We start from the raw sequence: 231,865 nt of genomic DNA, 5'->3' as shown, positions 1-231,865 counted from the left end.
TTTATGTCCTTCTTTCCAAGCACTCACTTAATTTTCGGTATTTATTTTAAAATAAACATTGAACTTAATGCATGTTGTGCATCTAGTGGTTTATGAGAATGTGTGCTTTGCACAGGTAAACACAGCAACCAGGAGAAACCACCCTACCATCTTCTTATCTGGTCCCGGTTATGAGACTCTTTCCCTCTCTCTTATCACTCTATGCCTGGGCTTAGTGAGCTGAACGAAATCTAGCCTGCAGAACATATATGTTGGTGTGTGTCCACACCTCAAGTTTTATTTGCCTTGGCAAGCTGGCTCCATAGGCAAAGGGGCTGTGCGTCCACTACAGCAGATGCAAGATAAGGGACACAGACATGCTGAGCATAGGCAGAGGGCAAGGAAAGGCAGGATGATCCGTTTTGGCAGCAATGTGATCCTAGAAATGACACCGTCCAACTGCTGTTGGTGTCTGGTGTGTTCAGACCTCCATCACCCAGGCAGGCTACAGTCCCAGGCAAAAAGGAGGAGGGGGAAGCAGGGGAAGGGGGGGCTGTGCATCTCTACAGCTATGGCTGCATCACTCAGCAAACAAGCAAGTGCTCCCGGGCTGCGTGTAACAGGAAGGACCCCATAAGGTCCTGCAGTAACTGGCAAGGTTTAATAAACTCATTAAGGTATGTGTCAGGACCCTGAGGGCACTAACAGACCATGGTTGGACTAGATGATCTCCAGAGGTCCCTTCCAACCTCAGCGATTCTGTGATTCTGTGGTGGGTCTGACCAGCCTCATCAAGGGCCTCCATCCATGCCCCCTGCCCAGGGGCTCTATTTAAGCTCAGCCCTGGGGTTTCAGCCCCTGCCTGAGTTACATCGTAGGTGTGCTGGTCTCCAGCTCAGCCACAGCCATGCTCGGCCGTGGAGTCCTGTTGATCTGGGCTCCAACCTGCTGATTGACTCCCTGGTTTGACGTCAGATCTGCCTTGTCACTCTGGTCCTGCCTGGTGATCACTGGGCTGTGTCACTGTCACTGGACCTGAAGCTGACTTGCATCCCTGGCTTGACCTTGAAGCCATCTCGTCACCATGATCTTGCCTGATGGTCTGGACTCTTGGCTGAACCTGGTTGCCCCCTCCAGGTCTGTCCTGTTCGCCTTGAAAGGCCCCTGCCCTGCCAGGCACATTATTGTGCTCGGCTCCCAGAACCCTGCCCCTTCGGGAGCAGTCGGCCCTGGCGCAGCCCAGGCGCTGTACTTGTCCTGGCAAGTAAGGAGCAGCCACGCGGTTTCCCCTGCTAGCCCGTCTCTCCAGAGTAGTCAGCCACCTAAGCTGCTACCTCTGGGCTAACCAGAGCTCATCTGCTGGAGCAGAAGCAATGATACAGCTTATTGCAACTCTTGAAGCTCTAGTGACTGTGTGCCCAGCTCCAGTGATCACAGTCAGGATTCAGATCACAGTAACTTTTCTCCTTGGCATTGATTGTGTCTGTGAAGTTGCACATGTTTTTCAGTCTTTGATTTAGCAAAACACTTTAAAAGGTGCTTTGTTTAAAATATGTGCTACAACCTGACTGTAATCAATAAAGCACTTAAGCAAATGCTTGCACAAGCTGATGCTTGAATGCTTTGCTGAATAGATGTTTAACATGCCCAGGCTCCCCTTTCTGCAAAGTGGAGGAAAAACATTAGCAAATTGGAGCTAACAGCACCAGCAAAACTATGTGGTTGTCCTCATTCCAAGGTCCGCAGATACAGTGCCTTTCCTTAGTAAACTAGATCGTCAGGCTCTTGTGATTTCTTTAGAAATGACTTTAAGAAAGTTCTTGAAACTCTTGGGCACCACAAGACTGCGCAGAATTTCAGACTAATGTTTTGTGATTGTACAACTGCTAAATCATTTCACCCTGCCACACAACCCCTCCTGATAGACTGGCAAAAGAAAGTCCTTCCCATCTCCTTTTTCCTCTCTTTAAGCAAAGAAAGGTTCTGACCACTTTCTCTAAAGAGCAAAAACTGCACCTACTAGGAGGAAATGGGACACAAGTCAGTTCATTCCCTTTTTCACAAATGTAATGCTGAGCATTCACCAAAGTATTAATAAACACATCGGGAGTGATTTCTTACAGATTAAAAACCTGATGTCAACACAGTAACTGGATCTTTCAAAACCCGGTCTTCCATCCAGAAACTGCACAGAGGCTGAAAGCAGGAAGGCAAAAGCAACATGGCTTAAAAAAGAGGCAAAAGACTACTTCAAATTTGGAAGTTACTTTTAAAAAGCAATAGCAGATCTGCAGTGGAACACGTTATTATATACCCTAGGATGGATCAACAAGGCACTGTGTACACTGGAGTGCTTAAACTGAGGCTTGCAAGGCCGTGTAGTGGGCCGCAGAACTGTGTTAAAGAATGCCTTCGAGGAAAGTTTGTTAGCACGAGTACAGAGTGATCTGTAAGAAATTCCCATTGACAATCATCTGCTTTCCTCCTGTGTACTTAAACCATCCACAAACAAGATCCAAATCATGGCCCACATTTTGTGATTAGCTTTTCATGGCAGCATCAACACTGGATTACCTGTGTACCTACAGAGAATCTGAATGGAGATAGGGATTGATCTCTTGTTGTTTAGGTACATTTGTCTCATCTATTAGTAATCTGTTAGTCTTCCCATCTGCCTATTGCTTAGGTACAGTCAGCTCATGTGTTTGGCTGGGGTTCCCTGGATGTGAGTTTCCTCAAGTTCCTGGAGGAAAACATTCACAACAGCCCTGTGACCTGGCAATACTACGTGGAGAGGCAAAAGAGGCAAAAAGACTCCTGGGTTTCCACCAAAAGTCCAGAGATGAGATGCTTTCTCCTAAAGCAATGTTCAGATGTCCACGTTCTAAAAAGGCCACTTCCTCTCCCTGAACGCCTCTGAAAATATTGTGTCTCAGGAGTGTTAACATTTCAAGGAAGGGACTGAATAATTCAAAAAAAGCAAGCTGCACCATAAGCACATCGCTTTATCTCTAGTAAACGCAACAATTATCAACAAAAGCAAACAAACCTCAGTGTGAACGTAACCTACTCAAATGAACACCTGCTTCACTGGACAAAGATGAGCAAAGTCAGAGATGGGACCCTGCTGGGTCTGTGATTAAGGACCATATGATCAAAGATGCTTGCAAAATTTTGTGCGCCTAAACGGATAAATAAATACACAAGCAGGCCACTTCTGCAGGTGGTTACCTTCTCTGAACAACCAGTCTCATGCTGGTGACGAGGCCCCAAGTGAGAGGAAACGAGAATGTAGGTCTTCAACTGTCCCCTAAATCTCAAGTTGCTCCAAGTGCTGACAGTCAACAAGGGCTGAGCGAATAGTGCAGTCTATTGTTTTAAGTGTGTAAGTTGGGTTGGAGTAGTCTGAGCAGCCACAGAACTGCAAAATCACCCTCCACAGTCACTTGGGCCAGCAATTTAATCACTGTAAGCTACATGACCTAGCATAAGAGGTCAATCAATAGCCAGTAAGACCTCTTATGGTTTATTTAAGCTTAGGAAAAACAGGTGATGTGGAGCCAGCAAACCTTCTGGGCAAGGAATCGTCACTCAATCCATCAGGGACAGGAGGAGCCAGCAGGAGCCAGCCAGGGACTGATCATTTTTTCTTTTTGGCCGAATCGAGTCAATTGCTCTGCCAAGTTGAATTATGAGAGGCGACTCTGACGAGCACAGGGGGAAGGAATACTTAAGAAACAGGTTGGTTATGCCCTCCATGTGGCGGACTAAAGCTTAGTGGGGTGGATGCAATGCCGGGTGCTACGGCAGGTAGTGTGAGCAGAGCCCAGGTGCTTCCACGTGGTGAGCAGAATCCCTCTCCTCAAAATCAGTCGGAGTATCTGTACAGCAAAACATTCATCAAGAGGAGAAGGACACTTGGTTTCTGTGCCTCAGTTTCCCACCTGTAAAGTTTAGTCAGTTATTATTGCCTTCATCTGTCCTCTCAATTTAGTGTGTGAGCTCTCTGTGGGCAGTGGGGATCCGAATCTTGATTCTCATTCCAGGGGTTGTCTCTTCAAAGCCCTCGCTCACAGGCCTTGGGGAGTCTCTCTGTGCTTTCTGAATCATGCAACAGGGACACATCCCCTTCTAGAGGATGTTCCACCAACCATCTCTGAGAGTTTCTATTTCCTGTGAAAACCCATCAAACTTTTCCGTAAAGACTATGATTCCAATATCCCCCCCCACACACACTTCTTTCTTCTGCTTTCTTCAAATATATCTAGACAATTCATTCAGGTTCTTTCAAAAGGAGAAAAAGAAATCTTTCCTGAAATATACCCACTTCAGAACACCTTGAAGGCTCCGCAGGCTGACACAAACTGAAGTCCTTACGGCTGTCTTTACTGCAGCACAGCCTGCCATGCCCACTGCCCTTTCCTGAGAAGCCCAAAGGCCACCTCGGGCCGGCTTTGCATTAGCACTCTAGTCCACTTTCTTGCATCAGAGGAGGCTTCTTGTCATTCAATAGATCATGCAGCAGACTTTGAACCCATCTGTTCTCCTTCTTTTTGGCTTACTGTAAAAGCAAGAAGTTGCTTAAGCAGATCACCAAGGATACATAAGACTTACTACTTCTGTCTTTTGTTTGGTTCGCTATGGTTACTGTAGGTTCAGAGAATGCTGTCTCACTGAGATCCTTTTTTGATTATTTTAAAGAGGTTTTCTTTATTTATTCCTCTTTTCTCTTCCCTTTCTTTGAGGAGCTTTTGTAACAACAAAATCTCCGGACCTTTTAAGATGGATCATTCCAGCTTTGTGTCCTTTATATTATGAATAGTGCATGTGATTCCTAAACTGTAAACTTATTTGCTGAAGTTTCTTCATAAAACAAAGAAGAAAGAAGAAGAAAGCAAGCAAATATGTATGCACACTGTATGCAGTTAGGCAAGTGAGAGCTGTGCCACGCAGCAGGTTAGCACAACTGCTGAGTGACACTAGGAGATGCTCCGGAAAAAAACAGTAAGCCAGCTTAGCTGGGTGTTGACAGAAACAGCAGCAATTGCAATGACAAACTACTGTCCTTTTTGTGTCAGATATTATAATGGTGGGAAGGGAAGCATCACAAATGAACTGCTGGAGATGGCTGTCCAGAATTCCCGAGCTGCAGAAAACAGTTTTATAGAAATCGCCAGGGTGAGAGAGGGAGAAATGTTGTTCCACACAGGAATGGAGAGACATAGCTTTCCCTAGTGCAAGGAGTCCATGAATCACCCAGGCAGTGTGTTACAGAAAAATGTCCCCTGCCTCAGACCCCTTGATCGTGTTCCTTCTCCAATGGCGCCTGTCACTGATCCATTTTCATCCCCACATCTACACTGCTAAAGCGTCTGTGATGGTTCCAAAGATTTTACTGCAACCAGTTTCATTCTTTCCAGTGGAAAGAGGCATTTCCAGTGAATCTGGGGCTCATCTCTGCCATGTCCCTCACTAGGTCACTTACACTGGCACAACATCGGTGAAGGGGTTAAACCATTTGGTTGCTGTGCATTTGTGAGCAAACATAGGAAAACCAACTGTATCCATTTCTAAATTCAGCAGTCCAGGTTTTAATCACTTTTCATTGCCCAGCCTGGAGCATCCAACAGGTGAGATGGGGTCCTTCATTTACCTCTCCACTATTGGGCGACATACAACCACACCAGACCAGTCACATACTGCACCCAGTCCAGAGCAATGCACACAGAGGCCCACTGGGCCAAATTCTGCTGGCACAGCAAACGTGTTCAGCCGCTGACTGATTTAGGCTTTATGTTGGGGCTGGAGCTTTTTAGGGCCCCACAGAGTGCAGAGATAGTTCTCAAAACTACGAGCGAAGCTGCAGACCTGCCAAATGACTCCCAAGAATACACTGCTCCCTTCATTCAAACTTAATGCCACGTCGCAACTTGGGGGCAGGGAGGGTTTCCCATGCAGCAGACATTCCTCCTCATTGTCCACAGCCTCTGTGTCAGTGTGATGGAGCAGTTAAGACCATTCAATCAAAAAATAGTTAAGTCAAAGGTCTCCCTCTGGAGCCGTATCACTGCTGGATATCCCCGTCCCTGCTGCAGACATGTATCTAGAGAGAATTTAGCTATTGACATTTACTCCAAGTCAAAGAAAATGTTTCCGAATTAGTTATTGTTTTATTCTGCAGGGAAGCAAGACAGGGATTTTTTTTCTCTCAGTGCTCCAGACTGTTCCCCAGTAACATTTCAGCTCACAAACACAAACTATTGTGGTAGAGAGATTAATTTATTCCAGGTAGTTGTACTAGGCTCATGCAGAACGAATTAACCTTGAGAGCCTGAACTTCATTCAAAGAAAGAACAAGTTAAACTGCAGTTTTGAAGGGTTAACAGTCCTATGACACCTTTTTGGCACTTCCAAAAATTTTCTGTTATTGAAAACAGGCAGAACAACATTTTTCAGGTTCAGCCTGAACCATGACAATGAATATACTTACTTGGCTTGGACCAAGACACATAGCAAGGAGAACTCCATGCCTCACAACTCCAACCCTTCTGGCATCCTCAAGCTTTTTTTCCAGACACTATTTCAGAAGTGCACAACCGTAAGCTTAACGGGACTTCTACTCGCCATGTTTGCAGCGACAGCCACCAGCTCTGATTTTAGCAATGTGACCAACATCAGAGAAACTCAGCAGTATTTGGCGCCACATACAAGAGAGTCACTAGCTTAGTACTGCACCAGGCTGTCACAGTGAGTTCAAGACTTCTTTGCAGTGTGTGTGCCTGTGTGTGTAGGGACAGACTCATTTTTTCGCTGTCTGTCAGGACTTTGGACAAAATCAGTTTCACCTGTCCCTCCACTGAATTCATCAGTTCAGGCTCTAAAGACATATCTAACAGTCTGTCTTGAATCTCGAGAGCGGCAAAATTCAATGCCAAGGCTGTGGCAGAGAGCCTCTCCTGTGCTGTGCTCTCCCTAAATAGTAGTCCCCAAGTTTCTGCCTTCAAAACCACTTTCTCCCCCGCCAGCTAGGCAGAGGTAGGCACAGCTCAGTGAGCAACGCCATTCACCCCTCACCAGGGCAGAGGAGATTCCCGAGAGAGAAAATGCCTGGAGGAATCACTCCTGGTCCTTGTGACTTTACTCCTTTCCTGTCCTTCTACCCTGTTGCCTGAGGCAGTTGCTATTTCACCTGTGCCTGCCTAAACCTGGCCCTGATAAAAGCTGCCATGAGCAGCAATTACTCCGGTTTGTTTAAGAGAAGGGATTTCAGGTAAGTGGGTTGTATTTACCCAAACTGGAATCTGTCCAGGATGCTGACTGAAAATGGTACAGTCTCTAATACAAAGGGCAGCAGAACCTCACCCTTTGTGGGTATTCCTAAAAGCCAAACGGACACACGTGCAGCAGCAGCAAAGTGTTGCCAGTTCACCTCCAGACAGAAACCTGCTCCCCACTGATGGTTCAACAGCACCCCTTCCCTATGGCAGCTGGTCTGCATCTGCAGTACCCCAAGATAGCAGGGAGCATCAGAGTCCCCGTGCCACCTACGGCACCTGGCTGCACACCTGCCTGTCCTCACCTCGGAGGGAAACCTGGGAACAAGGCAGTACCCAGACTGCTTTTCCATAGCTCTCCGAACCTGGATGATCTGGAGACCAGGACTGCAGGGAAAATACTGGAGTGCCCCTGCCCCAGGGCAGACAGAGCCTCCATGAAGAGCCGAGACCTTTTCCACTATAATTTACTGAGGGCACCAGCCCAGTGAGCACCAGCAGTCAGTGATCCAGAGGCAGAAGTGCCACTGGGAACCATGCAGGATGGATGCAAGTTACTGACAAGGGGCCAGGATTCAAGGTCATTCCTAGGACAAGCCTGCAGGCTCCAACACTTCCACACCTTTCCGTTTTCTATGTGATTGTTTCCTGTCCTGGGAGCAAGGTTAATCTCAGCAGTCAGACCCTCAGCAAAAAGTGGCAAGAAGTGAATGGAAAACAGACCGCTGGCTTCAGCTACAAGAGATAAGAAAACATGCTTGGATGAGTTTGTGTCTGACTCCTCTTGGTGATTCTAAATTCCTAAGCCAGCAGAGGAAAGAAGGCTTAGCTCTTCAGATAATTTTCCACCTTCTTAAGCACAGAACTGTTAGGCTCCCACAGAGATTTTTACATTTAAAAGTGGAAGGGGCAGGGAGAATCAAGTCTTCTTTCAAGCTAATGCACAAAGAAAGATGGAACTATGCTACAGCTTTGACTTCAGGCATTCAAAAAGCCTCCAGATTCTTTTTTGTAACAAGAGGGAAAACTAACAATAAATGTTCTCCACCCCTCTCCATATATACAAGACAAGGAACTAATCTGTGTTTGCTCTACGGTAACACCTAGAGCCATATCAGATCCCTCTTTTAGCAGGTACGGTACAAACACATTACCGTAGACAGGTCCTGCCTCAAGGCTTACAGTATAAATGGATGGGTTAGACAATGGAGAGAACAGAAACAGAGATGTGGAAAAGCTGAGTCAACAGCAAACAGAGAGACAGCAGCAAAGTCTGCTCCCAGCTACATGGTGACATTTGGACCAAACCTGGAGGCAAGGCTTCTCTCCTGGCTCTCCTACCACTTGTCTGCCTGCTGCTCCATGTCAGGGAGTCTGGAGAGCCGATATCTCAAACCTCTGTAAGGCTTCTTCTTACCTCTCCCTCCTTTTGCTCACGCTTCATCCCAGGCTGTGTCGGCTGGCAGTAGCTTTCTGTCTCTTTTCTGTCTCGCTCTCCAAAAGCTTCCTCCCTAATTCCCCACAGAACCTGCCGCCCACTCCTTGCTGTCATCCCCAGGCACCCTTATCTGAGCCGTCCCTCTGTGCCCTGCCACCAGAGACTCCTTCCCTGAGCCTGCAAGTTCTCTGGGCAAGGGAACAGCCCTGCTTGTCTGCAGAGGCAAGTAATGAGAACTCAGCTAGGCCAAGCGACAGTGAGCAAAGTTAGTCTTGGGACCTGATACATTCAGATAAGATAAAAGGACCGTTAGCAAAATTGTCCAAACCATTTCAAGCTGTGCCTGTGACTAGTGAAAAGCATTAGATGCGAGTACTTGGCAGGCCTAGGGAGCAACTTCCCAGTGGTGAGAGGGCAGGAGGTGATTTCATACAGCTCCACGTGATGAGTGTGAGAAGTTGCTGCCCCTTGGGTTTGTGAGGAGAACAGTACACATGTGGAAGCCTAACGTCTGCCTTCAGCCCCATGAATGCCGAGACAGGGAACAGAACAACACTGGAAACTGCAATTCTGCCTAAATCTGGAGCGAGTGCAGTGACCAGCGTACCCTGCTGCCTGGGCTACAGTACAGCGTGGATTAGGGAGAGACCATGGAGCAGTCTAGCTCAGAACTAATCCACAGCAGTGCACGCCAGGCATAGCTCCCTGGAAATCAAAGGAGATGTAAAAGAAGTGCCAGAATCACTGACTTAATTGAGAGCTCGTGCCCAAGAGTATCATTATGGCTGTAAACTCAGGGTTTTTCACTATTACTCACTGTATCTCGTGCTGCCCAGACACCCTGTAAAAGACAATCTTTCTGGCAGGGAGCATTCAGTCTCTATTGGAAAGAGGAGGATTTTTGTGCCTACTTCAAAGGTGAGAAGTGCCCAGCGAGCACTCAGTGGCTTGCCTGAGGACAGAACATCTCTGTGACATATCTCCTAAAGCTCAGTCTGGGCTCTCAGTTCTACAGTCAGCTTTTCTCTCCATTGCCACTGCTGCGCACAAACAAAGAGGAAGCAGCGTTGCTATTCAGTGACCTAAGCACAAAGACAGCACATCCCAGCAACCGGGCAAAGCACAGAAAAAAGTACTGCTGTACGTCTGTGTGCCAGACTGAGCAAGCAGGGAAAAGCAACACCGGTGCAGGTGCAGAGCAATGCTCGTTCCACCCCCGTGTCGAACGTCAGGAATCGCTTTCTCCTGCTCCTTCTCTGCACCCAGTGTGAAGCCAGCTTTTATCCCAGGAGGGCCTGCCTGCAGCACACAGCCTGCCGGTGCACACAGCAACCGGAGAGCGCCTTACTTCTTTGTTCGCCGTGCGGTTTTTGCAAACAATCCATTCCGCGCATTCCACAGAGGGTATATTACCGGCTGATGCAAAGAATGGGGCCCAGAGCAGGCTAACTTGATCCTGTTTGGTCTGCAGCGATTATCAGGGAGATATTAGCTGAAAGGGCCACAAGAACTCGCTGCCTGTTACTCTGTTGTATTTGACACAAGACGCCCCTCTCCAGAGTATACAAAGCCAGTGATTGCACATATTTCGGAGTTAACATTTGCCATGCAATATGAAAGTTAAAAATATCTGTTTGTCAAAGAGTCTGCTCTGCCCCAAGTACACCCAGGGTTTCCGCAGTCGGGACTCCTTTACTCATCCTGCTTTGTTATCATGTCTCCAGCTTTGCAGGACTTTCTCACGTTTCTCACAACCTAACAAGGTTTCAATAATTAAAACCCCAGTTCATATGGCATTAAGACATTGAGCCCATTGCAGTGTAGGTGGGGGTGCGATCAAGGACGGGCCCATCCAACATCTGAGAGGGCGCTGCCTCAGAGAGACCAGGTGGTTACTGAGTCCGCTGCGGCAGCGCGGCCTCGAAAGGCGCACCAGGTGAGGATCCCATGCGGGGGTACCTGCGTCTGCTCACGTGGGCTCACTCCCCACCCACTCCTCTCCCTGTGGTGTTCCCAGCATGCAGGGTGCCAGTCGGCACCTAGCCACCAGGTAATCCACCCTCATCATCACGTTGGGAGCCAAAGTGCTGGGACCAGCTTTACCCTCGGAGATGGACTAAGCCTAGCACTTAATGTTTCTCACCCAGAGCAGTGCCCCAGGAACGGCCAGAGCTGGGTCTTTGGTAACAGCTGTGATTATTAAAACTGAGGCAAGGTAATGTTAAGAGCCTGCCTGAACCCTACAAATACTGGTATTTTGAGTTAATGACATCAAATGCTCCCTAATCCTTTCCATGGCTTCAGTTCGAACATGGTGATGGGCACCTTTCCAAAACATGTGGCGGTTACAAAGGTATATTCAAGTACTTGTCTTTGAGCATCACGGTGTCTTCCCTTGGTGCCCTCTGAATAGGCTTGCCCATTCCTCACTTGACTTCCTCTCTCTCTCCCTGCCAGTCCCTTCAGCCACAGTCAACCCAGCAAGTGTCCCAGTGGCTCTCCTGCACAGGAGATTACATGTGTCCCAACTTCTCCAGTCACAGCCCGCAGATTCCCTGTACTGTCTTCAAACAGCCCTTCTCAGTGATTGCAGTACATCTCCCAAACTGCGGGATGCCATGGGCCAACATCAGCTCACAAACCTACATGAGCAGTATGTGCAAGGACTGGCCCACCTCAAGAAATGTCACCTTCTGCACTGAATGCAAACAGATGGGGATAGGGTTTTTTTTTGCTGACTGCAGGTTCTTTCGCTTCGCATACTCTTTTCTCACAGCATGACCTTACATACTCCCCTTCTCCTGTCCTTGCCATCTAGGAAAACAAACCAGTCAGAGATGCATGTGCAAAATTATTTCTGTTATCTACTTCAAGGACAATTTTTCAAGCTCGTGAAAAGCCAACCACAGCATCACAACTGTCATAGCAGGGAATCTGGTTGTTTAACCTCCCTCCTGTGTGTTCTAAAGACAAGGAGCAAAAGACGACATTTGGAACTTGCCTTTCAGTCCTTGTTATCTAGCACTGCCTTGTGCTTTTTGCAGGACATCTCTTCCCAGATTCCTGTATTACTTTTCCATACTTGCTGTAATGACCTGTATCACTGTAATCCCTAGGGGCTGTAACTTGACAGGGTGACCAACAGCCACAGGACTTTTGGGGACTTGTGTCCCTTATGGATAACTTGAAAAGATGCACTCGTGGTCGGCTCGGAGAAGAAAGAAGAAAACACCCAGCAGGCCCTTAAAGTGCAATTGCTGAATTTTTTTCATGACGCAACTAGACTGTGGCCTTCCTGCCTTGGCATGTGGATTCAAAAGAGGAACCGGCAAACTCTTTGTTTATCTGTAGTCTCTACCTGTCTGGCTCTTAGCACAGTGCCTGGGCCTAGACAGCAGAAGCCTTGTTGTGTAAAAAAACAGTAATAGTAACAGTATTACGTGTGAGAAGGGCATGGTATTAGCTAGAGTAAAAAATGTAAGAACTACACCACCTTCCTCCTTTGGCATCTGGCAGCCACTTGCTCTCGGGGGCTCCAAGGAAAACTGTCCTGAGATGAGGTAATTCCATAAAGTGGGTAAACCTAAAACGAAGGGATTTTCTGGCTGCTGGAACACATAGTACTAGTCTTTCCTGGAGACAGCTCCTTGGATCCCAGCACGACCAGTTACTGCTTTTGATGTTTCCCACTTCTTTCCTTATTTCCCTTCTGCCAATATTAACACCCCCATTATACCTGTTGTTATGAACAGCCATAATAACAACAACAACGGTAATAATGCTTCTCAAGCAACTTTCCTTCTCTTAGCTAATTTGACCTTTCAGCACCATGGGAAGACAGCAGGAAGTACTGTTCCTAAATTAGAGAGAAATAAAAACAGAAGCAGTGTTTATGTAACTTTTTCAGGGTCATGGAAGGAGTCACACATTAGCACTGGAGTTGCCATCTCCAGCTCTCTACTCTGACTGCCAGGTCATGCCGTACTGAGGACAAATAAGACTCTCCCCCCTTAATACTACTGCCATGTCCCCAGCTTTGAGACAGTTTCCCTCACAGCAAAGTGGAACTGCTTTCGGACATCTTTTCTTACATATTTCTGGCCCTACTTGTCTCCTTAGTTTTTATTCTTATTTTTTCCGATTGTCCTCTCTCCCATTGTGCTTTTTTCTTCTTGCTCTTTTGCCCCACATTCCCTTCTTCATCACTTTCTCAACTTATTAATACAAACTAATAGGCCCTGAATGATCTACATCTGAGAGAAAAAAAAAGATGTAGCAGAGCCATGCTTTATGAATTGACTGGTGCTCTAGCAAGGCATTTGAGAGCTGCTGGAGGGATTTAGGTGTTCAGTTCTCACTCTTTTTAAATCACATATCAAATCAGATATCAAAATTTTTAGGGATGCTTTGCAGACTAAAGCTTAGAGTGGCTGACAGCAATTAAAACACAGCTCAGCATCAAGCGACATGTGTCCCTTGGGGCAAGATAGCACCGTTGGCACCCCTCAGCAGCAAGAAGGAAATGCTAACGGACTCTCTGAGAGTCGCTAGGCGAGCTCATCACAGCACGACGGCTTGATGCTTTTTGACTCACTGCCAGGTCACACACACTCCACAATAACCCAGCGAGAACTCCCCTCGGACCAGATAATGGCAACAGCGCGCGCCTTCAAATGACGGTGCCAGTACAAAAGAGGAATTTTACGGTCCAAGCCATTGTCATCACATCACACTTGGCAAACCCTTTCTTTATTCCCTCTGCCTTCTATAATTATTAAAAAGTCTTCTCAAGTGAATTTAGTGCCCATGAAAGATGCCAGGCTCACAGCCCTGGAGATTCATTTTCCTTGCCTACAGATCAGCTTGTCACCCTGCCTCCCTGCCCCCTTCTCCCCATTGCCTCTCCAGCAGGTTTCAGCTCTTTCCCGAAGGAAAAGCTTCTTGGAGACAAAAGGAAGTCCATTTCTCTGAGGTCCTAAGCACTGCTGCTGAGACAGCCAGCCCCAGAGATGCAAGTGTAGCAGTTATTTTTTAAAAATGGGCATGTGTGAAGCAGAATTTACTGCTTCTGGTCCCCCATACATGAAGCACAGGAGTATATCAGACACACGCACAGCCGTCTGCAGGATGGGCATCCATGTGAAAAGGCAGGCAGCACTTCACCGCACTATCGATGAGAGTCCTCTTGGCTCAGATCGACCCATGAAAACAATTCTCAGGCAGCATTTTCTGTGGCACTGCTGTAACCCCCAAATAATAAAGAATCACAAATACTTGGAAATGGTCTAAAGCAAATGAGGGAATGGAGCAACTAGTTTCAATTCCATACAGGAAGAATGAATACCTTAAAGATCAAACTGTCCACGTATTTCTGACAGCCATCCACCTACATCTGTGCTGACCCACTGCACACGCAAATGATACCTTGACTTTCTGTCAGGACAGGCAGGCTGAGTGTTTGCGAAGTTATTCACTATAAACCCATGTAAAAGTGTGCAGTCTTAGCTGTTCATGAGCATTTTCCTAAACTCTTTGAAAACAAGGTCCTAACAGGCTATCCAAACGGCAGAGAGAAAAGAAGCTCAGAACGGAAAAGCCTGTCCTCGCTTAGGCGTTGCGGGTGTCTTGCAGGGCTTTGTGGTCTTACTGGGAGCAGCAGGGAGATGGAGAAATAAACTCTGCAGGGGAGACCCAGAGCTTTCGTCGCTCAGGCCAAAATCCTCACTCCACAGCCACTATCCTTGTCCCTTGCTGCCACCCTGCGGCAGTTCAAATTCAGTTGCTCTTCTCCATGCTACTATCTTGTTTGCAGCTGGAATAGGGAGTGTGACTTCAGGTGCTCAAGTGGGACTTGACCCATGAGGGATGCTTTTGTAATGATGTGCTAAATAGCCCAGCAGCTCAGGGAGTGTTAATGACAACAGGAAGGAAACCCTGTCAGTGCAAACCCAGGCCCAGGTCTGAATTTCACCCTTCCAGCCTACGGGCTAGTTCTGTTTTCACTAACTTGAATTGTGCACCAGCTGCAAATTCATTTGAAAGGCCATTTAATTATTACAGCATGTCATGAAAATAGAGTGGTTCCTACACCCAAGCCAGGCTGAAGATCTTAGAGATTCAATGGCAGCTGCATGAATAAAGTTTAAGGTGTGGAAAAGCAGCAATAGACTGTTAAATAGTATCATCTGGGTTATTTCTTAATTTAGATGTTGAAAAAGTAGTCAGACTCACAAGTGAATGTCGCAGTCTTCAGTCTAATTGCATAACAGGGGTGAAGGGGTATCCGCTTCTTCAGACCATCAGCCCAGCTGGTATCTTTTGATCCTACCTACTCCTCCTGCCAAGATCCCTGTGCTCTCCCTGCTCTGCAGCTCTCTGACACTATTGCTGATACTTACCTCTGGACCAGGAGTTAAAGCATGGGCCCTATAAATCTGCCCTGAAAGCACACTAGGCTGCTGAGGATTGGATAACAACCATGTTAAAAAGCACCAAATTCATTCTGTTTCAGATCCACGTCAATTCTCCAAACAGTGCCCAAGATGCCAAGTGCACCACTGAGTCCCCTGTTCGTCGCCAGTCTAAGTGTCTCCACCCTGAGCGTAGAGGGCTTCTTGCCAGTTCAAGAAAAAGTTGGAGAAGAGTTTTCAAACTAAGTCGATAAAAGCAGGCTTAGCTGCTGATTAGCAAAGCAATCTAGGAACCTTCTTGTTAATTTTACACTGCAGATGCAGACACTAATGATGAAGAGGCTGCTAGGGGATGCAGAGGAAGCACATCAGTTCTCTGCTACCTTAAAAATATCCCTTCAGATGTGGGTGGCAGGGAAAGGGACTCTCTAAAGCTGCTCTCACAGTGGAGAGACAAAAGATGCTAGTGCCCGCCCTGTGTTTCTCTTACAGGTATCCTCATGGACGATGCATGGTAAAATCTCCTAGTCCTTGTGAAATACAATGTCTGTTGTCCTAAGGGGGGGCCTTTGTCTGGATCCAGCCTTCAACCTCTCAAGAGGGCAGCATTTTTCACTCCAGCTCTAAACAGTTCTCTCAACAGATACAAGCTTCCCGAACCACCGCAGCTCACGAGGATGCACTGGGGGACTTTGAACTCAGCTAGTTCAGGGATCGCTAGCAGCAGAGTTGAGCATGGAGCTCAGATTCCAGAATACACCCCAGAAAATCAAGTTAGCAACTCCAACAGTAAGGCTCTGCTCTATTTTGTCCTGTCCCAGTTGTACTAGCAGCACTGGAGTTGGTTCAGGCATGTGCACAGCACCCACCGCTCTGCCTGTTTGAATTCCATGAAGGAACCAAATCTTCTCTTATCAAGCCCTTCTTTCAGGGGAGGTGATTTATAGCCCAGTTTCCAAGCTTATAAATTTATTATGTCAAACAATTTTTGGCAAAGGTACTTTTACAGTAGACACATAAACAAATTTAGCTGCAGCTCAGGTAGAGGCAGGTCCAAATTTTCACTGCCAGTGATGCTGTCAGATGCCATGGAGAGGGAAAAAGTAAACATACCTGTAAAAACACCAGGCCCATTGCTCTCTTTCTGCCTCCTTCCTGCCTGCTGGAGAGCCCTTGCTGTTAACCTCCTTTTTGAAACTGTTTTCTGTGGGAGGACAAACCGCAATATGCAGTCCAGATGGCTGCTAACTTTATGGAAGCCTATATTTGCACCTTGCCCTAAGCCTGAAATGCAGGGCTCAGACTGACCATCCTTCGACATCTCAACGCCTTTCACGAATAATGATTTCAATCCTTGTTTTGCCATATATTCCAGGCAAAAGTCCATGGCGATCCTCTCCAATATACACTGAAAATGCACATCCCCTTCCTGCCTTCTCCTGGTTTCTCACAGTTCTGCCTTGTGATATTTTTGCTGCTTTTCTGTTTCCAAAAATGTCCCTGAAAATAAACTGACAGGCCAAACAAATATGAGATTCCCATTAACAAGGGCAATGTGAAATGACCTGTTTGGCCATCAGCAGCGGAAGGTCCTCGAGCTTAGGAAAGAATTTGACTACAAAAGCATGTCTTTCATGAGTACTGCTAGGCTTAGTCAAGTTTTATACGTAAATTAGGATAGCACACAAAAAGTGCCCTCACTCCTGCACTGTGAGAAGGGCCCTTTGACTTGCTGGTCTCTTCTGTTCTTGCATGTAGTGCTGGGTGCCGAAGGTGCCAGGATTACAGACATTAGGTGATGTATGAATGCCTATAAGCTTAGCTGGACTGGATACAGGGAACACTTTATATCTGAATACTGTGCCACCTTTTCCATTTCCTGAGCTTCAGTCTTAAGCACTGAGGAACCATATTCCTGCCTCACGCACAATGAGAGCTGGCAAGATTATCCGTAATGCCCTTACTGCTTGGCAGAGGGTTAGCAGGTCTGACGGTGAGGATGAGGCCTTCGCAGAGACGGTTCCTCTCTGAAATTCACTCTATCGATTTCACGTGTGTGATCATGCAGCCATGCAAAGACTGCTTGTGTGCTCAGAACACTACCTGAACGGGGCGCAGGGGCTCGCTGCCTGGTTTTTACGCAGTGCACTGGAAACTCTACTCTTGCATCTTGGGGATGGGGAGGAGAACGAAGGGGAGGGGACGAGAAATAGCCAGAAGAAGGCAAGCGCGCCTGCTAAAGCCAGTCGTTACACATTGGCTAAATCGCATTTCTTTAATTGCCATAGCTCCAGGGGCTAAGGCAGCAGGCACATGTTTTTATAAGCTGAAACATACTTTAATGAAAATCCCAGGACGTTCTTGTAAGAGCAGAGGCATTAGTGGTAGCTGGGACGCTGGCCAAATTCCAGTGAAGGTAACTACATTCTGCTTCCCTATGGTCTCCCTGCAGTTTCAATGAATATGGTCAATTGTTTCAGTTCCAAGTCACTCTGCAGCGTCCTGGAGATCAGTTCCTCGGCTGCCATACCCACAGCCGCCTGTACACTTCTCTGGGATATCAATCTCACTTAAGGAATCTTTAAGGAATTTTAAAATAGATCCTGTGAATGATGAAAATGTCCTTTCTGCCAAACAAATTTGCAACAACAGCTCTGAGTCAAACAAGCTGCAGAAAACTTTAAGATTGCGCAAAAGTTCTAGGAGGAAAAAAACAAAAAACACACTCAAAACCTCAGGGCAGAAATAGTACGGCCGATCCTACTTTGGCAGTTTGGAATTAGTATAACTAACATCCTTCTGGGGACGAGACCAAGGACAGCTAAAGGCAGTACATGTCTTTTCCATTTAATGGGATTTGGACGAAGCCCGTAGAGAGCTATTTTTCCACAGATCAACTCCTTCCACTGTAAGAAAGCAACATCTATACTGTAGTGCCCTGAAAGGGCTTGAGATATGGGTTTTACTCTGCTATGACTAAAAGATGGGCCAGTACCACCCCTTCCTCCAGGCTCCCAAATCCAAAGCAAACTCACATTTTGAGCCTGAAATCTGCAGTCCACTCTCTGTAACAGACTGATCCACAGCCTCAGAAAACAACTCCTGTCTGTGCTAAGCCTGGTTTAATCCAAGCAGCAGTGAACAGCAATTCACAAGACTAACTCCAGGTCAGCTGCACTGTGTCTCATGGTGAGGATCATTTTTAAAGGCATCCTCCTTCCCAGAGACCTAGTGAGTTAAAAGCAAGTCGCGTCTAGATTGTATCGAAGCAGACTGCTGAACGTGTGAACAGCTTGGACGAGCTTTAAAGAGCTCAGATCGTATACAAAGGGCCCGGCAGGAGAAGAGCAAAACTAAAATAAACCTTAGGGCTGCAAGTCTGACTGTCCCAGCGGAAACTTTTGTGAACACTAATACTGAACTGCTGCTGTTTCCACTCACCCTTGCCAACATAATAATTAAAAATGTACAATGCTGGCTCTTTGAAAAGCTGCGCAGCGCAACAGGTACAGTAGATGTCCCAACAGCTGTTCCTCAAGCTGAATTAGCACCAGATCTAGCTGACTCTTTTGTGGTGTTATCTTTTGCTGGTAGGTCAGACTCCCAGATTTGAACAGAGGCTTAGTAGTTTGATGCTTACTGGGGCAAGGATTAATGCCTTAAGCACATGGCAAGCCAAAATATGGCATTTCCCACTAATGTTTGAAAAAAGCACAGTGGTGGGGTGGCCTCTCCACTGTTCCTGTTGGCACAATAGTGGATCCTAGAGATTCCTACTGAAAGTACAGCTGCAGTGGTGTGCGTGCACAGATGCCTCCCTGCCCTAAAGAGCTTGCGAGGTTCTACAAAGGGATGAAGTGTTATTATTTCCATTTCACAGGTGAAAACACAGGGAGATTAAGGGATTTGCTGACTGCATAAAACAGCCTGCAAGCGACCTCAAAACTGAACCAACAGATTCCTCAGTCCTAGCCTGATGTTTAACTTTCAGGTTGTCCTTCCACTCATCTTTCCTTTGCTGTAGGAAGTCAGTCATGAATCCCAGTCTTGGTAAATCAGAAGCTAGAGGTAATATAGCTGCTTTCCTCTCTTCTTTACTAGAGTTCCTCCCCAAATCAGTGAGACACAAGGATGAATCTTAATAGGACTTGTTGTACCAACCTCAGTAAGCCAGGCTTGCTCAGCTAGCAGCTCTGGGGACAAGGAATGAAGTCTCTTATAGAGCTCTTGCTCTCCACTGCCAAGAGCTCGCAGATGCTGTAATGAGTTAGCTGGTGCAGCTGCACAGCAACGCTTACCTGGATGCCAAGCATGTGAGGAGGTATCCCACAGTGCTCAGCTTGGCACTGAGATCTGTCTAGGTACTGAGGTAGTCCACATGTTTGAGTGCTTTTGCTGCATCCAAAGGGACCAAACCTGTTCCTGAAAGCTCCCTCCAATTTATCATTTGGGGAAAGGCTTCCTTTTTCTCATCCTTTTACAGGGACCTTTTCAAGTAACTACATTTCAGCACTGAACATACTGTCATCAGCCTTTTCCAGACAGCAGCTCAGCTGGCACAAACCAGCAAGACATCCCTCACTTCAGAGGGCTTCTGTTAGCCACATAGCTCTTGCGGAACAAGTCTTCTAAACTTGCCACTTGAATTGCCACCATTTGTTCACACGAACTGCCTTCGCTTTAGACATCCACCTATTGGAAAGCGGACCTCAATTCTTGAAGGAAAGTATGCACGTAAACACCATGGCCCAGACAAGGCTTTTAGAAGAGCCCAGGTGATTCTGCCCAGTGTACGAACTCAGTCTGCCTGTCAGAGGAAGAGGCGTTTTTCACTCAGCCATCTGCCTGAAATATGTAATGTCACTCAGTGTACTTATTGATTAACTAAGCGGGGGTAGGAGGAACAGCAGCAGTACTTAGCTAATTACACTGGCCTAGACCTGCTACCGCTGGATCACCTCAGTTGATTCTTTCAGTCCCTAAACAGCTTTGTGGGCTGTATGCCTGGACAGAATAAGGTCTTTTGTCATACTTTAATGAACAAAAATGTTTTAAAACCTCTCCTTGTCCCTCCACTTCAAGTAGCAGCAAGGGTAACCTTGCTATAAGGACAACTGTACCCAGGCTGATTAGCATCTGTCAACTGCTTCCTTGGATGTAGTTTCAAATGGGCTCCTCTCCCCACATGCACATGCTCCTAGTAGGCTATGGGAGATTTCAGGGTTCCCAGCATCAGCTGTCAAGTCTGTCAGTCAATCAAGGATACATATTGCTGTCCCCATCTCCAGGGCCCACAGGGGATTTAAGTCTTGAAGGCTTCTTCTAGAACTCAGGTAGGCTCTGACAGCTCAAAACTTGTAAAAAGTAATGACAGCGATTTCTATTGGCTCTCAAAGAAATAAATGACTTTTAGGAATCTGCAAACAAAGAGTAAAGTCTAGCTATAAAACCTTCACCAACTTTGTCTAGCCCAGACCTCCAAAGCCACGCATACCATTTGCAAAAAAATGAATTACCTGGAGGCTAATGCCTTGGAATCAGTATCATATGAGTCTACTTCAAACGTACCAAAACGCATTCTGAACAGTGGAAACAAGAACTAGAAACAATACTCCAGTAGGTGCCTTACCAGTGTGACAGAAGAGAATGTAGAAATATATAAAAATTATAATTTTACATTAGACGTTGAGAAAAGTTTGAAATTTTTCATCTGATCACTTGTCTCAAAAGAATCCCAGGAGACAACCATGAACTAATTTCATTGATCTCTAGTAAGGTATTTATTCAAAGCCATAGAAAAAATGAATGAAAGAGCTTGCAGCAAAATCCAAGGGTCAAATATCTAAGCCTTAACTGACTATTGTAAGCATTAGGATTAGCCTTCCTTCAAATGTGGGTACATTTCTTTTGTCCTGTGCATTTGCAAAACCAGAGCACCACTAACAAAAGCTTTGCACGTATCCTGCCTAAACCATGAAGTATCAGAGTTGGCAGTGTCCCACTGAAGTTGCTCCACAAAATGTCTCCCAGTCAGTTAATCTAATAAACTTCTGTATATAAAAACATTTCTCAGCACTGTCCGGAAAGTCATTAAACCTGGCATATCAGCCTAAAGTCCACGTAGTAAAATGCACACGTCAGGATCAAGTTATGAGCTGACTGTGTTCTGCTCTATGTGCCCATTCTTCAGAGTTGATTATTTTTCAGCTGGTTGAATTTCATAGGTAAACGGAAGTGATTAATAACTGAAAAGGCTCTTATCTCCCATTCCTGTCCTCACATTCCCTAAACAATTTTGCCCTGCCACTTGTCAATATAGTTTTAACTGTTCATACTGAATGCTTCATCACTTACCAAGCTTCATGCTCAAAACTCTAGTTTCAGTAACAAGGGCAAAATGGATTTCATTTCCAAAGTAACTGACTTGGGGAAGAAGAAAACACCTTGGGACTAACAAGCAGTTATTAACTTACTGTGATCCAAAAATAAAGGTTTATTGCTATTTTGTAGCTCGAATATACACTGAATGGTCTCCATGTCAGATTTGCTCCTTTTGAGTTGGAATAAGTTGTTCCGCGTGCCAGCTTGGCAAAACTAACAGCGTGTCTGAAACACTAATTGTCTTGTTTCCATTTCATACATCATCACCATAATAACATTTCTGGAATTGGAAGGCAAATGCCAGTTTGACTGATAAGGCAGACTGAAATACAGCCAGGTCACCTGCAGGCTTATCAGAACTTCAGTATGGCTTTTCCTTGGACCAGGAAGAAATTACGAGTCTGTGGCAAAGCTGCAAACCTAATGCTTTGATTTAAAACCTAGTTTTTAAAACAGTGGCTTTTGCCCAGATACTAACAATACATTTAGGTGCCAAGCTCCTTTTGAGATACTACAGTATCTCATTCCCACAAATGTTTCTTTAATTCAGGAAGTACAGAGAGGAAGGCAGTATAAAGACCCTGCTCCCCAAAAGTATGCAGGTGAAATCAGTATGGAAATAGGCACGAAAATATTATATATAGATAATTCCTTATGAATCGTAAGGTACTATGGGAACAGAACACATTTCTAGAAACACAATTTGACTACTGGATTGATGAGGAAGAAAGAAATGCATCCATATCACCCAGTACAACAGGAAAATGCATTAAACTCAGTTGATGCAACATTTTACTTATCAATACAAGTACACAAACCAGATGCAAAAATCCAGCAGTTCTCGCATTGCCTTGCTCCACTACCTCAGCAGAACGATGCCAATTTATAAAGGTTCAGAAAATGGCCCACAGGATTCACTGTATTCAGCTAGTTCACTGCGTTCACGGAACTAAACCATGTATCATGGAGTCCAGCTCCCCAGCTCATGCAAACTGGACTTTGCAGTCACTGGAGCTATTCTGATATCCTTAGGCTGGAAATGTATCCATATGTGACCACCCAGCCCCTTTTCTCAGCATTCCATTGCTTTCAGCATCACAGACAACAGGAAATTGCAAGTGCTTTCAGCAGATTAGACTTTTCCATGCTCACAGAGATCAAAGGCTAAGACAGAGCAGCAAACATCACAGGAGCATTTTACATCCTTGGTAGTTTGCAATCAGCAAAGAAATCCAGTACTGAGCAGATTGATACAAAGCTAAGAAAAAGAACCAAAAGAAAACTTGCCAATTCCAGTGATCTTAGTTACCCAGCAAACCTCCTCCTTGTCTCATCAGAAAAAGCGAGCTCCCACCGGTTTCGCTCTCCCACCATTATCCTCTGAGCACCATGAGATCACGGCTTACAAACACCTTTTGTGGAGTCTGGATTCTGTTTCTCCAAGATGATATTTACTCAGTAGCTTCCACAAATGCTCGAGGACAAAGAGGAGGTGCTGAGGAACATAGTGTCACTGTCATTTCACCCTCACCCCCAACTAGCCTCTCTCCACACATCTCTCTCCACCGGCTACCCTTCCTGCATTTAAAGGCCTCAGGAGAAGGCTGACGCATTTGGCAATTACATCTTTTTGTCTGAAGTGTCAGGCTAAGATATATGGTAGATACGACAAATGGCAACACTGATACTCTACACTGCAAGTTCACCTTCTCGCAAGGAGGAGAAAGAGTCATAGAGGAATGCCATCTGCTAATAAAGTACACCGTGGGCAATTATTGTAACGGGGTTTCAAACATTCAGTTAAGCATCCCTCAAGATTACATATGCACAAACCCTGAGAGGAATAACTCAAGACACAAAAGCATATGCAAATGTGAGATTTACATGTTCAGATTGTCCGTTGTTATGAATAAATTAGATGCAAACAGAAGTGAGAGACTGAAGTACCTATAAATTAGCTAGGCATTCAGAATCAATACAGCAGAAAAGACGGTAGAGTTGAAATATATAACCTATTGCTTCCTTCCCTCAACATTGAGAATAAAGAGTGCATGGAACAGCAAAAGCTGAAAAGTACAAACTCAGATTTTAGCTTAATTAGCCTGTTTCATTATATACACCCGAGAATCTAAGCCCATTATAAGTCCTGCATCTTGCAAAACATTCTTGTCTAATAGTGGTGATGACAGCAGCTTGTTGTACGGTACAGACACCCCATCCATTGAGCAGTCTTTAAACTTTTAGTTTTGGAACCAGTCTTTCAACCATGCAAATAGCCATGGTGTTGCTTAATCAAACCCTTTTGTGATCCTTTCCAGTCACACAAGCAAAGATGGAAGTGGCTGATCTTTAAGCAAATGTCAGCCAACAGATATTTCTTCCTTCCCACTTGGGATAAGATGAGAAGTAGCCCTTGCCAAACTTGCCTTTTCGAAGGAAAGGCTCCTCTCTGAACAAAACCTGTGGGACTCTTGCTTTGTGTAGCAAAAGAGCTCACTAAACTGAATGACTGAATGATGCATTTTTCTACTTTCCTTGCATTTTTTTCATACTGCCTCCTCTTCGAAATGTCAGCTCACAGTGCTGAATGCGCTGCCGAGGCAGTACATGAAATTCTGTCAAAAGATGATGCCACTTCTACTCAGTTTTCCCTCTGCTGAATTTCTATCCCCATAAGCTGGCTTCCTAAGAATAAAAATAACAGAGCCCCCCACTCTGGTCTTGCTGGCATCTTTCCTCAAAGAGCAGGGCAAGGCAGGAAAATCACACCGCAACTTTGCAAGTGAATTTTCCAAAGGACCTAGCCCGAAAGATGACTTGAATGTGATTTTCTCCCAAAACCCTGCTGAACATGATGCCTGAGCTTTATATCTAATACCACCTATCAGAATTCCTGAGTCTTTCCTTTGTGAGAGAGCAATATGCCTGCTGTAATTAGTTCTGTACCTTAGGGACACATCATTCACTGCAAAGAAAAAAAGAATGGAAGAAAAAAACACCAGCCAATATCTCAGCTGAGAACCTGGGGTTGTTCCAGTTCCAGGATCAATGTGTTTGCCTCCGGACATCATTCCTACATACATCATACTTGATGAATTTGGTGAATCAGGTAGCTTTCATGGGGTTGAGGGAGGAGGCAAAATTGGCCCAGGATCTAGGAATAAGGTCACATTGTTATTCAGCATCACACATGTTTTTCTTTTGAACTGAAGGGAAAATGCCATCATATTTTATTTCTGGGAGCAGTAATGAACTCTACTTTATGCATACAATTCCTCCCTCTTTTTTTATTTTCCCCAGATAGGATGATGCAGCAAGCCTGTCCTTTCACTGCCTCTGAACCAGCCCAGCCAAGCTGACAGTGGTACTCAGTTGTCTTCCCTGTTTCCAGCCCATAATCCGTTCACTCTCCTTCCCATCAGCCCACTCCGGGCTCTGAGTCAGTATCTCCATCTGGGGAAAGAGAAATCTGAGTGTGCTGAAATAAGCTCAAACCAGCTCATCTTTTAACTCAAAAGAGGGAGTAAGGTCATTTAAACCCCTCCCCAGAGTGAGACAGACCTTTTCCTGAGACTGGCCTCTGCATCCTATGAAAGATCCCTTCTTCATAACTCAGCCCCAGCTCCCACTTCTCTTTCTCTCACCACCAGCTAATTCAAAGTCCAGTTGAGGCAAAGGTATCAGACAGAAAAGGGGTTACTTCCCTTGCTGCTCGGAGAGAAGCCGCTCAGATGAAAAAATGCTGCCTTTTGCTGCCATAGCACAGGCTTGGGACGTTGGCCAATTCCCAAGGCCTGTCCTCAGACGACTTTGCCGTGTCTCAGTTTCTCCAAGCAGATAATAATGGTCTTCCATTTCACACGCAAATAGCTTGAACCAAATTCTGCTTCAGTTGCGTCAGTGCAGAGCAGAAGAAATACTAATGTCATTTCATTGACTCTTTCCAGGTTTACCACAGGACAATTTCAAGAGCAGATTTCCACCCTCAGTGTTCATCATGCCCTTCTCAGATGCACTCAGCAATCCTAGTTTTAAAGCCCTTGTTGCACAAGGGGGAACAATAATCAGCGAAAGACTTGAATGTTTGAAAAGAGAATTAAGGGCAGAGGACGGGAAGGTAAGGTCATCTATAATGTCTTTCTTAAGCAAAACCTGGCAATCTGCATGTAGTGGAGGTGATCAGGTTAGAGTAAGGACTTAACATACCCAGGGTTATGCAAATATTTGACTCAGCACAAGAGAAAAGCTACCTTTCGAGAGATCTGCAAAGATCCAGCCCGTGGGAGTGTGAAGAGCCCCACTGTGGCTGGAGGGAGCTGCGGAGGTGGTGGCAAGAGGCTCACAGCCAGACAGGGCACTGCTACCTCACATGGGGAGGAAGGGCTACCGCTACAGTTGCCTTTCACGCTCTATCAAAATATTATTGCTGTTCTTCAGCCTTGTTTGGACTGCTACCGTGCTAGTACGTTAAAGCTACATGGGACTGGACAACTACACCATGCTCATAAGAAACAGTTTAAAAAGCCTTCTGTGTCCATTTAAGTCTCAACATGCATCATCTGCAACTATTACCAATATTACCTTGCTACCTGCTACAGCTGAAAACCACTGCTGTCATCATGCATCACCATGTGTCAGTGGACTGAGTTCAAGCATGAGCATTTTCCTACAGAGAGCTTCTGTCCTGAACTGGTAATACACGTGTTGCTGATCTGAATTCTCAGACTGAAAACTGCAGGCTTTCCCATAGCAGGTTGCTCTGGTGTTGTAATATCGGAGGGTACAGCATTGCTTTGGATCAGAAAAATGACTGTATATACGCCCAAGCTTATTGAAAAACCCAAGCTGCAAATTTATACTCCTTAGTGCAGCAGGCACTGTACATTACCATTGTGAAAGACAAAGTTTTTCAGGGAAGAGTATGAAAGTTTGTTTTACCCTCAACAGCTTGCTAGAGTTTCTTCCAGGCTGAAACACAAGTGAGACAAAGGACGAGGAGAGCAAAGACCAGAGATGGAATCAGATTTTGAGCACAAGCTCCTTGGTCCTCCAGCAGAGCACAAAGGCACAGTGGAGAAAGGATCAGGCCTGCAATCTGGTTTCACTTTTATTTGTTCCTAATCTCCCTTCAGTTCCCACGCAGTTTTTGAAGTATCGATCACCATGTAGAAAAAGCTTAAAGTGAACAATAGATTCATGGTTAATGAGTTTCAGTAACTCTGTCGACCTCACTTGAGCCTTTGGGGTGAGAAAGTTAAGTGCTACTATACAAGCTCAAGTGACTTCTCACCATTTCCTTAATATTTCATCTCTTTGTATTTTGCAGTTTGTCTTCTTCTCAGCTAATGTTTATTTTTCCAGAGAGTGGTTATTGTGGTAAACTGATATCAGACTAGCAGTGTGGGAAATGAAATTTTAGTGCATTCATCTCCTGTACTTAATACTTTGTTCAGGAAGGCAACACACACAAAAAAGGGTTCGTCTAAGAGCTTTTTTTCTCTTTGAGAAGTACGACACCTTGTTCCTAGTGCAATGGTGACCTTCCCAGAGAGAGGGGGATACTTAATTCCAGCAGCATTTTTGTTTAAACTAAGGAATAGATAGTACTGGAAGACAGCGTTAAACAGCAGGAAGAGGTGACCAGTGATGTACATGAGGGTGAGCCTCCTGACCTCAATAAAACGATGCTGATTTACGCCTGCTGAGACCTGACACTGCCTGTTCACCTTGCCTGAGCAGGGAAAAGCTTAGGTCTTGGGTATATGAATTTTAGCCAAATAAATTAAAAGTTACCCTGTGAAGAGGAAGTCTGAGCACTTTTGTTTCTTGTTTTCTTCTCTGTTTTCACACCATCCTGATCCCTAGTCTCTCTTCATTCTCAAGCCCCATTTCTCTCCCTTGTCCCTCCTTCACAGCACTGAGGCTCTCTCACCAGCCGTTTTCTACAGCAGGAATATTCTAGCTTACAGCGGATGTTTCTAATGGAGAAGTCGTCACATTCCACTCCCACTTCGGTGTGAATCCCCCTTGGGCACATCAGCATTTTCCGCTATTTTTTAGTATTTGGATACCAAGGCCTCTAGGAACATCGTTCTTTTCTGTTTGCTCATCTTATCCATACCCTCAAGCACGTTTTACTTTGCCCACATTAGTAGCGTTAGACAAAATAACGGGATTTCTGAGGTGAGGACAGACGAGGCTCCCATTTGTGCATTTGTAGAATTCCACCAGCCAAAACTGTGAAAGAAAAATCTGGTTTTGCCTCTACAGTTGTGGGGAGCAGATATTTCTCTATGGTCACTGCAACTCTCTAAGAATGTTTTCTATTTTAATCTTGCCAACTAATCTTTCTTCTTCTAAATTTTAATCTTGCTTTAGGAATAAATGTGTGCTATTGTGTTAGAAAAGCCAATCAGCTGCTCAAGCTCTAGCAGGGAAGCAATGTGAGTTCCCCTTTGTATGAGCTCTTCTCAAACATGATTGTTTCCCCAGTGTCAAATTCCATGGATTTTAGCAGCTGAATGGGTATAAAATTTGACATGGGCAGAAACGTGTGGTTATAAAAACTTATTATCGCTGAATAGCTGGTGCATTCTTGGTGCACTCGTGCAAATTACACTTTGGGATAGCCGGCTGGCATCACCTCTGGACCTCATTAGCGCACACACGTGCAGATCCCAGAGATGTCTGGCTTGTGCTCCCATCCCCCTCTGGAATACCCTGCTACCTGCTCCCAGGTTTCATGTAGGGAGGAGAAGCGTGAGGCCGCAGGGGAGCAAGCCAGCGTCCTGTACACAGCAGCTGTCCTCGGTTAACCTTGATGACTCCTCGGCCAAGGCAGGCCCTGGGGAGGGAGGCAGGCAGCACTTGGGGGCCAGGAACTGCAGCCATCTCAATACTCATCTGAGAATGAGGTTGAGCAGAAACACCTTCAGGCTGACACGGCTGTGGGCTGCTCAAGGGTTATGTTGAGCATCCAGCACCCATGTAGTTTCCATTTCCGTGGCATGCTCAGCCAGGGTCATGATAAGGAGCCACATTTAGCTGCCAAACATGAAGTGACAAGCACAGCCAGGGACAGAGCTAGGTAACCTAGGTGGGGGCCATGCAAAACTGAGCCCTGAACAGCAAAGGAATATAAATTTCTGGCGAGTGTCAGTTTGGGTTCTCAGCTGTCTCACCTTCGGTCTCAGCCATGGGAGAACTACAGGTCCGTTCGGCTAGGGATGTCTGTGCTACTCTAACACACGCAAACGGCGCCACTGCAAACGGAGGCTATATGGGTGAATCTAGTGCAAAGTCAGCAGCTTACCTTGGCACAGAAATACTAGACTGGTATAAATACACCGGCTTTAAGAAAAGCTGCTTCACTCTCACAAGCCACTCTACTGACAAGGCCTAAAACTACTCAAATCCCTTTCCCTGGATCAGTGCTACCCCTAGATTTAGAGAGAAATCTTAGGAGTTCTTTGGAATAGTTGAAATAACAAGGTTTTGGCAGCGGGGCGTGGGCGGAGGTTAAGCACTAACGTTCAGCACAGTGTCTCCCTCTTGGCCTTACCCAGCTTCTTCACAGCCACCTGCTTAGAGCTGAGTGTTAGCACAGGCAGCAGGAGCTTCTGTTTGCCTGTGGAGGTCCCCAAGGCGGTGGTCATCAAACCAGGATAACCTCACAGTACTTCTCTCCCTGCTTCTCTTCACTGGCATACTCGTGGGGCCACAACCTCCTCTCTGCGTGGAAACCCACCCAGGGTGGGAGCTGCCAGGTATTAGTAAGTAAGAGCAGTAAGTTAGTAAGTAAGTAAAATTAGTAAGTGAGCCAGCAGGGAATCAGAATGAGTGTGTCACATTTCTGATAGTGCTTGGTCCTACAAGTAAGGACCAGGGAAATCTCCCTGGATTCAAAGTGTTTCTGTGAATCCAGTTCTTGTCTAGTGTGCTTTAAAGACTGTAAAGCTAGTAAGCCCTTCTAATGCTTATGTGACTTACAAGATTAAGTCCCACTGGTGGCATGTTAGTAGTGGGAACATTTTCCAAATACACATTGATTTTGATATAATATTCTTAAAAAAAAAAAAAAAGCCCAAAGTTCAGTATTTTTAAAACAGAAAGTTTCAAATTTTCAGTTTAAATTCAGACTTAATTATTTCCTTTGATTCTATTATAGATGATGAAATTATTTTGGGGGATCCTCAAGAGTGAAACTGTTATTGAAACAAAACATCTGGATCAACTGCAAATATTTTTTTAAAGTCCAGTGGCCTGAAAAAAACAATTTTCACTCAGCTCCAGTTACTAATAATAATAAGGAAAGAGAAATATCTTCCTCCCCAGTCTCCCCTGTAGATTTTTGAGAGTGCGGTTTATTGGAAATGCAGTAGAGGGATAGGGTAGGTTTTGTATCAGGCCAGTGTTTTACAGACAGCCAAGGAAAGCCTAGGAAGACTATGGTACAGAAATAATTTCATGGATGTGTATCGGATAAGGAAGGGCTGCAAAAAATGCCTTTCATACATAAGGAAATGGATTAAGAGGGTGGTTGTTTCGCAGTCTTGTCTTTATGTGATCTTTCCCTCGCATGCCCTGGCAGTGCCACACTGTTTATAGGTGGAATAAAAAGATAGATGGTATATGACAATGTATGTTTACCTTCCTTATTCAGGATATAGAAAGAAAGAGAGAGAATAGGACACACACATTTTGTTCCAGTATGTGCCCTGAGGATGCATTCCTGGGAGTCAGAAAGGTAAAAAGCGACCACCTTTAGGTATTGTGACACTAAGCTACGAAGAGCTTAGGCTTTTGCTAGTGTTTATTTCCCAATGTGGCAAAAAATCTCTGTCAATTCCAAATAAGAGAGGGAACAGGAGGAATTATTTTCAGAAGTAATCCTCTTTTTTCCACACCTATGGTTCATCTAAAACTTCTCACAATAGACTCCAAGGCAGTAAGAAGCACAGGAACTCCCAGAGAGTGACTAGATTCACCACATTGGATCCGAAAAAGAGGTTATACAATAACAGCAGCCTTATTCAACTTGCTAAGCAGCCAAAAAAGCCCAGCGCACGAAGACAGCACATCAAACCTGTATTTAGGTGACAATGCCTTTTGGGGATGTGTAATGGACGGTTTTGTATGTCCCACTCTCCATCACACTCCTCTCCATCAGTGATCATCACTGTCTCCAAAAATGCATTTACTCATTTTTGCTGGTGCTCAGTGCTGTTTTCAGACGTCCTCCTGGGTGCACGTGAAGGAAAAAACTACAAGCCACAAATACTTGATACAAGAAAGAAATACTTATCTCCTGCCTTAGTCTCTAAACAGAGATGCCAGATCCCCTCAGCAAAGTATTCAGTTGCGCACACGCCTAAGGCTTAGAGAAGGTGACACTGACTGTTTCTCATTGAAAAGGTCATTACAAGTCCCTGCCTTGCAGGGTGTACATCAAGTAGAGCAGATAATGGCTACCAGTGTAGAATGCCCTTCTACTCTTAAGCAGCATGCAGCATACACATTCAAAATGCAAATTAATAAATATTTATCACATGAATATCATTATTTACCAATAACATCTGTTCACAACGCCAATACTCATGTGAGACGCCTTTTCTTTCAAACAACATGCCACTTGGCAGAGCCCAAACTGCCCTTTCAGAATCAACGATAATTGATATATATTATAAACTGGGTCCTCCTTAACAAGAGCGGTACCTCATAAATATAACTTCACCCGTGCAAGAAGAACAAAGGATTCATTCACCTGTATCCCTGACCGGATGACTAACCCCAGTTTGATTCACATTATTCCATAGGCTACAGTGATCAAGGGGCCCATGAAACATTTTTTGTTATCCATTGTGACACACTGTCAGTAGTCAAGGATGAAATGAATCAGTATTTCTTGCAAACAGAAATATGAAGCTCTCAGGAGGAGGGAAAAAAAAAAAAAAGAAAAAAAAGCAAGCTCTTTGTATGAAACCAGGAAGCAGTCCTCTGCAGTCCTGAATGACTCTGTGTTTTGGGATCCTCCTGCTGACACCTCTCACACTGGAACACCACCAGCAACGCCACACGGCAAAACCAAGCCTGCATTTGTCAGCCAGTATTGCTTTTCCTGACTGCCACTCCCTTTTCTATTATTAATTTTACATAGCCATTAGCCACAGGCCCTGTGTCTTCTCCCCAGCGAGTACGTGAGCGCTCATTACGGCCTCACTGCAATGCTGCGCATGGAGGTAGGGCTGGCTGTGAGAATCTGGGCAGGCGCTGAAGTGCTGCTCCAGCTCTTGATGCATTTTTGAACATGCCTGAAAACTCTGCTGGTCTGAGACACACTTCCTCCAGTTCCTCTCTCAGCAATTACTGTTTTCAGCTCGGTCTGTACAGCACAGGGTGATTCCAATCCATCATTATTACTCCTATGCACAATACAAATAACAAAAAAAGACTAACAGCCCAAACTGGTGGATATTGTTACATGCCCTTTATAAAAGATGTGTTCTGAAGCTTCACAAGTGCACTAGAAATATGAACGGAACTGGAATAATATCCAGGGATATTACCACATCCAGTTCTTCATGACAATGCTACACCGCTACCTAAGCATTCCTATGGGCTTAGTATATCCCTCCACCTCTAAGAGGGTCTCGAAGGTGGATCCCAGCAAGTTTCAGCTCTTTTCACTAAAGGACAAAATGTCAAAACAAACCATAAAGTTAACGAGGAAAGTCTGCACAGATTTTATGAGCTCTGAATTGTTTCACATTCAAGAACAGTTTTATTTTTAAAGTCAGATTTTGACAAGAGCTGAACAGCATTATTTAGCAAGTAATAACTTTGTTACAATGTGATTTTGAGTGGCAAGAACAAGGTTGCTTGCACATACAGGTTAAATCCAGTAAATCATATTGATCCCTGAACAGCAGGGAAGAAGGGATATTTTAAAAGGGTTGAAACATTTAACTTTGGCATTTTTAAAACAGAATATTTCAGTTTTGTTTTGCAATGTTATTTTCCTTTCAAAGTTCGCCTGTGTTTGTTGCAAAGGGTCAAACAAAACTTTTCTGATCAACACAAACCCCAGCATTTTTCCATTGTTTCTGTCTTGACATAATTTTGGCTCAGGGTCCACAAGTCTCTTTGTATACGATGCCAAACCAAAAAGATTTCATAGTTCCACATTCTTTAAGTTTTACATGCATTAAAAAAAAGAAAACCCTCACACCATTATCAATATATTGTAACTAAAAACGGCAAATCAAATGAACAACCAAACTCTGGACACCACCTGCTCCAAACACACGTCTCCCCCTTCTCCCCCCATCCAGCAACACACATAGAATTCTGTTGGCCTGTAATTCCTTTATCGTTTTGTATATCTGTATCTTTCTCTGGTCTTCTCCTGACTTTCCACCAGGCTCTTTGGGTTTCCAGCACTTTTTCTCTGGCTGCTGTTGGTTTTGGCAAGAGCAGTAATAGCACTAAGAACCTACAGATCCTCTGTTCTTCTTCAAAATCCATTTAGCTAACTTAAACCAGTAGAGAAACCACCTCCTCGTCAGCTGGAATTTCCACTAGTGCCTGAGGGTTGGAGGAAACCAAACAGCACACTACAACCCAGCAGGAAATATTTCTGACCATGATTAATGCTTCTTTAATAGCTCAAGAGAATCTTTGTGGATCTTTGGAAGAGCTCCATTACTTCTCTACAGGCTATATTTTGCTGTGAGAACCTTATTACATAACAGAAGCATTAATGAATTCAGGGTAAGATAAGAAAAAAGATGTATTATCCTAAAGATTTGGGGGACAGGGAAAAAAAAGTTAAGAAAGGCACATGGTTTTCCTTTCATTCCTTTTGATTATGTTGTGATAATGCCCTCTACAGACCTGTCCATCACTCGCGGGCTCAGGTCAGAGAAGCTCTCTGACCCGACCAGCTGGGTGACACAAGCCAAACAATGATGAATTCAGCTTCAGTTGATCTTGCCAGGAGGATCTCAGAGACGCCTGTTGAGCAGCTATGAGACAACCACATTTTCCTTTTGTTTACCTTTTTTTTTTTGGGGGGGGGGGGTGGGGGAATATATGTGGTGTTTGGAAAGTGCAATCTCTCATGTTCAGAGAGGTGTCTTCCTTACTTGGGCTTCCTTACCTGGCTCGCAGACCACCAACTTATAGAACACGTATTCATTCATGTCTTTTGACCTTGAATTACATTGTATTTGGAAATAGTCTAAACACATACTCCAGCACAACAAACCTGCCTTGCAAATAGCCACTGCCAGTTCCTGAAGTTTTTACTTCAGCTTATCTGCTGTGTAATCAGGTGCTCCTCCATAATTACTTAGGCAGTCATTACCAGTGTTGTCTGAAAACAACAGATGAAGCCACCACGGTACAAAGGTAAGATGTCACATGCAAACCTGATCCCGATACGCATCGACTTCTATCATTTGGAAGCATCTATTTCTAGGTATTGCTATTAAAGATCGCCAATGATATCCCACAGTTGCAGGGAGTCTCACAACACTGGCACTCAGATTCACACGTACACACCCGTATGTATATAAATTTCATTTCATTTCATTGCAGGCACTGCCATCTGCAACCAAAGTATCTCACAGCAGTCACCAACCACCCTTAGCAGCTCTAGAGCACCATAAAAATAACAGGATGGCCCTGGAGTTGGTATGCAACTTATCCTAGAAGGAATTTGGCTCCGGGGATCACACCTCTGTTCTAGTAAAATATGCCACTGACTGGCCTTCTATTATCTCTCCTCACGGAAAGCCAGCATGTCCCATACAGCAGCACTATCGCACCCTCCCCACCTCATCTCTGATGGGTCAGTGATTCAGTATCGACTCAGAGGGCGTAGGGCCATGGACTGAGCCCCTTCGTGCCATTTCTCGTAGCATTTCAAAGTCTCCCATCCAAGGACTGACACAGTCCAACCTGTTGAGCTAATGAGAGCTGACAAGATCACAGCCCGAGAATAATAAAACGTATGGAACAATAGATGTTCACCCTGGGTTCTCCTCAACTCTGAGCAGCAGAGGAACCTTTTGTTTAAGCAGCTGACGAGATACACAAGGTGTTGTAAAGATGCAGTCACTCAAGCAGACTTTTGTTTCTGCTTGCTCCTTTCTGCTAACTCTCCAACCTCTATTTGAAGTGCTAGTGACTCACTTTGTATCACTCTATTAAACCCTGATATAAGCCACAAAAAGAATATGAAATTGGTGGGCAGGGAAACCTCTAAATGTATTTAGCTATTAACATTTGATTCAAGGAACTCAAAGTAAGGAACCAGTCTTCTGAAACACTCTCTGTGTATTGGATCAGCAGGACAAGAATGAGAAAACGATTTTCAGTAAATCTTCAGCATGACAAAGCCACTTTGCACTTTTCAAAGCCCATGGGTAGACATATATCATGGATATATTCTACAACAAACTACAGTAATCTATAAAGACTGCAGCCAAAATCAGGGTCCCTTTGCTGTCAGGGCTGCACGAAGATGCAGTCAGAGACAGTCGACATCCTGCTCTGAGCTGGGAGGCTGGCCCTTGTTCCAAATGACACCAGTGCAGAATTTGGCTCACGACATTTACACATGAACAGAAGAAAGAGATTTTAGCCTCATTATTAGATAGAAACCAAGCCAATGGAGGCAGAGACTGACCTGGCCAATGTCACACAACAAGTCTCAGCTTTCAGGTGTCAACCACACACCCCATCTTTCCTTCTTTGCGCCTGCGTATGAAATTGAAAACAGCTTAAGAGAAATGCTGCATGCAAGCATGAGTTGCACTGAGAGAAAAGGCCCACATGCAGTCTTCAGGAAAACACAGATTAAGGTACCGTGTAATCATGTTTCTGTAAACAGCCAGTCCTCCCCTCTCAGAAAATCATTGTGTTACACGCAAAAGTTTCTCAAACTGAGGCCTACCTCTTCTTTCACATGCTACCAATAGTCACAAAACAGAAAAATACTCAGCTTTGAATCTTTACTGAAAGAACAGAGTGACAATCTAAGTCCTCAGACTCACTGGGAGGTACGATTCCCCAGTAATTATCCCTGTTGAAATCCAAATTAAGACAGAGAAATACCTTCTTCACTAATACAGTCTGCAAAGATAAAAAGATGATGGCCAGCCAGAATATCTTAACCACTGGGGTGGGAGGACTGTCATGCTGCACATGAACAAGGAAAGCACAGAAAAAACATCCCCATGAAGTTATGAAAAGGCCAACGGTTTTGTCCCTGTTGTAAGAGGGAGGGTTATTTTGCATGCTTCTCTGGTGCTGCACGCTGGAATGACAAACTCTTCTACTCCCTGCTGCAGGAGGCAGCTAACAGCACAGAAAATGAAGGTCACGAAAGGATGTCAGACTGCGGTGGATGCCCTAGCTTTACTGAAAGCACTGTAGAAAAAAAATGTTATGAATATGCTACCATGTAGAGTAAAAGCGATTTTTAGATCTACTCCTTAGTGAAAGGCAAGGCCAGCACAAGTAGCAATAAAAAGGCCAGGAACATTATCACGCTCATCTGCCCACCTGAGGCCACGAGAAGGAATCGTGCCCCTTTCTGATCCGCACTCTGCCCGGCACTTGGGGTCAGCCACTCAAAATTGAGCCCAGGTACTGCAGCAGTTGAGCCCTATAGGTAGTAGCTTCCCAGCGATTTAGGGTTTCAACGCAGGTCAGAGCTGCCAAGGACCCAGAGCATAAAGGAAGGCCTTCTCATGCTGGGCCCTATCGTAAGGAATCGACATGGTTAAACGCGTTTACAAAAAGCTTGACTGTCTAGGCCACTTCCCCCTGCTGTCTGCCATCTTCCCTCCCTCCAGTGGCAGGAACAGCCCCTGCCTGGCCTAGTCCCAATCCCTCCTCCCTGGGAAGCATAATTCAGTTTTACCTGCATGGATGAGAAACCTTGAGTCGGCCCTGCTGCTTCTTCCTTCCCTCCTGCTGTTGCAGTTTAATTTTGATATAATTTCAATTTCTATTCAAAAAGGTGTATTAAATTCATTTGCATTTGGATGAGAAAGTTTTATCCCAGGGATCTCCTTTTTCTCAACTATTGACTTCAGTAGGAGCCCGGTTCTCAGGGAGAACTAAGCAAAGGGCTTCTAAAAATCAAGAGAAATGAAGCTATCATAAAGGTTGGCCCTAAAAATGGAGTTGCCCAAAACTAGTGGTAGCTTCAGAAAACTTTTATTTCCTCAGAGGAAAGAAAGAGGAAGCCAGGTGTAGTACTAATATCTTCTCAGTTACTGTCCTGTTATCTGCACAACAAATGCAAATGTATCAGAGTGTGTTCATATAGAAATGCCATTTACCTTTAACAACAGCATGAATTTACATTATCCTGTAGCCCTCCTTCAGTAAAAGCTGCTGTTTGGTGGGCCAAATTCTGTTGCTAAATTAGAGACCGACTTGAGAGGAAGTGTAAGGATTCCTTTTTCCAAAATAGAAGGAACTGTCAATAATTTGTAAATAGGAAGTTTTCCGGCAAGTAGGATTGGGTAGGTCTACTGCTCCGAGCAGCCCCAGCCGAACAGCAAAGAGGGGTGCCTGGGCCCGTTGACCAAAGCCAATTGCCACTGACTTAAAGCAGGAGCAGGAGGAGGGCCTTGGTCTGAAAAAAGAAAGGCTGCTTTGCACTTCTGGGCAGGGGTAGGCAGGACCCCCCCACCCCTCCCGCATGCGTGGCTGACTTTCCAGGCTAATAAAAAGGGTAAGTTGCCCCTGATGAAGCTGTGATGGAAACTTAATCCTCCCCAACAATAGCCCAATGCTAGAAACATCCATAGCTCCTGGCATGAGAAAAAGCAAGGACCCTTCTCAGGGCATTTGTTTCTACATCAGTCTTTTGTTGCATCTTCCCCCTCACCCACCTCCTTCCCAGCCTGGGTTATTCCAGCGTTAGTTTGCATGGGCCGTTTCTACAGCTAGAACAACAACGGAGGGCTACTTGGAAAGCCTGTGGAAACCTCTTAGTTTGAAATCAGCAATGTGCAGTATCCCAGAAGAACAAAAATGTTTTTAACTTGCCTCCCCAAAAGTGTTGTATTCATTGACTTGCAAGCAGGGGGAACAGTGGTAGTAATTTAACCTAGGGAAGCGCGCCAACAACTTATTTAATTGCAGGCTTTGTGCCAACAAGACCACAATACAACTCTTAATACAAGTCTGCAGTACAAGACTAATTCTTCTAACCTTTTGCTGTTGCCTTATAGTCAGGTCAGTGGCTGCATCCCTTCTGCACTGACACTATTCAACAAACACTGGCAACTGCTTTTTTTTTTTTTTCAAACATGAAATGAAGCAGGACAAGAGAAGGGGAGGATCATTCATAAAACGAAGATTCCCCCTGCAACCCCACCTCTTTCTCTCCAAATGTTTCACATTTTTTTCTGCGGTTCAAGTCTCTCTCTTGAAACTAGAAATGTGTCTTGCCATGTATTTGTTCCTGGAAAACTGCCAGGTCTTTAATCTGAATTCCATCAGCTCATTTCCTAGTTTCTGTGAGACTGCATTTGAGAAACGTGGATCTCTCTCAGTCCACTGGCAAGATTGGTCATCAATCAACATACAAAAATGCAATGTCTGACATTAAGGACCAATTCACTTTTCTAAATCAAGCATTCATTTAAATAATGCATATTTTTCAAGAAAACTAAAAAGTAAGTAAAAAATGGACCCAGCGCTACTGCAAATTTCCACGGATAGGAATATTCAGATAATAATTATAAGCATCTCTAAACCCAACGTTCAAAAACTTACAAATTCTGAGCAACAGAATTATTATACAAGGTAGTAAAGTCGCTGGTGCATTTGCAGACTCACTCACCCTTGCTTCACTATTCACTCATTGCCGTATTTGATTTTTATATTTGCATCTTATGAGCGTATCACATCTATATATTCTGAACCCCCTGAAGCAGATCTTTTTATTACACTCATAAACAGTAGCTAGCACAATGGGGTCCCAGTCTTCAACTGTGACCTGCTGGCATTGCCGTTATAGAAAAAATAAGGACTGATTACAAGCTGAACAGAAGAACAAGAAAAATACTTTCAAGTAGCTGTCATTAATGGTCTTTAGCACAAAGTCAGCACTTCCCTATAGGTGTTAGAAGTTTTTCTGCAGCACACAGCGGACTGGATGCTCTTTCAACTCTTCTGAATAAACATTTCTCGTGCAGCTGCTTGCAACAAGGATTGTTGTCGGGGTTCCCAGAGATCCTTGTGGCCTCCCTCCACCCCATGAAACTGTTCCCGTTTTGCACATTTTGAAATGGATACATTTCCCATTTCTTTGGCAAACTCAAGTTTTTAGCTCTATTTTTACATGAATCAACATTTTCCATTTATCTATGCCCTTAAAAGTCATGAAAACTTTTAAGTAATGACAAATGTAAACATTTGGCATAACATCAAAAAGTTGCCTTCATTGAAAAGCAGAAAAACCTCTGATAGTGCTAATAAAAACAGACCTCACTGATAATATAAGCCAACTGCCTAAAGACTTCAGCATTTTAAGTTGTACATCTGCATGCCAACATGCCAACTTGTGTTCAGAAAATGATCCAGTGTTGATAGGGGTTATTGAAAAATGGCATCTCTTCTATCTCTGTTGGCTGGCATCAGAAACATTTTAACTGCTGATACGGACAGCACAAAACTGCTCCCAGCATCGCTGCAGAATGTGTGACTGAAACCCAGGAGAACATGGAGCTATGACAGTTGTCAGCCAAACTTGTCATTCATTCATGCATTGGAAAATCCCCATTCTTGAGTGAGAAAAGGGAATGGCTTTCAGGCTGGCAGATTATCTGGAGGGGTCTGTGGGAACAGCAAAACACTGCACCTGCCTGAAAAATGGCACCAACTCAGCACAAGACGTTTCCAGAGGGGAAAGTTAATATATGGGAGGAATGCACATAAATCCTGTTATTTCTTAATGGGATTTGGAAGCTTATTTCTCACCCTGTGCTTTGAAATGTATCCCACAGCCTATTCTATTAATGAAATTAAGCACAGTGATTTTCTTATCAGCAGGAATCATTCTTCACTGAGGTTTTAATTTTTTTTTTTGGTGTGTTTTTTACAAGTGTGAAAAACTAATATTATGCTTGAATACTGGTTAGGATGTTAACAAGCTGTGTCCTGGATAAGCTGGGCTTGTCTGTTCCTGTTGTACTTTTCCTACTTTCAACTGTCCAAGAAACCTGGAATCATATGCTTTTCAAAGTTCATAGCAAAGTAACTGAATTGTGGAAACACATATAGGCAGTGTCTGGCTGCAAATGGGAAGACCAGAAGTTTATTTCCAGGTCTGCCATGTGAATGAACATACACAAGCCCTTTCTTGTCATGTAAACTTAAAATATTTACAAAGATATTTTTTCACTGGGGCTGCTAAGCATGATAAATAGTCACAGACAATATCTCCACAGGGGGAAGATGCTTCCCAGCATTTAACAGATTTCCACCTCTGTCTCATTAAAGAGGGCAGTTTTGGCAAGTCCACCTGAAGTATGGAGCCATGTCTCCCTCAAGAATGAGGATCTAGTAAGCGAGCCAAAGCTGAGGGTTCTTAGTAGACCTAGAAAGGAGACAGGAACTCTATGGGTGAGATGGAAACACAGAGAGGGGAGCCTACCTGAGATGCAGTTACAAGGAAAAGGAGAAACATATCTAGTGCACTTAAAATCTACATAGTGATGACTGATATCCTGTTCCAGGCAAGCAGTGGTGACACAAAGCACCAGGAAGCAGAGATGGGCTTAAACCATATCTTTCAGACCAGCTATCCCTGTGGATCTGGACTGAAACTTAGCAGCTTGGGTTGATCTCTGGTATGAGCGTGACGGGTCAGTTGGACTCAGACGGCTGTCAGCACTTCTCAGCAAGGAGGCACGACTGTTTTCAAAGATAATTGCCTTCTACATGCATGTTCAGGAAAGGGGCATCATTCAGTTGTCTGCAGACCTTGGGGTTCATCTGTGTTGATCTTCGTTAATAAGGAAAACCAAGATATTCCCCGTAGATGGGCTCATCATGATGAATGACAGATCAGCTGGCACTACCCCATAAGGCAGCCTATCTGCAGTCAGCAAAGCTCCTGCAGCCTTTGCTGGTACAGCAGTCATGTCCCAGCAAGCCTCTGGTCACGTCAGTCAGTCGGTTTGTCTGCAATTGCTAATTCAGTGCTGTGGAAGTGAACAGAAGTCTTTTTGTGCTAGGGAGCAACTGGCAGCCTAATGGAGGTGGCTGACAATAGAAGCCCTTTCATCACGCAATTCCCTAGCTTTAAGAAAAGGTAGACGATCCTGTCCCCAGTGCTGGCATCAGCAGTCTTTCGTGAGGCCCTAATCTGAGCCCCGAGAAACAGGGAAGGGTGTTGAGGAACTGCCCCTCTACTTTCTGAAACAATTACAGCATCAGTTCCCTTGTCCTCCTCTGCAAGTCAAGGCCCACATCAGCCAAATTTCCTCGTCATCTGGGATCAGGCATCTGCTTTGTGCCTTGCCACAGTCTAGCAGCAGGAGTTTGGCACGCCAGAGCGATGATTTTGCAGAATGAGTCCCTTTGCTCATCCACAGACATAACACACCTTTCCCCCGTGCCAAATCTGAATAAAGTACCGGGGGGGGAAGGTTCCGGAAAGAGGTCATTTCTGCTGTCCGAGCTGATTTGGTCCTCGATCTTTCTACTGCAGTCCAAAGAGGATGCCAATCAGTGCAAGCTTATACTTCATTTTGCTCGTAAAAGCAGCTTTTCACCGGCCTTTTGACTGAGACAAAGCATAAGCAATACATTATGGTTTAATCCTAGGCACATCATTGCCCACTTACTGTTTTCCCCAGTGAGCACAGGGGGGTGAAGGAATAAGAAACACTCCAGCCCTCAGCACCCTGTGAACCGATAGTTAAACAGCAAGAGACCAGCACTCAGGTGATTGTTCTATGCCATTCTTGTTCTGGAAGACCACATTTTTAAGGACTTGCCATATTACACATAGCATCTGTATCTATAGCCCTAAATGCAGAACGAGTGCAGGTAGTGCTCTGCAAGAAGGCACAAGCATAACAAGCCAGTTTGGGCTTTGAAATGGATCAGTTCATTGGCCGACTTGTAGTGTATTGGAAGACAAACAGCAAAAAAGGATATTTTTAAAACCCTAACAACATGGAGGCACTAAGTTTTTCTGGGGCACTGAGGAGTAAAATAAAGTCAAGTTCATCTCTAGCCAAACAAGAACAAGTGTGGAAACTTTCAGAGGAAAAACTGCAGAACAAGTCATGGTGCCCCTGGCTCTGATTCATGTCCTCATGCCCAGGTTGGTATGTTTACCGTGAATCTGCCAACTTCAGACAAGTCTGTCTTTTGAATTGACTGTCTTTTTTGTGTTTGCAGGCTTATAAAAACATTAAACAGTTTCCAAATTGCCTTTTGTCACAAACGGGAGAAAAATTGATGCAAAGAAACTTTGTCTGTTGGTGTGTGAGAATATTTCATGTTGTTTATGGGGAACCTGGACACTTGAGTGGGGAGAGTGATGGGCTCCTGGGACTGACCTAATGGAAGAATGCTGACTCTGTGAGTGTTTTGATCAAAATGCTACAGAGTTTGGAGCCAGATCAAAGGCAAAGACCAGGGTAAGTCTGTCTGTGGGCCAACTAAGGTCCAGAATGGCCTTTTGGGTTTTGTTTTGTCAAGACTGATGGAACGATTCTCATTATGTGTCACTAAATGCTCTATGAGCTCACTCAAGTGAGGAGAGCAAGGCATCATAATCAAAAGGATTAGGGAAGTTGCACAGGCATGGGAGCCTTGGGGAGGAGGGCCTGATCCAGTTTGTATAAGCACCTATTGCCAAAGGGCTATTAACTTTGCCAGAAGTTGGATCAGGCTCCTAACAGGGTCTAAAGCCCTTACAAGAATTCAGGATTATTTCTCAGGCTCTGTCCCAAGCTATTCCTATTATTATTAAACTTTTATTGCTTCCTACATCCCTGCTGGGAGGTAAACCTCAGAGTTTGTGTCATGTTTCTGGCATGGGGTCCCTGTAAATGACCTATCCTTTTGAGTGAAGGGAACCCATGAACTACAGCACAGCACGTGAAAAGTGTTCCCACATAGCTGCTATCTGAGAAGGAACATTTTAGATGCTTTAATTCCTAGGCAAGAGAAACAACTCTTTTGTTAATAACATCAACATGGAGCTCAAAACAAAAGGGCATTGCAGAGGGCTACAGCCAAAGCTATTCCAAAGGTTGGTGTGCAGCAATGAGAGACAGACTGCAGAAACACATTGCCAGGGTCTAGAATGGCTAATACTGCATAATGTTAATTACCTTAAATGAAAAAATCTTGCAGCAAAGCAAGAGAGAATGAACACTGCTGTTCCCAGTTTGACTGCCTTTGCTGCCTAGAACAGACCGATGCTTTCATTTTTGCAATAATGTTCTTACAGCTAAGGATGAATCAAAAAAAGTACTAGGTAGATGGGAATCTGGACTTGCTTACGGGTATTATCTTGGTTTTGAGGCAAATCGAAGAAAATCAGGTCCCAATTCAACCTTCAATATCAGCTGCAATCACTTTTGTACTTCTGACAAACTTTCTGGTCCCAAGTAAAGAAATCACTTACTTAAATTTTTCACTATAAGCAAATTTCACCAAGTGGGGGCCAAATTGCATGGTGCTAAATTACTAAACAGCTATAGTAAAGAAAAAAATGGAAGTTGTAAGAACTACAAAGATCTCAAAACAGAGCACTGAGGTTGAGCTCATTACATGAGATTTGACCTCTACTCTTCTTTAAGTATTACTTGTGAGCTATTTTGAGTAACACATTTATATGATATGAAGTTATCTTTTAAACACTAATAGACAAGAGAGAAGAGTTTTGTGACGTATAAAAGAAGAGAGAAAGCAATAAAAAGTTGGGGATCATCTTACCAAGGAGTATTTGATAATGGCAAGTAGCACATTTTTGGGAGATTTCGACTAGATTCTTTGAGGTCTATGAATGTGCATAGCTCACTCAGCTGGAAAATTCAGCATAAAGTGCTCATTCGAGGGAGACTCTTTCCTCCTGCCACCAAACTCTTGATCCTCTTCACCTCAGGAGGACATTTATGTCTTTGAAAACATGGGGAGAAACTATGCACAGTTCTAAGCAAAGAAGATGACTGACAGACATTCTCTAAGCTTACATAAATACGAAATATTAACTTCCCCAAGAAGAACGCAAGACCAGACTTCCCTTTTGAACTCTTACCTACACTCCTCATCAACAATATGTTTCATTTCACAGAATCGATACAAAAAGGAAAATACATTTTGTTAGTTCCCAGCCCACGCTCCACCTTTTTGGACGTTGTTCCATTGCTAACCAGTGACATCCTGGTGCTGACTTAGGTAATGATTTTTGGAAGTAAGTTCCCTTGAGGTCCCCATGCAAAGCAATTTACAACAGACAACTTCTTGCTCATTCTTCTATCTCTAATCTTCTGGTATGACAAAAATTAACCTTAGGAAAAGCCCACAAAGCTGTCTTCTGAGGATCCCTCACAAACCTGCGCAAAGGCAGTAGATCAGGAAAACCACACACAATCCTACAGCACACTGTGGGCCAACAGGCAGCTCCAGAAGACAATGGTAACTTCCTTAAGCACCCAAAGTAGCTAAGTGCTGTCCTAGGACAATCAAAACCCTGAACTTCCTTTTGATGACACACTTAATATTTCCAAATTTCTTTTCATTGAAAATGTGTATTTTTTTTTAGATGTCCTACATAGCCTAAAGGCTTTCAAATCTCATGATCTTATGACACAGCCTTAATGTGATGAGTTGCATAAAGCCAGTCCAGAAATAAGATAGAGAAAAGTTGACTAGAGGGAATGACAAAGTACCTTCCTATCTAGAGACGGAAAACATGGGTAGACTTAATGAATTTGGCTACCATCTGCTTCCTCCCTCCAGCAAAACACATTACAAAGAGATCTGCGCTCAGGATTTTGAATTAGCTGTCAAGAAACTGCCCTCCATACAGGTTTGTCTTTCCACAGGGAAAAGAGAAGAGCATTAGCACAAAAAGCTCATCTGTTTTAACTACCTAAATTCATGACAGCTGCATAACCACCATTTCTGACACATTGATTTAGACTTGGTTCCATGATGGGTTGAGCATAATGGCCTGATTCAGCAACGCATTTACTAGCATGTTAAACTGAGTGTGCACTTCCATGCTCTTAACCACACACACATTGGGAAATCAGGCTGTCTTGCTGCACTACAGTGCATCTATATAAGAGAACTTTTACTGAGATGCTGAAGGTAACTTGTTCCCATTGCGAAAGGGACACTAAAACTTCTAATGGCTGAGCATATAGATCAGTTTTTACAATTTACTCTCCCAACTGTTGTCTTCAACAGCTATTTACTTATCACAAGAGCTGCTGGTAAACATGTAGACGGACTTAGTGCCAGAGTATTTATTGAAAGTTAACTCTTGCAGTTGGAAGTCTTTAAGGGCAATACACAGCAGCAATTGGGCAGGGAACCACAACCATAGTTTCTTCTGCTTCTAGAAATTTTGCGATATGATCCTGTAATCCATATATACTCAAGCTCCCATTGCTTTCAGGTCATTCCTGGGTATATTCTATCCTGGTGGAAAAAGCTGGCTTTCCAAAGAATTGCACAGTGCCGCAAGAGCCAGTATTCATGCCTCTGGGCTTTTTGTAAATTCATTCACCTTGGTTTTAAACTTCTAGCACAGTCTTTGGTCTGAAACTGAGACAAACCAATATTCATGGGTCCCAAATGAGCAACAGTTCCTGATGACTACGAACAACTATTGCATTCACACAGATTTGACAACTGTCAAGTACTCCATAACAATATATCGATGTTACATGTAGGACAAATTATTTAAAGTCCTGTTGCAAGCTTTCGTAGGTACTTAAATATTGACTAAAATCTACATTTTCATTTACACAAAGGCCATTTAATACCATTTTGTCAATGCAAAAGCACATTTAAGTGGATATATTTGCCAAAACAGAATAGGAAGCTGAAGCAGAAATAAAACTTCTACGTTAATTTGGAATAATCAAAAATTAAAATTTGACATCTACATTTTCTAATATTTATAGATAACATTATATAGAACTGCTATCAGATTATTCCTAGTGCCTTACCTTCATGAGTGGTCTAAGTACTCTTGTGTGAGTACAGAAGTGAAAATTTTACCTGTAATTGGTCCAATTTATTATTTCCACACAGTTCCTCATTACTTCACAATATAATCGGAAGAAAAATCCTGAATTAGCTAAATGACTAATGTGTAATTCATTCTAAACAGTACATAGTCAATTCAAACAAAAGAATTCAAATACAAGAGCAAACTACATTATTTCTCAGCTGAAATTAGAAACCCTAAGACGGCTACAGGGGCTGCATGGATTTCAGAGCGCACAACTTTCACATGCATGCTGTTCTCCAGCTCTGCTTCACTGATGCATGAACAAAACAACAAAATGCTAACACTGATAGTACAAACCAGGCTGTAGCTGCAAGTTAAGAAAAAATATGCATATTTGCAGTGTTGTTTCAGGCAAGGCAGGCACAAGTCATACAGCTCCAAGTGGCACCATGCACACTCCAGGCGTGTTTGACATTAAGGTGCCTGGTTGTTGTGGAAACCAAATCCCATAGATTAATTAATGTTCAGCAGCCAGAGCCATCTCTCTTCCTCTCTGACACCCTGCCCCCAATTAAAAAAGAAAAAAAAAGAAAAAAGGGAGAGGGTGTTCTTCTATTATAGAATGTCAGAATAAAATGAAAATCTTGGTTTCCTCACAAACACAGAAATTTATCATGGGAAGTGAACAACTTGACTGAAATATTTGTCTCTCACGTTTATAAAATGCAACACAACACCATCTCAGTGATGCTGGTTTTGCTTTATGTGGCTATGCTAAGCTGTCTCTAACAAGGTTCTGCAAGAAAGATGATCATGTGAACTTTCTAAAAATTCTTTATGATAAAAGAACTTTAATGAAAGTCCCAATTTTTGCTTACATCATGTAAACACGCTAACTAAAAATTATTTATTTCAGGTGAACTATTCAAGTGACTGACAGTCTTCACGTGAATGCGTTTGCACAGAGTTGCAGGATTTGAACAAAACTGATTTAGCATTCTCTTTTAGTTCTCTTTTAGCTGACAGTTTCTGATCCTCTGAATTCCCCACACAGGTCCAAGGTTACATGAGGGAATAAGATGAGACATATGTACATATGCACCTAAAGGCACACTATATAAATTGACACTATAAACAAACAAGCAAAATGGACTGGACTGATAGATACCATCGAATAGCAATAAGGCTAATAGACACTACACGCAAAATTTCAAAATGACCTAAATCCTATTTTGGAAAGGGTTTTAGGGCTATAGCTCAAAGGTACTTAGTTATTCATAGATTCAATCTGATGCTTTTAAAAATCCATGTCGTAAGTATCTGTATCTTCAGGTACCTGGATACTTTTAAGTCTAGTTCTTATGAGAATGAAGAGCTCTTTATCTTGTTTATTTCTCAAAATATATGTCATTCATGCTATTTAGTTGTCTGTTGACAAAACTCAATCACAAACAATAAAACTAAAATCTAGGAGTACTACATTTTATAGATATTAAATAAGAAGAGAGTATGCGGGTGAGAAAATTGCTAACAACATAGTATAACATACATGCGTGCCAAATATGGCTAAGTATTTATTATTCTTCTGTTTCCCCCCACACACTTCTAATTAGCCGACCATCACATCATGTGACTTAAAGCACTTTCCCTCTTTTCACTTCAGAAGGGTTTGTGATGGATTACTGATCATGCTCAGATATGCTATGATTTTATAACATCAGATGACTGCATCACCTCATGAAAAGGAGAGTTCCCTACTTCCATTCATAAAGGGACTGCAGTGAAATAAATAGAGCCAATTCCTGAAAGCAAAGATATTTCTTCTGGGACAAGAACTGTACTTTGGTCGTTACACAATGCCCAGAGTTCTCCCGCATTGCTCAGCAAAAGGGGATCCTGAGCAAACCCACTGACTTCAATAGGTGCTCAGCAGTTTTCAGAACCAAGCCAAACAGTGCCAAATCTAACATTTCAGTGATGTTTTACAACTCTTGCCCTTTAAATTGGGCACCATTCCCAGCTTGTTTACATCTCATTTAAAGTAAGAAAAATACCTTGGAGATGATTAATGGCTCCCCGTGCTCCAGTCCACCTTTCAGTGTGAATCCCCATGGAGCGCCTCCTTGAAGCAATGCCTCCAGATAAATATATCTTCCTTTATGGGTAATGCTGGATTCTGAAGATGATATGCTGGTGTTAATATTGTCTAACATCCTCATTTGTCCTATCACATACTCATTCAGATACAAAACCCACTCAGGCAATCACAGAATAAGGAAGTTGCAGATTAAACTCCCCCAAAACCCACTACGAGTCATTCCTAAACAGGTGAAACAAGAGCAGTCTGAGACAAAATTCTTCTTCAGAGCTGGAGTCCAAGGTGATGTGTTGAAAACACTTTACAACCAGGTCTGAACATGCTGTTTCTTCTTCAGAACTTCAGGTTTTAGTGGTGTTTCAGCGCTGTGCTTTCCCCATGCCCAGATATTCTAGGCATGATAGCTCTGTTAAGATTTATCTTCCTGCCCTCGGTATATCAAACTTGTGTTTTTAAATATGTGGTAAAAAAGAAGGGAAAAAAAAAAAGGTTTATAGATTTAAAAGCCATTGGCCAGCAAATTGCCAAAATCCAAACGAATGCTTCATTTGTGATTGATTATCAGTCTTTTCTTCCTTTCTGTGTGCAATTTACCATTACAATGGCCTTTTTGCCTCAGTCCACTGCACTAAAAGAATGGAAGCGTCTTCTCCCTCTCGCGCTCGCTCACTCTGTCCGCTTACTTCACAATTTTCTGACTTGTCAAAAAAAAAGGGGGGGGGGAAGGAAAAGAAAAAGTACATTCCTAAAACTATTTAGAGGGGTTTAAAATGTGAAATAACCCCACACCTCTTGAATTAAAAAAATACAAAAAAGTCTATTAGGAAAACTGGAGAAGCAGGTGAAATTAATCCTTTGGGAAAAACGTTAAGACGATAGCTGAGCTCTTCATTTTCTGTGCTCTCCCCGATGATCTGCCAAAGCTGCAGCAGCTACTGCTGCTATGAGGGAGGGTGAGGAAGTGAGAGGGAGGGAGAGATGGATTAAAGCAAATAAGGCAGTGCTGCCTGATTGTGCACATCAAGCATGCAACTATAAAATGCAGTGTGCAAAAACTGGTGATCACCCTTTTATAATGTCCCCGGAAACCACCATCTTTCTATTGTACTTGCCAAGGATTGTAACAATCCAAACTGCCACTTGCTGAAAATACAATGGACCTGTTCCAAACCAGCACAGTGGAGCATTGCTAATAATTTTCCTCTCATAAAGCGCTTTTCCTCCACATGGAGCCTACCAGCTTCACTGGACATAATTTCTTTCACCCAAACATTACATAGTCATAAAAAGTCAATCATTTCCCACTATATGAAATAAGAAACAATAGTAAGAGCTTAGGATATTTTTATGAATGTAGGCAGTGACCACTGACTTGGTAGAACCTATCAGTGTGGCTGCTTCTGTACTTGCATATGCACATGTAAACACAAATACCTGACTCACTGCTTTAGCAGGTATTGATTTTACTCCTAGCATACAATCAATTAAGGCGTTGACAAAAATTTCTGTCTTGTATCTGCCCCTGAACAGGAGGATGGAGAGGGTAGCCCACACACCACTCCCTTTCCTGCTTGTGTAGCTGAGTAAACAGCAGTGCCTGAGCTTGTAAGGTACACGCACTTTTGATCTCATAGTGCCTGGGATGTGCAATATTTCTCCTTCATGCATTAAGAGCAGTGAAGATCTTGTGTTAACAGACCCATAATCAACTCTAGAGTGCTCAGATCCTGGTTGTGGGGGTCCAGCTGCAGGGTTGTGGGTCTAAAAACAGATGCATCTTCAGATTTTTCAGGCCCTTCATGCTGCCCCACTCCTATCCCCTTTAAGATACTAGTTTCCATGTGGCCCTGTATTTGCCCCGTGTCCCAGCTCTCATTCCCAATAGCCAAGAGGAGTAACTGGGAAGAGAGGCCCTTCCCTTTATTTTCAGTGGTAGCTGATCCTCAGTCCTCACTTACTTTCAACTTGGTCCTCTCTGCTTCCCTCCCAGGGACTGATTTTTCGTTAGCTTCACATCCTGGTCTGTCGCACAGATTGCTTTTATCCAAAATGCACTCTTTAGCCTGCCTCAAATCAGATTTCTGTAGTTTCAAACACTCCTAATGTTTCACCGTAGCAACCCTTATTCCAAGTCACCACAAAGAACAATTCATTTCTGTCCCTCTGCAGGCCTTGTGGAGACGGGCTAAGGCTCTGGGAGCTGTCTCGTGGGGGCTCCACTTCCTGCTATCCATAGCCACCAGGACTATTTGAAGACTGCATGAGAACAGGCCAGACTATTTATATGCCAAGGTACTTTGGATTAAATCAATTTCCAGGGCAGGGAAATGCTCACTACGCCCAGCATCTGTAGAAACCACAAATTCAATGAGAGCTATATTTCTCATGGTGCCTACAGCGGCTGATGATTAACAGTTATCAATGCCATTTCTGAGGTACCCTTCTTCCTCTGCTTCAGTGCTTAAATTCATTTTGGGTACAGCACCATTTTTGATAATATTTCCAGATGCTAGGTTGCAGGTATCTGGGCAGCTGTTCTCATGGAACATTTTAAAGTTAAGTTCTACAGTATCCTGATCTGTAGTTTCCCTGCAACATTTTCCACTAGTACAGACAATTTGATAAATTCAAAGCTTGGGCCTCCTTTTTTCAAGGAGGCATAAGAAAATCTCCTTCACCTGACTCATGCCACATGTGCAAATAACTTACACCTGGACTGTTTCCAATTTTTTGGCCAATTCATAAGCTTTGTCTCCTGAATTATTGCCTCAAGACAAACAGTAACTTGAAGGCTGAGAATTAAAGAGGATTATCTTTTAGGAACCCCTCCTACATCCGCATTTGCTACTCTGTGTATAATTAGATGCATGGGTATATCCAGCGTACTACCTCCTTCTGCAGCAGGTTATGAACTTCATCTATTAAACTGCAAATAAGTTCACACATTTTTCTTAAGACATGTTGCAGAGTATAGCTTCTCTCTGCACCATTTCCCATTCTGCATCCAGCATACCAGGTTCTGCTCAGATACAGGGACACTCTCACTTAACAGAGTCCCCAGCGCATTATAACAACTTGGTCAAATTTGTAGCCATTTCAAGAACAGTTTTCTCTCCCTACTACCTCCAGATTTGCTAGTTCTTTTAGTCTTCAATAAAGCTAATCCAGCTGTAGAGAGGTTAACGTACAGGTGCTTGGATATATCAAAGAGCCATGATCAGCTAAGGAAAAAGATTTGGCGATCAACCACTCAAAAAGGTCTGCCAGATACTGTGCTGTTTTCTCAGCCGTCTCTCATTCACAGACAGGAGTTCAAAATCTGTCAGGTGCTGCCAGTTGCCCTCTGTGTGAAATGCACACACTTCTTTCCAGGAAAACCACCTGGGCTACCTCATTGGTGATGCTCAAAGAAACCAAAAGGTTTTTGGAACATTACAGGTAGCAGCAACTCCAGTCCACACACACAGCATTCAACTTTATTCCCAACTCCTCCAATGCAAACACCACCACAATGTAAGATAACTTAGTAATAACATACAGCAAATATTGATGAAAAAGGTGGAGTTAACATAATACACATCATCACTGCTGTGAATTAGCTTAGAGCTAATTCTTCCAAGAAATGTATTTCAGTGCTGAATACAATTAAAGCAATATTCTCCATTCACCTACATAAGAATATTTAAAAGTCTTAAATACGAACCTTCTTTATTATCTTGTCTCTGGCAATATCCTCCAATAGCAGAATTATCTTAGTATTGTTTACTACTAAAAAGAAACTCTTCTAAGATGGTGAACAATTTAAACACCCTTTCAGAACAGATATTCTCTGTTAGGCTGTAACAGAAGAGACCTGGGTTCAGGAAAATACTGCTCACAGAAAGTAATATACTTGAATTAAAACTCTGAAGGGTTTCAGTGTAAGAGAATAAATGTAGGCTAGAGTCATATCAGAGTCCTTTGCTTCAATTGTCTGGCATTATATTGCTAATGCAGGAGAAATTGCCACTAGTTTCACTTTTCAGAGTTCAAGGTCAAACCCTACATCTCTCATCAATAGATGCATTGCCTCCTTGCTGCTGGCTTCTCTGATTTTCTCTAAATTCCTTCAAATATTCCAAGTTTCTTTTCAAAATGAAGATATTCATCAGAGCAATATTGCCCCCATCTGTTGGTCTCCAGCTAACACAGGTTTTTAACATAGTTATCACTTAGTAAATTGTCTTTATTGATTTCAGTTCAAACATTTCACAGTTTAGCTGATAAGTGTTTAGTTGATAAGTGTTTACTACGCTTTTCCTTTTCAAAAAGGAAGCTAAGTCTTTACAAAGTATTTAGAGCAGCATTATTGATCCTAATTGGGTCCCTGAGCTGGGGAGGTCATCAGGTCAAATCAAAAGTAAACTTAGCAAATAAAGTAAATTCAGCTGCTCAGTTTTGTACATACTTGTTATTACTTTTTTGGCTGGGGAATTAAATGTTATGATCAGTTCACATCTACCTCCCCTTTAGCTATATCCTCTAAGTTCAGAGGAAGGAGCAAGCAAATTCACGCCTATCTCTAAAGAGAACTTTTATAAAGTAAAGCACCCCTCATCTGTACTGACAAGACTCCTGAGAAGGAGTAACATGCCAAAATGGCTCAGATTTGTACATCAGAAGACCAGAAGTTGAACTGATTACCCAATGTGCTGAGTTTGGCAGAAAATCGTCACTGCAAGCACGTCAGAGAGTTCAGGAGCCAGCACTCAACTGCCTCACTCTCCACACATTCCTGTTTTGCTCCAGCATAACTCTGTTGACCTCACAGGAGTGAGTCTGTAAAAGTGAGAAAGGGCCCACAGGCACTTTCCAAGCATAAAGCATCTTTGCTTATTACAGTGTTTTTATTTCCAGCCTTTTCATGCAAAGAGGTGAACGAACACCATTCTAGGCTTTGGAGATGGTCAGAGAACACTTGGTATATGGCCACACAAGTCAGCAGAGATAGGATGTCCGTAAAAGTTTTGCGTTGAATGGAGAGGGAAAGCCTGGGGCTCACCCTTCCCAGAGGCCTTTCTAGAGCCTTCCGTGGAGGTGGGGGCCAAGGGCATCAGTGCACCCACACCGCCAGGCCAGCACCTGGGACCCTGGCATTATGGAGCTGCCATTCGTATTTCTAGTTGCACTCACCCGAAGGACAGCTTGCTTATGAGTGAGTTAAAGGCTCAAACAGCTCTGCTCTACAGAATTAATATTAAATTATTAAATTATATTAAATGTATATTTAAATATTCAAGGTGGAAAAAAGGTGGTAGAAATGGGGATCTTCGTACCTTTCACAGAAATGAGCAGAGAGACTATTAATCTGCAACCACCAGTGTGTGTCTCAGTTTCCTCCTCTTCCCCTAAGTCCTAAAGCCATTCACCTGTATCTGTAGAAGGATGGAAAAAAAAAAAAAAGTGTTTGTCCAAAGCCACAACCCTGGTTAATCAGCCCATGACCTCTAACAAGTGAAACATTCCTTCCTGGGGTAACAATTCTTCAGAAGGTTTATTATATCCATAAATTTAGAAACAGGTAAACAGAAAAGAGTGGTTTTCTACACTTACCTCCAGTCATGTTGAGCTGACTCTGTAAAATACTCATCCACTCAACTCCATGAAATGTTATGCTGGCATCTGAAAGAAGAAATGACAGGAAAGTCAAAATTAAGCCTTTATATGACTCAAAGGGATTGCATCAAGTACCAATGTTCAAAATATGTTTCCAGAGAAGACACTCCTAAGGCTACACAGGGAAGCCGTGTTCAGATGCCAGGTTAGATTTCAGTCCATCTCCCTTCCAGACCACAGAATAAGCCTACTCGTCTGGACAGGTCCAGAATAAAACATGAAAAATCAGAAAAGGAAGGGGAAAGAAAGAGACTCAAAAGTGAAAGGAAAGAACACAGCTGAGAAAGAGGGAAGCTGCAATATCATGAATCTGTCTTCTTTTCATCTTGAAAAAGTCACTTACCTTTAAAGTCTGAAAAGAAAGAATTCTCTTTGGTGAGCAAAGAACCCTCTCCATACAATATTGCCTTTGGCACTGAACACCTCTCTGTCCCTCAGTTGCTCAGAACAAACTGAAAAGCAACAAGACAAGGTGAGGAATAAATCTGCCCCTCTAAAGATAGAACAAGTGCAGTCACAACTGAAGGAGCTGAGTTCTGGGTATCTGAATCTAGAACTGCAGAATTTCTCTTTGCATCTGAATTTTCACCTCTCCAATGTAATGCAAAGAGCATAATTTGCTAAAACAACTGTTTCAGTCAGGAACTAGAAATCAAAAGATTCATAATACAACCCCAAAAGCTTACAGCACAGACAGTATTAAAATTGTAGTAACATTGAGTACATTTCAGTAATAGGAATTCCTGAGTTTCTACATATTGCCTTAAGCCCTTCCAGAGAAACGGGCTCATTTTATGCTCTGAACGCAAGAATTGATCAAGACTGACAGAAGCAGGCACATCGGAGAGGAAGTCTTCATTCTAATGCTAAATTAATAAAAGTCTGAACAGATTTATCCATTATTATCATGCAAAAGCCAAAGGGGTTTTTCTTGCTCAGGTTCAGTTATATGCTTCTTAAAAGAAGGGAAGCACAAAAGACTTGGGAGAATCCATCACCTCATGGAATTGAACAGTAGTATAGTATTTAACTATACCTTAACAAGCTATGTATATGATTTGACAGCTTCTAGACATATCAATTTGTTGACAGCAGAGGTTTCTGTGTTGAGCTACTTCTTGCAGCTGTTTCTTGCAACTTGGAATACAGATAAAGTCACCTGAGGCACCATGACAGACACTGTTACCTCAGCCACACTCTTCAGGGCAAACACCGAGTTTGGTTACCACAGTACAAGTAACCCCACGTTGGCTGAACTGCGGGCTTTCATTGTACACGCACTTCTCGCCTACCAAAAACATGAGGTAAAAATGTTAGCTTAAAACCCAGGGAAAGAACCAGGTGCTCTTATTATATTAGTATTATAATATAAACTCTTGTATTCTATAACATTATTTTATTAATTTTCGGGGGGGGTGCAAAAAACAGAACAAAACAAACCCACAATTATTTAACCATTAAAAGTAGTTATTAATGCCTTTATCCAAAACTGAAACAGCTGGTGGGTATGGCCCAGATATTTTAGAATCAGAGCCTCGGCTGTTAACTCCATTGCCTTCCCGTAAAGCTATATCCCCCTGCACATGGTGGAAGAAATGGATTCTCTTAAAGACAGACATTTATATTTGCACCTGGCTGGCAAGCACGTGGAAATTCTTAGATTTTCTTGTCAGAGTTATTCCCAAAATAGGAGAAAAGTTATTGGGGAATAACATACCTAAAAGGGTTTTTCTCTCTCAAGGATATGACTGGTGTTTGGGGGAGGAAGCAGCAGGAAAAAAAGAGACTGAGGTGCTCAGGAAAGGCCAAACCCCTGGCTAGGCAAAAAAAAGGCACCTGTTGCCAGGAGAGGAAATGCTCTGTAGGAAGCACCTTGTGCTATCAAGTTACCTGCCAAAGCTGGAGCATTTTGAATGAAACTCTGCAGAGAAATCAAATGCTGGACGTGGTTTTTATTGGCTCTCACTCATGCACATGATCTGCTTTAGAGGAGGGGTCTGTTCCCAAGGCTACAGAGTCAGGCACAGGGGTGAGGGGCAGGTGGCTCCCAACGGCTCCTGCAGTTCAGGAGTTGGGGTTTGGGAGCCGGATGCACACCCCGCAGCCAGGAAAAAGGCAGAAAAAAAAAGCAGGAGTGAATATGAGATGATCGGATACCCCCTTTCCCAGCCCCGCTGCAGGGAGCAAAACCTCAGGACACACCATCCCTGGGAGGGGGATCCTCACCTCAGGAGGAGACACGCATCACCGTGGTATATTGGCTTAACAAGCCCTTCAAGAGCTGCCAAAACATAAGAAAAACAAACCTCTCCAGTGTCTGCCAGAGGTAGGTGCAGTCCACATCTTGGATGAGTTTTTATCCTTTGTTAACACCTCAGACTGAGCATTAAAACCTAGCTTGGCCCAGGGGCAGGACACTGTGTAGCGTAATGCCACCTGCCTTCTCTGTCACCGATTTACCCATCAACTTTCCTTCAACCCTTTTTGTTTTTGACAGAATAAGGAACCATCTTTTCTGTGCAGCCTCTTTTTCCAGGTGGTGCAGCAGAAAATACTTCTTTCCTCAAGCTATTTTTCTGCCCCACGTGCGTGTTTTACTGCTGGCACACTGATCGCAATTTTGATGCGCAGCACAGCAAAGAGGGCAAAGACCAGGGCTATTTCCAACTGGTTAATTCTCACCCTTTTCTCCTCAATCTGAAGCAATCCCTGTAAAACCACTTTTCTTCCTTTGCCTTGTAGCCTCGGTCTTTTAGTAGTAACTGTACAGCTTTCTTCTCTCTTAAAAGTGACATCACCTCCTTTGGAGGAAAGGTTATGTGTTTTGCTGCTTAGCTGTGATATTTAAATATACATACATATATGTGTATGTATTTCCTGACTTTTCTCTGACCGAAGTTTTCAGAGCTGTGTGGTGCTTTTCTTTTGGATCCTGTATTCCTTGAAAGCTATAAGGTGGTCTCTCTGGTATATGCTGCTGGCAGTTATTTTTGAATAATTTGGTAGAGGTGCAGACTGTTGAGAGCTGCATGTTCACATCTGAAATCAAGATCCAAAAACGGCACAGCCCCCACTGGCCACGCTGTATTCCCATTCCCACCCCCGCCACTCGCTTCCCACCCGTTTTTCCTGTCACGCCGTGCAGCCCCCACACGCAGGCAACGGCCTGTGAGAGGGCTCCCGGCGAGAGCCTCCCCCCGCCCGGAGCCGGTGGCCGGGAGATTTTTACCTCCAGGCTCGAGCGAGGAGCTCGTCAAATCACCGACGTTTACAACTTAGCAGCCGAGACGGCGGCCTGAGGCCCCGCGGCGGGAGGCGGCGGTCGAGGGCGTTGGGGCACCCGCGAGCGTCCATTTCGGCACGGCGCTCGGCGCCCCGCGGCGGCTCCCGCGCAGCCCCAAGCGGCCAGGGCGGCGCCATCCCGCTCCCCCGCCCGCCCGCAGAGAAGAGCCCCGGTCCCGCCCGCGGAGCTGCCCCCTCGCCGCCGCTCTGAGGTGAAACGGGCGGCGACCGCTTCCCCTGCGGGGGGTGAGGCGGTTTCCTCACGGTGAGCCGCCGCTGCGGGGAGCCGCTAGCCAGCGACCGCCTCGGTGAGGCGGGAAGCAGCGCGCTGCCGTCCCGAAAGCCCGTGGGGCGCCGGCGGGAGGCTTTCCCGCAGGTGCGTTGGGCTGTGCCCCCGGGCTCCGCGAGGTGCTCCGCGCCAACGGGGCGGGCGGGCGGCGGCCATTTCAGGGTGCCCGGGCTGGCCCCGCGCCCCCCGCACCGCCATTTCCCCGCACCGCCCTCCGCAGCAGGCAGAGGCACCGGCGTGGCACGCTCTGTCCGGGCCTCGGGAGATCAGGCTTTCGGTTCGTGGCGTGGTTGAAGTCTCCGGGCCTCTTAGTGTCCCCAGGGGCTTTTATCGCAGTCCAGCTCCAAAAGTCAATGCGTACGACTTTAGACTCGCCCTTCTTAGGCTCACCTGAGACCTCACTTTCTCCTTCCCTCGGGCATCCCTCCCAAAGCACCTGTGTGGGCAGGAAGTCCATGTGGCTTTAATGGAGCAAGTTGGATAGGCAAGATTTGTAGGTAACATCAAGGCAAACTTCTATAGAAATCCAGTATTCAATGTTTCTTTTAGAAGAATTATGTGTCTGAGAACATAGGAAAGTGTCAGTATATGCTGCTGTTGAAAAAACTTACAGGAGATGCTAACAAGTATTTATAAAAGCGTACAGCTGTATTTGTTCATCAAAATCCAGAAAAAATAACGCATAAAACTTTTTATAAAGGAGAGTAACTACAACAATATCCTTGAGTTCCTCTTGCAGTATTAAAATTAGGGGATCCAAATACACTTTTTATGACATAAAGTTGAATGCTACAAAATAATGACAGTTACTGTTCTTCACAGATGCTGTTACAATGAGCGAGAATATCCAGGAATTAAGGTAGGATACTTTTGAGAAATACTGTATCTGCTATCTGTCGTTACAGTAAACATCATGCACACTGAAAATGGAAGCAAACAGACTGCGAAGGTGTAGTCTGTTAGTAATAATTTAACAGGAAAGATGTAAACATCACAAAGTTTATGGACACAGGTGCCCAAGACACTCTACAGTGAGGGATGAATTACACTGATTATTGTAATTTGTGTGCCAGGATTATAGTTAGTTCTATTTCTATACACAGTGGAATGAGTTCTCACGGATGGCAACAGGATTTTTGTACAAAGATCAGGGTATAGTGTAACCTTATGCTAATGATTTTTCGGGGCCCCATTCTATTTACTATTATGCTCAGTTATCATTCAACATTGGGAAAGAGATATTTGTGAGATTTAGTGGGTTTTTTGTCTTTTTTTTTTCCACTAAAATGATGCTTGGATTTAATAATTTCTGTATATAGTTGTGTACCTAATATTTGAAAGTTTCTTCCAAAATGGATCTTTGATGAGTTTCAGAATTAATAACCAAATAAGAAGAATGGGGATGTTAAAGATTTTCCTTTCTAAGCCTTAATTTACTGATTCACTATGATGGATCAAATCAAAGTTTCATCTAGCCACTGTCCTTATTCCAACAGTGTCCAGTGGCAGATGCTTACAAAAACGGTCAGGTAAAAATGATACTTTCCTCAATATACCTCGGTATCTAAGTACTCAGAAACTTAAAATTTAAATGCTTCCTGAATCAGAATGTCCATCCCAACTAGCAAGCCTTGGGGATTTCTCTAACCATTCTTTGAAACTGTTTATGCTTTTGGGATATACTGCACAATAACTGGGCTGTATTGATAGAAACCCTACCCTTCCCTGCAGTTGATGCTCCTTCTTCTCAGTTTTCAGGGAAACAGATTCCTCAGGGTGCTTTTCCCTATGCTCTGCAGCTCTTTGCATCTGAGTCCTCAAGCTTTTCTCTTTCCCTTGCGTTAGTGGTGTGGAATGAAAATCCAGATTTCTCAGGATGGGTTAATAAGAATGCAGAGATGCAGCCTAACAAGCATGGCGCACACACACAGTGACTTGTTGCCTGTGAAAAACCTGTGCATTTTATAATTGGGTCATTTGTCACAATCCTGCTAAGCACACACAGTAGTAATTACATTAAGTGACACAGAGCTGCTCTCCTTGCTGATCTCATATTCCTCTGGCTTCTGTAGACTTCACACTTGAATTTTTTTTCTGTACTTTTATATTCCTCTTTGTCTTTCAGCCATTTTTTCTTCATGGTTCCTTGTAGTTTCCTTCTCTTTGCAGCTTGTAGGTGACCTGCCAAAGCTTGTCTAAGGCTATTACTCTCACTTAGGTGGGATTTCTTTCTTTTTAATTCAGAAGAATTCTTTTTGCTTGTTTTTTGATTATTTGTCCCTTACTTTACACCTCCTGGGACAAAGTCTACTTTCTAGGCTTGTAAGTGTTTCCATATTGATTGCTTAGACTTTAATTTATTATTTTCTTTCATCCTCACTTGAGGAAGTTTTCCCCAGTTTCAGCGGGAAATAAGCCAATGTAGAGAATAGAGAATGTCCAGCCAAAAGACTTACGATCACTGATAAATTAACAGTATTTACACCTGTCTTTCTTTTCTGCAATTCTCATTCAAAGTGCTCAAAATGAAGTACAACCTCCAACCTTGTGTAATCCAACATTAAATGTCTTGAGAAACAGTAGCATTGTATCAAGACATCGCACAGCCTGAAGGGATCGCTGAGCAGCTAACACCACACCATCATTTGTTGTTCCTTTTACTTTTACAGTCCTATGAGGTATCCCTCCAACTTCTTTTAAAGCTAGTACTATTTTGTGTGCAAGGACAACATAGTATAACCCGGGATTTATATCAGCGCACATTCTGCTTGATGGTTTTGCTAATGCCTATGTATTCCTGCTCGAGTCAGCCAGCAGTGCTTCTAGTGCCTGTGACCACCCCTTCCTTTCTTTTACACAGTTTGCAGATAAGCTTTGCAACATCTCTTCTGAGCCACTCCTGTGCGTGTGTTCTTATCCCTGGTAAAAAACGTACAGTTTATAACAGTGGGTCTGTCTTCAGATTTATGTATTCCTCTGACATTTGGGAGTCTTGCATTTCAGTCTAAACTGGGAGCATCATTTAAGCACATCATGTGGCAAGCCCTAAAATGGGAAGGTGAATCACAGTACTTGCATAGCAGTGACTACTTTGTGATGACTATCTTCATCATTTTATGAGGTTATGAGATAAGGGCTGGTGCAAGCCTGTTTTTGTGGTGCCTAAATCCTGCTCTTTTAGGCAGTGGAATGAGCAAAGGGTCTAACTTTGCTTCCTTCTTCTCCCAACTCCCTTATTGCAGATTCTTGGGGGAAATAGTCCCTCCCAACAGCAACTGCCTTGTTTAAAGTCCCAAGAGAAGGGGGGGTTCCTTCATTCCCCTAGCCAGCAAAGTGCTAACAAGAAACTAACCATTAATCAAGAGGACTTCAGTTACAATAAAAAATGGACTGTTGTATCTGTTTTACAAAATAATTAAAAAAGAAATTCTCTCCTTTTCTATTCCCCGATTTGCTTCTCAGCTTCATTTTGCAGAATGCTGGAACTGTGTGTAGGGAATGACCTGGTGCCTGATCAATTCCAAGAAAATAAAAATCTTTTTTAATCTGCACTGATTTCCTTTTTTATGCACTGAAGGTTTACATAACCAAACAGTTTCTCTAATGATACAAGTTTTCTGAAGTGTTTCTTACTTATGCCTGAAAATGAGCATTTCTCAGAGATCTGTGATTTTGATTGCAAAAGTGATAGGGATCCAAACAGTTTCTGATGCCTGCAGAGAGAAATAATACAGTTACAGTTTTGTGTGAGTAAGGTGACATTTTACTGGCTAGCTGGTATAAAAATATGGAAGTAAAAGGAAATGTATTTTCATAAGATATAACCATTTATTTGTTTGATTTGTTTGATGAAGTGCTATTGTTTGGACTTTTCTATGTTATGCGTGCTAGTGGCAGAACAGGATAGTTCAGTTGACTACAGTGGAGCTGCAGCAGTTGATCTGTCACTGTGTTGCCAAATGTAAGTGTAAATCAGGAAAATATAACAGTATCACCAAATAAATTCTTTGGCTTCATTTCTCTTTTCAGTTACTTATTTCAGGTACTACTTGTGACACAATGCAGTTGTATACGCTTTTGTATTTAGACAGACTGTTTCAGCAAATGCTTTTATGTACCATTTTGCAGGGAGGCACCAGAAAGACAAACAAAAGATGATCGGAAACTCTAGGAAGAAGCCACCACATTCTCAGTGGAATCACTCACACATTCTCTTAGTCATGAGGAGACTTTACCAAGAGGCAACGTGCCTGACATTGGCAAGTACTAAACAGATTTCAGAGAGAGATTTAGGACTAAATCACTATTAACATCACACGCTATTATGTCATTTTTAAGGTTGCTCAAAAGTTAGTATTTCATATTTCAAGTTGAATCATCTGTAGCTAATTGCTTTCTGGTGTTATGAAAACAACATTTTGAATTTTGAACAATGGAAAAATATGTTTTTCCAATGATTTAACAAAGCAGAGGCAGTGATGGTGACTGCAGAGGGATCTGTGTACGAAAGCGTGCATTCTTGACTCAACATTACTGTACACTGGATCCCAAGAAAAAAATCAGACAGGCTGTCAGACCAACAATATTATCAGGCAGCCAGGTGTCATGGGAATGCAGGAATGCCTTAGCCATGCCACTTTGATCAGAGAGAGGGGTAAGAAATCTGCTGCATCACCAGCTGCTTGTCCTACCTTGGGCTGAGACTACCAGGCCTGCCTCACCAAGGTCCTGCATCTTGTACAGCTCTTGTTGACACAAGCCCGAGGCAGAAGCCGAGCGGGTTTGAAGCGTGCTCGTCTGATCACTGTGGCCTTCCCCACCCAGTGTGCACTGGTGTATCGGAAGGCAGAGTGTGCACACCAGGAATTGGCTGGGCTGCTTGTCCTTAGAAAGGATGATTCCTAGGCTTGCCTACCTACAGATGGACACTGAGAGACAGCAGTGCCCAGTGGCACTAATACCCAGTTTCGGAAGAGATGACTGTTTATTCTTGTGTAATGGCTCTGTTTTCAACATTTAAAATTTTCTACCTTTCAGGTGCTGTTAGCCCATTTCTCAGCAACCAGAATGTTTTAGCTTCTTCCATTCTCAGCAAAGTGATGGAAGCCTCAGCCTCTTCTAATACTGGTAGCAGTCCCCCCAAAACTGTCTTCTATTCCAAATATGAAATGGACATTGATTCTGTGAAAAAAACCACAGGTTATCCTGGCAAGGAACACATTGAGAATACCCTGGAAGAATACTCACAGAAAGTCAGAGATCTGCAGAAGAGGCTGAATGAAGTAAGTTGCAAATTTGGGGCAGCTGCCTAAGTACAGCTGAGCTTTTGTCACCTTTGTAATTGCTAGGTCTAGGAACAGTTTCACTAGCACTGTTTTGAGCAGCCTTTTGGCTGCTCTAAATTGTACTTGGCCGTTGTGATTCCCAAGTGCCATTTGGCAGACAGAAATAGTTAATAGATAATAATGTTGGCACAACCCCTGTAAATGATGTCCCAAACTTACTCAATTCACCCCAGCACGGCTTGACTAGCTAGTTAACCAAGAAATATTTTTAAAAGCCCTCTTACTCTTAATTCCTGTGGTGTTCTTAGCCACATTTTTTTAAGTTACATATTCAGTAATTTAGTTGGTTTGACTTTTTTTCTTTCCAGACGACTGAGCTACATGAGCAACAAAACATCAGTTTAAAACAGACCATTTCTGATTTGCAGACCAAACTACTGGAAGTGCAGCTGGAAAGAGATACAATTGAGGATATCAGGTACAAATGTCAAGCCAGCTGTATGCTATATGGAGTTTATTTGGGCTGTGGGAGGCAGACCAGATCTCCTAAGTGTGGGACTTGCCCTCAGAAATGAAGAAAATGAGACTATGGCACCTTGGTTTAGAAAACAGCTTATTAAATTGTCAAAATACTATTATATTAAAGTTTATTAAGTTAATATTAAAATATTAACAATAATGTTATACCTGTTACTCAGGATAAAAATCCTGTTGTGAATCCTATCTTTTAAAGTATTTCTTCAATTTCCAAATTCAGGCAAAGGGAGTCCCAGAGCCAAGAGAGCATAAAAATACAGCTTAAAAGTACCATTCAAGAACTGGAAACAGCCAATCACCTGCAGGAGGAGATGCTGAGGGAGGCTGACAGCCAAACTGAGCATCTGAAAAAGATGGTCCAAGGCCATGAGGAAGTACTCATGGAACTGCGTGGCATACTAATGGACTACGAAGACAGCACAGGCAAGAAACTGTATGAGCATGAGAACATTACCAGCCTCCACATCCACAACCTGAGCACAGCCTTTACCGAAGTCCTACGAGATTTAGACTCAGAGGTGTTGTGCCTCAAAGAAAAGGTTGTCCTGGTATGTGGAGCAAGTGCTGCTTTTCCTTCCACTGCACTAGGTTTTGTTATATAGAAATATATTTTTTAAACTTTCCGTGAGCTCACATCTACACTGGCATAAGCAAATGATTCATAGCTATCCACAAAATGGGGGTTAGCTGAAGTTTCTTCCTTCTAAAAACGGTTAGCATGCAGTTGACCTATAAAGGCTGCCTGAGTGTGCTCTGTGAGTATCCCCCACACCCCTGATTTTGAGGAGTCTGCTGGAAGTTAGTTTAGCACAATTTTGTCTTTATATAAAGATAAAAGACAAATTTGTTTTTATATAAAGTTTTCAAAAGCACGTGGAATTTAATTGTTCCATGGTTTTCTTTTTTTATCTTTTACATTGGGTGGACAGTGGCAACTGAGTAGCTGTTGCACCTCCGTGACAGAAACCTAAAATGATGGGCAAGTGTCCCTGCAAGGGCCAGGAGGCTAATGACAGCACTCCTCAAGTCCCCTGTGCATTATGAGGCCCAAATCAGGAGTATTCAGGTGTTGCTTTTAAAGAGTCAAGAAAGAAGCTTCAGAGAGCATTAGGTGAGCACAAGTTCTTCCTTTGAATCCTAAAAAAGAAGTGTCGGTGGGAGCAGTACAACTGGTAGAACGACTGACTCAGACCTAAGTGAAGTTCCTGGGTGTATGGGCAGTCCTCCCTAGGCTGAATGAAAGCCTGCTGGTTTAGGGAAGCATGAAACAGGAAGAGGCAGTGGTCGAGACACCAGTGCCCAGGAGCAGAGGCTTGATTAGTAGCTATGGTGTGTCTCACAGGTGGAATAAAAGGCCCCCCCCCAAAAAAAATAGCAGACAATGAGAAACGTATAAGAAAGAAAGACAGAGCCACTTGGAGCACACTAGTAGTCTTAGAAATTATGAGCAGGAGAAGTTATTTACACTCTGTTCCCACTTCCTTCACAAAAATGGGACATTTGTAACGGTTACCAAAAACATCCTGAACTGGTATCACCAGTTTCTTCTCTAAACAGAAATAACATAAGAAAGCCTTGGATATCAGCTGTCTTTTCAGGCAACTAACAATAATGTTGATAAATAACGATCTGTTCTTCATGAAGCCTCTCATGTGTGCTCTAAACTCCTTCTTACCTTTGCTGAAGTTTAGCAAGCTTAGCATGTTTTAAAAAGAACCCTACAGAGATCAGTTGTTGAATTTGCCTTCAGTTCATGTTGTGACATTTTGTTTATCCAAAGCCAAACATACCAGACCATCCGACTGGTACAGGAAAGGTTTTGCTAACACTTAGGCAAAATTGGCCATTGTCAGCTCAAGTTAATTGGCTTGATTGAAAGCCCTCCTGAATACAAAGAATATTTTAATTGTCAGTGTGATGCTTTTTGAGGAACATGAGTTTTTTCATTTCTGTTTGTACCACATGAAATCCACTAAGTTCCTGCTCACAAAGAGATCTCCTAACAAGTTACAGTACTACAGATAATCAGTATTAGTAATTATAAATCATCGGATGGTGCTAAATGCTAATCCTTACACAAAAACTACTACGTGCTTGGATTTCACTAGGGTTTTAATTCAAGCTGATTAAGAACCCTCTTTTTTCCTTAATTAAGTCAGTCTTAGAGGGCACAGTGAGTCACACTTCTTTTACACATCCCTTTGGAGAGCTAGGTGCAAGAGGAGTCTGGTGCTGTAGGTGCAAACAGCTAGTACTGCAGACCACCCTATCCTGAGGAAGGGAGGCAGTGAGAGCCTGCATTATGTCTTCACCCTATCTCCACATGACAAACAGATGACTGAGCTAAGGTATACCATCTGGTCCCATCCTGGTTTTCCCTAGAAAACTCTTCCTTTTTTGTCCAGAAATATTGTCCGGAGGATAACTTAGTCTTGGATTTCTCAACATGTAATAAATATTGTTTGTCCGAAAGGTCCAGTGTTTTAATCAAGGGCTGCTTTTCATCCAAAAATCCCAGATATCCTCAGTGTGTACATGCTGTAGCTGTATAGCATATGTGCAGGAGATCACATGTTTCCCAAAAAGCATTGTGCAAGTCCTGGATAAGGTCGAATCCACGCCAGGCATAAAGAGGAAAAAATACGCTTTCACAGTTAAGAAGGCAGATGCTGGGTTGCTAGACTTCTGCACTGTCCCTAGCTGGATCTGGGTTTGTGGCTGGAATTTAACGTGTATTGTGCCCATTTTCACTGTTCAAGGCAGAAGCAAAAGGTAGGTTATTATTTTGCAAGCTCCTGTTTAGACTGTGTTTTCTTCAGGGGTTAGCGTTGTTGTCTGTTTACAATAGGTGGAAGAAGAACTAGAATCACTGAAAAAAGACTCACAGACCAAAACAGAACTTCTGCTTCAGCAACATCAAAATAGGTACCTGTTCTCCATTTATTTATTCATAAAGCTTAGAGACAGTTTTTCACATTTTCCACAGATGATTCTTTTTTGATGATGATAACACTAGAGTGCAGTGGTGAGGCTGTGCAATCACTGTTTTGGAGGCCTTAATAATTGTTCTGATTCTAGCTGTTTATTTGCTCATGACTTCCTGGTACTTTTTCCTTCCAGGCTGACAATTTCCAGTCATAGTTACTTCCTGAAAAAAAAATATTTCAGAAGAATGTGGATGGAAAGAGTCCCAATGTGTTGTACTGGATTTTTTTTCTGAGTTTTAATATGCACATAGCACGTGTTTGTTTTTCACTGACGTAAGAGTATTAAGTTAATCTTGTCTGGTGGCAGAGTCGTTCAAGGCATTACAGTATTCTTCAGTCATAGCTCCTAGCTTGACTGGACATTTTCATCAGAGTCAGAGGCCCCATGCCTCTCACTCAAAAAGAATATTTGGCCATCTGCACTGGGGAGGCCAAGCTCACTAGATGTGATCTCATGACTTCCTGACATGCTTCTTGGTCACGAGTATTGGTGTACCTTGCTTCTGTTAGTATGGCAAGGCACTTATGCTCAGGTAGATCATTGGAATTTGTTTGGAGGGTATCACCATTATTAAATAAAAAGAATGAACCAGTTGGGTGGTTCCATCAGCGTTTTTTCTTGCTGATTTAATTCAGAACTTTGTCCTTCCTTCTTCAAGAAGTCCTAATTTCCCCAACTATCCACCTGAGTTATGAAGAAAGGGGTGAATAACTTGATACCTTGTATTTCATTCACAATAAAACATCAAAATCATTACTTTTCTGACTACTGAAATATATCATTATCTGTTCAGTGGAGAAGTTATTACTTGACGTGACTAAAATTATAACCAGTATTTTCTTTTTAAAACAGGGTTGAGCAGCTAGTAAGTGAACATGAACAGGAGGTGGCAGCACTAACTGAAAAAGCTAACAGTGCCCGCAGCCATGCAAATAGTATCCAAAGCCAGATGGAGATCGTTCAGTATGTTTCTTGATAGAAAATGTTAAGAAAGTATAGAAAATGTTAAGAGTAATCTTAATTCAAGAGAAAGTTTACACTGCTAGTATACTCTGCCGTATTCTCTTGGTTTCTTAGTGTTTTTGTTATAGAGTTAAGCAATTCTTGCATGAGCTTTGGACTGGAAAAACAGAAACGGAAACAAAAAAAACCCAAACTATGCTAAATTAATGAGATGAAAAATAATTGTGCTTTAAGCAAACTCTGAGAATCAGGAGACTCGGGGACTAGTTCTCTTCTTGAACTGCTATAGTTAAGAAGCAGAGTAAGTCCAGTAAAGGCAATTGAAGTTCAGACTGTGTCTTGAGCCCTTGGCTCTGTTTTGTCACCAGCTTTTTGAATGATGAGTCTCTGGAATCTGAATTATGAACAGTTTCTGCAGAGCATGCGGCCACCCTTCATTCAGGAACCAGCACTTAAGGCACCATGTAAACGCAAAGCCTGAAGCGCTCCTTCTGAAACAATGCATTGCTGCGGCACAACACTGGATCGTTCAGTTTGCTGTAGTTTCTGAACCTGCAAAGTGAGGTTAAGAATATGGTTAAAATATGAAATTATTTAAAAGCAACTGTCTTGCTGTTTAAGCACTTCGGGGTGTGTGTGGGGGGGAATGTTTTATTTCTGTAGAGAATCTGAGTTTTAAATCAAAACACGCAGGGAAAAAGCAAGTATTTTGTCCGAAAATCAAATTGTTCTGATTCATTGATCTTAAAATGAGTAGGTTTCCTCATAATCCCTTTTTCCACCGTGGAATGGACACAAGAGGCGGATAATCTCTCTCTCAGGCAGGAATTCCTATCCAATACACTGACCATGAGGGAGTTTCAGTAGAGACTGGGTCTGACCCAGCATTTGGGGAGACTGGGCTCTTCAGGTAATTAATGTCCTTCCACTGGAGCATTTCCAAACCAAAATATTTTGAGCTGTGATTTTTCATAAAAAGTCAATCTTTTTCTGTGGAAAAAATTAAAGGAGGAATTCCAATTTTTGTTTTCGTCAAAATTTTCAGCATGGAAATAAGTTCTTAGCGGCTGTGATGAAAATTACATACATCCTTTTAGCTGACTTGCAAGGTTACTTTTGAATTCCTCAGGCGGAAGAACTGCAACAATGAGTTATAAACTAAGAACTGTGGCTGTGGGCAGTATTGGATGCCCGTATTGCACCATGGTCTTTGCTTTCTTGGTGTTTGGTGGATTCAGATACAAAATTTATTTCCAGCAATGTTATCAGCTGAATAACAAACAAGAATGGGTAAACAGTTGTGCTGTTTGCATACAAGTACAAATAGTAATGAATGGTAATTCTAAAGGGTGATTTTCATGTGGGGAAAAATGCATATTTTGGTACTGTTGACATTGCCAGTAACTGAGTGAGAATAAAACAGCACTATAATTTTCACCAGCCACTTGATTACTTGGAAGTCAGTGCTCAATTTGCCAGTTAAATTTGTACTGTTGCAGATTTAAGATGGGATTTGGATATCAGTATGCATTATCTCTGACTTGAGTAGTTGAGACTGAATAGCTGATAGCAAAATGCTACTCAATTCTACTTGTACAGTAGTCGAGGTGCATTTAAAAACAGCTTTCTTGGACCTTACTTGACAATAAATGAGTCATCATCAGGAATAAAAAGCAGTAAGACTTCATTTTATGTGGTTTTATGTGAGAGAACTCTGAGCAAATCTGTTCCATAAGAAGGTATAATTTTTATGTGATCCCACTGTGAATGATGATCACGTTTTTAAAAAGTGCGTTTCAGTGATCATATTGATTAGTCTAAAAACAGTCACAAATATTTCAAGCTTTCATGGTTCTTACAGATTTTTAATTTCTTCATTTAAAATCTTAGAGAACAAACAAGAAGCCGAAATTCAATGCATGCACATCAAGTTAGTCAACTGGAATCTACCGTTTCTCAGCTGCGTTCTGAATTACGTGAAGCTAAGAGGATGTATGAACACAAGGTGTGTATGGATTCTTGTGTTTAGCACTAGCTAAACTGGATATGTGCATATGTGAAGAGTTCTGGATAGATAAGGAAAGCGTTTTGACAAGGCATTGCTTCAGAAGAACTGGGTGGATGAAAAGATAAGTCACATTATCCCTAACTCCATAAATTTGTATTATTTTTAAGAACAAACAAGGTTTCTCTAGCATGGAATAGTTTTACAGAATGCATTGAAAGCATACCATAAATGACGCCTTTTGGGAATATATAAAAAAGGATTCTACATTACAAATGTCACATAGTGGACATTGTTCCACTCTACCACTAAAGAATATATCAACAAAAAACGGTCAGACAATAAAAATAGCTTCTTATCTGAGCTGTAGCACCAAGAAAAATTTGCTGGTAACTTTGTCTTGGTAAGTGCAAAGATGTGAGAGCATAGGCATTAGGGCAGCTCTTGACAAGCATTCAGATGCCCAGAGATGCTCCACTGTGAGTTAAGAGTCTAACATTCACTGAAATCCATAGAATTCTTATTAGAAGGATATGATAACAGGCAAAACAGATGGGCTGGTGAGCATCTGTGTATTCAAACATTTTTTTTTTTATCCTATTAGAAAACATTCTCAATAAATTATCTTTTTTTTAACCACACTCCTCCCTGGAGACCAACTCTTTTTCTGGGTAATGCAGCATGGAATTACTGCAGACAAATGGAGAGAGCTTCATACAATCCCACGACAGGATTTCTCCCTTTCTTGGAATCTTTCTTTTGAGAAAATGCAAAGGCTAAAGTCTGCCTTTTCCCGGTGAAAAGAGCAAGAGAACTGCAAGATTGATTTGAGGATACTTCCCTAAAACCAAAACATCCATCTTGTGGACTCACCCAGAAGCTTGAGGGTTTACTCAGGTAAAGACTACTACCAGTTCTGACTACCTGAGGACTTAGGGCCCCCCTGTTACCTCTGGCTTTGCTGAGGGTCTATAAGTGAACCGTAAGAGTACAATGACAGCAGAGGACTACTGTGCAGATGCCTACTAGATGTCCGCTAGGCTCTTCAACAACTATTAGAATAAGGGCATTTGCCCAGGACGATTTAGCCTTTTACAATAGCAGATAACTCCAGCTCACTAGTCACAGCATTTATGTCCCCTTTCTGTATAATTTACATTTCCTCATTCACTTATTTTGTCCCTTTCGATTCTAGTTTTATCAACAATTTGAATATCTTTAATTCTTTTCTCATTACTGGTAAAGTATAATTCACATTTCCCTTAGAAGATGATGCAAAAATAGTTGCTGTCCACTCCCTTTAAAATTAGTGGAGCTGACTCATGCAGAAATGCTTGATGAATCCAAATCCAGTTTAGTTTACAAGTCATGAGGATTTAGGCAGCCTTCTCCTATGTACTATTGGAAAGTTCATGCCACAGAATGCTATGTGGTTTGACAGAGCTGATAATCTCTGATCCAAAAAGGTCAGGGAATGGAATGGCAGGATTGTGGCAGGTCAGGTGTGGAGCTGTGGTGTGCACATACTTGGACTATAAAGCAGAGCAGGAAAGCCGTTGCCTTTTATCACTTTCATAGATTTTCACTTTTCCACCAATTCCATTGATTCACATATATCAAAATTCACACTAGTCAGTTCCAGAAGCGACTTTTCACAGCATCACAACCAAACTGTTGTGAATTTGTAAATTAATCTCTGCTATACTTCATCCTCAGGGAGAAGTACAATTTATGTTGTGCTTTTCATGTAGGTCTGTTTACTTAAGGTCTTTTGATTTAAATCATGCAGTGCACTGCATAAGAGCATATCATATATGTAACTGTAGTGTGTATTCCTTAGACATATGCCTTTTCAAAATGTTTAGCTCATAACAGATATAAAATTGGAAGTTACAGAATCAATTATAGGTTGTATTTCACAGTCTACTAACTCCAAGAAATGTTGGTTTCATGTGTCTACAAAAGAATATACTATTTGGTCCATCAATATAAATTTGCTTCCAAATAGGAAGTACAGTATACTGAATTACTAAGCTAGACTTTAGTGAGAGACAAGTTGATAGGTGAAGAACATTTGATCTAAGGCTGCTCTGTGGAATCATTCCCGGGGAGGAGTGGGTGAGAATCTAAATTAAGCTTTTACAGTTGTATTTCTCTCTCTTTTACAACAAGCATTTCTCCACAGCTTCTCTGGTAGGAAAATACCTTACCAACTATAATTTTCAAGGGAGTAGGTGAAAACTAAAGCCAGTGTGAGTTGTTGATAACAAATACTTTCAGCAGTCAGAAATTCTGGTACTTATTTGTGAATATAAATGTAAATATTTAACAGAAAGTGTTCTGTTTGGATAGGCCACTATTAATATTTTTCTCTTTATTAGAAAGGGTTGTAAACTGGCCTACCATCTCATACACGTCTCTTACAATGTCACTGCCAGAAGTTGCAGAGGAAGACAAGAGAAAGAGATTTATTACTTTTGTCGTATGCTAAAGAAACATTCTTAAGGAAGTAGAAAGAAAATGCCCAGGTTTTGCGTTGGCCAAAACAGAGATTGCAGATCTTAAAGTGATTATTAGAATACCACTGCAGGGGATTTAGTATATTTTCTCTTAAGGACTCCATATAAATTGCACTTTGCTTATACATAGACTATATTGGGTTTTCTAGCTGCTGATCCTGCAAACCAACTCAGGAGCTTGAATTTTTTTTCTAAAGCTTTTTTCACCATTGTGCTGACGACGCATAAAATTTAGTATTTACAGTGTAGGTAAGGAATTTTTGATGACGTTTGAGTCAGGGTAGAATCGAACTCATGCTCGTGAACCTGAGTTAGCTCTGCAATGAAACTGAGCTTAATCACTGGAATAAGACAACACAATTCTGAATATGCCTAGGGAGCAGCTCTGCTGAGTCAAAAGACATTTGGACTTCTTTTGAGTAGCAGTAAAAAGAAGCAGACCTACTTTTTAAAGTAGAATGCATTAAAATAATTACTTTGAGGTGCTGGATTGCTTTTTGTTTGTGCTTTTATTTTAGGTAGAAGATCTTGAAAAGCAGTTGCACCTAGCTCGTTCTGAGATGGCAGAAGCTCAGACAGAACGGGATCAATACAGCCAAGAATCTGGAAATCTGGATGACCAGCTTCATCAGCTGTTGGTAAGATCAAGTGATAATATTGAAAAAATCTTGCTTTTTAAAAGCCTCTCCTTTCTGCTGATGTTCTGGCTTGTACATTGCTTGTTTTAGAGGTGTGGCAGCCTCCTTATAATTAGGTTTGAGACTTTCCTTTCATTATAAATTTGAATTAGCTTTGAAGAAAATCCCCCAAAGCCTTTTCCATTAGAAATATCAAACAATGAGAATTAGATGAGAATTAGGATTAGTTTTGTCAGAGGTTCAGAATCCTTGAAAATATGCAAATCATATTAAAGACCTCAGCCACCTTCATTTTAACCCCATAGTTTATCCCTTTGTTAAGGAATCTTGGTCCTTTTACACATATTTTGTAAGACATATCCAAGATTTGCATTAACAGCTTTAAACATTCCTTTGTGATTGATTGAGAATATTCACAAATTGAATGTGCAGTACAGAAATTTTGCCATACACAGTTGGTTTCATCACCGCGTCTCCATGCATTATAATCACCCTTACTGTTCTTCTTTACATAAGATTATACTTTAATGACTGAATTTTGGGAGATTAGTTTGTGTGGTTTCATTAAGTCTGTCTGCTTAATTAGTGTCACGGTGCTTCTGAAAGAGACGCTGAAATGATTTCATTCGGTATGGTGTTCTTCTAATAAGGAATATGTTAAGTAAATCTTTTCCTATAGATTGCACATAGTTGTAGGGAAGATTGGAGTCAGAATAATCATTGTATAGTTGAAAGCTAGGAATTCTAATTTTAGGATCCCATTTGTTTCAGTGCCTTCACTTCGTATTTCCATTCTCTGAGCTTTTGACTTTATTCTCTGCTTCACTTTAACCGTATATGGATAGTCTCAACTTCAAAATAATAGCAAAAGTTATTCGTAGCAGAAATGTCTATTCATAATTATGTTTGCCCAGATTTTTAATTCATATTTTTGAAATCAGTAACTCCGAAATGTGTATGTCAGAGTTTTTAATCTTATTTACATTTCTAATTATAATTTATAATTTTAATTATGTACTATTAGTATTATCTTTGAGATAGAAAAGATTTAAGGTCTGGAGAACATGTAACAAATTATTGTATGAAATCAACAAGGAATGAACAATTCTCATTAGTGGTAAAGGATGGATATTTTTCTGAGAAGCCTTCCTTGGCATACACTGTAGTGCTTTATTGTTGTTCATTTAATGTTGACACAATATAATCTCTTTTTATTTCGCTGCTTATACTGATTTGAGGATGGATATAAATGACATCGAAGACTTCCGTGTGGCAATGTTATATGCTTCAATGTAATTATAGTAGCAATATATAAAGCAGATAAAGTTGAAAGCTATTGCTTTGTCGTAAGAAAGCATGCGTAGGAGGTGTCAAACTAGTTTAGTCAATACTCCTGTCTTCTGTTACATGTAAATCCATGCAGTAATTCCTATTTAGATATGCAACTGTGTAATTGAATATTGCTAGTGTTAAGAAAAGAACAAAAAAACAAAATATGATTCAAGGAGGGAGATGACTGTAATTTCTCATAGGCTGAGCTACATAAAAAAGAGATGGAACTAAGTCTAGAAAAAGAGCAGAACAAGAGATTTTGGGATCGGGATAGAGGCAACAGCATCACTATTGACCGTCTAAGGAGAGAACTGGATACCAAGAACATGGAATTGCAGCACATGGAAAACACTGTGAAGGCAATGAAGATCGAATGTCAGGAACAAACGGAGTGCCAGGTTCGTGAGCAACTGCAGCTTTGTGGTGTTCTGGATAGAAAATGTAACGATAGGGGGCTGTAGTTCAGACAGAGCTGCAACAACTTGGGTTATCATGATTGGGAGGCCTCTGCAGCTAAAGTGCCAAGGTTTTCCAACCAAATATATTAATGTAGGACAGTCATAGTTTACATCTTCTGTTTGTTAATCTATCCTGTCCAGTCTTGATCTATGGTCACTGCTGTTGCAGTAGAAGCATTATTTTTAAATTTGATTTTTGTCGGTGAGAAGATTCATGAGAAATTGAATATTCTGTTGATACTGTGTTTGCTTTGTTTGTAAACTTCCAAAATAACATTTTAAAAAACTCTGCAAAAAGTTTGATGCTGCCAGAAGAAACAAACTGTTCAAGGCAGTATTTTCAGTAGTGACCACTTCTGTAAGAATAATGAGTAAATGAAAGGCCTTCCTAATTGCCCTACTTTATGCAGTGCTTAATGAGAACAAAATGATATTTATGCCTTTAACCCGAATTCTAAGCTGAATGGAATCTTCTGTCAGAAAGAACTACTTCTGACAAAGTAGACTCCTAGACGTGGAGCCACAATCCGATCCCTGAGGTATCTTCAAGACCTCAGTCCCTCAGAAATGAGCTATAATTAAGTAACTCACTGGCAGTTTCACTAGCTACTTTGCATTATGAGAAAAGATCAAGTTATACTGATTCTCTTGTTATCTACCAAACCAGTGGCCTTGTGCTACTTTGCATGTACCTTCTATAGTTTCCCAAGCCATTGTTTTTCCCTTCAAATCCTCATACTGTGATGTTCATTCTTTTCTACTGCTTCTAGTCTGTACTGCTAGCAATTCCTGAGTCACAACACTTGTGTCATAAATGGTGAAACTCTATGTGCATTGCTGCCTCAGTAATAAAATCAGTGATAAAATAGCCAGTACACAAAAAATTTTTCCAACTTACAATGCAATCAGCTCAGTTTTAATAGAGATCTTTAGCCCCAACTCCTCTGAATTCTGCACAGCGCTGCCATTTTGTTTTTTTCACATCGCTCTATCATGTTTTGTTTTCTGTGATTCAAAAAATATATATTGCAAGCAGTACTTTATCAAGCAGGGAAAGAGGAAGGAAAAACAGAAGAATCATCTGGTCATGATAGACCTGACCATGCCAACTTAATTTTCCTGGGAGACTGTTAGATGTGTACGATGAAATATAGAAAACCAGAAGGGGGAAGGAAATTCTGAAGGTAGGAATAAACATTCTTCTTGGTTGATAGTTTCATTGCTTTTATTCAGGTGGCTGCAATTAAGGAAAAAAACGAAAGCATTGAAAGAGTCTCTTCCCTGACTGCCCAGCTGGAGTCAACCAAAGAGACGCTCCGTAAAGTTAAGGAAGATCTTACAGCCAAACAGATGAATTTGGAGGCTGCTGAGAGAACAGTATCAAATCTGACGGCCTGCCTGCAGGAGAAGGAGAGAGCTATTGACATTACCAATAAGGAAATCAAGAAGCTACGTTCACAAGTTGGCAGTAGGATGCAGGAGCTTCAGCACCTAAAGAATGAAGGAGACCGTTTACGCAATGTGCAGTCAGAGTGTGACACACTGAAACTGCAGGTGGTAGAAAAAGAAAGGATTATTGGGATCTTTCAAAAGCAAATTGATAACATGACCCAGATGGTGGGCCAGCACAGTCGAACTGCTGGAGCAATGGAAGTCGAGAAGTCTCAGCTTATAAAAGAAATCAGTGACTGGAAACTAGAAGTACAAGAACTTAAGGTCTGTAAATGTTATTGTATTTGTCTCTTTAAGACAGTTCGTTTGTTTTTTAAGTCTATATATTAACACTGTCTGGTTTTCAAGCAGGTCAGACAATGCACCTTGAATCCTAATAACGTTAAAAGAGTTAGTGGATAGGTAAGGATGATACTATCACATGACCATCAAAAAGGAATAATCTATTTGTGCAAAGCAGTTGCCAAAAGGTTTGTGAGAGCTGGAATGTAGCATACTGTCCTCAGTGATACAGTGGTCCACATGAGTAACAGAACAAGAAGTATCAAGTGTTACTAAGAAATAAAACTCCCTGGGCACGCAGAATTCCAAACTGAGTACACTATTTATAACTGGTTATTTCTCACACAAGAATCACATAATATGGTAGTCTTAGTCAGGTCAGCAGCTTCAGAAAATTTTTACTTCAGATAGGGAGTTTGGTTCTCTTCTATGAGAAGATAGTTGAGTATTAGGAGTGAATATGGAGGACTGAATATGGGCTGCAAAAGGATGGAAAGCATTCTCACATCGTACACCTGGCAAGGTAAAACATGTGCTCTAAAGCCATCAGTTCAGATTCTATTACACTCTTTTTGCCTGGATTAACAATGTTCAAGTAATTTGTCTCTTTTACTCTGTTTTTCTTTCTTGCCCCAAATTGTTTTCTGACAAATGAGATTTAAAGTAATGATAATGTCTGCACATCTTTATTGTTAATTTATGTATTTCTACATATTTCACATATTTATTGTGGGGGTTTTTTTGTATAAATAGATGGTAAAAGAGGAGAAAGAAGCCAAAATACTTGAAATGGAGGCCAGACTGAGTGAACTGGAACTGGAAAAGGTTAAACTGGTGAACACATGCACTGAGAGGCTCCATGCGGTTAAAGATATGAAACTGGAAAAAGACCAGCTAATGAATGAACTGAAAGCCAATCGCAGTGAGCTAGCTGGCCTTGCAGGTAGGGAGCCTCAGCTTAGCTCAGCTCAGATAGCTGCTAAATCAGGCTGATGTTAAAAATAGAAGAGCAGCTTGCTTGCTGAATCCAAATATGGCTGCTGGTACATCAGAAGGTTCCCTGCCAGCGTGTGGTGGTCAGATTGCTTTGGAGAGCTGAGTCGTGGTTTGGGATTCTGGCACAGAACGACGGAGATACAATCTTTATGGCAATCTCTCTGCACCCTGTGCAAAAATAGTAATTGCTTGAATGACTTTCTTTAAAGGCCAATGAAGCACATCTAGTAAATCAAAGATTATAAACTTTACTACTTTTCTAAAGTGTTGTTTAAGGACACTAGCAGATCCCATTAACCATCTATGATCAAATTACAGAGGAACTTGACTTCATTTCTCTTTTGTTGTGGTTGCACTATATCATTATATAAAAGCTTATGACTTAACTCCCACCATTACTTTCACAACTAATGTATGTGCAAGTAGATCAAGTTAATAGTAAACAAAAAAACTCAGGGTAAAATATCAGGGCCTGCACCTGAGCAAGCTCACCAAAATTCAAGGAGGTCCTCTGTTACAACAGCACTGCAGCCAGACAGATGATACTGTGATGATACACATGCTTTGTTGTCTAAGCAACCCCATACTCTGGTAAAGTACCCACTGGTGACATCTGTTGCTTCACAATCACGCTCAATACGCAGCCACACTTCTAAACTCATTAAGTTTTATAAGAATTAAACAAATAATGTAATTTTACATGGCAGGTCTGCCTTAGGTTTTTATGGTACTAGCCAAGTGAGTGAGGTGTGAGAAAGGCTTTATCAGAGCAAATGACCACAGAGGAATCGGGGCCAAGCTGTTGATAGAGTTGGAGCGCAATGGCCCATAGCTGTATGGATGATGTGAGAAGAACTGGAGAGATGTATAAGAAACAGAGCTGAGAAGCAGAGTGAGAGAGAGCTGGGTGCAAAATGGGATCAGTTCAGACCTATGTCAGGCACCTATAGGCGAGGCTGGAGAGAATGACGTGGACAAAATGCTGTCTCTCATCAGTAGCTTTACCTTTCACAATGTGCAGTTTGTTATAGCAGTGGAGAATCAGAAATGTGGATTTATATCACCTTGTTGAACTGTTGCTTTGGGGAGCAATTGAAGAACACTTTTTTTCTACTAAAACAGAAGCTTCTGGTGATGTGCAAAGCACTGAACTACAGCTTCTATATTTGTTAGCAATGGTTGTTACTTGCTTTAGGTCTTTGCTATTTGCATATCTAATATTCCCTTAAAGAAGTAGGTAACAGGTCAGTAATCTTTGTCTACAAGAATGATGACCTTTGTCCACTGTGATTTCAATCTTTACTTACACTCGTCAGAGGAATATGAAGATTTGAAGAGGAATTACCAAGATAAAACTGAAGAGATGGAAAATACTGCAAAGAAACTGAAAATGCAGTTGAAATCTGCCAAAGCTGAACTGGATCAGACCAGAGCTGCTCTAAAGACTATGGAAGGATCTGATGGCCACGGTAATTAAGGAAAGACCTTCCCATCCATTTGTCTTCTTAACAAGAGGATTTTTATAAGTATTGATAAAATTTATAAGTAAAAGTTATCTCAATAGGTGTTAATGATATTCCAGATACTCTGTGAAATAAAAAAAAAAAGAAGTTGCACATGCAGACATATTTTACCATTTACTACATACTGTAAAATATACACTGTGAGCTGACTTTTCTCACGAGATCTTTATTCAGACTTTGAGGGAGTGCTCTCTTCTTGTCTTGTATGTGTCATGGGCCTGGTACCACCACCATCGGCAAAACTTTTGTTGATCGTAATCGGTGGTTTGCTGATGTTAGTGACAGTGGTGTCCTGGTTCAGCATATCTGCCTTGGCGTATTGCTGGTAACTGACTTCCAGAGTGTCTCATCAGAGCTCAGAATGCATAATCCATGTTGCTTGTTGAGAATTAACAGTTGGGAACCTTGTTCTTTTACAGCGATGAAAGTTGCATTGGGAATGCAGAAGCAAATCACAGCCAAGAGAGGACAGATAGATGCATTACAGAGCAAGATTAAATTCTTGGAAGAGGCAATGACAAATGCAGCTAAGGTCACAAGAACTCCAAGTAAAAGTATTTAACTATATTTAGAGACATTGTTCTTTGGAGAGATGTAGGACCAAAAGCATAATTAGCCCAAGGAGTACCAAAGGGAGTATTACTTGATGTAATGGGCACCCTCCCTTTGCTTCCTGTTGGCATGTGATAGACCAAGGAATGTCTCCACGACATAAATTAGACTCCCCATTTTTTTCCTGTGAGCTCTGGGTGTTGAGGTCTGGCTAGCATATTCTGTGACAAAGAATCTTTTTATCTGCTCACTGTAACCTGTCCTTCTCTACTTCTCTACCTTCTCTGGCTTCTGTGACTTGCATGAGTTTGGACTGATGTTTGGTGGCCATGAACACCTTTATGTGTACAATGGACTGCTTAATATCTTTACAATAGTACCTAGACTCTGGTAAATTCTTTGGGCCTTAAACTGGAGGAGCTCATTAAAGTGTAATGTAGAACTTTGACCTGGTCACAGACTCCTGAACTTAAAATTCCAGCTCAAAAATGGGTCTAAAATCTGAGAAGTTACTTCGTCAGAGCTAGTCCAATTGCACCGTTCTTTATAAGACCTCATCTTCCCCTTGAAAAAACTTGTCTTTCTGCAAAATACAATAGCCAAGCTTCTGGAACAGTTCCTTCAAAACTTTCAAAAATCAAAAAGATCACAGGAAAAAAATAGGTATAATATAGGTAGCTATAAATTCTTGTCTCACACTTTGTCCTTCATCTCCTTAAACCCAGGAAAAGCATTATCTCAAAGAAGAAAATAGTAAATTAAGCCAAGAATTGAGCTGTATTGCAACAGAAAATACCAAGATGGCTGGGGAACTGGAGATCCTGAGGTCACAAGACAAACGTCTGAAAGAAAAAATATCCAAGATGGAGGCAGCCCTTGATAAGGTAGCTTTCAGTTCAGTAAGACAGCTGGGTGCTTTCCCATGGTCTCTTAGGAGGAGAAGATGTCTGACCTCTTATCCAGGTTGCATTTACTATGTTCTCTTCACATGTATTGCAAGCTACATACCTAAAGAGAAAACTGTGATTAAGACCGTTATCTGGATTTTATGGTAAAATGCTTCTCTTTTCATTAGGAGAATCCTTGATTTACTCCTTACTAGCTCAGGGAAGTAGAAATTTGGGGGAACTGAAAGCGGATCAACCCTCCAGGCACTAGCGCTGGCTCTTGTGTGGCTCCTTTTCCTGGGGGTCGCTGCCAGAAAGGGCACTCTGCAGTTATGAGCAGGGCTCTTCCGGAGCCGAGCGTGGGCACACACTGACTCAACACACATGTCAGTGCCCAGCCCAGCCTGAGTCAGCTGGCTGTGGGTCCCGCAGGGCCAAGGAAATTTTTAAGTACCTCATGTTGTTGCATTTGCCTTTTTTAATTGAACTTTCTGTTGCTGACATATCTGCCTCTTCAATCTAGGCGTTGGAGTTAGGTCCGAGTAGCACATAAATTACAGGTGAGCTGTTGGACTCTTCCCGCTGCAAGAGTCCTTTTCAGATGCTTAGAATTTTAACTTTTCAGGATATAAACGTCCATGGATGGTGTCTGTCATGAACTGGAAAGACAGTTTTCAGACAAAACAGTTCCACTCTTTCTGAAAATAATATTAGAGAAAAATAAATTGCTCATTCCTTTAAAAAAAAAAAAAAAAAAAAGCTCTGATATCTCCCAGGTGTGGCATTTCCTACTTCAAATGCTTGACATTGGAAACTTAACTTCCTTTTATTGTAAATCATTGTGAACAGTACTAGCCAACTGACAGAGAGGCTGAGACGCAATGGAGGCTAGCACGTATGATACACTGAATACCAATTCATAGAAGTTACTAAAGATTGCGCTGTGACTTCTGACCAGATGTTAGTACCTACCGTTGCAGATCATCCACTGTAAAAACATCATAAAGTATAATTGGTCATCTGGCTCATGAACAGTGATCCACAGCTAAATGTTCAAAAAGCTGCTGCTTGTAACCATACGTGCGCAGTGCCTCAGTGAGCTGGCACTTGCATCAGTGGTAGTTATAAAGAAGCACAGAAAGAAAGTCATGTTTTATTTTAGTCATGTTTTATTCAATGAAAAATACTTATATTATTAGATGTTGCCACATCTTTTCACAGTATACCATTTTAAAGACAAAATAGTATTTAACAATGAAGTGGAGGTCCAGACACGTCAACAAAGTTATCAAACATACTTTAAAACCTTGAGTAGGATTTTGCTTTATTAAAACACTTGAATTGTCTAATCCCCAAAGTGTTCAGTAGGTCTAGGACTGTCCCTGACAGGATTAACGCCCTTCTGTGATGTTGTAGTGTGCATATTATTGCTACTAGGATCATCTGACAAATCTGTTGCCCGTGTAACCCTATCAAGGAAGGCATCTGATCATCTTACGTTTCTATAAAGCACTTTCCATACTGCTAGCAAAAGATAAATAAAGAATCTGTATGTGTGCATTCTTTTTCCTGTGTCAGAAGGAAAACATGAGAGAATGTAATTCACAGAAAACTAGTAAAATTAATTTAGGCCTGTTGTATCCTCTCTTACAGGCATCCATGCAGTTTTCAGAATGTCAGTGCATAATCCAGTGCCAGGAACAAGAAGCTATGCGCTTCAGATTGCAGCATGCTTTGGATGTAAAAGTAAGTACTTTATTGATAAGTGCAGACCTGAAGTAGCTGTATTTACTTTGTGTCTTAATTTCAGTACTAATCCCATTTATTGCAAGGTGCTCTCAGAAGTCTGTATTCTGAAACCTTTACTTATGTGGAATAGCTCCTTACTGCACAAGTAATGTCCATAATTTCGATTACTCTGAAGTGCTGCATACTGGAAAGACATCAAAAAATTAAACAGTTCTAGAAATATTTGACCATATGCTCCAGCTACTAAGCTCTTTCAATGACACTTCAGCATTTTCTTGCAGCTTCAGGCAAATTAAAACTAGAAACGTTTATAACATTATTATGAAAAATGAATTGGAGAGGCAAGGTCTATAGGGCTGGGTGATGTTGCCTTTATTAGACCAACTGTAAGTATTAGAAAGTGCTAACAAGCTTTTGGGCCCACACATCCTGCTCCAGGCCTGAAATAGAAGCAGCAACCTTCAAGCTATTTGCAGGCTGGGAACAGTGGCTTTTGGTCTTACTTGATGATGTGAAGTAGTTAGGCAACATGAAAAAAATATCATAAATTTTTAAGAAGCAGACCGAGATGCTAGCAAGGGGAAAGCAAATATGGTCAGAAGGTGCCTGGGAGAGAAAGAGAAAGAGACGTGTAATTAGTGTCTGTGGAGCTGTATAGCATTAATGAGAGATAGAGTTTATCTGTGAGTCCAGAATTCTTACTGCCTAGTAGAATTGGGCTAATCTCTTATCTTTACTAATCAGTTTAATACAAAATATTTATTTCTCCCTGCTTTGTTGATAACCACAGACGATTAAAGCTACAATAAAACTATTACTACAAATTAATGATACACTGAGAACAGTAATTCTGTTCATTAATTTTAATGTTCAATAATTCTTTTAAGTCATAAAATTTACAGTGACACCAATTTTTAGTTTTGATTGGGAAATAAAATGTTATATTTGAAATACAAACATACATAAACGATGCAAAAGAGAGTTCATATGAACCATGGCAAAGGTGGAGAATCTCATTCTAATGAAAGAAATTCTCACCTCAGTGGGAAAAGAACACACAAGAAGCGTGGGACAGTTTAGTTTTGTAATGACCCTGAGACTTCCTCCGCTTGAGTGGTTCCGGAGCATACGATGAATGCCTGAAAACAATTGAAACCACCACTGTTGCATCCAGTGCAGTCCCTAAAGGACTTGAAAGGGTGATGTCTGAGGACATATAATAAATATTAGAGAGTGTGTTGAGAACTGAGCACTAGATATTATAAAAAGATGTAACCAAAAGAGAGGCCCTACTCCAGAGGCCTTGCTCTCCGTACCCCCTTTTTCTGCTTGGGCTGTGACTAATGTTCTTCCGCAGGAGCTGCAGGGCCCAGGCTACTCATCAGCTTCTGCTTCAGGCAAGCAGCGGCATGTGCTCCCGCTTCCCCACCAGCACTCCGCGAGTGTGCCACCTTCCCTGAACCGTGTTCCTCATGTGAGTACCTGCCTCGGGCTGGGAAACTGCACTGAAACAGGGATGTTCCAAAGATTAAAAATACATGGAATTTCTAAATGGGAAAGCAGGTGGTAGGAGGAATCCAAAAGAGGATTCTTACCAATAAAGATTAAATCCTTTCCTGTATTTCTCTTACATTATGGACTCACCAGTTTTCCTTTTCTCCCTTTGCGAAATGTATCTAAAAAACAACCAGGCAATAAAAAATTATGTAGATCATAATAGCAGTTTTTCTTACTTTCATATTTTGTTTTCTCTCACCAATAACATTATGAGCTTTCAAAATTGAAGGAACTGATTTATAAGCATTTTGTTTCTCTCTTCTTTTTTTGCTAGTAGTTTACTTGTTGTAAATCGCTTACTTTTGGCGGTGAAAATAGACATGTACATGGTATCTGATCAATTTCATTATGTTCATACAGGTGGTTCACCTGTAATGGCTTTTCTTATTTAAATATTTGAGTTCTTCTCCAAGTTCCCTTTCACGGATTAAGATCAATTTTGTCCTAATATTAGACATTTTACTTTCCTTCCTTCCTTTTGTTTTTGTGTATCTACATTTAGATTTAAATTAGATGCTAGTGCTGTTCTGATTTTTCATCACAGAAAGCATCATCTCAAATCTCTCTTGCAAAAAAACTACTTTTTTTTTCTGTATAGATTTTGTATAACCCTCCAAACTGCACCTGATGTAGCTCCCACAGAAGTTAGATGAATCCCCATGTACAATAGCAGAGAAAGCATGTCTAGACTGAGAGGCAGATGCACTCTAGGGAACACCCCACATTGTTTTCCTAAGCTGAGTATTTCGTGTTGTCCTTTCCTGCTGTGTATACAGCTTTCCTTCCCATGGAAGCCAGGGTGTGGAGGGGAGGATGGTGGGTACCCAGAGCTCGCCCTAGGGTGGAATTAGGATGTGACCAGGACAGGTGTCCACCTAGAAAGCATTCCCAAGTTCCACGGAATGGACAGTATAAGTGATATTATGCACATACTTTATTTATAAGTATAAAGATGCCATAGGGTTCTAAGACAGCTCCAGCACCAGCTGTCCCCTAAAGAGAACCTCCAGCTCCCCTTTACTTACATACGTGGTCCAGTTCCATTGCTGCTGCCCCCACAGAACCCAAATATAGTTAATGATCCTGGGGTGCCAGCAGATTTTACCCCAAAATCTGTGGGAGACTACAAGTTAGTGCAGATAGCATTCAGAAACTTTTTCTGTTTTACCCTTTCTGATGTGACATTGACATCAAGGAACAAAGGATAGTTAATTCTGTGAAATCCCTACAGCATCAGGCACTCCCAGTCTTTTTTTCTTTGAGTTATTCAATTTATATTTCTGGGGATAGAGAATAAAAAAGGATTTTTTTTTTTTTACATGGTAACATGGTTAAGACAATAACAAGATGTAGAAGATCTTGATTCAAGGTCTCCTTGAATCTACTTGGTTCCAGGTTCCACTGCATGCTTAGTTATTTGTACAACATGAAGCAGCCCCAACTTGAGACAAATCCAGTCTTTGCCAATAGCCTGGATCCTCACCAGGGATGTAGGATAGAATAATTTGGTTCAACTCAGTATTGCATCAACCCATTCTGAAGCTGAGGATCCCTTCTTGGTTTAAGCTCTGCTGAAACTAGTATGTGAGCATTGAAAGTTCCCATTTTGATGAATTGACCTTTTTTTCTATGCAGACATGTTAGCAAAAAGTTTCTAGCCTGTTCTGTCCACAGATGAGACTTAAGTCAACGGGAGTGGGGCTTTGAACATATGAAGTGCTGTGTACACTGAAAAATCCGATTCTTACCTACTGAAATTCTTTCTTAGAAAGAATGGCTTCTTTTGAACTAGGCCTTTGCCTCAAGTCCAGATCAGTAAAATCAGAGTAATATTGTTCTTCATCGCAGCGTAGGGCTGTGACAATGAAGTGGTTAGTATTTGCAGATAACTCAGATGTTACAGTAAGGAGTACCCTGAGAAATTAATATTTCTGTCTTCAGAGCTATGTTTGCATAGTGTGCAGTAAGTATTAGCTGCAATAACACATTAAAAAGAAGGAGAAAACACAATTGTCATTTAAGTGACGTTTGTCCATTTTTGGTACTGAAAAAGGCAATGGAGAAAACAGGGTATCATCTCATACTTAAAGTCATATTGTAATGTTTTTCACCTTGCAACTAGAGTAGCAAACTTTTTGCAATGTTTGCTTAAAATACAGATGTTACCAGTGTTCTCACTTAATCATAAGAAGTTTCTTTACAAAATTCTGTCAGATAACAGATTAAGAGTCTAATCATGTTCAGAGAGTATTTTGACAGTTTTCAAGTTACCGTGATCTCGCCTCCACCAATTTTCAACTAAAGTTACCAGAAAATTACCAGTTTCCAAATTTTAAGTCAAGGAAAGAGGGGGAGAATACATGCGTAACTTTGGATGAATATATGTAGGAACTAAAAAACAGAATACCATTATAAAAATGCTTTATAACAGAATGATTTTATTTCAGATGCCATCCAAACCAGGCATTTTGAAGGAGGAACCACTGCGAGATTTAAAGAGGATTCTTCAAGAATTAAGCTCAGACAGTGAGATCCCCTCTGTGGTTCTTAGCAAGAATGACAGTGACAGTGGGAGAACATCACCTTTAGCAACCATGAGGAACACAGTGTAAGAGTATTTCTGTTGTGTGCTGTGTACTTGTATTGCCTTCTGAAACTAAGGTCTGGCCATTCATGCACTTTAGGAACAGTATAGGCTGCTTTTTTGCAGGAAAACTGGGTTTAGGAATAAACTTGAGATATCTGAGGACACTGTCAGCTCCTGTTGCTTGCCAGGTTCATCAGATGCTTTAGGTGGCAGGGAAATAGAAAGTGACTATGCCATTTGTCTTTATTGTTTTGCTTTTAGGCATTTGTGCTTTTATTTTAATTTTCAACTCCTTTCTTCTTTTTCTGTGTTATGTAAATATCCCTTCTCTTATTTTGGAAGCAGGCAAGTTTCTTAACATACAAATGACAATGACAATGGTATATGAAGTTGAAAAATCAATACAACACAAATTCCGATGTTTCCGATCCAGGACATAAAGACACTTTGTTACAGAAAATATAATTCAAGGGCTTTCAGTAGGATCCTTTTATGTTAAACATGACTTTTCTTTCATAATATATGCTGATGGAACTGTATCAGATCAGTCCCAGGTTGCTCATATTCTGTTTTTTTTGCTTTTCACAAGCTATTCATAGTGAACCAATGATCTGCCTGTTATCAACATGCAAATTTTTGAGAGCTTAAGTATAGAAGCTTCTATTTTAGGCCTGGAAAAGGACTTGTGCTCAAAAGCTTGTCTGTTTGTCTTACTTTTCAAGTAATAAATGTACTACCTCTTCCTACAAACTTGGCTTTGCCTATCGTTCCTAGAGTCCTTTGGGGGTGTGAACAGTCAACAGTGCTGATTTGCCAGCATCTGCTATATGATTATTGCCTATGTTCTGTGCTTATAGTGGCAGTGGGAGAAAGTGTTGCTTCCTACATATGGTTGCAAGCTTGTGCGATTCAACATACGGTTCAGATTGGAAAAAAGTGGGTTTTAGGAGAATTTTTCCAGCGTTTTATCTCTCCTACAATACTGTTCTCTTTCAGAGCTGAAGCGAGAATGGGAGAATCCTACACCTAAACATCCCTCAAAATATAAAGTTATCTGTCAAAGTGTATGGCTTTCTAAGTCCTGTTGGTTTTGCTAATTCTGATAATGTCTTTTTATGTTTTTGGGTTTTTTTACACAGAGATGGTGCAAGTAGAGAATGTGCTGCTACCTTCAGTCTGCGTTCAGATCCTTGCAAAAGGTGAGAAATCACCTTTCTGAAAAGATCCCAAATGATACAGTTATTAGTCAAGAGGATACAGTAAAATGACTCAGATGGTATTTTGAGAAACAAAAGCAGACAGAGCTATTAAGCAAAATGGATTAAATAATTATGAAAAAAATAATATTTATGTTCCTAAAGACTAGAAATTCCTTGCAGATCAAAATTCTGAGATAGATTAGTCAAGTAGTGATGTATAAGATTCGTTGACCAGGCTTGTGTTCCTTAATCTCCAAAGTTTCTGTTTCCATGTGCCACTGACTAAAGAAGTGAGAAGGATTATTAAAAGGCATTCTGTACCATAGCATTTTCTTTAAAGAAAAATGTGACAATGGCATCCACAGGATGTCCTTGAAATCCCCAGAAATGAATACATTTCCTTTTAAGTAGAATTTTTAATAATTGAATAGAGGGCTTTTGTCAAAAGAAACACATGGTATGTGGAAAGCTAGAACAAAATGCTTCTAGCTAGCTGAGCCAGAGCTGAGATTTTGTTGATTGTCTCCTATGAAAACTGAGATTAAGATTGTTTGGGTTATTTTTTTTTTGTTCCCAGTGCCTTAGTTAAGAATTGTGGTGTATCCAAAGTTACAAGTACAATAGCAGAGCTGCTGGTGGGAGTGGAGCATTTCTACAAAAGCTCAACCTTAAATTCAACAGAATTTTGCTTCTCTGGAACATTTCCATGTGATAAAATAAGTCTGGTCTGGTTTTGGAAATCAATCAAGTTTAATGATCCATTTCCATTATCTCATCAAATATCACTGTACTGTAAGAATTTACAGTGCCCGAGAACGTGTATGGGATCAAACATGAAAAAGGCAAGAATTCATGTCATGGCAGTCATCTGATGGCATTAGGTGAAATATTTGATTCCAAATATTTGGATGCCATTCGGTAGAAGCTAAATAGAAGCATTGTTATGTGAGTAACCAGAAAGGAGATTGTTATGGCTTTAGTTATGAAAAGCAGACTTTTATTGTATTTTTAAAAAAATCTTTATGACTATACAATACTGATACTGAGTATAGTCCTTTATTTCCCAAAGATATCCATTGCTTCAGTGGTCTAAATTCACTTCAACTCTAATACATCTTTTTAGTGAGCTCAGATAACAATTCTACTATGCTTTGTATTCAGTATTAGGATATGAACAACAGTCAGCAGATGCATATCATTGCATTCTGCTTAAAAAACAAACTAATAGTCTAAAAATGTAAAATACAATGATCCTATTGGCAAGGCTTTTGTTGTGATTTTGACAGCCATATGTCTTTCCATGCAGGGAAACACCGGTTAGAGACTCTACTACTGAAAGCAGCATGGAACAGGATACTTTCAGCTGGTGAGAAGTGATTTCACTTAGCTGAATTACCTGCTTTTCAAAATACTGATTTGAGATTCAGTTTCTAAGGCATTTTTAAATTTCATCAGTCCTGAGTTTGTTCGTATTATTTTATTCATTATGCTAAAAGCTTCCTGGGAGTTACAAAACTAAGCTGTGAGCTTCTTTCATCCCTCTAAGTAAGAGCTCTGGAACTTATTTGCATTGTTTAACTTTAATATACATGTATGAGATCTGTGGATTACATATTAAAGCTTCGCACTCACTGTGGTGGCTTGCTAGCATTAGCAAAACTTAGCATGATACTTCCAAATGTGAGCTTTGCCATCATTTTGCTTGCAGGGATCCTTTACCTTTACATACTGCAGATCTTCAGTCCCAGGATGTTTCCCTGCCTTTCACATCCACTGGTAAGTTTTCACTGGCTGCATTTGAGGATGAGTGCACCATATAGATGTGGAACTGGAACATTACAGAATAGTAGAAAAACAAATGCAGTCCAAATACAGTATATTTTCTTAGGTCACTTATTGAAATACCTCTTAGCAGAAACTATTTACAAAGTCTCCATTGCAATTGGTGCAAAAACTGTATTTTGTTGCAAACCTGCTCCATGGAGACTGATATCAGCACTCCTGAAATGACTATCTCCTGTGATGGTTATTCATGAATAGTGATAGTCTTGTGTAATTTGTGTGGATAATATTTTCAAATTTTGGTGCCTGAAATTAGGCTCCTAAATTCTATATTCAGGTATCTAAATATTGACATGCTTTTGAGAGGAGTCAGGTAGTTGCAGACTGTTGATTTCATTCAAAATATTGGGTAGTCAGTACCTTTTAAAATGTGGTGATGTTCATTTAGTAACCTAAACAGGAATGTAAGGACATGGCTTTGAGCATGCAGTTTTGAAGATACTAGTCCTAGCAGTCTTCTCCTTTGTTGCCCACAGATTCTCCATTCTGTGAGTTTCCCCCTGAATATTGCCTGCAAATGCTGATATATTTAAGTGTTATCTCTTAGTATTTATGGCACTATGCTTCAGAGACCTGCTAGATCTCCACTGCTCATACTGAAGAGTAACCCTTTTGGGTCCTCTTTTTAAACTTTTGAACTGTAAAGAAAATATTCTGAGTAGGTATTTTCAGCTTTCTAGCCAACCTGCTACAGCATCCAGGGATTTTCCTAGCTTCCAAAATAGCTGCAAGTTTAGTTTTTATGTCAGAAGACTCAAGAAGTAGTTGGACAAGGGGAATTTGTTGGAAAAAGCCCTCAGAATTTTTCTCAAGATGTCCCAAAATGGGTGTTAGGAGTGAGGAAATGGACTAAGGGAGGGAAAAGAGAAGATTCTGCAGTAAGTCTTCCCATCATTAGCTGCGTGCAACCTTTTTTAATATTTATTATGTATACTGTATGCATGAAAATAAGTTGCATGATCTGTTGATTGCATATTTCTGTGCATGTCTTGCCTCTTTTCCTTATGACCCTCTCTCTACCAGAAATTCAAAGTATATGAATCAGTTATGTCAAGGGAGGGAAATGGCAGAGCTGTGGTACACAATGTTGTCTTCTCTGTTTCTTACACCTAAATAAGGGGATCCAAGTGAGCAGTAACTTACAGGGAGAATTGGGTGGTTAACAGCTATGACATTCCCGTCTGGCTTGGTGGAAATAAACGTGAAGTGAGCTGTCAGCAGAAAAAACAGGCGCTGCTTTCTCCTAGGCAAGTTTAGAAGCTGTTCTTCACATGACAATCAATTTAGCAGAGACAAACATGTTTTGCAAAAAGGCTGTAGCATCCTGCTCCCTCAGCTACTGATAAGGAACAGAAGGGATCAAAGGGTGCAGTGGAGGGGACCCAACTTTGTAAATGTTGCATAGGAAGCGCCGACACTGGTAATGGAGCGTGTGTTCAGGTGCGCACTTACTGGTCTTCGCTTGGTGATCTTCTAGGTGGTGCATCCATCTTCTTAGCAGCTCCTCGTTACACATCATCCCCCAAGAAGGTCTCTCGGGAGGAGAGGTGCAAAGAAAGGTCTCCAGTGCACTCACTGTTAACTGCTCCAGCCGATGACCTTGCCGCTGATCCTAGCGCTTCACCAGAGCACAGACCATCCACGCAGAAGGGTGGCTCTCCAAGGGGTGCAGCCACAGGCACCCGAATAGGTAAGTCTGGTCCCATTTCCAGTCCAAAGAGCTCGGCTGGGTCTCTCCCCAGCCATTACAGTAGCAACTTACAAACAGGAGGTTAAATTCAGCCCTTCTGTAATTCTGTAGAAACCAGTGGAGTCCCACCATCATTCAGTGATACAATTTTGTGCAATATATGATTGTGGCACTCTAGTCCATACTATATTTAGTTTTCATGCACCTTTATAATGAGTAGCTAATGTAATCCATTCATGTTGCTGAACATAAGTGTTGGTGATTCCCAAATGCGCATGGCTGACACGAGGCTCACCGTCAGCTTTGGTTCTCAGATGTGCAACTACAATAAGTGGATTTGTTGAAACATAATTTGTTGATGTTTCATTTTAAAACACTGTTTTGGAGTTTCTGGCCCACCTGTGTAGCTGAAATTGATCTGTGTTTGCTTACCTCAGACTGCCTCATTACAAGGCAAAAAGCTTTTACCTTTTGAAAGCTTAGCACCGTCACAGTTCTGTTTAAGAGAAGTAAGGTTTTTTTTTCTGTGATGAATGAAGTGTGAGTAAAATATAGCAGCTGATGAACATGTTATACAAAGAGAATAGAAGATAAATGCTATACACCACTAAATTTAGGAACGGGAAAATTGCTTTATTCAGTTAAATACTATGTGCAGTCGCTTAACATCAATAGTTGCAATAACAGGCAACAGAGTTGCCTAATATCAATATTTTTAATAGTTGTCATAGTAACATGCTTAGAAAAGTTCCGGGGTTTACAGAAAATATTGATGTAAGGCACTCTCTGTGTAGAACTTGAGATAAAAATAGGCTTTCCTGCACCTTTTCTGCACCTGCATTCTCACGGGTATGAAAACGATGAGTATTTTCATGATAGTTTTTACTTGGCAGTGAGCCAGGCTGTCAGGACTGCTTTATTACATTAAGTTGCAAAAAGCCCTCAAAATGATTAGGTACGATAGGGAAAATAGGTGAGAGACTAACTTTTCAAGCAATACTTACTTACGAGATAGCATTTAAAAAATATATTTTTCTGTCCCTCTATCTTTCTAAAAGCCTGAAAATTCCATTTCTTTCAGAGAGTGCATAAGCACTGCAGGTAGCAGTGTCATCAAGATGTACCCCACCTAGTCCTAAGCTAATTCTGGTACAAGCAACAGTCTAACCATGGCTCCAAAGAGCTCAAAAAAGGACTATTATTTCCTGCTGCTCAGGTGGGATTTTTTGGTAGTTTCAACCTAAATTCATCATGCATGTATTGTGCTGTTGTCGCAGCGATGCAGACTTCAATCACTTTATGTTTTTACATTTTACAAACATCAGGTTCTTTGCTTCATGCAGAGCAATAGCTAAGCTGGGCTGAGCAGCCATCCTGACTAGAACATTAACAGTATCGCTGAATAACCTTTGCTTCTGCGGGCTGTCTGGCTGTGCAAGATGAAGTGTGCATTTGTTAGCTGATTTGTATTTCTGATGGATGTTTAACAGCTAAGAAATGCCTGCTCATAAAAAGAGTTCAGATGTCTGTGGCATTTCCCCATCAAAGTGCTGATCTGACCCTGTGGGTTCATGCAAGTTTCTGTACCTGGAGAGCAACACCACCTTCCCCTGCAGCGGGCCTCAATTCTGGATGGTACCTGTTTTAGGCGAGGGATCAGTGGCAAACATAATGGTGGATATCTCTGCAACTGTAATTGGAGTTAAATCCCAAATTGTTTCTATACAGACCCCTGGAGATCTAGCAATCCCAACCGTGACTTTCAGTCATTGCCAACATTGCTCTGTTCAAAGGGAAAGATGATGAGTTGTAGCGCTCTTTCTTTTTTCTTTTTTTTTTTTTCCTCCCTCTGGCTCCCATTTCTTGCCCCTTTGCTTTTTTTGAGGATCAACGACTGTAGCAGAAATTAAACAGTGCACGTTCTGGTCAGAAGAGACTCCAGGCTGGGGCCAGCCACACAGTGAAACAGATAATTCTTCATAAAGCACTTCGTAAAGGTCCCTGTGCTCCTTCTCACTGGGCTAACATCAGCACAGCACCTTCTGATTAAGCTGAATCTCAAGCAGGGCAGCTACAGAGATGTTCACTGCTGCTGCAGCCTTATGTTTCAGATACGTTTGTGGCTGTCAGAAAAGCAGCGTGCATGTTGAATTCTGCACTGGTCTTGGTCTCAGAGGACCCGGAACTTCTGGTTTTATTCCTGGCTTTAGTTAGTCACATCTTTCTGCCGTCTAATTTTCCCATCTGTAAAATGCAAATTATACTACTGCTTTCCTTTGTACAACCCCTTCAGATCTACCGGCAAAGAGCAGTTTATAAGTTGTGGGCATAAATGTTGTTTTTTAATATAAATCACTGTTTCTCCATTCCCCAAAACAAATTTACAGGCAATCTAGAAATTTGGTTCCATTCTCATTTAAATAGAAATACCATTAAGTATAAAATAATGATAATAACCTTGTCATTTGCTTTGTTGCTGGAAGTTCTATCATTTGAAGTGTTGTTTTCTAGGGGCTTTATTTTAGATGGAATCTTTAAATAATTCAGTAATGTTTTTTGTTGCTTTATTATTTACATCTGTGATAACATTTGACTAATAATTTTCTCAGTAGCTTCTCCGCCCCTGGAGACTAGTGAGAGTACATCTAGGAAGCTACAGAACAAGATGGAAAGCCTGCAAAACCTGGTGGAAACATTACAGATGAAAAACCAAGGTGCCAGAATTTACCAAAAATATTCCTATTTTATTTAAAATACCCACATTCGCCATAAACTATTTGTGGTACCTGCTATAGCACTAGCTATGTTTTTGCAGTTTGATGTGTCTGACTTACTAGTACCCACTTGTACTTTATCCTGCTCCTAGGAGAGTAATTAGATTAACTGCACGACGTACTGTTGCTCAGCCCCTTAACTCTCATAAGCTTCAAGATCCTTTACATTTCAAACATGGCATGTGGTCAGAGGTGCCCTCGTGTGTTGTCATGTCCAATTAAATGAAACTTTTAAAGAGCTGATGACACTTTCGGGGAAACAAAGATATTCTGACAGCGGTAGAGTTCAAAACACACACAGTTTCTCAGCAGTGGCCATCAAGCATATCCCTTCCTCCTCAACGTTTTTTTTAATCTGAGATGACCACAGTAACCATGGAGGACTTTTCAAGTTCTGTTCTTACTCCCTTTGAAATCACTGGTAAAACCCTCATGCATTCCTGTGATGGCAGGATGCCAGGTGAGATGGAATTTCTTTTTTTTCTGTGCTTATTGCACATTCCAGTTGCTGCCCTTTAAGTCTCCCTCCATGAATTTGGAAAAATATTATTTCCCCACATCATAAAATTCATACAGGGATATATAAATAATCTGATTTAGGTAAAACTAATCAAATTATTTTATATAAAGTATAAGGTAACTGTTCTCACTCTTACTCTTCACCATCTGTTAACATCTTTAGGTAGCTTGTTTTCTGTATCACACATTCAAAATATATATTGAAATCTGTGATATATCAACAGTTAACTATATGAAAGGGATGAAATCAAAAAGCCATTTATGTGTACGCTAAGTAAATGCTATTCCATGAACATTGGACCAAAGGTATTAATTTCAAACCATGACATAAGAGACATTCTGAAATCAGTAGCATTTTGCCACTTACTCCAGCTTTGGATGTGGCCCTTTGGTCCAGAAAGCAGATTAGGTGGTGTCCATTTGTAATTAGGTTTATCTTTTCTATTAAAAGCCTGCATTTAAAGAAATGCAAACTGAAGGTGCTAAAGGTGCATTTGTAAGGGCTTGCTAAGTGCAGAGTATGACATGTGGGAGGATCTTACACAGCTTCAAGTGTCTGCACTTCAATCATTTTAACGTTAGGAGGTGTTCAGATAATCCCTTCTTGCTATTTTCAGCAATGTCATCAATGATCAGAACTCAGGAGAAGAAGATAGAGAAAGTGAAAGAAAAGGAGAAAAAAATAGCCAAATGAAGACATTCTATACATTAGTGATTGCTTTCACGTATGTACATTGTGTTTAAAATATATTATACTTTTAAAGATTAATAATAAACGTTCTCATAGTTTTGTAATCTGTGCCTTGAACTAGCACACTCTTTACAGTCCTTGTTTTTAAATGAGTGGGAAGTACAGAGGAGTAAACATATATCTAAATACAGACTCTCTCACTGGCACACATTTGGAATAGCTATGTGCTCTGAGGGACACTGGCCACAGGGAATTGCTGACTGCTCCAAGTTCCAGTAAAGCATATACACCCCATGTGTCCTGGATCTTGCACACAGTTTCAGGTACTCTTTTTTAGAAAGTTAGTTTTGAAATGTCTTGTTTCAGTATTTTTCTTGCACTTCTGAAGAAAAAAAATCCTTCTCCCCCCCCCATACTTCATGTTATTAGTTTAATAAATTATGATTCATCTGGATGCCCCAGAATGACTGAATATTTCCAATACAATCAGGAAATTTCCCCTTGGCACTCATTAACGTTGAGACAGATGAAGTGTTGAACCACATGCCTACAGCTGTAAGACTGCACAGATTTCATCCTATACCACGATTCCTTCAAGCAGAATGGACTCATCCAATGGTATTTTTTGCGTTACTTTCTCTGCTTGTTGTGATGTTTGGTTTTATTTGTAGTACAAGTGGAATCCACAGTCTGCCCTGGGATCAGCTTTGTAAGCACAACACTCATATTTTGACTTAAAGTCAAAAGGCTGAGGGTGTGTAGGTTCCTGGTTTGTTTGGGACTCTATGTCCTTTTGCTATCCATGGCCCTCTGGAGAACTGAAAAAGGGGAAAGCTAGGCAGAAAAAAAGGCATTTTGCATCTACACTGACTTTTCTTATAACACTCTAACTAAATACCTAAGTACAACTTACGTGCTAGGCTCCAGCACCCATTTTAAAAAGTTTGCTAAAATAGCTGGACATATTACTTCCAGTTGCTCTCCAAAATCTTCTTCAGTTGAGTCACCAAAACACACAGCCTTCCCTTAGTATGCGTGCCTAAGAATAATGTTCTCGAAGGCCACTCCTAGTCTAAGATTTAGTAATAAACAGGAAAGAATGTTTAGCACATCTGGCATACACAGGTTTATTTTTAAACCTCCTATGACTTCTGACATTTGAGGATTTTTGCAGTAGTGGGCAAATGACTTACTGCACTTGAAAAAATTAACAGAATATCCTATGCTAAAAACAATTCAAAGGCAAGAAGATAAACAGAATTACTCAAAAATCAGATTGATGTTTAAAGTCTCATTAGAATTTGACAGTATCTCGGGGAACAAGATAGTCATAGAAAGAAGACAAAAGGGAGGAGGAATTTTATACCCTCCCTAAACTGATGATTTTTCCAGAATTTACCATTTGATTTTTTTTTCTCTGGAGACTCTTCCTGAAGAGCAGATGCAGTGCTGCCCCTTCAGAGTCTCAAACAGCAAGGCTGTCTGAGAAATTGGTCACTGAAGCTGCTGGCCTGGTAGCAGGGGGGACTTTCTCTAGACACCGTGACAGTACTAATGAGATAAGAAGCAAGATGTCCTCCCCCAATAAATCCATGCCTCAGCACAAAAAAAGTAGGTCATACAGCTGTACCTAGGTCAGTAGGAGGTGGCTATGGGCCAGGTTCACTAGCATTATCATTTTGTCTTTCTCTGCTTTATGGAAAGCAGTGGTCTGTGGCAGGCCACGCTGGCGTTCAAAGGGTTACAGACAATCCAGTAACCTTCTCCAAACCAAATGATTTGTAAATATGGCTCTGCAAAAGCAGCTTCATTAGCACAAGGCATCCAGTCATGAACTTTGTTTTGTTGGCTTTAAAGCTATATGGAACCATATTCAGAATAGACCAAACCTCGGAATTTGTTTAGTTTTGGGTCTTGTTGTGGGAAAGAGGAGATGACTGAGTTGTTTTTAAGCTGTCCTCTGTCACTGGCAACAGTATCTTCACTTAATTCCAGCAGTTTTCTGTATGAGCAGATCATTTTTTCCACTGATTCTTTGAAACAGTGTTGCAAGCTTTAGTCATAATCTTAGTAAAGGCACATCCCTCTTCCTAGGAATCAGTTGCATTGACATGATCATTTTAGGTGGGTTTTGCATCACAATTCAGGCCTGTTTTATATATTATACAGATCTACCAAGGCTTTAGTAAGAGAGAGGTGAGGAGAGTGAGAGCCTGTATTCAGCCTGCAGCCCAGCAAGCTCGAAAAGGTCAATGAAAAGTGCCCTTCCAGCTGTGCTCAAGCAGCCAAATAAAAGTTTCAAAAGGCTGCAGCCCTGTGAGAATGGAAGGGAGCAGGTGGAGAGGTGCAAATAGCCAGGGAGAAAGGAGATCTGCCAAGCAGAAAAGCAACTTAACATCCTTGTGCTGGGACCTGGCAGAGGTCTGGGCTCCCTCTCTGCCACCACCAGAAAGGAAAACATTAGCTTGGGAAGGTGAAAAGGCCATAGATTAGCAAGGCCGAGACCAGATTATCTGTGTCCTGAACTTTGCAATATGAATAGCACTTTGTTTTCCCGTGTCATACAGTTGGTTGCTATCTGTGGTGCCTTCTTGTGGTCAAAATTTGCTTAACAGTCCTCCTGTCAGCCGTAAGTGGCATCGTGTATTTGTATCCTACAATACAAAGAGCAGACAAGCAGCTTCCTGCTTTTATCATGTATATATGTCAACTGTTGGATGCTTTGTCTTTTGTGGCTAGAAAGTGTTTGGCATCATCTGGCTCACTAGAAGCTCACAATTTAGAGGGAACAAATTCATATGGAAAAGTCTAGTCCCAAGACAAGCATGTGAGCCTAAGAAAAGATAGTTGCTAGTACTGAAGAGATTAGTCCGTATTCTTCACAAGCAGGCAGAACAAGCCACCTGCTCTGTTTCAGACAGAATCCCATCCCTTAGCCATCACAGCAGTCCAGACTTCTTTTTAAAAGCCTGGTCCCACCCTTACCAAGTAATTTATTAAGCTCATCAGACAGTCGCTTCTGACCTTTGCTCTCCTCTTAGCAGGATGATCCAACTAAAAGGGATCTATCTGCCAAGCCTTCATTCGGGCTGAGGTACTTCCTGGAGAGCAGGGAGTAGAGAATGAAGTACTTGTTACTCCAGAGTGCCAGCCACTTTTGGGGGGAACTTTTAGCACTAAAACTACAGGTCAACTCTATCAGTTCTATTCTATCCAGCTTCTTAGGAGTCAGTTCACAAGTCAAGTTATAAAGGACCATCAGTCTGAAAGTGTTTATTGCTTATTTATACATTACATAAGTTAAAACACTTAAGTTCCTATTACAGTGTAGGAAACCACACTTTCTAGTATGCTTTTAAAGCCCTAAGCGGTTTGGACAATGATTCATCCCATAGCCCCACTCTAAGCAACGCAAACTCAAGTCCAGGGTCCAGATTTATCCTGACAGGCAGCTGCTTGAAACGCTGCTCATGCCTTCACAGCCTACCTTGCACATCTTCAGAAGGTTCTGAGGTTGACTTTTCAGGTTGCTAAATTATCTCCTAAAGACAACAAGATCTGCTGCTCATTCAGTTTAACCAAGTTTGATAAAAGATTTACAGAGCTCTGCAATTGAGATGATCTCCTTCTGAAGAGGGGTAATGCTTCGGGGCTCCGTGATTTGTCTAAGCAGGTTTGCCATTAAATAAGCAGCTTCCAAGATCTAATTAATGATATCCCCACCACTGGTGGGCCATCTGATCTTCGTGGGCAGTCACTAGGGTTCTGTTACTGCATTCTTCCCAGCGTCTGACCTTCCCATTCTCCACCAAGATAAATTTCCACTCTACTTTGGTGTCTACTGGCAAGATAATGGATTCAGACCAGAAGCCATCCTTGTCATACTTGAGCGGAACGTAGCTGTGCCACTGGCCGAGACACTCGTGGTCACCCGTAACACCAATCAGTTGAGCATCCGAGTGTGTGATATAGTGCACACGGAAAGTCACATGGATATTTTGAAGCATTGGGGGCACTGCTGCAACCCTCTTAGCTTTCAAGTCCCCACCAGGGCAGTCTGCCAGTTCCCATTCCTTGTTGTCACGGTCTTCTGCACTGCCATTCTTAACGGCCTCCCCCCAGGCCAGGGGCTCAGAAACAACTTCCCACTCTTCATGGTCCAGGTCCCCACTCTCTGCTGGCTGCCCCAGCTGCTCCTCACTTTTGTCCTTAGGAACATGGCCAGAGGCTTCTGCCAAGTTCATCACACACCACCCATCGCTTGCCTGTCCCTTCCGGGGTCCCAGCTCCCCCGCCTGGCCTCCGTGTGTTTCAGCCGGACGCTCCCAGGAGTCAGCATGCTTCTTGGGGAGCAGTGGCTCTGTCTCTGGAGATTCACAGGAAACTCCATCACTTCCAACATGGTTCAGCTCCTTTCTTGCTACAGCTGCCAACTCTCCTGGCTTCTCCGGGCTGGACAGGGCAGTGGCCTTGGCTTCTAGCAGAACTGGCTCACCGCTTGCCAGCAGGTCCTCTAAGCACAACGGTCAGTTAAAACAGGCATAAAGAGCAGTTTAAGCACCCCAGCTAAGCTTAGCAGCAGCAGGCCCCGAGAAGCAGCGAGCAGCTCTCGAGCACCGCCCCACCGGCGCAGTGCGCCTGTGCCGCCTCCCAAGCGGGGGCAGCCCGAGCGCAGGGCAGCCCCCCCGCCAGCGGCCGCCCCGCGCAGCCCCCCGCCCTCCCCGCACCGCTACCTGTGGCCGCCGCCGCCGCCGCGCCCCGCCGCTGCGGGGGCCCCTCGCCGACGCCGCCCCGGCGGGGGGGGGCTGCTGCCGCCGCCGCCGCCTCGCCGCCCTCCTCGCCTCGCCCGCCGCTGCCGCCGTACCAGAGCCAGGCGACGAGGGCGGCCAGCAGCCCCACCACCAGCGCCGGCCACAGCCCCGCTCCCAGCCAGCCCCAGCCGCCGGCCGCGCCGGGGAGGGCGGTGGCGGTCGCGTCCGGGGGGGGCCGCGGCTCGGCGGCGGCGGCAGGCTGCCGCAGCACGGGCGGGCCGCGGTCGCGGGCCATGGCCGGGCGCAGGCAGCGGGGCCGCGGCCGCCCCTCCCCGGGGCCGCTTTAAGCCCTGCGCCGGCCGCGGGGCGGAGCCGCGGCCGCCACGAGCCGCCCCCGGGGCGGGCTGCGCCGCCGCCTCGCGCCCCGGGGAGCAGTTGGGACCGTTGGGGGGGCGGGAGTTGGGCCGCCCCGCGTGGCTGAGGTGAGGGGAGGCCTCGTCCGGAGAAAAACAGCCGCGGGCTCTCCTGGCCTGGCCGTCCCTGTTTTCCCCTGGGGTTTATTTTGAAAGGGAAGAGCCGCCGCCGCCGCCGCCGCCGCCGCCGCCTTGGGTTTTAGCGCGGGGAGCTCTCCGGCCGGGAAGGCGCTCAGCCCCCGCCGCTGCCGGCTCTGCGGAGGTCTCGGGGGTCGACAGCAAATCCCGAAATATTTCTGTGCTCTTTCTGTAACATCTGCTTTTCCCCTCGGTCACCTGCGGATTGTAAACAAGGATTAAAATAAGAGATAATAAGCTAGGTGAGAGACAGTTAAAGGGCTTGCTTTCTCCTCACCCCCCCCCCTTACCTTTTCTGTCATCCTTCCTTTTTTTTTCCTTCTCTCGTTTTGTCTTTATAGCTAGGCAGTCTGCCCAAGGTAACAACAGAGGCATCACTGAACGCAAGTGTTTCAAATCAAGGATAATACAAAAATGAGGAGAGATGACACACAAAACCTGATGACTGAAAGCTTGATTTATTTTTTTTTCATAGAAGAAGCTTTCATGATGGGTGAGCCTATAGCTATAGTAGGTGCAGGAGTCTGTGAAGTTTAAATTTAGCAGTGCTGGTGGCATTATGATTTATATGTTCTAGCAGGGTGACTGTATGTGCTAAGGGGGACTTGCTTGCTTGTACTTTTAATGCTTGTACTGATGAATATTGGGCCATGTTTCTCTGGTTTCCCTGAGAAGTGAGATAAAGTACTTCTTCCGCATCATATGCTAACACTTACAGTTGGATTTCTTAACATGGTCATGCTCTTCCGTCATTTGTATTATGCCCAGGAGGCTTTTTTTGGACTAGCAGGACTTCAGATTGCATTAGTGCAGAATCAAATTGACAATTACTTTAATATAGCTTCATTTTGCTACCCAATTCTGTTCCTCTTGAAGAGATGATGTCAGATTTTAATTCAGAATTAAAGGATTCTACAGATAAATCTTACACTAACTACCCATGAAATTCAGTAAAAGATGTTATGATTTAGTATTTCAAATTGATAATCCTGGAGTGGCAAATATTTAGAATGTTCAGCAAACTAACACAGGTTGGACTATTAACGCTGTTAACAGCAGAGAAAGAATTAGGGGAGGTAGTTCCATTCATTTTTGACCACTGATTTCTTAAACACATTGCCTTTATCTGAACAAAGGTGTTGTCTTTATTTAATTCTAAAGCCCACTGAGGAGATCTTACCGGCTATCTCATTAGAAGAAAGAATGGCTAAAGGGATGTCTGAATAAGTCTATTTCCAGTATGCAAAGTTCTTAGTCTTTCAGTCTCATTTAGAGCAATGCTATATCAGCTTAACAGGACATGAAATGTCATTTAAATTTATAGATGCACAAGTGTGCAGTCTTCGCAGTGAAGTTCCCTGGTTGATGTGGTACATGTCAATCTCTGTGAGTACACCAAAGCCATAATCTAAACATTTTTCCTTTCTGTGCATACAACATGGGTCTAATAGCTAAGACACCTTCTCTGAAGCCTTGCTCCAACAAAGTGCTGAACTTGTGCTTTAATATAAATATGTGCTTTTGTGCTTTGATGTGTGGGATGTGTTCAGACATGTGCTAAACATGCACTGCTTGGATATTCTGTTCAATAATACATGGGAAGAAAAGAACTGTGAAGCTAGGACCTGCCTGGGCACTTTCTCAGTGGATCTGTCTTTTTGTGTGCTTTCTTTTACCACTGTTGATGCTGCAAGGGGATATATCTGCAGTTTAGCCTTGTTACTTCAAACAGAAAGTTGAATTCAATGAGTTAACTACTCCTTGCATAGTAGATTATAATTCTGTAGTTTTCTTATATACCTTTCTCTAGTCTTCATAGCAGAAACAGTCCCTTGTTCTGTATTTATACAACACTTCACACAGCTGTGCTTTTCAGTTATGGCACCTATCCCTAACCATCTCCCTGAAACAGAGCAGACAGAAATCATTACCTTTCTTATCACTGTAAAAGAGCATCCTTCTGCCAGCTTTGAGGACAGCTGAACAGGCAGTGTTTGGATCTGCTAATCCCACCATTTCTTTCTTTCAATATATCTGATAAAACAGCTTAGAAAGGAAGAGAAGTGAAAGTGACACAGCTTAAAGTGACTGTTGCAGAAATCTTTAAGGAACAGTTCATTTTGAAGACACAGAAGTCTGAGAGATTAAAGGCAGAGTGCTTAAATAAAGGCAGGGTGTTTCTTTAATAAGCAAGAAAAGAGCAAAGTTATTTTCTGGTTCTATTTAACTCCCAAATTCATCGTCTGTTGCTTCAGCCTCCTCTTCACCCAGTATCTGCAGAAGAAACTAAAACAAAATGCACAAACAAAAAGCTCTGGTTACTAGTAATGCATTTGAATGGCTTGGAAAAGACAAGTGACAAGGACCTAGGTGCCACCAGAGGCAAGCTTCCCACACAGCTGTAGAGCCTTCCCAAGCAAAGAACAGTTTTACAACCCTTTCCCAATTTGCTCACTCTGCTGAGCTCCCCAGCCCGCTGCCAGTTGCTGCTAGCTGTGGGGTGGCTTCTGTTTTGTGCAGGGTCAAAGGGAGAAGAGAGCTCAGTGCTACCGAGCAGCAAGAATGGGTGGCTAAGGGAAAGGCAGACCTGCCCCTTTCAGAGGCAATGGGAATTTATGCTGGATTAAACTAGCTGAAAGTGGTTCAGTTATGGTTGTAATAATGGTACCCTGTCCAGGTAGCAAACAATCTGAGCCTTGGAACTCCTCCTAGGCTGTCTATAACTTACCTTGTATTTCCTTTTTTTAGAACAATTTCTCAGTGAATGCGAAGACTGAAGTTCCTGGGTCACTGATCACTTACCACGTGTTAGAAAGAAAGATGCTTGACAGAAGAGAAGTGAGAAGAGTCATGCCTCAAGAGCTACAGGATGCTGAGCACTGAGGTCGCTGCTCCGATGCAAATGCACAGATCGTTGTAACTGGTAACTTACCCCTGGTTTCCAGTAGCCTTTTCTCTCCAGGAATTCCTTAAATGCATGCATCCCATAGTACTTGGGATTCTCCTAAGACAATTTCCAAAGCAGATTCATAGAAAGGCTGCAGAATGCATCTTGCATTTTTTTTTTTAAGTTTTTGTTGGAACCAAACAAAGCAAAAGTGCGGTAAAGGGACAAGGAGGCAGTTTCTCAGAGTCTCAAGGATACTACCAATTCTGTTTCTAACTAATTCAAGATTTTAGTTTGTTCATGGGATCATTTCTGATGTGGCATTATTCTGGAGGTTAGTGTCTTCAGTGAACGCTGAAGCGTTGTTGCACCATTGTTTATTCAGTAAATGTGATAGCAGTTGCAGAACCTTATTTTGAAAAGCTACATGTGACTTTGTACACTTACCAGCCAGCTGGCTGGGGCAAGATCAGGAGCCTCAAACCTGCCACCTTCTCACATTTCAAAACCAAAACAGTAGGGTATATATTTACTTAGGACAATTCTATAAACAACAAGTATGCAGCCATGGCTGTTATTAAAAAGCCCTGGCCCATGTTCATTCTGTCTCTCAAATTAACTTTCTGAATTTTACTCTGTAAGCTGTGCCATCTAGTGTGGTGACAGGGAATCTCAGCTGTAATTTAACAGAGAGTATAAGAAATGCCCTGCTGAATCAGAGCAATGGTCCATCTACCCGACTGTTCTGGTTCTGACAGTGGCAGTAGGGGATGTGGTTTAGGGAGCACTTATGAGCCTGTCCAGTTTCCACTGTCTGATCCCCCAGTATTTACAATTGCTGTATTAAGGATGTTGGAGACCACTGCTCTTAAGCAACCCTTGTGTGAGTGCAGTGCTTCTTCTGGTTTTATTTTTGTAATAGAACAAAATGGAAACATGAACAAGCAGAGAAGAAATCACAGTTAAGCAGCCCTGTTATCCCCTTTGTCTGTACTACTGGGGCATCTGGAATTCCACAGACAATTCAGGAAAGAGATTTGCTGGGGAAGCTTTGCGGAGGTTTGCGGGGAGCTCTTCCTGGGCATAAAGGCAGCATGGGAGAAAGCCCCATGCGGCTTTTAAGAAGCTCTAATGAGAAGGGAGAGGCCAACAGCTCATAGGTGAGGTGGAGGCAGGTAGCAGCTTTTTGATGAGTAAGAGCTGTCTGTGTTTGCATATTGCCAGGCCTTATGCTGTGGCTTCTTGGTGTCACAAAGTGAAAAAAACAGTCATTGTCACCAGTAAGGTGAATAGTAGGAGCCCTTATGTCTCCTGTTAACAGTGCACATGGCGCTCAGGTATGTTCCCATAACATGCACTGTGTAGTCATTGACTCAGCTGAGCTCAGTGTCCATGATTTCATAGTGCTTATGGTACCTTCTTAATGGATGGTGTCGTGAAATTTTTAACACTGTCGCCCATTTCCTTTGGATCCATTAAAGGTTCACCCACTTTTTGTTTTTTCCATGTTTTAGGGTCAAGGTACCAGGCTCCATATCTGATCTTAACAAATCTGGGCTGGCATGGTTCCTAAAAAGTAATAGAATAATGAGTGGTAACTCTCTTATCATACTTCATACTGATAAAGTAGATGCCAAGTACTAATGCTACATAAGCATACTTCGGTACATACCCCTTGCAGTAGCAGTATAGTAAAGTGTAATCATGTTCAGCACCATTGATTCTTTCAACGTAAAGAATATTACACAAAAGACCCATGTCTTGTCTATTATTTGTCTTGAGTTTTCTAACCCACCCATACGCTAGTGAGTTGTTTCTTCTTTGCGTTCAAAGGGGTAGACTTGGGAAGATTCCTCTGTAATGAAAGAGGACGCACAGCAAAGTGGAGGAAGGCAAGCAGGGGATAGAGTTAGAAGGGAGAAGCACAGGTGGATGTGTGGAAACAAGTAAAGAAGTAAGGTGGTTTGTTCATCTCTTCTTGTTGTCCCTGATGTGCCCAAAGGCAGAGCTAAAAACAGACAGGAAAAGAAACAGCATCAGCTCTTAGACAGTAGTTCACAAGGCTGAGTCTAAACTGTCTTCCCTTAGAAGCCACCTGCCAGGGTAAAATCTCAAATTCAGGACTCAAGGCACACTGGGAACTAGCCTTTCTTCCACCATGGGGATTTTCTTCAGATTTTCTTTTCTTAAAGTAGCGGCTTGACACTTTTTTGCATTGGATGCTCACCCAACCAGGTAGCAAAATAGATGAGGAAAGTGTTCATGCACCTGGGATATGCCTCATCCTCCTGGGAGAAACAGTAACCCTGACCATCTTTCTGTACCATCCTTTTCCCCATGCTAATTGGTAGTACCGCAAGTATCTTGACCCTCTCCTGTGTGCTGTATTTCCCGGTAGCCGGCAGGTGGCAAATGAGTAGTGTTTCTGATAATAAAAGCTCATTTCTGCTTCCACTCAGTGAAGGGATGGTTTCTCTCAGTTACTATTAGACAGCTTTTGAAGAGCAGTGTTTATGTGATGGTGGAGGAAAACCAAGCACCATCAAAGCCTTTTCTTGTGTCCAAGGTATCAAAGGCAAAAGGGACATCAAGAATCTGGTGTTAGGGCTGATGTCTGTAGGCTGCTTGTGGTCCATGGATGTATTTATTAAAAAAAAAAAAAATCACCTGGATGGCACCTATGTTTCTGCCTATCAGCAGGTAGACTCAGGAACTGGTTCTCAACTACTGCCACTTACAAATGCAAATGTTAAGTCTAATAGTAAGATCAAAATTTGGAAAAACAGTAAAGCTTATCTCTATCTTGAGGACTTTCTTCTTCACAGCCACCAAAAAAGTATAGGATACAAGAGAATCTGTGGATTCTCTTCAAAAAGTTTGTGATCTTACAATCAAGAAGCACGGGTCTATTTTACCCGTCTACCCTAAGACAACATCAACCTCCTGATAATTGTTTAACCTGATCCTGCAAGAGGGACAATCAACAGCCTCCAGAACAATGTATTTCATTGTTTAACTGTCCTTTCTGTTAGAAAACTGTTGCTAGTTTTGTAACTGCATCTCTCTGCTCCCCCTGAGCTCAGTGTTTCTTACCCTATCCCAAGAAACATGAGGAGCAAAGTATTTCCACTCTCTTTGTATCAGCCTTCTACTTAATTGGAGCTTCTTACATGTATCCCCAATTATCTCTTATTTACATTAGATAACTCAGTTTGCTACATCTTTGCATGTTGGTCATAGGTATGTCGTCATTCCTTCAGCTTTCCCCATTTTCTTTTGAATTTGTTCACAATTTTCTTGAAGAATAGTGACCAAAACTGGACACAGACATCACCCCCTGAGGTCTTACCCAGACTGAGCAGAGCAGAGGATTATCGCACATTCCTCTCTGTTCTCACAGTAGGATGCTTCCTTTTTTTGCACGACCAGGACGCTGCTGACACTTACAGTCTACTAAAATCCTCATATCCTTTCCTGCTGATCTCCTGCCTAGACAGTTGTTCCTCATTCTGTATTTGTGCAGCTGAAAATTTATGCTTGGGAGAAGTGATTTGCATTTGGCCCTGTTGTTTTTGCACTCTGTTTTTTTGTCTAATATGTCAGGATCATATTGAATCCATCTGAATCCCTTCAACATCCTTGTAGCTTCTAGCTTGGTTTCATTCGCAAATTTAATAGATTCTTTGGAGCTACATGTGTTTTCCTTGAATTTTCAAGGGAACAGCTAGTGAATCTGAGTTTGTTTCTACCATTTTTCCACAGTATAATGCATTTCACCCTCGCTTAGCTGCCTTGAAATCAACTAACAGGTCTAATTACTATGAAAACTGTTCTATCCCTGGTGCATCCTAGGATCTTAGCCCTTTGTGTGTTATAATTGCCTTAGCTACTTGACTGTAAAGTAGCTTTTCAGTAAAGTGAGGCAGAGAAAGTATTAAAGGTTCTGTCTGTCTCGTCATCATTTGCTGATAGCTTCTTTTTCCACTGAGAAAATATTTCCCTTGCTGTTCTGCTCATTATAAACATAGGTAAAGAATGTCTCCTTGTTACCTAATATCTCTTGCTAGTTGCATCTCATTCAATGCGTTTACTTTTCTTAGTTTATCCTAAACACTTGTGCTGCTCTTTCCTACTTGCCCTTAGTAATCTGACTTGAAACTCCTTCTTGGCTTTGAGGTAGAGCTTATCACTTGCCCAGACTGGTCTCTTACTGCATTTTCTGTGCTTCCTCAGAACATCTGTATTGTGCCAGTAATATTCTTTAAAGAATGCCAGCTTTCCCTAAACTGATTTTCCCTCATGTTTGTCTCCCAGGAGACATTATCTGCCAGTGATCTCAGTTTATTAAAGTCACCCTCTCTCAAAGTCATGCTTTCCGTTTTGTTGTTCTCCATTCTTCTTTCTCTAACTGGCATGATTGCGTTTCATCAGCCATTTCATGATTGATGCCTGATGCTTTTCACCTCCTAGGTTAGAATCAAATCTCTTCTAAGAATTTGAAGGAGGAGGGAGGAAATATGAGACACTGCAAGACAGAGACAAGGAAACATCCTAGTAGTGAAAATCTCCTCTTGGAGGCCAGTAGAAAGGGATCACAGCTTGAAGATCCATACATTTGGCATAGAGATTTTGTTCAATTAAGTATCTCCATGCACCCAGTATTTTAATCAGCATATTCTTTAGAGACATAATGAGAAAGGCCACCAAAATGCCTTTGTTCCTCAGTGGCAATTCTACATGCAGCAGAATAGCAGAGTCAGTATACAGTCAAGGAATAGACTGAAACAATAATAAGACATTATTCTGTTCTGTTCTATTATTTTGCCAGTGATGGGCAGTAGCAGAGCCCCCAATACATAAAACAGTTTAATATACTTTGGCCAAATTCTGTTAAGTGCTAAGTGTCCTGAGCTCATCCCAGAGTCCACTGAAGCTGTGGTACCCAGCAGCTCTTAAAGGCTGAATCATAATTAAACTGTTCCAGCAAACAAATTCATGCTGATAGACCCTCAAGGTCATCTAAAATCCTAGAAACATTATGCCTTGATTTACATGTGGATTCATTATATTGCCTGGCTGTTAGAGAAGAGCAGCATAAAAGACATCCAAATATTTATTTTCAGGCAACTTTTAACACAGAAGACTATCCAAGTCCAAAGTCTGAAGAGCACTAAAAAAACAAATACAAGCTTGAACTTTGTGATAAGAAAGAACATATACGCATGTGTTTGTAGCTGACAGGTATAATCTTCCAAGCTGGAGACAGAAAACAGTTGATGTTGAGAGAATACCAGAAATGTGTCTTTAACTGCTGGGAAAGAAGAGCTCCTGGGAGGCTACTCAGCAGGGAGCTAGTGTAGAGCATGGTATCGTTTCACACTCTCTCTTACTGCAAGCTACCCATGTCAGCAAGCTCTACAGGCAGATTTTATTTTTCAGCTGGAGCATCCCATGTGTATTCTAACAGCCTAGATCTGATGTTTTATCTACTGTGAAATGAAGCTGTTCATTGGAATTGAAGGAGGCTTTAGAGCCATATCACCAATGTCTTCACCTGGCTCATAGCAATACCTTCTTCACACCAGTTTAAATATTCCCTTAGATTTATAAGGTGCCAGGCATAATTTCATCTGCTTTCCCGAGGAAGGATTTTGCTGAGGTATGTCTGAAGTTTTTCTAAATGAAGTAACCAAGGACATGCAGAGTGGAGCAGAAACAATTCACAGAGCTCTCTAAGTGAGCTTTCCTTCCTTTGACAAGCATTTTCTCACCCCCCAGCCTGCCTATAGACTCTTTTACATTTCTTCATGTATCACTGAGTGCAAGTTCTTCTTTCTCAGGAGTCTTAACCTTCAGGAGATCACTTATGCCAAAACTTTATATAATTTCTGAATATGACTGTTCCTGCCCCCTTTTTGAAGATAATGCTTTCCTAAAAGCTAGAAGCCATTTGGCTGTTTTATAAATTGCATGATTACATTCTAAATGAAGCTCCCCGTTCCCTGACTCTGCCTTTTTTTTTTTCTGTGTAGCCTGGCCTCCTTACCTCACGAGGACTCTTTATAACTCTCCTGGGAAATGAGCCTCCCAGACACTCTACAAGCTCTGGGGGTAGAGCGTTTATCTCCATAACTTGGACACTCTTGGTATCAGAGCTGGTATTTTCATTGATGTAATATATTTCTTCTCCCTGAAATAAGAAGCCAGGGATATAAATAAGACAGCAACAGGAAAGCTCCATGTGCCTTGAAATACACTTCTGCTGACAGAAAATCTTCATGCCCTATTCTGAAACTGTTCCTACAAGTTCCTCTTTCCTGGGTGTAACGTTTGAGGGAGGATGTCAGTGTGGTCACTTAATCATGTGCTGCTTTGGTCTAATAGCGGGAGAAAGCATAAAGCCCTTTCCAACCCGGTCATGTTAGACAATAAAGCAAGATGTGGGCCTTTAATCTGTGCTTAGCAAGCCAGCACATGATGCAGTGACTCCATTGTGAGACACTGGTCACATGCCAGAACTGAGGGTGTGATTTTTTGCTTCACTGAACTTTGCCCTGCTTTGCCCTGGCTGAGGTGTCAAGGGATACAGCTAACCTATACGAGGCACTGCAGACTGCAGTGAAGGTCCCCATTATAGGGACTGTTGGCAACATGAGTCAGACAGACAAGTTATCACTCAAGTGACATTCTGCAAGACGCAGGGGACTGGGAATAGCAAAGGTGTGCTGAGTTGTTTGTCTTCCTGAGGAAGGTGGAGGTGGACAGGCAGTGCGATAGGTTCTCAGACAGTATTCAGGCCCATAATGTTCTTTTCTCAGTGCCACTTGTGGTGGAAAAATGCTACGAATAATTGAACACCACATTGCCATGATGTGTACAGTGGTAGTCTTGAGGGAGGCTAGAGACCTGCCCATTTGAACAGCTGGCGGACTTTGTTTCTTGCGCTAGAATAAAATCCTGCTATGTGCAGGTGCTCATCATGGGCACCATGCCGTCATGGTGCCAAAGCTTTGTGCTCACCAGAAACACTGAGGGGAGGTGAATCTGAGTGACTGATATTCTGCAGTGGGTCTCTGGGTCTCCTCAGGTGGGACTGGGGGAGGGACTAGATCTGCTGAGAGGGGCAGTTCGTTCCAGATCTGTGTATGTGCATGGAGGAGATCATAAGGGAACCACAGGAAGGAGATGCTATAGGCTTCCCTACTGGGATTAGGCCCCTAAGAGTCCCCTTGATTCTTTAACATCCCCATCTGTTCTCCCAGAGCCCCTTTGAACGTGGCTTCCTTACAACCGAGCTTCTCCCCAGCCAAGTGGGGTTCATGTTAGCACAAATACACCTGGATGCTGATGTGTTCACCACCATAGGTGTATTCAGAGATGGGTTTTCTCAGTGCTCACCTCAGGAGCACAGCCCAGTCCGGGCCTGGGCCTGCTCCTGATCCCTCCACAGCCAAAGGCCAGGTTTCCAGAGGAGAGCAGGTGAACTGGGGAAGTCACATTACCATTGCATTCTCCGTCATGGGGCTAGGCCTGCCCTGTGTGACTTTCTTGTCTATAATCACCCTTCCAGGAGCTAGAAGACAAGCTGTCTGTCTCTAATAGCTTCTCCTTCTCCAGCATGGGTCACTTAAGACCCCTGTCATCTGGCACACTTCCAGGGAAGCAAGTGCCTTTCATGCCTCTAGCTAGCGTTGCCCTGCCCCAGGACAGGAGCCAAGGGTTGTCACACACAGAGCCTCATTGTATAAGCTGATAGACATGAGCTATTTGTATGAAGGCTTGACATATAAAGCATTTGTTTACTAATGGCTGCTACAGACCAACTGGGAGTAGGAGATGGGGCTAAGAATGACTTATTCTGGCCTTATTTCTAAGCCTGTCAAGCGTGCATTTAACTAAAATAGACACTGGGAATCAGGAAGAGACTCCCAATGGATTTTCATTATCATAAAGTAGAACTCATAGACCTCTTGGGTAAGCTGTGTATTCTTCTCCTCGTAGTCTCTGTGCTGAATCTCTCTGGGAGTTCATAGATGTCTGTAAAGGTTTGCTGGCAGTGGGCCAGGCCTTCATGCAGCATGAAGCAAACATGCCCAAGTATTTCTGATGTATACAGGAATTAGTGAATGACATGGGTTCATCTGCCTGGTGTGTCGAAGATGCACTGCAACGGGGAGGAGGGGCTGCACTGTAGCACACTAGGATCTTGAGAATCCTCACAAGAAAAATACGTCATCAGACCTCAAGCTTGAACAAATGAGACTAGCCTTTGGGCTGCTCTGCTTTAAACTCTCATGCTGCCTATATGGGCCATTTTGGTCTCCTTCCTCATCTGTGCCAGTGAGCTCTCTGCACTTAAAGACCGAGACCGCAGGATTTGTGCATGCTAAGACTCCAGTGAGCTCGGCTGTGCTGCCCTCATTCCACTGATATTGTCTGCTAAAAGATACATATATTTCAAAATTTCAATAGTTAGTTGAATGACTGAGCAAATAATAATGTAACCCAGGCTAGCAAAATAATCTAATTGCAGCCTTTAATACCTGTGTTTATTTCAGGCACAGGGAAGGGATCAGCCTGTGATATAAGACAGACCCAAAACAAAGCAGAAACTGACTGTAGGACTGCAGCCTCACTCAAATGTACAGGCACAGTAAGTCCCTTGCTCATCATGCAAGACCTCTACTTTTACTCCATAAGATAGTATGTAGAGATAGTATGCATCTATGTTTTAATGCAGCAGCATACATTTTTAGCTCCATAATCTGTTCTTGAATTTTTTGAGGTCGATAAGAAGTTAAGCACAGGCTAACAAAAGAAAACCCAAGAATCCTAGAGCATTGCAGTGGGATTTGCAAAAGCAGAGTCACCTGCTCCAACAGGAATAACTAGAAAGTTTATCTTTGGCTACAAAAGAAGACTAATGTGGAGCCCCAAGCATGGATGTAGGTACAACATGTTACAAATCTACTTTCGCAGAGTCTGCCGTATCATGGAGCATGCCAATGGATCATCCTTCCCTTTTGTAAGGCTGAAGTGGTATTCATGTGGAATACAACTGACAGGTCAGGAAAATGGGTGCCACTGGTTGCCAATTTTAAATTGTGCCCTTTGTGGTACAGTCTCCATAAAACTAAGTATCGACTGCTGAAACTGCACTTAGTCAGGATGAATCCAAAATGAAGCAAATAAACACAGCAAGTATCTCTCTCTGTCCCCTCCCTGCAGGCAGGCAGATGTTGAAGTAAACAGATGGACTTGGCAACATTACAGAATAAACTGACTTGTGATTTACTTTGCACTTTGTCATTCTCTAGGTACAAAGCTCCTATGAAATCAGAAGGGCCAGAGTCAGGGGCCTTTACATGCCAGGTTTTTCATCAGCTCCTGTGGGATTTAGGCCCTCAACTCCCCCAACGGTTGTAGACTTTAAACCCAAACTCTTTTAGGAGGTGTGAGTATAGTATTTCATAAAACGGTCATATAGGAAACAGTGTATGGTAACCATTAGAGAGAAAGTAGGGTAAGAAGATGAATAGTAATTTGGCTTGTACCCATAACTATTACTGGCAGCTTAGGTCAGCTCAGTTGTAGTCAGGCTAAGCAAAAGTCACAGGATTGGAATATATTGGACAGATAAGGTAGAGATGGGTTGGAGCTTTCCACAGGCAAAAGGTCAGAAGCAACAGTTTGAGTAGCTACAATTTTTACTGTATTTAGATCAAGTAGTATGATTGTATCATGTTAGCTTACACAAAGATATTTTATACTTGAGTAATATAATAAAAGATGAGTTTGGCATGCTGATTGCATTCTTGGGCCCAGTGTTTATGCAGAGGTTCCCAAATACAGATACCTAAACCCTTCTTAAAAGTTAGCTACTGAGCTTAGGGCAGTTAGGTCATCTTTCTGCCTTAATAAGTAATTTCCTTATTAATGTTTCTCCGAAATCATCTGTGCTCCTGATTTCATGCATTTACTTTTCTTCTGTTACATTATGTGTCCAATTGCCCGTTGTTTCTATGCATTTTCTACCTATCATCGCAGCATGTGAATTTGGCGTATCATATTAATATTGCATTGGTCTTTATTTATTCCCTGTACTGCATGACTTTTGAGTTGCTAAGTCAAATTCTTGTTATCTGTCTTTTCTCTTTGGGAAAAGGTCCTTGTATTCCCAGCTAATGTTTGAGGGTCAGCCCAGTTAAAATCCCAGCAGCCAAGACCTGAAGACCCTCGTCTGCTGCAGCTGCTCACAGCTGCGAGTGTGCAGGGCATGTTTTTCAGGGGTCAAACTATGTTCAGGCACACTAGTCTGAAGACAGCAGTGTAAGTTGATGACACCAGCCTTTGGTGAGAAGGTGCTGTTTTTTCTTACTTACCAGAGATGCATCCCAGACACAAAATTCTGTGGCTGCTGGCTTTGTGTGTATATTCACAAGAGGAATGTAACTCAGTCCGGGCATCTTTTCTCTTTTCACTACCTGTCCTTTGAGAAGTGATGTATATAGGTTGTTTCCTCTGGACTCCTTGCTGCAAAAGGAAGAGACATGATGCAATTCTTTATGGTCTGTACGTGCCTCTTGACAGCAGAGAGGAGACCACAAGGTTTCAGGTCAGTGCAATTTGGATAACTGTAGCTATGTCACTCTCCAGTTTATCCATGGGGAAAATGAAGAAAGTTTCTGGAACTGGTGAAGCTTCAGGTAGCTTTGTGACTGCCAGAGGTGCATGTATAAGCTTGCAGATCTCAGCCATAGCAAAGGGAGTCTCCTTTGAATGCCATGGCTGTGGGTTGGACCCATAATAGCCTCATTGGTATGTCTGATTGGAGGAATTAGGTAGGGTATCCAGAATATTCCATATCCACTGAGCTGCTTAAGACAAAGGACAGTAATCAGGAAATTAGTGCTGTTCCCTGAGTCCTTCTAGAGGTAAGCTGTGGCAAGATGTGGAATGCATCCGACCCACAGATATACCCACCTTTTCTCTTTCTTCATCTTGCGTTTTGGAAAAGAGAGACTGGGCTGAGCCCAGTCCTACATTCAGAAGCCAGTTCTGAATTCAGACTGCCGTGTCCCGTACTCACTGTGCTGATGACCCAGGCATTGCTTCTGTTTGGTGTTTGTCCTTGGGATAATGCCAGATTTTCTGAGGAGGGAGGATCTCCTCTTTATGATCACTCTTCACAGCCCTGAAGCTCTTGTGCATCTCAGCTTCCAAGATATTCATCACCTCTAGAAGGAGCTGAGGACCAAACAAGAAGAGGGTTCAAAAAGACTGCCTCAGCTATTCTTGCTTCCACTGAGTTTGGGGGGAAGCTCACAGCAGAATAAGGAACACAGTAATAGGATAGGCTGGAGGGAAGAATGCCCTCCACTTGGGAAAGGTGGTGTCTAAAGATGTGAGATGCAATTGTGGTGTGTATGAGACATCCTGAATTACAGATGTGATGCAGGACACCAGGCCTTTATTTTGTTTGAAGAAGGGGAGATTATTGGTATTCCTGGGACATTCAGGGATATCGTGAGATGTTTCCAAGGCTAAAGGGTAAAGCCCCTTCCCTCCAAGTGTCATATATTGATGGGGAAGTATGGAACTGGTTAAATAACTGTGCGAGTAATCTCACCATGTTAGCAAAGTGTTTGAGAAACCTGTCAGCTCCTCAGAGCTGTCCCTACAATAAGATTAGGGATATATTTTTAAATGGCAATTTAGACTTTGTTGACTTGCTATTTGTACGGAATAAGGAGTTTTGATTTTTATTTAAAGGCAAGAGGGAATTCAATCCTGGACTGTTTTTGCATTTCAAGTGCTGAAAGATGCTCATTTCAATGAAGAATACCAGCAACTAAATTGTCTTTACCTCTGGAAAGACTCTGTCTTTCAAATGAGAGTAAAATGGCTGAGGGTGCTGGCTCAGGTTGTGGTCCATCTCCTCACTGAAATCCTTCTGGACTTCCTGCTCTGGCATGAGCTTGCAGTTGGGTATAGCAGATGTCTTCCATGCCTTCTGATGGGCCGAGTGTGATCTCCTCTGTAGCACAATGGGGGAAAGCCCCTTGGTATTACGGATGATGATATTATCACAGGGAGGAGGGAAGCCATTTCTGAAATCATCCAGGCCACTTTTTAAGAATCGCCAGCGCTGGCTGTTGAGGGCGTCTGAGAACCTCTGTTTAGTGCTATGTACTGGAAAGCATCTTGATGACAATTTTCCCTTGTACCTGAATGGGAAAACCTCTAGTTAGTGCAGAAAATGTGCATTATAAGGAAGCGTGTTTTAAGACTTACCTCACTTGTACTCAGAAAGCAGGAATAAAAGGCTAACCACGTCTGGGCTGCGGCTTGACATTTTAGCTCCACTGTTTGCCCCACATGGAAGTGGGACACAGCCATTGAGTTCAGTGGTTGGTGTCAAAGCCTAGGACCAAATATGCAGCAACCCTTGGGCTCCATGGGCTCAGGCTGTCAAAGGGGAGCTGGAAGCTGACATTCATGAGCCAGGCAAAGAACTAGGTTACAAGCCAGGGGGGTGATTTGTTTGCTTTGCCTCCTTGACCACTAACACATTTCACAGGGAAAAACCCTGGTCCAAACCCACTAACCCTGATGGCTGCCAGCCTGGCTCAGGATGAGCTGAACTCTGCTGTCTGCCTAGGATCTTTAAGCTGGAGCTTCTGGACGGCAGCGTGAACATGCCAGAGAGACAGGCAGGCTAACGAAAGAGTGCATAGCCCCCTATTTCCTCACCAGACCTCCCTGGTTCCCTTGCTCCTGCTCACCATGGGGCTGTGCTCATCCTGACGGCTCTACACCACAAGGCCCTCACTGCCTGGCACAGAAGGGCAGAACTCGGTGGCTCTGGGTCGCTAGGAGACGGCGTCCAGGGTGCCTGCAGGGTCGGGAGAGGCTCTCGGCCAAGTAACTCATCCCCAGGCTTTGGCTGGCTTCTCTGCTCTCTCCTTGGGACTTGTGCCCCACACACTCCTCTTCCCTGCCCCATGCTCACCAGGTCTGCCAGGAGCCCCTGCCAGGTGACACTGCTGTTGCAGATAAGAAAGCTGAGCAGAATTATGGTAGCCTCTTCCTCGGTCATCACGGCCAGGCCCTCCTCTGCTCTACCACAGTGCACCGCATGGGCACGTGTTTCATCCATGCTCCCAATTTCTCCCTGGGTGCTGCAGCCTGTCACTTGGCATGCAGTCGGCCTGCCCAGCAGCCCAGAGCTGTTTGCAGTGCTCATCAGCAAAAGAACAAGAAAATTTGTTTGGTCCTGGAGCTGCTTCAGGACTGTATGGAAAGCTGTGAGCTCGAAGCAGTTGTGTCAGTCTCCCGGGGCTCTAGCTGTCTATCTTGTAATGTCTCTGCTCATCCCAAGACCTGAGGTGTCCTCAGGGAAGAAAGCAGGTGGAGAGTATGACTTAATGTGTAACAGTATAAGATCAGGCACCTGGAAAGCTTTCATCACAGTGTTCTTGACTGTTGCAGTCTGCACTGGATGAAGATGTAGTCTAGCAGCTATAACTTGATTTAACGTAATAAAACTTTGACAGTAGGAAACTTGCAGATTAGTTGGGCTTGGTACTGAAAGCCAGGTCCTCAGCAAACTGGTTATGCTGTTTGGGTTATCCAGACAATGCCAAATGCCAGGCTCCCATGCTCCCAGTCCAGGTCCTGCTGCTTCCTCTCCTAGCAAGATCTCTTATTTCACAGCTTAGTGCCAAGTTGTAGCCTATACTGCACGTACACAGCCACTAGGTGCATTCCCCCGCTCCTCAACATATTTCCTCCATAACCCACCCCTAGCATGGGTCCCTCGGCCACATTCAGTTTGTGCGAGTTCCCCTGTTCAGCAGTGAGGGCTCTACCATTGCTGTGGCAGTGGTTAAATTCAGGTGTGCAACGGAGTAAAGAGGACGTAGTGCGAGCAGGCAGTCCACACAGTGGCGAGAGGAGGATGGGGACAGATTAGGTGCAAGGTAAAGTTTGGAAGAGAGGAGAGTTGACTGAGGAGAGAAATCTGGGTGAAAAGATCAGAAAGGGAAAGGTGGCCTGAAGCAGTGCTCTGTTCTCCTACACAGGCGGCCCAGCTTGATGCCTGTGAGTCACGAGCCATTATATGCAGAAGCAGCTGATGAGTCAGGGAAGCAGCAAACCAGACCAGAAGTAGTTGAAGTGTAGGAGTAGTTCCACTGGCTAATTTTTGTATAACTCAGATTATGAGGAATATAGTTGTTTATGTGTAATTTTTAAATGTACTACATGATCTGTATCCCAAATACTGTGTGTGTGTGGCTTAGAATTTATGAGGACTGTGATTATTTAGCAAGAGAGAGTCAAAACATCTGAGTCAAGCAGGACCAAACTTCAGAAGAAAGAACATTTTTGGTACTGTTCTCATAAAAGCTAGTATTAATTTCCTCAGAAGCAAAAACAAGTGCTAAAGATAATTCTCTTGTCTCCTAAAAAGTGACTGTGCCAAATTTGGAAGCCAAACAGTGAAGCCCTTTATAAACAAAAATCCCAGCCTGGCCTTTATGATGCACTCGCTTCAGGTGCATCCATATGCAGTTAAACTAAGAGCAAAACTGCTGTTCCACAGACAGCAACTCTGTTCACAGCCCTTTCCAAGGTCGCTTGGCATTGCAGGGTATTTCTGCCCTATAGTGAACTGCTTTCCTGCCAGCAGCTAATTTGTAGTGTGTGGGAGTGATAAATTAAAGCTTGGATACAATGAAATTTGATGCCTACCAACTTCCAAGCCTTTCAGAAATTTCTCAACTTTCAGCTGAAATCAGTAGATTATATTATTATTTTATTAATTATGCATACAGTGCTGGAGACATATACAGTGTGTGTAAATTCATTGATGGCAAGTGTGTGTATTAGCTGTGCATGAAAGGCAAGATAGCTAAGTCTCTGAGAACATTTTCCTTGTCTAGTATTGATGCACTTGTTTCTCAAGAGCTTCTTCTCTAAGATTGGGAGTGTATTGCATGTAAGGCCTCTGCTATTCTCCTTGGCCCGTGCTGTGAAATGTCCAGCTAACAAAGAGTCTTTGTGGCGAGCTGTCAGAAAACTACAACTAATGATCTGGAAGTTACTCGTATTGTGTTTTATGTTCTGTTGATGAGCAGGGAGGAGTTTAAATGACAGCTAGGTGTTAAACTCCAGCCAGTATGCAAAGCAGTGGGATGCCCCACCTTCCTAAAAGCACCATTCCTGATAACTAGATGTCAGTCCCTTTGAAGTTTATTTCTGAATTTGTTCTGTTGGATATCTCAGAGGAAAATACAGGTAGGATTCAGAAACATGGTGATGGAGATGGATGTAAATAGAGTGCCAGGGACACAAAGAGGAAAGGAGACTGAAAACATCATCCAGCAGAAGGAAATGGGTGGACAAGTCTAACAGTTTTAGATAGGACAGAAACCTGTAGAGTACGTATTGAATTAAACACTTTTCTAGTTATGATTGCATACTCGCTGTGGAGATGAAGCTACACTTGGCTCTGGAAAGGCTGTTTTATTTTCTCTGTATGCCTTTGGGTCACAGTTGCTACAGGGAAGCAATACAGGGTTGGATCCGGTTAAACCTGGTGCGAACAGGTCTGTCAGCAGTGACACACTGTATTGTAGAACCTAAGTCTGAAAGACAGGCAAGCGTGATTCCTATCTTGGGTGGTGAAAGCCAGAGATCCATGAAGTGACATGAATGCACACACAGAGACAACTGAAAAATATCCTACTCCTCCTGCCTACCGTTTCCACACCTCCGCTGTGGCCAACATGAAACATCCGCTAAAGAAAGGTCTAATAGTTATTAAAGTACAGGATTTCTGGGGTCTGTTCTGATTTGATTGCTATTGTGCTGTGAGATTCCCTACTTCCTTCCTTAACAAGCCCTTTCCTTCCTTGTGTAGACCCTTGGGAGCCAAGTAACTGGTGTCAGACAAATTGAAGAAGCCAGGTTGGCAACCACAGTAAGTAATCCTTTTTTATATTTTCCCAGTGTGTGGGATGGGAGTATTTCACCCATGGTTTGGTTTTAAAACAAGGGTTCTTGAAACATTTTACAGCATGGAAATCATCTGGAGAGACCCTGAGCTATTCCCTTGGGAGCATGAAGCTTGCCCTTTTCATCACGAGACACTGCAAAATCTGGAGGAGCCCAGCAGTATAGGTGGGTGATGGGGGCAGAAGAAGAGACGGGCTTTCTGTGGCACGCTCTATGACTGAGTGCTGGGTCTGTGTTCCTACAGTTTGGCTTCTGCACACCCTGACAACTCGACACTCTCCCTACGCACCCCTTCCAACTTTACGTTTCCTAAGGGATCCTGCTGGTGATATGCATCCACTTTGATGTGCTCCACTCCTACAGATCCCTACGTCATGCATTGAGACCTGTTGTATCTGCAGTTGAGCTTGAGGAATGGCACTCAACATGGAAGAGGCAGTCTGCTGCAGGTACCCATTTGCCTTTTTTTTTTTGCTAAGTGACTGTCAGTGAGGCCCCAGTATGGGAGCTGGCGCTTGGTGTGCTTTACAGGGTAGGACTGGCCTACTATTTCACCGTATTTATGGTGTTATTGCCAGGGACCCCCCAGTGCTAGGGTCCTGGTTATACTGGGGTCTGTACAATAATAGAAAAAGAAACAACCAGCCACAAGGTTTCACAATGGAAATGAACAGACAAAGGTGTAGCGCATGAGCAGAGTAACTAGGATGAGCTGCTGTAAACACTGGCTTTTAAGTGCGTGGGGAGGTGTTCTGGGGAATGGCTAATTACATGGTAAGAAAGTGAAAGGAAGGGGGACAGGGAAGGAGATTGAAGGAGGTGAGAAAGGGAAGAGTAAGGACATGAAGATTTCCTGGGATAAGCACGTTTTCCGGAATTAGGGCCTTCTCTGCCTTTTGCCCTTGTAATATCAGTATGATTTTGGAATGGGAAGATATGCCTCTGCTTGTTTCATGGTGTGGTAATTATGACACAGGATTGTGCCTTGAGCCAGCATTGCACCCACTGCATTCCCATGCTGCACTTGAGAGGTGGAGTCGCTCTCCATGGGAATGTTTTAAATATAACATTGCTAGTGAGCAGTTTCTTGATTTCCAAAAATAAAATAACTTGCCAAAAAAGAAAATAATCCACAACAAGAATCTAGAAATCTGTATGGAGAAAACATGTAGTTCTGTGCATCACATGTGTAGATTTTTATGAAAACAAAAACCCCAACAACACTGAATTAAGCAAAACCAAAATTCTGCAGAATTCACTGGTCAATCTGTAAATATTCATGCCAGTGTCCAGGTAAAAGCATTTCATTTCAGAATCCTTATCTGTTGCAATGGCTAATCAAATTTACCCTTAAGAAAAAATCAGATGTCCCATTTAAGATATCACCTCAGATGTGATTACTGGTATTTCTTCAATGTTCCTGCCTTTTTTTGTTTTTCCAAAGTTTCAGATAAAACAGCATTTTCTTTAACATTGTTAATAAAAAATGCTTCATGGCTATGAAAATTAGTTATGATAAAAATGACTCTGCATAACTAAAGGATTGTTATCTATTCTCATTTTTCTAAATCTCTGTCTGATTTAGAGACAGAGGACCTGATTCACTTCTCACTTAGACTGCAGCGTGTGCATCAGGATATCCTTACTAAAATCAGAAGTCACAGAGCAGTTAAACTACCTCAGATGAGACAGGAGAGGCCTCCAATCCACTGCTTCAGTAGCTGGGGAAAGTACGTTTAATGTACTGCAGGAGAAGACATCTGCTTGTAAAAGTTGTTGCTTGCTAGCGCCTGGCCAGGACACTATTTTATGGTATAGGGAAGAGTTTATGGCATCGGAGGGAGAATTCCCACAGAAAGTTCTTCCAGGGAGAGAACTCGATTGCTGTAGTTAAATTAGCATTCAAAAAGGGATTCTAATTGCTTCCTCTGCTGCTTGCTTTTTGGAGAGATGATGATGAAACAGAGTAAAGACCACCGCTTTACAGTGGGAATCTAAATTAAAACAGGCTGACAGCACAATATTTTTTCACTGCACAGGAGGAACCACAATAATTCTGGTTTTCCAAACAGCTGTGCAATGTGACCACATAACCTCTAATAAGCAGAAGGTACATACTAGCGTAACACTAACTGCTGCAATTACAATACCAGGAAGTAATATTTGTAAAGGAGAATACTTCAGTCCATCTTAGCAGGAAACCCACCTGATGGTCTGCTTGCTGTCCTTTGGAGAAGGCATTACTTGGATCAGGATGACGGAGACACTAAAGCATCGGCAAGCTGCCAGTCTTGTGATTTGAAAGGGCGAGGGGAGAGGGAACTGACTCATGACTTTGGGAACACTGGTGCTGCTAGCAGCATGATTATAGCTATGGGACAGCAGTCCTGTATTGCTGAGCCTTACCTGCCTTTCGTGAAATACGGAGGCCACGATGGAAAGCAGTTAGCATGGGGCCCTTTTCTGGGAAAGGAGCTTTTGTGGATAGCTTTCCTTACTGCTAGGAATGCTCTGAGATGTGATTGGGGGTGCGAAGCCGGAGCAATAGTGTCCAGTTAGCTGTCTTTTGAAGGAGAAATGGGTACATCAATTTATTTTTTGTGAGCGGCTTAACTGTATTAGCGGAAGCTGAACTTTATTGAATTATGGTAGAATCTGAACACTATGAAGGATAATTCAGTCTAGCAGCAACTTGTGTTCCCTACAACAGTTCTTCCCTAATCTTCTTTCTGAGGAATAGCTGTTCTTCTGCTTGCTTGCCAGAAAAGCTTTTAAATGTGTCTACTGCATAGAGAAATGCGCACTAGCAGATCTGTCCACAGCAGGCAGCCAGATTTCCGCCGTGCCGGTGGGAGCTTTGGTTGCAAGCAAGAACAAAAAATTCTTCCCGGAGTTTTTTCTTTCCTGGTAAGTGAGGTTAAAAAAGAAAAGGGGGTAGACGTAGGTTTTATTGCGCCTGCTAAAGCAGCTCCCCGTCGCTTGCAGTCAGAGCGTCCGTGCTGTGCGGGCCGCTCCGAAGCGCGGCTCCTCCCGGCGCGGCGCGGCGGGGCGAGGCGAGGCGGGGCGAGGCGGCCGCCCGCCCCCTGCGCCCGGCCCCGAGCCTAGCAGCGGCGGCGACGGCGGCGGCTGGGGCGCTGCTCCGCGGCAGCCATGAAGTCGCTGTGCCTCGTCACCGTGGGGGTCCTGGCCCTGACGCTGCTCATCGCCAGCATCTCCTTGCTGGTGGCGCACGTCTTCCAGACGGTGGTGGACCTGCAGGTGAAGCAGGTGAGGGCCCGGCCCCGCGCCCCCCCCCCCCCCAATCCCTCCTTGCGGCTTTTACTCCTTCGCGAGGCCTCTCAAAATAACCCGAGGGGGAGGGCAGGGAGAAAGCCCACCCCCGGGAGGGGGCTGGCGGCTGGCTCTGCTGTGCCCCAGCTTTGTCCCAGCCTGGTGCGACAGTGGTCAGGCGAGGGCCAAAGCATCGCAAGGCAGCAAAGCCCCTCCACGCCTGCCCGCCGGGCTGGGGCTCAGTGTGGCCTGGGCCCGGGCCGGCTTTTCGTGTGAGTAAAAATCAATGCTTGTGAGGCAGCTTTACTGACTGTGAGGCAGCAGCTGTACTGAGGGGCCTGCTCCAGAGCAGCAGCACATGGGATGAGCAGGGGACACCTAAAGCGCTGCTCCTGCCTGCTCTTTCATCATCCTCATCGTATGCTCCTTGAGACTTCCATGTGGTGGCTTGGTCTGCCCCTTCTGGAGCACAGCCCTTCTGGGGTGCTGTAGGCCAAAACCTGGGGTGGTTCCCTAGCCTGGGTGGTGATAGCAAAGCAATTCACCCTCTTATTCAAGGCTGCTTGCAGGGCACTTCTGGACATCCATCCTGGCATTGTTATGATTGCAGGGATCTTGTTGTTTATGGTCTGCCTAAGCTTTTGTTCCTCTCTTCTGCTGGCCCTTTGTGTTTATGTGGTGGTCCAGTGAGAATGGTCAACTGCCTTAGCATTAGGAACCCCCATACTTAACACTAGAAACGCGGATCATTGGCTGTTTCCCTTAAAATAGCTGTGACCAAGGTAAATGAATAATTATTAACTTACCTACTCTGAAGAATATCCTATTATTTAAACAAGAGAAACCAAGAGTGCTAAGAAATAAAGTGATTTGACCAGTGCTACTGTCTAATTGGTGACAGAAGTCTGCTGATCTCCATAGTGTCCCAACCAATGTACTGATCTTTTCTTCAACATATTGTCAGGGAGCATTTCCTAACATAGAAGCTGTATTGTCTTAACTTAAACCAGTTTGGTTTAACAAGTGCAATTTTAGGTTGACAGTCAGCTTAAAACAAGTTGTGTCACTTTAAAGTGTGCCTGTAAAGTTAAGGGGATAGCCAGAAAAAAGCTGCCATAGGGTAAGCTGTCATGCAGCCTTCCAGTGTGTCAGCTGCTCTTCAGGAACTACTCATACAGGTACTCCTGTAGTGTTTGTTCTCAGATACATGGCTCTGCCGTGCTGCAGTGTAATCATGGGTAATACCTGGTTTATCGTGAAGTCATTTGTTCATCAGCCCATACCCTTCTCTAGGCAATCTCAAAGCTGGGTGCAAAGTGATGCGAGTGGTAATGTATGCCAAGTTGCATGTGTGTCAAACCAAACCAAACCAGTATAGCTTTGTGTAGACATGAACAGTTCCATCTCCCCACATCTCAAGTCTCTTTGGAAAGGAGCTCTGTCATCTTCTGCATCAGGACAGAAATTAGTTTCAAGCCTATTCCATGCTGTTACCCAAAGAGCAGCAGGGTGGAAAAAAAGGTTTGATGGGAGAGTGTAGGACTGTCAGGAATTAGGTTTGATCCTCCTTTTGAGTATTATCTCTTAGCTACATGCTCCTTACTCTTAATGTTTGATTACACAAGAGTAAGTTGATAGGTGGTCAGCAGAGCTTTCAGTAATGCAGCATAAAGTTTCTAGAGCACAGTCTTTTCCTCATTACCACTCTTAGCTTGTGCTAGCGTACATCTGCATTGTGCAGAATCAAGTGTTTTACTCCTTGTGGTTGCCTTTGGATCCCTCCTGGCCTTCTCCAGGAGCCTCACCCACAAACTGCAAAGCAGTGCACTCTCAGTCACTCTGCTGATTCTGCTGCTTTCCACATGTGCTCTTTCCCACGTGAGTTTTTTCTCATTTGTGTGTGATCTAGGAAGTTGCTGTCTCTTGTGTAACCCTATATGCAGCTTAGAAAATCTTGTGCAAATAGATAAATCTTACTTTGCCTTTGAAATGTGGCAAGACCTAAGCTTTTCCAGCTTCCTTACTGCTCTGCAGTCCAGGGCACTGAACATGAAATCTTACTTCTGTGCTCATGAATTTCACATTGGCTCCTCTTAGCCTCAGCGATCTCTCTGTCTTTAGGGGAGTTGCAGAAGGGCAACAAGATGAGGGGCAATGAGCACAAACTGAAACACAGGAAATTCTACTTGAACATAAGGAAAAGCTTTTTTACTGAGAGGGTGACTGAGCATTGGCACAGGTTGCCCAGAGAGGTTGTGAAGTCTCCATCCTTGGAGATATTCAAAGCCCCACTGGACATGGTCTTGGGCAGCCTGCCCTAGGTGGCCCTGCTTGAGCAGGGGGTTGGACCAGATGAGCTCCAGAGGTGCCTTTCAACCCCAACTATTCTGTGATTCTGCAAAGGTAGAGAGGTTGCCCTTATGACCGATAGCTCATGCTCCTCTGAGGACTTTCCTACAGTCCTGCAACAGCAGACAGAGATGACTTGCAATGGAGAGCTATCTTTGCAGTCTCAGTTATAGCTTAAATGGAAGATTGTGCTTTGGACCAGCTGAAGTGCCTGTGCGTCCTGTGCTAGGACCTGTGAATCATTGCGGATGGGTCAGCTTTCACTAGGAAATGTGTGTTGCATGCTTTCCAGCCAAAGACAAGAAAAAGGAAATCTGTTCCTGGATAGAGGAACAGGGGATATACGAAGAGCGGGGAATCCAGCAGGGTATCAGACTTCCCATTTCCTTGAAAATCAGCAGGCAGACATGTGTCGTGACAAGGGGAGTAGGAGCACCTTTCCCAGAAGGCGTTCAAACCTTGTCATCTTATTCTCTGTTTTCTTTGCTAGTCTTATTAGCTTTTTATGAATTAGAGTGTCATGTTGGATCAGATCAGATGTCCAACTTGTTCAATATATATTAGCTGTCAGGGAATAGCACCTGAAAATCCAGCGAATGGTGGAAAAAAAACATGTAACGAACAAGAAAAAAATAACTGCCCACAGGAGAAGGGCCATCCTCGCTGCAAAGCAGTGCTTGACTTATGCTGTTTGTTGGTTATGTAGTTATGGCTTTAACTGCCATGAGCATGCAGTTTCTGAATATAACAAGCTTTGATCTATGTACTTAATTCCAAACTTGGGTAATCAATCCCTGTGCCTTTCCCTCAAGTGTTTTGTTTATGCTGCATATCTATCTCTGATCATTTTAGAAAACGTTTAGTGTTCTAACCCCTTGAAATTTCACTGGAATCTTGTTCCGAGCCATCTCTAGATCTGGATTGGCAGGAGTGTTTAGGGCCCAGAAGGCCAAGGAAGATAGTTTTATCTCTTGACTTTTTTTATGTATAGATCGTTTTCAGGTGTGTGTTTTGTTTAATGTGAAACACTAGAGCTCTTAATACAGTTTAGTGCGAAGGCTTAGGCAAATGATCAGCTGAGATACTCCTTCTGAGCAGACTATTCCCAAGGTGCGGGGGAATATCGGGGTCACGGAATTCTACTCATGTTGATCTAAAAGTTTACCCTGTTGCTTGTTTCTTTAACAGTTGCAATTAAATTCTCTCATAGACAAACATATAAAACTATGCCCTGGTATTAGAACATTTTACAGCTCCAGAAAACAATGGAAATTTAATTTTCTAACTAAGACCAAAAAACATACAGTACCTTCCCCATCCCCATAATCACCACCAACAACTGTTACACTTCTGAGGAAAGATATGCTTTTTATTTCCTGTGTGTGAAGAGTGATCAAGGAAGGAAACCAAAGAGAATGAGATAAGGGCAAATTCAGGACTGGCATGATAAAGTCAGTGGGAAAGGTGCCTTGGTAGGCTAGAAATGAAAGTGGACTCCACCTGGAAAGGAGAACCCCCGTTGTGCTACTGCATGGGGATGCACAAGCGCATTGTCCGCAGAATTTAGGTTGTGATCTTGCAGTAGGTGCACCTTTGCTTCTCTGTGAGAGAGGATCTTGGAGTTTGAGGTCTGGCCTCTAGACCTGCCTGCAGGACTAGTGTCTAACTTAAGGTTTCTGAGTGCTTCAAGTTTTATCTCTTGTTCTTGCATGTAAATATCAGGAGGAAAAGTCTGATGCCCTGGCCTCACACAGTACAGTAACTGTAACTACAACTGAACTGTAGCTTTTATGTATTCTATGGTTAAGAGCAGTCCTATGATCTAATATCTCACAGCCTGCCCAACCTAGTAGTGAACACAACCTATGAAAAAAAAATAGTAGTCCCAGTCATGTAGCATCAGATCCTACTCCAGTTTGAATAAAAGACAGCAGAGCTAAACTGACTGCCTTCAGCTGAGGGGTGTGGACATAGGTTTCTCTCAAAAATACGTGCTCATATTTTTTCTCTCAAGTCCAGGCTATGTGATATGATGTCATAGACCCAAATATTCCTGGTAATATTTGGTGAAAAATAGAAGAAAAGAGCTTGCAATATTTTATTATTTGAGAGATTCATGGAGTCTGAATCCTGCTCAGAAGTTTGTGAATCTGGGCTTGCACTAGTGCTATCAGTGCGCAGATCTAAAAATAGATGCTGTCATTTCTGCGAGAGATCCAAATGGTGTTATGCAGATCCAGGTAATAAATCACCAGATTACTTTGTCTGTTTCAGTGCCTTTTTGCTCTCCAGCCCATCTCCCAGGAGATCACTTACGACTTCAGAATCTCAAGAGCATGTACTTATACCAGTCTGCCAGGGAAAAACTCCTTCATTTCCTTCCTATTAATGCTCTTTGCATGTAATCTGGTGCATATATTTATATATTTATAGCTTGTTGGAAATCCATGTTACGTTTAACAATACTACATCAAGTGGAGGAGCTTCTTTTTCTCCGCTGAGCTCAGAAGAGGGGGACAGGGGAAGTGGCATCCTTGCATATCATAAATGTGATCCCCTTGCTTAAAACTGGAATGAGTATGACCAGGGTGCACTTTTGTTTTTTTATTAAATGTGTGTAAATCAGTTGCACATTTAGACTGAGAAGTAATCCCTCATTTTAGTTGTCTTGTATGAGAGACATCTGAGCACTTGACAGGTGGCCTGAATATGCTTAGTCAGTAGTTTCTGGGGAACAGTACAAATTCCTAGATATGGATGGTTAAGCTCAAGACAGGTAATAATTAGTCTGGTTATCAACATTAAGCTTATACTCACTGTGTTTCATGCACGTGAGAAATGTGAGTTTTATGCAACTTAGGAAGGGAGCAGACCAGTAGTTTACTGCAATGTAACCTCTGAAATAATTGACTTGGTAGTGTGGTTATTTGCGTATGGAGAAAAGCTGTCACGGTTATCTCTTAACTGTCTCAGATACATTGCTTTCTCATTACCAGCCTTTTCTGTTAGAGTCATGGAAACTGTAGACCTGATTCAGTGAGATTTTCTGTTCCTGATCCTTCAAACCAACTTTAGAAGGGCTCTCTCTGAATACAGGGATAAGCCGCCTTGGCGAGAAAACAGGATCAAATGCATTGGGCTATGTAGGTAACGGGATATATGAGGTGCTGGTAGTCCCAAAGAAATGCACAGAACTCCTGAAGCATGCCTAAAATACATTATCTTTTGTGATGTGTGCAGAATACATGGTTTGAAATCCTCAGAGGAAAGCAGTCTGCAACTTCTAAATGCTGCCAGCTGGGTTGGCTTTCATTGGCATTCAGGAATACTGCTGCTGTTCAAACCTCCTGCCAATGCATTTTTCTTTGAAACAGTCTTCTCTTTATCTAATCACTGAAAATTAAAATAAAATACGGAGGGAAAACAGCTACTTAAGTGGAAGGCCCAGAATGAATCCTGAGGCAACAGTGACTGATGGCGTTAAGACCCCATAAATCGCATCCATGAAATGGCAGCTGTCCAGTCTGCCCTGCTTTTGGGCTTATACTTACAATATTTGACTTGTTTTCTCAGAAGAATAAAAAGAACAAGTGTTGATGAGACCCATTTAGTTGCAAATTATTTGCCCCCTTTTTCCACCTACTGGTGGTGTAGCATCAAAGATACAGTTTTTTTTGTACATATTCCTAAAAATTCCACTCTGCAAGCCAATTTTTTCCTTACTACCACAGTGGCAGTATCAGTGGTATAACCATGCAAAAAGTCTTGATTTTGGTGTTGCTTGTGGTGATGCTTTTATAGTTGTGGTGAATTTTATCTAAAATGAAATGGTAATGATATGAGGGATTGAGACCTATAGTATATGTTCCTAATTGGAGACATGCTTTGGTGCAGTTGTGACCTTCCTTATCCCATGAGTATGCTAGTGGGTAAAGGAACTGCTGATTCATTAGTTAAGAGCTTCTATTATAAAATAATCATTTATAGCTATCCTTCTGTAAGTCCCTGTTTTGATGAATACAAAATAAGAGTGATACTCCATGGATCTGGAGATGCGTGTGCTCTCATCGCTCTAGGAAAGTAATAAAAGGCAGAGGCTAAAGAATTTTTGCTGTATTCAGAGACCTCAAAGTTATGAATCCCCATTTGCCTAAATTAAAGACATTTCTTTCACCTGCAGGTTTTCCTCCCAGGCTGCTGAAAAACAAAGTCTAGTCACTTTGGAGACAGAATCTCTTTGCCATACTGGAATCTGACATTCTTGGCAAAGAAATTAAAAACACAAGGAAGTTCAGCTTCTTTTCTGGCCTTGCTCTTCCTAAGATGCCTCTCTTAGGACTTCTTGGCCTCACACTGTTGAGTTCCACTTCTTTTATCTGCAGTGTGGGCACATGTCTCATGGTGTCTCCCAGGCAGTTTTTGTTGATACACCTTAAATAGGTGTACTTAACTTAAACAGGTTTATTGTGTAATAGCTGCTAAGTCTTCATTCTCAGAAATGTCAGGCAAAAATGTTTGTGGGGAGAAGTGAAACAACAATCCCAACAAGCACATGCCCCTAGCCTGCAAGCATTCTCTGATTTTGTTGAGATTTAGTGAGTTGCTTCGAAGTAAAGCATGTCTATAAGTATTTGTAGAAATGGCATCTCCAAGCCTGTATGCTTGTTTTGAGGGCATAGCATTCCTCTTTCCTATAAATATTACATAGCATCTATCAAAACAGTTAACTTGCCTTTGTGTTGTTTCAGGGAACAGTATTAAGAAATGGTACGGAAACCTTTGAAGCCTGGGAAGATCCCCCTCCACCAGTCTACATGCAGTTCTACTTTTTTAATGTGACAAATCCTTTAGAAGTGCTTCAAGGAGCTACTCCTCTTGTGGAGGAAGTAGGGCCGTACACCTACAGGTAAGACCATTTCACTGTGTTTTTTATGAAAACAAACCTATTGGTTGTGAGGAGTCAAAGAAGTGGGAGGATATTTGGGATCCCATTCTGGCAGAGAACCCAGCTGTTGTTGTGTGCTTGAAAGCTTATCCAAGGGAGAATGGGTAGTCGTGCGCCACCTGGACACCACAACTAGACTGAGACAACCTGCAGTCTGTTCCAGATTCGGCCAATTAGTTCTGTCTGATTTGGGGCAAAGTATTTAATATGCTCATGTGCTCCGTTTCCTCTGCTGCTGAACACAGGAAGTTCTCTGCATGCTGGCCTGCTGCCTTAGGAGGGAAAAGACAGTGACTGATTGGATGATGTTTTGGAGTATGTGGTGAGGAGTGTGGCATAAACATGTCGTTCACGTTTTCACCTGAAAATTCGTTCCGAGCTGAAATGTAGCAAATCACATTAGTAAAAAGTGATGTCAGGTAGAACCAGTTACAGAGCGGGACTACCGTGATCTTCCTCATCCAACCCTCACTATAAAACCTACTTAGATTCAGACCTAGCTACTGTTTTTACAGAAAGCAGGACCCAGGAAGACCACGTGCAGCGATGGAGCTTGCCATACCTCCTGGACTCTTCTTTAACATGGTGTGGCTCCACACATTATGGTCTGAATTGGCTGCATTTGGAGAGATTTTAAAGTCACTGTAGAAGTGAGATTTCCTCTAGTACTTGATTCTGCTCCACTGTACACAGCAGTGGAAACCAGGCAGGAGGCGTTATGGCCTTTGACATCATGGAACCGTGGCAAAAAGATGCAGTTCTCATTGTTAGTCTCACTTCTGGTCGTTGACAGTCATTCAAACCGGGCAGCAGTTCAGTGTCAGAAGGAGCTGTCTTTACCTAAGCTGCAAGATAACTCAATATCAGGCTGTTAGTGTTTGAAAAAATACTGTAGAATAAAAAGGAGAACCTTCTGTGGTCACCTCAGGCTCTGTGGTATGTCTTCCTCCTCTCCTTCTCTCCTCCCATGGCTCAGCACCTCTACTTACATCTCTTTGCTTCACCCTCTGCCCTCAATCTTTTCCCCTCTCTCTTCTCTTTTTCATCACTGTGTCTGTTTAGCCTTGGCATCCTGTGCGTGGTGCTTTGGCAAAATACCTTTTATTAGATAAACCAGTAGAGCTGGAAAAAAACAGATAAGCTTTCAGGTTCACAAGCTTTTCTTCAAGTCTGTATAATATAATGTTAATAATTAGTCAGCAGTGCTTCCTTTCGGTCAGGCAGATAAATGGGACTAGCTCCAGATATAACAGGACTATATGAAACCACATAGGCCCATACTTTTCTGCACCCTGGTACTCATACCCCCTTGCTAGCTTCTTTCTTTTCCCTTTCCTGAGCTCTGAGTATCTTCACAAACGTCACGCGCAGCCAGGTTTGTGAAGCTGCACCACCAAGAAGGCATTGAGTGGGAGGAACTGGCTCGGTGGTGTGGCTGGCTGGGCTGGGCTGTGCCTGTGGGGAGGCACAGCCTGAGCTGCTGCATTGTGGTTCCCTGGGAGAGCCTTCCCCTGCAACGCGCAGCGCAGGCAGCCTGTGAGAGGGTCAAGGCGGGCGATGCAGGCTCTCCCTGCCTTGTTTACTGCAGTCTGAACGAGGGAGGCTGCGTTTTCCAGTGTTTCCTGTTTCAGTTGCTTCTGCCTTGTGTGGTTTGCCTGATTCTGACACGGCTCAGCAGGATTCAATTCTGCTATGCTCTGTCTGATAGAAGAAACAGTAAAGTTAAAAACTGGAGTGCACTTTTCGAGCAGATTCTTTAATCCTTCCCGACTGTCACTGCTGACTGTACCAGAGTGTCGGCAGTGGGTGGGGTAGAGAGGAGACACGCAGGGAGGAGGGGAGAAGGGAGAGACATTGCAGACATACTGCATGCTAGAGCCAGAGACGAAATGTCAAGTTTGTCTCAGAGGCCTGATGCAGCAAAGCTTTCAAGAACCAATTAGATTTAAGCATGTGGTAGAACTCCTAAAGCACCCTAAAATGAAATGCATGGTTCCGTGTTTTTATAAAATGGGGGGTTGGGGAGAAAGGCTGGAAGTGAACCGTCCCAGACGGGTCAGGAGGAAAGCTCTCATGAGTGACAGAGTGTATGCTAGACAGCAAAGCAGAATCGCTTCCTGCGTGCCTAAGCTGGAAGCAGTTCATAGCTTTGACCTGCATTGATTGGAAACCCGGTTAGCACAGAGGTAGGTTCTGTAACAAAGGTATAGTAGTGCTTATCTTTCTAAATCTTAGCAGTTGGATTTACAGCATATAAAATAATTCATTCTGAAATACAAGCTGCTTATCTGCCCAAGCCTGCTGAGTCCTGAAGAACACTCTAATATTGACTGGTGTTGCCCGCATATACATTTTTTTGTCTTTAACATTTGAGATCCTCCTACTTGTATACCTGATCAGGGAGTATTATTTTCCTCTCCAGCCCTTTCAGAATAGCAGAGGCTTCTCAGGTTAACTCTGGCCTATTTTTGGGCAGTCACTTCACATCTGTCCATTCCCATCCCCTCAGCCCTAGATTCTAGAGCAGATCACTATACAGGAGGCTCTTGCCAAATCAAACTGAAAGTGTTGACAGACCAAAATGTTCCCAGCTGGCAGGGATGCTGAAGAGTGGTAGGTCTGCTATTTGTGTAAGGGAAGTGGGAAATGGTTGGTTTCTAATAAGAGCAGTTTTATGTGCCTGTCCAGTTTGCTTTAAATTAGAAAGGTTGAGCCAGAGTAATACTTAATACTGCATGTCAGTAAGCTGCGTGAACGGATCTAGTGCAGCTGAGACAGAACCTAGGATCTAAAATGAATGAAACACAGCACAGCACTACGCCTTGCAGAATAATCCACCATTGCATCTTGGCACTTAAAATTTACTCAGGAAGCAAGGCAGTGTTAGAGGCAACAAACTCTTGAGTGAACATGGACTGGTGAAATACAGTCTATTTCACCTGAAATTTACACCAAAAGGATCGTGCCATGAGTAGACAACCTGTTACTTACGTTTTCTGGTTTAATGAAGACAAATGTTTAGCTCATTTAGGACCTGAGCCAGCCAGTTCTGCAAAATTCTGTTTCTTGTTTGTAAGATGGTAGTGGCAATGGATTGAGTTATGGTTATGACATATGTTTCAGAATAATTAAGATCTGACTTCCTCGCCAGGACAGCATGTGTCATTTGATGTTTTTACCAATTGGACTTGTTTGTCAGCAATCCTGGGTTCTTTTTGATGCTTGTCTCAGTGCTTAGACACTAATAGAAGCAACCTCCCAGGCTGTGAGCACTTCAGGACAAAAATTCAGTTGATTTCTGTTGTGTGCAGGATTCCTGTCTCAGAAGAAGAACCACCATGAGGTTTGTTCGGCAATTGTGTCATGTGTAAGCCCAGAAGTCTTAGTGCTAAGTACTTAGCAGTCATCAGAAAAATACTGGTAGTTTCTTAGGTCAGGTTAATGAGACTTAAATGAACCCTACATCTTGTTCTGCCTGGGAGTGAATTTTGCCTGCAGTGATGAGGCAAAAGTGTAATTTTCAGTCTGTGTTTCGAGGGCAGGCCCACATGTAGTGCCTCTAAATCTTTCTGTACTGTCAAATTGTCCTCTTTCCTCGTAAATTTTTTAAAGACAAGGCAAACGTATAAAGTGCAATGAGAGTGTGGGGTGCCATTTTTGAAAGCACCCTGTAAGGTCTAATTGAGCTCACATTGACACAAAGGGGAGTCTTACTGCTGACAGCAGCAGCAGCAAAGATGGACCAGTTCCTAATGAACTGCAAATCCCACCCTTTATGTGCTTACAACCATAGAATAGTTGTAAGCTGATTACAGTTTATATTATTTTTACATATTTAACTTGCTTAAAGAACAAACTCTTGTTTCTCAGAGAATACAGACCAAGAGTGCACGTTCAGTTTTTGGACAACGGTACAAAAGTATCCGCTCTGAATCCGAAGACCTATGTGTTTGAACCTCAGAAGTCAGTTGGAGACCCTGAAGTAGACCGGATTAGAACGGTTAATGTTCCTGCAGTGGTGAGTTCTCTTTGATTTCTGCCTGGAAATCATCCTAAAACACTTTATATCTAGCAGCCTGTTGCTTCTCACTGTCTCTCCCGTTGTGGTAGATAAAGGTGGTTCAAGAACCAGAGAGGCAGATTATATCCAATACAGATAATGCGTTCAGTTTTGGAAGTGTAAGTTTGGGATGGGTTGGTTTTTTCTATGATGTTTCTCCCTTGCCTTAGGCCTCCGTAGTGTCAGTGCCTCACTCTTGCCCTGAGAGCTGATACACACTTCAGAGATTAGCAGAAATCAGGCTCACTGGGTTTTCACCAGCAAGTGAAATTAGGGGATTAGTGATGTCAAATGCATCGGAAGAACTCAGAGAGTTGAATGAAAAAACTTATAAGTTTTTTTTTAAGTCAAAATTGCGAAAATGACCTCCAAATCTGCATCTGAAACTGCAAAATAACATCTAAAGCAGAAGGGTTTTAGATACAGCTGAATGAAAAGGTGTTCCCAGAATGATATTAAGATTACAAAAGGCATCCCCAAAGAGTGGCAGATTAAAATACTCGGCAAAGAAAGTTATGTTTTAGTGATCAGAGACAGACCACTATATCTGATCTCGCATAGGGACAGCATGAGAACAGACATATTTAAAGTAGTCACACCTTGCAAAGGAAATTAGACCATACCAAAATACCTGTTGGTTGTGTAACTAAGCCTTTACTTTCCATACTAATTTAATTGACTTCAGCTATAGGGTACATTCATTTCTATTTTGTCCCCAGCATTTCTCAAAACGGCTGTCTGATTGTATGAATGAATACATAAATGTATTGTATATAGCCTTAGATAGAACTTAGCTTACTATCGGTTGCAGATGATACTGTCACTATATTTACTTTTCCTCCCTGGCATTTAAGTGTTTTTAAGTGTTATCTCCTGTTCATATTTTTGACCATGATGCACTGTAACAGGCAGTACCAGAAGAACTACAGCTTGGTTCACCCAAGGAATATCCCATTTTTTGTTTTTGTGTTTTAAAAACATGTTGTAAAACCATTTGTCAGCTACAAAGGAAACAAATTTTGGCATTGTTTGCATTTTGGGGAAACAGCTATCTTTACAGCCTTTGGCTTTACAAATGTAAACTACAGCTTCCTAAGGGTGAAATTCAAAGAGTGTCTCCAGTTGTAATACACAGGTGAAATTAAGGCTGTTTAGAAAGTGGTTTTGCACATTTCACTTAGAATCCAGTCTTAAGAATACAGAAGTTGATGGCATGTAACCAAACTGATTGTGTGCCAGTGCTTGGCTGAATGGGAATCTGCAAGAGCACGTCCATGTGGGAGAAAGAGCTGAAGAACCTGTTAGCCAACACCTTATTTGCTGCGAGTAGAAATAATGACATTTCATGGCATGCTGAAATGCATCCATGTGTCTGTGATTCTGTGTTTGCATGCAGCTGTTATTACATATTCTTCTGTAAATCTGACCATTTATCCCTGATTCCAATCCCCTGGCAGACGGCGATGGAGTTGACCAGATCAACCCCTCTTCAGTTTGCCACAGAGGTGCTGCTGCTTCTATACCAAGAATCCCTGTTCACAGTCCGCACTGTTCATGAGTTACTGTGGGGCTACAAAGACAGGCTTCTGTCAACCATTCATCTTTTGCATCCTGAGATTGATCCAGAGTTTGGTTTCTTTAATAAGGTAACTGGTATACAAGATTTTCAGGGGCTTTAAGTAAGAAGTGGTGTCATTGCTACAGAGCTGGGACTGTCATCACTGGTCAGTTGAGAAGGATGTAGCCAGACTGAGGCCAGGAGGTGGGCTGCAGGAAAAGCAAGAGGATTTCCCCCCTTCAGCTTGGCTACATCTGGGTACTAGGTCGAAGCCCAGCTTTGAGTGTTTTATCTCCCTTCTCATTGTCGGGTAGGCAAAAGCTTTCCTAGGCTGGATGTAAACTATTTTGCTGTTGCCTATGCTTGCTTGAGTAACACACTATTTGTGGGGCCGGTTATGCAAGCTGCTAGAAAAATTTTCTGTCCAGTTTCCTTAGTGGCAATTAATTGAGTTTGCATGTTATTTCTGTGCTGTAGCCATTACTGGCTTCCACAGTATTTCTCGTTGCAAGTCAGTCTGGACTGTGAGGACTGAACTTTTCTTGGAGAACATCTGTGGTACCCAGGTTATTTTCAGTGGGTTTGTTTTTTCGTTAAGGGCTGTTTTTTCAGTGAAAAATTCCAAAGGGAAAAAGGCTAACCTATGTCATATTTCCTTCCCTCGGGAGGTATGAGAATCTAGTTCAGTCACTTCCACCTCATTTATATTCAAGGTGGAGTTTAACAAATTGTGCTTACCTCAGGGGGAGTCTGTCACTCCCAAGGCAGATTTTAAGAAGTGATGACAGCTTAGATACTTGCGACCCCGTTGCAGTTATCAGCCAGGTGTTGCAGAATGAGTGGAACGATAAAAACTCATGTATCTCTTTCTAGATGAATGGAACTGATGATGGAGAATATGTTTTCCTAAGTGGGGAAAGGAACTACCTTAACTTCTCAAGGATTGTGGAATGGAAAGGAGAAGAGTAAGTTTTTCAGTGTGATCAGGCCTCTGTCAAAATCTGTCCCTCTTCACATTTTTGATGGAAACAAGTATTCTTTACAAAAACGGTCCTTTTGTTCTGAAGATGGTGGTGTTTCTTAGCAGCTCTAGCTTCATACCAGGCCCCCACTGTGTTTGGTGTCATATATTCATGAAAAGGAGACAGCCCCTGCCCTTAGAGAGGGGACTGCTGTGAATATTCACCTCTGAACCTCTGACTGCCTTTGGCAGAGGTGCCCCTGTCTCTGCTTCCTTCTCTAGGACATCGCTCCCTGCCCAGCATGGGGACAACTCCCCTGAGTAGCAAGCGTGGGACAGTAAGTGTTCCCAGTACCTATTTACTTATCCAGAGCCAAGTTGGGAGAACTTGTGCTGAGGTATCCGATGGCCTTCAGTGGACAGTCTGTGTTACAAAGAAGCCAAAGGTGAATTACTTAAAGCCCTCTTTCCCCCATTGAATAAGTTGTGTGTCAGTAGTAACATGTGTGGGAGGAGCTGTTGTGGAGACATTCTTACTTCCCTATGGCTCCAGTTTAAAGAGAATATAAATGCAATTTATGCCCATTTTTATCCCCTTTTTTGCTAGCAGACCTGAGGCAATAGGACCTAGCACTGTACAGGTCTGATTCTCATTTGCTCAGACTGTTAGCTGGCATTGTCTGACTACTGCTTAAAGATCTTTTAACCCTTTCTCTCTTTGCTTCATTTACATCAGGTCATTGAACTGGTGGACAACGAAGACGTGTAACATGATCAACGGAACAGATGGGACATCTTTCCACCCACTGATTAGCAAAGATGAAAACATTTACATCTTTTCTTCTGATTTCTGCAGGTAAGAAGAGGAAATTTTCCCTCAAGCTTTACAGCAGAGTACTTATACCCATTCCTGTTGAGATTTCATGCTTTTCCTCCCATGATTTTATTTAATAGCATTAATGTGCTGCATTAATTCATGCCATAAAGGACAAGAGTTAAACCAAAAAAACCCCTACATGCATCAAATTAAGGATGAGCTATATCTAAATAAAGGTAAAGTGAAAATTTGAGAGAAGACTGGAAAGGCAGGCTGGACTGCCTTACAAGGCATGTAATGAGGGGAATGGAAGCATTTATACGAACCTTGCCTGAAGCTTCTTTCCCTCCAAAACCTTCCTCTGTGCCCTGCTTTTCTAGAGAACCCGGACTGCCCTGTTTGGATTAGTGACTTGAAACAGTGCTGTTTAAAATGCAACAAGATGTAGAAAAGCTTTGTGTTTCCTTCCTTGTGTTCCACCTGCTGGTCTCCTCCCTTCCAGGTTTCCTTGTCTGTGAAGAACAAAACTGATCTGAAATTCTCTATTTAAATCAACACAAATGTGTGTTATGCTAAATTCAGGACTTGCTGAATTTGTTCCTCCCTTCGGTTCTTTCTTGTCCAGCTCTGTTCTTTTCCTTGTCCCTCACAGTAGCATGTAGCAGCACTGCTTCGCAGAACATGCAATAACAAGATGGGTGCCAGAGTGAGGCCGAAATGCTGAAGGCAGGCATCAGTGTCCCTGGAGCAGCACACTTAGTGCAGGATTGTTCATTTCATGCAGCAGCAGAATGACAAGATGTGTATGTGCTGATCAAAAGCCTATTGAATTTAATACAAAAGATCATTTGAGGGAGCTTTAGGCCAAGTCTGTAGTTTACTGTAAACTTAAGTAGAAATGCAGGCACCAGCAAGGAGAATCTGCAGCAGGTGTTACTGTGTGCTCAAGACTAACAATCTGGATCTGGCTTTTCTTCCCTACAGATCTTTTTATCTGGTGTATGACAGCTCAGGAAGTGTTGCAGGCATCCCAACCTACCGCTTTGTGCCCTCTCCTAAGGTGTTTGCCAACACTACCATTAACCCAGACAACGCTGGATTCTGTGTGCCGCCAGGAAACTGCCCTGGCACTGGTGTCCTCAATGTCAGCATCTGCAAGCAAGGTATGTTGCCAAGTGGTGGAACCAGACTGGGAGGACCCCAGCAGCAACATATTTCTCTGTTTGAAATAAATGAAGACAATTTGATCAGCCCTGTCAAGATATGACTGGGCTCAATGAACTCAGTCACCAACAAGTGATTTGTTGGTTTGTTGGTTGTAAATTTACAGTAGTGAGGAAATGTGATCTGAAGGGTTCCTGTGAGATGCCATCTGTTCAGCAATGATTTAGATAAAGGAATTAGAAGAAATGGAAGTACCAGGATCCATACCAAACAACTTAGGCATTTATAGTCCACTCTTATCCAGGTAGCTCTCGCATCTGAGTAGCTGAATGGAAACAGTGCAAAAGACCACACACAAGCCTGAGACGTGAAGCCATGCTGACTACTGCATGAGGGTAAATTTGGCCTCTTCTGAAGGTGGGAGATCTGAGTGTCAGTTCTGTAGCTCCAGAATGGACTTTCCTTTCACTGTGGATGGCACAGTGGGAAGAGTTTTGGGGTCCTCAAAGAGCAACTTTAATTAAAGTAACCTCCTGGAGTCCTGCTTTGCCTTTGTTAAATGGTGACTTTCTATCTTTTCACATTCAGGTGCTCCCATATTTCTGTCAGCTCCACATTTTTACCAAGCAGATGAAAAATTTATTGAGGACATACAAGGCATACACCCAAGAAAGGAATATCATGAGACATTTGTGGACATCAATCCTGTAAGTATGGCCTTTTTTTTTTGAGTGATGCAGGCAAATCCAAAAACATGGGTGTAGGTCACCTCCTTGGATGGTATTAGCATAGTCCCGTGACTTCGGGGATGCTATGCTAGTTTATGTTGAATTGGTCTATTTGTATCTGCTTGTGTAGAGCAAACTTTGGTAGATAACAAGAACTAAAATACTTGTCCACTGTGCCTGTGCAATTAAATATGCCATCAGACTGGTAATGATGACATGAAGGGGTTAAAATATTTCCCAGGAGTGGATGAAGCTAATTTTCTTGTTCACCTTGCCACCTTCATCAATGCTCTTGGCTGTATTTTCCCCGAGTTGAAGAAGCTAGTATGTGGACTAAGAGAGCAAAACATTAAAGATTCAGTGGATACTGGACTCCGTTTAGATAGCATGGAGTCATTTAAGGAGAGGTACAGAAGCGTGATGACTATGTCCTTCATGGAAGGGCACAGAGTTCTTTGTAATCTCACTATGAGATGGCAGAAATAAATGGAGCTGGCGACTCCAGTTTGCTGTCTATGCCATATTGGAAAAAAACCTTGTCATGTTGTTCAGAGTTCAATTTGGCTGGGACTCTGACAAAGGAAAGTGGTGCGTTATTAATGAAAGCAACACAAGAATCTTAATATTGCGCTTAATCTGAGGGGCCATTCAGATCTTTGCTGGAGTTAATCCCAGAGTTAAGCTGAGGCAGCAAAATCCCTGGACAGGGAATAAAAACATTAAGGCCTGAGTCAAGTCCTGTAGGCCTCTGAGGACAAACTGGAGTCCTTATAAGGTGCTGTCTAGTCTGCCCTGTTCCTGTGTGGTGCTACCTTTTAAATTATGAAGGTAGCAGCTTGGAAAATGACAGGTTTTGCCACTGCTTGCTCTGGTTCGTTACCAGTTTGAGAACAGTGTATGTAAATGCTGTTCATCCGCCCTGTCCATCCCTGCAGCCTTAATAGTGCTCTGCTCGGCAGCCACCACGTGGCCCTTTCCCAGAGAACACAGAGCTGCTACAGGCAGTGCCTTGGGGAAGTCAGAGTTGATGAGTGGAGAGACTGAGGGAAAGAGCAAAATCATGACCTGCTCCGTTGACAGAAATGAAATACTCTGACTCATCGAGCTGTTATGTGTAGCTAAAGCAGGAGGAAATTGCATAGTTCCTCTCTCAGCTCTAGTGCGTGTGCTGTTTGGGATGTGGTTTGGTGCCAAGCACTTTCTGTTACCTAGCTCCTAGCTACCCATCTGTTTTTAAGTATTAGGATAAAATGATCTCTACCCCTCACCCTCCCCCCCACCAACTAAATTTTGGGGCTTGGATAAGGCAAATACTCCTGTTCATCCCCTCACAGCCTTTATTTTAGTGGTTGCAATACTGTGAGAAGTATTCTATGCTGTTCATCTCTGTGGGTGTTCACTCCCATTCCCTGTGGTCAGTAGTGACAGGCCATAGTTACTATCTGGTTTTTACTCTTTAAAAAGAAAGGTCTGTCTTATGGTTGAGATCATGAAAGCAGTCCTCGCCTTATCCCCAGGACTTTGTACGTGCTAGTTAACCTCTTGACAAGAGAGGTCAGGCACTTTAAACCCACCTGATTTTGCTCAAGTGGTCACAGAAATGCTTAAAATGCCCTGCCGAGGCTCTGCAACAGTATTCAGGGACCAGAACAAGTAGCTGTAGGTGGTTGCCTTTTCCAAAACTGCAGCTGGATCTGAAAGAAGGGGGATCCCTCCATAGCCTGTGAGCTCGCACAGCACGGACAGCATGATGGCACCCTTATCTCTCTTATAGCCTCTTGACATCACTTTAATTTAGTGGCAGACTGGAATCTAGGTACCTGAGTTACAAGAGTATCTGGGTGGAGGGATACAAATAATACCCCTAGGTGGGTCTTCTCTTCTTTTAAACGATGATCTGCCCCAGTTCCATCTCAGCTAGTATACATACTGTGTCACCATCCTATAAGCAGGTCCACATTGGCGTAAATATTAGGTTGACATACTTCTAAATTCTTTTTATTTTATGTTTATTCTTTTTAACTTGCATTTCCTTTATTCCCCAGCTGACAGGGCTGGTCCTGCAAGCAGCCAAGCGGATGCAGATCAATGTTCATGTCAGAAAATTACATGAATTTGTGTAAGTGTTATCTGCTGCTGGGTGGATATCTCAAATCTGATTTGATACTCAGAATAAATTTGTCTGCAGTGTTGAGATGAAATACCAGTGGGAAGAGCAAATGAGAACGAGAAATCCAGTCAGACCTCAATTACGAACGACAGTATCCTCTCCTTTCACAGATCAAGTGGGTATTGAAGTTCCTTCTGCATGCAAAGCCAGTATTCAAGAAAAGCAAAATGCTGTGGACTGGTTCTTCAAGCGTAAACCAATTTTCTGAGGCTGCTGGTTCTTTTTTAATGCAGATAGCAACCAACAGAAGGGCATGGTGACACCTGACTTGCATGGAATTTTGGAAATTTGGGGACTTAAATCATTCCCTAAGAAAGTACTACCATATTTAAAACCGTAACCTTAACACCATTCCCTTTTAATTTCTTGTGTTGATCAGTTAGGATCTCTGTCAGTGCTCTTCTTAGCAATAGGTAGCTTGAGCAGAACTTAAGTAAAAGAAGATAAATGCAGCCTGAATCTGTTTTCCTTTGGATTGGTTTTAACATGGTAAGACTCCCTTGCCTTGGAATGAACCTCTTCTTGCTATGCATTGGTAAAGGTCCAAGTCAGGCCAGCTATATCAAATATAGGAGTAAATGTGTTTCTCCTGCTTTAGCAGCTAGATCATTGTTCTGTGGCTTTCCTTGAGGGCACCTCAAGTAGCAGCAGCTCACTGGTTCTGTGTTTACTCAAAGACAGAGTGTGCCACAGGGGAGCGGAGCTTGAACTTGGAGTGTGGCTACTCACAGCATGAGGACATGCCATCCTATTCCTCACGGCTTTTAAAAGGCAAAAGTATTGCAATTATCATTATTTCTCATCAGTGTTCATGTGGAAACCGAAAGAGAAGGCATGACCCCAGAAAGAGCTGCCTGTGCCTTCCCCCCACACGTACAGAAAGTAGATAGAGTGTAATGTCTCGCAACGGCAGATGAGTCCTATCCAAAACTCAAGAGGGAGGGCTGTCTGGTCAGGTAGAGTGAAGTAACTTGTGACTACATTGGTATGTTAAGAGAAACTTTCACACTGCAACTTTGGCAGTCAGTACAACCCTGCAAACGGGTATGATCTCAAGTTATGCGTGAGTAAAAGGCTCCTTTTCTTCTCTGCTCCAAGTGGATTCTGCATAGTTTTCTGGGTATTCCAGTGTGACGGAGATGTCCCCAAACTGCGGTTCAGTTGTGCACAAATACCTTTTACTTAGTCTTCTGTCTTTCTGACATGTTGATTTCATTGTTACCAGTGCCACGTAGCAGCTTTTCTTCTTGCTCAGCTTCTGGGCTGATAGTTATTGGCACAACTATTATAACAAACAAACAAACAAACAAACAAACTTAAACATATTTTATCTGCCTGATCCTCTTGGGGTGGTTGATGACCGTTCTTCAAAATGCTACCATGTTATTTTCTAGTGCCCAGAAGCTGTTACATTAACACAACTTACCAGTAAGCTGTTATTTCATGTGTACCAAACTTTTTTTTTTTAGCTGCTGTCTGCATGTCGTATGGACAATAGTTTCAGTGTTATACACGAGTAACTTTCAACTTCAGCTTAGCTTAGCATTCCCACTGATTGAAACAAATTTGCCATTCAGTCTGTTCATAATAAGCCTCTCATGGATCCATCTTTTTCTCTCCACACCAAATCCTCAGATATGTTATTGCTCTCAAAACATAAATCATTTTCCATCTTGGAGGCTGAGATTGTTCTACTCCAGTGGAGAGGTGAAAATCAACAATAATAAAAAAGGACAACCCAGAGTTTCTTTAGAGGCAGTTTCCTCATTAATTTTCTCTTGTAATTGGTCTTCAGAAATCTCAAGTTGAAAAGCTGCACAATGATGACCTCTTACCTTTTCTTTTTTTACGCAGTGAAACAGGCAACATCCGAACGCTGGTTTTCCCAGTGATGTATATAAATGAGGTAAATATTTTTATTTATTTATTTGCAATAATTTTATTTTATGCTTACAAAAATACTGTCTTTGAGCTGACCAAAAAAAAAAATTTCCCATTTTTCATGCTGTTTTGTGCAGTGAGAGATAGGAAGCTGTTGTTGGCAGACAGTTCCTACTAACAGTCTGCCATTGCTTGCTGATCACTGTGTTAGGCTGAGTCCTGCAAAACACCCTCAGTCACATAGTCCTTCTAGTTTCAAAGGTATTGGCCATGGGAAAAAGGGCTGCTTAGAGGAGGAGGTGGCTCACGAGGTCAGACCTTTTGTTGAGGAGATTTTTGTGGCTATTTCCGTACTGCAGTTGGATTACTGAATTCATCGGATTGAAGGTGGACCGTATGGGACTAGTTTTGGTGATCCATGTCTTTCTGCCAGGCCTATATTGTTGTGATCCTAAACTGAGCATCCAGAATCACTGCTTTCTTTAGAAAATGCTGACCAGATTATTTCTCTGGCCACACAAGGAGATTGAAGAATTCTTATCAGGGAAGGTATATCAAAAAGTAATGAAGCAGAGGTGGAGAGTTGGGGGAGTGTTGTTTCCCTACCCTTCACAGTAATAAAATAGCTCATTATACAGAAGAATAGAAATAAACCTTTTTTTCTCTGTTAATCCCCCTCTACTCCAGAGTGTTCTGATCGATGAAATGTCTGCTAGCAAACTCAAGCATGTCCTGCTGGAAGCCAGTGTTGTAACTGCAATCCCCTTCGTAATCATGGCTCTAGGAATTGTTTTCGGGATTGTTTTTATTATGCTTGTGTGCAGGTCCCGTGGAGTAAGCGAAGAGGTAAGTAGCATTTGAATTTGACCTTGTTTACTCTATGTTTGCCTGTATTTGATTTTTCTTTTGGTTGATTTTACTTTTTCAGCTTCCACAAACTTTTTTTATGTGTTATTTTTGTTTAAAATGACCTTTCTAGGGAAGGGAAGTTTTAATAGACTCAATAAGTGCACCAAACAGAGGATTGCAGCTAATACAAGAAACATGGTAAGGCAGGTAGTATTTCCTGTGCCTAATTTCCTTGCCAATAGTAGTAAAAAAAATCAGCCTGTCTAGAGGATCCTAAAGGATAAGGTGCAAGAAGTCCACCATATTTGATGAACAGATTTAGTCACAGACAATTTGACAGCATTCTCAGTAGAAACAACTGTCTTGTGCAACTCCGTTCTTGTAGGCTCAGCCGGCTTTCCAAACGTACTAACAGTCCTTACTAGAGAGGCCTCTAAAAGCCTGTGAGCCTTAAGCCCATTCTGACTCTTAGTTCAGCCTTGGAGCTTGGTTTGTTTGAATGTCGTTTCCCTCAGTGTGTTCATCAGAGAACTGGGAATCATTCACAATATGTGGTCTGGCATTATTTAGTGACTGAATTTTAGTCCGATTTTAAGCAGCTTCCCTTTTCAGCTTTTCAGACAGATGGAGGCTACTAAGTTGATTATTTTTTCAAAATTGTAAGGCAAATTTATGACAAAAAAGCAAATGAATTGTACAGACAATAGCACGCAGATAGTTTTATCCAGACAATGCTAGTTTGTAGATCTATTTATAAAAAGTTATGTTACAATGTGACATGCTGGCATTAAGGTTGTTAGCCATGTTAAAGCTGATGCCAAACCTTTGCCCTACTAGGCAGGGCAGAGGAGTTGAGACAAGATAAACTTTGGATCCTTTGGTTAGAGAAATAGACTGGGTACTCTAGTAGGCTGTTTTCTCCCTGTAGTTGCCGTGTTGTAGCGTGGTCTTGCTTGTCTGATGTTTGCTAAGTACACCCTCACAACTGTCAGAAGCCCCCTCACGCCTACCTCCGAGTGTCCGACCAAGCTGTGCACATGCTTCTTCTTCATCTGTGAGACCCAGTGCTGGTTTGGTGTGCGATGGTAGTGGCAGCAGTGGTGGTAGTTTGCCGATGATGTGGTGCACTCTTGCAGCCTGGCTTCCTCGAGCAGTGGCTTGAGGAACTGGATCTTTGGATCTCTCAGCTTCACTCTTGCCTTTCGCTCTGGGTACCCAGGAAGCTTTCCCTGAGCAGATGCATTCAGGACCATAGTTCAGACTCCTTTACCTGAGAGCCTGGCCCTTTTTCCTTTGAGATTTTGAGCCTGCCTGCATCATTGCCAGGCTCAGCCACAGGGTCTCAACTATCCCATTGCCTGAGGCCCCTGTATGAGATATTCCTGGCCCTATATGTATATCCTGATACCAGGTTTCTTGGATGTTCCTGAACACTGCACAGTAATTAAAATGACTGAGGGACACCTAAATTTCATGCTTTTTCTAGATTGGTTTTGTCGTTTTCCCTGCAAATGCAGAGACCCCTCATGACTGAAAATTAATTCAGCCAGTTAGTTTTCTGTGTCATTAGCCTCCCACCAGGGTGCTTATGGCTTTCCATCAGTTGTAGGCTGCTACCAGGGGCCCAGCTCAGTCTCTCAAGCTCTTTTTGTCTTTGCATGTGAACAAGTATATCCACTTTGCTGCGTCCTTCCTGAAATCCCTCCAGCTCGCCCCTGACATTCAAGCAATGCAGTGCTCATGGCTGAGCACACCACGCCTTCAGATGTACTTCCACCTGTAGTGAGAAGACTCCCTTCTCCCTTTGCCCTCTTCCCCATCTCCCTCCCAGCACTGTGGGGATGCAGTCTGAGCCTTTCTTTTTTTGCATCCTTATTATCTCACTACTTAATGACTTGCCCATCACTTCCTCCCTCCTATCTCCCACCTTTCAAGAGGACAGTACTTCCTCTGAAGCACATGGCTCACTGTATTTCCTACCGTTGACCCAATGGTCCTGCTGTATGAACCTTCTCTGGCCCCAGCAGTGCACACAGCTCTTCAAGTATAATCCTGATAGTCTCTTTACATCCTGTCTTGTACCAGCACTGTCTTAATCCATGTCACCCCAGAGAAGGCCGCATCCTTCCCTCTAGCAGGAGTGAGCGCCATGTCCTGGCCCCTTTTCCTTCACTCGCTCCAGTCCCCTCCTCACTTGGTGTTGGAGCCCTGAGGAGCTTTCTGAGTGTGCGCACAGTGGCTGCCATTGTATCGGGACCTGGCAGGGAGTAAGCAAACTTGGGAGGGCTCTTTGTATCCTCTCAGGGCATGTCCCTGCAGAAGCTACCATCTGCTCTCCGCTGCTTTTTTGCAGTGTTGGTTCCCCTACTGAAAATGGCACTTGAAAGTAGGTGCCAAGATCTTTTACCTTTCCTGTTTGGAGTCTCAGAAATCCAGCTTCCCCTCCTTGGAAGCTGTCTAATGTGCCACAGTTAACTTTGCCGTGTTGCGATTTTTTGCTTTCAGAGCACTGAAGATGAAAGGGCTCCGCTCATCAGGACATCCTAGTAGATTTTCCTTAACGTGAGCTTGGAGAATAAACTATTAGAGCTGACCTAATACCAACTACCACTACCCAGCGTTGTCCGCTGTGGAGAAACGATCGTGTCAAGTATAACTTTGTGTGGTTTAGAGATGGAAGAGAATCTGCAACATCATCAAAGGAGGAGACTTTTCTTACCAGCTAAGTTATAACTTTAAAACTACATTTTAAAACTGCTTGAGATCCTGCTTTTTTCAACTCTGCACTCTATTTGTACCTGCACTGACAGCCATAGATGATCATAACCACTATATCAGTGAAAATAAAAAGCCCTGATTCATTATAAGAATGACGCGGGTAAAATTTGCAAATGGCCTTAGGAACATGGGCTGCAGAGTACCCTTTTAGCAGGGTACTGTAGGCTACAGTACAGCAGGCTCCTGTATCCCGCAGGAACACTTGAAAATTTGCTGTAGGCCTAGTATTGTCTTTTCTGTAGAGTGCTACAGGCTTCTTACTACCAGTGTGTACTGACTGTTAGTATCATCAGTCCTTTCGCAAGACTGATTTGTAAAACTAATCCAAAACATTCACTGAAACTTAGTTAAGCATACATAGATATCAGGTAAAAAGAAGCCAATGATTTGAAATGCTTTTCCTTACAGACCTCTTAGCTGTTCTAACTGCACACAGGATCCCATTGCATGTTAGTGATACATTTATCCTTAAGTTTTTCCTTCAACTTATAAAACAAAACAAAACCCAGCATTGTTCTTGGTGGTGGAGGGTACAAAATGGTATTCTTTTTTCTCTGATATTTGTGTCACAATTATCAACTGTGTGGTTTAATGTGAATGAAGGCTTGGCAGTTACATTTAGTTTAGGATACAAGCAGACCTCCATATTAAGGTATGTATAGGGCCTTGAAAAGCCAAAACATTTTTTTACTTGTCAAGTGGAAACCCTGCTGTTTTAAAAACAAAAGTATTTTTCCCCAGTGAAAAGAGTATTTTCATTAAGAAGTATTTCCATTAGATCAAGATAGTGAATCAAAATTTTAAATGTATTATTTTCTTCAAAATAGAAGCTTTGTTTTTTGCATTGTTTTGGTTTGTCTTTTTGCCTGGCTGGTAACTGGCTCAGCAGTTTTGTTCATCTGGAGCCAGTTCCATCCAGGAAGTTTCACGGTGATTACAGTTATTTATTATCTGGGTTGTCTAAAAGCACTTGCTGCAGCCCAGGCCCTCCCAGTATTGCGGTTCCAGCTTTGCCTGTTCCACACAAGGGGCAGATTTGCCTCAAGCTGTGCTTTCAGCAGAAGGCCAGAGCTTAACAAATTAGTATCCTAAGCCAGGGCCTGAGCTTGCTGCTTGGCTGAGGATTGGGACTGCGCTAGGACATTGCCTGCCCATCACCTTGTGAACTGCAAGCATATACCCGGGAATGAGAAACTCGTTCCAGCTTTCTGCACGCAGGCATCTCAGCGGAGCTGTTCTGGAGCAACCCCTCTATTCGACATCGTGGGCTGAAACTGTCACCTCTACTCCGTGCCCCCCAGATGTTGCCTTTTGGCTGTCTGGACTGAAAATAATACTGTGTGAAAACCCTTGGGAACTTTCTTTGCTCTACTTTAACCCAGACTGCTGCTCTTCTTGCCATGTCCCAGATGCCAGATACATTGTTGGAGTTAGTCACCTCAGTGTTTTTGTGCTATTCATTTTCTTCCTCGGCTGATTTCTGAGAGAATCTGTCTCGTAGGGAAAGTCCGGTGGATTTTCTTTCCTAGCTGCCTGCCAAGTCATTCCGCAGGGGGAGCTTGCCCTCAAATTATGGTGTCAGGAAGGGCGCAGGGAAAAACTGCTGATTCAGATGTGAGGCAACTCCCTGCTAAGATAATGGTCTTTCTCAGCCAGGAAACCTGCAGGTATGGAGAGACACCAGGCTGCGTGGCTGCTATAATGAGCACAGTATAGCCAAATGAGCGTGGATTTCCTTCCTGAGTCAGTGTGCCCTGACTTTTGTTGGGTATTGATTAGGCTCCTTCACGCTCTGTGCTGAAGGAGTTCATTGCTCCCCCTTTAGAGCTGGCTCTGGTATCTGTGTGCCACAGCGTGTAGATAGACTCCAAGGCATCTACCTTCAGAGACTTGTCTGCTAACAGGTAGTTTGTCTTGTACAATGTAGGCCAGAGGCTCAGAAAGGCCTCGGTGACTCCATTGTGCAAGCCAGGCCGCTGTGCTAAAGGCACCCGGTCTGCCTTGGCTGCATCTTGTGCTCGAGTGTTCCCTCTGCACTGCAGCGCAGAACTGAAACCTCAGTGATGCTTCCACCATTGCCTCTGGTTTTCCCAGTTTTAGTCTTAATAAATAAGCAACAAGATTCCTATAAGGAATAAGATTATTCTAATCAAATGATAATGTTTCAGGGGGTAAAATCCCCCCTTCAGGAGAGAATTAGCAGGCAGCCTCTGCACCGCAGGCACTTTGGCCAAAGTGGCTTCAGCCAGCTCCAAGGCAGACGGGGTGACTTCAGGGCTGGAGCTGGTCTCAAGAACTAGGGAGCGGAGGTGAGCGGGAGCCTGACCCAGGACTTCAGAGGTGCCAACTCCGTTCCTTGGGCTCGCTGCTCAGCCACTGTAAACCTCTGTGGCTCTCTTGCAATCAGGGGAGCTGTTCCCCCTTACATATACGAGGGGTTTTGCCCTTCAGTGTTACTCTCTTTCTGAAGACGCGAGATGAACTTTTCAGCTCTCTGAGTTACTGTTGCTAGCTGTTTGTTTGTGTGTGCTTCCCTAACATGATCCAGCACATTAAGCTGCACCTTGGTTTTCCATACTGAATTGCTGCAATACCTCCGTTCTGTGACCTGTTTCTGAGAATTTTTTTCCCTTGGAATCATCTGTTTCTTAAATCTCCATTAAACCAAAAAGGAGGAGATTTTCCTCTGCCAAATACACAGGGAAGATCTATTTAGGTTCTGTATCCCTTTTTTAATTATTTTTTTCCTCCCTCTGCTCTACCATTAGACACTCAATTTATTCTTGTACAGTTGGTCTGTTTTGCTGCATCTTCTCAGTTTCGGTGGAAGGGTGGAAATTTGCACAGTGCTGCGGAAAGCGACTTTCTACTGATTTCAGGGCTGCTTTCTTCTCTGTTGGTGGTGAGGACCTGAGGGCAAAGTGCCGGCAAAAGTTGCCTCTGGTCTCTTGGTTTAGACACAGTTGTTCTGGTCCTCTAAACATCTGAATCTTCCTGCAACAGATAGTGAAGCACACAGATTTTCGGAAGACCGCAGCTTGACCTAGCCCTGCACCCACAGAAGTCAGTTGGGTTCTGCTGTAGGCTCTGTGGGATCCTCTGAAACGTCCCCTAGAAGTGGGTACAAATCGACAGACAAATGCTTAGCCACTTGGAGGAAGGTACATAAATGTCTTCGTAAAGTGACTACAGAATTTTAGAAAGAAACGAGCCTAAACGATGCCTGCTGGTTTGGCTGATATTTTATTTCCTTTTTGGTTTATTAAACCGGTATATTTCCATGTGATGCCTTGTAGTAGAGTCTTATGCCCTCCTTCTACTAATACAACACCTGCAAAATGCCAGCTGTGCTGTGGAAGAGCTGTTCCCGTCGGATGGCAGGCTTTCCCTCGCTGACTTAGGAACAGTGACAGTTTGGTGGTTCATGCTGTGGGGACAGTTATCACCAAGAGTTTACTACACTACTTCTGTGTGATCAGTGGTCCGGATATTTGCTGTAACACCAGGGTCCCTTTTGTTCTCTATTTTTATTTGTAAGCATGTGAGAAAACACTAAAACATGTATTTTTCTCCTGTGAGCACATCATGTGTGTGAGCACAAGCTCCCGCGCTGCCTGGTGCCTGCGGGTTGGCTGGGCGTGCAGGGCTGCGGGGCGCTGGGCAACTTTGTGCAGGTGCTCGCAGTGGGGCGAGGGGAGCTGCCGCCTTTGCCAGCCGGGCATGACGGCACTTCAACTGCATGGGCAGCTGGGAGGAAGAAACTGTTTGCCCTTGTAAAATGCGTTAAGGCACCAGCATGCAGCTGCCCAGGGCAGGAGCCGGAGCGCAGCACGGGGCAGGATGCCGAGCTCCGGAGCTGCGCCGGGCCATCCGGGCCTCTTTGATAAGAGTTGCACGTGCTGCACCCGGCAAAGGCTGGATGTGTATAACCCTTTGCTGCTCTGCAAAGCCAAGAATATCCCATGCAGCGTGTAGTTACTTACAAGTACTGGAGACTTGTGGGGGATAATTGTCAATTTTGTTGATTGTTGATTGATTATTTTTTAACCTGAAATAATTTCCCAGTGGCTGACCAGAGGCGACACTTGTAGCACAAATTGGCGTGTCTGCACACGCGGTTCCCTTCGTGTGACAAGCAGTTTTTATTTCCACTGTTAATTCAGATCAGACATTGCACTAATAAAAGTTAATGTTTCTATTTAAGCCACCCTGGGCATGTGACGTGTGTTTTACATACGTAGCTTCCGTGCTTTGTTTCTGTTAGGGTGCAAGGGGGGAAGAGCTGTGCCCGCGGGGCCCGCGGGGAGCGAGACGCTCGGTCCGAGGCTGCGGCTCTGCAGGGCCGGGGGGGCCGCGGCGCCGGCTCCCGCCTGCGCCCCCGCCGCAGCCGCAGCGCGGGCGGCCCCCAGGGGGCGGCCGAGGGCGCGGGGGGCGGGGCGCGTCGTCTGTGGCGTCACCGCGCCGCGCCCCTCTGCGGCGGACGTTGCCGTGGCGGCAGGAGGGGCCGCGCTTGCCTCAGATGTCGGCGGTGTAACCCGGAAGCGCTCCTGCGCAGCGACCGGAAGCAGCAGGGTTTGTTTCCAGCCGGATTCCTTTGGGGTTGCACGCTCGTCCCGCGGCCCCGCCACGGACACCTCATGGCCTTCAACTTCGGGGCGACGGCGGGGGCCGGCGCCGCCAACCCTACCGGTGAGTGCGGAGCAGCCGCAGGGGCGGGCGGGAGGGAGGAGCCGCTGCAGTCGCTCTGTCGGGGTCGGGGAGCTGCCTTTTTCCCCGTGACGCGCCGTAGCAGCCCCTAACGGTCACGGGGCGCGCGAGCCCCCCCCCCCGCCACGTGACGCACCGTAGCAGCCGAGCCCCTAACGGTCGCGGCGCGCGCGAGGGCCCCCCCACGTGACCTACACTGCAGCCGAGCCCCTAACGGTCGCGGTGCGCGCGAGGGTCAGTAGCCGATCCCCCAACGGTCGCGCGCGATGGCCCCCCCCACTACGTGACGCGCCGTAGCAGCCGGGCCCCTAACGGTCGCGGCGCGCGCGAGGGTCAGCAGCCAAGCCCCCAACGGTCGCGCGCGAGGGCCCCCCCGCCACGTGACGCGCCGTAGCAGCCGGGCCCCTAACGGTCGTGACGCGCCGTAGCAGGTGAGCCCCTAACGGTCGCGGGGTCTTTGGCATGGCTGGGCCAAGATTGTCTTTTCAGTTCTGGCGACGGTGGCGTGGGCTCCAGGACGGGCCCTTCTGCTTTTTTTCCCCTTACACCTTAGGTCAAGCGTTGTCTCTCTGATTATGGATTTCTTTTTTGTGTGTGTGGTACAGCTGCATGTAGTGGTGGGAGGTCTTTGTAAAGGGGTGGCTGGGGGCTTGTCTGTATTCATGCGCTTGTGGAAATACTTAAGTATCATTAGTCACTCTTAGAACGTGCAGGGTATGCATCACGGCACGGTGATTGTTGATTAATGCTTTCAGATCACTCAGATTGTCACTTTCAATTGCAATAATATTCCTCTAAGAATGAGAGACTTCTGGAAGTCAATTTCTGGGACGTGCAAAAGAATGTTCAACTTGTAAAGAATAAAAAAGAATAAAGGACTCTTTTTCCTTTTTTTTTTTTTTTTTTGTTGGTGTCCAATGACTGTCAATGTTGGTGAAATGTAAATCAAAGCCTTCCAGTTCTCATTTAGTATAATTATTCTTTATCAGCTCTTGGGCTGTGTAAAATAGATTGAATAGTCATGTTTTCACTGAGTTGTTTGCACAGGGCTTGTCATCTTTGCTGGTTTATCTTGGGTTAATATATGGGCTCTCATCCTGATTGTGTCAGTGTGTTAGATACAGACTTTCTGGCTGGTCTTAAGACAACCTTTTACCGCTTATACGGATAGTTACTTGGTTTATTGTGCATGCAGACCACACACCCAAGAATTTCCAGTTGTCTGCCTAGCATGAGCCTGTTTTTCAGCTATGCTGGGGAGGGAATGATAGGGACACAGTGTATTAGCCCATTTTTCTTAGCCCAGAAAACCTTGGGTACATCAGGTGAAACACCTGCAAGCACAAGGGTGGACAGAGAAAAGTTATGAATACACTTCAGTTGACTGTTAGTCCTAAAGTGCTTGTCATCAGAGTTATTACTGTAGTGAAGATGTATCTTAGCAGCACATGGTGCTTTAGCTGCTTTGGTTGTATTGTTGTTGTTAGACTTCTATAGCTGCCTGTGTGGGGGTATTGTATTGGCATAAAGATGTTTTATCCTTGCCTTCCTGATAGTTTATGAAATAATTATACTACTGTCAGTCATGCTGGTACTGATGCAATTGTATCCAGCAGTCGTAGGTGGTTTTAAAAGTACTATTAATGGAAATCTTTAATCACATGGAAATTCTCATGTTTAGCTTTGAAATAGGATCAGAAAATTCTGAAATGTCTTATATGCAGTATAGTTGAAAAATATGATGACAGTAGTGATGTAAGGAGAGTGCATCAAACAGTAAGCTTGCAATTGTCTTACTTGTGTTCAATAAATGCTCTTTAATATCACTTAACTTCTTGCTCTCATTTTTTAACTATGCCTGTCTCGTCCCTGGTGATGGAAAAATATTTCAGCTTTTACTTCCTGAATCTACCTTTTACTTCAAACTAATGTGACCTTGCTCTTTTTCTGCTTCCCGCTTGTCAGGATTTGGTGGGCTTGAAACTGCAAACTCCACTGCCAGTGGGTTTAATTTTGGGGGTTTCGGATTAACTGCTAATCCTGCAGTGAATTTTAATATTGGGAATTTCGGTGTTTCCACTACCTCAACTCCACCATTCAATTTTGGTAACAGTCTGGCAAGTGCAGGTAGATAATGCATACATGCTTGTTCTATAATAAATGTTAATAGCAGGGGTCCAAGAATTATTTTCTTAGCTGAGAGTCTGTGTTTAGTACTAATCTTCTTACTTCACATTCAGTGGTAAATGGAGATAAATGCTCTGAAAGTGGAATGGGTTTGAGAGCCATAGACTTGTAGATTATTTTGCCTATTAAATTCTCAAGAAACAGCTGTCAAGGGGAAAAAAATCACTGTCTACCAAACTCTGTTACTGAAATGGAAACAAATCACGTTTGTTTCATTCCCGTTTTGCCTAGTCTAAAATCAAGCCTCGATTACCTTGCAGAGCTGAAACATCAATTCTCTGTTCAGGTAATCGGGAATAATTAGAGTTAGTTCCTAATGCCACATTTTGTTACATGAGATTCTTGGACTGCTGCGGTCATGTTTTTCATCTTTCCTGTGTCTTCTCATTGGCCTTCTGTTGGTTATCATGAGTACACTACACCTGAGTAGTTTCTGTGGAGAAACAAATTTTATACGATCAGCACAAAATTAACAGCCCTCGCTGTAATCTCAGTTTACTAAATACTGTTCTGGCACATGTCCCAGGCTGTCCTGAAAAGATTTTCTAGATTTTGGGGAGTGTTTTCTGTGTGATGTGTACACTGGATATTTTTTACAAAAAGCATTCACAGTCCAGTGTAGATCCATCAATTCTGAGTAATCAACTGATATAATTTCAAGTTAAATCTTTTCCATTTTACATGAAAATGCTTAACTATGTTGATTTCTAATATTTTCAGTCCTGTAGAATTAGCCCTTGGGGTCTTGTTGCAGCTGCTCGTATAGGAATTCTATTCATTCCACAGTGTCATTGCTCCCTGTGTTAGAGTACTCTTATCTGTTCTGTGCACTTGAAGGATCCAACTTGTGTTTTTATTTGGTATGAATGGTATTGAACTGTATTTCTTCAGCTGAATTTGAACTATTCCAGAAGACAATTTGGATATGTATTTTTATTTAGTAGTTTGCAGTTTTAGATCCTTTTCTGAGAGAGGATACTAAATTGTGGAACTATCTAAAAATTGTGCTATGTGATGGTACTCCCATTACAGTTCCTCACTTTCTAGTAGGATTGAAACTTGAATGTTAAAGGGAACAACTTCTTATATCCAGTTGTATGAAGCCTGATGCCGAATGAGAGTAAAATGCAATTGCATGTCAAGTCAAGTTTGGTTTAAACTTTTTATTTTTTATTTATTCAAGAGGATGGTAAGTATAGTAAGTCTAAAGATGCAATACTTTTTTTTTCTTTTTTTTTTTTCTCTCTTGATGTGAGCTAGCAGTGGCAGTGCCTGCTTCACAGATGTCATTCTTCATGTGAACACAAATTCAAAACAGCTGGGAACAAAGCCATTTGATACTTTACAGCTAGTGAGGTGTGCGCAGCCCCACTGGGGCTGAGGAGAGTGCTTGCGGTGCTGGAGGCTGTCAGCTGGGCTGGCAGAGGTAGCCTGGTGGGATTCCCGGGGGAGGAGAACCACAGCACAGGCTGCCTGAGCGGGCATCACCTGAGGAAAACGCCATGTCTCCATGCCCCCTGGAGATGGAAGGGGGCCATGCTGCTGCCTCTTGTAAAGAACAGAGTAACAGTGCGCACTGCAGCTTCTTGTCTGAGATGAATCCTGTGGATAAGGGCACCTACTAAGTGTGTGAGCTTATGCCAGTGTTTTCCCCCTTCAATCACCCATCTCAGCCTTCAGCACTCCAGTCATCTAAGCAACTATCTTGTATCCTGTGGTTTGGGCCAGATGGTGTTGGCACTGCTGTAGCCGAGGGGCTGCACAGAGGTGGTGCTGGAGCTTCCCCTTCCCCACTGATGGGGGCTTATTGAGGTGATGCTGCCCAGCTGAAAGGGGATGGCTTTGAGGGCCAGGGAAGCTCCTGTCACAGGAGGTGCTGCCGGTGCCATGGCCCTACCACCTGGCTATGGCAACAGACCATGTGCCCGCACAGGGCTGTTGCTGGGAGGCCCTTGGGGCTGGTAATGTGCTCCACTATGCCGCCGCCCCATGGTGGGGTCACCGCTGTCAAGGGGGCAAATGGGAATGTGAGTTCCTGGGGCTTTTCTGGCATGATTGAGCTCAGGCCCTTGCTTACCGGGGTCTCCTTCTGCCACCTGATAGCTTTTGAATTTGTTTCCCTCTGGTATTGACTGAACCTCAAAACCAGGTTTAATGGGGAGGTTGTTAGATAATTGGGAAACAAGCCTCAAAAAAGACCTCATAGAATCCTACCTGCATATAGAAAGGAGTCATTGGTGTGACAGCATTCCTGTGTAGGCACAGCAATGATGTATACCTTAGGCTCAAACTTAACCATACTCAGTTTCTTCCTATTTTTGCTCTTGAGATTTAAAAATGTTTTAAAAAGTTGCAAGACATCAGATCACTTGTTAAACACCTAGCAACAACGTTATCTAAAAGTATTCCTGAGAATGACTAGGATACACTAGTATTAGTTGTGACTGTCAATAAGGAAAGCATGTCCTGAAGATAAAGGAGTAGGTTGTTAACTACTGGGGGGGGGGGGGGTTGTTGGGTTTTTTTTGCATTTCTTGCACACGATAGATGTATTGGCTTTCTGGTTCATGTTTTCTTTCCCATTTACTCAGATAATGAACTCGGTAACCATGATCAGTGTGAACTACATGCTTGTAACATAATACATTCATTTGTCAACATCTCCTCTCATACCACCATGAAAGCGTGCAGTTTACTATCATGTTATGCACAGTTGCAGCTCACAACCTGCTGTCCATCTTACTTGTGAACTTTGTTCATTAGGTGCATTTGGAGGATTTGGGACAACTACCACCACTGCGGGGTCAGCATTTAGTTTTTCTGCTCCCACCAATACAGGAACCAGTGGTAAGAGAGCACAAAGCTGAAAATATTTGCTTTAGAATTAATTTTAGCATCAGTCCATAACAATTAATGTTTTGCAGTTCACAAGTACAGTTCTCGTACTTTGCTCAGTAACTCTTGTTTTATTTTCAGGACTCTTTGGTGCAACCCAGAACAAAGGCTTTGGGTTTGGTACGAGTTTTGGCACAGGAACTGGAACTGGCTTGGGTACTGGGTTGGGAACTGGGTTAGGCTTTGGAAGCTTTGGTACCCAGCAGCAGCAGACTAGTAAGTATGGGCTTCTATTTACTTATGCTTTGGTTTTTAAGAAGTGTGAGAGACTGCAACAGACTTTTGAGTGGTGGAGCTGAAATGTGTCATGAAAGGAGCCCATTACTGTCCATCTCTTGGTTGATGGAGGCTTCCTAGAAATTTAGTTTTAAAATGCCTACCTTCACAGTCCTCGCTTTTTTTCTTAAACAAGAGCTCCAACAAGTGTCTGAGCTTCACCCTTGAGTTTCTGATGACGATATTTGCCCTTTTGGTTTAGCAGTGGTAGAAAAAGTAGTTACATGAGGCTGTGACTGCCAACATCAGTTATTACAAAGGAGAGGAAAATGGTATTGCATTTAGTTTAATTTAAAGTTAGATAATAAACAGCTGCAGGCTCCGAGTCCACTGAATTTTTAACAAATGTACCCTTCAGATTAAGATATTGGGGAGCAGATCATGTAGTGGGTGAACATAGATGTCTCATTTAAAGAAAAAAAGAGAAAATATTTTCTTCTAATTCAGCACTCGGTAACTACTGTTATTGATGAAGACTGGATGTAAAAAGATGCTTTTATAAAGGAAATATCTGATATTGATTTACTTGTCCTGTGTGTTTATTTTGCTTCTCCAAATATGAAGTGATATTGATCATATGGAGATGGTATATGTTAGCAAGCAAGTCTTTATTCATAAAGGAGTTCACTTGTTCTTTGCCCTCTGGCACAGCACTGGGGAGCAGTTTGTTCAGCCAGCCCACACAGACACCTGCCCAGTCTAACCAGCTCATCAACACAGCCAGCGCCCTCTCGGCTCCGACGCTTTTGGGGGATGAGAGAGATGCTCTTTTGGCAAAATGGAACCAGCTGCAGGCCTTCTGGGGAACAGGCAAAGGATACTTCAACAATAACATTGCTCCAGTGGAGTTCACCCAGGAAAACCCATTTTGCAGGTTTAAGGTATGGTATTATTTATCTGCCTACAAACAATTTTGAAGCGGTTAGCTTGCTTGCTAGCTCTGCGACTAAATGTGCCAGGAGAGCTAGACTAGTTTTACTTGCTGTTAAGAATAACCTGAAACAATATTTTCCAGGCAATGTATGCAATTTTGATGTATGATAATAAAAGGTTTGAAGATGTATCGATCCTGGAAATCTGGGTATTGCTGAGGCAGTAGAAATGCGTGATGCACATGCACTAGATGTGCGTATGTGGATGACAAAACCAGCCTTTTCTATGACAGTGTTGAGATCAGCGTGTGTGTGGCTAGAGCAGATATCTGGAAATGAATTTTAGAAAAACGTTCTGTGAACCTGGCCTGTACATACCATCTTAAACAGACAGCCTTTGCACTTTTTTCTGTCTTTATCCTTGCAAGTGCTAAAGCTGACTTCATTCCATGTATGATATTGTCAGCAGTTCCTCATCTTGGTTGTCATGTCAGCAAAGAATATGTAGCTCTTCATCCTCCACAAATCTCATGTCTGCTGACTCTCTTGCAAAGCTTTGGACTTAGAAGCAAATTCAGGTCAGGCCTGGTAATAACTTCCTTTTCCAAGCTTATTCTTTGAAGTGCAAACTTTCTAATCTGAATGTAGGTTAATGCTTAATTAAGACTAGTTTTATATATCAATCAGGAGATTTTTATAAAATCTTCGCAACTCAGTGTCTGAATAAGAAATGTTTGGTGGCTTCTGCATTACATCTTATGGTGTTATCTTGAACATTTTTTTGATAATACAAGACAGCAAGTTTTCAGGTGTAAGTTGCCACCTGAAGTGGCTTTAGAGCTTTCTTGGCTTTTATTTTATTTATTTATTTTTTAACAAAAAGGAGAAGTTTTTCTTTCAAGTTAGACATGAGGTACCATGTACCTCTTGTCTCTGTGGCTTGAGTATTACTGCTGCTGGTATGAATTCCTGCATCTAAAATGAAATATTGGAAAGAAATCAGCTATATGCCAGCAATGGCAGACATTCAGGAAAAACAGTTGTAGAAGTTAGTAGCCCAGGTATCAGTGCAAAGCATCATAAGCTAGCTGGTTTATTGCATCTGTCAGTATCAGACACGTAATAGGAATGAAGTTACTCAAAGGGTTTCAACAGGAGTTAAGGAATCCATTTTTATACAATTCCAGCTTGAGATCAGCTGAGATGCATAGTTTTTAACCAAGAAAAGTGTACTTTTAAGGTATGTGATTCCGGCCAACATTTGAAGAACTGTGATGAATTTTAAAAATCATGCTGTAGTTTGAAATTATTACATTTGGTTTTAAAAAAAAAAAAAAATCCTGGTAGTGTGGTGTTTTTAACAGAAATACCAGAGGGGTAATACATATGGTCGTAGTACTACTTAGAATATAATGAGCTTTAGTTTTCTTGTATAGGTCCCTGGTGCGGGCCTTTCTCACAGTGATGAAAATGAAAGGGATGCATGTAAAAAAAATAGGTGATTTGTATGTGTGTGGTTTGGGGGTTTTTTTGTTTTTGTTTTGTTTCTTTTGAGTTTAAGAAGGAACAGATAGCTTAATTCAGGGACAAATGCAATACCGGTAACTTAAAAGTCACTTTATTTAAAAGACAGCTTTCTGTTTGACTCTGTTATAGTGCATAATTCTTCCCCAGCTTTTACTGTTGTGCACTGTGATATGACAGCACAACTGAAGAAAGCTGCTTTTGTGAGGCTTACCCTCAGGGCACGTCACCTGGGGCTGATGGAGGACGGGCTCTTTGGCAAGTCCCCAGCTCATGTCTCTCTTTAGCTGAGCTTGCAGGGAAAGCAGTAACTGACCCACATGCAATGTCAGTGCCTTGAAAAGCACCTGTTTTGTCCAACATGTCACCAGTGATATGTTGGTGCAACAGTACAGAGGCAAAACAAACTGCCCACTCTGCTTTGGCTTCTAATGAGTGATCAGTTTAGGTCTTGCAGGAGATGTGGAGTTCATGTTGGAGCTGACAGGGTTTTTGTAAGGGAAAAAGATATTGTTACTTAGCACAAATAGCATAAAGTGTCCCTGTACTAGGTTATGATGTTGCATTAAAACACCTACTCTTACTACAGCTTTATCAAGAAGAGGAGGAAGATGATGTTAAACCTTATTAGCAATTGTCCAAAACAATAATACTTAATAATCAAAGGAAAACTGTCCCAAATGTTTCTGTGATAATATTGATTGATGCATGCCTTAGGTAGTAGAAATATTCCATGTCTGTGTTTTAACTTGTATTGTCAGGTAAACTGTCTTGATCTACAGTAAGAAAATACTAAGGGTGAGTTCCAGAAATCCATAGAGGATTATGGTTGGCCCATTTTGTTTAAATTATTTTAGTGACTATTTTTCATTCAGACATCTGGAAGTATAATTTTGCAAACTGCTTCTGGAACTCCCTAGTAATTGTTCTGTGTTGGAGTTTGGTTCTGCGGTTCCTTTTGCACCTTAGAAAAAGTGTAAATACATAGAATGTTCCTGACTGAGATCAGTTCTGAAGTACCATAAACATTCTGCTAAATTGGCATCTCCTGATCAAAGATGAAGAATGAGCACTTAAAAACTTCTTGTAAAATGAAACTGTTTCAGAAGCTACTGTACTGATGGCCTAGTGAGTGTTCTTTTTAAAGTGGGATTGATTTTATGTTTCCACATCTCTGAATATGTTGTGACTTCTATCTATTTAGAACCAGTTATCTTAATTTAGCCTCCCCTCTTCACACTGCATAGGCACGCTTTTGCCAAGTAATGTATCCCTGTTTTTTGTTTGTTGATTTGCAGGCTGTGGGTTACAGTTTAATGCCCAACAACAAGGATGAAGATGGCCTTGTGGTCTTGGTCTTTAATAGAAAAGAAATAGACATTCGAAGTCAGCAGCAGCAGCTAGTGGAATCGCTACACAAAATTCTGGGAGGAAACCAGACCCTCACTGTCAATGTAGAAGGTGTTAGAACGATGCCAGATGACCAGTATGTGAACTTAATATGGTTTTGCCCTTTTCTCCAGCACTGTATTTTATAAAGGATTGGCCCTTAATCTGCTTCAGTGCATTAGTGTTTGTTGTTGTAATATGGTTGGTATTCCTAAATGGCGATGGCTCTACTCTTTCTGCGTTTGATTTCTTATCTTTCATTTCTTCTTGGTGCTTTTTCTTAAGGCATTAAGTCCAGTATCTTTCTTGTGTATGTTCCTTTAAAGACCAAAGCTTTTAGGTGATTCTTGATGTATTGAGAAGTAAAGGACTTTCATAGCCGTTCTGTTTTCCCCCACCAAGTAGGAAAATATGGCAAAAAAAAGGGGGGGGGTAGAAAACAGGGCATGGATATGTACAAGGATATTTCATTGCTGTTGAAATGCAACCTGATGAACATGTCACCATGTGATATGGTGGTTAAAACAGGGGGAAGCTGTAACCTGTAGTGTACTTACAGCATATCTTTCTCGTTTAATCATGTTATGTTAAACCCTAGATTGACTGCTACTTCATATCTCAGTTTGCTAAAGAAAGTTAACAGTCAACTGGGAGAAGTGGTAACTTAGATTTAGGTTTGCTGTTTATTGTGTTTGTTTGTATAACCTGCCGGCCTTTGCCTAGCTGACAGTGTCCTTTGCCTTTCTCAGGACTGAAGTCATCATTTATGTTGTTGAGCGCTCGCCCAATGGCACTTCCAGGAGAGTTCCGGCAACAACCCTCCACGCTCACTTTGAGCAAGCCAACATAAAGACGTCCCTGCAGCAGCTGGGGGTCACTCTCTCCATGGCCAGAACAGAGCTTTCCCCGGCACAAGTCAAACAGCTCCTGCAGAACCCTCCTGCTGGTACGTAGCCCGGGGCGGCAAGCTCAGGCCGCTAGTCAGGCACTCTGGGGTCTCCAGGAACAATGCATGTCTCATCCCTCTGGAAATCACCTTGTAATGCTGCAGGTATTTCCAAGATACCATGACATACTGATGGCATGGTTAAATTGCAGCTAGCTTTAACACTGCAGTGCGACGTAGTTTATTAAGACAATTATGCAAAAATTTAATTTATCAGTAATATGCCACATGACACTAGACTGTACCATTTAGCCATCATAAATCACTTCAGCTTGTCTGATTTAAAAAGAAGTTAAATATCAGAATAATCACATCCTGTATTTGCCTCCCAGTTTTTTCTGGGACGTTTGGACTGTGTACAGACATGGCATGGCCAGAGGTAGTAACTATACTGCTTTGTTCCAGAGTAGTGCAGTGCTGTTCATGCCACTTCGGAGAGTAACTGTTAGCTTGTTTTCTCTGTACAGTACTGTACGTAATTCTTGCTGTAAGCCCCCTGTAATGAGTCAGAGAAAGCAACATGCAGTATCCAGCAGGCTATATATAGCATGCTCGATGAGACCCCATAATGTTAAAATACAGCAAAAGTAGTTATACCTGGATTGCAAAAAGAATTGGGCCTATTTTTGCAGGAAAATCAGAGGTGAGCAATGTTTTCCAATTACTGCAATGTTGGGGAGAAGCTGCTGCTTTATGAGTAAGGAAGTTGGCCTTCTGTAATACTGGGGGCTTATCGCAGGGGTTTTGTGTTGGTAGTTGAGCACAGCTTGTTGGTTCATGACTGAGAAGGAAGCTGATTTTGTAGTTTGGCTAATCAAGCAGTACGAAATGCACAAGCAGGCCTAGTGCTGGTTTTTTTTTTGGGGGGGGGGGGGGTTGGCCAACTGGTTTGGTACATTGATCATCTTTCCCCTCAAAGTTAGTGTGTGAGTGAGTGTGTATAAATAAAATCCAACTGTAGCATGTACAGTCTGATTTTTATCATGTTAGTTGTTTTTTCCTCACTCTTTCAAACTAGTAGGCATGCTTGACAGCCTTTTGGGCTGGATGTAGTGCCACAGCCCAGGACCACTACTTTAAGAGCTAACCTTTAACCTTAATTTGTACAACAGTAATTCAGGTTACTATAATTCATGGGTTTTGTGTCTTTCACAGTACTTCTCCTACTTAACAGCTGTGAGATATGAAATCTGTTCAGATCTGTGCATAATGTAAACTTGTAAATTTTTTTTTTAAGGTGTTGATCCTATTATCTGGGAACAAGCCAAAGTTGATAATCCTGATCCTGACAAGTAAGTCTGATTGATAGTCTGAATATTACAAAAAAGACTTGTAAAGAGAGAAGAGAAATACAGAATATTCTGGATTATCCTTCAAGTAACTTGTAAGAAACCACTTGGAGAATAACTTTGTCAAGTGGAGATCTCATTTGAAGTAGTGAGGATAACTAGGGATGCCTGCCTAATTCCTTTATCCATTTAGGTGCTTAAGGGAAGTCAGGATGAAAAGCCTTGCTTGAGTGTCTTGGAGTTGCAATGTTCTCTGTTATCTGAACTAGTTCATAAGATAGATAGATTTTTCACAATCATGATTTATTTGTTTATTATTATTCCTGCAGCTGGAAAAGTGAGGTAGCCTTGTATGCTCTAGTGGCTACAGATAACTTGGGCTGACTTCTGTTGTGTTAGGAATAATGAGGACTGTAGAACTTACCAAGAGATATGTTAATTTGTAATGGGCCAAGATCACCTGTAACTTCAGATCATACTGTATTCACAATTATTGTCAAATATATGCCTGTATAAAAATGTGTTGTAAGAAATATTTCTATTCTTGCAGGCTTATTCCTGTGCCAATGGTGGGTTTCAAGGAACTGCTGAGAAGATTGAAGGTCCAAGATCAGATGACCAAGCAGCATCAAACCCGATTAGATGTAAGGTTTTTCATCTTTATCGTGACTGTTTGTTGTTGATGAGGGAGTCAGTATTAAATAAGCCTCCCTTCTGCACGTTTTGTGGGTGGAGAGCTGGTGCTGGAACCATGAACATAGAGCTGTGGGGGGTTTTGGTTTTTTTTCTTTGTTTTTTCTCATTATTCCTGCAGCTGAAAAAGTGAGGTACCTTCTAGTGGTTACAGATAACTTAGGCTGATTTCCTTTGTGGTTGTCAAAAACTGTAAGGAAAGGGAGAAGTTTGTATCTGCGTAATCCTGAGCCTTCATGAATTGGAAAAACATGTATTAAGGGAGTAGATAGCTTCTCTGAAGCAGCCTTTCTGTTTGCCCTAGTAGCTACCCAGAGGCAGTATAAATTTCCCTTTCTAGCCTGCAAAGGAAGAAGAAATAAATAGTTGCCCTTAATGAGGCAGTTAGGCCTCTGCTAATCACAGAAGACAGGCTATCTGTCTGTTGGATGACAGTATATCCACAGGATGCCAGTCCAGTTCTTGTCACCTGTAACTTTGAAACACCCCGACTATCCTTTTTTCTACAAGCTAGGATCTCTTTTTGTTCTGTGTCTTTTGTATGCTTAGCCTGTATTTTCATCTTCTGGGCAAAATCTGAGCAATGTTTTTTGGTTTTGGTTTGTCTTTTTCCAAGCTTACTGTGGTGTTATATGCTAATTCAAACTTGTACTTTTAGAACAGTTGAATTAATTAAGCTGTAAAGGCTAGGACTCTAAGCTGGGCACCCAGTTTGATGCCTTCTGGCAATCCGAGTTAAATTCAGTTTCTTCTGCTACGTATGAGAATAGCTAGCAACCAGAGCAGAAGCAGTCCAGTGAAAGGTCAGCACTGGCAGCAGGTGAACCAAAAGCAGTGATGACACTGCTGCATGGAATATTGGCGTGTGAAAAGCTCTCTGAAAGCATCTCTGGAGGACCCTAAGCTGCTGGACCACCAGGAGTTTTGGTAATTCTAGTGTGAAATCAGGACTAATGTGTCATATTATCAAAAACCATCACTGCTACCAATGGACTCGTCTCCTTTGCAGATAATATCAGAAGATATCAGTGAGCTGCAAAAAAACCAGACAACAACTATGGCAAAAATTGCACAGTACAAAAGGAAACTGATGAAGCTTTCTCATAGGACTCTACAGGTAATGTGGATATTCTAAATAACTCTTATGATAGACAGCCTAGTGCCAGCAAGCAGACCGGCAGGGGACACTGAACTGACAGTTTGACTTCTGCAGTCTTGTGCCCAGCCCCATAGCATGACCAATGTTAAAAACAAAATTCTGACTTCATCTAATGCTATTGCTTTAAGTCACATGCAAATCTGTCAGGAAAGGCTTGAGGGGCGCAGCATGTCTCACTCCTCTGGGACCCTTCTCTCTCACTTACCCAAAAGTTGTGGGATCGCCTTGGGGAGCAGACTACAAAATGGAACAAATTTGACTAGAGAAAGGCCGGCAAAAAGAGATGTGGAAGGGCTTGTGGGGAAAGAGAAGAGCAGACAAAGTCTTCTCTAATGATCCTCAGAGGCTTCTTCTGCAGGTGTTAATAAAGCAGGAAATCCAAAGGAAAAGCGGCTATGCCATTCAAGCAGATGAAGAGCAGCTTCGTGTACAGTTAGATACAATTCAATGTGAGCTTAATGCACCTACGCAGTTCAAGGTGAGTAATTTCCAAACTTTGCCAACAACCCTATTTTTTTTTTTCTCATAAATCATTATAAAGTAAATTTTGCAAACTCGGCATAGTACTTGTGGAAGGTTTTGAAGCAGTGTTTCTAGGTTATAGTGTCATGCTCTTTGTTGCATGACTGATAATGCATCTTTGAGACTTTCAGAAGTATTAATGTGCATTATTTTTAATTTATAGTTTTATTAAATATTTCTTTTCATTAACACAAATTATTAAATACTTCAATTATTAAGTATAAATTTGAAAGACATGCTCTTCACATGTCTGCCAAAAAAACAAGTGAGCCAAAACTGGAATGAGCAGTAATACTTCCTGCTCTGGTGACTCGGGCAGTGTTAGATGCTGGAGCACTGCTGACAGAAGTGAATGAGTTGTTTGATTTAAGCCCTTCTCTTCTCATCTGTCTTTCCAGGGCAGACTGAATGAGCTCATGTCCCAAATCAGGATGCAGAACCACTTTGGAGCAGTGAGGGCTGAAGAGCGCTATTACATAGATGCAGATCTCTTAAGGGAAATCAAGCAAGTAAGTACTACCTGGTAGAAGCCTAGGATACTTTTCGAAAATACATAATTAAAACCACTCCTGGCACTAACTTGGGAGGTATATTTGGAATTCGATGTGGCTTTCAATTGCTTGATGATCAAGTAGTTTTTGCTGTTTTCAGTAACAGCACATCAACATTGCACAGTTACTTTACACAGTGAAGCTATTAGCATGGAAAGTGCTGATTTTTCTTCTTACAAATAAATTATTTGGGGTTTGTCAATTTGCCAAGGCCACCCACCACTCATGGCAGCTTTGAGAAATATTACTTAAAATCTGACAAGTTGTACTACATCATTAACTTTTTTTTAAAAAAAAAAAAAACCCTATCATCTGCAGCATCTGAAGCAGCAGCAAGAAGGCCTAAGTCACTTGATAAGCATTATCAAGGATGACTTGGAGGATATAAAGCTAATAGAACATGGGCTGAATGAGAGCATCCCCATCAGAGGAGGCATCTTCAGTTGACCTGTCAGATGGCTGCTGGGGTTACACAGAATGTGTTACTCTACTTCTTGGTTCACCTTCCAAGGCCGAAATCAGTGAGGTAAAATAAAATGTGTATCATCTTCTAGAAGCAATGGTGTATTGGCTGTTATCATTAGAATTAGCAAAGCCTCTTCTAAGCTTTTGAACTTGACCTTTGGAAGGTTTATATTTTATAAAGCTGTATATGCTTTAATAAAAGAAGGAAAACTGAATCTGTTCAGATACTGGTTTACTATAAAATTATATGTACTATTGTACATTATTTCTATTTTTTTTCACAAGAGCGTTGTCTAAAAAATGCAGTGCTGAGGGAATTGTTCCAATTGTGACTTGTTTCGTGGAAAGTTTAGTCTGCTGCCATTTTTGTCAAAAGAACTGACTAATAACATTATGTAAACAGCTAATTTAAATCATTTTAGTCATGTATGTTACTTTACCATAAGTCTTTACGATACCATTATTTTGGGGAGAAAATTGCAGGAAGCTGACATTATCGTTGTCTGCCCTTCCTTGGGCCTGCAAGGAGTTGAAGGCTATGTTGTTATTTTACATATGGGAATTATACAAAGCTTTCCTGCCCCTCAAACAACAACAGAATGTCTAGATGTCTTCTGCCTTTTTTTTTGAATTTCTGGAGACTAATAAATTCAGTCTCACTTTGTCACAAGTTGTGCATGGTGTTGGCTCTTTTTCAGCTAAGTCAGTATAGAAGTGAAACTGGTGACAAGTACAAGTTAACGCGCTTCGCTCTCCTCCATTAACTGCAGATAACAGGCCATCAAACGTGATACCACTGTGCTGCCTGCCAGCTCAAGTCCCCAAAAAGCACAGTCATTTCCCTTAGGTCCTACCTGTTACCAAGTCCTGCAGAGCAGATGGTTACTGCAGGCACAAGAGAGACAACTTTTAGCCCAAGTAACCTTTTTTGCCTCATTACTGTATGCTATTTTCAGTGACTTCTTTTGTAATGACACTCAAGGGAGGGAATCATACTGCGGCTAGGTGAAATGTTTTGTTCATTAGCCTCAATGAAAATCAAGATTTTCATTCATAAAACATACATTATGGACCATTAGAAATATATCCTTAAGGATTCTGTAAAAGAGGCCCCTGCTAGTGCTTGTATTGCATGTTTGAGATAGATAGTTTAGTTTTGGAAACATGGTTCCATTACCACTGAGAAAAGCATATGTGGAACTTGAATTGGAGGGGGGGAGGGGTTGTTTTATTTATTAGAAACACTTCCAAAAATAAACTATCTTGAACATGGAATACAGGCACTAGCAGGGGCCTCTTTTACAGAATCCTTAGGGAAATATTTCCCTTTTTCAAGAGCCACAATTAGTATACTAAATAAAGATTTTTGACATAGCCCCGTGCTGGAGTGACTATGGTACATGTTTGAGATAGGTTATTTTGAAGGTATGGTGCAATTGTGGATGAAAAAGGAGACAGATGTTTATTTTAGGTTATTTATTTTCTCTATTGGAAACACTTCTATCTCGAACATGTACCATAGTCACTCTGTTAAGGTGCTAAGGTGGCTCTTCAATAGGGGAAATAAATCCCCAGCAGTTTTTGTAAAAGAGCCCCCAGCTAGAGAATGTTTTGCATGTTCGAGATATAGTTTATTTTTGGAAGTGTTGCTCCGCTGCCCCTATTTAATAGCCTTGTTGGAGCAAAAGAACAACAGTGGTGTTGCAGGTATTATCAATAAAATACCACTGTTGCTAACAGTGCTGAAAAATTAGAAAGCATATGAGCAGCCCAAGCAGAAGCAATCTAGAAAAAATTGTTTATTAAGGAGAAGACCGTAGTCTAATAGTTGTCCAACTGGTCAAAACAGTGCCTACAAGAAACAGTCTTACTCCTATTTTACTAAATTTGAATAGACCTGTAAAATATCATCATCACATGCATTCACAAGAAAGACTAAATTGCATCTTCCTCTGAGTGGAGATACCTACTTAAAACACAGTTCCTTTTCAAAAATTGTCAAAAGTGAAGTGCAGCTTACCTATTTTACGAGTTACCTTCTCAAAATAAAACACTTCTGTTTACTGGGGTAATCACCGCTTTCAACGAAGACGTGCTACATGTACCTGACCTCCCTTTCCCTACACGGCTTCGCATCTGCAGGCACGTTCTGCAGTTAGGTAAGAAGCGGTCCGTCTGGCTTCGTAGACAGTCAAGGCATTGGACATGGCAATCCAGCGAGGGCTGACAGGAGCGCTGCCGTCTTCTCACTCCTGCGACTGTTTCACAAGGCGGAAGGCTTCTAGGAACTCGTTGAAGTCGATGTTTCCATCCTTATTGAAATCAATGCTGCGAACTAAGTCATTGATGCCGTCGTCCGTGAGTTCAATGTTCATATGGGAGCTGAACAGCTTCCAGGTTTGGTGAAATTCCTCAAAGGAGATGAGACCTGGGAGGGGAGAAAGGCGCATCAGCACAAGGCCAGCGTGTGCACTACCGCCAGCCAGCCAGCAAGCCCCTGGCTCATCGTGCAAGCAGCAGCCCCTGCTCAGGTTCAACTTCTCAGCCCATCCCCACTGGTTGCGGACCCTAAGGGAAAGAAATCACTCATCATCTACTTTTAAAGTGCTGCAACTAAATTTCCTAGTGTGGAGAGCGCTGGATAATATACAACTTAAAACTGAGGAGCAGCAAAGGGCATAACATCATTTGGGAGAACAGTGAAAGGCAAAGACAACCGTATTTTCTTTCCCAAAGTAGTTTGGTGGGGTGACTGCTCATTATCAGGTAACATTCAAATCCCAACAGCATTACCGTGGTGCTCTCATCTCCATTTTTTTCTATTAAATTCCTCCAGAACAACTAATTACAACTCTTTGCCCTGGCTGTGCATGTTCCTTTGAAATGCCTCATGTTTGTGGAAACATGCAATGACATTTCAGAAGCCCTTGAGACAGTAACCCTGATCTAGGGAGGAGCAAGACCCAGGCCTTAAACCATTACATAAAAATGCATTAGTATATAATAAAGGGAGCCATGAAGTAGAATAGATCAGAACACGTCAACCGAACCCCCCCCATATGCCCCCCCTTACCTGAATGATCTCTGTCTATGATCCTGAATATGGTCTCCAAGTTGGATCTGTTTCGATAAATGACTTCCAGCAAGCCCGACTGGATGTGCTGAAAGAGAATGTGGTCACGCTCCTTCTCTAGCTCCTACCTACCACCGTAGAGCTCTGTGCTGTCGCTGGACACTTACTGCAGACCTTCCCATAAACAGAAGCATCTGCTGCTGTCAAGACTCATTCCACAGTTAACACCCGAGGTGCTCAGGGATGAGTTTGCCAGCAATGCACTTTTGCATCATGCATGCATTATGGAACAGGTTTGTGATGACTGACCCCTCTGCACATCTCGGCATTACAGTGCATTGTCAGCCTGTCAGTTCCAAACAGACCATTTTTCCTGGTTAATATGGGAGACAGTGATTTGGACTATGATTTTTAACCACTGCAGATTTGTTTTTGCTGACTGTAACTAGGAAGCTGCGAGTCAAAGAAAGGAATCTAGTTTTCCAGTTTAAAAGCCTGAATCCAAATCCAGGCTTCTATTTCACAGGCTGCATCCATTTCTATAATGGTCCAAACACCTCTGGACTGCTCAAATTCACACAAGTTTTTCCACTGATTCCAGTATGTTTTTGGATCATACAGGAACCATCTGTTCTCCTAAGCTTTCCTGCCACACTTGGTCCCATGCCCTGGGAATCTTGTGAGCTGCTCTGCATCGTGCTTTGACAGAAGGGGGAGCACACCACCCCTTACCTCTTGGCTCTGCTGCTCCATAGCCAAATCCTCGAGCCAGGATTTGTACTCCAGCATGCCATCTGCCATGCTGTGTGCCAGCTGCGGTCGCAGCATTCGCCATGGCAATCCCAGACGCAAGACAGATTCCACTGCTGTTGCCCAGTTGCTCAGCGTGATCCTTCCTGCAAGGAAAAGGGAGACCCCTGGAGATCTCCGAGGGACGGGAGGCTGAAAGCACTTTAAGACGACTGGCACATTGCTTTTTCAGTGCCACCACTTGCTATACCACTGTCCCTTTTAGGGACAAACAAAACTCTCTAGGGCCTCTGCTCCCTGCTTAGCTGGTAGGATGATGGGATGGCAACACAGCAAATTCATTTAACACCCCTCCCTATCATCAAAGTAAAAAGCTGAAAACACAGTACACATACCAGTTTAGCAGGCCGCTGGCAGCAACAGCCAGGGTCCCAGGTTGTCATGCTTCATTTGTCCATGGCACACCTGAGTGCTTTGCAGAGGAACAAGCCCTACACAGCTGTACAGAGGACATCAGCCTGCAGCAGTCACTGCAGGGCACAAGCGCTTGCTGCTCCCCCCAACCTGCAGGAAGTTCTTTATCACCACAGTAAATCAGGGCAGTGGGGTTGCAAACCTCCCAACACCAAGGAAGAGCAAGAGGATACTAACTTCGGATTTTTTCATTGTAAGCCTGTAGCCTAAGGCCAAGCCTGCTCTGCAGATTGTTGCCTTCACAACTGGGCTAGTAGTTTCTCAGTGACCGAGGAACCTGGAAAAGCCCCTACTTTAACAGCTGCTGTATCAGCTAAATTGGACTTTTGCAACCTACTTTGCTGCGAGGGAAGGGATACACATAAGAACGCAGTTCAGCTGAGTGCTCTTTCCCCCTCATGGACAGATCTTAGAAGCATGTCTAGGTCACTGCACAAGCAGAGCACTCCTGGCAGGTGCAGAAGCAGCCCAGGAATTACAAACTCACAGCTCCCTCCTTAAGGCTCTGACAGAGGCAGCTACTGCTGAGGGCATCGGCTCCCTTGCTTTCTGCTTGTTACCGGTTTTAGACGCTGTGGCTGACGGGGCTCAAGAGACCACGCAGCCCTTCCCCTGAGAGAGATGTGATTGACATGTTCCAGGCTACCTTCTCCAGTGCTTTATCAATAATCCTGTTCAAAGGTTTTCCTAGTACTGAGTCTAAACTGATAAAAAATAAGCTGATTGCCTCTTGCTTTTCCTCCTGACACCTTCCTCATTATAATGCCACTCTGACGCTTTAATAGGTTCCTAATAGAGACACTGAATAGCAGCAAACAGGACCAAGGCTTTGACCAGGTCTGACACAGCCTCCTCGTGATAGAGCAGCGGACAGTTCCGTGAGGAGCCTCCCAACCAGCCACGCACCCAACTTACCCTCTCCAACCCTGTACCATCAGGGAATTGACTTGAGTGTGACTTGGCTCACATTTACCTGTACCATCCTTATCATAGGCCTTGAATGCACTGATGAGGGCTGACGTGTGAGCAAAGAGCTTTTCCCGCAAGGCTCGAAAAGCTGACTCCTCTACTCGGCTGATTCTGGAGGATGCAGAAAGACAGAGAAGCGCATAAGGGTTCACCACAAACTGCAAGAGTCACCACACCTTCCCATTCCTCTGGCCTTTCCCCAGATTGCCTGGACCCTCACACAACAACCCTGCGCTGCTATGCTGAATCGCACTGCTTGCAACAAGTCGCTGCGTGCTCGGAGCAGAATTCCCCGCAGTCAATGCAGGGCATCCCTGGCACAGCGTAAAACCCCTCACCCTTGCGTGTACAAGTTGCTAGCAATCAGCTCAGGCCCAGGGAGGAACACTGCATCCCAGCTAACTTCCGCAGTTGGTGTTTAGCCATATTTGTTTCACTTCTACAATACCAGTCGCAGAGGCTTTTAATAGCTGTACAACTTGTGAAGTGATGAAGTGGAAAGGAACTTCAACAAAGATCAAAAGCGAAAACTTTACATTGAAAAGAGAAGCTGGAAAACAACAGACTAACAAACAGCCCTCTTCTGATCTGGCAACACTCCCTCCCCACCCCCTGAACCTCCCTCAGAAATGTTTACAAAGCTTGAATCCTCCTTTAGGGCTATTACATATCCCTAAGAAGCAACCTTTAGTAAATCAAGCTGTGAAAGTTCAGCTCTGGAGCCAAACTTTCTCAAAGCTCCCAAAGTTTTCCCTTTGGGAGTTTGACTTGAATTCGTCAGCAGTCAAAAGCTGAGCAGCTGGAAAGCCTTGCCTTTGGGTCATGGTGAGAGTATGGGCTGTCTTGTTCGCTTGGTACTGAACAAAATGGGGGACCAGGTCCGGCCCCAGCTTCACATAGGCTCCCCTGTTGCTGCCAATCTCATAATAGTTTGAGGCTGAAAAAATGGTCAGAACCTAACCCCAAAAAAGGACAGGCATTTACAGTCAGTATATATACATCCTGTATACATATATACATATACCAGTGAAAACAATACAATCAATCCCATCTGCAGTCAACAGACTGTGAAAGCAACATGTTTTATGTTGAAAAGGAAGAGCAAGGTGGCAGCTGGGCTGGAAGTCTTAGAGGTGTGAGCTCCTTGTGAGCAAGCACTGACCTCGTGCAGATCTGGCCCCACACTGGGCTTCTGCTATTTCACAATACTCTCCCCACAAACTTCTACTCTCCTTGGCACTGGATGGAGTCAGAGGTACCTCTGTTGAAGTCACTGAGGCTACTCTGAATCTTCTGAGACAAAACTTTGCTGCATCAGCTTAGTAACACCCTTTTATAGTTCATCTTCAGGAACGGCTGCTTTAAGTGAGGGCAACAGCACAAATGGCTTCAGATCTTTTCACAGCTACAGTGCACAGAAACATGCCTTGCCTGCACAACAGATGCCCCCAGTAGTATGGGTGGCTTCAAAGTGTCCTGACCTAAGAGCTCAGCTGGGAGCACATTTCAGTAACTCCCAATAAGGCTGTTCAAGGATTTTGTACATACTTAATAAAACCCCACTGGAAAAACACAGAGCTAAGAAGAACCACCACAGAAACCCCATCCTGGCAGAATGGAAATCCAAGTATCCTTAACGCTGTCCTCCTCACCAACCTTCCGGCTGTGACAAAACTCGTAGCCCTCTTGCTTGCACTCGTGGGAGCGAATAAGAAACTGCAAACTGTACTTCTCGAGGATCTTCTTTGTCACGTCAGGCCCAAAGTAGCAGCCACCACCTCGCACTGTATTTTCTCTGCAGCCCTCCTGAGGCATGGGGTCACTCCAGAGAATGTCTAAAATCTGAAAGGATCAGAAAGGTCCACTGCCAGATGTGTATCGCATCACTGTGGCACAGGAGCAGCCATCACCCATCAACATTTACCAAGCAAATACAGAAGTGGACCGCAGGGAAACAGAGATGCCTCCCACCCCACTGTGCAGGGCTGTCACAGACTTGAGCCCTCACTGAGGTGACAATGCTGTTGGCCTTGAGCTACAGGTACATCCAGAGCATCTGTGGGGAGGGGGGTAGCCATAAATCAGGCCTGAAACAAACTTTCCCTTTGCTCCCTCTAGATTTCAAAGAGCCTTTCCTGTCCTCCTCCAGCCCAAAACACAGGTCCCAGAGCAAGAACCCCTGGCAGATCCTAGGGCCAAGAGTGTGCTCACCGTTAAACTGCTTTGTTCTCTGGCCAGGACGTGCAGCAGCCTCCAGTAACAGAAGTGCTGACTCAGTAACCACTATTTGGATTAAAGTAATCTCTTTAACCCTGACCTCAATATGCAGCTTTACACCGATAAGGTGTGCAATGCGTCAGGATATCATATGTAACGTGAGGTAGGGAACGGCTCTTGCACAGCTCACAGAAGAGGTTTACAAACAAACTAGTCTAACAGAAACGGGAAACTGAGTTCCCAGGCTCTGACCTCCCTAGCAGTTTCCTTGTAGGAATTGGCTAAAAATGCAAACTCCATCATGATCATGACTCCTTCATCAGCAAATGACAAGCTCATTAATTAGCTACATAGCTGACTGCAGATACACCATGTACTCAGTAAGCGATATAACCACTGGGCTCTACAGTCAGTCTTGTTTAATATTTCTCTACCTTACTGAGCACCAAGAAAACCTGTAACCCCACTTGACGCCTGAGCGGCAGGTTTTGGGACAAAGCCCTGAGCTCAGAAAGTACAAAGACTGGTGAAGAGGCTGACTCGCGAGGGTAGGAAAAAAGTGCCAGCAGAACAGGAGCTAGCACTAGTCTCACACACAGCCAGAGCTCACACTGCCACAGGTCCCACCAGGCAGGGCCTGGCCATGCTACCAAAGCTGTGCTCACTGCAGGAAGTCTCGGGTTGATGGGCAAGAGCACAGTGCCCAGTTAACAGTATGTCAAGCCCTGCTCTGCTGGGTGCACACAGCTCAGGGGACCTGGCTCCTTGAACCGCTCCCAAAGCACAGCTGCTCCCCTTGGCATGAGGGAATCCATCAGGGCCACAGAGACACAGCTCTCACACTAGAAACCAACTGCTGTAGCCAAGGGAAGGAGGATCTGATACGAAAGAGTGAACACCTACTGCCCAACATCGTAACCTGCGCTGGCACCAGCATGAGCAACCCAGTTCAGCTTTGCCTACACTGGCTCGTATGGGTGCTCGGACAGGCTACAGCTTCCTTGTTCTCCTATGTGACTCATGGGCCCAGCTCTTCGGTTGCTAGGGAACTGTACCACAGGATGAGCTAGATGTAGCGCAAGTATCTAACAAAACATCCCCAGGGAGCAGAGATCATATGCTCACGCAGGACAGCTCCTTCCTGACCATTCACCATTGAACGACCAACACCAGGCTGTCCGGGAGAGCAGAGCGGGAAGTACAAAACAGTACAAACCCCATTAGCAATCCCATTGGCACTCAAAGCTGACTTGCTCCTTAAGTCCATGTTACAGGGCAGCAAAATCCCCTGAGCAGAGAGAACAAGGCTGCAGGAAGCACCCACAGCTCACCAAGCCCAGGGCCCCCTTAAACTACTCACCTGCTTCCACTCCTCTTGGCGAGTCCAGCACGGCGCATTCAAGTCAGTCATGGAGACAAAGCTGGAGTAGGTGAGCTCCTCGTCCTCCGACTCGCTGTCCACCAACTGGCGGCACCGCTCGATTTGCTCCTGCACCATCTGCCGGACCCACTTGGAGAACTCGAGCCTGTTGGTCATGCTGGGAGCCTGGGCCGGCTGGGGTTGCGGGGATGGACTACTTGCTGCGTCATGCTCTGCTGCAGAGGCATCTGCTTTGCTCTCCCCGATTATTTCCTGTATTTCCACATTTCTATTTGACTCCTTTCTTTTCTTCCCTCTCAATACAGAAATAAACTGAAAGAGGTAAGAGAGAAAAGTGAGCTGGTCACACAGCTTGGAAGCCTGGAACTCCAACTCTAACATCCTTTCATGGGCATCTGTCAAGTCAGCCAGGTCCATGAGTCTCAATTCCCATCCCTGCCATCAAATGCTGATTAATTGTGCAAGGTTACTAGAGCAGCCCTCTCAGATGTACCATTCTTGTTTTAGAACTGGGGTCCCACATCCCTCCTGACCACAGATCATCTTTTCTTCATTGATTTCATGCTGCTCAGACATTTCACAAAAGGTAGATCACATGGATTTAGTCTGCAGTGGGAACCAGGCAACAGAACGAGGGAGAGATTAATGCTTGTCATTCCAGAAGTGAACGCAGAAAGTTTTAGCTGATTAGAAAACCTTAGGAGGACTTGAGCACACAGAGAAATTCCACAGCTGCTCTAAGGACAGCGAGACTCTAAGAACAGAGAGACTCTTATCCCAAGGGAAGTAGTATTTCTCAACTGAAAAAACGAGGCAGAGACAAGTTAAACAACTTGTCATAATCCCTCTGGAAATCCAAGAAAGAACCCAGGCTAAGGGGCTATGGGACAAAGTCCCGTCTTTACTGTGATTTTCACCGTCAGCACCAGCACATCCATTTAGCCATGCTGTAACCCACCACTGCCCTAGCTACGAGCCTTACATCTTCCAGAAGACAGGAATGCTTCTTCCCTTTACACTTTCTGTATACACACTATTAAATCAAAGCTATCCACTCCAAGCCTGTATCCAAACACACTCTGGCTAATAAGAACTCCTTTCATTTGCCTTGTCTCCAGCCAAGTTGACATGAAGAAAAATACTCCCCCCCAAAACAGATCGGCAAGACGCACTTTCGTGTCTTGCAGTGTCTAGGAAAGAAAACCTACTTTGTGCCTTTGAATTTTCTCAAGCATGTCCAGGTCAGTGGTATCAGAGATGCCCCCGTGTACAATCAGGACTTTCTGATCAATGAGGGTGGCCAAGGGTAGCCAGCAGAAGACATTCTGTATCATCTTCAAGATTTTCCTTCCATGCACCTAGGAGGACAGGGCAGAAAGGAAAAAATGAAGCACCAAGCCTTCAAAGTCCATGTCCCACGTGGTGGAGGAAGAGACGCAAGTGTATGCCTACCTTGTATTTCTGCATGACTTCCTTGGTGAAACCATAGCTAAAGAAACAACAGAAAGGAGGTTTAGCGGGATTTTGCAGTGGCACCCTGACACTGCAATCAGTCCCGCACTGAACCCATACCGTAAGTTGACCATGTGGTCCTCATGGTTCCCACGGTTCAGATGAACCTCATTTGGATAGACCAAGAGGAAGGTAAAGAGGACAATCAGGATCTCAAGGGACTGTTTGCCTCTATCTACGAAGTCCCCATTGAACACGTAGGACTTAGAAGGGGAAGGAAGGCCATTCTGTGAAGGCAAGAAACAGGTGAATGTTACAAGAGAGGTCTCCCCACGGTACTGCCCCAAACACATGGAGTTCTGGATTGCAACAACGCCTATCTACATATACCTCCCCTCTCAGTCCTGCCCCAGCTTATGCTATATGATAGATCCTGACCAGTTTTTTTACCCTGTAGGCTTGCAGTGGCAAAGGCACTGATAAAGGAAAACTGGCATCCAGTGCCCCTGGTATTAGCACTTACCACAAAGCATCCATTGGCACTTCTCAAACGTACATTAACATGACAATGGCTCTAACGTCGTAAAAGCCAGCAAGGGAATAAGCTTCAGCTTTGTGAAGCACTTTAAAACCAGTCAAACTGAACTGGAGAATTAAACTTCAGGTGCCCAATCCTGCAACATACTTCTCAGCGTGACCCATGTGATACCTCACAAGGTCAGGCCAGCCTCCCTCTCACCAAATACGATGCCTACCTTATAAAATATGAGGAACAAGTCATCCAGCTGGCCATGCAAGTCTCCTAACAGGAATAAAAATACAAGTCGCAATATGTTTAGCCACCTCACTGGTAATTAACATAGCAGTAAAGACCTTTAACTTAAAAAGACACTCATAAAATAACTTCCTATAAAGTATCTCCTCTATAAATTAATGACCACTGAAATGCTTTGGGAAGTTCAAGGTCCAAGTTTCCTTACACTGAGGCAATGTACCCAGAGGAAAAAGTCATGAAGTAAAGGCTTGAGCTGAAGCCTGGGAAGAACAACAAAAAACCTACATCAACTTCAAAAGACTTAATTAAAAGCTTAGTCCTCTTCTCTCTCCTGTTCAATGTAGGGCAAGATGGCACAAGAAACTGTTTGACCTTGATCATTAAATGGGAGAAGGGTTTGCATAGAAAATGGTCAATAATCAAACTAAAACCTCATTTAACATGATACTGGAAAGAGGTTTCTTTCCTGGAAGCTGGCTACACACAAAAGTTCTGGGCAAATTAGATATTTTTTTAATTGGATATTTTGGGGATATTGGATATTTTTGGATATTATCTCAAAGTTTAAATGGAGTAGGAAAAGAATGGAGTAGGAAAACAATGCTGAAAAACTTTGTTTCTTCAAATGTGCTCGACAGGATGACTTACTGTGAGACTTACTGTGAGACTTACTCCCTCCAACGTTCAGGTTAGTCTGGGCTGCCTCTCAGCATAAAGCATGTTTTACACAAGGATGGACTGCATTTGTGTTTCACATTCAGTACAGCACGGTGCCCACGCTACCATTTTACATCGTTTGTACCCCTCAGCAGAACCCCTTCCACCTGACCGTTTCCTCCCAGAGCCCGCACAGTGCCCTCCCACCCAGACTCACCACACACGGTGACCTCCTCACTGTAGCAGGTGGAGACATGACTGATGTTTGGCAACTGCTTGAGGTGCTTCCTGGTCTCGTGCAGAAGGTTTAAGACATAGCGAGCATGAAGCTGCTACTAGGAGAAAGCGAAGGAATTAGAGCAGGAAATTAGTGACTGCTGAGCAGCCACATGGCTCTGTCTGCACAGGCCCCAAGGACTCACAGACGTCACCACGATAGCCTGGATGGCAAAATGAGTGGGCTTCAAGAGCATGCATGCTCAGTGGGAACAGCAGAATGAACGTGAGTGATCCTGAGTGTTTGTTATAACTTTTCACTATTCTCCCAATTTTAAGTAAAACTCTCTGTACTGCAACTGCAAGTCCAGGCTTTGACAGAGAACTGGGCCCACATGTCACTCACTGTGACAGTCAGCACTGACCTACAGGCTTACAAACAAGACAAGACAAATAATAGGCAACTGCACCACAGAAAAGACTTGCCCAAAGCAGCCCAGCCTTGGCCAATGGCACAGCTAGCAACAGGGCCCAAAACCCCTAGCATAACCTCCTGCCCCAGCATAGTCAAAGCTCTATCTCTGGGCAACACCACCCGTAGAGCAGCAGAAATTCCACCTTGATATCAAACATAAGCAGCTAATCCTCTAGATCTTTCTTAACCTTCTCCACATTAAGCCAGGTTCTGAGCTGCAGTGTGTCCTAGAGAAACACATGCACTCGAAGCCAAGGAGAAGGCATTTGATATTAGTCAAGACACTAGAGACCTTTGTTTTGGAACTGTTTCTTGTCTTATTTGGGGAAGAGATGTTTTGCAGCACTTTGAGAGATGGAATCAGAGTGCTACAGTTGTATGAGGACCTGCCTTGTTAACCCTGCTGGATTGCAATGTATTTTTTGATGACATCATCATCAAAAAATCCACAATTTTAGACTTTTATTTCACATTTAAAATAGAATTTTTTTTTCCCCACAATTCAAAGTTACATGGAACAAAACATAATTTTGATGAGTTTTTTCTGTTTTGGCCATCCTATACATTTTTACAAATTGAGTCATTACAACAAGTAATGGCAAAAGGATATTTGAACATGGACTATTGTGCTTTTTTTCCTTTTAAAGTGAAATTCAGGTTCAGGTATGTACTCATAGGTACAGACCTATGAGAAGTTTGCAGTTTTGTCAGAACCCCATTTTCAGAAAGAAAAAAAAAGCTTCCATTGCAGAGGGAAATACCTATCAGATCATTTCTGTTCTGCTTTGCTTAATAGCCAGCCAGCTGTGCATACTCCAGCCCATTTAGTTTGTTAGGAAACCTAACAACAAATTATCTATCGCATACCCCAGCAGATATTCACTTAATACTTGTTTCATGAAATCCCTGCCCTCCTCTGCAGCAAGGGAAAATATATATCCTCTTCAAAACTTCTATCAGATCATTTGAAAGAGAGAACATGAAGTCAACTTTCAATTTGCCATCAACACACACACAGTGAAGGCCAAATTCTAGTACTAAATTCCAGTAGATAAAGTTTTCAAGTGAGCCACCCTCACTGACTGTAGCCAAAAGATTTCACATACATCACTGAAAAGCACATTGAGTCCATCACCTTCTGAAGGTAACAGTCTAAAAATCATCCACTTGACATTCTTGGTGCAGGGAGGGGGCCCACCCTATATTCCTCCTCTTCTTTCTCCTCCTAACGTGTCCCGCAGTAGGGAGAAGGGGGAAGTGTGGTTACTTTTGGGATCCTTACTTGTTTCCGTTTGAAAGCTTCCAGCAAGGCGGTTGCATGGTCAGGAAGGAGTGGGAAGGAGAGATGGGGTCCAGTGTAGGAGTCTGGCACCTCCATGGATTCATAGTCACAGTATTTTTCCAGCTCCGCTTCTTTGAAGCTTTCCCCGCTTACGAACATGCGACTGATGAAATCTCCTGGATGGCAGATCGGTTGGTTGGTTGTTGTTTTTTTCAAAAAGAGAAAGAGACAAGAAAAAGTTGATTTGGTTCAATACGCCATTCTAGTAATTTGCTAAAGAAAAGCTGTTTGCTTAGGCTAGAGCTCACGTGCAATAGCACCAGTGGAGGCTAGCTCCTAGTTTGACACTGTTGCAGCATTTGCAGCAGGCAAAAGGCTGTAGGGACTAGATTCAGCCGAAGGTCAGTGTGCCGTATGTGAAGCGGTGCTGGCAGTTACAGTAGTTTCTGCAACACTTGGGCAGAGCCAGATGGAAGCTGGCTGTCATGGTTAAGTGAAATTTCATTTACAATAACATGTAAAAGCAAACAGCATAACAAGGAACTGTCTCCTATGTCATACTCCATTTCTAATACTCCTGCCTCTACATTCCCAGTGTTGCACAAAATTTGTATAAAGACATATGATTTTTTTACTACTGTAACACCTTGGAGCCCGCCTCAAGGAGCAGGACACTGCTGTGCTATGCTCTGTATGGACACTGAACAAAAAACGCCCCTTGTTCCACAGAGCTTTGCTGTAAAATATGTTGGGTGGTGGTGAAAAAAAGAGAGGCAGCTTGAAACGAAGGAACAAGCACTTCAGCAGGTTCAGGTCAGCAGTGTAAATAGTTAATACCCATATGTTTCCATCAGATTTCAGAATGACCTTCATTAGGAAGTTCACAGCATTAAGAACTAACGTAAAATGCTGTCTGCAGACTCAGGAAGATACTGTATTGGTTCCCACTGCATTTTTCCCACCGCAATCATGAATGAGAGACTCAGTATAAAAAAGCAGATAATCAGCAAGCATGATTCTCTAAAGATGGATTCTCTGGTTTCAGAAACAGGCTTTGCAGAACCCTGGTTACTGGGGATTATTGAAAAAAGGCAGATTTCTGCTATTGCTCTTACAAAACATACCGAGCTTTTATTCTCCCTTCCAGTTCCTAAGGAGGTAGAATTGCTCCACATCCTTCACATGGCTCTGACAGTCTGCAGATAATTCACTCCCTATCTGAATTTGAGAAGGCTGAGAGGAGATCTTATCAATGTGTACAAGTATGTGAAGGGAGGGTGTCGAGAGGATGGGACCAGACTCTTTTCAGTGGTGCCGAGCGACAGGACGCGAGGCAATGGGCACAAACTGAAACACAGACACTTCCATCTTAACATGAGGAAAAACTTTTTCACTGTGAGGGTGACAGAGCACTGGAACAGGATGCCCAGAGAGGTGGTGGAGTCTCCTTCTCTGGAGATATTCAAAACGCGCCTGGATGCAATCCTGTGCAATGTGCTCTAGGTGACCCTGCTTGAGCAGGGGGGTTGGACTAGATGATCTCCAGAGGTCCCTTCCAACCTCAGTGATTCTGTGAATTCCTGACAGCCCCGTTCGTTAGCAACACCTAGGGAGGGCCCCTTGGGCTCCTTAGCCAGCCTGAAGGGCCGGCAGAGAGCCGCGAATCAAGACAGGGTGCAACTTTCTGCGCTGCAGGTGCCATATCTACAAACGGCATGTGGAAGCTTACGTTCTTTACTGCTGCTTGGCGTGAAGTGATCCATGAGGTAACTGAAGAAGTTGTGAAGCTGCAAGAAGAGGGAGACAGAGAGAGAGATAAAATAAAACAAACCAAGTAGGCTTCCCTTTCATGTTCCAACTCTCAGAAAAGGGCTATGGTATTAAATGCTCTTTGTGCCTTTATTTCATGATTTATTGCTTGTGGGTTCATCATGCACAAGCAGACAGGAAAGCAAGAGGCAAAAAAGGAGACAGGGCTTGAGTTACAACACAGTCCTTGGCCCACAGAAGCACTTAGGGGATTCCCAGCCTGTACCCAGAAACAAGTGAGTCAGTGGCACAGAAGCTACCTTCCCCTTTGAGAATCCAAAGAAGTGGCCCTGTCTACCAGAATGGCAAACAACGGCAGGCTGGTAACGCTCTCCCCAGAGGCAACAGAGAACAGACTCCAAAAGGCGGAGAACTGCTCGTTAAAAAAAAAACGAAAAATAGCCCACACCCTCTCTGAATTTAAAACAAAGTTGTGAAATTCTCGACACATGGAGATTACTCAGCTTCCCTAATACATGATCACTTTGCTCGCCAGACTACTCCATTACTTTATTCCCACCCATGGCGGGCACTGGGATCTGTCTTGACTCTTAGCTCCTTTACAGCAGCAGTCTATGGAGGCCATCAGAGGCCAATTTCTTTTGCTATGTAAGTTGCACAGCATCCTAAAAGATACGTCTACACCTTGCACTCCCAGACAGAAAGAAGCCCCCTGCTTCTGCCTTAGAAAGTAGTTTGCCATTGGCTAGCTTCAGCACACAGAGACTGCTTCCAGACACAAAGCTAGGAATTAAACTCGGCCACTACTAAAACTGCACAGAGAGGAAGTTTTTCCCACATACTCTTTTCTCTGGCACCTTACCTTGATCTGATCCTGCTCGCAGGCATACTCAATGGATTGAAATATTCTCCAGGTGCACCGTCGGCGCATTTCCAGCCGAGCAACGTAGCGCCGATACCACCTTTGGATCAAGATGGCTGCTTTGAAAGCTAGGACACAAAAACAGAAACAACATGCTGAGCTGCAATTGCTGCACCAGTTGAGGGGCTCCCCCCTGTCCCTTTCCTGACCCTGAAAATTAAAGAGGGACCTTTCTCTTTTAGGAGCAAGTTTTCAGGAAAAGTGTTCTGAAGCCTAAATATTGAAGAGATCAGAACACCCACTTCTCTTTACCATGCTCTAAGAAGCAAACTGACCTTGCCAGACCAGAGACCTCCAAAGTGCTTCTAACCATCACTGCCAGCTCCTCAGTACCAGTGTTACTTAACAACAACTTTTTAGTGCCTACAGGTCCAACCATATTCTTTATTATGAATAGACAATTTCATCACTTTCTCTCTACCTTCATCATTATCATGTCCACCTTACAGCCTATGTACTGGTGCTTCAGGAAACAAGAGATTTGACTGAAGCCATGCAAGGAGTCAGGTGAAAACCAGACACTGAGTCCCCTTCCAGAGCCTTAAAAATATGGGCTTTGTCTAACTTCCTTTAACCCAAATGAATACAGGACCTGAGTTACCAAAGTTCTGGACGAACTTCAGAAGAGATCTGTTCTGGCATAAATGTTAACATCACACTGTCTTGGAGTAAAATAAAGACAAAATAAACACACACACTGAAAAGAGGAAAGTGGATCTTTGGCCACTTAGTGACGCAGAAGGAACGAAACACCGGGAATTCCCAGGTCCCTGGTCATTGTTCAATCCACAGCCAGCACTGGCACCAGACTCTTCCCTCCAAATGATGGTCATTTGCCCTGCTGTTTAAAACCTAACCATCCCTCTGCGTTTCCCCAGTTCTGGGGGTTTTCATTAGAAGATTATTTCAGATGGCATGTGTGCATATTTAAAGCAAAGTGCACTGATGCAGGTTCCCTCTTCCTTTTTCACATTCTGCCACAGAACTGTATGCACCTCTATAAACTCTTCTATCCTCCTTAGCTGGTCTTGACCCAGTTTGAACTGCCTAGTTGCTTTAGATCACCTTGCCAGCCAGCTCTGCTACTTGACAGCTTTCTTTTCCTTTTGTTTTGTGTCCCTTTCCGGTTCATTTCTGGAACACCTCTCCAGAGCCTTAAGTTTAAAACATTTTCTGACAATGCTTCTCTGTGTCATCTTCAACTGAGGCAGGGACAACTGCTCTGTCTACTGTAGGCTGGCCCCAAAATCAAATGCATAGTAAAGAGTTAGAGTTAGTCCTGCTGCAGAAGTTTGTATTGCCCTGGTAGAGACTGGCATCTGGTTTGTGAGAGATCACTGCTGTGTCCACCAAAGCAGGGAGAGCAACAGGATATGTGGGGTGAAAAAGTTTGATAAAAAAGAAGGAAAAAAAAACCACTGAAAGCTGCTGAGTGCTCGCAGAAGACAAAGAGATCGCTTTAGTTCAATTAGCTTGTATTACGTAACATAAACCACCCCCCCCCCCCATACTTCAGCAGGAAACATTACTTGACCTTTACCTAGAAGAGATATCCTGATGGCTTAGGCACTGAAACTAGTAATCCTTCTAAATTATGTTAGCATAACATGGCTAGGAGCTGCAGCTGTTTTACCTATATCTAGTTAGAGGCAGCCGGTACTCCCAAGAGCTCACGCTCTAAATGGGCAGAGCATGGAAAGGGAAGAGCTACTGCTGTTTTGCAGATGAGGAACTGAGCACCAGTGAAGTCGTAGGTAAGAAGGTAAGACTCAGTTAGTCTTAATTTAAGAACAGTATGAATAACTTATGTTACCCTTGGCCTGGGCCTTGTACCCTCACGTGAGTGTGCTTTCTGATCTGCTGGGCCATGGAAAAATGAAAAAGGCTGATTTTTCTTTCTGCAGTTTGGCACTTCTGACGTTGCCTCCTCAACCCACCAGTAAAACAGACCCAACACTAGCTGCCTTACTTCTTGTATAGTAATTTGGCTGAGACATAACCAAAATCACAGTAATAATCAGTCCCTAAAAGAAACAGCTTCTAAACACGTTGCATCCCTTAATAATCAACATAATGTCCAATTACTTCAGTAGGACTCGCCACGTTCTTCAACTGAATCCCAAGCGGAAGTTTATAGTTTTACCTCCACATACACCAATGAAAACCAGACCCTTTGAAATGTTAAATCTATGAAAGATTCATTATCAAGTGCAGTGAGTACATATGTCACCATCCACACCATTTCAAGCTTCAGATGGGCAAGCCATTATTTTCTTATGCTACTTTTACACAAACTGAATCTGCAACTGGAAAAGCCAGGTATTCTAATTTACCAGCTTACCTGGGTGAGTTGCATCTGGCATTTGTACTAGGTTAGGAAAAAAATAAAATAAAAAAGGAAGAAAAACAGATTTATCCACATACTATGAGGATCCAAGCAGTAATCTGAATCATACATCATTGTATAAGCCACTGAAAGCATGCCAAAGTGGCAGCACTTTGAGTAAAATATGCCTATTCATGCTAACAATATTGTTCAGAAAACACAAATCAGTTGTGAATAAATATTGCCTTTTTTTCTGAAATAACTGATAATCAAATCAGTTGCCTAAAAGAGGGCATCCCAGGACTATCCTTCCAGGTCTATTGCATGGAAAAGTGCCAGCACAGTAAGATTCCCAGAGAAGGGCACTGCAGAAATACAGGCAGATAGCTAGAGGATGATTTTAACAACAGCTTAATCAAATTGGAAAGCCTATTCTAAGATCTTCTGTTTTGAACTATGTTAAAATCTAATGAGAGAAAATACAGGCTAAGGAGCATTTTTTGGTATGCTTTAACCTGACATAAGCAGCCCAAGTTCTACCCAATATTCAGATTTAATTAAATAAGATGTAACTAATTAAGTTGCACTTCTACGCAGGCAAATGGCAACCCTTACACCAGGCATACATTCTGCCATGCCTCCGTGTGCACCGTCAGCGCCCCACAGCTTTCACAAGACAGTTACAGGCCCCACAGCCCACAGAGGCAGCTGATGCCCTGGCAGCTCAGCCCTGCTGCCTCACTCTGTCAGCTGATACCAGCTGAGGGTCTGGCCTGCTGCCGAGCAACTCCACATCTGCAGATCACCACATCTAAATGATTTTGAAAGGATCACAGAAATTCACAGAGATTTTACAGCCATGAGAAATTTTTGATAAGGTATCAGACCTAATGCATAGTCTCAAACATAGAACTAGTTCTACGTTATGTTTTGTTTGTTATGGACAAGCTCTTGCATAGTATCTGTCACAAAATAGTCCTGAACTTGCTGGGAAAGTCCTTGGTTCTCTGGTGCTATAGGCAGTAGACAAACTCGGACTTATTTAAAGAACAGGTGGAGTTTTTCAACAAACAAAAGTTACAAATGAATAATGCTGAGTCATAACAGTATCCCCACTCTCTTAATTTCTAAATATAATTAATGTTTTTGCTTTCAAGGCAATTGCAAACAGTTTGTACCATACTGCTGTACTGCCAATGCAGCTGACTGAAGGAAACAACAAAGTTATGTTTACTTTTTTACACTTCCTTATGTGTAAAGTTTCACTCATAAGCACCCTTTGTACCGCAGCAGACCAGAGTACACATGCACAGAACTGATATTATCATAAGGAGAGTTTCATAAAAATGAATCATTACACATCTTGGAGAACTCATGAACAAGTCTATCTTCTGAGCAGAGATAAGGATGTTGTACTGACATATTAAAAAAAAACAAACACGTTTCTTGTCTTTTCAGCTTTTCTTAGCCACAGTATCTTACCTTCTTTAGAACCAGCTTTTTTCTGGCTTTGCTAATGCTGCTGCTTTACCAAACCTGCACCCCTAAAACAGGCTTTAAATATGAAGTCCACCAAAAGCATTAGGGTGATATCATCTCACTGTCAGAACACGAGGTAATAACACACATACATTAGTTAGCAATTGATTAATTCATCTGGTGTCAGTTCCAACAGACTTGCTTTTTGCTGCTTCATTTCCGGTCAGGTTTTGACTGCTTTTAATCTCGCCCTAGTCTAAATAGCTGTTATTTTCTCAAGCCTAGTATTGATTTTCAGCATGAAAGCTGAGATTCCTCTTCATAGGATATTTGAAGACATAACCATGCCTCAATACTATCAAGAAAACCAGGTCATTCAGAAAAGAAATATATCCACCACAGCCTTCCAACGGGATGTGCATGAGCAGACAGGAAAAGATTACATTTCAAAGAATCACTCACCATTTTCAGACTTCTGCAGGGAGTGCTTGACATTGGCATTTACAGAACTACCACCAGATCCCATGTTCTCCAGCCAATACTCCCAGAGCGCTGCAGACTGAACCAGTATCACCAAAACCATGCAAGGGATGCAGGAGAGAGCATTCAGTCAGAATCAAACCAGCTGCAACGTGTCCCACAGTGCTGGGGGTCTATAATGAAACATATTAACACTTTCTAAGATCAGCAAGCAGATGGCCTGTCTTGTGCCCAAGTACATCTACTACTGCCAGGTTTTTCCCTACTTTGTGGCCTTCTAGACTATCTGATAGGGCAATTTCTGTCTTACTCTTCCAAATTTCAAGTCAGCTATGAGAATAATTACAGCACCTTTGCTAGTTACATAAAAATATCAGAGATTACATGTTTAGGTACTGTAGTTGTACAGTAGATGTATAAATCATGCATTCATGTATTCTCACAATGCTTCACATGCCTAATTTTAGGCTCCTATACCTGAACTCTCAGCAACATGGCAGTATGGTGACCTGGACCTTCATTTCAAATGTGAGACTAAAATAAGCTTGATTCAGACCAAAAAAAAAAAGGGGGGGGATACATTGTCAGACTGGGGGGGGCAGAATCTGTATGCAGATAAGTTGTTAGCCAGGCTCTGAACAGACTACATCTCCATCTTCCCACCTCCCCCCTTCCTCAGGCACAGTTAAAGGCACTAGATGAAGTAAAAGGTGCTAAATTACCACACAACTGCATGTTGGAGACATTCACACACTGCACAAAAAAAAATCAAGTTTTTCAATACTAATCTGGAAGCAAAAAAGTAATTAAGTGGCTTCTTTAACACTCATTTCAAGATTTGCAGGCAAATATGCAAGCATATACCCCTCTATGAAGGATAACTCTAATTATGAGGGATGAACACACAGATGGTATTTAAATCTATTTGCAGTTCCACAGCTGGAGTGGAGATAAGTCTAAAATAACAATTAGCTGTCATAAGAAAATAATCAGCTTTGTTAAATAAATACTGCTTTTCTTCACCTCGCAGATCTGCTTGAGCGTGGGGGTGTATTATACCATCAATCAGTTGCTGAGACCCTTGCCAGCATAAAAAGACAGGACAGCCAGACTTCTTTCAATCTCACTGTTGCAAAGACAGCTCTACCCAGAGCGAACAGATCCTGTTTCAAGAATAGGTCAAATTCTGAAAACTCTCACTTTGAGAAGAACCAAAAATGGACCAGCACATTCCTTCGTTCACTCTCAGACGTGTTTCCTTTGGAAAAAAACAGAGGGAACACAAAGCACCACGTACTACTGGCAGAGCAGTCCCAGGCTGTATCACACAGTAACTGTGGAGTCTTATGGTAAAAAAGGTAAGTCATATGCTAGCAAGAGACCACATCTCAAAGGATTTTGAAGGGCTACAAAATCCAGTATCAAACATCAAATTAGAATACGAAAAAAAGTCTAAAATCACAGTTCATCTATGTCAGCAGATAAGACCAGTTCACCTGGAAATTCTGTGTTCATTATAGGAAACACAGGGTGAAATGATCATCACAGTCCTGATCCTGGCAAACCATTTCAAAAGCAGAGGGTCTCAAAAACTTTGCAAAGGGGACTGCAGTATTATTTCCTAGGTGCAGACACTGAGAGGCTGCAGGAGGAAATGACTTGCCCAGCTCACCTTGCCCAGGAATGACATCGCTAGCCAGAGTGTTCAGTTGGATGCAGACCCTGCTAAATAACACTTCAGCCCAAGAGGTTTCTAAGTAGGATGAAATGCTGAAATTCTCTACCTTGCCCAGAAAGCTGAATTGCACAATGGCATCTTCACATTAATCTGATGAAGTAACATGATACTTAGCAATGCTGCCAACAAAGTACCATTCACTGTAGGTGTTATTCATAACACCATTATTTCATTTCACTGAGGCCTAAAAATGGCCTGAAACCACTGCTGAATTATGCCCAAATTACTACATTTGGTAGTTTATGGTCTTCACGCTTAATAATGCGGGTACTAACTGGATAGCTGTCAGAGTAAGTACCCAGAAGGACAATCACACGCAAAAATCAGAATACCTAGCATTTAAGGTTCTTGTTTGTTCCCTCCTGTACAACGCAAATCCCATTTCAGGAAACACCTTATGAATTTTCAAGCCAAGAATTTCTGAGTGTCGGCTTATAAATCCACATTTGGATATCCAAATAAAAGTATCTTTCCAAAGAGAGAAATCTGAATATTTCAACAAGTATTAGCTATCCAGAGAAGCAATGACATGAATGAATATTAGCTTGTATGAGGAGTGTATTTTAGAAACAAACATCCCCAATCACCTCCAGTTGGTGCATCCTGGCATACATGGCGGAGCACTCTGAAACAGCATGAAACAGATTCCTTTCAGATGAACTGACACCAAAGATGTACTCCAGATACTAATGGGAGTTCAGTCCGCGGGACCAGACTCAAGACAGTCCCAAGAAAAAAAGATCTGAAACATGGATACTGCGGACAACTTATCGCTCTAGGCACACACACGCCCTGTGTGCGTAGCTGTGTGTTTAGTATCAGGTTCCTCAGCAGCACTACTGGTTTCAATGAAAGCCAGATGCTTCAGCTTTTCAGAAGAGAAGAGCAACTTTTAAAGATACCTTTAAAAATGTAACCATGAGAAAAACTCCTTTTTCAGGAACTGCAACACTGCCAGATCACTGCTAAAAAATGGACAACAAATTTTAAGCAAGTGCTCTAGTACAGAGTCAGGTACCTGGCTTGCCTAGGATGTGTTCAGGAGTACTGCCTGTTTTGGTAAGATGTGATCTTGGGAGTCTGAGATGGAAATTTCAACATCTCTCTGAAACCAACTTTGGAGGCACAAAATAAAACTTTGCCTCATTTCTCTTCCCTCTAAAACATAAAGAAGCGTTTGTTAATTTTTCACAGCCCTACTTTAAACATAAGTTGTGGCCGCCCAGATATAGGTATGGCCCAGTACTAACGTGCCATAGGTGCAACTGCAGAGAGCAAGCACAGGCAATATCACTTACCTATTTCTCTTGTTCTCAGGGTCTGTCAACAGGTCTCTCCCAAGCAATTCCTGCATCTGCAGAATATTTTACCTCCTTACCCTCATATTCTTCTGAGGACAGAGGCCTGACCAAAGCAGTGCACAGCAATAAACTGGAGATTCCACTAATATCAAACCTGTTTCAAGGGTGGGAGGAGTGAGGAAGAAATAGAGCCAGCCCAACTGCTCAGCACCTCTGATCCTTCCTCATCCACCCAACAGTGAAATGCACCTCTCCCCTACCTTAAAACCTGTAGGCAAGGAAAAGAAGAAAAAGAAACAGGTGCCTGAAAAGATGCAGCCTGGAAGACTTGAGAAAATTCAGCAGTGGCATTGCCTCAAATACAGGTTATACTAAACAACAGTTGAGATAGAACAGTGCATCTGGGAAGCAGCCAGCTACCTGCTCCTTTCTCATCTTCCTCTTGGCCATCATTCCCCAGCTGCAGACATGCCTACGTTTTCTTTGGTCCAGTTAAAAGTCCTCTGGGAGAGGCCTTCCCCAAACCTTTTGGGAAGTTGCAGCACATGCATATGCATCTCAGTCTCAGCTCCTGACTTTCCCCTGGGACGCAATGCTGAAAGGAGCATTTCCTGGCAAACGTATGCGTAAGTAAAGCATGGTGATAAAACCTGCTGCATCTGCTTACATCAGGCCAGGACTTAAATGCCACCAGAAAGCATGAGGTCAGAGTGGCACACAGATGTAGACAACTAACAGAACAACAAAGCTTAATGTTTCAGTTGGAGACCACACACACACACACACACACACACACACACACACACACACACAAGATGCGCTTTCCCTGCTCACCAGTTAGCCCCAAAAGTCAGGAGAAGTTTCTAACATCTCTACTCTATATGTACTTCTAAGGCAAAGGGATGATATACTCACTTTTGCAATAACACAAGCATAAAAGTGATTAAAGGATGTAAAAAGACATAAAACTGATTAAGGGAAGACTTGCACAAATCCATTTGTGTCAACTTAGGAAAAAAAAGACACCCCAAAAAGAAAAAAAAAAGCCTAAGGAAATTTCCTGGCTTACCACAACTACTATTTTTAACTCCTTTAAAACCAAAACAAGTGAAACCATTTTGAGTCAAATACTACACATTCTATCACATCACTGAGCTTGCTCAGAGTACAGATCTGCACAGAATTTGGTGCTCCACCCACAGAAACTAAAGGCCTTTGCAAGGAGCACCAGATTGCTCTGGCATGGCAAACAGCTAACTCCAAAAAAAACAGGGCTCCTAGGAAAGATGACACTCTTCGCGTACCCAACAGAATCCCCACTGTCTTGACAATGTTACAGACATTTGGACAACTGAAGAAAGAGATGAATCTGGAAGACAATGAGAGGACAAGACAGACTTAATGAGAGTTTACTAGGAAAAAACAGCGAAAAAAAATGGGTGGCAGAAGGAAATAAGTTTTGCTAAAAGAAAAAAGGTAACAGGTCATTTAAGAGCTACCAATGAATAAAAAAAAAATAGTAATTCCAATAAAAGTCTCAGAAGAATAAAGATGCTAGCTAGCACTAGGGGAAGTGATGATCCTGCCTTTACTTCCTAGGGTAAACGCCTATGTTCCATGTGTACATCCGACTCAGTGCTGCTCATAGCTGGAAACAGAAGGTGAAACTTGTTTTATTTTATACATGCACTGACCTCTGCACCTGAACAGTTACTGCAATGCCAAAAAAGAGAATTTCAGTTAGAGAACTCCCAATAATTTTACATAGTCTGACATACAAAAAAAGTATTTCACCTCAAACTATGAGTGCTTAGTAACTACTTCTGCATGCAAAACATTGTTACAGAGAAAACAAAATGAAAAATACAACTTACCTTGCCACCAATGTCTAACTTAAGGATAAACAGCATAGAAGCGCTCCAAGTTTTTATAGAATTTTTGTTTGTTTGTATGCTTATATAAGCAGCATCCAATACTCAGAGTGATCAATAATCTTTGAAGTGATTTACTTGGTTCGATTCAGAAACTCCTCCTCAGAGACTCAAGTTATCAAGTAAGCTGTTCCCTTGGCCACTCAGTGGAAACTCCCTTTTCTTTCAGCACTCGCAGTGCAAGACGTGTGTGGTGTTCTGCAACAAGTGCAGACCCTTCAATTTATTTATTGCACAGTTGCTTTGAGCAGCCTTAAGAACCCTCCCATGTGATGCTTAAGGAAGGCCACAGATCTGAAATGGATTAGGATTACTGAAGGGGATTAGGGATGAAAAATGCAATACGCTGGCTTCTCTCATCTTAAAAGACAAATCAGCTCTTACACACTTTCCAGTTGCCTTTTGTTAATGCAAACTTCTGGAAAAAAAAGAATTCAAGGTTTCACTCATTCCCAATTTTGGGCAGAAAAATCTTTTGGGCTTTGTAGATAGGGAGTCTGTCGTACAGAAACAAAAGGCAGGAGGATGCAAGGATAAGTTACTTAACTTAGTTCTGTTTATCTACTTATTAATTCTAAGTCAAGGAAGTGACTGGGCTTGAGAAAGCCAAAAAGCTATTTTGCTTCCCACTCTCTAAAAAAATGGAGCCACAAAGCAGATGAAATCACAAGCAGAAGGATGACCAGCAAGCAGTTCGATTTTCTACAAATGATCCTTTTGTTTAAAAGCAGAAAACAAAAACCTGCAAAAAGCACAAACCCTTTAAAAACGATTGGTGTTACATCTCATGTTTCCTTACCTATTCAGCATTGCTAAAATGGTTTTAAGCTATTCAAAATGCTGACTCTCATTTTTATCAAAGTTCAATTCTTATACAAAAGCAACCCAACACTCACTTCACAGGTTAAATCATCTATTTCCTAAGATACATCATTTACCACTTGCTTAGTGTTTATATTTTTTAGCATGTAATTAAACTGCTACAACCTGAAAGTTAAATATCCCCCTGGTTAGCAAAAAAAAGCATTCAAGCTAACACATAGGCTTTGTTCTGTTGGGAATCAGGATGTCTGAATGTTTATGAATGGGTGAAATGCAAGGCTTGCATTGAAAAAATTAGAAATTAAAAAATCAAAGTAAAATTGACTTCTTTGAAACTAGTTTCCTTTCTTTCTTGTTTAAAATTCAAAAAAAAAAAAAAAATCTTATTTCAGTATTCTACTTCGTGGCTGGGCCTAAGCAAGTTCTGAAGAGCTGATGGGACGAACAGGACCGGAGCTTCTATTTGTTTATTCATGAATAATATGGAAATGAATATATCTGATTAGTTTATAAACCTCAGAGAATCTGGCCACCTCATTGCCAGAAGCTCATCAGCCTAACACTGCTGAGGACAAGAAGACTCTGCTGAACTGCACAAGTGAGGATCCTTTTGTCTCTACTTGTGGGTGGCTGTTGCATAAAGGAAACCTGCTGGGATCAGGAGTCCATGTATGCTCTGTGAACTAAAGCAGGATCGATAAGAAGTCTCTAAGGTAGCGTGATCTCCTTTGTATCGTGTTTCAGGAGACCTGTTTTTCAACGGCATCAATGCTGGCATTGGACTACTCATAACATCATTGTGCAAACTGGGTCAGGCAAAGCTCGCAGTGCGTTTATCCAGGCAGAAGCAGAGGATGCAGGTAAGCAGGTTATGACACCTAGCGAGACTCAGCGCAAGACGATAAAGGGCCTGCACCTCCAGAAGGCTCTCTCCAGAAGTTTGCATAACCCATACACAAATACTGCAGACAGCATTGCACGGATCTGGAGACGGTGCTCCGTTGGAACCATGGGGGAAAGAGGAGTTCTTGTCTCCAAGTAAAACATCCACCAAGTTGGATACGTGAGACATTACCAAAGGGCCTCTGTGCTCCAGGTCATGGGAGAAACTTTCCATTTGAAGATCTAATGGTCCGATTGCATCATTCTCTCCAGGTAAAATTCTCACCGACATTAGTGGGATTTTTGTGCAACGAAGAATCAAACCTTTAAGCTTTATGTGAAGTTATCCACTGGTCTTGACTCTGCAAACCCTTTTGTATTTCTGTTGTGCTTCCAAGAAGTGCCTGAATTGACAGTATGCAGGCACAGCATAAGCAGACCAACCAAAAAACCTGTGTGCACTAGAGAAATTAGTTGTAAACTTTCTACTGAAAGCAACTTTCAAATGTACAAGTGAAGCCCATCCCTTTTCTAATGCCACCACTATCAGATCACAGGCTTCTCTCACCTACTAGAGGAAAAAAGGCTGTATTATCTCCATAAACAACTCCGGATTTCTGATGAATAAAATCACAATAATCTACAGCTACATATAGAGCTACTCCTTCTAGCTGCATTTCCTTGCCTTATACCAAATAACCACTCCTTAAACTGACTGAAAATCTTCTACTGTGGTTAAAAACCTTATCTACTACTAGAAGACAAGTGATTTTAACATTATTTAGGGACCTCCTTGAGACTACATGCCTCTCTCTTACCTTTCACAGCCCTAGTAAAAACAGCTGAAGGGCCTATGCACCAGAGAACCACAACTGAAGGGGAGAGACACTGCCTGCACTCCAGTCCACACTGCTCGGAGCCATGTTCCTTTGCACTCCTGCAACAATTTCTGTGCTGAGGAAGGTCCAACAGAGCACATCAGGACAGGATGGCCAAACTGATGCAGTTCAACACAGGATTAAAAGGTCTGTGGACCTGCAGCAACCCCGCTGTGTAATTGTAATAGGGTTCAGGAGAGTTTTGTCTGGTCTGCCAGCTCCCCTAGCCTGCCCTGGCACTCAAACCAGTTCTCTCTGGGCAGAGCCTCCGACCCTGCTGGGCTCAGATCACAGGCCCGTCATATGTCAGAGAAAAGGACTATGACATAAACAGCAACATTACAGGTCTTCATCAATCAGACAACCAGCTGCATATCTTTATTTAATTATATTCAGACCTACAGGCCAAGCGAAAATACAAACTTTTTATTTATTAGTAATTACATCAGTACATTCAAATTGCACAATAACTATTTCCAGAAACAGTAAAAATACTTTTTAGCCATAAATACCTGCTAGAACATCAATGTAGTTAAAATAAAATCCAACTTCCACTACTGTTCATTAACAATATCATCTGGTAACACTTCAAAGAACTAACAAGTCATTATTACCTGAATGGCTCACGTAATTAATATGCAAAACAACTATAGTGCTTTTAAGAGTAATTTTAAAAGCACGTGCTGGTCTTCGAAACCTTCAGCTTTTCACCCATTTTGTCTGTTGAAATAAATAGATAGATAGATGGATAAATAAGAGAGCATAGGTTTGTATGAAGTCAAGAAAGAAAGCAAACTCCTTAGAATCTCCAAAGGAAAGGAATTAATCCCTCTATAAACAGATGTCCAATACAACTGCTACCAATAAGATACAACAATAGTTTAAAAATTAACTGTTCAAACTGGAATGCAGCTTCTCATGCTCCTGCCAATTGCATGCAACCAGAGTTTCTTGGATCAGAAGTAAACGTAACTCAGTATCTTCCTCTGAACACATCAAAGCTACGATGTGGAGCACCTTGGGAGTTCAAGCACTTGGATTTTTCTGCAAGTCTATACAACAAAACCCTCAGAGGATGCTTATGGTCAGTGGTCTGTGAACGGCTGTCATAGACCAAGCTTGATCCTTCTTGGTGTCAAGTGCACAGCCCTCTCCTGCTGGGGTTCAGTTCACTATGGGCATGACTCCCTGTCATAGCCAACCACCTGAAGACACGTGAGATGTTTCACAGCAGTGAGCTTTGTAAAAATAATAGCTAAAACCTTTATATCGGGAAGCGCTACCTTTAGGTCATAACAACACACTCCCCCCTTCCCTCTGATAAAGCACTTTTCCTGAGGTAATAAAGGGTTTGCAAAGAAAGTCAATCCTTACCTTCCCTTGTTGTTTTAGAGATAGAGTTATTTGCCCAAGGTCAATAAGCAAACCAAGGGAGAGTCAGGAATTCAGGCTAGGTTGCTTGAGTGCCACTGCAGTGCTTTGTGCCTCAATGACTCTTCACTTGAAATTTTTATGTAAATACAAGAAGCTAGAGTACCAGCATGCTACTTACACCTCTTCACTTCACAGTTCTGATCCGTGTCCTGTACTTATCTGGAAATGCAGCGCTCATTACTGTGGTATACACTGTGTTACTGGTAGGGGAAAAAGAGAAGAGCGAGTGAGTGAAAAATCATTCCAAAGACGAGAGGATTCATTTATAAAACCAGCAAAGGAGCAGAACTAATTTTAGCGGAAGCAAACGTTCTGCTTACATACACAAGTGTTAGAAAGACACTGATAAAAACGAAGGTTCTTGGCACAAATTTTTACCAGATTTTTTCCACTTAGTACAGCAAAGAAAGTGTTTCTACATCTGTTTAATCAGTGTATTAACATATTAGCATTGCTGATCTTTGCAGTCACGTGGATATAATTTTCTCCTTTTCCAAATTTGCTCCCATTTATAAGACAACAGAGATGAAATCCTGGCACTGACTTTGAAGACACCATTGCCAAGCTCTAATGTGAATGACTGATCCGGAGTAAAAACAAGGTAACCTGCAGAGGCGCAATTTGTGTAAAAATGCAGAACAGTAATGGTATACTGAAATGATTCTGTTTTAGAAATCCTGTACCTAAAAGCCATGTTCCCATGTACTATTTTTCCTTTTCATACACGAAGCAGAGCTATGTCAGAAACTTCAGGGAAAGCCATTTTCAGTGTTAATACAAATCCAAAATTTCCAGAAGTGAAGGCAGAAATGACTCTGCAGAAAGTACCGCTGCTGGTCTGAGCAGTCATTTTTTTCAGTACTACAAAAGGTAGAGTCTTCCTGTAACCAGACTAAACCTAATGAGGTGCAGTTTCATGGCTGGAGAGTGAGTGACAAAACAAGAAGGAAGAGCTCTGTGGCAGTGAAGACACAGGTCCACGTGCACAAGCAGAAATCTAAGCTGGGAAATCACAAGATATTCAAAAAGAAATACACAAAAATCTTGAGGAAGTTTCTGTTTGGCTTTTAAGTGGCCTGAAGCATGGCAGGAGGCACTGATCAACACTGAACCTAATACTTACTTGTTTAAGACCGGCTTCACTGACAACACCTGTACAGAAAGTTTGAAGAGTTGTCATTTTGGTAAATGAAAAGGGAATTAAAAGGCTGTTTAGAAACAGCAGTATGATTAAGTTATGAAAATGAATAATGCAGAATCAAGGATTACTCTTGCCATTTTAACATCAGACTGTATCACAAAAATATTTTAAATAAAAACTCTGAAACACACAAGACCTAAGTTCTCAAAACTAATTGGAAAGTACCACTCTTCTCTAACACTTTCTTTGCCTGCTGTAATATTTGTAACTGTGCTTGAACTGCACAAAAATGATGGTCATGGATTCACCTCCTGCCCTTTCAGGTTCTCCTTTTAGCAGTCACAGAATAGTCACACTACCAAAGCCTGGTGGCTAAGGACAGTCATTCACAGACCCCTGGAAGGAATAAAGCTTATTTCTACACAAAGTTCATGTAGTCCATGCCCCTAACTGTACAAAACTGCAGGCCACACACTATACCTGATAAAAATTCCATTAAGTATCAGTGATCTTCTGGTTGATTTCCATATGCTTTGGATCAGCCCCTGGTATTACACTGCTATAATCAGGCTAGTTATAGGAGTTCCTTCAATAAAATCTTTCCGTCCGAATGCCACATAGGGAAATCCACACAGAGAAAATTTAAGAACTTGGATCCCACATAAGAACAAGTTCTGGATACCTCTGATTCTGATGTCATATTATTTTCTCCTATGCATATCTATGGAAATTTGGGTTATTCCAGTGATTTTTAGCAGGCTTATCTGACACATCCACCAAAAAACCTGGATTGGCAGACCATTATGAAACGACTATGCGGGAAGTTCAGAAATGTTTTGTACAGACTGTACACCATTACACATACTCACTGCTCTTTATAACGAAGGCAAGCTAAACCTAAATCCCCATGTAAGCAGTACTGCAATTTTTAATTCCTGATCTAAATTCCAGGATTTGAGCCCATCACTAACTACTCTAGTGTATGAGCAGCACAGTTACTTCTGATCAGTGCACCAACAAACTCAGCCATATAGCTTTTTTCTGTTTACTAATATATACTCAGAATTGTCTCACTGTACAAATATTGGTGCATTACAATTTTCCTTCCATCATTAAAGCTATTTTAGTTAAAGGAAACAGATTTTTCCACCAAAGAGGTAATTATCATTTGATATTACTGTTGACATGCAACGGGATTTAAAATCTAAAAATACTGCATTCCCTTGCTTCATGGAGCACTGCAAAAAATCAAACCTCACTTGAAATTGTTACAGTTATTATATGTAATAAAGAAGCACACAATCAATAAATTAAATTGTGCTTCTAAAAGCCTTTAAGTGTTTTTGAAAATAACAATCTATTTCTAGATTAGCAATACTGAAGAATCTCCATCAGGACTCAGGTAGTTTCTGATATTTGAATAGACTTACACGTCACTCTTGATAAATGTAAAATAATTTAACTGTATTCTCAGGGTTTTTTAATTTTGAAATATCTGTAGTTCATTGTGGGTATTGACATCAGGACCCTAACCTAGCACCAATGTTTCAAATCCCCCATTAAAACAAAATAGTAATTTATACTTTCACAACATATATTACTGAAATGCCTTGAAGCATTCAACCAACAGTCCAAATTAACCCTTCTCCTCACACAAGTTCTTCCTACTAATTGTGTTTAATTTACCAGAAAACAGAAGCACTGCTTCAGATCTACTCCTTCTGAATTCTCAGTGGGAAACCAAAACAGACGGTCCGGAAAAGTCAAGCACCTATTTATTAAAGGAAGTTCACAAGAGCTTAAAATCAGTGTCCAGATATCTCAGTCTGGGCATCCAGACACGAAGAGATCCAGAAGTAACAGGCCCCTGAAAATCTGGATTTGACCCAAGTCACACAATGAATTACCGAAGGAATCTGACTTGTGGGTGTCCATCAGTAGACTTTTCAAAATGAAGCTCGCTTAGAGCAAGCTCTCCAGAGATGGCCATGCAATACATCTTTTTCATTATGCCTTACTTGTACAGTTTTTAAATCCCTGCCAAAAAATGTAACTGCACTTCTGCTTCAAAAGAGAATTCTAAGTCAAAGTCAACATGCCATGATGTAGAATTTAAAAGACATACCTGAAAGAGTGTATCAAAATTAATATTCTGCTGCCCAGTGGCATTGAGAGCTTTGATGGCTGGAGTTCTGCAGGAAAACAATGCAATATCATTAAAAACACTTTACTGTTTCAAAAGCTACAAAGCATGACTGAGGAAAATCTTTCACAAAATGCCTTTACACTAGAATGCTTATTTTGGTCTGAAATAATCTAGAGTGTTGTGTGACTGTATCTAGTCTCTTATTACCAAAGCTACTATATTACTACACCATGAGTACAGAACAGCCAGGAAACTGCCAACAACTTCTTGCATACTATACAGCCCAATGATTGTATGATCTCTGTGAGTTTCTTAATAATGCCATCAAATACTTTTTCACTGTGAAGTCTAAATCCCATGGTTTTTAATGGATTCTGCTTTAAATAGAAATTTTTGGTACATGCTACACACTTGTGATTTTTCACCTTGCATTCCCTTCAACACCAGACTTTCCTCTGGCACATGTGAATATTACTCCTTAGCTCCTCTGTTCCCTTTGGAGAGGCATTACAGAAACTGAACTAGCTGACTGCTCAACAAGCTAAACACCTGGCTTAGAGAAGAATATATCCAAGTCTCTGCTCTTTTTCAAAATAAAAATGTCATCTCACTGTACAGCTCCAAACGAAATTTACCTTCGATCATCAAGAGGAGGAGGGGTAGTCCAATGGTCATAGTTTGTCTCCACACGAAACCACCTATACCATAATACACAAACACAAAAGATGTGTCAGCAGGTAATTAATAAAGGTCCAAAGTCAGTATTTCCGTACTGCCAAAGGGAAAAAAAAGCTCCCTCAAAAGCCTCTTTCCTACATCTCTTGCAAGCCCAATGGATCTCACGTTGATACACACAGCAGCCTTTATAAGCTACTGAAGGCAAATGAAAAAGGAGGGACCTCTCAACTCTTTTTGGTGACAGTGACAAAACTACCACCGACTACAACAAATGCAAAATCAGGCCTTTAAAGAGATGCTCATTATCAGTACGTGTACAATGCAGCCTGCAGTGGTCAGTCTGGAGCAAACAGAGCCAGCAGGCTGCCTGGCTGCTGCCAAGCAAATGTTTAGCGGTAGAATGGAGTAATTAAGTACCATTTCTCACAGCAGGGCAACAATTTAGGGTCTCCCTCGTGTGTTAAGCTGCTGATTTCAAAAGATTCACAGAAAGAATTATTTCTGAAACTTCAAAACTCCTATTGCATTTGGTCAAAACTAACTTATAAGTGTTGAAATTACTGGTGCAATACCTGACAGACAGACAGGAGGAGCCTTTAAGTCTCATTTCTTTCGGAACTTGGCTAAAAAGCAAACACATACACACGTTTTTTCCACTCTTGTCCTTCTGGACTGCCCCAACCTGACAAGGTGGTTTCATTCTTTTTCTAGGAAGGAGAGACTAGTGTTCCTTTCAGAGGGTCTCATTAAAGTCTGTCCTGTAAGCAGTAGTAATAGATGAGCCTGGGTCTCTGAAGAAAGCATTCCCATTATCCCCGCCTATCACTCAGAAAGGAGTGGGAAAGACGAGAACAACACTTTTTTTCTACTTACGCTCCACCTAAAGGATCAAGAGGCCAGAGGTCTGCTGGCCCTCTTCTGTTCCTTGTTATGACCATGCCTTCTTTGGGTGACACGCCTCCTACAATATAGTATACTTCAGCAATGATGGGAACGCCAGCTAGTCTGAGAACAGCAGACTGAAAGTCCTCTGCTCTGCTCAGGGTCTAGTGTAAAAAGAAGGCCAGAATGAAACAAAAAAATCACACAGCACACTCAAGCGCAAAAGCAAGTACTGAGACATCTTAAACAGAACAACAGTCCTAGCTTTTTTGTAAATTATAACTGACCGCCAAGTGTAGTAACTGAACTCAATAATCCCAGCTTAGCAAATATTCAAAGAAAACAAAAGAAAACAAAACAAATATATATATATATATATATATATATACACACGTACATATATGGACAGTTCTATCTGGGCCAACAAAGCTACTGTTCTCAGACCAACAAAATTGTTCAGAAAGAAAGACAAAGAAAACCCTGGAGAACAATTAATTACGTCTGACAGCAGCACTGCAGCTAGTAGTTTTGAGTCACAGCCTCAAGTCACACCTCAAACTCCAAAAACATGAACAATTAGGTCTCCAGTAGACATTCCAGTTCTGCAGGGAGTTTAGATTACCTACAAACCAAATCATTCATGTTTAATTTAACTGATGAATCTAAGAAGCAGCACACCTGCTTTATCTTAGTGATACCCTAACATGCTGTTCATAAAACGTGTTATACAAAACACCATCTAAGTAGTACCTCTCAATATATTGGGAATACAGAGTTCACTGATAACATATGAAACGTAGTTTAAAATAACTACTGGGTCATCATCTAAGAGAACAACTGCCCAACTGTATCCCTTATTATTGTATCCCTCCCCGCTAACTGAAATACTCCCTGGGATGGAAGCTTTTGCATAGCTCTCAAAGATTTCTGGCACTGTTGTCAGCGTTAGAAGAGTTAGCCCCCCAAAGGACAAGAATTGCCTCTGTCATACATATCGCAGACAACTTAGGAACAAGACCTAACCTCCTTATAAAATACATTTTTTTATGAATCTATTAAATTTCTGTGGAAATAGCAGTTAGAACACCAGACTTGTTAGAGATCTTAAGTTCAAATAACATGACTGTGAAACCTGAGAACATTGTGCACTTACGTCTCGGACAAGCCAGCTGACTGGGTAATTTCGATTCAGAAAAGCAGCTATTGCATTTTCCCACCATCTACCACCGTCTGGGGAAAAAAAAAATTATTAAAATGCATGTTACTTACACTCTGTGAAATACATCTTTCTGTCTTCCTTTCTTTTACAGGCCTAGCTCCGCACTCTTTACCTCCACCGTGTTACAGAAGAGCAGTGCAATAAATTCTCTCACTATACCATTATCATCATATCATTAAAGTTATGCAGCTTATACCAAACTGGCAAAGCACATGCCACTTCAAAGCAGTAGGAGCCTCCTGTGCCATCTTGGCTTTATCAACACTGTTCAGAACACTGAATGCTGATAATGCTCCTTTTCTGTTATTACATTACTTCACTGATAGCTATATATAAAACCTGCAGCACGTGCTGCATAACCAGGCTAACATACCTGAAAGGCCTTCACTTTAAAAAATACATCTTTCAAATGCTCAGCTGTACAATTTTGCAGTTTTGTAAGTCATTAGGTACGGATATGTGATTGAAGTACCACAGAAAGCTAAATCCTCTGCGAAACAGGGCAGCTACATATCAACACGAAATGGCAGCATTTCAGGAAGGGAGCTGATGAGCACAACATCTACCTGAAACTACAGGTGAAATAAAAACAGACTACATAATCCCAATTGAAATTCAGCAGGGGCAGCTGGGTTAACACCCTTGCTTCTTAGAACATAACTCAGGATCTGTAATGACGTAAGAGATCGGGATCTTAGCTTTTCAGTCTATTCTGAAAGTTTCATTTCTGTGACCTGTACCATAAGATGGTACAGTAAGATGATCAGGAGCTGATAAGATAGAAAATAAAGAAGACAGAACAGGTTGTATATAGTGCTAGATTCAAGAGAGCTAGAGCAACAAACTCCACCAATCTGAAAGCTTTCTATCAGAAAATATGCTATGAAGTCAGAGATCTCTTTCAAGGCAACTCTCAGTACTTCAGGAATCTCAATTTCCAGGCAGATGCCTATACTGATTTCACCACCAGCTTTAGCAATTTTAGTTGTAAGAAACCACACGGAGCTGCAGAGAGAGCAAGCTGCTTAAAAGGGCTGCAGTAGACAGAAGAGGAAAGCATATTCAGCATGCAACAGAAAATACACAGTATCTGTCAGAACAAGCTAGTGCTAGCAACTTCAGTCAAAACCTATCGCATTCCTTTTGGTGTTGATGATCTGCTGGCTTCTCAAGATGATCTGCTAGCTTCTCAATTTAGAAACAATTTTTATTCATAGCTGAATGCTGAGCAATGAAAAGTCAAGGGCTAATGTAACAGGGGGTAGCACTTCATAAAGCATACTGCCAAAAGGACTGCAGCTCTATCTATATAATAATAATATAATATATAATAGTCAACAGCTATCAGCTCAAGTATTAGCTTAAATGACCTCATAATTTATCTTACTGAAATTTTACAACAAGAATTGTGCAGAAATCTTAAAATAGCCACAAAAGAGGCAGTGATAGCAAATGAGTGTTACTGGAGAAAATTAGGAGAACTAAGAAAACAGGAAATATAAAGGTCAAGTTTATAATTATTCATATACCGAAGAAACTAGAAAAAGACAGCAGAAAAAATATGCTCTGTCACTTAAGAGACCTTCATCCCAATTTGAAGTCATCCTTCTCCCCAGCAATAAATCATACTTTCACTTCCCTCAATTTTATCTCAGTTGTACAGTGATACATAAAAAAGCAAGCAGTCAGCATCAATTCATTTACAAAGTGCCACATACGTTGAATGAATTGCTCTTGTCTATAATTAAAAAGTAACAAAGCTCAAGGCAGATGGTTGGAAGTCAGCACGTCGGTTTGTGATGGTCAAGAGGAGCCCATTTCACACAAAGCTTCGCAGTCCTTCATTCCTGCCTCAGGGTCAGGTGCACAGAACGGGTCAGTGCATGGACTACACCATCTCACTGCTGTCTCACATGATCTTATACTGAGGTTTGAAGCACACTGCTGAGGAACGGTAGGAAGAACTGGACAGCACCACCTTTGTCCCCCGGTTATATCCGTTCACAGAGAGAGGATCTTGGTCTGCAAGATTTTCTAAATCAAGCCTTTTACAAAAACTCAATACACTTAAGACTTGATTTCCACTTTAGTATGAATTAAAGGCAGTTAGTATCTCTCAGTATTAGCCCATAACGGTCCAGTTTTGGATTAAATAACCACACTAGCATCAGAAGCAGTATCTTAAAAAAAAAAAAAAAAAAAAAGTGTGTAAACTGTGATAAGAATCTAGGGAATGTGCTAAGGTAATATTAACAAAGAAAACAGGAATCAAGAGGTACATGTGCTCCACACTAGAATCCCTACTCCTAGGGAAAATTAATGTGTGTATAATATACATATTGAATACTGATCATACAACACCTAAAAAATTTTTGGAAAAAAAAAAAAGATTGTCCAAGTTAAAAAAGAAAATTTGCTTACCACTAGTAGATCACTAGTAAATAAACATTTATTTTAGATGTGGCTTCTAGCTCAGACTAGATTGTTCCTGGTTCATACAAACAGCCAAGAAAGAACAGCATAAAATGACTGCTTCCTAAAAAAGAAAAAGGGGGGTGGAGGGGGAAGGGATGACGACCCAAGCTCTGATCTGAACATGTCTATCAAGGCTTACAAAACTCAAGCTCTGAAGGACATGGCAGAGATCCTTCCTCTGCCTTCCTGACTTTAACAAGCCCTTCTATTATCATTAAATGTTAGTTGTCAATAGTGACACCTCTCATCTTTCCTCTGCTCACTAATCTTTCCTCAGTTGCCTTTCCAGTATCTCCAGGCATTCTCTCAAGTCCTGCTGCCTTTCCCCTAGATCTCACAGTCTTCTACTTGCTTCTCTTCCCATCGTCTCTTTCAGATTGCCTTATGGGGACAGATGAAAATGGAATATAGAGAAAGGGACAGAGTGTCTCGGGAAGCAGCAGTTTATTTGCTATACAAGACTGCATCTTTTTTCTCTCCGTCCCTACTCTGCCTTCTCTAGTTGTGTCTCTTGAAAAGATCACATGAATTTGTTTCTTCTTGATTTCCCCAAAGTTCTCCATCTTCTTTGACACTTTTCAAGCTCAAATGACACTGTGCTGACAAATAGCTCTCTTCTACGCAGCAGCCAAAAAGTGGCACTACACGTGCCTTTACTCCCTGAGGGCCAGAGAAGTTGTCTCAGTTTCAGCTCCTTCCTAGCATCCTTACAGCATTTTCCCTCTGGGAAAATGAGGCAACAGCGTTGAAAGAGGCAACAATCAACTGAAATAGTGTACACAATGTCGAGTGCAGAAAATGCATTTATTTTACCTCGTTCATCACCAGAGATTGTGAACTTGTGTGGGCTTTGTCCAGTCCATAAGCCTACATAACCAAGAAATGTAGTGCCTTGATATGCTATCTGAAACCAGAAAACATACCCAGTATTTTAGCATTCTGGAACAGAGCACTTTTTTTTTTTTTTTTTTTAATAACAAAAGCAACATTCTGAAACAGCATCCTGTATTTTTTCTGTGAATTTCATACATTATTTTAGAAGTCACCATGAATACTTTGCTTTCAGATGTAGAAAACCTTGCAAAGTAAATTATAAAAACACCCTACAGACCAAAATTCACCACATTTCATTTGTTAACAATAACCAACTGCTACAAAATGTTGCAAGTAAGAAAGAAGCAATGAATTCTCCATTGCAAAAACAACTAATGAATATTAAGAAAAATTACATTAAAGAGGACTGCATTAACAATCGTTTCATTTTTGGTGATTTTCAGCATCTAAACCACACACATTGGCCATGAAAATTAACATTTGAAAAAGGCCTTGAGATCTCTCTCCCCGCCAAAACTGATCTCTTTTCTATATTCTCTAGTATTTCTTCTTGTTTTTAAATGTCTTGATGCTTTCTTCCTCCAGTGTTTCCTTCTAAACAATGATCTTGAGACGCTAGATTATTTATGCTGTTCTACCTGTTCCTACTTTTCATCACTAACTGGATGTCTAGAAAGTAAAACAATCCAACATTCACCTCACGCATCTAGAGAGAGAGGCACTACGGTATTCTGACAATTCAGTAAGTTGGTATTTTTACACTAAATTCTGTTGCCTACACAGTGGGACAACCATACACCATTCTTCCAGAGAATACCACCCAGCCATGTCAACCATAGATCATACCTGCCCACTTTTTATAAATTGCACATCAATTGTAATCTTGCTTAATATATCTACAAAATCATAATCCAGGTTCCGACCATGGTAAATGTTTCCTTTATCATCCTGAGCAACAATACTGGTACAGAACCTTCAAAACAAAAAGCAGAAAAAAATTATTTAAGAAAAATTAAGGTGACACTTCTCAATATTACAGTCTAGTCAAACTAGCTTAACCTTTCAGGAGCAGTAACTGAGTACCTATTTTTTGCAAAGCATTTTACTAACATAAGCATACAAATAGGAGTTCACGCTACAGCACTAACACTTGCACTTCCTGACCTGAGAAACTAGTCTCTTCCTGTACTTTTTGATGGAATTTCTTAAGAGCTTTCACTTCCAATTAAAAAAAAAAAAAAAAGATGGTGCAGACCGGTTTGACTGAAGCTCTACATAACTAGGTAACACTACAATGTCCTATGCATGATATAAATCATGCATGCTATTCACATGAGAGCGCTTTCCTAGAGAACTCTAACATCCAAAACTGTACAGTATTTACCTTATCAGGTCCCGCCTGGCTCAGAAAGTCAAAATCCCTACTACTGTTTGCATCATGTCAGATATTACAGACCAGGTAGGTAGCACTGTTTCCACTTGGAAAAATTTTCATAATTTCAAAACCTACCTTTTCAAAATCAAGATGAAAAGCTGACATCTAAAAATGTTCACAATGTATCAGGCTGAAACTTGTTAAATTCCATTTTGCTAGAATGTTTCATTTTAATTTGGATCCTGTTTATATTTTTAATTACAATTAGATTAAAAGTTTAAATAAAATCCTCTTACATTGAGAACACCAGCTATTGTTCATGTTAGCCTTTTCAACAATAGCCAGACCTTACCTCCAAAACAGGAAATGTGCTGTAATTACTTTTGAATATTAAGAGTTTCAGTTTCACTGAAATAGATGTTTTTTTCTATTAAGTATATTTAATGAGTGTGTAATTCAAAACTTTTATTCTCTGGAGTGATAAGTTTGTCAACCCAGTGATGCAAGCATTACCTTTCAGAGCTGTAAATGAAGACAAGTAGTTTTTTCCTGGTTGCTGGTTTTCCTTTAGCTTTGTGAGTACTGATAATCTTAAACTTGCATAAGCTTTATCAGGGTTCAGAACAGTGAGCATCCTCCTTGAAAAACTAAAAGAGCTAGCATTTAAATGACTATCTTATCAGGTATTAATCCTTGTAAAGAAACAGTATTACTCTTAACTGAGTGTCAGCGATTAGGAAAAGTAATAATAAAAATGTCAAGAAGCGTCTGCATGCACCTACTTTTTATTAAAACAAAGATGGAGAAATATTTTTCATGATCGTCATAGACAACACAGTGTTTTCTTATTGTCCTCCCTCACATACTTCTAGTGCAAAAGAAGGAAATGAAACTCAGTATTTTTTTCACTAAGGTTTTGTTTGCTATCATAAAGACAACTACCTCCATTTTGCATTGTGAAAAATCAAAAAAAAAAAAAATCACATTATGCAGCCATTGTGACAGTCCGTCCAGACAATGGTTTGGAAGCAACTTTGTTTATCCCAGCTAAATGGTTTAACTGTAATTAACAACCTAAATAAATTAACATATTATATATATTTTTTAAGGCACAACTAATTTTTCCTATTTCCTTTCCGGTGAAATACAACAACTTAAAGGAATACATTAGATTTATCTTAAAAGAGTAACAAACTAAAAATGTTTAAACAGATGGTCCTTCCTTACCAGCAAAAACAGTTTTCATACTTTTATGTTTTTATATATGTAGATGTATACACAAACACAATGGCTGTTATGTTACCATTATTAATAAAATAATAATACTGCTCTACAACGTGCCTTCTTGAATTCAGCACACAAACTGCCTAAGGAGAGAAAAAAAACTTTCCAGGTGAATATATAAAATTCTAACAGAATTAACTATGCAGTTAATCTACCACGTGTCTTCAAATATACACCTTCAATGAACTAAAAGGAATCCCTGCAGCCACTTCTATCAGATTCTATCAATATCAGATACTTACGCTGTGGACTCATAGGCAAAGTTAAGCAGAACTCCATCTCCCAGACTTATTCCTAGCGCTTTGCACAGTCCCAGAATTTCCCCTGCAAAGGGCTGGGGCATAAAGAACTCCAGTTCTGCTGCTATCGGCCGAATAACTTCATGGACCCATTTCGGTACAGTCTCACTGCAAAACACACTCAAGCAGTTAGTTATTACCTGAGGAGACAGAAGGAGTTGCAACTCATGCTCAGAAATTAGATACTCGTTGAATCTGCTACTACTCTGATTTGGCACTAATTGTTTATCAGAACCCTCTCCCACCCTAAACCAGACATCCCTGCGTTCCACCCCTCACCAAATCCCGCCGACTTCTGCACACCCCCAGGGAAGCCCGCGCAACCTCTGAAACCAACGCTGAGCGCAGGTTTCGTGCCCGCAGGGCCAAGTCACCAACTTCCAGCCCCTACCACGAATCTCTCCAGGCCGTCCTTTGATGGATTCCCAAGTGTACACATGATGTAGTAGCACTAGGCTTTCCCTAGGTCAACACTCATAAAACCGTACTTCCGAGGAATAAAGAGAAACCTAGCACCCGCGCATCACCTCCCCCTCTTCATTCGAGCCCCACTGCCAGGCCTGAGGGGGAGGAGAGGGGCCCGGCTCAGTCCCGCTCCTGGCAGCAGCTCTGGGTGTGTGTGTGTGGGGGGGGGGGGGGCAGGGGCCCGGGGCTGCCCTTTCCACTGCTGCCCCCACGGAGGGCCATGCAGCCGCTTGCCCCAGCACCCATCCTTTCACCCGCAGCCCCGAAGATAGACAGGGCTGCCAGGCCCCGCCGCCCCCTCACACTCACTCGATGACCCGGGCGACCGCGGCGCGCAGGAAAGCGGGCTCGAAGTGCCGCAGCACCGGCAGCCACCGCTCCTCGGCGGGGCTGTCCAGGCTCACGTTGCACCGCAGCGGCGGCGTCGCCGCGGGGCCCCCCGCCGCCGCCGCCGCCGCCGCCGCCGCCGCCGCGCAAAGCGCCACCAGCAGCAGCCCGCACGGCGGAGACCCCCACGGCGCTCTCCGCCCCATGACGCCCGACACCGCCGCCGGCCGGTACAGCGGCCCCAGCCCTGCCCGGAGCGGGGCGGCTCGTAACGGCAGGGGCCACTCCCGCGCCCTGCCCGGAGGGGCAGCTCAGGGGGCAGGGCTGCGACATGGCGGCGCGGCGGCGAGGGGAGGGGAGGGGCGCCGCGGGCTGTAACGGCCGCCCTCGCGCGCGCGCCCGCCCGCCCTGGGGATCCCAACGGCCGCCCGCGCGCGCCCGCCTCGAGGGCCCCTAACGGCCGCTCTCACGCCTCTCCACAGAGAGGACGGTACTTCGCCGGGCTCCGGGCCGCCGCGCCGGTGCTTCACCCCCGCCCCAGCTCCCGGACAGCCGCCATCTCCCCCCCGCCACACACATACACACACACCGCACCCTGGCATCAGCTGCCCCTCTCTCATCAGTCCCCCTGGGCAGCCTCTGCCACCCCCCCACAGATACCAGCTCTCTTCCCGTGCATGGCCGTCGAGTTGTGGCTGGAGGTAGGAAATCATAGAGGGTAATGGAAAAAAAAAAAAAAAACACAGCAGGGTGGGTTTAGAGTAAGGGTTAGTCCCTTTCATTTGCCCCACACCTTGTCACATACCTTAGAAAAATCTGTCTGTCACTCTGAAACTGGGGGAGAGGAGATGGCCACCAACCGGAGAGGAAAGGGGCACGGCTTTCAGCATGCCTGTCCCCCAGCGGCGCTCTGAACCACGGGCAGAAGGGAGAAGAGCAGAAGGCCCCTTGCTTCTGAACTCAAAAGGGGGGGGGGAGGAGGCCTCCTCTCTTTAAATTCTTAAGTATTTCATTTTCAACACACCCACAGAAAAGACACAGTTGTTCAGGGAACAGAGAAAACAATGGAGCTGCATCTCCTACAAATGTATCTTGTATTCCCAAACTGCTCCCTGTACTTGCGCTCTCTTCAAGCCCCTGCCTCCCATTCCTTGCCCATGCCCCAATAGCTCCCCCTCCTCTGCATCCCTTCTCAGCTACATACCCTCCACAGTGCTGCCTTGGCTACTGCCACCATCCAACCATCCCTGCCTTGCCCTCAGCAGGAGCGCTAACTTTCAATTGCAGCCACCAGCCTGGAGGAACTTCTTAAGTGTTTTGTGCTCTACTATTTCCCTTGGAGCCTTAATAAGCTTTTTGCTTTGGGAAGCAAGATGTGAAAACAAACATAACACAAGACAAATACTAAGCATGAAAATGACTTTTTCTAAATATAAACATCCTCATATCAAAATTGACAAAGCAGGCCGGCCCTGTTCAGGTCCTGCAAGCAAAAGGGCATTCCAAGATAAAAGGAATTCATGTCTCATTTGGTATTCAACACAACAAGCAGATACCTACACTAAGTGAATTCTGGTGTAGGATATAAATATTAACCCTTCCTAAAAAAAAAAAAAAAAAAAAAGCTTTTCCATTATGCTGTGCAATGACATCCGTTTCTCCCCCGCAAGGAAATCAGTTTCTAATAGAATTTGACAAAGGATAGTATACATAATTTCTGAAAGTTTGCATGAAAGCAGGTGGCTGGGTAAGGGAAAGAAAACCCATTCATGGTCCCAGCTGAGGTAAAGACTGAAGCAGGAGTTCAACCTTTAGTATAAGCTAGAGAATCCACATTACAGATCCCTGTTATTCTCAAGCAGGCTAAAAAAAGCAAACAAAAAACAAAAACACCAGCAAGTCACATCACAAGATGCACAAATATAGAAAAACAAGATTCCTTAGTTTTCTGCTTGCAGAAATACCTTTCTATTTAAATGGAAAAATGAAAACCTCTCCATATACTAATTTTATTCTTGTTTTCTCATACATTATAGTAAAATGGTTCTTCCCATCAACTGTTTGAATTTACCTGCGCTACAATAATTCTTTTATTATTATTATTATTCAACAGGTAAAAATGACCACTTAGAAAATGGCTTCTTTTTTAAGTCTGTGAAATCACAGCCATAAGATGGGCATAGACATTACACACACACTCACACACACACTTACTTTTTCTGGACTGATCCAGAAGATAAAATTTCCTTCCAGTTACCATCAACTGCTTCAAGTAAAATATTTTTACAATAAAGGTTGTATATTTTAATTAATACTTACACATACAAAAACAGTTAGCTGGAAATAATTTACATTCAATAAAAGATAACTGCCTTGTTTCTTAGAAAGCTTTCAGAATCAAAATCTTGTAAGGATTAAGGCCTCTTCGGTCTGTCCTGCATACGCAATATTCCTCTCCTTTACCTTTCATTATTTCAGCAGCCGTTTTCTCTTTTTCAGAAGTGCATCTCGAAGAGCCAGCTGGAACATGAAACAACAGTGGAATATTCAGGTATTTCAAACTCTCAGTTTTAAGTATCAAGTTAAATGAGACTATAACATTATCAAATTGACAACCCTCTTCAATATGCCAATCACATCCCTGCATCCCACTGCTATTTTTGTCAGCAGACATATCTGTAGACAAAATCACCACACAAGAATTAAAACTGACACATCAATTAAAACTGTGCATAGAATATTCATTAAGTAGACCAACATCCTGGAAGAAAACTCATGTTTGGGCTAACAGTTTACATCATCTGTGCTGAGATACTGACATATCTACCAAGGCTTTATGTACTGCAGGTTAGGAGGAGACTCCAAGATGAAAAATGAACATCAACTAGCTTTAAAACCAGCTGACTCAGGTACCAGTAACAGTGTAGCTGTAACGCCCCTGAGTACAGGGTAGGCTGCAGATCATGGACAGAAGAACCGGCCACACTCAGCTCTTTACTGCTGCCATTTGATGGCTATTGGTACCTAATTAAAAAAAAGACAACCTCAAACAAGGCTGTGAATGAACTGTAGACAAACTAAATCAGGTGCAAGAAGCTGAAAAGAAGTAAAATACCAGGATGCAACTGCAATCTCATTTCCACAAATTTCGACAGAAAGCATGCTAACAGCAACATTTCTAGCTGTAAAGTTAAGAACTTGGGGTAAAACTTATTCAAAAAGGTTTACTTGACTAAAATTTAATTACACTATTTTAATGAGTAAATGTGTAATGATGTAAAATTCCTGAAATATTTTGTTCAACCTCAGAGAGAGGCAGTAATAACTACTCAGATAAAACAGGGAGCAGTAAATAGCAAATGCTGAAGACTACAGTGGCAGACATGGTGTGGTTGCTTAGCTGAACTTGGTAGTACAATTACAGAAAAAGTTGGGCCTCAAAAAAGAGGGCAGTATGCATCAGTATGGCATTTGGCAGATCCTATATAATTAAAAAGAATACAATAACAAACTGTTCTTCTCCTGACTCATTATATTCTTTTAGAAGGGATCAGAAAAAAAACCCTAAACACATCAGTTGAGCTGAGAGAGCTAAGTAGGATTAAGAGGCATCTTTTGAAAGAGTATTACAGAGCTTCTTTTAAACTAGGGAAGGAAGGGATGTTATACTTTTTACAAGTACTATGTCACTTGAAAGAGACTTTACTGTGTAGTTCAGGCAGACTGGTAGGGGGATGTATCTCTGGACTACAGACAGCGCTCCATTTTATGCTACCACCAAAATGGGTAACAGAATGCAGTATCAGACAACTGCAGTATTCCAACCCACTCTTAAGAAGCATTTCCAAATTATGGTCAACAAGATGGATGCTGTGGCCTAGGTGAAAGGCAGCCTAAGCAATTTTAACTTTAATTAAAAAGAGGGATTATCAAAAAATTCTTCTTTGGACGTTTATCTGTCATGTTTAAACTCAAAACATTCATCGAAAATAAGGACCGAAACAATTCAAGATGACTTTTTAGTAACACTGAGCTTAATTTAAAGAATTTTTGTCTACAATCTGGGAAACAGTGATTAATGGCACCACAATGGAGGTTGTTTTGATATGACAGATAAAACAAAACCTTAAAAAAACCCAAACTGCACTGAATCCCAGCAGCTACTGGCTGGCTACTCCAAACCTCTCTGGCTCAAAATGCACCCAAAATCTCAATAAAAGAATGAACACTGGAAGCAGTTTCCTAAGAGTAGCTGGATTGTTCGTTTGCTACATTTTGCAGGTGTTTTGAGACCTGGGTTAATGCAGTCAGTGTTACTTGGGGAGAGGGAGAATAAAAAGCAGCAAAGAAAAGACTGCTCAAGATATTAGGCCAAGTCTTTCCATGCAACAAGAAACACCTAAGACATACTCTCTGTTGAGTTCTATACAGTTTTTTTTTTTTTTTTCATTCTTGCTGCCCTTAGGGCAGCAAATGGCAAACAAATATACATTATCCTATTGATATGATCCTGCAAACAACTGAGAAAGACAAAGGAGGGTTTGTAAAAGAAGAAACTAAATGTGCTCTAGCAAAAGACACAATCTGGCAAGAAAACACAAAAATTAAAAACACGCACAAAACCAAGAAGCCTGCATAACTGATTATCCTATAAGTTTTTCCTGGAACATGTTCAAGAGCATTCAATTTCATAACGCCCTTTAACACTCTACCCTGGCCATCTGCCAGGTTAGATAAAAGGATCTTAAGGCAGACTTTTGTTGTTAACACAGATATACCCTGACAAGGTGAAACGCAGCAGGGCAAGACGATATGCCTAGGCCTCTGCTCTAGCAACAGCTGCCTCAGTTTAGGCATCATCCCCAGCTGAGCTGTGTTAAGGGTGTGAGTGGGGCCGTCTGCACTCTGTGCTCACCAGCTTCAACTGCAGGTCCCTGAGGGCACCGTATGGGTCCCCAGCCCAAAGCCTTCAGGAACAAAGTCATCCCCAAAGTTCTTGCCTTGCCCTCTTAGGCTTCTCCTCAGCTGTGCTACCACAGCTGCCTGTGGAACCATGCAGTAACTAGACTACAGAACAGAGGTATGTTTAACCTGTAAATCCTTTTGTCAGGCCTGTTTTGAAACCTGCATCAGTTGGCAATTTCACTGCCGAGATCAGCGTATTGTAGAAGAATGGTGGCAGGCTAAACCAAAAAAGTGATTTTCTAAACAGTTCCAAATAGGTCTAAGAAGGAAAAAAAAAAAAAAAAAAAAAGTACTTAGATCTGTGCCCTAAGTCTATTTCTGACAAACTGTTGGATGACCTTAGGCCAGGACAACTGAGCCCATAATATGACAGTAATATGAGAAGGGCAAAGAAAGAATACGAAGAGTTCAAGAAACACACACACAAACTAATGGCCGTTCCTGAAAGACAACCCTAACATGTCGGGGAAACATTTCTTTCATCACACAATCATCACCAAGGTTCTCCTATGATCTGCTCTTGCTTATATAGAGGAAATCAAACCACGTTATCATTGCCTTCCTAACCTAGGCATGACTTTGCACCAGGGCTTGGGCCTCCATGCATATGAAAGAGTAACTCGTGCTATGAAGATACTGACAAAAGCCTTCTTCTCCCCCTGCACAAACTCTGATACACTTCATCTGGGCAGGATTCAAGAGAAGCAAACTAGCCCACAGTGCCTTTCAGCAACTCAGCCGTCCAATTATGTACCAAAGGTTTAGGGCATAGGATAGACAGTACCTCACCTGAACTATAAGTTTATTGCTCAGACTGCCCAATCTGTCCTCAACATTGAATATTACCTGTTTTTCCCTGAAAGAACGCTTATTTTTCATCCGGACATTATGGCTGTATCTCATCATCATGAAGTTCTTCTGCTTTTTCTTTTCTTTGTTGGTAGAGCTAGCAAATGGGTTCATTTTAGTTTTCTTTTTCACAAATTCTTTTCGGTCTGTTTTTCCAGCCTAGAATAGAAAACATTTTAATAACATGGGGTCATTTTCCTTTCCCCACAATTAACATTGACTTAAGATGACAGGTTCTATGCCAGAACCTACAATTCCAGATTCAATATGACACTCTCTATTATACACATTCCTCCTTGCTGGCTGTATTTATTAAGCAAGGGTAAAAACAGGTGTCTGTGTGTTTATATGCCCATCATCACCTGTGACCATTTATGTGGTTGAGCCAAAGTGCAACAGCAAAAATAGTACACAAAAGATATCTCAAAGCATACATGGCAGCTAGGCTTCTGTCTAGGCACCGCCTCATTTTGCAGAGGAAAACACAACCCCTTTACAACTGTAACAAGGTAGGGGATATGAAATAGCAAAGTTCCTCACCATTGCAGTTGCCAATCTGGTCTCCTTGTCTGATTTAGGCTTCTTATGCAGATGTTCAATATCTCTGAGTGAAAGCAACTCTCCCCTACGCACAAACAAAAATCCAACAAAAGGCCATCACACAAAGCGCCATCTGGCAAGAGAAACAGAATGCCCTCCTGACCCACTGTCTTTCTATAAACATTCACACAAGTACTTTTTGTTCTTTCTCTCAGGCTAATCCTCATGCTTGGGACAACTCTCATTACTGTTTTTCAAGCCCTTTAATCACATAATCTAAATAACTTGAAGATACAAACAGGCAACTGCTACTAAAAAACATGCCTATGAGCCTGAACAAGCTGAGCAGTCTCATGTTTTTCATCGGTCCCTCTTGCCTCTCCCTCTTTTCTTCTCTCAAGTATAAACAAATCCCTAGGGCCAGGGTCCATGGTAGGCCCCGTGCCTGTTTGCCACCAGGGTATCCTGATGCAACAGTAGAGTTTTGTACCCTGCTGCAATTAAAAAACAAAAAACAAAAAAAAACAACAACAAAAAAACCCCACCAGATTGTAGAGAAAGGAAAGTACTGATCAATATTTCATATCCTACCTGCTCTCCTCTTCATCATCTATTTCAATGTTTTTCCTCTTTGCAGCTTTTCCTGGTGCAGAATTGAGCTCTTTGGAGAGCTGGGCGAGGCGTATTTTGTGGAAGTCTTCTTGAGTTAGCAGCCTACTTGTGCTCACCGCTGCTGCTTTGGCTTTTCGTTCCTCTAGGGGCATGCTTTTGATCTTCTCTGCCTTTTGCAAAAAGTACAAAAGAAGAATCATCCAGAGTTTTGCAAAACCATTTCTGTGCCATAATCCATGACCCTTGCTTCCCACATACCTATAAAAGGGGAATAATGCTGGGAAAAGCTATGATCAGTTGTTAGCATTCTCAATATTCTTATATCCAACATGTAGTATTAAAGAAAGGGCATACATCAGCTCATAATATTTCAGAGTGAAAGAAAGCACTCAGTATGTAAATATTACAGCTTTGAAGGAATTTGGCATTGGGACAGAGTTCCCCCTCCCCCTCAACAGCATGCATCCTTCAGTACCCGTGCAAAAAAACACACTTCACCTCACTGATTCTGGTAAAATCACTGGGCAGCTCTGCACAGTTGTAAGCAACCACGTGAAGGTACAGAGCAAGAGAGTCAGGTCTGCTAATAGCAAGTCACATTGATTTTGGGGGTAGAAGACACTTAAAACTCACTACTACTTGCTGCTCCTCATCTGAGGAGTGGTGCACATCAATCCATTCCCCGTCTTCATCCTCTTCCTCCCCACTTAGACTAGCGCTTTCCCATCCATCTGTTGGGGGAACAAGCACACAGAGCCTTTAGTACAGATTCAGTTCAACTGCCTGAGATGCAAGTAATTTAAAGGTTAGGTCCCAGGCTCTCACTGCCTTTCACTACCTACCTGATAACTGCATTTATGCCCAGGGACATGCTTATCGAACAGATCACCTGTAGATCTCAGCATCCCAAGCCTCAGAACCACACAGACATTAAAAAGCCCCATGATACTTGATGCATTTGATGGCCATTCGTGAATGGTATATTCCAAAAGACATCCACAATGGAAAAGACTAGGAGCTCCCAGGCTTTCTCACTGCCAAGTTCAGCTCCAAACCCCACCTCTGCTACCAATTTCTGTCTAGCTTGCAGTGTCCTGAGTGTCACAGCACATAGTTCTGGCAGTCACCATACAAAAAAGAAAAAAAAAATCTCAGCCTTCATTTCTTGGTGCACCCACATCACCTGCCTCCACCACATTCAGCTACGAGCACTCATTTTTATAGTGCTAACAGTGTATGTCAGCATGCTATCTTTGAGAATACACACACCTGAAACAGGCTGCTTAAAACACCTTGTGTATCCTGTCAGTACTGTCAACCACAGTCTCCTTAATATATTTCTTTATTACAGGCTTATAACAACACCGGAACAATGACCGTCAGAGGCTTGACAGGAAATGCGTTTATGTACACCGCATCCACTCTGAACAGAGCCAACCACAGAAAATACCCAAAGCAGCTTGCAAGAAGTCAGCGTCTCAGCTGTTTAACAGATGACAGAGGCAGGCTGCACAATAATCCTATGTTTTGCAAAGCGTAACTCAGAACTCACATTCAAGATCCTCAAGATGACTAAGAGTACTCGGGAGAGTCTCTGAAATGCAACAGTTCACAGATACTAATCCTTATTACACAGTGTTCAGCAATATTCCATGATATCCCCCATCATCTAACCAAAGAGGGAAGCAATGCAATTTGTAGGTAAGTTTGACTGTTGTTTTCTACAGTACACATGTTGCTTCTCCTAACTGTTCAAAGTGACTGATGTGTTGCAAGTATCAACTCAAAAAATGAAGGCAAAGAAAATTCTTGTTTTGCTAATCCCTGCATTTAAATGAATAAGAAAAACAGCATGTCAGGGCACATATATTCCTCTGATACACCTCCATTGCACTATCTCCATTGCACCTCAGTCTTGATTTGTAAAACTCTCCTAACTTGAGTTTCAAGTCCCTCCCCACTTTTTTTTCCAATTCAGGCAGAGGTTCCAGGCTGTGGGGAGCTTTTATACCAGAAGCGAATTAAGGTAACTAACTACAAATTGAAGTCTTTTTTTTCAATTGCATATTTTCTAATAAGCAACAAAAGCTTTCCTTTTGGAAGGGACAAACACATGCAGTTTCAAAGCTGTACAATATTGCCACCCATATAAATCGCATAGACAACACGATCCTTTTCTAGCTCTTATATTGCGTCTATCATACAAGGCAGCATACAGCAAATATCAAACTTGACTGGCTGAACCACACTCACTCCAGGATAATATCAGTGCTTTCTTAATGGACAAATGCAGACATGCCCAGGGCACGCAGAGTGTTACAGCAGCAAACTAAATGGACTAACATCACATTTTATGTGCAACTGCAACCTTAGTAACAATAACAGGTAAAACAGAAATAATAAAGAGAGAAGGCCAACCTTCCTCTTCGTTTCCTCCCTTTTCCTCTTGACTGTCAATGTCCAGTACTTCTGCTCCTGGAATATAATCTTTTGCATCCAGCTCTCCATATTCATGGATCCTGGCTTCCGACGAGGCCTCGGTAGGCTTACCCTGTAAGTAAGCAAAATACATGTTAAGCAGACTGCTATTTTCAATCCCACAAACCAGATTTGGTTTTGTTTTCTTTTTTAAGATGGCTTTTCTCTGATGAAATAAGAGGTGATCTTGAGTTATTCAAAAAAGGTTGAACAAATTCTATGAATATAGTCAACTTTCCGTAGCACAATCCTTCTATCAATGAGTTTGATAAATTTGAAGTGAACAAGCCTTGAAACAAGACATAGCCATGTCAAACGAGATGTAGCCAGGGAGCAGGCACAGGGAGAATACAGGCTTTCTTAAAATGCATGCATCATTCCATTGCATTCCCCAAGGCATAAGGAGACTAGTTGCATCAGAATCACTTTTGAGCATGTGAGCCTATGTCTATGATGAATGCAGGGTGCATCAAACACTTACCCTGAATTTCTTCTGCAACATCTCTGGATTCAGTGAACGGAAAAGGTGTATCAGTGTTCTCGCAGACATCATCACATCTACCACCACCCAAAAAAAAGAGTCAGAATTAAGTACAGTAGAGAAAAGTAGGATCTTGAGCAAAGGGAAAGCCCATTCAAATCATAAGCATTTACAGCCTGCTCATTGACTTTTCTGCAGTCAAAGCTCCCACTCATTTCTCCAACACAGGATCCGACTGTTATTTAGGGTCAAATCTTCCTTAGCAGGCAGTCGCTTTCTTTAGTTTTGCCATTTCCCCTGCCACAACTACCTTTGTCTGCTTTAGTCTCCTACATATATACATTCAAAATAGGCAGAGAAAGGTGACAGACCACCATTATAAGTTACATCACTCAGTCCCACAGTAAAAAAAATTAACACTACATTACAATTCTGAAAGCTATAACAATGCAATGGAAGACAAGATGATACAAGAAAGAAAAAAAGATCTAAAAGTCATATCCATGTAATATGCTTACTTTTATTTTTATGAGTCTTGTATTGAGCAAGGTCTTGGAGCAGATCTTCAGTCATGGCTAAAGGACATCTTGCAGTGATTTCTTTTATTGCATTGATTCTAAAAAATTGAAAACAAAATATTATTTCAATAACACAACTGGGAGAGACTCCCACTAGCCCGGCAACAGACTGAATCATCAGGAAATCAAAGAAGGTTCATACAAACTATACTTAGTTCATACAAAACTAAGTATAAAAGACAAAAACATCAGCAGATGCTCTCTGCCACAGTTCTCCAAAATCCTCCATCTTTGGCCTATATTCTGTACCCTCCAGCTATTATTTTGCTTGATCTCCAACTGTGCAGACTGCCACTGGCTGACTGCTTGAGAAGCAATTCATTAAGGCGTTGACAGTGCCATTATTCCCATGGTCTAAGGGTTCTGCAACTGAAGTCTGGGTCCAGAAAAACAAGCAAAGGTAGTCAAATAATCATCATGCCTAAGCCAAGCAAAATCAAGCAGCAGTTCTTCAGTCAACCATGAAGAGACCAAGCACAGTATAACAGAGGTCTGCGCACTCACACAAGCCCCCTTTTAAACTATCTTCACGCATACACTTTGTACACTAAGCTTCACTTCTGAACTGAAACCACCTCTCTCCCTCCCCCCCCCCCCCAAAAAAAAACCCTGCTCAAAATCAAAACATATCTCCAAACAGTCATCTTCCCCTGCTAACCTTTCCCTTATCTCTTCCAGGACAGCTCAGTTCTCGCCTCCATTTACTAATCATACTCCACACTGCCTATATGAGACTTTTTTTGAAAGCATACCTCCCTCAACGGGTCAAAAAAAGCACGCTAAATTTCACTAACAGCAATATTTAAATTTGATGCCAGTAGTGAAACTTCATCCACTAAACATGTGAAGTCCAAGTCCTGAATTATGATGCTGTCCACTCACTGAGTGCATACAAACGCAGGATATTTTAATTCACAGGCTAGAGTTTTTCTACCCTTGAAATAGAAATAACAGTGTCACGGACAGAAGAAAAGCACAAGGCCAAACAAGGAAGCAACAAAAATGGAGCATCATGCAGTCCAACAGAGTTCAGTCGCAGCACTGACTATATTAGGAAACCCATTGCTCTGAAGCATTCACAAGTCATTTAACAACTTAAAACATTGCCTCCTCTCCCCCCTCCCCACCCCAGGTTGCCCTAACTTGTTTTTATTCCAGCAGGCTCTTGAAAGCGTAGCATTAATGACAGAAATCGGCTGCAGGTGGTTTAAAAAGAAATACTTTTTCCACATTCCAGAAGAGTTTTATGGTTTGCATGAGATTTTGTACCCACCCCACAGTCATAACCTCCCCAGAATTCTTGTCGGTGACAAAATTGTTCGCTATGGTCATTAACACTGACTGGATAATCTGAAAAGAAAAAAAAAAAAAGCTTAAATACACATACTGTATTTTTAACAAAACTGTCAAAATATTTACATTTTGTTAAATAACAGAATATAGTAGGCAACAGAGCCCCTTTTCACAGAAGGGTAGAGCTCAGGACTTGTCACTATAACCTGCAGATATTTTCAAGACAAATTTTCCTGCAGATATGCAGATATTTGGGGTGAGGATTGTTTTTCTTTATGCAAAACAACCCCTCAGAACTTGCAAAAACAGCCAACAGGAGCAAAAATTCACATAGCTTTTCAAACCATCCAAAATGTCAAGACAAAAGCTATCCCGTAGAGAGATAGCAGGCGCCACTGAGAAATTGGCTTTTTTGAGGATTTTTTTTTTTCTGGGCTTATAAAGTTCATAGGACAAAATGGAGATGTGGAGTCAGTAACTAAAACGTCCAGGCACTAGTATAGGTCTCCAAAAAGGAACTTTTGCATTATACATTTCTCCCAACAAACCTTATTAAAAAGAACTGCTATTCTGCCAGTGAGCTTTAACCATTCTGGAGTTGCTTTGGCATTCAACACAAGAGGTCTGACCAGATTCCCTGTTCCCTCACCCCCAATCAATTCCCTCAACAATTATATATCCATGCTGGCCTGCTGCCCATTTTTTATGTCACTGAAAGTTGGTGGAGTCCTGACCTCCGGTGGTACTAGCTGATGTGAAGCTTGTGCAGCAAACAGGAGAATCTTTGTCACTTCTGGAAGAAGAGAAAATGGGAAAAAGATGTCAAAATAAATTGCTGCAGCCTACTCTGGCTGATAAACATGTCTACAAATACAGTAAATCAACAAGGCGTTTGGTCTCTTAGTCTCAAAGACATTTCAGTCTGTGTTTATTTGGGCCATCTTGTACAACAATTTCTTCTGTATCAGCCTCTGCGTCCAACCATCAGAAACTTACCTGCTATCCACCCAATGGTAGTGCACGCCCTTAGACTGCCAGCAACACTTAAACGCTCCAGTTCTAGACTGAAATACTGGTCAAACAAGGCAGCAGAAGGCAGTCACAGCTTTGCTAAACCAGTCAGGATCTCCAGCTAGGAACTCAGCAGGTTCATTTCTGTTCCACTTCTGGAGTTTCTCAACTGCTAATGCCAGTAGCTGTGACACACAGCTTCCACAGAAGTCTGAAGTGCCCTGCATTTCTGGCAATTGGGGCCTTTTGCCCAGTAGGAGAACTGGGGGGCAGAGGGGTGGGAAATCACCTCTGTTCCTGACCTTAGTTCATCCAAACTCTCTGAACTACTCCTACTTACTACTACCTACTAAGCTACTGCTGCCTATTAATTTACTGCAACACTTCTTCTAACCGACTCTGTGTGTGACATAATGGATGAGTAATATTATCTACCAGTAGCTACTTACCTCTCTGATGGGGCTGTAGGAATCTCTGAACAAATGGATAGAAGTTAAAAAGAAAAAGCTGTGGGGAAGAAAGAAAAAAAAAAGTTGTGACAGATTAGCTTCTTCCCTTTTAACTGAGATCGCCTTCATAGGCTGAGACAAGACAGTCTCCTGTCTTGAGCTGAAGGGAAAATAAGTGGACTTAAGGAAGTGACTTGTTCAAAGGAAACGCAAGGCTCAATCCCAGTTTCTGTGAGATCCGTAAAGTGGCTCTTTTAACCTGAACAAAATTTGAATTAGGGCAGTGTGCAGTGTGATCCTACAATGTGCCACTTTCCCTTGCCTCAGGAACACAATTTGCTCTTCCAAAACACAAAGAGACTGTCCGTAAGCGCAGGTTCATTTAGCATCTGAGTCCATTCATTGACTTCTCCAGCAAGACCTGAAAGAATACCTGTTGCTGAAGCAGCCTAAGACCTGGACACACCTCCCAAGCAACTTCACATGAAGAATCTCATACCTGTTGGACTCAAACCTCTAGGTAATAAGTTCTCCTGCTGAAGCTTCATACAACGGGGAAAGAGCTCGAACTCAGGCTGGACACCACTGCAACATCCAGATCTGTGTAATCTATGTGTTAGTTACAGATCTGCTATCTATTAGAACTGAATATAGGTTCTCGCCTCATCTAGACAAGATCCTGCATTTCAGATGTCCCAAAAATATAAGCCAGAGAGTTGCTCAAGTATGCTTTTTGCTAGGTTCCTTTGTGCAGAGACTAGAGCACAGCGAAGAAGCTATAAACACCTAGATCTCATTCCAATATGGAGTCAGAAAACAGCTGGACTACATTCTCATGCTGCCTAAATTGAAGGTTGCTCATACATGCAGCCACTGTATTTCTACCTATTTGTTAACTTTCAGGACAGCTGCAAGGACCACTGTACTTCCCCAGCCCCACAGAGCCTAGAGGAGGAACAGATTACAGCAGGAGAACAGATTCTCCAGGGAATTTCATCACACCTTGGTTGTACCTCGGAGACTGCTGAGGCAGGGCTGTTCATGAGCAATTGCTGGACTCCCTCTACCCTGAAGAACCTGCCAAGAGCACCTAGGTCTGGAGACAGACATTTCCCCTCTAGCTGTTAGGAGGCAATCCTAACTGACAGCACGGCCATAACAGACTGAGAGCCTTCTCAAGCAAAGCTCACTTAATGCCATACAAGGCCATGCCGCCGTGCCATTCCGCAAGGCCTACTGGCAATTACACCACCACATTCATCTTCATTTTTCAACATACAGTGAAGTTAAAACCCACTTTCCAGAGGCACCAGGCCAGAGCATACCACCGCTCTAACCTGGCGGGCTGCACACGGACTATTACAAAGTTGCAAGCCAGCTTCTCACACCAAGTCAATAACCCAGTAACATTAACGTAGTAGGTACCTCATGTATTCCAACTAGCCTGGAAATGAGGTCCATGAACATCATCTTCACTTCAAATCGTTCTTTACAGTTCTCCAGCTGCTTCAGCAGTTTCTCTGCAAAGTCTAGAAAAAAAGAAACAGGTGCGTGGTAGATTTAAAGAGCACAATGCAGAACTCAGTCCAAACTCAGTTAAAGGCAGGTAGGCTTTTCCAAGCTCCAGTGTCCTTGCTAGAAGAAAGCAAAAGTGCCCAGAACACTGCTCCTCAGCAGTTCTTCTTCCTCTCATGTGCCTAGAAAGTCTAAATCTGTGAACAGGTGCAACATAAAGGAAAACTAGTAGAAGCTCCACAACATCAAAAATATAGGATTAGTATTTAAAGCTTGCTTTTTTTAGATACATTTTGGATCTACTCGGCAAACAAAATCCCCACAGGTTCACTATGTCAGGCCGAAAACAAGTCAATATTAGACAAACGTCAGACTAGTCACAGAAATTAATTTCTGAAAGGGGTAGCCCATTTTTAACCATCAAAACAATTAATCAATCATATCAAAACTGAAGAGAAAACCTAAAAAACAAAGTTATCAACAGACAAAGTATTCCCCATTCACACATACGAGGAAGAGGCTAAGATCCAAGCCCTGTAGCAACATAAAGCAGATGAATGTAACATTGCTCCTTCCTCGTCTGAAGATATAGAAGTTTAGAGAAGACAAGCGCAACAAGTTTTAAAGTACTTTTTTGAAGTACTATGAGACGGTATGATAAAGCATGCTACAAGCATCGCATTGTCGCATGTGTAACTACTTGTCACTTTTATTCTAGCTGCATAGTTGTTAACACCCAAATAATAGGATTTGCAGGACAATCAAAAAAACCCCACAAAACAGAACAGGATCCCTACTTACCTTGGGGATCATGAATCAAGTGAATAGCAGAGAAGTTGAACACCTCTGGCTTTCTCTTCTTCTTCTGTTTCTGTATAGCAAAAAGAATAAATGAGACACTTTTTCTTTCCACTAAAGCTGCAGGTGCCTCAGTTTCAGGTTGCTGTTGAAAGCTGCTATTCCCCATTATTCTCTTCAAAGAGACATGCTGTGATTTTAACAAGAAAACTACCATTCTTACAATTACATACGGTTTTCAGCCACTGGACCTCAGAGGCAACAGGAGCTGTACGAAAACTTACCTTGTTAGTACAGACACTTGTTCCTAGATAGCCGTTTCTGTTTACCAAACTACCATTTAGACGGCAGATAGCAATTACTTCAGGACAAAATGTACTGTAAGTAGGGGACCACACAAGAGGTACCCCAGACCAGAGCTAGTCCACAGCTTATATTAGACAATTCTGTTTTAAAAGATATCTCTCCCAGGCAAACATGGCATATGCCTGGCCAACGGATGCTAGAACACTTGAGGAGCTTTATCTAGAAGAGATGACAAAAGCCAGCTAAAAACACAGCGGAAACCACAGAATTCTTGCACTTGAAGGGTTACGCTAAAATGCTGACAAGTCAGACACCGTTGTCCTCACCTTGAGGACCTTCATGGCTTTCTCCAGTTTCTTCTTGCGCTTGGTGGTTTTCTTATTAGTTGCATACCGCACCATCAGATCTCTGGCTGTGGGGCCATCATCCTTCAGAAAGGACATGAGGAAAACAAGACTCAGGTGAAATCAAGCTTCAAATGGGAAGCAGAGAAACGAAAAGCATCAATATTTTTCAGGATCATATTTGAAAACTCCCCTCTGTCTCTCCCATCCTAAATTTCATCATACACAAACATTAGCACTCAAAATCCTGATTCTATAAAACTAGCCACATACCTACATACAAAAGAGACTAAAAAGAGGTAACAGCACATCAACACAGTAGTTCTTACAGCTGGGTAATCCCAGAGTATTATTCAGTGGCACCCAAATAAATGATATCCTTATATGTTGAAGTTCGAGACTGAAATGATGTTATCAGCCTTCTCAGGATAACACATTTCACTGAATTATATTCATTTGTACATAAATGGGAAATGAAGCCCAGGAGGTAGAACTGAAGACTAAGGGAAATGCATAGCAGAGCCAAAAAAAAATTAACCCTGCTTTCTAATTACCAGGTGAAAGCCTTTCCCCACAGATCTACATTACACTTTTAGCAATTCATTAGCTGAACAAACCAGACCAACCAGTCCCTGGTTAGCTGTTACAAGTAAATCAATTCCTGCACAATGGCAACAGGAGAAGGAAGGAACTCTTAGGATCAATCTGGAGACAGATGGCAAAGGCATCCTGCTATCAATAGCGGCCAGCTGTCAAAATCATTAGAAGTTTTTCAAAAACATTAAAGGCTTTTGTGAAGTGGACAAACAAGCGGAGGAAACAAGAGGGAAAACACAGTAATACAGAAACACAGACTAGCATACCCAGGTTCGGCAGGATGATAGATCTATTGGTGTTTGAAGAACTGAGAGCAGAAATTTTAACTGCAATACCCACCTCAGATTCTGAGTCGCTGTCTTGATTCTCATCTTCATCTCTCCCAAGGAAGAACTTCAAACCAGCAACTAATACCTGAAAAGCAAAGTAAGTTCAGATCACAATGGACAAAGAGACAAGGGGAGTTACAACAGCCAAACATCCCTATCTTAAGTCACACCAAGACACTCCAACCACTTGTATGAACAGAAAGTAAACCAGATCAAAGACTGAGAAGCACAAGCATTTTGCACAAACCCGGTTGGTCTTTGCTGCCAATTCTCAACAACAAACCAGAGGTACATGAAGAGTCAGGAAGCAGCTGGGCTTCCACAATGCTGCTAACAAATTTTAACATACAAATTCACTTCCTGTGGTTCTGCACAGCAGTATCAATCTAATTGCTCCATACCACAATTATCAAGAACTCCTGCATAGCCAATACCTGAGCCACGATGCTCAGAACTCCAAGCTTTAATTAGTTTATATACGTTGGTCAGGTTTTCCTTCCCCTTCCCCCTCCCTTTTTTTTAATTAAATGGAACAGCTTTTGAATCTTCATCATGGAAGGACTTCTCTCAAATCATAATATGCTTTTTCAGAATGTCCAGCACTGCAGAACCTAATCTGATGACAGCAGGCCTCAGATCTACTCAAACTACAGGCAGAAGAGCAACTGTCTTCACATCTCACAAATGAAAGCCTTACAGTGCCAGTTATAAGGAGGCGACATGCTGACAGCTGCTTCTGACTACCTGGAAAGTACTCCTGCCCTCCGTGCCAACCTGCACTTGTTAGAGGACAAGCTTCCAACTCTGCTGCTTTGCAGGTAAGAACCAAATGCCGCCTCCTCCCACAATACCAGTGGTATTTTGAAAATGGAACAAGCAAAAGACAAATAATCAAACGCATCAGCAATTAGGGTACAGAAATAGAGGTGCATCCACAGACAGGTGACGGCTTTGGTAGAATCCACTGTTACACCAAATCATTTCTGTTCTCACCTTCGTCACTTTGGAAAAGCAGGCAGTTGTGATAACATTCACCGTTTTGGCATCATTCCTGGAATAAAACAAAACATCACCTTTTACTTCAAGTTTGGCCATTTCAAAACAATCTTAGAAAATGAAGTGGTGTAAAACAGGACTCCTAACAAGCATGAAGGTTCATTAGAATCAAATCCCTCAGTATTCCTAATAGACTCACAAAGTTATGTTTCTGAATGTCATTTTCTTCTATTTTTCTAACGTGATCGTGGCTTCATCTAGATAAACAGACACATTTACGTTCCATCAAATTCATGCTGTGAAAGAAGGGGCAACTGGACTTTGACAATGAAGATGAATCCACAGTAACGTAATGGAAAACAGTTGTTACAACTTTCTCCACTGATAAAAAGAAAATAAAAACACTGCCTGATAAAATCAATGCAGAATTCTGATTTGTACTAGAAAAGCTGCTGGGAAGTTTTGAGATAAAAAAATCTCCTAAAAGTAAGGTTTTATAAGAAATAAAGCTGCTGAAATTAATTTGAACTTATCCTGAGTCTCATGTGCTTACAAAACCATTTATTAAAACTTCAAAACCCTTTCCTTTGAGCAACACAGTAATTGATTTTAAGCTATCCCTGTTTTCTCTCCACTGTAATAGTTCTCATCCCAGCGCTACACCAGGAAACTTAACGTAGCTGCTGTGACCTTTTTGTTTGTGCCACAGAATAGATGGTATTTCCTGGAACACTACACATCAGAACTCCTTAAGCCCAACTACATGCTGGCACAATGTTTTGTCCATCAGCTGTGGTCTCCCTGTAACACACAAAAAGAGCAGTGGTGACATTCACATCCCAGCGCAACTCATGCAGAAGTCACTGGGAATTCTGCCCGAGTAAGAAACGCAGGAACTGCACCACTAGCGTTCTGCCTCTGATCTATTTTGGAAATACAGAAGCAGCAGCAGATACACTGCACACTGGCAATATCACTAGCCGAATTTATGTGGCTTCTTGATACAGTTCTTCTCTGTGCATGAACCAGGAAGAGCAAAGGAGGTGGAAACTGAACAGCTCAAAAATTTTAAATTTTTAAATTTAAAAAATTTACAATCAAGAAGCAGGTGAGAGTGAACCAGATGCCATCTTCTCATGCAATTTCCCACTAGGTAACATCTGCTTGGGCATTTTGTAACAGTAAAGAACAATTTCGCAACATCTCGGGCATGAGAGAACAATTGACAGTACTCAGTGTGCTGTTATTCCATTCAATATTTTTCTAGGCTGCAATTATTCAGGATACTATCTACTAAAAATAGGAGCTATCTTATAGCCTCAGGAAAAAAAAAGTCAAAACACCCATTAGATGGGTCATCTAGAATGATCTTGCAACTAAGAAGAAAAACAAAAGCAGAATTCCTGTCTCTCCATTGTATTAGCATTTATGCGAAAAATTCAAAAGAGTACATCACACACAGCTTTTATTCAACTTCATTCAATTGCACGACATGCAACTTCTATATTATTTTCAAATAAAACGTCAAAGATTCAACCTAATTAACTGAGAAACTTCACATGAGAGATTATTTCCTCCCAGCTCCTCCACTCCACAAAATACACGTTCACTAGTTGACAAACAGGATAAATATATCAAGTCACAGCCCCTCCATGTTACATTTCGCACTACATGCCAAGAGTGATGTCAAGAGGACTGTCTCATGGCAAATGGGGAATCAGTTTGGGCTTGCCAAACCTACCAAATATTCCTTCTGTAAAGTTCAATCATGACATCCAGAGATATCTTGGCAGCAGTGGGATTGCTGTCTCTCAGCATAGTGTACATGAAGTTCTGCAGTGTCTAAGAAAAAAGTTAGAGAAAGTTTATTATTAGAATTCTTTCACATCATGAAGATGTAAACTGACATAAATCTGAACGCTAAAATACTTACTGTGTTTGTTTTATTGTTTTTATGTTTAGCATTTATATTCTTGATGTCTGACACGATGTGAGTATACAAAGTCTGTAAATGAAGAGATAGCAGGGAGTTATCTACGGAAGTCATGCAGTAAGCACCACAGATGCATTACGATCTCCCCGAAGTCTGTAAGTACTAAGGTGAGAGAGAGAACTGATAACCACTCTGTTTAGTATTATTTTGCCTTTTAAATTAGTTGGAAAAACAACAAGAAGCTATCCTGTAAAGCCTCAAATATGCCCAATATAATGTATTGTAAATTAAGCAGACTGTTCAGATACAAACAGTGAGACAGGAAAATGAATAGCACAAAGCGTAGCTAAAAAAACCAACCAACCAAACAAACAAAAAAACCAAAAAACACACTCCTGATTCATTTTTGTAAGTTTAGGTATGTTCTGATGGCCAGTTAAGTAATTTTGGTGGTGGAAAGCAACTAGTTTCATTTCTATGTCAAAAAAAAATTAAATATGGCTACAACAAGCATCTTCTCTTTACTTAGAAGTCTTCACAAGAATTCAGTAATCACTATTCTGACAGCAACGTCCTTACAGACACATCCAAGCTGCTCACCTTAAAATGCAGAACAGGCCTACAACCTGCAATACTGCGTAAAGTAGTTTACAGCAGCATGCTTCATTACTAATCACACATATAGATCAAGTCTTGCCTTTGGCATACTCAGTGGCCGAAAGAACAGAGAGATTTTAAGCTTACCTATTTCGCTACCAAGAAAAGCAAAACGGCCACCTGCCGGTGCTGCATTACTTCTGTTAAGGTTGTCAAAACCCACTGGAAATCAAGAATAGTTTTAGAAGTATAGCTTACTTTTCGTAGAAGTTTATCATGACACCGTAGCAGTTGAAAGAAGAGTTCCAGCAAACTCGTTGGATTTATTAGATTCTTGTTTCTTAACAAGATCAAAGCCTTACAGAATGTCTGTAATAAAGAAGCAGGAATCAGAACCAAAATTCACACTTTGGTAACACTCCACAGGTTCAATACTTACTAAAAAATTCAAAAGGAAATTGTAGGCTCTAATCTCACACAGGCGCTCTTTAACTGCGGGATGCAGTCTGCCTAAAACTTGTTATTAACAAGCATTAGACCGTTCAGTGTCAGCCTTACCATTCGAAGATCGGTATCCAAGACTGTATGGTGATAAGACAGCAGCTCCTTCAGTTGCTGTGGAAAGTTAGCCATGTGCTCTGGGTAGCAGTGGGCCACCTGCGCAAAGACAATCTCAGCTGAGTTCTCTAATAGAAAAACTTCAGCTACGCAATAACACTAAGAAAGAGTTACAATAAGCGACCAAGAAAGCTCTTCTTCAGATAATGATTTAAGATCTATATTTCAGGCAGCAACTACACTCAACTACAAGGAAATTACTGTCAGCTGTCCATATTTAAAATACACCGTGCAGTTATAAAAACCTTTAAAAACTGAAGCAAATGCTCAAAAAAACCCTTGCGTTCCTGGAAAACAGACCCTACTGCTACGGAAATCTTGTTAAACGGGCAGTTTTACAACAACGCCTTCAGGCCACCACAAGAGAACTGCGTGAAACATATTCTTTCATAATTGTATTCAAGGTGAAGACTTCATGCCTGGTGAACAGCTCACGGCTAGTTCCAAAGTTTTCCTTCAGGATTACAGTAGCTTACCTGTGCCAGAAACATCACCAGTTCAGCCAGCTCCTTACTAGGCTTATCTGGTTGGAATGTGAAAATCTCCACGTGGGACTGGTAGTGGTGATACTGCTGGAGAAACTAAACACACAAAGACAGCGTTTCCTTCAAAGCAGCCTTTCCCGCAGAGGGCACTTCGCTCCCCTTCGAGCAGGGGCACAGGGCGCCCTCCCACCTCACCGGAAACCCCAGCAGAGATCCCCGAGCACGCACGTCGCCTAGCGCGGCGGGCACGGAGAAGGCAAGAGACAGGGGCGACCGCGCCATTTTGATTTTTAAAGTGTTTTCTTCCTTTCCTTAAAGCAGAAAAGCGCCCAAAGCCCCCCACAGCTTCCTGAGAGGAGCCGCCGTCAGCGACCCCCCCTCCTCCGCGGGGGGTCCCGTTACTCGGGCGCCGCCGGGCTCGCTCGCAGCACGCGGGGCGCCCCCTCCCCAGCGCCGGGAGGCGGCCGGCGCCCCGCGGTCTCTCACCTCCTCCGTGTAAGACGTCGGGTCCCGCTTGATGAGGTTCTGCAGCTGGGGCAGGTTGCTGGGCAGCTTGTTCCCCTGGCGGCCCGACATGGTGCCGCCGGGCCGGGCCGGGCCCCTCCGCACCTCCCCGGCGCGCCGCCGCGGCCCCTGCCCCAGCCACGTGAGCTACCGGCTGGGCGCCGCCATCGCGGCCCGCCCCCTGACAAGCGCCGCCGAGGGACAAACTTCTTCGAGCGGCGGGTGCTCCCCCGCCGTGCCTGCCGCGCTGCGTCTGCGTGTGCCGGCAGGGCAGAGGGCGCTCACAGCAGCCGCCCTCATTAATGCGAGTCAGGGGATTACACTACTGAAACGGCTGCTCGGACAACTACCTTCAAAGCATTTGTCCCCTTTTCAGCCCCTGCACATCCCTACAGAACCACCCTCTGCAAGAGCCATCCACCACCTCTGCCCTTCCTCTTGTCTCCCAGCAATGCCAGCCATCACCTGCACTGTCCTTTGAATCAAGCTGTGACATAGGTGGCTTCTTCCAAGAAACAAGGCCACCATGGCCTGTAAAGAGACACAGGAAGTCTGGCCTGACAAGCCCTGCACTACATAGGAGAACCATTCTGAAGTCCTCCTCCCTTCCACCCCATTCTCAGCTACTGGCAGCACGAGGCCTCTCAGGCAAACGCAGCTAAAACAGATCCTCTTGTCTCACCCCCACCCCGACAGGATTTGGTACAAGGGCTTGGGAAACTGGTACAGCGGATGCTCCAGGCTGTTGAACAATCATGAGGTCAAAACATTCTTGCTATTTAGGGTATTGATTTTTATTACTATAGCATTACTGTATTACTCCAGTGCAGTTCCTAGGTGATCAGTAAGCTCAACCTATCAAAGCATATAGGGAATCTACTATCTATAGTATTCACTCTTCTCTGCTAAAATAGCTATGCTGCATCAAGACCAGGGATTAAAACAGCCCCACTGCATACATTTTTAGCACAGTGAAACAAGGTACCAACATCTGAACTAAAAAATAGTCACTCTTGCATCTTATAGAAGCCTTTATTTCTTATAAGATCTCTTACAGGCTTTCTGGACAATAGCTTCCTTTTATTCAAGAATTGCTAGCACATGCAACTCAGATGGTAGAATAAAATGAAACAAGGAGTACATATAAAAGTCATTCTAATATAGCATCTGCTAAGGGAAAAAAAGCTTTTAGAATGTGTGGCCGGTACAGATAATGTATGACTTGATTACTGGGACCACATATCTATCTTTGCATAATTCTCCAGTACTATCCAGCTTTGATCATGCAAAATAGTGAAGCAAGTGCAACTAGATACCACGAAGAGATTCCAAATTAATTCAGGCTTCACTGTAGCCTTTGGACAGAAAGGCCATAGACAGAAGCTCAGGATGCCTACCAAGACATGATGATATTTCACTCTGTCACCACAGAGATGGCACATTACCTGTGGTGACAGTGTGGCACAGGAGGCTATGCTGAGATGACTCAGTGGCT

The 231,865-nt window shown here is 42.7% G+C and overlaps 8 protein-coding genes across 11 annotated transcripts; 3 read left to right on the top strand and 5 right to left on the bottom strand.

Moving 5' to 3' along the window:
- Window positions 1–62,095: 62,095 nt before the first annotated feature.
- On the top strand, window positions 62,096–94,144 carry CCDC158 (coiled-coil domain containing 158). Its single transcript, XM_067297071.1, has 22 exons — window positions 62,096–62,326; window positions 62,698–62,807; window positions 63,087–63,414; window positions 65,715–65,791; window positions 66,707–66,817; window positions 68,708–68,822; window positions 71,860–71,979; window positions 73,512–73,709; window positions 75,003–75,485; window positions 76,257–76,446; window positions 77,816–77,968; window positions 78,442–78,554; window positions 79,300–79,458; window positions 81,115–81,207; window positions 82,568–82,684; window positions 85,215–85,375; window positions 86,494–86,553; window positions 87,860–87,919; window positions 88,262–88,329; window positions 89,873–90,085; window positions 92,695–92,799; window positions 93,996–94,144. The coding sequence occupies exons 1-22, from the start codon at window positions 62,144–62,146 to the stop codon at window positions 94,070–94,072; spliced, it is 3,294 nt and encodes a 1,097-aa protein (XP_067153172.1). The 5' UTR covers window positions 62,096–62,143; the 3' UTR covers window positions 94,073–94,144.
- A 3,183-nt stretch (window positions 94,145–97,327) lies between these two features.
- STBD1 (starch binding domain 1) lies at window positions 97,328–99,115 on the bottom strand. The gene is made up of 2 exons (XM_067297070.1): window positions 98,803–99,115; window positions 97,328–98,582 (listed from the first exon to the last, which is right to left on the bottom strand). The coding sequence occupies exons 1-2, from the start codon at window positions 99,113–99,115 to the stop codon at window positions 97,777–97,779; spliced, it is 1,119 nt and encodes a 372-aa protein (XP_067153171.1). The 3' UTR covers window positions 97,328–97,776.
- Window positions 99,116–101,594: 2,479 nt separating this feature from the next.
- Window positions 101,595–115,060, bottom strand: FAM47E (family with sequence similarity 47 member E). Its single transcript, XM_067297006.1, has 8 exons — window positions 115,044–115,060; window positions 114,125–114,485; window positions 113,348–113,505; window positions 112,641–112,791; window positions 108,305–108,448; window positions 103,675–103,827; window positions 102,304–102,375; window positions 101,595–101,645 (listed from the first exon to the last, which is right to left on the bottom strand). Exons 1-8 carry the CDS (start codon window positions 115,058–115,060, stop codon window positions 101,595–101,597), a joined length of 1,107 nt encoding a protein of 368 aa, XP_067153107.1.
- A 6,330-nt stretch (window positions 115,061–121,390) lies between these two features.
- Window positions 121,391–150,011, top strand: SCARB2 (scavenger receptor class B member 2). Its single transcript, XM_013951724.2, has 12 exons — window positions 121,391–121,545; window positions 128,646–128,803; window positions 132,713–132,860; window positions 134,360–134,548; window positions 135,334–135,425; window positions 136,158–136,277; window positions 137,223–137,401; window positions 137,991–138,109; window positions 140,176–140,249; window positions 142,155–142,206; window positions 142,869–143,027; window positions 145,536–150,011. The coding sequence occupies exons 1-12, from the start codon at window positions 121,429–121,431 to the stop codon at window positions 145,575–145,577; spliced, it is 1,449 nt and encodes a 482-aa protein (XP_013807178.2). The 5' UTR covers window positions 121,391–121,428; the 3' UTR covers window positions 145,578–150,011.
- A 311-nt stretch (window positions 150,012–150,322) lies between these two features.
- Window positions 150,323–165,696, top strand: NUP54 (nucleoporin 54). 2 transcript variants are annotated; one of them, XM_013951725.2, is made up of 12 exons: window positions 150,328–150,497; window positions 155,466–155,549; window positions 155,679–155,813; window positions 156,525–156,754; window positions 159,568–159,755; window positions 160,408–160,604; window positions 161,842–161,896; window positions 162,444–162,537; window positions 163,596–163,703; window positions 164,104–164,223; window positions 164,666–164,776; window positions 165,137–165,696. In XM_013951725.2, exons 1-12 carry the CDS (start codon window positions 150,446–150,448, stop codon window positions 165,263–165,265), a joined length of 1,503 nt encoding a protein of 500 aa, XP_013807179.1. In that variant the 5' UTR covers window positions 150,328–150,445; the 3' UTR covers window positions 165,266–165,696. The 2 variants fall into 2 exon arrangements, with proteins under 2 accessions (XP_067153611.1, XP_013807179.1); XM_067297510.1 differs by lacking the exon at window positions 164,104–164,223 and having other exon boundaries at window positions 150,323–150,497.
- A 1,407-nt stretch (window positions 165,697–167,103) lies between these two features.
- On the bottom strand, window positions 167,104–186,134 carry PPEF2 (protein phosphatase with EF-hand domain 2). The gene is given in 16 exon segments (XM_067297509.1): window positions 167,104–167,711; window positions 168,357–168,444; window positions 169,089–169,252; window positions 170,554–170,660; window positions 171,363–171,505; window positions 172,206–172,391; window positions 174,127–174,459; window positions 175,356–175,505; window positions 175,600–175,688; window positions 175,691–175,886; window positions 176,355–176,401; window positions 177,249–177,363; window positions 179,005–179,180; window positions 180,734–180,791; window positions 181,637–181,764; window positions 185,964–186,134. Coding segments are annotated over 16 exon segments (2,283 nt in total). The 5' UTR covers window positions 186,085–186,134; the 3' UTR covers window positions 167,104–167,529.
- Window positions 186,135–193,881: 7,747 nt separating this feature from the next.
- On the bottom strand, window positions 193,882–208,389 carry NAAA (N-acylethanolamine acid amidase). 2 transcript variants are annotated; one of them, XM_067297506.1, is made up of 11 exons: window positions 208,075–208,389; window positions 207,244–207,408; window positions 205,189–205,315; window positions 204,322–204,412; window positions 200,968–201,044; window positions 199,806–199,978; window positions 198,890–198,952; window positions 198,234–198,300; window positions 196,091–196,119; window positions 195,086–195,167; window positions 193,882–194,253 (listed from the first exon to the last, which is right to left on the bottom strand). In XM_067297506.1, exons 1-10 carry the CDS (start codon window positions 208,296–208,298, stop codon window positions 195,092–195,094), a joined length of 1,092 nt encoding a protein of 363 aa, XP_067153607.1. In that variant the 5' UTR covers window positions 208,299–208,389; the 3' UTR covers window positions 193,882–194,253; window positions 195,086–195,091. The 2 variants fall into 2 exon arrangements, with proteins under 2 accessions (XP_067153607.1, XP_067153609.1); XM_067297508.1 differs by lacking the exons at window positions 193,882–194,253; window positions 196,091–196,119.
- Window positions 208,390–210,370: 1,981 nt separating this feature from the next.
- On the bottom strand, window positions 210,371–230,522 carry SDAD1 (SDA1 domain containing 1). 2 transcript variants are annotated; one of them, XM_067297505.1, is made up of 22 exons: window positions 230,353–230,510; window positions 229,858–229,962; window positions 229,322–229,420; window positions 229,022–229,132; window positions 228,167–228,238; window positions 227,975–228,075; window positions 226,231–226,288; window positions 225,248–225,322; window positions 224,294–224,395; window positions 223,665–223,734; window positions 222,774–222,877; window positions 221,349–221,406; window positions 220,623–220,681; window positions 219,869–219,945; window positions 218,536–218,633; window positions 218,018–218,094; window positions 217,477–217,609; window positions 215,692–215,789; window positions 215,038–215,228; window positions 214,447–214,531; window positions 213,904–214,065; window positions 210,371–210,612 (listed from the first exon to the last, which is right to left on the bottom strand). In XM_067297505.1, exons 1-22 carry the CDS (start codon window positions 230,440–230,442, stop codon window positions 210,562–210,564), a joined length of 2,076 nt encoding a protein of 691 aa, XP_067153606.1. In that variant the 5' UTR covers window positions 230,443–230,510; the 3' UTR covers window positions 210,371–210,561. The 2 variants fall into 2 exon arrangements, with proteins under 2 accessions (XP_067153606.1, XP_067153605.1); XM_067297504.1 differs by lacking the exons at window positions 210,371–210,612; window positions 213,904–214,065 and having other exon boundaries at window positions 214,500–214,579; window positions 230,353–230,522.
- Between the last annotated feature and the right edge of the window lie 1,343 nt (window positions 230,523–231,865).

This window comes from Apteryx mantelli, chromosome 5 (assembly GCF_036417845.1).
Source record: "Apteryx mantelli isolate bAptMan1 chromosome 5, bAptMan1.hap1, whole genome shotgun sequence".
NCBI classification, from domain to species: domain Eukaryota; kingdom Metazoa; phylum Chordata; class Aves; order Apterygiformes; family Apterygidae; genus Apteryx; species Apteryx mantelli.
Note: the sequence above shows the minus strand (reverse complement) of the source record. Positions and strands in the feature narration are given on the sequence as shown.

What these genes read in the sequence shown, in the direction of transcription:
- CCDC158 (XM_067297071.1), top strand. Translation starts at nt 62,144, where the DNA reads ATGGAAGCCTCAGCCTCTTCTAATACTGGTAGCAGTCCCCCCAAAACT. An exon ending in TGGAGGCAGCCCTTGATAAG is followed by an intron (nt 79,459 to 81,114) that starts GTAGCTTTCAGT and finishes CCTCTCTTACAG; the next exon opens with GCATCCATGCAGTTTTCAGA. An exon ending in CGTTCAGATCCTTGCAAAAG is followed by an intron (nt 86,554 to 87,859) that starts GTGAGAAATCAC and finishes CTTTCCATGCAG; the next exon opens with GGAAACACCGGTTAGAGACT.
- STBD1 (XM_067297070.1), bottom strand. Translation starts at nt 99,115, where the DNA reads ATGGCCCGCGACCGCGGCCCGCCCGTGCTGCGGCAGCCTGCCGCCGCC. An exon ending in GGCGGCGGCGGCGGCCACAG is followed by an intron (nt 98,583 to 98,802) that starts GTAGCGGTGCGG and finishes CGTTGTGCTTAG; the next exon opens with AGGACCTGCTGGCAAGCGGT.
- FAM47E (XM_067297006.1), bottom strand. An exon ending in CGACACCATCCATTAAGAAG is followed by an intron (nt 102,376 to 103,674) that starts GTACCATAAGCA and finishes AAATTGTCTTAG; the next exon opens with GAGAATCCCAAGTACTATGG. An exon ending in AAGGCTACTGGAAACCAGGG is followed by an intron (nt 101,646 to 102,303) that starts GTAAGTTACCAG and finishes TTTCTTCTGCAG; the next exon opens with ATACTGGGTGAAGAGGAGGC.
- SCARB2 (XM_013951724.2), top strand. Translation starts at nt 121,429, where the DNA reads ATGAAGTCGCTGTGCCTCGTCACCGTGGGGGTCCTGGCCCTGACGCTG. An exon ending in GTGGAATGGAAAGGAGAAGA is followed by an intron (nt 135,426 to 136,157) that starts GTAAGTTTTTCA and finishes CATTTACATCAG; the next exon opens with GTCATTGAACTGGTGGACAA. An exon ending in CAGTGATGTATATAAATGAG is followed by an intron (nt 142,207 to 142,868) that starts GTAAATATTTTT and finishes CCTCTACTCCAG; the next exon opens with AGTGTTCTGATCGATGAAAT.
- NUP54 (XM_013951725.2), top strand. Translation starts at nt 150,446, where the DNA reads ATGGCCTTCAACTTCGGGGCGACGGCGGGGGCCGGCGCCGCCAACCCT. An exon ending in CACCAATACAGGAACCAGTG is followed by an intron (nt 155,550 to 155,678) that starts GTAAGAGAGCAC and finishes TTTTATTTTCAG; the next exon opens with GACTCTTTGGTGCAACCCAG. An exon ending in CCTGCAGAACCCTCCTGCTG is followed by an intron (nt 160,605 to 161,841) that starts GTACGTAGCCCG and finishes TTTTTTTTTAAG; the next exon opens with GTGTTGATCCTATTATCTGG.
- NAAA (XM_067297506.1), bottom strand. Translation starts at nt 208,298, where the DNA reads ATGGGGCGGAGAGCGCCGTGGGGGTCTCCGCCGTGCGGGCTGCTGCTG. An exon ending in AATCTCTGGTGATGAACGAG is followed by an intron (nt 201,045 to 204,321) that starts GTAAAATAAATG and finishes TTTTTTCCCCAG; the next exon opens with ACGGTGGTAGATGGTGGGAA. An exon ending in TCAGCTGGCTTGTCCGAGAC is followed by an intron (nt 199,979 to 200,967) that starts GTAAGTGCACAA and finishes TTTTTACACTAG; the next exon opens with ACCCTGAGCAGAGCAGAGGA.
- SDAD1 (XM_067297505.1), bottom strand. Translation starts at nt 230,442, where the DNA reads ATGTCGGGCCGCCAGGGGAACAAGCTGCCCAGCAACCTGCCCCAGCTG. An exon ending in ATGATAAACTTCTACGAAAA is followed by an intron (nt 228,239 to 229,021) that starts GTAAGCTATACT and finishes CTTCATTTACAG; the next exon opens with ACTTTGTATACTCACATCGT. An exon ending in GATGATGAAGAGGAGAGCAG is followed by an intron (nt 214,532 to 215,037) that starts GTAGGATATGAA and finishes GTTTGTGCGTAG; the next exon opens with GGGAGAGTTGCTTTCACTCA.